Here is a 262,617-nt window from a genome sequence, read left to right as displayed (position 1 = left end):
AAGCCGACCCGTTCAAGCTTCTAAACATCAGCTATTCTCCTGTCAGGGGTCATTCAATCAGATCATGTCACTGCTCACTGCCATTGGCAATCCCGTTATACTTTAAATAAAACCACACTGTGTGTCGTATGTTCAACAGAGAAGAGGTCATCGTAGCATGATGCAAAACAGAAGTTTCCACAGAAGTCCTTTTTCCTCTACGTTCAAAGTGTTGTCAGCTTAACGCTTTACTTGTAATACTCATGAAGAGTAGTTGAAGAAGCCTTTTACAGTATTAAATCACACACGCACACATTTTCAGAACCGCTTGTCCCATACGGGGTCACAGGGAACCGGAGCCTAACCCGGCAACTCAGGGAGTAAGGCTGGAGGGGACACACCCAGGAGGGGACGCCAGTCCGTCGCAAAGCACCCCAAGCGGGACTCAAACCCCAGACCCACTGAAGAGCAGGACTGTGGTCCAACCCACTGCGCCACCGCACCCCCTCTAGTATTAAATCACATATAGCAATATTGTATAGATTCTATGCTCTTTGTTGTCATCATTTTAAGATGCTAAAAGCTTCTAATGCATCAGTAATGCAATAGGAGTAAAGGTTAAAGTAAAATACAATAATACTGAAGTACTGAGTAATGCACAATTCTATGAGCTTTCATATGTGTAATTATACATGATTGTATAATTCTCTGTGAAATAATTGCATGTATTCTGAAAACCTGACTGCTCGTTCTTTATTTTTATTTATTCATTTTGCTGACACTTTTCTGCAAACTTAAAATACTAGATGTTCACACTTTTTTAACCAAATAATTTTTTAATGTATCAATTCATGGTAATTACCTTGATCCATGGTACTACAGCAGGTGGTGGGATTTCAACCTGGGTCCTTTGATGGGCCTCATCTCATACAAGTGTAAGATGTGAACACCCCAGGAATGACACCACATATCTAGACCAGCTGTGCCTGTTTGGACACCACCTTAGGCAGGACATCACTTCCTGTGCTGCTGATTAAGTAACACTCTTATGACGAGATCCACGGCCACCGACGCTCCCATGGTACCGGTCTTCAGCTAGCCTGCATGCCGCTAGTAAAACATCAACTCAAATCAATTCTTTCGCAACAATGAGCGCCCTGGCGCTCTGCTGGATTAGCCTCGACAGATTGCTCTCGCGCAGTGCCTAAAACAAGGGTTAAGTGAGCTTTCGAGCCATCTGGTCTCAGGATTCAGTTCCTTACCTGGTGCTGGTGGAGATCAAGGCTGCCCCAGTTTTGCTGCGAAACGTTCAGGTTTGTCTCCTTGGTGTTTCCAGCCATTCCTTTCATCACAGCCATCAAAATGTGGGAATGGGAGGCAACAGAAGCAGAAAACTTGACTGGAGGACAACCACAGGGAGGTCACTTTTTGATAAGAATGAATAATAGGGATTTATGGAAAGCAGTGAGAAATTAGGCTGCGCCTCATCTGAAGAATTTGCTTTCGTACGGTGTGTGTTTTGACGGAGATGTTCTACTCCGACTCTGAATGTCTCATCCTAATTGTCTCTCAAACGTCTTATGAAATAAAAGCATACTGGCCGTGGATTTACAGTCATTTTTACACAGGACACAGGTAAGCACTTGCCATGAGTCTGTCTTCCAAATGTGGGGATACTCTTAATGCACTAATAAAATCATTGAGTACAGCATAATTGTACAGCATTTCATTTACACATTGCAGTATCTGCATGAGTTTTAAAGCCAAAATATTAATCAATTTATCTTTTCCTCAGTTTTTAATTACCTGTTCAAATGGACTTTAGTGCAGTGATTATTTATGCAGTTTTAATTACTCAGTCATTTTAAAGTGTTGAATTTTACTAGTAAAATTTAATTTTAATATAGGCGTAAAAGGAAAGTTTTTAAAAAAATCTCATTAACCTCTATGAGGTTAAGTGGTTAAAAGATGATGAAAAATATTTCAAATTAGGCAATATTAGTTTGAGTTTGGGGGGGCGCAGCAGGTTTGACCGGGTCCTGCTCTCCAGTGGGTCTGGGGTTTGAGTCCTGCTTGGGGTGCCTTGCAACAGACTGGCATCCCATCCTGGGTGTGTCCGCTCCTCCTCTGGCCTTGTGCCCTGGGTTGCTGGGTTGGGTTCCAGCTCCCCGCAACCCTCCCTGGGACAGGCAGGTTCAGATTGTGTGTGTGTGTGTGTGTGTGTGTGTGTGTGTGTGTGTGTGTGTGTGTGTAGTTTGAGTTTTATTGGTATTTTGGCTTCTGGCAAGTAGAAGTTCAGGAGACAAGACTAGAGAACTGTTGTAAATCTTAGTGAAACGTATCATATTTATATATACGTTCATACAGTTTCCAGCAAATGTACTCAAACTGTTTCCTAATTGTATGTGCGGATACTGCTGATTTTTAGTGTTTACCCATTATTCATATATTTTGATGTTCCCGTTTCCCTCCTCTAACATAACGGCTGAGCCGTACATGTTGTGATGTAACACTTTCGCTCTCACGCACACTCTCTCGTGTCACCTTGCAGGACCTGATGTGTTTTCTACACATAGACCTAAGTCCTGCCTTGTGAGGACAGCAGCGGGGGACTTAGGATTCAGGCACTGGGTGGGGTGGGTGAGCATGGAGCCACGCGAGGAGCTCCAGGCCCCCAGTGACATTACCCTCCCACCACCGCCCTGCAAGCTGGGCACCACCTCCACCACCTCTCCAGGTTCCAGGCGCAAGAAGTTGCGGTGGCAGAGCGCCGTGCAGCACATCATTGACCAGCGGGAGCTGAACCAGCAGGTGGGCCTGGAACCCGCCCGCAAAATCTATGTCACGGACGCCTACATCGAGGACATCAACCAGCAGATTCGCAACAAGGCGTCGCGCGGTGGCGGCCCGGCTAAGCGACGCTCCTCGGCCGCCCGTGTCCATCCAGCCCGAGAGCGCCTCTCCTCAGCCACTGCTCATGGGGGGATCGACGGCTGTCTCAGCGATGCCGACTTCTTCGTTCGCTGGGGCTCAGCCGTCCGCGGCGTTTTCCTGCCCACGCTCCAGCATGCCTTCAAGTCCAGCGACCTGGAACGCCTCTACCAGCAGTACTCCTCCCGCCAGCGACGGACCTCCCTGGTGGTCACGAACGCTATTGATGTGGTCACCAAGCTCCACATCGTCGTGCTCTACCTGGCAATGGCCCCAGAGGCGGTGGACCCTGTGCGTGGACTTCTGGCTGGGCTTTTCATGACACTGGGGGGGATTCTCTGTTTTCTTGTGCTCAGCTGCAAGGAGGCCACGTCACCACAGTATCTGCGCTATGCAGGACTGGTCAGCTGGCTTTCCCAGACTGTGCAGGTGTTGAGCGGCCTGGTGTACGGCCTGGAGAGGGACCAGTCCTGGTACGTGCTCTTCATCCTCTTTGCCACATACACCCTACTCCCACTGCCCCTTCTCTGGTCCATCTGCACCGGAACGCTCACCTCTGCCCTGCACCTGCTGGTGGAGACCGCACGCAACTACGATGACGCTGCACTTCTCAGAAAGGTGAAGCCCTCATCTTCTCCATGATTATACAAACTGACTCTTCACAGGTGATGGTGACACCTGGTGAACTCAGGACTGCTGCGCTGTTCAGGCCTCATAGAATTTAACAGTAGTTGTATTTTCAGATGGGCTTGTCCTGTCATCTTAAATCAAGAATCTGCAAAACTATGATGCTGAAAACTCAAGTAGCCATTGAACATACAAAGGTTTCTGCTATACGGTCTTAAAATTAATTGCTAGGAAAATAAATGCAGAACTAAACATAAAATTAACAGAAATGGCAATTTACTGTAAAGAATTGTTGCTGTACTCATTGAGTGAAGAGAACAGCTGACGGTGAGTTGTGACGGGTGGAGGAGGGAGGAGGCTTGACTGTCATTCTTGCACTGCCACTGCGCAAAAGTGTCGAAACACAGCAAACAGGAACGTTGAGTTTTTTTAGGACAGACTTTGGATAAATTTCGTTATGCCAATTTTTTCATCCTGGAAATCAAAACTGAGATATCAAAAGCCAAGAGCCATTACATCGAAATTTCTGATAAAGAGAGTTCTAAAATTGAGGGATGCCTGTACTGACTTCATTTTAAAGCCATATAAAGTACGTGTATCTATGCTCAGTTAATGATATAACGAACGGCTACGTTCCTGTCTTCAGATGTTGGCCAAGGGGCTCCTGTACATGGGCATGAACACCGCAGGCCTATTCATTCACTACCTGTCGGACCGGGCCCAGAGACAGGCCTTCCTGGAGACACGACGGTGCATCGAAGGGCGGGTCAGACTCGAGCGGGAGAACCAGAGGCAGGTAGGGAAGCAAGTCTGTCCCTACTATATTCATTTGTTATAAAATTGCTAATCTTGTAATCTACTAACTGCCTAAAAACAATTTAGTGACTGCATTTTCCTGAAAAAATAACCTTCATTGGATTTTTAAATTTGGGTTTCATCGATAACTGGCCCACCATGTACGCTGGGTTCGGGTACTCACCAGGGTTGGATTACACAGAGTGTTTTACTAAAAAATAAAATATATAGACAAAAGTAAAGTCCCACTTGGGGTGCCTTGTGATGGACTGGTGTCCCATCCTGGGTGTGTCCCCTCCCCCTCCAGCCTTACGCCCTGTGTTGCCAGGTTAGGCTCCAGCTCGCCGCGACCCCGCTTGGAACAAGCAGTTTCAGACAGTGTGTGTGTGTCATTTCCTGGGGGGGGGAGTATCCTCCCCTTCTTGTCTGGTAATATTTTAATTCAATTACAGTTCCGCCGTACACTGGTAGGTTTTATAATCACTGGATTTTTCGTTAGAAAATTTAAAAAATTATGTCCGAGATTTTTATGAATATTCTAAAGTTACAGATGTTGAAATATAGTATTGTCACGAGAGATGATACCATGTTTACAAATTTTTGTACATTTTAATATGACACTATGATTACAAATTGTCGTTATTACAAATAATTGTCTGTTTGCCGGTCCTACACAGGAGCGTTTGGTGCTCTCCATCCTGCCTCGATTCGTTGCCTTGGAGATGATAGCAGACATGAGTGCCATGGAGGATGACCTCCTGCCCCAGCAGTTCCACAAGATCTACATTCACCAGTACAAAGACGTTAGGTTAGTCCACCAGGGGTGGTTTTGGTTCGCAACTCTGTTACTTTGTAGTCACATGTCACACCAGCCTACATAATTCAGTCCCTCCTTTTGCTCCCACTAGTATCCTGTTTGCTGACATCAAGGGCTTCACCACGCTCTCCATGAGCCTGTCAGCCCAGGAACTGGTCCGTACCTTGAACGAGCTGTTTGGGCGCTTTGACCACCTGGCCGAGGTAAGGGTGCAGGACCGCAACGCCAGGATCGAGAGTGGAGCTAGAGCTAAGGGCACGCATTTGGGAGCTGCAATTTTCTTTTACTTGCTGCACGTCTCCGTTGGACGTCGTCACTATGAAGATAGCGGTGACAGGCTTCATTTAAGCTTGCAATAATATTGATCCCATCACCCACAGATCAGCTCCTTAAACTACAAGAAGTGATGACATTTATGAAATGCCGAGCTGCTGTCTCATTGTTCAGCTGCCGTGAATACATGCAACTTGGTGTAGGGGCAGCATATGGCGTAGTGGTTAGAGTGTTCATCTTTGGATTTGAAAAACCCAGGATCCAATCCCAACTCCTGCTGTAGTACCTTTGAGCAAGGTACTTTCTCTATATTGTTCCAGTACCAGTTGCCCAGCCCTATAAATAGGTAAATAATTGTAAGTAGCTCAACGTTGGCAGCTGATGTGGATAAAAGTGTCACCTAAAGGAATACTTGCCAATGTAGTGTGAATGGATAATGTTCCTGCAGTGTGACTTGCCTGTCCATTCCTCATCATGTCCCCCCAAACAGGAGCACCACTGCATGAGGATCAAGATCCTGGGGGACTGCTACTACTGCGTGTCGGGTGTGCCGGAGCCCGAGAGCGCCCACGCCAGTCACTGTGTGGAGATGGGCCTGGCCATGATCAACACGATACGGTCAGAAAGCCCCCTCCCCCCGAGCACGTCACTCATCTCTTGTTTCTCTTATGGACAGAATAGTGAAACCAAAGACACCCACAAGTGTCCTACATCTCTGGGAGGACACATTTCCTCGCCAATTCTTTATTTCCCCTCCAAACTTGTTAACTGAACACATCATGGGAAAAACAAGTCTCCAGCAAGTGTATCAAAATTTTGACTGAGACTGCTGATACTGTTATTGTGCTTGAAGGTTTCGTAATATGTTAAGGAAAAAAAAAAAAACGTTAACAATAACATTGAAGTGAACATAAAAATTACGTTTCTATGAAATATTTTTGTAGTTATTCTAAGAAAAGTAATCAGAATTCGGCAAACAAGGTGGACAGTGGGTTATGTTCATCATAAAACCTCTTTTCGAGGAAAGAATCCCCACCTCCAGCCAATACAAGAAAACTTCAGGCCGAAAACACCTTTTGTCACAGCAGTGTACAGCTGAGCCCTGTTCTATCAACTGATACAGTGATCATTTCAGTGGGCAAAATGTCTTATTAGGTGGTGCGGTGGGTTTGGCCTGTGCAGCTCTTTGGGTGGTCTAGGGTTCAAGTCCTGCTTGGGGTGCCTTGTGATGGACTGGTGTCCTGTCCTGGGTGTGTCCCCTTCCCCTCCAGCCTTGCACCCTGTGTTGCTGGGTTAGGCTCAGGTATTCGATGACCCTGCTTGGGACAAGTGGTTTCAGAGTGTGTGTGTGTGTGTGTGTGTGTGTGTGTGTGTGTGTGTGTGTGTGTGTGTGTGTGTGTGTGTGTGTGTGTGTGTGTGTGTGTGTGTGAGACAATGTCTTATTGCCCTGTGATGGACTGGCAGCCCGTCCAGGGTGTACTCTGCCTCATGTCCTGTTCTTAGGGGACAGGGCTCTGGACCACAACAACCCTGCACTGTACAAGCAGTTAATGATGATTGATGGATGGCTGCTGTTTAATTTCAGTGCTTTCATAAGAGGATTTAACACAGACGTATCTATTGGAAAAAGAATGAATATTGAATGTGGCCCTTCAGCTCTTTCTCTCTCTCTCAGGTATGTGGGCAAGGAGCTGGACCATGATGTGGACATGCGCATTGGGATCCATTCTGGCTCTCTCCTCTGTGGGGTGTTGGGCCTCCAGAAATGGCAGTTTGACGTGTGGTCCTGGGACGTGGATGTGGCCAACATGCTGGAGGCGGGGGGCATCCCTGGGTGAGCCTGTCAACCCAAAACACATTTGGGAAGATATCAGGAAAACAAACCGGGCTACAACACAGCCCAAATGTTTGGGACATGGAGATGATTGCGTGATAGTACGGCCAGTTCTATAATCAGGCAAACCTAGGAAATTGCTAAGGGGGTCAAATTTTGCCAATAAGAACAAAAATAAATACACACATACACATTGTCTGAACTGCTTGTCCCGTACGGGGTTGCGGGGAACCGGAGCCTACCCGGCAACACAGGGCGTAAGGCCGGAGGGGGAGGGGACACACCCAGGACGGGACGCCAGTCCGTCGCAAGGCACCCCAAGCGGGACTCGAACCCCAGACCCACCGAAGAGCAGGACCCTGTCCAACCCACTGTGCCACCCTCAAAAATAAATTGCAATCTTGAAAAAAATTATTTAAAAATTTAATAACAAACTTTCTCATTATGTAATTAAAGATCTGCCACCTTACATATTGTGCAGACATTGTATGGAGCATCACTGCCTGTGTCTGAAATATTGCAACTTCGTAGGTTATATTTTCTGTTAAACTAATTGTTGACCTACATGGTAAAAATTATCTGTTTGTTCCTTTAATGAACATCAGTCTTGAAAATAAGTTCATTTTAAGTTTGTCTTCAGTCGTTAAACTATATATTTGTGTTCTGTGCATGTGTGATGTTCACATATGTGTTATCATAAACAATTACATGACTTATTTTATTTTGAAATTCAAATTTCAGTTCCCCAGCATGATTTGTAGCTATAGGTACAATAAAAATTAATTGTCGTGTGTGTGTGTGTGTGTGTGTGTGTGTGTGGGGAGGTGCGGGTTTGGCGGGGTCCTGCTCTCTGGTGGGTCTGGGGTTTGAGTCCTGCTTGGGGTGCCTTGTGCTAGACTGGTGTCCCGTCCTCAGTGTGTCCTCTCCCCCTCCAGTCTTACGCCCTGTGTTGCCGGGTTAGGCTCTGGCTCCCTGTGACCCTGTATGGGACAAGTGGTTCAGACAATGTGTGTGTGTGTGTGTGTGTGTGTGTGTGTGTGTGTGTGTGTGTGTGTGTGTGTGTGTGTGTATATAATATCTTTATTAGAGTCTATGGCTGGTGGATTGATTGTTGCCGATATGTGCCAAAAACCCAAGCACTGGCCACGCATGAGAGGATAAAGTTTTAAACAATGCTCTGGGTCATACGATGTATATATTTTAACTGTGGAAATACTACAGTGATTTCATTAAATTATTTATAAATAGTAAAAACAGGAAAATAGCCATACTGTATCACATAAGGGTTAACACTGTGATAATTACAGGTTAAAACCAAGCAATGTGGGCTGAACCAGAACAGAACTTCACTGTCCTATAGTGCCCCAGAACTGGGATACCGTTATTGCAGCATTTTTAGATCACAGACAGGCTCAGAAAGTACTTTAACAGTACAGACTGATGGGAGGTGGGTGGCTTTGCATATTGTTCAAGGCTAACGATAGAGTCCCGGCTCTTCCTGGAACCTTCTGTACAGCTCTTCAGCCTCTCGGCCACCAGCAGGAGTGTGATTGCGTGTCTGAAGCCAGAATTTTGTCCCGCAGGCGGATCCACATCTCACGGGCCACCCTGGACTGCTTGAATGGGCGCTACCAGACAGAGGAGGGACATGGGCGCGAACGCAACGAGTTCCTCCGCAGGCACAACATCGACACCTTCCTGATCTGCCAGGCAGCTCCCGCCAAACCGGATGCAGAGCCGAGCCGAGTCCGCCAACCCAGCCGGGAGGAGCAGTCCTGGAGCGCCGAGCTGCCCTTTGGCAACATCATCGGAATGAACTGCGTGAGCGCCCCCTGTAGACAGGCCTCCATTGGCCCACTCGTATATAAACCCGCTGAGCATGTGCAGTGAGCACAATTCAGTAATGCTGTAATATTTAATATGACGTTAAAATAGAGACAAGGATAGTGCAGATGTTTATAGTTTCACTGTCCTCCTATCCACCCCTTACTTGCTTGTTTGTCCCACTTACTGGATTCGGTGCATTTTAATGTCCCCGTTTGCTCGGAGTTGCTGTAAAACACTGATGGCCTTGTACACGCGGACCCCTACAGATCCTGGCCACCCTCACCAACGGCTCCTTGGCTCAGCTCCCCAACCAGCTGGCAGCGCAGCGCTCGGGGACGAGGGAGATCCACCGGCGCATTGAGCACGCCATCGAGGTGCGCAGCGGCGAGCGCATGCGTAAGGAGCACATCGAGCCCATCACGCTGGTCTTCAAGGACATGCACATTGAGGACAAGGTGTGTGTGTGTGTGTGTGTGTGTGTGTGTGTGTGTGTGTGTGTGTGTGTGTGTGTGTGTGTAGCGCATGGGAGTTACTGTCAACTTTCCGAACATTTCTGGATTAATAATTGCATATTGCAAAGCCAATGAAGACCCCTTAAACATTTAAATGAAAAATATTCAAAATAATTAACAATTAATATTTTGGATGTGGTCCTTACCATCGGTATGGAAGTATGACCACTTAACATTTATTGATTTGACACTATCACTGTGTCAAGTGTAAAGATTGGAAAGTGTTAAAATACTGTACCTCTAATAATCTACAAAGCTTTGTTGCACAGTGGTTAGAACTGTTGCTTTAGGACCCAAAGGTTGCAGGTTTGAATCCTGATTCTGGTAGTAGTACCCTTAAGCAAGGTATTTTACCCTACATTTTTCCAGTAAAATTACCCAGCTGTACAAATGGGTAAATAATTGTAGATAGATTCACATTGTAAGTCACTTTGGAAAAAAGATTCAGATAAATGTAATGTAAACTTTTGCACAGCTGGGCAACTTTTACACTGTCAATTCAGGGTAAGTACTTTGCTCAAGGGTATTGCTGCAAGAGGTGGAATTCACCGCGCCACCTGCTGCCCCATTATTACTACCTACTTATCATTTAATTGTGCCTTATAGTTCTCTCAGATGAGAGATGAGATGTTCAAATCCAACATGGTGTGCGCCTTCCTCGTGCTCCTCTTCATCATGGCCGTCCAAGCCCTCGTCCCATCTCCACAGTAAGTGACGTCATCCTCCACCTCTGCTTCATTTTATTTTCTTTCATCCTCATATCTTTCCATCTGCTTCTCACTGTGCCGTTACCGCTCTGCCGTCGTCCATCTCTTCGTCCATTGGCATGTTGTTCCCTGCTAAGGGTGCTTCCGATGGTGGTGCTCTTCGCCGTCTTCCTGTCCGCCTACCTGCTGCTGCTACTGGTCACTTTGGCAGAGGAGTTCCGGCACTCTCCGTTGGCCCTGCAGTACCTGTGCTGTTGGATCCACGAGTCGAAGGGCGCCCGCAACCTGCTTACACTTGCTGCCATCGCCATCAACTTCGGTGTCGCTTCTTCAGACCTTGTGAGCCCCTTCTCTCATGACAGTTTATGAAAAGCTAGCTGCATTTAGCTTGTTAAGTTTAATTCAATTAATCAAGTTATGTGTAAAAACATGTATTCTGTTAGGTTATTATTATTATTGCTCTACGTAATATAATAAAATATAACACTATTCTAACAATAATAATAATATCAAGAAAATTTTATCTTATGCCTTTGTTCCAAATGACTTGCTATAGTTTACCAGTTTAAACCGGTGTGAAGTTTTATCTTTTGCTGGAGCAGTTCAGTGTAAGTACCTTGATCAAGGTGCTATAGCAGGAGCATGGATTCAGTCCAAAGCCTTCTAAATGAAAAGTGATGTCTCACACCACTACACCCCCTGCTGACGTGTGTGCAGGTGGCAGCTGTGGGCCCTTAAATTTGCTGCAATCTGGGTCTGAGACAGATAATAATCGTCAGTAAAATTCTGGATTTGTCTCAGTGATTTATGTTCTCATTTTCATGCTGCCTAGCTGTGGTGCAGTACCACACAATCGGACACAGAAGACTTTGCTAAGAAGAGCGCTCAGCAAGCACCCAGTCAGTGGTCATTCAACATATGCACCCAGTCCGAGGTAAAAGTTCCAAGAGGTCATACAGAACAATAAAATAACGCTACGAATATCAACAATAACTGAAAAAGTTTATGAGACAAAGATAAACTGAAATTATCAATATTCTAAGCACAATTTCTGAAACAAATCAGATTTGAAAATATTTTTTCACACTGAGGAGATGCAGTGGTGCAGCAGGTTTGGCTGGGTCCTGCTCTTCTGGTGGGTCTGGGGTTCGAGTCCTGCTTGGGGTGCCTTGTGACGGGCTGGGGTCCCGTCCTGGGTGTGTTCCCTCATCCTCCAGCCTTACGCCCTGTGTGCCGGGTTAGGCTCCGGCTCGCCGCGACCCCGCTTGAGACAAGCGGTGACAGGCTGTGTGTGCTTTTGTTTGTTTTTCACATTGCAGGTGATAAACCAGCTATTAAAATGGTATTAAACTGGTTTTACTAAGCCCCTCGTTTGGATGCAAAGACAACCAATACCTATGTGTAGCTGTGCGTACCCAGTACCTGTGTTGCTCTTTCGGTAGTTTTTTATCCTCAGCGGCATGGTGGCCATGGTAACGTGTGCCGTCTTCCTGAGGATGAGCTGTTTCCTGAAGCTGGCCATACTGTTGCTGGTCATCGCTGTCTATACCTACCTCATTGAGGTGGCCTTCCAGGTGCTCTTCATCCGGCAGCCCCAGCAAAGCCAGTTCCATGGGTACTGCCTACAGTCACCTTCTCCACTCCCAACACTTGGCCAGAGTACATAATTCTGCTAACACTAGGTCACAGTATATAATGCTACCAACACTGGGCCACAGAACACAATGCTGCCAATGCTGGCATGAAGTATATATAATGTTCCTACACTACATTCTGTCTCCCAGTTTCCGTTTTTTCACAAATCCGGTCAGAATTCATTAATACCCCTTATCATTAATTTGTGAGGAATTTCACGTGTCTGTTCTATGCCATGAGGTCTGGGTCCATGACATTCGGTGTTGCACAGTAAACTGAAACAAAGGTGAACCGCACTGTGCTTTAATTTCATATCCGAAAAATTTCGATATGACACATAGCCTTCAAAGGTGATATGAGTCTTGCTTTGGTTGCAATATTAGGTACTCCGTTTAGCTTTTAATATGGTGTTTTAGTCATGGTTTTTAAATTACTATACAGCATTAAGGTATAAAATGCAGGACATTTTTGGCTGAGTTTTAGGCCTTCGAACTGCACTAATGTATGAATGTTGTGGTCAGCCTTCACTACCTCAGGAGAAGAGGCATCTCTGTTCTGCTCATGGCGATGTTTGTCGCAGCCGTGTTCTACAATAGTCGACAGGTAAGCGCTTGGCGTTCCCTCGAATATTCACATTTATTCATTTAGCAGACGCTTTTCTCCAAAGCAACGTACATCTCATGGAAAATACAATTTGTGCATTAGGAGAAAGAGACATAGCTGCAGATGTGTGATTCTTAAGTACAGTTAGTTTCCTTCCTTCACCACATGCACCGACGTATGGATTATTTATTTAATTTAGCTGGAAGCTACAACAAGGTTGGACTTCCTGTGGCGACTACAGGCCAGACAGGAAGTGGAGGACATGAAGGAGCTGCGGGAACACAACGAGTGCCTGCTGCACAACATTCTGCCCGCACATGTGGCGCAGCACTTCCTGGAGAGGGACAAAAACAATGAGGTGTCTTTGCCGCCTCCTAAAATGTGAAATATCCTGTATTTGAGTCTCAGAGGAGCTGATTCTAATAGGGTGACGGTCCACACAGACTAGAGCTCCTAAAAGAATTTTTTGTCTCTTCTCCTTCTGGAAGGACCTGTACTCTCAGTCCTACGAAAAGGTCGGAGTCATGTTCGCCTCCATACCTGGATTCACGGACTACTACGAGCAGAAAGAGATTAACCACCAGGACGTAGAGTGCCTGCGACTCCTCAATGAGATCATTGCAGACTTTGATGAGGTGAGCTAACAGTTTTCGCCTCTCGAATTAACATCCAATCATGTCTTGCATTCCAACAGGGCTATGATGACATAACCGTGATGGACATTTCCATCTTCCAGTTAGAATGACGCTTCCCAAAACTGCACTGCTAAAGCAGTTTTTTTTTTTCTTTTCAAGGACTGTCAAGCCACAGATTGTTAACATTCTGTGCAAGGAAAAAATACCTTCTCTGTGTATCTCGCATAATGTACCTGTTGTGGAAAGATGGCATTATACTGGAGTATGTGCACCTAGGCTATTTAACTCCTGTGTTACATGCAAAACTTGAGGTCTTTCATGAAGTGTGGGAACCTTTCCTGGTATTTACTAGATATGAGATAGGATAGGGTAGGGTAGGATAGGATAGGGGAATACTTTATTACTCCCTGCAGGCAAATGCACAATATATTCACCATAACAATCATAATATATCTACCACACTGCTGCAAGGATCCATCTAATGCAAGAAGCAGTTATACATTTGAGAAGTACATGTGCTTGGCTTTTTTCTCAAATTATTGCTTCTGATCTGAATTTTTTTCATTCTTCTTTTTTCCTGAAAAACTTGTTATACTTTGCAGTCCTTTGTTTACATGTTCTGTCTGCGTTGAGGGCTGGTTTTCCTACTTGTCAGGACATGCAATTGAGGAAGATATGAAGGAATAAGCACTCAAGCAACTTACATGACTCCAACTGGATGAGTCATTACATTAAAAACTTTATCTATATTCAGTAAGACCAAAAGGTATTTTTGAAACGGCTTTGGTAACCCTTAAACTGTGTTGTGCCAGCTATTGGAGGAATCCTACTTCGAAGACATTGAAAAGATCAAAACCATTGGCAGCTGTTACATGGCAGCTTCTGGCCTGTCTCCTGATAAGAAGGCAAGTTATGCATTTACTTAAAAATTCATAACTTCAAAAGAAGCTTGAAGTATGCCTGGCAGGATGAGAGTGTTTTCATTTATGATTGCATCATGTGACTCATAAAGTATATTCAAACAAAGAAATCTGCATTTCCTTGTTTGAATATGTTTTATGAGTCACATCATGCAATTATAAATTTAAAAAGTCTCATCCTGCCAAACATGCCGTTCAATCCCTTACCTGTCATGCAGGCATGTGAGGATGAATGGCATCACCTCGTTGGGTTGGTCCTCTTTGCTCTGGCTATGCAAGAGGTTCTGAAAGAAATCAACAGGCGTTACTCAAACAATTTCCAGCTACGTGTAGGTAAGCACTTTTACTGAATAATACTATATATGTTAAAGAACAAATCATTGCATTGAATCAAATGCTCTTCATAATCAAGCTTCCTGAATTAAGACCCTTCAAGGCAAGCCAAATGTTGTTATAAGTGTTAGGTAGAAGTGTGGTAATAAACAAGGTGGCCTACATAATGGCTCATAATCCTGAGAATATCCATGCTGTAACCATGCAGCAGTCTTCTTCTAAGGGCTCTGGATGATGGAAAAATCCTTCTTAGACCCATCCATTCCTTTCTATCCACTCTAGAGGACCTGAGTTTTTAAGTGTAGCTCCCAAACTGTATATGCGACAATGCTAAGTCAAAATTTCCAAAGTACATTCCATGCTTTTAAATTATGCTACATGTTTGATGGCGGGAGTTGAAAAACTTAGAAATCCTAGAAATACATCAAAAAAGCTCTTTTTTTGCTGGATCCCTGGAGGATACATAAAAATGGAAATACAGTTTTTGCATTAAAATCTACTCCAATTACTTTGACATCAACCTTCCTGCTTCCACCTGAACAGGAATTTCCCACGGTCCTGTGGTGGCCGGGGTGATTGGTGCTACGAAGCCACAGTATGACATCTGGGGCATGACAGTGAATCTGGCCAGCCGCATGGACAGCACCGGGGTAAGCGGCCGCATCCAGGTACCAGAGGGAACCAGTCAGATTCTGGCCGATCGTGGCTTTGCCGTGGAGCTGCGTGGGGACATCTTCATCAAGGGGGTGAGCGAGCAACGTGGAGGGGTCCGTACCTATTTTGTCAGCAGTCGAGAGCAGAAGTCAAGCTATGTGGAGCGAACCACCCGCCGCAGAAACCCTGGGGGGCGGAACACCCTGGCAGCGGTGGTGTTTGGCCTTGTCCAGGCTCGCAAACGAGAAAAACTGCGAGAAGCCAATGGGGGCTTCCACTTCTCTTCACAAACCTGAAGCATAAAGCCATGGATAAACTCCTAAAAGAGATCACCAAATCTCTTCTAGAATAACTTTTTAAAGAATGTTTAAAATGTACCTCTGCAACAACTGGAAGAGATTTCCACATCTTCTCTGGGACAACTTTTTACTAAACTTTTAAAATATATCTTCATATATCACCTGGAAGACATCTCCACAATTCCTTGGGGATTGAAGATAACTTTTTAGTGTATAACTAAAATATATGTACCTCTATATCACTTCCAGCAGATCTCCAATATAACTTTGGGGATAACTTTGTGATGGGCCTGAAAAATATATTTCCAGGTCATCGGAAAGATATCTCTGAAGATCTTCCAGAATATTATATTTTCACACACGCACATAATGTCTACAACCACTTGCCCCAGATGGGGTCACGGTGAACCCGAGCCTAACCCGCCAACACAGAGCACAAGGCCGGAGGGGGAGTGGACACACCCAGGACGGGACGCCAGTCCACCGCAAGGCACTCCAAGCAGGACTTGAACCCCAGACCCACCCTCTGGCAGGCCCTGCCCAAACCTGCTGCGCCATCGCACTCTCTTCAGAGTTACATATATGTTTTTGGATGAATAATGATGTGTATTTATAGCATTCTCCTTGGGAGACTCTGAAGACCTCTTTTCAAAGATTTAAGGTACTGTGTGAGACTTCCTATCATGTGAGGCTTCCACATTTTAGGAAAACATATGAAGGCAAATGCCTGAGTGAGTCAAATTAATAGCAAAAGAAAGTGGTGAATCGGTTAAGATATGATCATCACTCTCTGGTTTCTTCCTAGTCACTGGACAAGTGTACATTTGTTTGGTGGACTTGTGTACTGTAATCCAATTCATGTCTGTCATGTTTTAAAGTGTACTGCTAAATGGTGTACAAGGCCAGTGCAACAACAAACGAACATTATTAAATGTACTATCCAGCCAAAAAGACATCTGTGAGTGTGTCACTAGAAGTAAAGCTCTGTTCTTAACCTCTAACAATATACAAATAAAAATTGTCACAGATGTTCTATGTTACTTTGACATTCATTTTGGTGCACAAGAATTCTCATTTTACGGTATCATATATCATTTCTACAAATATAAACTGTTTTTATAACAAAAGTGTTGCTTGTTTCTTTGTACTGTGGTACCCAGCACTTCAGGTTTGGATGGGGTGAAAAAGGAGCTAGAGGCCTCAAGGACCTGCACTTCTAGGAGGCTTTCCCAGCCTACTTGGTAATCAGTGCTCAGCAGTGCTTAGGTCCATCCTGTGTGTGTTTTCTAAGTAAAAAAATAATGTCGATCACGTATATTTCTGGAAAATTCTGCAACTGGAATGTTCACAAATACGGTTCCCGTGAAGCTCAGCAACTGTTTTACAACGAGAATTTGGGTAAATAATTTCAACATATAGACTTTATGAACAAACATAATACATTAAGAATGAATAATATCATTAGAGTGCGGATAAACAAAAACTTAAATCGTGGATCTTTGATTTACGATAAAATGTGTTGGAAATTTAACAGTGTTTGTTTATTTATTTACCTACTTCCTTCCTTATTTAAGGAAGGAAGCGACTTTCCTTAAGTACCATGAGCTCCATCCATCTTCCTCCGCTATCCGGGGCCGGGTCGCGGGGGCAGCAGTCCGAGCAGAGTCCTCCAGACTTCCCTCTCCCCGCACACCTCCTCCAGTTCCCCTGGGGAAACCCTAAGGCGTTCCCAGGCCAGCCGGGAGACATAGTCTCTCCAACGTGTCCTGGGTCTGCCCCGAGGCCTCCTCCCAGTGGGACATGCCCGGAACACCTCACCAGGGAGGCGTCCAGGAGGCATCCGGAACAGATGCCCGAGCCACCTCAACTGGCGCTCCTCTCGATGCGGAGGAGCAGCGGCTCTACTCCGAGCTCCTCCCGGGTGACTGAGCTCTTCACCCTATCCCTAAGGGTGCGCCCAGCCACTCTGCGGAGGAAACTCATTTCTGCCGCTTGTATCTGCGATCTCATTCTTTCGGTCATGATCCAGAGCTCATGACCATAGGTGAGGGTAGGAACGTAGATTGACCGGTAAATTGAGAGCTTCGCCTTACGACTCAGCTCCCTCTTCACCACAACAGACCGGTGCAATGACCGCATTACTGCGGACGCCGCACCGATCCGTCTGTCAACCTGCCGCTCCATTTTTCCCTCACTCGTGAACAAGACCCCGAGATACTTAAACTCCTCCACTTGAGGGAGCGGCTCCCCCCTAACCCGGAGGGGGCAATCCACCTTTTTCCGACTGAGAACCATGGCCTCGGATTTGGAGGTGCTGATTCTCATCCCCGCCGCTTCACATTCGGCTGCAAACCTCCCCAGTGCACGTTGCAAGTCTTGATTTGATGAAGCCAACAGGACCACATCGTCTGCAAAAAGCAGAGACGAGATGCTGCGGCAACCAAAACAGACACCCTCCGTTCCCTGGCTGCGCCTAGAAATTCTGTCCATGAAGATAATGAACAGAATCGGTGACAAAGGGCAGCCCTGGCGGAGTCCAACATGCACCGGGAACAGGTCTGACTTACTGCCGGCAATGCGAACCAAGCTCCTGCTCCGGTCATACAGGGAACGAACAGCTCGTAGCAGCGAGCCCCGAACCCCATAATCCCGAAGTACCTCCCACAGGATGCCACGAGGGACACGGTCGAATGTCTTCTCCAGGTCCACAAAACACATATGGACTGGTTGGGCAAACTCCCACGAACCCTCCAACACCCTAGTGAGGGTATAGAGCTGGTCCACTGTTCCACGGCCAGGGCGAAAACCGCATTGCTCCTCCTGAATCCAAGGTTCGACTATCGGTCGGATTCTCCTTTTCAGTACCCTGGCATAGACTTTCCCAGGGAGGCTAAGGAATGTGATCCCCCTGTAGTTGGAACACAATCTCCGGTCCCCCTTCTTAAAAAGAGGGACCACCACCCCGGTCTGCCAGTCCAGAGGCAACGTTCCCGAGCTCCACGCAATGCTGCAGAGGCATGTCAGCCAAGACAGCCCCACAACATCCAGAGACTTGAGAAACTCGGGGCGGATCTCATCCACCCCCGGAGCCTTACCACCAAGGAGTTTTTTGACTACCTCAGTAACTTCAGCCAGGGTAATGGACGAGTCCCCCTCCAAGTCCCCAGCCTCAGCTTCCTCTACGGAAGGCGTGTCGGAGGGATTAAGGAGATCCTCAAAGTACTCCTTCCACCGCCCGAGGACATCCTCAGCTGAGGTCAGCAACGCACCACTTCCACTGTAAACAGTGTTCGTGGAACATCGCTTCCCCCCTTTGAGTCGCCGGACGGTTTGCCAGAATCTCGAGGCCGACCGAAAGTCGGCCTCAATAATATTATTGCGCGCCACAATAATATTAATAACAATCATACAGTCTGTAAAGGACCCCAGTTGATGTTTAAAACTTGTCTTCCTTTGTGAATACCTTTGCTAAATTTTTCCTTTTGTATTTGTAGTTTTATTTTGCCATATAATTGCAATAGCATACGGTCATTATAAGGGGGCTTTTATTTTGACACGGTCTTGTATTCCCAAGAGCCCTGCGCTTAGACATGACGAATTAGTTTAATGCGACTGGCGCGCAGATATAACTTTACTTTGATAATTATAATATTGCCGAAGGAAGAACTGAACGGAAGCTAAATGCTAAATATTTGTGCTTTCTTTTTTTTTTTTTTTACACCAGCTCTTACGTTGGTGGAGGTTGTCAAGTTAGTTTCAATAAATCAACTAAACCATGGCATCAGTCAAGTCTTGGCCATCACTCGGGTGGCTCTGCTACACAGTCCACCTGGACCCTGCGGGAAAACAGGATCCTTACCGCGAAGAATGTTATATTTACATGTACATTTATTCATTTAGCAGCTTTTTTTCCAAAGCGAGGTACGTCATCTCAGAAAATACATGATCATGTGCATTGGGAGAAAGGCAGGCAGACGCGTGATTTTAAAGTGCAGTTAGTTTTACACAGCCAATGTTCATCACACGAGTAGCTGCGTGAAACTTTACTCGAATGTACGGAGAGTACCGAGATCCAGAATCCATTGAGTACACACTGACTGTTCACCTGTGAGACGCCTGAGCTCGAGCTCGTCATCGCTGAGAACTTGAGCGCGAGTCCAGGGTGCGTCCCCTCCTCGTGCGCACAGCGGAGCGCGGCGCGCCAAGTGGCGGAGCGCGCGCAGGATTCCAAAGAAGCGCAGAGAGGAGCGCAAACACACCGTCGCCGTCATGTCCCAGTCTGTCGATTCCGCAGGAGACGATCTGCTCTTCTATGTTAATGGAAAAAAGGTCAGGATCGTTGTTTTCTAATTATTACATTAAATCTCATTTGTGTTTTTTTTTGCAGCTTCGTGCAAACTCACCACACACTAACTTTGAAAGACTTTGGATGTTAAGATCATACATTTGCGTCCTAAATTCAGAAAGGTTTATTATAGCCTTGACTGCGGAGAAGTCTATCAGCCTGTGCATGTCTGAAATGTGAAAAGTGTAACTTGATCATTTATTCCTTTGGAGAAGATGGAGTTCTCTCTTTATTCTAGTCATCTTAAGGTGTCTAATGGCTTTGCAGGAACAAACACCTTGACTTGTATTGTTCTGCATATGCAGCTGTCAGTTGCAGGAACAGCAGCAGGTGTACAGTTTGTGACACTGTAGGACTTTTCACTTCATGGAGACCCCATGCCGTTCTTTTTCAGGTGGTGGAGAAGAATGCGGAGCCAGAGATGGCACTTCTGACATATCTTAGGACCAAATGTATCCTTACTCACCCAATCAATACAGGGAATAAAATTATGAACCTACATAAAATGTTACCTAAGCTTCATAAACTGATGTGTTAATGGAATGTTGTTGGTTGTGTTAAGTCTGGCAGTGATTTCATTGCCAGCTGATTTAATGCAGGAAAATAAAAGTATAACTTTTATACCATTTAAACAACATAACAATATTAATTGTAAAAGTTATACTGAAGTACTTTTTATAACACTGAACAAGTTACTGGAGGGTTTTAAACTTTCCTCCAGGACATACAGTTCCTGTACTTTGTACTGTTTACTTTTTAAATGGCACTAACTTCAAATATAAAGGTTTTAAGAACAGGGGCTGACTTCAGTTAATTCAGTAAACGATCATTTTGGTTATTTTTAAAACTGATGTTCTTAACGAACCTAAAAAAGTAAAAACAATTTTTTGAAGCCATCTCATATCCAGTGAATTGGAGTGAAAGCTGAGATTGATGACTCAGCACAAATTTATGCAAGCTTCTTTCTGTACATGCAAACAATGTAAGTTATTTTACTGCTTCCTGTTTGGATATGTTCAAAACAATAAAAAATGGCAAGCTCAAAATGCAAATTGATGAATATATGATATAAAATTCCAAGGCTACTGTAATGCTTTTAGGTTTTTCACGCTTCCATACAAGTGGCAAGTAGTAGAAATCCTAACATGAAATTGTTCATATATCCTCAAATTACCTAACCCTGAGATTTTTGTCTGTCACCTAACTCTGTTAATTGCCTCCTCCTTTTTCACCTCTTTGTTCACCGAGTAGTAAAATCTTTTGCTTTACCTTTTCCAGATTAGTTTTTCAGGAATTACTAAGCATAAAAACCTTCTTCCCTGTTATACTCTTTTATTTTCTAATAGCATTTCCTCTTATTTTACAAAAAAACATGCACAAAAAATAAATAAAACACAAAAAACAGAAACACTAATCTTAAACTCTGAAGCCACAGTGGGATTAAACATCAGTGGGGGTATATCTCATATCACCCAATCCTGCTTCAGCACAATTTACTCCAGGTAATCATTAATAGTGTAAACGATGGCATGCTGTGGACAGTAAGTTGTTCATATTCAGATGATACTTGCCAATGCGTGATTTAAAATTGAAGTCTTTGCAGGCTGGGAATTGTTCCTTAACATTGCGTTTCACAGTAGGCCTTACTGGAACTAAACTGGGCTGTGCCGAGGGTGGCTGTGGGGCCTGCACCGTCATGGTCTCCAGGTTCAGCTCGCACCAGGACAGGATCATGTATCTTTTTCCAAACCTTGGAGCAGTGGATCCGATAAACATTGACTGCTTCATTCCCACTCAAACCTTACTTCTGCTTTTTTCCATGTATCAGTACATCGTAACTGGTGGAATCTGGCTAAGATGTATATGTCAAATATTTAGTTAGCCAAGACTGAGGCCTATACCCATGTGTCCTAAAATTGTATCAGGTCTAACAGTGGAATACCTTACTGTAGTAATTTGTATCACACTCAATGGTTTTACAGTATGACTACTTCTGGGACTTGGGCTAGCAACCTCCAAGTGAACTAGGCCATGTCCTTAACCACTATAATTGTTGCCACGACAAATATTGTATGGCATTATGTAAAACATCACACACATTTTGATGTCCCAAAGCAGATGTTCCAGCACATTCTCAATTTTTGTTTTATGCCTTATATAACTTGTCATGAGTATGTAAGCTTTAAAAATGCTTTATGTATGCTTTGGGAAGTCGCGTTAATGTACAAGATCACCTTCAAAACTGTAATATCTTGATCAGATTGTAGATGTCACAGCTGTCATGTTCAGTATAAGAAATAGTGCATTTCGAGAGTATAGGTGCCTTCACCTGTCATGGAGAACAGGGGACTTGGAGGAGGCTGGACCCAAGTGCAGGATCATTTATTCAGAACCAAGGGACCAGACTTGATCTCGTGGCTAGGGACAGGCGAATGTTCAGTCAATTGGCGAGCTCGACAGAGGCGAGGATCAGAAATCATGGTCGGGGGACAAGGCAGGTGATCATTACTGAAGAGCCATGGAGCAGGACTGGAGAACAATGAGGAATGGGACACAGGAAACACACTGCAAGCTGGGCTGGCAAGCACAGCCAGTGTATCTGTCTCAAGTGTGATTCCACAAATGGGAAGAGGCTGAGAAGTGTTTTTATAGCTGAGTGCTCCAGTTGAAGCCAGGTGCTTATTCGGAGCCAGGTGCTGCTGGTGCAGGTGTGGGACATCACCAGTTTAGACATCACTGATTAACTAGTCAACAGATGTAGGATCAGATACTTTAGTGATTTCCCTCTTAACTGTATGTTACAGGTTTTCCGAAAAGACATAATCAAACAGGATATAGCTGCATGCAGATACGTATAGTGTGGGAGAAAAATAAGAAAATGCAGTAGAAATGACGGTATGCATTAAATGTACAAGTGATGTGTTCTGTAACTGCTGTAGAAAGCCCACTGTGTGAGAAGCGGGATGTACCGAAACTGCACCCCCGGCTCTAAGGGGTAACCGAGACTGGCTGGCACTGAAAAACAAGGGAATAAATAATGTTGGCAGGTTGAGAGACAAGCTGAAGGGGTGCAGGGTTCTTGCTATATGATGTTCATAACTTACTTCAGCCTATAGGAGATGTAGTAGGTAAGTAAGTAACAGATTAGAAGCAAACACGAGCTGCTCACGCGTTGATCACGCAAAAAGGAAGCCAATGAGAAATGTTATCATGTATGTAGCATGTGCTTTTGGAACTATATAATATGTGTGTCCTGGATGCTCGGGGAGACTCCCTAGATGCTGACACAGGTGACGGGGGACTCTCCCTCCATCTGAGGTGAAATAAAGTAAGACGCTCTCTCCTGTCTTGGGTCCTTTGTTTGAATTATGTTGAATTTCTTCCACGATACAAATGGTTTTAGAGCAGCAAGGGGACTTTCATAGAAAGGCATCATTCACCCCTGGATTAAAGAACAGTCTTCAATGTTCTTCCCATAGTAAGTGAGTTAGTGTTTTGGTGCGAATACGGTCAGTACGAATCAAGGTCCAGTCCTTCACCACCTCCTCCCAGACACTTTGCAGTAAATGCTTGCCTGGCTCCGCTCTGCTCCTTGCACCACAGTGCTGTCACGACAGTGGAAGGCATCGGGAGTGTGGCCAGCAAACTGCACCCTGTGCAGGTGAGAGCACTTGCCAGTTAGAGGATATTTCATTGTATTTCATAACTCGTAATACATAACTCGTAAACAAATCCCCTTACCCTTAATAGTCCATCTTCAGCTGTGAAAAACCCAGGCATAAAAATTTTGTCAAATGCCTCTGTGAGATGTTCAGCAGCTGTATTATGTACACAGACATATTGGATCTCTATTGACTTAAGTGATTGTTATTTTGCTTGTTTATTTACAGCCTAGCCAAGTTTATTTGTATAACTTAAATTAACTTTTTTGTACTAGACGAACAACAAAAATGTAATTCTCTTCTGTTCAGGAGCGAATTGCCAGGGCTCACGGGTCACAGTGTGGATTCTGCACCCCAGGAATCGTCATGTCCATGTACGCTCTGCTGAGGAATAACCCACAGCCTTCCTTGCTGGACATAGAGGAGGCCTTCCAGGGTGAGGTGCTCAGATCCTACCAGTGCTGTTGCTTCAGGTGTGCCTGAAACACAGCTAAAACCTTTGTTTGCAGTCCATGTTGGTGGCAAAAAGAAACCTACATGGAATCTGGTTGGCCTTGTACTTGTAGTGAAGCATGTACCAAGCGAGAATATGTTGAATGCATGAAAATGTACCAAAAATGTTCATTTCAACAATGTACCCAAGAAAATGTATGACATTTGAAATCTAGCAGACAAGAGCATTTTCTACCCAGCTTTGTGATATGTGCATTGAAGGACTGTGTTGTTTTGCTTTGGTCTTATCCAGTAAAAATCAGCCCAAAATGTATATTTGGCATTTTTCCCAGGGTGAAAAAGAATCACTCTTTGTGTTTAACCAGTTCTGTTTCATACATGCCTTATATACACATGGTTATATTTGATTATATTTCCACATGCTGTCTACAGGCAATCTGTGTCGCTGCACAGGCTATAGACCAATATTGGAGGGCTACAAGACATTTGCCAAGGTAAGTGAACACTAAAGTAGCAAATATTTTTAGTGTTACACACTCATTACACAATGTAACAAAAATTTTATGTTGATTTTTTTTTTTGCATTTTCCATTCAGTTTTGTTAGATTAAGCATACTTTTGGCACTAGTTTGTACTATATATCAGTTTTTAGAAAAATATTCCACATTCTTGAAATTGGCAAATTTTGTCACCGGGTTCCAAGCATCGAATGTTCCAGTACCTTTTAGGATTTGATTCTTTCTTTGAATGTTTTGGTACTTTCTACAATATTCTTGTGCCTTCTACAATCTTCCAATGGCTGCAATGTTTAAGTGCTTTTCTGGAATGTTCCAGTGTAGAATATGTATGTAATTTTTTTAAATAAATGGTATTTAAAATCTCTCCATTTAGTGTTCCTTAAACTTGTCAACAAAAATTCTCATAAATTTTTCTAAGGACCGAAAATTCTTCTCAGGACCAAAGCAATATTCTGTGGCTAAAACTAGCATTCTAGAAGAACAAGTGGTGTTTTGTAATTGGTAAACTTAAACTAATCATAATCAGCTCAAAAGTCAATATAACTGAGAACTTTGAAAAAAAATTGTTCCATTGTGTTATTTCTTCACTGTGGATTTTCGTCTGAATCCTAGTGCTATGAAATGTCCAACCTGGCAATTCACACAGAACAAAAAACATAACAGAGGCCATAATCTCATGATGACCCTTTTTACCCCGTGCAGGACGGTGGTTGCTGTGGAGGGAAAAGAAAGGAGAATGGCTGCTGCATGGGCGCTGAAGGACAAGCAAATCACAGTGAAGTGAGTGCCTTCACGTCTCAATGAACACATCTCCTCTTTTCTTCTCCTACTTCCGTAGCATTCAACATTAAATCAGGGCAGACATCTGTACTTATATGTGAAAACCGATTTGCTTCAGCTCTATAGCCAGCAGCAGAGACACTATAAGCATTTTCAGCAACAGGTCATGTGACTCAACAGTAATTTGTGCATTTGAAGGGTCTGAAGTATGTTACTGACCAAAGCATTAGAGCTTCTATGTAAACTCATAAATTATATAACATGATAACAAAGATACAGCAATTTACTTATTTAGTTGATGCTTTGATCCAAAGCCACTCACAATGTTATGCCCCTTCCAGTTATTTACCCATTTAAATCATTTAAATAACTTACCTAAAGCTGGGTAATTTTTACTGTGTCAGTCCAGGGTAATTCCTTGATCAAATGTACTACAGCTGGAGGTGGGATTTAAACCTGTCTTCTTAGGATGGCAGCAGTTCAGACCATTGCACTACCTGCTGCCCCACACAATGTAAATTTTTGTGTGCCGTGTGCTATTTCTTTCTAACCATATTTTTTTATCTGTTTTTATGGCTGAGATGACATTTTAAAATCCAGAGCTCATAAACTTTCTCTCGACTACTAATTTTATTCTCAGTAATAACAGGTAATATAATAAAGTGTACTTCCAGGGTATTCATGTGGAGTTAAAATGTCATATCTTTATCATTCGCTCATATTCCTACAACTACCAAATATGGGTTTCTTTCCATTTGCTAACTTGTTATTTATTTGTAATGGCAGGGAGACTTTCTGCTGTACAACCCATCAGAGTTCATGCCCTTGGACCCTACACAAGAAATAATATTTCCTATAGAACTGTTGGTATGTATATAAATATGAGAAGTGTTTTTCTGTATTTTATTTTGAACATGTACAATGTACATTGTATTTTTTATGAGATGTATGTCGCTTTGGAGGAAAGTGTCAGCTAAATGAATAAATATAAATGTGTTTTTAATCAGGGGGGTGTGGTGGCGCAGTGGGTTGGACCACAGTCCTGCTCTCCGGTGGGTCTGGGGTTCGAGTCCCGCTTGGGGTGCCTTGCGACGGACTGGCGTCCCGTCCTGGGTGTGTCCCCTCCCCCTCCGGCCTTACGCCCTGTGTTGCTGGGTAGGCTCCGGTTCCCCGTGACCCCGTATGGGACAAGCGGTTCTGAAAATGTGTGTGTGTGTGTGTGTGTGGTTCATTGTGTGGCCTTTCAGTCAAAAGGTTACTAGGTGATGTTGAAGGACTGTTTTTCTATCTTGGATTTAGGATTTTTGAATTTCTACAGTAAATATTAAACTGTATAAATTATTAAAAAGTGTGAAGGTGTAAACCATTGCTCAGTATTACAGTGTTGGTAAAACAATCAGTCAGGGGCTGATGTAAAACACAGACAAAATTCCCAGAGTATCTTGTCCTCTTCTCTGTAGGGTTTGAGTAAGAAGCCTCTCAAGCAGCTGTGCTTTCAAGGAGAGCGAGTTCTCTGGATCCAGCCCAGTTCCCTGACAGAACTCCTGGATTTCAAGACCCAGTATCCCGAGGCCCGGCTCGTGGTGGGCAATACAGAAGTTGGTGGGTCACCCTCTTAAGGAAGAAGAATTCTCCATAAGTATCTCAGTGAGACTTCATCCCATATACAGTAACACTGCAGTGATCCCATTATTGTACATGACCTTCTCCTTTTTAAGGTATTGAGATGAAATTCAAGAACCTCTTGTATCCTGTGATCTTGGCTCCAGCTTTCATCCCAGAACTTAACACTGTCCAACGTACAGCAGATGGTGAATATGGCTTTGCCCCATCATAATGACTGTAGCACCACAAAGAGGACATACAAAGAATGCTCACTGTGACTGGCAAAACTGAATTTAATGTTCTTTTAGATAGATACTGTAATTACATCCTTTGTTTCTGCAGCCTGCACCTATAAACTGGAATTGTATTGAAGGGATACAAAGAAAAAAAAATTGACAAATTCTCTGAATAAATTAAGCAGACATAGTAGAGTGGGATATATATTTCCTGTACTTTGTTTTATTTTTTGGGGGTGCAGTGGCGCAGTGGGTTGGACTGCAGTCCTGCTCTCCAGTGGGTCTGGGGTTCAAGTCCTGCTTGGGGTGCCTTGCGACGGACTGGCGTCCCGTCCTGGGTGTGTCCCCTCCCCCTCCGGCCTTACGCCCGTGTTGCCGGGTAGGCTCCGGTTCCCCGTGACCCCGTATGGGACAAGCAGTTCTGAAAATATGTGTGTGTGTTTTACTTTTTTATACTTAAAGAACCAGAACCACTTCCAGTACAGGTGGTCCCTGATTTACAATGGGGTTACGTTCTCCGAAACCCGTCATAAGTCAAAAATGCATTTAATACACCTAATACACACCTCTGTGTGACAGATTGGGAGATGCGGATTGCTGCCGCTGGCCAGCATTGCGAGAGAGTATCTCTTGCCCTGGAAAAAAATCTAAATTCTAAATTCGAAGTACAGTTTCTACTGAATGTCTATCACCAGCTCACCATCGTAAACTTGAAAAAATCTCAGGTCGAACCATCGTAAATCGGGGACCACCTGTATTTTGAGAGGGACTGATACTTTTGCGTTGTTTTCAATGGCACTTTAAGATTTTTTTATTGCCATTTCAATAGAAGAGCGTCCCCTGTCTGTTTGTAGGGATTCTCTTCGGAGCTGCCTGCACCCTCACCCGCTTGGGGATGGTACTTCGTGATGCTGTGCAGGAGTTACCGACCTACCAAACTGAGGTGTTCCGGGCTGTGCTGGAGCAGCTCCGCTGGTTTGCTGGACAGCAGGTCCGAAACGTTGCGGTGAGTGAGCCTGCTACCACTGTGGGCATCCTCTTCAGGTGAATTTGGCCTCATCTTCTTCCTGGCTTCTGTTTCATATCTTTTGGACGTGTTGTTGAGAGCAGGTAACGTTAGTCTGGTTAATTATTTATGGCTGATCCCTTGTCTTCTGAAAGGTAGGCTATTGGAGGCAACATCGTGACAGCAAGTCCCATTTCAGACCTCAACCCTGTGTTCCTGGCAGCTGGCTGCAAGCTTACCCTGGCATCCAAAGGTAGGTAGCACCTAGGCACGAACTCATGGGAAATTATCACATTGTACTTTGCCAGTTGGACAGATTCGTTGCCATAAAGCTAGACAAGAGACAATATGTAGCAACATGAACTCAAATAAATATAATATTGGTGTAAAGTTCATTGTTCTAAAAGTACAAAACCAAAAGAAACAGCTTGTGTTTAACATGCTGAATACATAATGGTTGTGACTCTGGAATAGCTGAAGAATGGTTTTATGGCTTTCATCAAAATAAACAAGGTAAAGATGGTGACAATAATGCCAGGTTATTCTTCACCTAGAGCAAAGCCACGTAAAATAATCTGTTCCAGGTGGGAAGAGAGTCATAGAGATGGATGACAGCTTCTTCCCAGGCTACCGAAAAACAGTCTTAAAGCCTGACGAGATTCTGCTTTTTATTGAAATCCCTTTCACAAAGAAGGTGGGTAGCTTGTTCAACATATTCTTTAATTATGCAGTAATTTGGGCATCCTTTAAGAAATGTTTCTATAAGCTTTTGTTTGGGTCTGTGGTTAGACCATGGTATACCTTGCCCACAATGACAACATACATATGTTTGAAATTTTGTTTCAAAGCTCATCGTTTTTGGTATAGGATCGCTCAGTGTCAAGTCTCTTGTTGTCTTACAGGGTCAGTACTTTTCCGCCTTTAAGCAATCACAGCGCCGCGAGGATGATATAGCCACCGTGACCTGCGCAATGAATGTCGCATTTGAAGAGAACACCAACAGTGTTCGCAACCTCCGGCTCAGCTACGGTGGAATGGCGCCCACCACTGTCCTGGCCAAGGAGACCTGCAAGCGGCTGACTGGCAGGTTAGACAACCACAAATAAGTTCAGAGAGGTTATATGTAAGTATGTAAAATGGCCACTGCCTTAGCTAAGCACACAAACAGTTGACATTTATTCATTTAGCTGCGCCTTTTCTCCAAAGCAACTTATGATGTTAAAGTTACAGTATTACCCATTTATAAATCTGGGTAATTTTTACTGGAGCAATTTAGGGTAAGTATCTTGTTCAAGGGTACTGCAGCCAAGTGGGGATCAAACCTGCAACCTTTTGGATCTAAAGGCAGTAGTGCTAACCACTACGCTACCAGCTGTCCCATAGTTCACACTTACCTGTGATTTCACCAGTTGAAGTTCCTCTGTGATATTGGTTTTAATGCTCTTTTTTGCAGGAAGTGGAGTGATGAACTCCTCCAGGATGCCTGTTCCTTATTGGCTAAGGAGATGACCCTTGACCCCTCAGCCCCTGGCGGCATGGTTACCTATAGACGAACACTAACCATTAGCTTATTTTTCAAGTTCTACCTTATTGTCCAGCACAAGCTGGCTCAAGATCTTAATGTAGAAGTAAGATGTGGGCCCTTTGCAAATGCACCAACCATACTCTTATAGTCTCTAAATGCAGTACAGTTTAGTACCGACCGTTGTGTGCCAATAATTTGGTTCAAGCCCTGTTTTTCTTGCTACGGGTTAAAATGCTTTTTCATTAATCTGTTTTAGTTTAATCTGTCAGTGAAACTACTACAATGAGGAGAACTATTTGACCATAACTTCACCATGATAATTTTAATGATTTTGTATTGGCCACAGTTCTGGCAAATGCTGTATATTTTTGTGTTAAACAATTTCACAAACTGTTAGATTCACGTAGTAATTTTGCTTTGAAATTACTATGACACATCCATTTGCAAACATTTCAGTGCATCCAAACAGGCCGCTTATAGCGCTCAAGGAGTTATTGATTGTATCCTTCATTTCACTTGTAGCTTTAACCTCCCACTTGTGCCGTGTTCCTCTTAATGTAGGGGTTTGTTCTGGAAGATGTCCGACCTGACTATGCCAGCGCCGCAGAGCTTTTCCACAGTGTGTTTCCCTGTAGCACCCAGCTTTTTCAGGTGCAGTTCTCATTGTATCTACCTTCTCTATGGCAAACCCTGAAGCTGTCTGCCATTGAACTGAACTGAAGCTGTCCTGCCACATAACAGTGCTTGAAGTCCATGCACCTATTAGATTTCATCACAGCTGAACGGAAATTATAGACACAGTTTGATTTGGCTGAAATTATGAAAAAATGTTCTAAATTGTGTTGTAAAGGACGAGAAAGCAAAAGAGGGCCAAAATCTGCTGTTAAGTGATAAGTAGCGGGTTGTAATACTTACATGACATGGTTCCAGGAGGTGCCTCCAGGGCAGAACAAGGATGACGTGGTGGGCCGACCCATCATGCACCTGTCTGCCTTGAAACAGGCCACCGGGGAGGCGGTGTACTGCGATGACATCCCATGCTATGACAACGAGCTTCATTTGGCTCTGGTCACCAGCACCAAGGCTCATGCCTTTATCGAGTGAGTCCAAGAAACAGCTTATCTATGATTCTTCTGGCTGTTGGTGGAGGAGAGAGTCGTATGTGCTTTGGTCTTCAGTCATGTCTGTGATGTGGCATTTTTATTTCCAGGAACATCGATACGAAAGAGGCCATGTGTGTACCCGGGGTGGTGGCCTTCCTCACTGCGAAGGACATCCCTGGCAGCAACAGGACAGGACCTGCCGTGTATGATGAGACTGTACTGGCTGAAGACATGGTGAGTTTTGACAACATGAACAAAATAATTTCACACCACACAGTATTACACCAGAATATAGAGATAAGTTGTGTTGCCTTAAAAAACAAATCAATAACAGAATTCAAATATTTTGTTTCAGGCCCCAGTTGAATACTGCAAATATGATTCTTAAGAACACTTTGAGGTACGAAGATAGAGTAAAAATAGCTCAAACTGTTCATAACGGAGCTGACAGGTCAATTACTTGTTTTCTTTATATTTCACCGGCAATTCCAGGGTTGTTTTTTCAGAAAAAATCATATCAACAGTCATTGAACTCTGTGTGTGGGTGTTTTTACTGAATACAGTCACACATTAAATGCATTTAAAAGTTTAGCGAAACAGAAGGATTGTTAATTAATTGTTAATTTAAGTAGTTAATTGAAATAAGCAATAGTTTTTCCAAGTATGCATGTATGTTTAAAAAAAGGATTGCAGTGTTGAAAAATGGCCTCATGCAACAAGACTAAAGCCTATCAAGGTAATCATAAAATGCCATTTTATTGTAACCATAAAATGTTATTTTTATGACATAATATGTTTATAAATGAAAAGGGCGTGATGGTGCAGTGGGTTGGACTGGTGGATGTGCTCGTTGCCCAGCCAGAACTGTGTGTGCAGGTCCCCGAAGCCCTCCTTGTACTCCTTCCAGCTACGGTTGAAGTTGACAGAGCCGTCCTGGCACCTCTGGATCACAGTCCAACCTCCACCTGATGAGAGGAGACAGACTCAGTCCACTAATGCAGGGAACAGGCGGGGTAGACGCGGGGGGGGCAGCTGAGCAGCTGTGCTCTACATTAGGCAGCAGGTAGCAAAGTGATTAAGGAACTGGAAGTGTTTACAGAAGATTGGCGGCTTCATTCTTGTGAGGGACCCTTGAAGGGGAAACATTTCTGGACTCTGAATATCTGGGCAATGTAATATACTGCATCTATGCATCTTTGGACAGAAGTATGTGCTGATCGGGGGGGTGCAGTGGCACAGTGGGTTGGACCGGGTCCTGCTCTCCAGTGGGTCTGGGGTTCGAGTCCCACTTGGGGTGCCGTCCTGGGTGTGTCCCCTCCCCCTCCAGCCTTACGCCCTGTGTTGCCGGGTTAGGCTCCGGTTCCCCGTGACCCCGTGTGGGACAAGCGATAAATGTTAATATGAAATAGCTGAATGATCTGGCTTCTTGTGTGTGTGTATGTTTGTTAAAAAAAAATACGGATTATAGAAATGCTGAAGTGAGCTCATGTGCAACAACACTAAGGCCTAGCATGGTTACCAAAAACTCTCACACACACACACACACACACAGTTTGAAACCACTTGTCCTGAGCGAGGTCGCTGCAAGCCGGAGCCTAACCCGGCAACATAGGACGCAAGGGTGAAGAGGGAGAGGACACACCCAGGACGGGACACCAGTCTGGCACAAGGCACCCCAAGCGGGACTCAAACCCCAGACCCACCAGAAAGCAGGACCTGGCCAAACCTGCCGTGCCACGACACCCCCACTAACCAAAAACTGTCAAGCTGAATAAATTCACTCAGCAGTTGTAGACATGTAATGTGCTCCCTGCAGTAGAACTACTTTGTGACTAAGAATTAAATGTGTAAATGATGGCATGAGCTCATGACCGGCAGTGTGAGTTGACCTTATGCCATAGACCGTATTTGCGACTGATGTGACCGGAGACAGCTGGTCTAGCGGGGACAGTGCTCGCATGTGGTTCAGGTCATTTTAGGTTATGCATGTCAAGTCATTCTCTGTTTAATCTCTCTCCCTCTACAGCACAAGCATTTCTACCAGACTCCATCCTAATTGTTATTGACTTATTATTTTTACAGTACATCAGCTGAAAGGTGAAACATGTTTGTGCATTTAAATGATATGATTAGGAGACGACGATCATTTAAGAGAACCTCTTAAACTGAGTGGATTCAAACCTCCTACAGCAAAGAAAGAGATTAATATTTTAGTTCTGGATTGTTATAAGCAGTTCTGACAAAATTCTGTTTGCTCAGACCAGTAGTTTTCTTTAGTTTGGGCGAGAAATACATGAAAAGGGGCAACTTGATTGTACTGAGGTACATTTTAAATTAATCAGGATCAGAATGAGTTTTATTGGCCAAGTGTGCTGAGGCACACAAGGAATTTGCTGTGGTTCTAGGTGCCTCCAGTATTTACAGACAAAGGAACAGCTGACACAGAATTACCGAATAAATAAATAAATAACATATTTACAGAGTATACACACACGCACACGCACACACTGTCTGAAACCGCTTCTCTCAAGTGGGGTCACGGCAAACCGGAGCCTATCCTGGTAAAACAGGGTGGAAGGCTGGAAGGGGAGGGGACACACCCAGGATGGGATGCCAGTCCATCACAAGGGACCCCATCAGTCAATGTGTGTGTGTATAAACAAAAAGCGGCTGGATAAAGGTGCACTGACAGGAGACCTATAGGGGAGTATTAACTGTTCATGACAGTGATGGCCTGAGGGAAAAAACTGATTAAATTAAATACTTTGTATTGTATTAAATTAAATTGTATTAAATTGTCCAGGGTGTAGCCAATGGATGGATGTATTAAATTGTTTTAAATTAAATACAATGGATCAATGGTAATTCAAGTGAGGTGTACTTTAATATCACTTAGTTGCTCAATAGTGTGGAGAGGCTCACATCCCTGCTGTCGCAGCTCAGAGAAGCAACCGATATACTATTAAATCATCATTGCAGATAGAATGTGAACGATTCCTCTCGGTCCCCCCAAACCACAGAATCGGCCTACAGGGACCCATTCATGCTGCCTTTCCTTTCACACCTGCCACCACAAGCTGTGTATTGAACTCCGTACTTTTTCTCCGTAGGTCACATGCGTGGGCCACATTATTGCAGCCATTGTTGCTGACACCCAAGCTCATGCCCAGAGGGCAGCAAAGGCAGTAAAGATCACCTACAAAGAGCTGAAACCTGTTGTGACCATTCAGGTTGGTATCAGCTGTACGCCCCTGCCAAATCTCAGGCTGCTATACTGTCGTTTCAGGTCACACTCTAATCTTGTATGCCTTTAAAGTAGTCCATTCTGAGTCTGCGTAGGAGGGAACGCATGGTGGGTCACTTCAGCCCGTTTTAGTGATTCATACGGAAGATCCTGCATGATGAGTTGTGTTCTCAGCCAATGACATTAAAGGGAAAATAATAAAAATATAACATTTACCTTACAGACCCTGGCTTCAGTTCAGGCGTAGGTACAAATCTGGCTAAAATCTGGTGCAAATCTGGAGTTTGCATGTTCTCCCTGTGTTCATGTGGGTTTTCTCCCCGTGCTGTGATTTCCTCTCACAGTATGTTTCTCATGTGAATTGTTCAGTCTGTGTTGCCCAGATTATGTGAATGTGTGAGTGAATGAGTGTGTGAGACATATGAGTGGCACGTACTCTATGCTTCCAGGATAGTCTCCTGACCATCCTGACCCTAGAATGGAGAAGTGGTTACTGAAAATTGATGGGTGGATGGATAGTGATCAACCATATAATCAGAACGGGTTGAAACCAAACAAGCTGGGCTAAAGCAACACAGTATTCATCTAACATCAACCCAGCACCAGGTCTATTTCACCACAGCTTTTTTTTTTTTTTTTTTTTTGAGAGCATTCTGAAAAAAAGCCTGAATTTGCCATAGAAATTATTCCGATGTCACCATAAAATCCAAGCGGGATGTCACAGGCTGATTTGTAAGGATCAGTGTGACATAGCCTTGAACAAGTTCAGTTTCCTGCTGTGTGTCAGTAAACATCCCACAGAATATCTGGGTAAAGTGCAAAAACTATAAGATATGTATTGTAAATTGCTTCGGATGAAGGTGTTTGCTGATTAGGTTGGTTGATCTTTAACATGAACTAAGAAAGTAGAATCTTTTTCTCATTTGTGATTTTTTTTTTCTCCACATAGGAAGCAATTTCCTGTAAATCATTTTACCAGCCCACAAGAAAAATTGAGCAAGGAAACATTGAGGAAGGGTTTAAAAAGGCAGATCACATATTGGAAGGTGACAAACTTACAGAAAACCAACCCGTTTTTTAAATCTTATGAGGAAATCAGCACAATACATTTAAAAGGCATTGAACAGCACTAATCTCATAAAGTTAGTACTCGTTACAGATTTGCATCTTCACATGTGCCTTTGAATTGCATGTTTTCAATGACAAATTAGTAAGTAATTATGCTAACAGAGCATGGTAAAATGAGAGATTGTTATATGCTATGACTTAATAAAGAAAAAGAATCCTGCATACTATTTTGGGTGCGTAATAACGTGTTTGACTAAAATGATATTTTATGTCTAACTGTTGCACCATTAAGTCGCACAAGAGGCTTTCCAGTGACGATTCTTTATTAGCGAGTATTGCGTATGGTATTGGTGTTCAAAATTCACGGACCGTCAAATGCCAGTTGTTATTTCTGCGACAGGCGAGATGCACATTGGGGGCCAGGAGCACTTCTACCTGGAAACAAACTGCACCTTGGCGGTTCCCAGAGGAGAGGATGGGGAAATGGAGATGTTTGTGTCCACTCAGTCCACTTCCAAAACGCAGGTATGTCCTCAGGCACTGTGGTGAGGGCTTGCGTTTGACTTCTGGTAGGTTTTAGCTATGAATTTTGGGGATTTTGGCTCTCATCCTAGCCCGTAATCCCTAGAGCAGGGGATGCTTTGGTAAGAATGGTAAATGTCGAGTCAAAGCCGACCACTTGCGTGGTTTTCAAGGCAAGTCAAGGGAGGAAACAGGGGTGGGTTGCCAGGTCCTTCTTCCGCATGGCGGGGGAGGCAAACAGAGGGAGAAAGACAGGGCCACCACACCCCAAGTAGGATTCAAACCCCAGACCTGCCACACAGCAAGGCACCAGCCAAACCCACCGTGCCACCGCGCCCCCTAGTAGGGGATGCTTTAGGGTCATACAAATCAGCAGTGGAAAGTTTCTCACATCTGTACTTTTCTGGCTATCTTTTAATCTCAGAGCTCAAAGGTGAGATTTCATCCAGAGCTCAGACGTAAATTATCTCGTCTGGTGTCTCAAATGAAAATTTGTCACCATTTGAAAGGAATCGTTATACACTGCAGAACTTCCTGTCTTAAAGACTGAACTTAGGTCTAGTGGCTCCTGGCCTAGTGGTTAGATCTGTTGCTCTGCATTCAAAGCACCAAGATTCAGATCCCACCTCCTGCTGTAGTGACCTTGATTAAGGTACTTACCCTGAGCTGCTTTAATAAAAATTACCATGCTGGAGAAAGGCATCTGTAAAATAAGTGTGAATAAATATATGCAACTATATGCTTATCCCCATTAACCACTCCTAATTAGTTCCTGAAAAACTACTGAATTTTGACTAACCACATAATGAAATTACATTAAATATAATTTTAGATTATATTTTAATGATGAAAAATTCCAGTTGGTTCCAACACGATCATACCCCAAATTCACCCTAAGCGATGCCTAATATCATAACACATTACTTAAGATTTTACCTAAGTTTGATTTTTTCACAGTTTGTTTCCCAGAAAAATAATTGTTGTTGACTGAGTTGTATGTGTGTTGAATTCATTGCACTTCTTTTGATGATTGTTCTTTTGTAGTGGCAGCCTCTATAAAAGAGTCTGAACCAATTAACAATAAGTTGTATTAATAATCTCAGACCGGATAAGTGAAAAAGTGGATACCAGGAGACCGAATAATGTGGGAGAAGTTTATTGATACAGAGTAAAGCAGACAATAATAGGGTGTTTCATATTCATTACCTGCGTCTACAGAGTACTCATGCTCCTCTATTTTAATGGTAGTCGTGCTGTTTCTCGCCTTCCTCGTGGTAATGTTAGATGCTGGTTGCCAAAGCCCTAGGAGTTCCAGCCAATCGGATCGTCTGCAGAGTGAAGCGGATGGGGGGTGGCTTTGGGGGCAAGGAATGCAGGAGTACCATACTGTCAACTGTGGTTGCCGTAGCAGCGCAGAAGTAGGTGCCCCCAGCATGTGTGTTCAAATGTATGAGTGTATTTGTACTGTGTATGATTGCACCAATGTCTTTACCATTTTTTAAAGATATTATTCTTGTTTTTGTTATTTCTGAACCCCAGATTTGTTTTCTCTGAGCTCATTTTTTTTGTTTTAAACTCCCTGGTAAATATGATTACTTCCAACAGGTTGAAGAAACCAGTTCGCTGCATGCTGGACCGAGATGAAGACATGCTTGTCACGGGAGGTCGCCACCCATTTCTTGGCCGCTATAAGGTACGGTAGTAGAGGAAGGTTAATATCTATGTTGCACTACATATTCTGGAAATGCCAACATCATAAATTGTCTTTCAGTCATTCATTGCTTCTTAAGCTTTCTGGTCTTTTCTGCTTTTCAGGTGGTGTTTTTGACACTGACACTGTCCAGTATGATGTTTTCTATTCTTTTCTTCATTCAGAGCATAATAGCGGCACATAAAATTATCCATGTGCTCAATTTCTGTTCAGGTAGGCTTCATGAAGACTGGAAGGATAGTTTCTCTCGAGGTGACCTATTACAGCAATGCAGGAAACTCAGCGGATCTCTCACTGTCAGTAAGTTTTTCTTTATATGCACACACTGCAGCCTTCTAACCTTTGCATTTACACTTATTCATTCATCAGATGCTTTTCTCCAAAACAACATAAATCTCAGAGAAAAATGCAAAAAGTGAATTACATCAACAGGAGTGTTATTTGTACTTTACTCTATTATAGTATTATATAGTATTACATACAGTATAGTATTATATTGAATAAATGTCAGTATCGGGTTTCTCAGCTGTCTGAAGATGGATATAATAACAGTTGTGGTTTTTTTAGATTTTGGAGAGGGCTCTGTTCCATATGGAAAACTGCTACAACATCCCACACATCCGGGGAATGGGATATATGTGCAAGACGAATCTCCCCTCCAACACAGCGTTCAGGGGGTTCGGAGGCCCCCAGGGTATGATGGTGGCCGAGAGCTGGATGGGCGACGTGGCGCTGCACTGTGGCCTGCCCGTTGAACAGGTGAGCGCCGGAAGTTCGGCTTTTAGAATAGGTGGAGTAAATCTACTAATCCAGACATGCAGTGTGGCTCACGCCACTGAAGCCACAGCAGCTGTGTTTAATATATAAAGTTCCTTCCAGTCTATAGTTATTGTCTGAACCACAAATTCGTCTCCCTCTGCAGGTGCGCAGACTGAACATGTACAAGCAGGGAGACCGGACGCCCTTCACCCAGCGCCTGGAGCAGTTCACCATCGATCGTTGCTGGGAAGAGTGTTTATCCATCTCCCAGTATAACCAGCGCAGGAAGGCAATAGAGCAGTTCAACAGGTGATGAGGCCCTGGAAAGGTTCATGATGATGCAGGTCGTGCAGGTTTGGCAGACTTTTTTTTTAAAATCTTCTATGAGACTGCTGCAGGTATACTATTACATGAAAAGTGTACAAAGATTATTGTATTTTATCTTTCTGTCTGCTATTACTTTTGAGCAAGACAATCGAGCAGTTGCAAATTTGTTGTGGGACACTCTGCAGGCAACACCGCTGGAAAAAAAGAGGGATTGCTGTCATACCAACCAAGTTCGGTATTAGCTTCACCGCCCTCTTTCTCAATCAGGTAAAGCCAGTATTCTAGGATTGTGTATACTATGTTGTTCAGGAACGTGCAGTAAAGAGTTTGACATCTTCTTCCGGAGGCCACACTCTTCACCTACACTGATTTGCACTTTCAATGGGGTTGTGTGTTCTGATGGAGCTCTGACCTCTAACCTTTACTCGATCCAGGCAGGGGCACTGGTCCATGTGTACATTGATGGCTCAGTCCTGCTCACTCACGGCGGAACTGAGATGGGCCAGGGGTTGCACACTAAAATGGTCCAGGTAGGAAGTTTATTCAAATTAGTTATTTTTACTAATTATTTCATACAAAGTCACCAGAAGTATAACATGAGCACTACACTGTGAATTAGAAGAAAAAAGGTGGAAAAAGCACCCTACTTTCTGTATCTGTGTTATTATTATTATTATTATTATTATTATTATTATTATTATTATTATTATTATGAGGGGGCGCGGTGGCGCAGTGGGTTGGACCACAGTTCTGCTCTCCGGTGGGTTTGGGGTTCGAGTCCCGCTTGGGGTGCCTTGTGGCGGACTGGCGTCCCGTCCTGGGTGTGTCCCCCTCCCCTTTCGGCCTTACGCCCTGTGTTACCGGGTAGGCTCCGGTTCCCCGTGACCCTGTATGGGACAAGCGGTTCTGAAAATGTGTGTGTGTGTTTATTATTATTATTTAATTTACATTTAGTCATTTAACTGGGATTTTTCTCCAAAGCAACCTACAAGGTTAAGATACTTACAATTATTTACCTATTTATCCAACTGAGTAATTTTTACTGGAGAACTTTTAGAGTAAGGACCTTGCTCAAGGGGACTACAACTGGAGGAGGGAAACGAACCTACAACCTTTGGGTCCAAAGGCAGCAGCTCTAACCACTATTATTATTATTATTATTATCATTATTATTATTATTATTATTATTATAAAGCTTTATCCAAGTTAACTTACAATGTCAAGATTGACACAGTTCATTAATACTTTGATAGTACAAGTAGCAATAACATGATATTAATATTAATGTGCAAAAGCAGCTCCTGATTATTTGCTCAGCGTGTGGCATTGTAACATTGTGTTGTCTACATTCATACCTGTTTTAGGTGGCTAGTAAAGTCCTGGGCATCCCCTGCTCTAAGATCCACATCTCGGAAACAAGCACCAGCACAGTGCCCAACACCAGTCCAACCGCAGCCTCTGCTTCCTCCGATCTCAACGGCATGGCCATCTATGTATGACATCAACACCATCGCTAATAAATGATAGGATAACAGTGACTCCACAAGTGTATGTTCCCATATTCAAAGCGTGAAAAAGCAGAAAACAAAACAGCATTTAATTTGATGCATAAAAAAGCATATGCATTACTCATTGTGAAAAAACTTGCATGGCAAAGTTATATGATATCACTATTATATGAAAGGGTTGTTAGGTATATACAGTATTTATGATTGGCTAATGTTTCGGCAATATTAAATCTTTTTCATTTTTTTACATCAGTAATGTTTGGTTTTGCGGGGGAGGCACGATGGCGCAGTGGGTCGGACCGGGTCCTGCTCTCCAGTGGGTCTGGGGTTCGGGTCCCGCTTGGGGTGCCTTGCGATGGACTGGCGTCCCGTCCTGGGTGTGTCCCCTCCCCCTCCGGCCTTACGCCCTGAGTTGCCGGGTAGGCTCCGGTTCCCCGCGACCCTGTATGGGACAAGCGGTTCAGAAAGTTTGTGTGTGTGTGTGTGTGTGTTTGGTTTTGATTTTAATTTGTACTGAAAATTTACTTGTTCCTCCCAGGATGCCTGCCAGACCTTGAACCAGCGTCTACAACCCTATAAAACCAAGAACCCCAAGGGTACCTGGGAGGACTGGGTAAGAACTTCTCCTGTCAATGACACACCAGAAATGCAATTTTTTTGCAATTCATTTTTCATACATTTATTTCAAAACCTGTTAATACCATAATTGTACATGTTATTTTTTTTTTTCTGTTTGACACTTTCATTTAATTTCAGGTGAAAGCAGCCTATTTTGACAGAGTAAATTTATCAGCAAATGGATTTTACAAGTAAGTCCGAACAAAACAAAGAACATCAAGGTTTAGATATGCAAGTAAGTGAGTAGAATTGCCTGGACAAAAAAAAATCGCATGACCCTAACTTTCGGTTTAAGGTGAATGTTTTGATCACAGTGTGGCATTAGTGCACGCACCTATATATAAACAGTAATAACATACTCTACAGAGCACAGCAATAAAGGCACTCCTTATAAACATTTTCTATATTTCATTTTATCCTCCTGTGCCACATATTGAAGTGTTTCGATCCCAAGGTTGTCTAGGAGCGTAACAAAGTTTTTGTACCAAGTTATGAGTTATGAACTGACAAGACAACAAACAGGGAGTGCGTGTTTAATGTTTTTGTGAACGGGTAAATAATTAAAGAGTACGAAATAAAGAGGCAACAAGCAAACCGTACAAAAATGCAAAGGAGACTCAAAAAGCAAAGAAAAGGCCTAACTAACGTAACCCAAAACAAAGTCTTCTGCCACCTTCCCAACTACCCTACTTTCACACTGTCTAAAGAAAGAAAACAAAGAGGCGTACAAGCAGTATAGAAGTGATACGAATGAGGCAAGGAGGAAAAATATCAAAATACCAGCAATAAGAAGGTAACTAGAAAGGCACGAATTCTCACTAGAACAGATTTGTTAGTTCAGCAGAAGGCTTTCCAGTGGCCTCCAGGAAGTTAATTTTCAACCTGTAGGAAGTCCCTCCTTTGTGGTCCATCGAATCCCGCCCATCACTCTTTCATTGACATTGATGGACAGCTGTGACTTCAAATCCAAGTTCGGCGGGGGGGGGGGGGACTGGAAAAAGACGAAATGAAAGGGACACCAGCTGTGGGTGTAATGTGGAGTTTGAGGAAAAAGTAAAACAGAAGTACAGTTCAAGATATTTAGCAGATATTTTTTTTGGATTTTGCGCAGAACACCCGACATGGGCTATGACTTTGAGACCAACGAAGGAAAGCCGTTTAACTATTTCAGCTATGGTGTGGCTTGTTCGGAAGTGGAGGTTGACTGTCTGACTGGAGACCACAAGGTAGCGTTTTTGTATCATGACTCTGATCCTTTGTTCAATGCTTTCCATCACTGTGTGAGAAGAGCACTCCGTAAAAATATCTTGAATTGAATAGTACTGAGGGGGGTGTGGTGGGGCAGCGGTTTGGCTGGGTCCTGCTTTCTGGTGGGTCTTGGGTTCGAGTCCCGCTTGGGGTGCCCTCTGATGGACTGGCGTCCCGTCCTGGGTGTGTCCCCTCCCCCTCCAGCCCTGCGCCCTGCATTGCCGGGTTCGGCTCTGGTTCGCTGCGACCCCCTCAGGACAAGCAGCTTCAGCCAGTGTGTGTGTGCGTGTGTGTGTGTGTGCGTGTGTGTGTGTGTGTGTGTGTGTGTGTGTGTGTGTGTGTGTGTGAATAGCACCGCAGAGGATCCAACCATACATCCATTTTCATTAATCACTTATGCTGGTCAGGGTCATGGTGGTCTGCAGCCTATCCCGGAATCACTGGGCGTAAGACTACTGCAGTTTTCTCAGATCATACCTTTCCATCCATAGTCTAATAGCATTCCACGTCAAGAACATGTGATTTATTTCAAAATACATGAATATTGGAAGAACTGATGTGTTTTTTCTCCTTCAGAACCTTCATACCTCAATTGTTATGGATGTTGGCAATAGCCTGAACCCAGCCATTGACATTGGACAGGTACGGCTAATGTTATTAATGATTAATAAATATTAATCACCCTAAGCTATATATGATGACTGTGTGCGCACACAGTACAAACTATTGTTTAACTTCTCGCTGAGAGAAATACAAATATGGAACAAATGCACAGCAAAATCAAATGCGTATTTAAGTTGAATTTCCAGAACTTGTGTACTTGTGTATTGTGATGGTTGCTGGAAGTGTGGTTGGAAGAAGGTTGCTTCAGATGGTTTCTACAGGTGGAGGGAGCATTCATGCAGGGCGTGGGCCTCTTCACCCTGGAAGAGCTGCTCTACTCCCCTGAAGGGGTCCTGCTCACCCGCGGCCCCGGAATGTATAAAATCCCAGCGTTCGGCGACATCCCCACCGAGCTGAACGTGTCCTTGCTGAGGGATGCGCCCAATGAGAAGGCGATCTTCTCTTCCAAGGTGGGGATTTGGAGGTGTTACTTTGAAAGAGATCTGTGACTTATATAAAAATCAGTGTGTAAAAGCTGGTGTACTGGTTACACATAGATGGTAGATCATCTGTGGCTCAAATCAACTTGTTAGGATATTGTCTTAACTAGACCATTGAACAAGTCAACGTAACCACGGAGCATTTGGTCACAATTAGATTGAATTTAAATCATATGCCTCTTTGTCTGCTTGGATAGTTTGTTTTTATGTTTAATAACAGCAGCACCTGCAGTCTGTGGTTTATGTACCAAATGATTATAGTAACTGAGTATGACATAAATGTGCTTTCTCTGTGTCAGTTTTGAGCAGTTATTTATGAGTACCTGTTTCTCATTTTTAATTTCTGCTTTAGGCTGTTGGGGAACCACCCTTATTTCTAGCTGCTTCTGTGTTCTACGCCATTAAAGATGCCATAACCGCTGCCAGGGCGGAATCGGGACTCAGAGGCCCGTTCAGGTTGGATAGCCCAGCCACTCCAGAGAGGATACGCAATGCCTGTGAGGACAGCTTTACCAAACTGGTACGTATGACACCTCTCTTTATCGTGGCCTTATGTTTCTTTATTTTCAGTCACAAATCTAGTTTTACTCTTTGGCTGGATTTCCACTGGATCCGTATATGTTGTGTACTGGGCTCAAGGACACAATAGCAAAGCACATTCCAGTACTTAAACAGACTGCATTTTATTTATACATGTTTTTCTTCATTCTTATGTTACATGTGTTATGTTTGGCATTTGTTTCAGTTTACTACCTGTAACAGTGCATCTTCCATATATTGATATTTTTTGGGGGTTTTTTTTGAAAAAATTTCCAACTTAGCAATGTTATAGAAATAGTAAGTATTCATTCTGTTTGTTTTTAAGTGCCCCCCAGCTGAGGCAGGAACCTACAAGCCTTGGGCAGTACAGGTTTAAAAGAGACTGGAGAAGATGGTCTTCACCCCAGCTTTAGAAAACCTGCACCACTAAACCCAGCAAAGCCTTGGTTTATCAAAGCCAAATGTATTATGGGAAAGGCAGGAAACTTACTAGGGATGCTAGGGTATCACTTCCGCTGGAAAACGCACATTCATAATTGTTTCAGATATTCTTTTACATACATATACAAAATAATAAATGAAACAAATATAGGTATTCAAAATAAACGTCTGATTTCAATAAACATATAGTTTAATCAAATCAATGTGTCACAGCTTTGTTCACATACCTGCATCTGAAGGGCAAGTCATTAAAAAATATTTTATATTTCAATACAATAACAGTTAAGATGGGACTTTTATTGGCATGTGTTTATATAATGCATCTACTTAACAGGCAAGCAATAAAACTAATATCCTGTACTTTGGCCTGTAGTCCAGAAAATAATAGCCCAAGTTCTACAGCATGAAAATTGAACACTGAAAGTGCAGAAGTATTTACAAGTATATTACTTACATGCATGCTATTTTTCATATTCCAAGTATTTTTTTGTGAAAACAAATTCTGAAAATCTGTGCCTTCATTTTCCAGTTATTTGCGTACACAGGCCACCTTCTCTATTATCCTGTTTGATGGCATCTCCTTCAAAAGACTCCTTTGCTGTCATATTACATGGTTTTAAAAATTTATTTGAATGCATCAAAACCACATTGTTTTCATTTGATTTTTGAGTTCTTTATAAATATACCTTGATAAAAGTACTTACACTATTTAAATCGATATAGTAAAGAAAACTGCTACACAAATGGGTACAACATTACAAATCACCTCATACAGGTATATGAATGATGATGTAAAAGAGAGGAACAGGATAAGAGTGAATGTATGTACAAACATTTCATTTGACTGGAATGTCTGTTGTAACCAGGTCCAGCACATGTGGACAGAAATTTTCCTACTCCTGGCTCTGCTTCTGAGATTATGGAAAGCATTATGCAGATACTATATTGCTGAGCCTTCTGAAGGTTGCACTCCAGCAGGTTACTTCCTATAGCAAAGACAAATGGTTAAAAATAATAATTTACCAGCCTCTGCTGAGAAATGTAATAATAGAGACAATGAACTGTTGCTATGGTTACTTGTTAATTACATCCAACTACTACTTTTGTATTTTCTATTAACATCCAGTGTCATATGTTTCATCTTGACTTTACACTCAAAATGAGATCCTGTACCAGTAAAAACCACTGCCAGAAGTTATGAGAATATATACAAATATATAGCTTTTTCATTACAACAGATTTATTATTTAGTGCAAAGGCTTTTTGCCTGGTTTTTAGGTAATTTATCTTCCACAGCAGGTATTTTATTCAGTATACTATGTCTTACTATGCCTGCGCATCACACAGGTGTTCTGGTTATTAAATAACAAAAACAGTCATTGCATGTACTGTTGTTTAAGGTAAATCTTGTATCACAACTGAAATAGCAAATTCAACACTAAGAACAGCATCAACAACAACAATAATAATAATAATGATGATAATAATATTAATTGCTTTTCTCCAAAGTAACTCAACTCTTTTTATTATGTGAGTGTATATGTTTACAATATAAAATATGCATAACCAAATGATCAAAATGTCTCATCCAGGGTGTACCCTGTCTCTGTGTTTTCTGGACAGGCTATTGATGGAATGAATGAAAGATCAAAAATATTTCAGTAAAATACAAGCTAGAAATAAAGTTTGAAACAAATATTCTAAAACATTTTGGTGTTATCATTATCATGCATAAAATGCATTTTATTTATTCATTTTAGGTGACATAATTTTGTTCCAGGAACAAAGTGTTTCCTTTCCCTTACGAGGTAACATTAATTCAATAAGCTCTCAATGGGAATTCGCTTAACCAGATGATGAAGGGCAGCACAGTGGCACAGCGAGTAGTGTTGCTGTCTCACAGGGCCTGGGTGATGTGAGGGGATGTGGGTTCGATCCCTCCTCAGTCTGTGTGGAGTTTGCATGTTCTCCCCATGTCTGGGTGCTCTGGTTTCCTCCCACTGTCCAAACACATGATGTTCATCCATAGTGTGTGAGTGACAGACAGAGAGAGTGTGTGTGTTCCACTGATGTATGGATGAGTAAGTAGTGTATCTAATAGTGTAAGTTACTTTGGTCAATAAGGTGTGTGGGCTGATAACACTGCATAGAGTTCATTAATGCCAGGGTTACATTTATTACAGACTTATAATTATTTACCCACTTACTGAAGAAATTGAGGGTAAATATCATGATGTTTAGGGCCGGAAGTGGGGTTCGTACCTGCGACCTTTGCTTTGGTTCCAAGGCAGTAAGTTAGTGACGCGAAGCGCTGCGCCACCAGCTGTTCTCATGATTGCGATTGTGGAAGTAATAAAATCAATGCTGTATCGAAATCCAGTGGTGTATATTTGGTACCTATGGTATGGGCTCAACTGACGTGTTTTCTTGTTGTCTCAGTTTTTTCATATTAGAACCAGACCAGACGCGGAACTGCCCAGTTAGACAGGGCGCTGTTCCTGCAGTACGCAGGCACAATGAATGTGATGACACTGTGCCTAAGCCAAAATTTGTGTATCACTATATAAACATTAAGAAATTCCTTTATCTCCTACTTTGCTTATTTTTTCACCCCGCGGCTCATCCGCTGAAAGCTCGTACCGCATAACCCCACTCCAGATCGTATTCCGGTTTCGAACCTCCCTCTCTGGAGGTGCCCGTCCCACAATGCACAGCGACCGGCAGCCTTTGAAAAAGCGGCGCGGTGGATTCAAGATGGCGGAGCTGGGGTCCCTTCTGGACGAGAGTGAGTAGCCAGAAAAGTCGGCGGGTTTTAAAAAAAAGCGCGGAAAAGGCCCGAGCGCGAGCGCTTGTATAGCGCGGTTTCCGTCTGCCGCACGAGATGGGGGCAGTGGAATGGCGGTGTTCCTGAGGCAAAAAAAAAAGCCCGTGTTTTACCCAGCTGTTTTAACACAGAACGAGAAGGTTGTTGTGCCCAGGCTCAGCCGGGAATACTCGACAGCTGGAAGTGTGGAACACTCGATATTTTATTTTTTGTTTAAAAGAAATGTTTAATTGCCTGTGTGGTATTTTTTAATCAGGTCGTTGATGGCAGTAGTAGACGTTCGTAGATAATTATTCGGTGCAGTATATTCATTTCAATCTATAACCTCATGAGCAGTACTGAATATTTGGAAATACTAGCTTTTGTGTTTGTCAACATAGATGGGCCCGGTAGGCAGTGTGTAAATCATAATTTCAAAATGGCATGCAAGCCTCCTTAGTGATGCGTTCTGGTTTATTTTACTGTAACTTAGGTGTAAAGTGGATAAGCGGCTGCAATTTATTACGTCAAATAAATGTCTGTGGACCGGCGTAGTAACCGACTGTGAATTAGAAGCAAAGCAGCTGTCAGTGTTAATGACTCTTGCCATCCATTGTATTACCAGATTTGTGAAGGGTTGCTGTCAGCTGTGCTATTATATCCAGTGTGTCTGACAGTGTGGTTAATTATTAAATCGCATGCATTGCAGTGTGCCAATAGACAGATTTAAACTATATATTTATTGTATGAGTGGGCGGCTGCCATATGGCGAAGGTGGGCCACATGTCTACCTTCACTGCTGTTTTCAGTCATCCCTTGATGAGGATTACATACATGTTTGATGGACATATTGCATGAATTCCCCCCCGTGTCCACAACACTCTCTGAATGGTTGCTGTTTGGTCTTTATTGAGTCTCTATTTTTGGGTCTTGTGTTGGATTCACTGGGTAATCTTTCACTTGTCACTCCAAACAGACCAGTAACAGTATTCTTAAAGAGTAGTGTTTGTTGTGGTTTCTTTTAACATTTATTCATTTAGCTGATGCTTTTCTCCAAAAGTGACTTACAGTGTTAAGGATGCAATTATTTACCCATTTGCCCCCCCCTCCAAAAAAAAATAAAGAACTTAATTTTGGAGACTTTTGGTTCTTGTAAGACAACTACATTTTGCCTACTGTTGTAGTACCATTGAGCAAAATACTTACCTGAATTGCTCCAGTTAAAAAAAAAAAAAAAAAAAAAGAGAAAAAACCTAGCTGTACAGATGGGTAAATTATGTTAGTTTGTTTACTCATTGTAAGTCACCTTGGAGAAAATCATTAGCTAAATGAATAGATGTAAAGGATGTGCTGCATCTGTTATGTTTAACTGGGGCTACAGATGGAGTGCTGGTTAGGGCTGATGTCTATTTTCTTTTAGTCTGAAGGTTTATTCTTGAAATCCCACTCCTGATGTAATACCCTTGATCAAGGTACTTACCCTTAACTGAAACCATAACAATACTCTGGTGGATAAATGAGGAGATCATTGCAAAAATATGTCTTGGACAAACATAGTATCAACTAAATAATGGTTGTTAATTTATGAATTTAGCTGTCCATTTTCTGCAAAGGAACTTATAGTGTTAGGTTTTTGTGCTAAGCTGTTTGCCATGAGTTACCCATTTATACAGCAAGTTAATTTTTACTTTATCAATTCAAGCTAAGTACTTTGCTGAGGGGTACTACAACATGATTCAAAACCAGATCCTTTGAGGGTATTGCAACAGCTCTGATCACTATGCCACCTACTGCCACTAATAATGTCACAAGAATCATCCCCACTGTTCGTGGATAACTCGTTCCACTGTAGATCACGCCTGCCGTTCTTTTTACCCATTTCTTTTGTAGTCAACTTTAGAAATGTTATTTGACAAAGTGTGGTGTTTTTTCATACTTTGTCATTATGTGAATATTACATGGATTCTTTTTTTTTTTTTTTTTTTTTAGGCTCTTCTGCAAAAGCTCTTGTTAGTCTGAAAGGTAATGTATTATTGATGTGATTCATATGAATGAATCTTTCTTAATGTATAATTTACATTTTAAATATATGTAAAGGAAAACTAACATGTTAAAAGTTCAAAATGGACTCTACTGACATTTTAAATGTTTTTGTAGTATAATTTTCAGCAGGATTGGGGATATTTTCAAAGATAGCTGTATATCTTTATTGATTTAGTAAGCAAGCATACTATGTTATGCTCATCAAGAATAATTGGGGTTCTTTCAACTAATTTGGTATGTGCTTCTTATAGGTTGGAGAAATATTTGACTTGTGCAAGTCAGTGATTCAGATTCATGCATATTAAATATTGTTGCCAATGCTTGCATGTAGGAGACAATATAATCATACTTGATTTTGACAAAAATATTTAATATAAAAATGTTGTTATATATTGGGTTGGACCGGGTCCTGCTCTCCGGTGGGTCTGGGGTTCGAGTCCCGCTTGGGGTGCCTTGCGACGGACTGGTGTCCCGTCCTGGGTGTGTCCCCTCCCCCTCCAGCCTTACGCCCTGTGTTGCCGGGTAGGCTCCGGTTCCCCGCAACCCCGTATGGGACAAGCGGTTTCGAAAATGTGTGTTGTTGTTGTTGTATATTTTTATATAGGCTTTTGTGTGTTCCTTGTTGAATTTGTTACACCTCATTTATACATGCTATAATTGATGCTGGCTTTATGACAGAGGGAAGTTTATCAAGCACTTGGAATGAGAAGCACAATTTGCCAAAGTCCCAAAACACCAGGGGAAGAATTACAGTGTCATCAATGGAAACAGTAATTATCCATATTCCTTAATTTTGCTGAATTACTTCATAAAAGCATAACATAGTTTCAAAGCCCAGAAATACATATATGGATGCCTTGGTATCAAAAATGACTGTTCTTCTAATGGGTTGCAGCCAACAAGAAGCTCAAAAAGAAGCCGCTTGTTTTTTGAGGAAGATGATGGGCAGTTCACTTCCAGGTCTCCTAGGAGAAGTCAGAGAGTTACAGCTGTGCCTCAGGTTTGTCTTTCATATGTCAATGATGTTTCCCCCCTTCTCTGAAGAGCACAGTTATAGAGGTGTCTTCATGGACATTTTTTGTGAACTTAGCTGGATCGATTTTAATAAAATTCATAGAAGAAAGTACTGTTGCATGGCTTAACACTGTCAAAAGATGAGCAATTTTAGAGACTGTCATTCTTGATCCTTATTCAGGTGTAAAAATTGAGTGCTGTTTTTTTCTGGTGTGCTGGCTTCTTGTCATACTGTGTAATTCCTCATCATTATAAGGAATGTGCTTTCATATAAAGTTTGTTCTGTCAAGAACTTTCCCTTAATTAAGAAATGCTGTTACATAAAATTCACCAAGATTTTTGGTAATGTTTCCAGTTTTATTGTGTGTACGGGTAATATGTGTTTGTATTTTCACAGAAATTTTTGAGTTTTCCAACTCCAGATAAGAAAGTGTCTCAAAAGATAGGGTTGACATTACGAAATTTGCTGAAGCTACCCAAAGCTCACAAGTGGTGCATTTATGAGTGGTTTTATTCAAATATTGACAGGTAAAGTAATCCTGCATTAATTCCTAAACCTTGTTTCTTAATTCAGTGTACTTGTATAATTATTTATTGTTGGTTTTGTTAAAGGAACACATTGAAGTACTGGATTTGTTTTTGTTTCTTTTGCAGACCCTTATTTGAAGGAGATAATGATTTCTGCCTTTGCCTAAAAGAATCTTTTCCTAATTTAAAAACACGGAAGTTGACCAGAGTAGAATGGGCAATTATCAGAAGACTAATGGGAAAGCCCAGAAGGTATAGTGAATTATTCTTTTTGATAAGTTTGACAGTGTAGTTCTAATGGAATTTGAATACTGGAGTTCCAAAGACAGATAAAATATTTTAACTTTTGGTTCCTCCCAAAGATGCTCATCAGCTTTCCTTGCTGAAGAGCGAGCAGCTTTAATGCAGAAAAGACAGAAGATACGATTACTGCAGCAACGGAAGCTTACAGACGTGTCTCAGTGCAAAGACCTTCCAGAAGAAATCCCACTGCCTTTAGTTATAGGCACCAAAGTCACAGGTAGTATTACACTGATGTGGGAATGTAATCTTAATTCTCTTGTATCAGAGTGCTGTACATTAAGTAATCAATTTGTCTAAATATCCCATAACATGATGTGATGCTGGCAGTCATTGAATCCATTTTGCATTTCTTGTTTCACAGCACGCCTGAGAGGATCTCATGATGGCTTGTTTACTGGGCAGATTGATGCAGTTGACACAAGTGCAGCCACCTACAGAGTGACCTTTGATCGCAGTGGCTTAGGGACTCATACTGTTCCTGACTATGAAGTTCTTGTAAGTATAAATATTGACCTCTGGAGAAATACTCATTCTGTCTGAATTCTTGGTTTAGTAGTAGCGGTTAGCTTGGTGATTAAGATTTGTCACCTGAAAGCCATCTGTACATGTCCCAAACCCTGCTGTTGTACCTTTCAACAGTAGAGAGCAAGAATTGTTCAGTCAGATTTCAAGCAGTGTAAATACACTGGCTCCTCACTTTACGAACACACTTAGTGCCCGAAAACTGTTCAGAACCTGATTTATTGAGCTGAAAGCTATATTAAAATTAAAACCATTTAAAATAGGTTTTCTCCATAAAGTTATGTTCAGTCTGAATGGTGGACCAGTTCATCCCATAAATGTGGAAGGTTTGTCATCAGTGTTCATGAGCACTCGATAACACCAGACAGAAGCTGTAAACATTGAGGAAGTTGGTTAAATTGAAGAGGTTCATACTCCTGAGTTTTACTGCCAACTAACACCAGAGTGTAGAAACACGGGTCACATTTGTTCCACAACGAACTGTAGAAAATGGATAACAAGAAAATTATATTAAACATTTACTAGTTTTATCTTGAAAATTGATAAATTTCGTAACATGAGGAGCCTGTGCAGTTAGGGTGTGGTAAAAGTTGTGTTGATTTTTCTTTCTCTCCTCGCTCCTTCTTTCACAGAGCAATGAACCACATGAAACTATGCCAATATCGGCTTTTGCTCAAAAACAGCGGCCATCTCGTTTCCTGCCCTTCATGACGCCACCTCGTGCGACTTACCCTCCCTCTTCCCAACCTTTTCTAATGGTACCGAGCATCTTTATTCTGAGCGTGGACTCAGATTCCCAGGATACTTCATTAAACGAGTAGTTTGTGATGTATCATTGTGGTAATTAACATTAATTTTAGTTTCTCCTGTTTTTCTATGGATCGCTTACTATGACCACATTTCATTATGTACTCCAAATTTGCTAAGATAAAGCCTACTTGTTTTTCAGTTACTGCTACATTTAAGGCTCATGAAGTGTGATAACATTACCATTTTCATTCTTCTTGAAGGACAATGATCCTCTGCTTGGTCAGTCGCCGTCTAAGAATAAGCTGTTGGGTACAGAAGGGGACACACTCGGTGGCTTCCCTGTACAGTTCCTTATACAAGTTGTAAGTCTTTTTCTTTGACACTGTTCAGTAATGATTCACTTTGTTCTCTTAGGAAAAAAAAAATACTTATTTTGAAATCCTCTCCATTTCAGACGAGACTGTCAAAAATCCTCATGATTAAGAAGGAACACATTAAGCAACTAAAGGAAATGAACACAGAAGCTGAAAAACTGGTACTCATACAATTTATTTTAGATAGCGATAACATATTGTCTTGGCTACAACGGTATAAGGTTGACTTTTTATTATTTTTCTTTCTCAGAAATCCTATTCATTGCCAATAGGGTTTGAGTTTCAGAAGCGATATGCTACCATTGTGTTGGACCTTGAGCAGCTGAATAAAGATCTGAACAAAATCTTACATGAAGTACAGCAGCATTGCTATAAGGTAAACAAATTTGGCTCACCTTCTGCGGTCTCCCTATACTGGCTGCCCATGTCATCTAAGTTCATGTTACAAATTTTGGAGGATACATACATGGTCCAGTTAATTTAGTTTTAATTTCACTTTGCTCACGGTTGTATTTATAAAATTCATCTGTTGTGGAGCAGAAGTGGCCTACATTTCCGCACCTAACTATTAGTTGGCAACAAAATGCACCCACACAGAAGAAAACTGTGGAACCATCTTAATTCATCTGGTTTCCACAGTGTTTACTGCTCATGTCTGTGAATATTGTAGAACATTGCACATATTTATGGGATGATTGAGTTAGCAGTCAGTATTGAATAGAAGTTTGTGGAGACTAAATTTTTCTAGTTACTTTAAATTTTACCTTTACATTAAGCTTAAAGGTAATGTTTTACATTAATGGTATAATTAACTTCACAATTTACTTTGATAAGATAAGATTTACAGACAAAATGAATTTGGGCAGACTTCTGGTTCCAATTCTGCTCACAAGGTGAGGAGCCAGGGTATTGTAAAGAGGAATGGAAACTGGAGTGTTTTACAGGTTTAGTCAGTCTGTCAAAAAAAAAATATATATATAATCCACATAAGTAGTAAAAATGTGTAATAGGTGAACAGAAAGAAGCACCCTTTTATGCTTTCCTTTGTAGCAAGTGAGTGTTGTATATCTAGTGCTTGGGTATACAAGTTTGTTGTAACCAATATAGACTCAACCCTTTGCTGGCCATGTTGCATAGGTATGTAGTACCTACTCAATTTACGTATAATTTAAGTATTACGTTCCCTTTTTTCTGTGTTTTGTGTTGTGATGCCTGTTGCTGCCCTCTTCCCTAGCTGGCCCCAGAGCAGGGGATGCAGCCAGCTGACCAACCCACAGAGCTGCGGCAACGGTGTGAGGAGGAGGCCCGGGAGATGGTCAGGCAGGCCAACGTGCTCCCCAATGGCCAGCCGTATGTTCGCAGTGGGAGCCTAACAAGCCTGATTGCCAGTCTCACCTCACTGTTGCTGCAGATAAAGGCAAGTATTCCAAAAAAACCCTTCAACACTGTCTCTGCGCAGCATCTGCAGATATGCATGCACGTGCAGGCAGTGCACGCAGGTATCATTTAGGACAGTCAAATTGTGCATAGGCTGCTCGCCATGGTGCATAATGGCCCAAGAGTAACTTTGTGGAGCATCTGCCTTTTGGTAAACAATGGTGTCTGGTAAGGTGACCAGTGACAAACTTTGTCTAGTATTTTCCTTTGGATTCAGTAGTTTCTGTTACCAGCCTTGACATGTTTCGGAAAAACAAAGTAATTAGTTGTAAAAAGCATTACTGATGAATGTAAAGTAAGAATTCTACTGGTCTTCCATTACTCTTTATAATGGGATTCTTTGGTGAAAAATTTGAAATTGGTTAGAATTTAATTCTGAACTAGTAAAACAAAGCAAAAAAGTAACTAACTTGTTCTTTATTTTTAGTGTTTGGCTGAGGCAAATGACTTGAATTCATTTGAGTTTAAGTCTTTGACAGACTCTCTTAATGATATTAAACACTCATTAGACAGTTCCAACACAAGGTAAGAATATTGTGCTCATTTACTCTTCAATTTTAATGTTTATATGTCATGTAACTTTTATATCCAAGTCATATTAAAGGATTTGTTATCCACTGCCAATGTTTAACAAGTGCCAACTGGCTAATGAAATGAATTCCTTGTTACTGAAATGGATATTAAATATGACTGATGGTGCTTCTGAATTCCAGCTGCTTTCAGAACAATGTGGAGATCCACATTGCGCATATTCAGAGTGGCTTGAGTCAGATGGGAAATCTTCATGCCTTTGCAGCCAACAACACCAACAGAATCTGAGGTTTATTCTATCAATAAATATTTAAACATGGCCGTCATGCATCTTTTGTGTCAATTGGGAATACTTTCAAGAACTTCAAAGGAGTTGTGATTTGATTTCATTTGCTCGGTGTGACTTCTGCACATTCAGAACTGAAGTAGATTTTTGTTTTGCCTTGTGCATTTCTGAGGATTTTTCTTGTGCACCTTTCATACACATGTGGAATAACTTGGAAATATGCTACATTTCAATCTATCAGTAATCTGAATAATTTAAGTCATTCCTAATATTTAGCTGGTCATTTGTTCACATCCATTAACTTTGCAACGTCATGAAAATTAGTTGCACCTATATTTCACCACATGAAAGATGTTTTGAGATTATGCACTTTTTGCATTGTTAAATTTAGTCCAGCAAAATTTTTCTCAAATGAAATCCAAGTTGTCACCATTTATTTTTTTGCCGTTATATGGGCCATCTTAAAAATCTGATACTATGCACTTCTGAAACATTGGTTATATTTCTTTCTCCAAAAACTGCATGGCTATTTCATTAATACATGTTGACACAAAGACTATGTGGTGTTTTTGTAACTTTCATTATTGCACATTTTTATTTTTGGGAGGGGATTGAAGCTAAAAAGGGATATTCTACTTAAACTTGAAAAGATTTTTAATAATTGAGCATAGTGTCACCAGTTATCTACATCTTGCTGTCCTGTTACTTTAATTTGTGTATAGTTATAGTTTGTTATTAAAGGAAAATCTTCCCAATATTAAGCTGTTTTGACAGGGGCTTTGTAAAGAAATTTATGTAGATTATTGTAAAGTAAGGTTTATATGTTCATATTTCTGGAACCTTCTGGTTTTTTGGAGTGGAATAGATTTTATTTAAATATATTATACTATTTTTATCCTCAAATTTTGTACATGGTTCTGAATCTCAGTATTTTATATGATGGGATTTGTTGTATTCTTTTTGAATACTACAGCTATATTTGCTGATTAATTCCTAAATTGCATAGGCAATAATTTTCAAGAAATATCAAGAAATATTATTTTCCAAGTAATTTTATTTACCTACAACCTATATGGAGGCAGATCCTATTTATAAATGGTAATTCCAGTTAGTCGCTATAGAAATTTGACCGTCCAGTTATGTTGAATGGTGTGGTTTTTTTTTTTTTTTTTTTTTTCCTGCTTTAAAGTATTAAATACTGATTCCTTAAAATGCTGTCTTTCCTGGATTCCTTTTCGTACTCCCCAAATTGATGCTCTTTATTACTTAACTAGTTTTAACAGATTGTCAGGCTTGCATAGTTCACAGCTGTTTGTTTTCTGCTCTTTTTTTTTCCCTTGAGTTGAACCTGCTCATACACACCAATGTTATTAATCATAATGGTTCTTTAAATGGTTTTAACATTTTACATCTGATCTGTCTCATAATGTAGCTATTCCAGCAGATGGTTATGATGGTTACCTGAAGGTCCACATTTCCTGTTAAAGTTATATATATTCATTCATTTAGTTCACACTTTTCTCCAAAGTGACTTGCAATTATTTACCTATTTATAGAGCAGGGTAGTTTTACTAGAGTAATTTAGGGTAAGTACTTTGCTCAAGGATAATACAGCTAGTGGATTTACCCTGCAACCTTTGGGTTCATAGGCTGCAGTGCTAAACCACTATACTACCAGCTGTCCCAAATATACCCAGCATATTAACATATGTAGCACAAGTATGTTGGAGATTATTATTCTTTATGTGGCAAAAGGTGTTGTCCAATGCATCTTAACATTGTTAGTTCAGTATATTTGTGTATTTAAGTCTACAAATGTACGTTGGTGCAGCAGACAGTGCTAGTGCATCACAGCTTCTAGAGTGTGGATTCAAATGTGGCACAGTCTGGAGTGTGCATGTTCTCTCTGTCTCTGGATTTTCTCTGGGGGCTCTGGTTCCTCCCACAGTCCAAAGACATGTCTCAAATGAACTGGTAGAACTAAGTTGCCTGTAGTGTGAGCGAATACCCTGCAGTCGGGTGTGCACTCTAGCGCTCTATAGTTCCTGGATAGATTTTCTCATCGCTACTAACCTGTGTTAAGATAAAGTTATCATTAGTTGATGTGAACTGTACAAAGGATGCAGATCTATAAACTGCAATTTGCAGCAATGTCAACCTAAGAAGGAAAAACCATTCAAAATCAAACTAATTTTGAGCAGGGTGTGGTTAAAAATAAGGGTGTCCTGTGGCACAACAGGTACCATTGCTGCCTCACACCACTTGAGTTGTGCATCTGGGTGCAGGTTCAAATCCACCTTGGCATCTGCGGTCCAAGAGCATGCACAGAAGGTAATGGTAAACCACTTCAATACCCTACCTTATGATGAAAACCACCTGATGGTCACCATCAGTCAAATTTGACTTGCCAATGCTTGCCTCATATCTAGAGGGTGTCCTGGTTAGGATTGTGGCTCTCCAATTAAAAGGATGCTGGTTCAGATCCCATTCTCACTGTAGTCCCCTTTACTAAGGTATTCACACCGAAGTAATCCTGTAATAGTACCCTGTTCTATGAAAGAATCTGTGAATCATTGTAAAGTGGAATACCATAGTAAATCACTGTAGCCATGTGTCATAAAGTTTGACTAATATCTGAAAATGTATACTTTTGTATTGATGTCAACAGTTTGTATAGAAAAAGAAACGGCCCTTTATTACTTTAAATGAACTTTTATATAATGTACTTGAAACGTGCCCACTATATAGTAGTCGAACTGCACACAGTATATGCATACAGTCCACCGTGGTTCTAGGTGTTGTACGTCTACGCGCTTCCGGCGGTCTCGCGTCTCCCGGAAGTTCCGGTGAGCGGAGGAGGGCCATGGTACGTGGCCAGCTTGTGCGGACTGCGATGGAGGTGCGGGACGGGCACCGCCACGGTCGCCTCAAAGACCCTGTGGAGGCGGAGTGCGAGCGGAGTTGCGGTGGGGACGGAGAGGAGGGCGAGCATGCGCGAGCCGTGCTGCTGGAGGAGTGGGGCTTCTCCTTGGAGGAGCTCTACAGCCTGGCGCTGCGCTTCTTCAGAGGTACGCACGGGGTGGTGGGGTGCCCACTGACTAGGGTTTTTATAAACACTCGCAGTGCTCCGCCGGCGCTGCCCCCCTCGCCTCGTCAGTAAACACTTAGTCGTGGCGCCCGGCGGTTCGCCTCAGCGTGTGGAACCGCGCGCCGGGCGAGCGAGCGGCATCTCGCAGCGAACCGTGACCCCCAGAGAGTGTGTCGCTCGAACAGTCGCGCGGGCTCCTGGCGCACGTGTGCAGACGTTCGTTTTCACACACGCCGCACTCGTGGTGATGCGGAAAAAACACCACTTCTGTGTGTCTCTCACTCTTCCTGGGTGGTCTGCTCAGTGGATACATACAGTAGAGCGGTGGATCAGAGGGTATAACTAATAATTATATTAGTCTGCCTTGGGATGTAATCTGAAACTGAAGACCGAGGCGAGGCGGCGGGGGGCTTCCTATGAATAAGTGGAAAAGTGATCACATAGGAGTGGCACTGCGGCGCAGAGGAGGTGGGTTCGACCCCTGGCTGAGTGTGTGTGGAGTTTGCATCTTCTTCACCCGTGTCTGCTGGTTTGCCTCCAGGTGCTCTGGTTTCCTCCCACAGTCCAAAGACATGGTGTTCGGGTGGATCGCTGACTCCAAGTCACCCATAGTGTGGGAATGACTGCGAGTGTGTTTCACTGGGGGGGTACGGTGGCGCAGTGGGTTGGACCGGGTCCTGCTCTCCGGTGGGTCTGGGGTTCGAGTCCTGCTTGGGGTGCCTTGCAGCGGACTGGCATCCTATCCTGGGTGTGTCCCCTCCCCCTCCGGCCCTAAGCCCCGTGTTGCCGGGTTAGGCTCCGGCTCCCCACGACCCCGTATGGGACTAGCAGTTCAGACAATGTGTGTGTGTGTTTCACTGGTGTTTGGATGAGTGACTCAGTGTAAGTTGTAAGTAGTGTATCCAGCAGTGTAAGTCACCTTGGTGAATAAGGTGTAGGCTGATAGCTTCCAATGAACTCTATGTAGTGTTTCTTTGAACAAAAGGGTCTGCTAAATGAATAAAATAACCACCTCATTACTGCAGCCTTTATTATTATTAGCTTTTCATTTGCAGACACCTTCAAGTGCCTTATAATGTTAGGTAATTAACTTTACATTGATTTACCCATTTCTACAGCAGGACATTCTTACTGTATCAATTCAGGGTTAGTACATTTGCCAAGGGTACTATAGTAAGAGTGGGGTTCGAACCTGGAACCTTCATGTTACACAGGACACTACTTGCTGTCTTAGACAACATGTATCCTGAGAAGTAAATTCCAGTAGTCTATAAACTGTAGATGCCCATGTCAGCTCTGGTTTGGGTATTACAAGAAAATTCTCCTGTTTAATTACTTAATATTAAAAATAAGATCAGTTGTGAAATATGTGGCATTTTTTGTGTGTGCGCCGTTCTTGCTCTGAGGCTGAAGGAGGCACAAGTCGTTTGCGGAGAGGTGTGCGCTTCCCTTTCAACTTGGTAATGTGAGTGATGTGCAAAATGACATTACATTCATTATATACTTTTATGTGACTGTATTTTTGCCAGTGCATTGCTGCTGTGTTGGTGTAATTCGCTGTAAAGAACGGCACAGCAGTTCACAATGGTTTTGGTATCTGTGCAAGCAGCACCTGGAGAACCAGATTTTCTGGAATGTCAGTGGTCCTACTGCTGTCTTTTCCTTGTGTGTGTGTGTGTGTGTGTGTGTGTGTGTGTGTGGAATTTGCTTATTAATTGAAGTGTACCAGTGCTGCCGACGAACTGTAGAACCTGTTACCGTGATAGATTTTGCCGTGTTTTCCTTGTCAGTGGTGTTGACACCTGGATACACACCAGGAACACTGCATTTCTGATGGGTTCTCTTTAGGTTTTAATAAATCTGTGTGATGAAGTGTTGTTATTATTGGTCCTCAGTGCCCTGGTGTCCTGTCCAGGATATAGCCTGCCTTGCACCCGATGCTTCTGGGATAGCCTCCAGACCACCAGGACCCCTGCATCTGTACAAGCTATTATTGACAATGAATGAATGAATGAATTTTAACTATTGTTTCAATAGTTTTTAATGTGAGTTGTGATTGGTGTAAAGGTACACGTTTCACAGGTACATTAGTCTGTTTTCTGAGTAAATATTTGGACAGAAGACATGGGGCAGTGAAGTGTTTTCTGTTTCTTAAGTCCATGAATCATTGATATACTTGAACGTACTGCATGTCACCATTCTGTATGCAAAAAGTTTAGTGAGAGAGACTGGTGACTGCGTGTGCTTGTGTGCAATGAATGAATAGGTGAATTTATGTACACAAGTAAGCAGTAGAAAATTCACCAGCAGGAAGTAGCAGGTGAAGAAAATACATGAGTAAGTGTTGCTAACTATACAGGTGGTCCCCGATTTACGATGGGGTTACATTCCCTTATTTTCATAAGTCAAAAATATTGTAAGTCGAAAAAATCGTTAAGTCGAACCATCGTAAATCGGGGACCACCTCTACAGCTGTCCCAGCCCTTAGGAAGGCCACAGGTACCTCGGCAGTGGCCAAGCCACCGCTGCCTTTTCCAGTGAGGGGTGAAAAACCACGTTCTACTGGTGCATTCCTCCCTACAGGGTTTCACAGCAGGTTAGACACAGTGTTACATGTACAGTGATTTATTATTTTTTACCGTAATCATGCTGTCATAATGATGTAACCTGATGCTTTTCTACAAAGCAGCTTAGAGTCATTTACCCATTTATACAGCTGTCTATTTTGACTGGAGTAACTTAAAGTACCTTGCTCAAGGGTACTACAGCTGGAGGTGTGATTTGAGCCTGCAACCTTTGGGTCAAACAGCAGCAGCTCATACCACTATCCTACGAGCTACTTCTACATTTATCATATTATGTCAAGTTGAGGATATGAGCCCATCACCATCTGGCCTTCAACCCCTCTACTGTGCTGCTACTAAGCTTGTCTGAACACAAGTGCCACACATCTGCTCACTGTGAATACCCTGGTCTGCTGTGCTTTGCAGATTAGAAGATCACATCTGGTATCTCATCATTTATTTATATTAAATATGGAAATTTAAACTGCAGTATAAAAGCACTGGAGGTGTGGAAGGTGGGGCTCACAGTACAAGGGGTGTTCACGCTCAAGTTTTTGTATTGCTTCTTTTCGTTGCTGTTTTTCCCCAAGACTAATAAAACACTAATTAAAAAGGTGTGCAAACACAACAGATTTGGTTTGCAAACACCAAGAAGGTAATTTATTTAATGAGTTATTGTAGAATTAAGGAAATAATGCTCACAAATCAGAGAAGAAACGGTCAACATAAAAGGTCGACAAAAAGGGCTTTGCTGTTTTGTGCACCTTATTAATAATTATGATTATTGGCCACTTTTCCTCACTGTGCCTTTTAAAGTTAAGTTTGTATCAGGCTATGTACAACAATTTTACCTATTTATAGAGCTTAGTTGCCTAGTTTGTTTGCTTATTGAAGTCTTTCTGAGCAATTCTACAGTAATTTGCACAGCAAACTTAGAAGTCTGTGGCATCATGCTGTCTGTTGTAAGCTTTTCATAGTTCTGACACTGAGAGTGTGCTGTGGGTGGAAGGCCCAACCTGCCACCTTCCCATACCGGTGTGACAGGAATGATGCAGCAAGACAGGTAGGGTTACTGCGCTTGACCCAGCCGGGCTAGGTAGGGTCGGGATCAAAGGTGTACTTTTTTTTCAGCAAGTCGTATTGAGACCTCATACGGGTTACAGTTCAGATGGGTGGAAGTGGTGTATCGTAGCATGATCACTGTGAGGTATTTAACATGAAATGTGAATGTTCAGTACCATTCAAAAATTTTGAGTCCACTTGCTGGAAACTAGTTTTGCTCATGTTGTGTTCGGTTAACGAGTTTGGTGAAAAAATGAGCCCGCATGTCCTATAAGTTCTCCTGCAGTGGTTCCCAGAGATGTTGGACATTTGTACTTGGCTTTTGCTCTTTTGTCCAGTCCCTCCCAGAGAAGTATTACCCTGATGTACTCAAACTTTTGACCAGTACTCTGTGGATTTTTTTGTTTCCGCAGAGAAAGAGGGCAAAGCCTTCCATCCGTTGTATGAGGAGAAACTGCGGCTGGTCGCCCTACACAAGCAGGTCTTGTTGGGACCGTACCACCCGGACTCCTGTCCTGAAGTAGGATTCTTCGACGTCCTGGGAAACGACAGAAGGTAACACTTCAGTGCCGCTTGACTTCAGTTTTAGTGAAAGCTCTCGTTCCCGAGAGCCTCTCTTTCAGTCATCCAAGATGTTTAACAGTGTGAAACGGCTCCTTTGGTGATTGCCTTGCACAGGAATCGAGTGTTTCGGTGTTTCAACCTGTCAAGCTACCCTGTTGCGTTGTGTCAAGGGAAATATGTTTAGTAGCCAAGAAGGAATGTCTTTGTAGGGATGTCCAAAGTGAATCTATGCTTGCAAAAAAGTACATTGTACATTGATTTTATTCAAGGGTTGTGATCCTTTAGGATGTACAGCAAACAAATGTTATTAAACGACTATACAGAGTTTCTTAATTTAATGTTTCATTTTACTCAGTTTAAAGAAATTGTTTCATGACTGATTTATGGCAAGGGGTTAGTTATATATCAAGCAAGGTACTGTTTTTTTGTGTGCTGCCTTCTGCATTCGGTACATTTTACCCTATTTGTCTGCCTTCCTCCAGGAAGGAATGGGTGTCCTTGGGAAACATGTCAAAGGAAGATGCCATGACAGAGTTTGTGAAGCTGCTCAACAAGTGCTGTAGCCTATTTGCACCTTTCGTCACATCACACAAAATTGAGAAGGAGGAGCAGGAAAGGAAGAGGTATGAGGGCCCAGGCGCGCAAGAGTGCCGAAACTCCTGTCTGGGTTCTGGGTTCAAGTTGAATCCATTCATTTCACGGTACATTACGGAACCCAGGACTGGGACACGTGTTGCAGGGATTGGACACCTATCCCATGTTTCCTCGTATTGCTGCTCCCGGTGGACAGGTGTGAAGAGGAGCAGCGGAGACGGCTAGAGGAAGAGGAGCAGGAACGGCGGCAGCAGGAGGAAGAGCGGCAGCGCAGGGAAGAGGAGCAGCGGTTGCAGAGGGAGGAGGAGGAGAGGAGGCAGGCTGAGGAAGAGAGGGAACGCCTGGAACAGCAGAAGTAAGTGGGAAGGACTTTTTCGTCTTCCTGTCCAAGGTGACGTGTAAAGCCAGAGAGGTCCTCTCTGGTGTGTGTTTTGGAAAGACGTGCACAGCTGTGGGCTGGGGAAAAAAACACTTCTCTGGAAGTTTCTTTGTTTGCACATGCCAAACAATGAAATAATAGTAAGGGTAATAAGAGTTGTAACAATACCACATGTACATTCATCAGGGTTTCCTGTCTCTAAGTCCTTTTGTTGACTGAAGTGTACAGCGGCACTGCTAGAAATCAGTTATGCATGAGGTAACTGTGCTAACAGTGTAGTGAAGTGTAGATCCAGCACGGTGCAGTCAAACCTGGGTTAAAAGACAGCTCTCGGTGCAGTGCCCTTGAGCAAAGTACTTACCCTGAATTACTGTGGTAAAAATTACCCAGCTATATAATTACTATGCTACCTGGGACAGCTGGTAGCATAGTGCTTAGAGCTGCTGCCTTTGGACCCAAAGGTTGCAGGTTTGAATTTCACCTCTAGCTGTAGTACCCTTGAACAAGTTACTTATCCTAAATTGCTAAAGAAAAAAATTACCCAGCTGTATAAATGGGTAAATAATTGTAAAGTAGCTTAACGCTGTAAGTCGCTTTGGAGAAAAAGCATCAGCTAAATGAGTAAATGTGTATATATAAATGTAAAAGTAGCTCAGTATACAAACCAAACATTACAAGTTGTTCTGGAGAAAAGGGTTCGTTAAATGGATTATTGATAATAAAATAATAATTATTTAATTAATAATAAATCATTTATTATGAATAGTTGTAAGAAGTGTAGCCCCTCCACTGTAATTACCAAGATTTAAAACCAGTGGTACCTTACTTCTTTTGGTACAAGTCCAGCAACACCCCGTATTTCTGTTTGGCCCTGTGTTTTGGTCCTCATGGTGCACAGGCAGCAGATCATGGTGGCACTCAACGCCCAGACGGCGGTGCAGTTCCAGCAGTATGCTGCCCAGCAGTACCCGGGGAACCCAGAGCAGCAGCAGGTGCTCATTCGCCAGCTGCAGGAGCAGCACTACCAGCAATACATGCAGCAGCTCTACCAGGTGCAGCTGGCCCAGCAGCAGGTGCGCCTCATGCCGGAGGGGGGCTTTTTGGGACAGCGATGGCAGCCTCTTGTAATGAAATCAAAGGGGCTTTAAAGCTCTGCAACATTAACTTTGTCACAAAAGCGGTCCTGCATCTTAACAGCATGAAGGAGCACGAAAGGATTTTAAGAACATGAATGTCTCCTGTGGGTTTGTATTCTGTGGTTCAACTCTCGTTTGTGGGACAGGGTTGTTAAAAGAAGCCAACCACGAAGATGAGATTAAACTGAGGTCAGCTCGGTACATTTTCAGTTATCTGCATGGATAGCGGCTCGAGAGTATAAACATCTGCTAAGGGAGAGATAATAATCCACCGACTGTGGCCTTAACAGGCAGCCTTAAACAAACAGCAGGAGGTCACTGCAGTTGCAGTGTCTGCGGAGGCCAGACGGAGTGCGGTGCCCCCGGGTGCCGGCAATGGCCTCACAGCCAATGGCGCACCCGCCGAGAGCCTGGACAAGGAAGTGGAGCTGGACTCTGTCGGTGAGCTGATGGAAAACAGCCCAAGAGGACCAGGTAGGTTCCATCAGAGCTGCCACCTTCTCGTCCCTTGTCTTTTACATGTGCTCGTACTGTGCTGGATGACTTCACGTAAGGTCTCCGGACAGGTGACCAAAGGTTGGTTCAATTAAATTAATACATCTCGCAACACATGTGGTTCAGAGACCTGAAGCCTACTTTTCCGACACTGCAACATGATGTACCATTTGGTGTGCCTCCTTTTGCTGAACTTAAGCAGTTAAAAAGAAGGATGTGTTTATCTTGGGTTTATAGTGATCCAAAGTGAATCCTCTGTAGTGTAAAACATAAAATAGTGTTTCTAGGTTTTACCCTATGTGGTAGTCCATTTTTTTTCCCCCCACTGTAAAGGAAATTGTGTCTATTGAGGTTTACTTTGCTTGCCTGGTCACATGTTTGTTGAGCACAATGACATCAGAGGGGTGTAAACTTACACACCCTCTACACTGATTACATTATCCGTGTCTTGGCATCAGTTGTGCTTGGCTGTATCAAGGTATGTAACCGAAAACCAGTTGCATTACATTTAATAATATTAATTTAGGTGATGCTTTTCTCTAATGCAACTAGTTATTCTCCTATTTATACAGCTGGGTAATTTTTTTTTTTTTTATTTTAAAAACCAGTTGCTTTGTGCTGTAGATAGTCTTCACAGTGAATTTGCACTCTGCCCCTGCAGCCACTACCCCATTGATCACAGCTCCCTCCATGTGGACGCGGCCACAGATCAAGGACTTCAAGGAGAAGATCCGACAGGACCCAGACTCTGTGATCACGGTGGGCCGGGGCGAGGTGGTGACGGTTCGTGTGCCCACCCACCAGGAAGGCTCCTACCTCTTCTGGGAGTTCGCCACAGACCACTACGACGTTGGCTTCGGTGTCTATTTCGAGTGGTCGGACTCACCTAGCACAGCTGTGAGCATCCATGTCAGCGATTCCAGCGATGAAGATGAGGAATGTGAGTCTCTTTGCTTCAATTACCCTCTCTGCTGGTGCTCTCATGCTGTAGGTCTGTGTGTATCTCGGTCAATGATGTTTTTACTGTGAGAAGGGGTCTTTTCCCCCTTTTCAGTTTAGTACTGTGGAAATGTTCCCGTAGAACTTGGTCCACATGGTTATTACATGATGGCTGAATTGCATACAGACTTAAGACTCAAAGACTGGATGCATGGTTCTTTCAGCAGGCGAAGGCCAGAGCGAGGAAGAGAAGGCCCAGAAGCTGGCCAGCAAGCCCCAGGTAGACGAGGTTGTCCCAGTGTACCGGCGGGACTGCCACGAGGAGGTGTATGCCGGCAGCCACCAGTACCCTGGCCGGGGTATCTACCTGCTCAAGTTCGACAACTCCTACTCCCTGTGGAGGTCCAAAAGCATCTACTATAGAGTCTACTACACTAGATAAGAGGAGGAGGAGAGTGTAGACAAGAGGTGGGACTGCAAGGAGGGAGGACTCCATCCACTTTCTCCTTCCTTCCTTCCTTCCACAAGGAAATTCTCCTAAGGACGCAGGTGGTGCCAGTTCCCCGTTTATTTGGAGGAGTGGGGGCTGCAGAGCAGTTACTCGTATACGTAGTGGTAAGGTCACTTGTTCAGTTTGTTTTGGAGGGGAAAAAATACAAATTCCATATCCGCAGCCTTTTTAATTTAAATACTGGGTGTCCTTTTTATTTAACTGATGTGTCCGTCCAAGTGTGTACAGCAAAACACTGCCTTACCTTTTTGCTATGAAGTCACGCCATAATCACTTTTCGCTAAGCTTTAGTTTTTACTGTGGACTCAGATGGAGTGCCCTTTGTCAGCGAGGGTCACGCTCGGGGCAAGTACTGTTGTATCATGGTCTCGACACATGTTCCTCAGTGGTTGTCATGCAGTCAGATGGGTTTACCTGCCTTTCAAAGAAAGGAGTGATAGGGAGTGTAGAGCATGAAGAAGGGTGTGGGATTTCACATTATAGTGATGAATGTTCCCATAACTGGCTCATACATGCAGGAACGCCGAGCAGCCAGTTAGAGGGTAGCAAGGCAGGGGCAGCAGTGCAAGCTGGGAAATCTGTACATATGAGGAGGTGCTACCAGAAGCTGGAAGGGAGGCCACGTTCCTGATCCGAACAGAACACCTTTCATTTTTTCCCGTGGAAAATTCAAAGAGCAGAACTAAAGTTCACTTTGTCGAAATCTACCTAATGATGTTTTTTCATTTGTTTTCTTGGTCTGCCTTGAGTTGTAAAAATCCTGTAACCTAGTAGCAGCAACATGGAAGGTGTAATAAGAAATGGAAGAATTTCTTTTATTCATTGTCATTTGAAAAATCAAGATGTGACTTATTGTTTTAATAATACACTCGATACGGAATGATGAAATGGGTGGTTGGTTTTCAACACTAAATACTTTAGCGCATTTATTGTACAAAATGAGATGTGAGCACAGAAGACAGGTTGATGACCACAGAACTACACAATTCAAGTACAGTGGAACCTCTGAATTCGAACCATTCGGAACTCGAACAAGTTGTTCAAGAAAAAAAAGTCTCAGAACGCGAATGAAATTTCGGAACTCGAATCGATGAACCTTTCAGGCTAAAACCTGTCGGACACGTGACGCGTCTTTTTTCCTGTAAAACAAAGGGTGCTTATGACTTAGTATGAGTCGGTCTTGCCTGAAAACTCGCGGAGTGAACATCTTGTTGAATTTGTGAATTTCCATGTGTTTTCGTGTTTTTTTTTTATTATTATTTTTTTTTTAATATCTTATATTAAATAAGCCATATTGGGTCCTAAGAAGGTTACTAGTGAAAGCAATCAGCCAAAAATGAAAATAGTGAGAGCCACGATAGAGGTTAAAAAGGAAATAATTGAAAAACACAATAGAGGTGTTCATGTGGTTGATCTGGCTGCAAAGTATGGAATGCCTAAATCTACGATTTGCACTATGCTGAAAAACAAAGAGACCATCAAAGCAGCTGATGTTGCTAAAGGAGTAAAATCTATTACAAAGCAAAGACCACAGGTAACTGATAAGGTTGAAAAACTCCTGTTAATTTGGATAAACGAAAAAGTTAGCCGGTGATAGTATATCAGAGGCAATAATTGTATTTCAGTTTATTTCATGTATTTATGGGTTTTACACTTTTTATGGTTTTAGCATCAGGTATGTATATAGGTTTAAATAGGCAATCATTTGGGGGTCTGGAACAGATTAATCCAATTTACATTATTTCTTATGGAAAACTTGATTCAGAACTCAAACTCTGGAACAAATTAAGTTTGAGTTCTGAGGTTCCACTGTAACCTGAATACAGCATATTTCACTTTTCTGCATTTCTAATTTATCGCCGAGCGATGATTGTGCCCATTTTGAATGAGCGTCATGTTGGATGGACCTCAGTGTAATCGAACAGCACCGCAGTTGGTTTGTTTTGTTCCCGTGTGGGGCTACTTTTGTAGCGGATTTTCAGAAGGAAATTTTTTTTTCCCTCATTGCTCTTTCATAAAAACCTGTGTCACTTTTCAGTTGTCAGATCCACTTATAAGTGTAAAATGTTGCAATTTGACATTCATCATTTTGCATTGGACTCATCAGACATTGGCAGCCTACTGTTGAAGTGGCTTTTCTAGAAATTAACAACTTGTCTTACAAAGTAATGCTGTGGAGATTGCAGATGCAAATCTGGCATTTTATCAAAGGGGATAACTAGAGTTTGTTAGTTCTGATTGTTCCAAATCTTATGAAGTCTGTGAAATCACATTATTGTACCTACTCTTTTTTTTTTTTTATAAACCACAGCTTCCCCAGCTTAAATAATTCTAAACCCCAGTAAGTATTGATTTACTTACATGCCCTAAAGTTATATATGGAAAAAAAAGTTCCAGAATGACCCAAGTTGTGGTTCTGACTTGCACTTTAGAGTAGTTTGTCTCAATACCTGTCTTGTAAATATGGGACATTGTCCACATGTCTTGTGGCCTTCATTGAGTCCTTAAGTGGATTTTTCTTCTGTACATGGTGTGTGATATAATAGAAGCAATAAAAAAAGGCCTTCAGTAGAATACAAAGTGATGCTTTAGAAATACTCTAAGTGTGGGTTGTTGACAACTGAAATAAATGATTAAAGGAAATACTTTGGGAACCAATATGTGAAGCCAAGAGAATCCACTTTTAGCTCTTCTACACCATCACTGTGACTCTCAGCCTTTGAGCCATTGCTCTGTGTGTGTTTGTATGTGTTTCTTTATATTAGACATACCATGAAGACATGTTGTCCTGCCTGTCCAACACAGTAGTGGAGAAAGTACAGCTGAATCCAGAACTCTTTAAAAGGAGTTTGTTCCTGTTTACGTCCTTATTTTAAAGAAAGCGTGTATGACTTTGTGCTAAACTATGGGGCCAATGGTAGGGGGCACTACCTGTGTTTACATGCACCTTGTTTTATTTAAACTTTGAGAGGAGAGTTGCTCTGCGGCTTTCTTGCGTTACATTCTGTTGATTGTGGAACGTGCGATGTAATGTTGGTTTTGCTGCTACTCAGAATCATCCTTTTCTCCGCTTATTATGTATATCTCTTTTGCATTATATGATTTTGGTGAACGAGAAGGTGCTATAGGGGAACTTTAAGTGTAGAGTACACATTTCAGACTTGAATCTCTCATGAAAAACGCTATTCCTTTACTGAGCACTACAGTAGAAGTGCCCAATTCCTGGATCTGTATTTAATCTAAATTAAATCTTCCATTTATCCGAAAACCTTGTGTTTAGTCAGTCTTCTTGATTGGGTTTTGTCCCAAAGTTTTGGAATTTGGGTAATAATGTCAGAACTCCCTAAACCTCTCATGCTTTTTGTGACTGTTTACCACTATTGCTTCCCTTGAGGAAGTAAGGAAGGCCTGCTCTGTCAAAGGAACACATGACCTCTCCCATCTGTGAGGTCAAGCACTGATAGTGGATGCAATACTGAGTACTCTGGGCTTTCAGTTGGGGGGTGGGGGGGGGGGGGGGGGGGGGTTCAGTCTTGCTAATGTGGTAAATGTTAAATGTCGCCATTGTGTCGTTAGAAATACTGCTCCACTGTTTCAGGTGTGAACGGTATGCCAGGTAAAAACGCCTTCTAGCCAACACTGGTAGATGGAGAATATAGAAATCATGCCATTCCAAACAAATGGTGACATCAATGAGTGGTAGAGCAGATGTGCTGCAGTCCTTCGGAGGGCGTACGTATGTTGACCTGCTGCCTCTGAGGATTTGTGTTAAGACATAAATGCAGTGGAATCGCAGCCCTTATGAAAGAGCAGACGGGATGAACACAGCTACCTGGAGCCAAACAGACGGCCGATGAAGGACACCGCCCTGCAAACAACAGAACTGCTGTTCAAGTCCCTCAAAACTGCTGCTGTACCCTTGGGAAAGTACTTTGCCTCAGCTGCTCTGGGATGAGTGTGTCTGGCAAACAAGAAAACAGTAAAAACCTTGACACGGTCGGTGTTTACCCTGCCCATGTGATCTGGTTAACTAGATGGCTTTTGGGTTGTAGCTCGATGGTTCCTGTTACCTAAAATGCCACTAACTCTCCCTGACAGTGGCACTGATGGCCCTGTGCAAGGCAGACAGCCATGTGACCTTGTCCCCCTCTTCATCCGTGGCACAGGTCCACCTCTGCCTTGGGCCCTCCAACACAAAAGCATTCTTCACATCTGGGGTGTAAATAAAGGGAGTGTTACTGTACCGTACTGCAGCAGAAGAAAACACATCTTGATGATCTTAAAAATCCCAAGTGTCCTGCGCCCCCCTCCCCCATGTTGAGTAGAGTCACTGGAAAGAACTGCCTTCAATCTTCCATCAGCTCTAGTGCCCCCTGGTTCAAAGTGTACAATGATGTACATTTATACAGCTGAGTAATTACCTCTCTCAAGGATACTACAGCTGGAGGTGGGATTCAAACCTGTGGCCTTTGGGTCTAAAGGTAGCAGTTCTAGCCACTACACCACCAGCTGCCCTCTAAGTGTTTGGTGTAGGATTTATACATTTTGTAATGTTTGCACATTAAACTGCTTACAATGAATTACGTTACACATCTGGGCAATTTTTAATGGAGTAATTCAAGGTAAGTACCCTGCAAGTATCTCGATTAAGGGTACTGCAGCAAAAGTCAGGGCTCAAATCCAGGTTCTTTGGTTGCTAGGTAACTGCTCAAACCACTACTCTACATTCTGCCTACAGGATTATCAGTGCAGTTTACAGCATAGGGACCACAACATAGCATGGTAACTGTGGTAAACTTCTGCTGTCACTTGAAGTGTGCTATTTGGTGTTGCTGTATTAACCCAGCTGTGCGATCGAGGCCCCCGTGGGGGTCACACCTACACTTGGTGTCAGTGATGTCATGCACGGCGAGGCCACGCAGGAACACAGAGGCCAGGAAGGTGTGTGACGTCCGCTGGGCGTAGCTGAAGGGCAGGTGAGAGACGCTCCTCTGTGTGAGAACCAGCACGTCGTTGAACAGGAAGAGGCCCATGTCCCCCATGTGCTCGTAGACCCTGGGGGATTCGGAATGTCATTTCGTCATAGATTACGGCAGATCAATTGAATTACATGAACTGCAAATATACTTGGAGGCAGCAGGTGGCGTAGTGGTAAAAGCTGCTGCTTTTGGACTCGCAGGTCACAGGTTTGAATCCCTTTTCCTGCTTTAATACCGTTGAGTGGGGTACTTCCTCGGGATTGTGCCACTAAAAATTATCCAGCTGTATAAACGTAAATTACTGTAAGTTGCTTGATGGAAGAAAAAAGCTACTGTTAAAGAAATAAACGTGAAGCTCTTATCTCCCAGGTCAGTGACATTTTGCCGATTCGGCATACTTTCATTAGCTTCCTCCAGACAGTACGATTATGTACCGAAATCCCTGATTTCAGCACGGTACCCAGTTTACTGTTCCTTCATGAACAGAACATAAGACGATGCTTTATGTGCAAAATCGACTCTTGGCTTCTTTTGAAAAGGAGACCAGTTAATTCCCTAAAGTGCGTCGTGCTCAGAAATGTCGGCCGGCTCTCGGCTCTCATGTGGTCGGTCCCGTGGGTGTTTTCACCTGAGAGAAACGGCGATCTGGACGTCCGGGCAGCTCAGTAGTGCCACCTCCTGGACCGCAATCAGGTGCCTGTTTCCCTCCCGAAGGCTCTGGGATGCAAGAGGTCAGTCAACAAACAAACAGCTGCTGCTCAAACCCAGGACAACATGAGTGACGGAAGGACCAGGCGGGTGGGTCACTCACAGGGCAGCCCTGGATCAGCCTCTGAGTTTCCAATATCTTCGCTTCACCGTCCGCACCCTGCTTTACCTGGACGGGGACCGAGAGGGAAGAGATGAGGTGGTTACTGGGTTATGTTCCACCAAGCAGCTGGCTCTTACGGCTGAGCGATTAACGCCAACGTGAACTTCAGAGTTGCCTTTGACAGCTACGCCAACACCGCGACAAACCAGTGTCAGTGATGGATAACACCTGGTGAAATTCTGTAGAACAACACATACAACAAGCAATTTAGAGTCACCAATTCACCTGAAACACACTTTCGGACTGTGAGACGGAACCCACGTGCAGAACACGCAAACTCCACAAAGCAATTCGAACCCACAGCTCAGCAGCTGTGAGGCACCAGCGCTACCCTCTATGCCACCCAGCCTGCTGGGGTATACTGGGATAACTTGGCCAACACACCCAGAGGGTGGGTCTTCGAAGGGGACAAAGTGGACTTTGGCTGGTGGGAGGGAGCTCATGTTGGGGTTCACCTTACGGACAAAGTCCCTGTAGTGGCTCAGGGTATCCAGCGCTGTGCTCAGCTGGGGGCGGTCGGGGTGCTCCGGGGCAGTGTGCCGGAGGAGGGCCTGCAGCAGGGGGACGTACTCCTCGATGCGGGACGACGGCAGCAGTAGGAGCTCCGGCAGGCTGCGTGCAGACAGTGGACACGTGGACATGTGACTCTGGTAAATTATTCTAATTACTATTAAATGGGGGTGTTTTTTCATCATACAGTTAATTGTGTTGTTTCATCCATCAGTCCAATGTCAGTAACCACTCATCCAGTCGCGGCAGTCCAGAGCCTATCCCAGAAGCGTAGAGCGTGAAGTTGGGTGCACCCTGGACAGGACACCAGTCCATGTCAAAATTATGTCTGTTCCTAAGCATATTCTGTTACCCATTGACAAACATTTATGGTTTAACAGTGCAGTTTAAAGACTTCAACAGCCAACCTTGCATTTCTGAGTGCAGGTATTTCACTACCGCAGCATCTAGTGCTGTGCCTGGTGAAGGGTACAACAGGAGACCCCCTGCCTCCCAGGACGTGGACCAGACGTCTCTCGTGGTATTCAACGTGCCGCTCGGCTCAGGCCTCAACCTCACAGGGAGCCTCACTATATAATAGTATCATTTACAAAGTAGTCAGACTAAAAGTAAGTAAAATTAAACTTATGCATTCTATGGATTTTTTTTTTTTTTTTTAAAAAAAAAAATAAAAAAAGCCATTCTGTATAGTGAAATATTTTTTTCCCCATTTCTCAAACAATGAGGGGTGTCACAATGGAAGGGCCCAGGGTCTCGTCCAAGTTCTCGGAAGAGCTCCTCCGAAATATGACGTAACGGAGCGGCCGTACCTCAGCATGCCGGTGGCCAGCGTTCTGTCGTGTCTCTTCAGAAAGGCCCGGAATGCTGGGATCTTCTCCCGGCACTGCAGAGGGAAGCATTTTGGAAATACATGCACACGCAGGCAAGGAGGTGTGAACAGACACGGGTGTCTTGAGCACGTGAACACCATGGTCTTAAGAATCTTAAGAGCTACCGATAGAACGGCCAAATTTCCCTCAAGAAAGGCATCCATCATACATCTCATATCTACATCACCATTTTTTCCCCACAATGCACCTGTGGCATCTTGTGTTGGAACAAAAGTGTGTTTTATGTTTCGGAATGGTGGTACTTAAGTTTTTATTCTTGTTATGATTTATTTTTAATATTTCGAGAAGTCCTGGTTAAGTGACGATTGAGTTTTATGATTTTTTCGTTCGGTTTCTTCCTCGTGGTTCTTGAGGGAAGAACAAGCCGCCGTGCCGCACCCTGTCGATGGTCCGCAGGATGGTGGGGTAGTTCTTGAGGAAGTTGGTGTAGGCCCTTAGTCTGGAGCAGAGCTTGAGGCAGACGTCGCCCACGCTTTGGAGCGGATCCCATTCCGCCATCTTCTCGGTCAGCTCCTCCAAGAAGACCCTACGGGACAGGATGGGACGGCCAGGCTGAGAAACGGAGCTCATACGTGGTGTTCGGAATTGGAACGTACGGGACCAGTCAGCGCATACAGCCCAAACCCCAAGAAATGTCACCCCGCTGGTATTTACATTTTGTGGCCCATCCCAATAGTTGGGTCAACGTGAAGAGCCACACGCCGTTGCCGTGGCGATGCACCTACTTGTTGACCTCCAGGATTTCCAAAAGAGATGAGAAGACCATGAGGACATTGGCGGAACTGAGGATGGCACGGTTGGAGTCAAGAGCAGCCCTGAGGGGGACGTGGTACACCCGGGCAACCGCTCGCAGCTGCCGCACGTAAACCCCCTCGCTGCGGACGAGCTCCCTGAACGCGGCGGTCCGTCCATCGGGGCTGCCGTGCGAGTCCTGCAAGCAGGACCGTAAAATGGACCATCACGTAGGGGCAGGATGAGCAAACACACTGAAATCTGACCTTCCTCTGTGAGAGCCTGCAGTCGCACGCACACTGACAGGAGTGGTTCTGCCGCTTTGCGTGAGGAACCCCTTGTCGGTCTTCTCCGCACTGCCCTCCTCGCACCTCCTCTGCAGGAACGCTGCCAGGAACTGAAGCGGTTCCTCCTGGAAATGCACCCAAAGGAACGAAAGGCCCTGAGGACACAGCTTTTTCAGACACTTTGTGGTTCTCTGGAGCATCACTAATAAGGCACAATAAAGCTTAAAACCACTTTGTTGCAGATCTGCAAAATCTCGCCAGGTGTCCTCTGTCACACATGTACACGCCTGAACGCTTCTTCACTGCCCGTTCACGCACTCGCTTATCTACTAGCGCCGGAAACAAAGACGATCCAAGGTCTCCGGCATCCAGTCCCAGTGGAATTTTCCAGTAATGGAACATCTTGCTTTCTAGAACTTTCTACAACAGGCAATATTACATGCACCCAAAAAAAAAAAAACAGAAAAGGCATAGAAGTAATGTAAATGTAGTGGGGTAAAACAATAAAAGACCTAAACGAATACCACAAAAACAGGTAAATAAGAATGAATTAATAATCATAATAATAACCCTAATGATACAATACAGAGTCAAGGATGATAAAGTGAAATTACAAAGAATAAGTACACTTGGTCAATATTTAAAAGAGAATGGATGTGGAGGAACATGTAGTACTGCACCATGCTCTTACGCATCTCTCTCCGGACAGGGTCTCCAGGCCCTCGGCTACAGCTTCTGTCACCTCGGAAGTGACGTGGAACTCAGATGGGACAACTGCGTCCCCCAGAAACTGGCCTGTGGAAACAAGGCCTTGAGATCACAGAGAACAAATAGGTTTGTAGGCGAAACAGGAGAGGACGAGGTGACATGTCCCCGCCAATGCTGAGAAAATCCCAAAACGTCCACCGCAATAATGTGTGTCACCCCAGTGAACACGACTGCTTGTATGTTCCGGTTCCTTCGCTACCCAACAGGTTGTGCCACTGGCTGCATTAAAGGAAATGGTTCAGTCTGGACTTTGCTCCAAAATGGATTTTGTGTCCTTAGGTTGGACACATAGTGGGACACTTTACGCACTTGTGGATGTGTCTTAAATGATTTGCTGGCGGACCCTGCCGCAGACCCCCGGGGGACTCACCCAGTGCACGTCCCCGCATCTCCTGGCTCAGCTGCTTGAGCTGGGACCCCAGGTTCTCCCTGAGGGCCCCCAGGGCCTCCTCCAGCCACCGCGCCTGCTTCGCCCAGCTCAACAGCGGAGCCTCGCTGAAGTACAGCCATGGCGGGAACGCGGACCCTCCCTCCCATTCGCCAAGGACTGGGGGAACCCAGGACAACATAGGTCAGTAGACTCAACAAAGTGTCCGTCCAAACAATCTCATGATCTAGATCAAATTTGCTCCGTGGAAAGAAAACGTGAAGATAGGATTCACCTGCATGTGAAGCCGAATGCTCAAATAATAGAATATACTGTATACCAGTAGCCATCAACACATAATATACCGTTCCTTATGACTTATGTTTCCAAGATAGACTCTGGACCACCGCGACCCTGGATTGGAGAAGCAGCTTTGATCGTGGATGTGTGGTTCCCATAAGGTCTGTTGTGTTTTGTTTAAGATTGCATTGCAGACATGATCGGGCAGCAGGTGGCGTAGTGGATAGAGCTGGCACCCAGCACCCGAAGGACCCAGGTTCAAATCCCTCCTTCTGCTGTAGAACCCTTGAGCAAGGTCCTGACCCTGAATTGTTTCAATATAAATGACCAAGCTGCATAAACGGGTAAATCGTTGTAAGTCACTTCGGAGGAAAGCATCAGGTCAGTGAATAAATAAATGAAAATGAATAGATGGATTTCCCCGCTGGGTCAGTAACCGTGTTGTTGCTAGTCATTACACTTGGCAATTAGCCTTAACGAGATGTAAAACAAAAACGTGCCGGAAAGAGCTCTATTGATGTGTAACCCGAGCCAGGATTTCCCGTGAGCGTTTGAGATGAACGGCAGCTCAGAAAACAGTGACTTCTTGTTGGCTTATGAAACTTCTGCGATACCGCAGGACTCGGACACGACCGCCCATGTGCTCACTGCTCTGGTATGATCCGGTTGCAAGCCCGACGGGTGCGCTGATGTTCAAGCCCGTCAGGGATGAGAGCTTTGCCATGAGCTCCGTCCCGGTCCCTGAGGGGAGCAGGAAGAGGCGGTCAGGATGTGACAGCGGTCATGATTCATGGAGGCAGAACAGATGGCTCAACAACTGCAGCGATAATTTGCAAGACGTGTTTCTTCCACCATTGGACGGCAAGTGGGGTCTGTTTCTCAAATGGAAAATGATGCATGATGATGGAATCATCTCATGTGCTCCAGTGAGAGCAAGGGCTGAATGAAACCACAAAGGAAATGAATTTAATTAAAATTTTTTTGCAATTTTTTAAAAATTTATTTAAAGGATATTTCACAAAGGAAATATTAAAGAAATCAAACCTTCTCTGTTATGACAAACCTAATTTGTTTTAGACATTTAGAAGAAATGTATTAAATTCTAGAGAAAAAGTTGACCTTCACACACATTTATTCATTCAGCTGATACTTTTCTCCAAACTTTACTATTATTTACTCTTCTATACAGCTGGGTAATTTTACTGGAGCAATTTAGGGTAAGTACTTTGCTCAAGGGTACTGCGGTCAGAGATGGGGATCAAACCTACGACCTTTGGGTGTAAAGGCAGCAGCGTTAACCACTACACTACCAGCGGTCCCCCGCACAAGGAAGACGATGAGAAGGATTACTGTACAGGCATGTCAATGCAATTAATTTTTAATTTTTTTTTTAAGAAATGGGGAATAACCTCTCGATTGGTCCAGGAAGTGAAACAGGCAAAACAGCATTGAAAGAGACGCACTGGGTGCAGTGAAACGTGCAAACTGGTGGGTTTCGGCTGATTTTAACTGACCTGAAGCTGCTAGAGGAGCAAAGATGAAGAGACTCCCTCCTTCGGCTGGTGGCACCACCAACCCCCCCAGTTTCTCCCAGAATTCCCTGACGTCTGGCTTGAGGACGGTGTCCCGTGTCACCGGGCAGCCTGTGGGAGGGAAAAGCCTTTGCACAGTCATCTATCCCAGGCAAACCATGATCGCTGCTCTCCTTTTGGGTGATTGGAAATTAAATGAGAAGAATTGATTAAAGGAAAATAAATAAATGACTAAATAACAATGAAAATAACTGCAGTAGAGGACACTGTGGCCACCTTGCAGCAGGTTAATTTGCCCCTCGTCCCCTTCGGCCAGGACGGCCACGCTTTGAGCACCCCTGCCCCGCAGGGACCTCTCCACCCGGGACAGCAAAGCCTCCAGTGTGGTCCCGCTGTGGTCATAGAGCAACGGCACCACCACCCCCCGCGCAGCGGACAGCACCATCTGTGGACACAGAGCAGAACCTGGGGAGGCATCTCGTCTGGAGCCCCGTCAATTATAAAGCATCTCTTTTTGAAACACCACCATCACGTTTCAATTTGCCTCTGTGTGTGTGTGTGTGTGTGTGTGTGTGTGTGTGTGTTCCTCAGTCTGGCACCATCAGAGTGGACACACCTGCCACCGTCAGCTCACCTCATATGCAGGTATCCTAGAGGAGATCAGGAGGAGACGGGGGGGAGGAGCGCTCGGGGACAGGCTGGGCGTCTGGGGGTGTGACCTGAGGCTGGGTGACTTGCAGGATCTTTCCCACACACCCTTCCTGGCATAAGCAGTACATCATCAGATCGTGTCCTTTTTCACAGACTTAATAAACTAACCCTATTGGACAATGAGTGCAGGTTTCGAATAAATTAAGTAGCTTCAAAGTATTCCACTCCCATAGGTGTAGGTCGAACCCGCTCACCCCTCAGGTAGCGACCGCAGGGAGTCGACCATACGGGTTTTCATCAGGACGGATTCCTGGGTCGAGAAGAGCCGGCTTTCACGGTCCAGCAGCTGCGAGAGGGAGGATGGCGAGCGACTCCTTTCCTGAACGACGTACACACACAGACACGGTCCCAAAAACACACATAAGCCTCACCTTCGCCACCTTCGTGACCAGCAGCACCACCCATATAGACACAACTAGCACAGGTGTTAGTGTGATCACGAGCGATTCGCCTCCTGTAGCTGCAACCTTGTATGACATCACAGTGTGGACGGTACACTCCTTCCACATACTGTAATTTACATCGTATACCATAGGGACGCTCCGCCCGGTACTTACCCCTAAGAGCACCAGAGCAGCCGTCAGACCCTGCTGGCCCTCGCTGGTCTGCAGCTTTTCCCACTGCTCCTTGCTGCTGAGCACTTCTGCGGTCCGGCTGTTACTCCGCCATGCCCGTCTGGACATTAGAATGGCTCCTGTGGAATAATAATAATAATAATAATAATAATAATAATAATAACTTTATATAGGTATTTTTGCAAGATTTGCAGTAGTTCTATATTAAAAAGACTTGTTTTATTTATTATCTAACCACTCAACCAATGGAGGGTCACTGTCCTGTCCAGAGTATAACCCAGAAACACAGTGTGAGGTTTGGGATGCCGGCCCAATAGAGAGCAATCACACACACACACACACACACACACACACACACACACACAGAAGATACTTTAAAGTCACCAACTGACCTGACACACTGTCTTTGGAGTGTGGGAGGAAACCAGAGCACTCTAAGGAACCCTATTTGAACACAAGGCAAACACGCAAACTCCATGCAGACTGGGATTCGAAAACCCAACTCTGAACCTACGGCCCAGGCGCTGTGACCTGTTTTAGTTCTAGTGAAATGGTCCCTTTGCATCAAGCTGCTCACTCTTATGCTCGGCCACCTTCTCCCGGATGAGCTGCCTGATGTGCCTCTCCCTCCTCCGCTCCTCCAGCTCCTCTGCGTCTCCCAGGAGCTCGTTGAGCGTGCCGTACACCTCGGCCGCCTCCCGCGGAGTCAGGTAGTCCAGGCTGCGTGCACACGCCACATAGTGGCACTTCCAGGAACCGTACTCGCGCTCGCCAGGGGTATAGGGGAGAAACCACCCCCGTCTCACACACTTGGGCAGCCAGAGACAGTCCTGCATTGACAGAGCGGACCACGATCATGTGACCATCTTACTTCTTGCGGGCGCCATGTACTCCTGCCGTGACCCCGGCGCAGCATAACGGTTGTCGTGCACATCGAGGTACGGCAGTTAGGAGAATGGTACCACACACACAGTACCGAGACAAGCATACAGTTGTTTAGAAACAACTGATCACAAACATACTGGTTACAGCTGCTACCTTCCGCTCAGAGGACCCAGGTTCGGATCCCAACTCATTGTCATTGTCCCACTGAGAAAAGTACTTACCCTGAGTTACTCCTGCGAAAATTTGCCAAATAAATGGCTAAAAAACTCTAAGCAGGTTTATTGTTAGTATTGTTGTTGTTGTTGTTGTTGGGGTTCGATTCCCTCTTGGGGTGCCTTGCGACGGACTGGCGTCCCGTTCGGGGTGTGTCCCCTCCCCCTTTGACTTTACGCTCTGTGTTTCCAGGTTAGGCTCCGGCTCACCATAAACCCGCTTGGGACAAGCGGTTTCAGACAGTATGTGTGATTTATTATTATCATCATCATCATAATATGAAAAGAACTCAGGCCAAATAAGAAAATGCACGAAAAGTACAAACGACAAACTTTGTGTGCAATTAGCGATTCTAATTAATAAATCAACTGTTTAAGGACAGCTAAGGTCCTTTCCTGGGTCGTTTGATTTGGATCCCCAGTCAACAAGCCTGTGAAAAAAGTGTGTTCCCTCACGGGTTTGACCCCCGATTCAGCGGAGGCAGCGGCGGAGGAGGAAGTTAGGATCCGTTATGGACATCGGCTCACATCCCCTCCATGAAGTGATCGCCAGTGATCTGCTAGGTGAATAAATATAAATGTATGTGCTTTGTGACGTCACGCTTGTTGCGCTTTGTCCAGTGCACCAGTAACCTGTAATTGTCTGCTCTGTTTGGGTATAAGTGCGGTACCACGATTTTTGTGCCTCTTCTTGTTTATGTGTTGTGTTAAGCTGCAGTGCAGGTGAATTTACCTGTATCGAGTAATAAAGTACCTGTCCTGTCCTGCCCTGTCTCGTCTGACTGCATGCACTGAAGTGGATTATAATTAGCCATTAAAAAGTGCAGCGATTTCCAGACCACGCACGCACATTTGCGGGCCGGATTTGCCGTTGGTTTCTGGCCCGGAGTCTGCTGACCACTGACCTGCTCCGCCAGGAACTTCCAGTGCCAGCAGACCTGGGCGGCGCTGCAGAGGTCCAGCGGGTTTAGGAAGGACAGGACGTAGAGGGACAGGAAGCGTGGCAGCACAGTAGTGAAGTCCGCGTGGGTGGCGGGAACGGCCGACAAGAACCGGTCTCTGGTGAACCTGGTACCATCAGAAGACCGAGTACGAGGTGTGCGTGAGCAGGTGGGTGTGGGGTTATAGACAGCTTGGGTTGTCAGCAATAGTCATTAATTGTTAACTGACAAAATTTTGTAATACACAGTAATAATTAAAATATAGTCTACATAATAATAACAACAATTATTATTATTATTATTATTATTATTATTATTATTAATAACCTACTTCAGCTGAGATCTGGAACATCTGGTCAGGATGCTATGAATAAACTGTTTTCTTTGACGGTCAGTCCACAAATCAAACCAGTGTAAAACGAGCGTTGTTCTCTCCTGGAAAAGCTAGAAAAATTGCAGTAGGAAAATATCAGCTTCATGGCAGTCAAGTTAAACTTGAGCATTCTGCTGTTATTTTAACTGTTGGTTGTAGTAAATCTGTCATTTACGCATAAAATTTCATTGCACTGTTTATTATTACAACTTGGATGAACATCAGGCCAAATTTTACGAGTAATCAGTGCAGGTAATTATGTAGTTTTCAGTTTTTTTTTTGCACACACACACATATAAATTGGGAGGAAAAAGTCAGTACAGATAAAAATATATTTTTATAATCATACATATACATATTTATATATTTTTCCATCCATCCATCCATCCATCAATAACAACCACTTGGCAAGCAGGGGTCACAGTGGTCCGGAACCTGTCCTAGAATGTACAAAACTAACATTAGAAATAGCGAGACACATGTAACCTGGTGGTTTGATGGCCTGTGGGACACTGGAGTCCAGGCGCTGAAGCGGGTCTCTGATGTGACCAGAGCAGGTTGGACATCTCTGCTGTTCATCCGCCACCTCTTCACACTGTGGACGCTGTGTGGACCGTGGGGTCTGAGTCCAGTGTGTCCGAGCATATCCGTCTCCATCACTGCTGCTGTCGTCCTCCTCCTCCTCCTCCTCACCAGTGGGACACCTGGACAGTGTAATAAAATAAAACTGAATATAAATAAAATATAATAAAGCTGCACAAAATAAGCAGGCTACTGTAATTGATGGGATCCTTTAATGGTGCTCAGCGTGCAACTTTCCCTTGTGCTGTCCAGAGAAGCGCTCATGACAAGTTTAATAAATGATTGGATTTAAACTGTAAACAAATATTTAATCAGAACTAAAGACCAGAAATGGTCTGATGGCTTAAAAAATCGTGGTCGAATCGATGAACACAAAGATCCCACAAAGAACCTCGTAGCTTGTCCTGTGAGCAATAAACGTAAAGGAAATATGATCATCATACCGCGCAAGATTCCTTCACGATGAACTCGATGGGCCCTCTGGGATCGTGAGCTCCTAAAGGACCCGACTGGGGGGGAAGCCTCGTTTCTATGGAAACCGCACAACAAATGCACGCCCTACATCTGCGCTCAGGGAGGCGCTACAGAGACACGTGAAGGTGGGTTTAAATGTGGACGAATACCTCAGCAATGCGCAACGTCTGTTTTATCCAGTCGCTTTGCTCCAAAGAACTTTGTAAGCATGATTTCCTGCGGAACCTTGATATTAACCTTTATGTAACTTACTCTATAGAGGTGGATTACAGTGTCAGCTAATCAGCAAAGTACCAATTAATGGAGCTGGGTCATTTTTTACTGTTTACTGTTCAGGGTAAATGCAATACCTTGGTAAAGATGCCATAGCGGGAATGGGATCTGAACCCCGGATCTTGGAACCTTCAGATTACAAAGACACAGTCCGCTCTGCTACTCCATCCGTTTCCTGGGCCATTGCACCTCTTAAGAGCGTTCACTTTTAGTGCTTCAATAAAGCTAAACAGCAATACGTCACAGATTGATCTAAAGGTCATTATTGATGGTTCACCTATTTTCACTTAGCCGGACCAACAAGTGCTCTCAATCCTCCCCTGGTCACTCCCTGCTACATTCCATTCAACTTTAAGACCACTTGATTCAATTCAATATCAAACCATTTACAGTTGAACTAGGTGTGCTGATGATGGAAGAGGATGAATAAATCAAACATGGAGAGTGAAGAGTGAGGAGAAATCACTGACCCAGAATATGCCATCCATGCTAAGAAAGCACAACTACAGCAAATAGTTATTTTCATTAAATAATTCACATTTATTAACAAGATACAGTAAATAGGTATGTAATGCACAGGATTATTTAAATAAAAGAAATAAAGCAGCTTCCAAGTGTTGTATAGTATTTTTGCAGCACAGAATTGCACTAATAATTCTGAAAGTAAGGCTGATGGTCTATAAATACATTTATTCTACACTTTCACACAGCAATAGTAGTCAATCCTTGTTGTCTGGAAGCCCTATATTTACCACATACATCAAAAAAGCCATTTCATATTTATTTAATGGTTTAACAGCTGGCTGCTCTGTGAAAGTGCAATAAGCAATTTAAAAACAATCCAGTTTATTCACATCTTTAGGTGCTGAATGCAGAACCCTGTTTGGGGATACCCAAGGGCAGGAATGGCTATAGATATGGAATTATTAGATGGTCCCCCAAAAAAAAAAAAAAAAAAAAAAAAAAAAAATCAATTAAATGTGTAAAAATCTCCTAATCCTGAATGCAAATGCACACAAGAATAGTGTGACATTTTACACATGAGCACTTTTAAAATATAAATACAGAGTTATTGATAACTGTTCCACCAGAAACCACGCCTGCCCTTCAAATTTTGTTGTCCCTGTTTGTTTGCTGGACATTGGAATTTGCTCCTGAGGCCTGTCGAGGTTCCTCCTCGGCAGCCCAGCTGGTTGTCTTGGACCCATAGAGGGAAGCTGGTGCCCACTGGAGCGCCACATCTCTTGCTGCTGACTGCTAGAAAGTGGCAACTCACAGGCCCGCCATAGGTGTGATGGAAGGATTTATGCAGCAACCAAATGAGAGCGTTACCCTCCCCACTCCCAGCTCACAACAGAATGATGGTAATTATGTCCGTCTGCTGTGGAACTCCAAAGTCAGTCGGCAGTTTTAATTACTGGACTCAAACTGACAGCCTACGCTGGCTGAGCTCCCAAACAAGGATTTGTGAACAGATCTGCATTTACGTCAATTCAGCCCTGTTCAATATGGCCGCCTGGCACTTGCATACATTTAACAGTGGCTTTAAATCAGTAAAACCATTCTAGTCTTTGCACTGTGGAACTTAAAACACCATGGTGTCTAATATGCACAGTAGATATGCAAAACTTATTGTCCCAGAGGACCCTTTTCTCCATCCATAAAGATCGTGGAGGTTCTAGGTACATCCTGGCTGTCGGCAAGATTCAGCTTTTGACTGAGAAAAAATGCAAGTTAAGGGATCAACGGGAAATGGTAGCAACTTCGTAGATGGACACAATACAACAATTTGACCTATTTCAGGTTAAAAAGAAAGGTCTTGAACAACTAAAATAAAAAAAGATGAAAATTACTTTATTATGTTACTGATTTGTACCCAAAGATGCATAATTTCTGCCCTGAAATATTTTCCTGTCTATGAATAAAACAAAATTTAATTTCATAAAATATCTTTTTCAGCATTTGACTCTGAAAAGCAGAAAGTGAATGTTGGGAAAAGACCTCTCTTTGATTATGGGTTACCATAGGGAAAAGGAATGTATTTTATGACCTCAGAATAATGAAAGGATACATTGATGAACTCAGTTCTTCCAGCTGGGAAAGAAAAAAAAAAGTCATGTTAACCAACTCTCACTTTGATTTAGATTACTGGTGTGAACAGTATAACAGCTTCTCATATGTGATCAGGAAAAAAAAACACGTTACACTTGAGAAGATAAGTTAATAGTAGTATGAAAAAGACCCAAGATTCATACTGAAGAAGTGGTACATTAAAGACCCTTACGTTCATCAAAAGTTTGTCCATGTTCTTATCGCTGGCAAGCTTCTTTTTGTCCTCTGGCATCTCATCCACCTCTCCATAGAGGTCGAAGTGCAGTCGAGCCAGCTTTTCCTGCATTTCCCGCACATGTTCCATCTGGTCAATTGAACACTCATTACCTGCATTCAGAAACAAAGGATTCCAAGTAGAAAATCACCAGGTATGCTTTTGTGAGTCAAAAATAAAGATTTAGATTTCTCCTTCTAAAGTGAAGATTTTTTTTGAAGGATAAAGGCACATGAACTTCTGACACTTTTTTTAAAAAAAAAAAAGAATTTTCCAGGCAAGAAACACTTTGTGCATGTGTCTTGGGGGGCCAGTGGATCACAAGGTTGCAGACATGTCGTTACTGCACGGCTCACCAAAGGCCTGCAGCTTGCCCGAGTGAAAGTCATTGAGGAGGCTCAGGAGACCCTTCTCCATCTCCTGCACATCAGAAACATCAGTGAGGAACGAATGTTGGATGGGGGTGGGCTGGGTGCTTTTTGTTGTCGGGCCTTGTGGTTTGGGCTTGTCCCGCATGCCTCTGAGGATGAAGAACAAAGTAAACAGTACAAACATAAACCCTACTTCTATCCAATGTTACATGACCTCAAACAAACCTAAAACGTTCTAGTTCCATACTTCCATCATCGATAAGCACTTACCTAAAGTAGGGTCACGGTAGCTTTCCAAGGCAAAATAAGCCTTGATACGTAAAAGAAAATTTAAAAAAAAAAAAAAAAAAAAAAAAAAAACCTCAGAAATAAACCATAGGGACCATGGTTTCCCAATCTGTTGTGAAGACCTGACCACTGAAAATTTATGTGAATTTAACACGTCTGACAGTTTCGAAAAGAAAGGCTCAAAAACTCATGTGCGTACGGTTAGAGCTGTTCTCTGACATTTACGTTTATTCATTTAGCTCACGGTTTCCCCCAAAGCGACATACAGCGTTAAGTTACTTACAATTATTTACCCATTTATAAAGCAGGACAATTTTACTGGAGCAATTCAGGGTAAGTACCTTGTTCAAGGGTACTACAGCTGCAGTTGGGAATTGAACCTGCAAACAGACCTCTTACAATCTTAAAGTCCATCCATCCTTAAGGTTCTGGGTTCAAATCCCTCTCCTGCTGTAGTGACCTTGACCACAGCACTTACCTAAGTACTACAGAACACACTGCTGGCAAAATAGGTAATCAGTATAAAGTTTACTAGTCAACAACACACTATCCCCTTGAACAAAGGAAGGTGTGACAACAGATAAGATGATAATATAACAATCATGTGTGGGTTTGGATTGGGCAAAGAAGGATGCAAAGGAAGCCTTTATCACAAATGGTTTATTTGAACGCTAGCACCAGGGAAATAACGCTCCTGGTCAGAGAACCCTGTTTCCTTCAGGACCTGCGCCTACAGTCAATCTTCCCACCCTGCTTGGCACCCCGAGGCTCTCTCTCCAACTGGTAGGCACAGTCACCCCATTATTTTCCCCTTAAGTGCCCCCAGCGGTTGCACACCCACATTTCACATTATTCCCCATAATGCAACTATTTACATTTAGGAGTTTCCCTCCTAAAACAGAGTAAGGCGGGGTCGTTACAAGTTACAGTATTAATAATGAGAGAAGCTAATGTAATGGGAGGTGTGGAAAAAGAATCTTACGGGTGTGAGCTAAGCCTTAGGCCCAGCCAGCCTAAGGAAACCTTCCAGAGGGCTGAGAAACCCACCTTCGAGCCTTCACCTTCTGGCTGTTCTGGCTCCCCATGCCGTTGAAGGCGAGAGTCCGGCCGGTCGCCGCGTTTTTGCGGGCGGCTACCGGGGCAGTGGCCTGGGTGGTGGACGGCCTGGGGCTCTTTCGCTTCAGCTTCCTCTCCTCCATCTCTGCGAAGGTGCGCGCCCACTAACAATGCAGGGAACACGAGGAAACGGATCCACAACACGGGACGAGGACATCCGCCATCTGATGATCTCTCACACAACTTGGCTTGCCTGACTCAGTCTGCCAACTGTCTCGGTCTGCTAAGTACTAAGTTCGAGCAGAGCGAGCGCAAGACAGCTCATTAAACTATGACATGGTGTATTTTACCTCACATAAACTGACTCAGCCCTGAGAGAAACTTGGTTCTTATTAAATATTTTAACAAACATACCTCTAAGTTTGTCACATTCCACTTCCTTCTTTTCAACAAAAATAGTGACGTAAAGGACCAGAGTGTGTTATGGGAAATGTATGCCCTTCTCGGTCGTTCCAGTACGTACCATATGTGAAAGAGCATGATGGGAAACGGAGTTCAACGCAAAGCTCTGCGTACTTTAGTATTTGCTCAACTTCACATAACCTACGTTATCTTACGGTCTGCGTTCATGCTAATATGTAACTACCTAAAAGTTCTTCAGTATCGATGTGATTTGTATATTAAGTATGTATTCTGGTACATTACATGGCATCATCATGTTCTATCGAAGAAGATGTTTGTTTTGTGCAAAGAAACCTACACGACCCAAACACAAATCTGAATGATCATCGAAGATCTCAGTCTAGAGTGTAAACGAGACACGAGAAATGTGCTACGTGAGAAAACCTCTTAAAAATTGGCAAGGTTAAGACAGAAAAAGCTCCGAAACACCAAAACAGTAATACAGAAACAATAAGCAAAAACAATAAGCATTTTTACTGAAACAGTTGCAATATTTATTTCAAACCACGTGGTGGCGCAGCCAACAACTCCTCACATAAATGGTTGGAGGTACTACAGATACAGTAACTTATTCCACGCTCAAACGGACTCTCATTTTAACTTTTTCCCCTCTGTGAAAGTTACGGTTGTAACGATCACTTTGCACTCCAGAAACAAAATCCGCCGAACAAAAGTCGATGTTGATAAATGAACCGACGGATTTGGTTGTTAAACAAAGCGCACACGGAAAACGCGTAGTGCAGAACTGTGCTGTTATTATAGTCTATCACTTCTATATTTTGGTCCTTCCAGTCGGCTTTATTTTTTTTTCTCTTTTTGGCAACTAATCAAAACGTTCAGTCTATACAAATGAAGCAGCATGCAGGAAACTGAACGTTTTGCGCCGATATTCTCCGGCGCACTTCTTTGCTCGCGCCCGTGTTTTGCGCTTCCTCCCGTGGAGCACATTCCACTCCGCATTTTGTGAGCGCGCAGCCCAGGTGTGGCTGCCCTTCGCACCCTATCCTATCCGCTCCGCTCCGCGCTCCACAGGTGGCTCTCCTCCGACGCTCCTCTACATACGTTTTTATCCCGGGTCAGTTCGTTTTCAGAAGGTCTGGGAGAGCACGACGACACCGGAGCGCTTTCTTTTCCAGATCGCGCACGGATTACTACACACAACTCTGGAATCAACAACAGCTTTTGGATTTTTTTTTTCTTTTTTTTGGTAGGAGGAGGGAGGACGGGTAGTTTGCCTTATATTCAATTTTTTATATATATATGTCTCATCATTTTATCATCGCGTGCAAATAAATGCCTTTCTACAAGAGGACGGTGGTCCCCGTGTACCTGTGCCGGCTGGGTGCGCGCGACCCCCCCACAGCCACAGGTGTGTTCGGCTCCACGGAGGAGCTGTGCTGCCACGCGCTCGCCTCCCTGCTGCGGCAGCTCGCCGATCTCTCCCGGCACGCGAGCGACGTCTGCTCGGAGATCGAGGACGAGGCGCGCGCCTTGGGCAACAGATGCGCCGCGCTGCGGGTTCGTGTGGAGCGCGCGCGCGATCGCGCGCGCACGCTGGACCACAGGAGGATAAAACACCGTGAGTCGGGCTCCCCGCCGTGTCCACAAGCACGTGTCGCACTCAGACTCAGCGCAGCCTCCGCACTTTACCTACACCGGGGTTTGGACCAGAATAATAGCAGCGAGTGTTTCTGACTGGTTGGGTTCGAACCGCGATGTTGGTTTGTCCTCTTTCTCTGGGTTCTGATGGCGTGAAATGGAGCCATGCCCATGGCATTCGTTGTATTTTTTTCGTGCTTCTCCGAGTACCTGTTGCAGCTGATGAACCGCAAAGAAAGTGCCGATTGGTTGGGTGGTCAAGTGATGCTCTTGCAGGTGTAGTGGAAGGCTGAGATCGGATCCTCTCGGTTTCCATACAAATGACATCATTTATGTGTAGGGCAGCAGCAAGAACATATTTCAAAAGTTTTCCTAAGACAACGGGTTTTCTCGCATTAGTCCCCACTGACTACCTGTGCCCACCTACAGAAACCTGCATTGGGTGGGTGTGAGGTTCCTGTCACTCCAGTTCCTTGATGAGTGAGTGGAATTCAGAAGAAGAGCAGAGATCTTTAGAGCCTCAGTGCTGTGGAGATGCTTGGTGCAACAGGCTTTTAGATGGCAACTCAAGTAGAGCAAGGGCATCCTCTCCATTCCACAGTAAAATATAAGCAGAAGTGCAAACAAGCATAAAACATTAAATATAAAACAGAGTTTTGAATCTACATTTTGCATGGTCAACTAAATCAAGCATTAAAAATGAAATAAATTACAGCGAGCAGAACAAAAAAAAACACAAAAGGTAAAATCTGTTATGAAATGTGAAGAGCTGCATATTTGCTTTTCATATTGCTTTCATGTTTATTCCCTTTTTCATCTGTGAAAATATGCTGTGAGGTGCGTGTAGTCAGCGGTTGTGATTCAAATGTTAACAAGCCTCACTGGCAGTTTAACATTTACATTAGACATTTTAATATAATACAGACAGAAGAGCACTCATTCAAAGGAGTATTCTGTATTTTAGTGCGATGAATAGAAATGTTTGGATGTATTCAGTAGCATATTGTTTGTTCTCTATCTAAAATGCCGTAACGCCTTCTCAAGGCTGATGTTTCTTTTGCTCTGTGACGGGATGGTAGACTGTACATGCCGATGCAGCTTTCCAAAAGCTTTGAAATGAGCAGTTGCACAAAAAGGTAACGTTTGGACGCAGTGATACAAAACGAGGGCAAACAATACAAAATTATGGTGTGGCAGCTTTATGCAGTGATGTTTTTCTGCCAAGATCACAATGGTGTAAACAGAGTGGTGTCCAAAATGAAATGGAACCTGTCAGTCTGAGTGAGGAGATCTTGGTGTGGAGATCTTCAGTTCTTTGCTGAGATGCTGGTGCCATTGAGATACTTCCCCGGTGTCCTGTATTTAAGGATATTAATTTGTGATAATAACCTCATTATAAGGCAGGGTAGTGGCAATCTGGAGCCTATCCTAGACTCATAGGGTGCTAGGACCAGTAGGGTACACCCTGGACAGGACATCCTGCCTCTACCCATTACTCCCTTCCCCCCAGCATATTGTTCCTCTATGTGGTTCCCCCCCCCCCCAAAGATTTATTTTCATTGGATATACACTGCTATAGTTAAGTGAATTGTGGGCGTTTATTTGAATGAAACCCATTTTGTCATTTGAAGGCTGTACGGGGGTGGGCTCACAATAAGAGCCAAAGCAACCAGATGAGTAATAAAAATTTCTTAAAAAAAAAAAATCATTTAATTGTAGGCTCCTTGTGCTGCTGTGGTTCTTGGATCATGACATATAAAGATATGGAAAGTGCAAACAGTAATTTTAGAGCACCGTTACACTTTATTAAAGGAAAGATGTAGCAATTTGGAGTTCAGCCTGATGTCTCTTATCAGCTTGTTATTGGCCTCCTGTGATTCTTTTTACACTTATTCATTTAGCATTTAGTTATGCAATGTACAATTCATGGTAAACAAAAGTGCATTTCACAAAGAGCTTTAGATAAAATTATTGAAATGTGGCTTATTTGACTAATACCATGGTTTATGCTGGCAGCTACTATTGGTTTGGTAGTCAATGAATAAATACAAAGACACTTTTGACAGATGGAGTGATGCAAATCAATGCTGGAGATCAGTAGATAAGTGGCTCCAAAAATGTGTGTTCTGTGACCCCTCTTGAATGTTGGAAGGGATTCAGCAGTTCTGAAGGACAGAGGAAACTCATTCCACCCCATCAGGGTCAGATCCTATGGGCTTTCAGTTCTGGGCCCTTTTGTGAGTGAGACAAAAGCTCACACCACGCTACATGCATCTGAAATAGAAAAAACATGTTTGCCCCTCCCATTTCCACATGACAGAAAATCAATTTACAAATTCAAGTTTTACGTTGGTGCGGAAGGACTGAAGCCATGGAGAAAAGCATAACTTTGTCCTGAGGCTACAATTTATGTCTTAAGCTTCCTAAAATGTATAGATTATGAACTAGAACACAAGGCTTCAGTGGTTCTTGGTCACAACAGACATCTTACATCTTGTACTAGTTTTTGTACCTACTACCAGAGGTAACACAACGCTGTACTTGCCAAGAGTACCGTTATGTCGCTGACCTAGTGAAAGATTAATGCCTTGGGCACACGGATGTCCCAAGTTGAAGACGGATAAAATTAGTCCTGTGTGTGTCCCACAGAAGCAGCACCTGCCAGCCTGAGGAGGTGCGAGCGAGAGGTTTGACATCTGTGGTGACAGCTCTTTGCTGACACCAAACACCACCATCACCATTATCAGCTCTGACCCTACCTGTCCTGCCCCGCTGCATTACACTCCCGCCACCACAGTTCTAGATTTTTAGGTTTTTGCACATTTACAAAGTCCCCCTGTGTTTTCCCGTGGTTGATGACTTTGCCTTATTTACGTAATGGATTTAAATCTAATATATATTATTCAAGCATATGTTTAAATACATTTTGCTTTTTTTGACTGCTGGAAAGCTCGTTACAAATGTTGATGAGTAAGTGGGAGCACTATACAAACATTACTGTTTGTTTCACTTCATTATTGGGACCGCTAGAGAAATGAGGGTGTTGAGAAAAGGTTTTATTGAAAGGTAATGTTTGTAGAGTGAATGATGTGCAGGTACATTCGCTCTTTGAAAGTTACATTTTAAATGTGAGCAAACAGAGCTCTGTTGACTTTCACCCTTCGCTCTCATGGGAAAGTAGCTGAGCCCATTGGTATTAAGAGGCGGGGGGGCAACACTAATTGCCCTAATCGGGTTTACAAAGTGATATCAGCTGATGTTGACGTGGGAGCGAAGGACGAGGTGTCGGATCTAATCAATTCTGGGTCTGGCTTTGGCGTGTATGCTGTTTTTACTGGAATTCCCAGGCCGTGTGTTTCCAGCTCTGTGAGCCGCTCGCCGTTTCTGGTCCAGGTCTTGGTCTCGGTCTCCACTCCTTACTTCTCCCCTGGTTGTGTTACACGTCAGTTTCACACTAACTTAGAGTAGATGTTTATGCTGTAGAATAGGTTTAAGTAAGAGAGAAAAAGGGCTTTCTCAGTGTTTCAGTCCAGGTAAAATTTAAATGAGTTATAAATGTCTGACTTCTTCAGTGTACTGATTAACTTTTAAGAGGAAAATCCCAGCGCGTTATAGCATGGTGGCACAGCAGGTAGTGAAACCTACATCCAAAGCCAGTGCCTCTTGAGCTGTGGCTTTGGATGTGGGTTTCGCTCCAACTCGGACCGAGTGGGATTCTGTGAGAACTCGGCTGCATTAGCAGTTATTGATGATGGATGGTTGGATAGATGGGTGAAGTACCAACGTGACCTTTTACATAGGATGTGTTTTTTGTGAGTACTAAGCAGTCACATTTATCCGTCAGCATACCTGTCAGTTGTGGGTTACCCCGAGGAGCAATTCTGGACCAGACAAAGTGGTCCAGGTGCTGCAGATGGTGAATTACGAGTGCGGATCAGACTCCAGCTACCTGGGTCGTGGTGGGCCAAGTCGGATGAAGAACCAGCTACGGCAAGACTGGGGAACTGAGAAGATCATATGGGGGAAAAGTAAATATCCTCTTGGACCAGTCGGTCAGGCATTCCTCGTTTAAAACCGGGCTTCAACGGCGCCCAGGAGGAACTGGGAGGAATGAGTAACCGTCTCGTACAGGAAGCCCCGCTGCGCTCACTGTTGAATCCAGCTGCCACTGCCGTTCGTTCGGAGCACGACTGTCAGACGGGGTCCCGGGAGACTGTTGGGGGCCAGTAGCAGTCGTGGGAGGGATAGTTTATATCCGTGAGGTCTGGTTTGCGTGGGGGAGGGAGAGCCTGTTTCTGAGCAAATGACACAAGGGGCTGCGCAGCCAGGCTATGCCGAGAGCATTATGGGAAAGGTTGGAGGTCAGATCACGCACAATCCCTGCGAGGCAGCGTTCCGCGGACATCCACAGGCAGGTGGGGATGGAAATTATTGTCATGTCAGGACATTTTGTGGGGAAGTAGTCTGTTAATGTGTTTCCACTTGTGTGTTTCGCAGCGATGGGTCGTGCCTTTTTTTTTTTCCCCCCGTATCATTTTTACAGTCATGAGAACCTCTTCAAAACTTTGCCATTCCTAATGATTTATTGTATCATCGCGGAAGTTATTTAATGCTTCGCCGAGTTTGGAATTGTTTCTTTCGGAACGCTGGTTTCATAGACACCCTTTAACAAGATATTGCAAGGTTAGTGCTGTCACTGAACCTTTGCTTCATAGGAGGTCCTTTCGGGTTTTCTTGGAATGGCAGGAGAGCAGGAGGTAAAGTGGTTAAGGACATGGATTTGTAACCTGAAGGTTACTGATTGAATCCCACTCACTGCTCATGCTGGAGTACCTTTGATGAAGGTACTTCTTATCTCAAATACTGGGGGGGGGAGTGGGCTGTGGAAATGATCAAATAGTGTAACTCACTTTGTATTGTTTAGTAACACGATGAATTAGTGTGTTTGGAAATCTTACATGAACCCACCACACATGTTCACCAGCCTATATTACCTTTTGCACACCTCAGTGAGTCGCGTCTTGGTCCATCATATCAAATTAACCACCGTTTAAAAATATACGTGCTCATCGCGTGCAGATATGTCCATATAGGGATGAAATTCGGTCTAAATTCTTTACTTTTGTTGATTTACAGAAGCATCTGGCTTCAGAGCCCCATGTCTAGACCCAAGGAGTCATTGTTTGTTTGTGTCTTGGTTGTGCAAGTTATTACATTTCAAAGTTTGTACTCCCAAAGTCAATACTATTGCATATATTCTATAACAATTTTGTATTTCCCTTAAATTACAAAAGGGCCCCATTTCCTCACCATTTTTTCCTCAAGAAAGCAGATCTCTAGTAAAAACATGCAGATGTTTTTTTTCTTAAAGGCCTTTAGTCTAAGGATTCTTGTATTTCGCACAATCGGAGCAAAATGCATCACTTGTCTTTTCAGTCAACACAACGTTAATAAAGTAGTTAAAGCTGTGTTTTGCACTGTCAGCACTGACCTCGCAGCGGTTTCCTGCTTGGCACCAGAACGCTCGGACATGCCGTATCGGAGCATTCTGAGGCCACTCGTGTTTGGGCTCTTGGGGATCTTTTTTTTTTAAGGACGGAAATTTTTTTACTGCTCGGTTCAAAATGCAAAATAGAGGTCTGAAGAGTTATGGAATCAGTGCAGCTGTTGTCTGTTTTTGGTCATGGCGGTCAGTTTTGCTTTTAGTTGTAAAAAGCTGCGACAACTTTTCCACACTTCTTGGCCAGGACATCCTGCAGCAAAGTGAAAGCAAAGAAAACATGTCCAGCTTTTCTCTCAAAGCTTGGAGGACCATTTAGTGCAGTGGACGTCTGGAGTAGAAGTCAACTGTAGGATGCACTGGAGAGAAGGGCTGAATAATTTTTCCCCTTTTTTTTTTTTATTTTTTTTTAATTTTTGTAATGAAATCCTACTAAAACCTCCTCTTTCCAGGGAGCAGGTGGTGTTGTGATTAATGGGTCACCTTGCAGTTAAAATACCTGGTGTGATACCCTGGCCACAATGTAGTACCCTTGATCAAGGTACTTTCACTCAATTGGTGCAGTAAGAAATGAATTCATACTGAAGAAGGCTTTCCCACCAGAAAGTTCTGATCCCGAAAAATAGTGTTTAGCTTGTGTGCTCTCTCATCATTGCTCAAAACCCTCCATACAACAGGGGGTTTTGAGCACCCAAGCCCTTCATTTATTCATTATTTTGCTATGCTTACTTTTTGTGGTATCCCACAGTAAGAATTGCCCAGGTGTGTGAAGTGGTAAATCATTGTAAGTTGCTTATTGTAAGAGAACCGTGTCAGCCAAATTAATAATAATAATAATAATGTTTTTCAGTATGATCTCTGTATGCCCTATTTCTACTGAAGTTGTATGATATCTGTTGATTGATGCAGTGTAAATTGGGAAAACCTGATTGCTTCTATGTAAGGAAAGGGTTAGGATTATAGTAATATTTATGCTGATTTCATTCTTCATACTTCTAAAAATGTGCATTTTGTGCCATCGATTTATATGTTGTAATTACTTATTTAAAAGTTTTCAGCTCTCAAAGAATCACTGTTCCAAAGTCACTTGCATCAAATCATGCACTTTTCAAGATTTTTAATGATTTCATCCAGTCCTCCACAGATGTTGGATGAAAAATGTATGGAAATTTGCACTTGTGTTCCCTGATGGAAAATCCTGAAGTAAAGGCACGGATGGAGGTGTGTGGGTGGTTGGGGAACTGTGTGTTTGTGGTCCACAGGACATCAGAAACTTCCATACAACAGCAGGGAAAGAGTGTGTCCCTTATCTGTCCTTATGGCTGTGACTTTTTCCGGAACTTAATAAAGATAAAGTACTTTGTAATATTAATTCCAGTTTTTTGCATACTTTTCTCAATAAACTTACTCGTGCATATTTTTTGTAATAATTTTTTAACATTGCAGGTTAATACGTTAACTCATCCTGATCTAAGTGTATGGTTGAATTTCTATTTTAAATCTTTCATAAATGTTATAACTGAAAACAAAATATAGTGGCTTTTTCCAGTCCAGTTTGACTGGAGTTGAAACTTTACAGTCAGTCTTATATCTTTTCAATACATAAAAGATTAAATATATGAAAAAAAGACATATGATAAATATGTTTACATTAGGCCATATACAACTGCGTGTAGTTGTGCTCTTATTTATGCAATGAACTGAGCACAAACTTCCCTAGACCAACAGCTCCTAACATTTACATTTATTCATTTAGCAATGCTTTTGTCCAAAGCACATCTCAGCAAAAGTACAATTTATGCATTACATTAAGAGAAGTAGACGAAGGTGCAGACATGAAAGTCTCAAGCAAACCTAATTTGTTCCCTATCACTTACTGCACCAAGGTTCATCGTTCGAGTAGGTGCATAAAACACAGGATAGACAAAAATTGATACCCTCCCACCTTTTTTTTTTTTGTTGTTTTTAAAATATGATAAGATACACAAGCAAGCAAATACAATGCTGGAGTAGTGGCTGAATAAAGGTTGTATCTGGGGATGCTTATGGTATTACGATGTGTGAGCAGTTACACCGTAAATGAGCTGGAGAGATCTTGGGTGAAGTGGATCTGGAAAAAGTGAGTTTTCAGACCCTACTTGAATATAGACAGAGTTTCAGCAGTTCTGAGTGACAGGGGAAGGTCATTCCACCACAACAGACCCAGAACCAAGAACCTCAGAGCTTTACCTTTTGTGCGCAGGACCACCAAGCGAGCAGAAGTAGACGAGCGAAGGGGTCTGGCTGGGGTGTAGCAGTTGATTAAGTCTTGTAAATAGCTGGGAGAAGTTCTATTGATGCATTTGTATACAGTAACCAGGGTTTTTAATTTGATCCAGGCAGCTATAGGAAGCCAGTGTAGAGAAATGAGGAGAGGAGATACACGGGAGCGCTTTGGCAAATCAAACACAACTCGGGTAGCAGCATTCTGTGGAAACTGCAGAGGTTTGATGGCAGTAGCAGGAAGGCCACACAGAAGTGAGCTGCAGTAGTCCAGATGGGAAGTCACAATGGCCTGGACAAGTAGTTGGGCGGAGTCAATAGTGAGGTAGGGATGGATCCTACGAATATTATGCAGGATGTATCTCCGGACCGGGTTGTGACTTCGATATGTTGAGAAAATGACAGACTCGTGTCAGTTGTTACTCCCAGACTCTTAGCGAAGGAGCTAGGCGAAATGACTGAGTTGTCCAGTTTGATCGACAGGTCATGATAGCAGGACAGGCCAGCTGGGAGGTGAAGAATCTCTGTTTTGGAGAGGTTAAGTTGGGGGTGGTGATCATACATCCATGAAGAGACACATTTGTTCTCACCTGGGGTAGCAGGTTCGAATCACCCTTCTTGCTGTAGTAGCCTTGAGCGAGGGAATTAGCCTAAATTAACACAGTACGGATACTGTGTTGTACATATGGGTGAATCATTTTAAGTAGTATACAGACATGTTGTCAGTTGCCTGAGCTAAATGATGGTTAATAATAAAAATAGCTATACAGAAGGATTAATGTCCAGTCATTCCAATGTGGGAATAAAACTTAGTTTAATATGTACTTCTCCCAGCACACTTTATGTATTTCCCATCCCCCTTTGGGATCTTGGGTCACTCAGTTTTCCTTCATTTGGCTCTGTTGGAGGAGAGTGTCAGTTATTTATAGATCATTCCAAGACTGACCTTCTGTTTTTCATAGTTTGTGTTTGTCTTTTTTCTTGCACAGCCTTTTTAAAAGTATCCGTTTCTCATGATATACAGCTGTCTTTCTCTAGTTTACCAGTGACAATAAACAGCCTTAAGAGTAGCAAACCATTTATTGAGTTCACAATGCAAGATTAAACTGAATATTAATTTGAATGATAAATTTTATTCTTCCTTTTTGTCTTCATTTTCCGTTTGAAACCTTGAACGCGAATGAATGGCTTGAATCTTTCTTACTATCATCTCATTTTATTGTTTCCTCCTCTGAATTAAAGCATCATTGTGTTCTGCAATGGCACGTAATTGGTTAAATAATGTTGTCAGATATAAAGCATGATTTTTAATTCAGTGTGCTGTCATCACAAATACACACTGTTTATAACCTGGATACATTTGTTTGTTTAAAATGGAGCTGGAAGTCCTGACATGTTTACTTGGCAACAGAGTTTGTCTTCATGCTGTTCCAGTGGGCCTCTGTAGCGCTCGGTTACTTACCATAGCGTGACAGTGGTGATATGACAAAACTGGGAGACTGTGTCACGCTTTAATTTTAATTATGAGAAGCGTGTATTGCCTCGGAAGAGTGTGCGAATGTGCGTGGATTGACGCCGGAGCTGTGTTGTACCCGGCCCTCAGCGCTTTGAGAACTGTGGCGCTCATTGCTCAAGAAGGCATGTCAGGACCAGATGTGGCCTGCGCTTCTCCGAAGGCAGACGCTGCTCTTATTACAGGCAGATGCAGACTGGCAATACCTCACTCTCTTCCTCTCTCTCCCACCCTCTCGCTGGAGAAACATTTGAGAAAATCTCAATTTTCTTTTGGTTCGTTTTCCCGCCTAAAAGGCCTTGGTTGATTAGTCTTTGCTGCAGGCAAACACTTCTTGGTGCCTAAGTCATTTTAATGGCGACGTCTGTCTTGTCAGTTCTTAATCCGTAACACTTTGGCTCGGCTCATGCCGGGGCTCGTTCCGGGGCTCGTTCCGGGGCTCGTTCCGGGGCTCGTGCCGGGGCTCTGCTGAGCTAGTCGCGTCCAAAGCCTTATCAGACAGAAAAAGGACAAGACAGAAAATTCCGGAAATGTAGCTCGGGATTGTCAGGGATGAGGTCACGCTTACTGTTCTTGTCCGTCATCACACTTGGCCACAGAGTTTTGCACGGTGAGAAGTGCATGCAGTGCAACAAGTGGAACCGAAGCCAGTTGCGATACCAGGGCTTTCATTCCTAACAAGCGTGGACATTTACGGGCCTCCAGGATCGGAGTGTCTGTGGGGCTTTCCTTTAACCGCAACTGGTAAAGGTTTAATTGAAATCAGCGCAGCAGTTTTCCATTTCCAGGTACTCGGGGCATAAATTTGGCTGTGACTGAAAAGTTGCTCTTAAACTAGATCAGCAAAACAAACAGAACACATACGTACAGTATACGTGATAGTTCCGTAAACAGGTTCTTGCTATGCTAGCATGTTATGCTAAATGCTAGCTCTCTGTGTAGCGCTGTATGTACAGACTGAGGTATATACAGTAAGTCAGTGTTCTACAAAGGGAGGTTATCTCTCTGCAATGGTAGGAATCCAAGGTGATATTTCAGATGCATTTTACATTGGTTCCAACTGAAGTGTTTTTCAGGTTTGAACTGGACAGGACTGTAGGCGTTTGCTTGTTGCCAGGGTTCTTAACCTGGGGCCTCAAGATGGCTTCATGCGTGCTCTGAAAATAGCTAAATTCAAATGAAAATAAAATGTGTTCTTCTTTGTTTAGGTAATCAAGTTTCAGCTGAATAAATTCAGTGTAATATTTTCCCAAAACAAAATTTTTCGGATGTGATACTTGGATTCTTTCAGGGCTTCGTGGTCTAGAGAAGGTTATGAACCTCTGGGTTAGTGTCATTGTGTGGTTGCTGACTCTTGGCCATGCTGTGTGTGGTTTTGAAGGTAGGGGAAGGCATGGAACTGGTTTTCCATTCCTTCTTCCACTGTGGAAGGAAATCCATGGAGACATGGGCTTTTGCATTTACATTTGTTCATTTAGCTGAGGCTTTTCTTCAAATCGACTTACAACGTTACGCTTCCTACACCTATTTACCCATTTATACAGCGGGGTGATTTTACTGGACCAGTTTTAGCGCAAGTACCGTACTCAAAGGTGCTGAAGGTAGAATTCAAAGCTGCGACCTCTGGGTTTAAAAGCAGCTGCTCTAACCGTGACTTTACCAGCAGCCCCATACATGCAACTCCATCCACAACTGGATTCAAACCCATGTCCAAAACTACATCTCATTGCAGTTGGGCAAAACTACCCACTGCACCACCCTGCTGCTCTAAAAACTGTACAGGGTTACAACATATATGTATAGTTGCCATTCATGCTCTGGAACAATCTTTCAGTCTTTACATCCATGTGCTAAGCTTTTACCCCACTGTATATTTTACTGTATTCTCCAAAGCAGAAGTAGTGTGTCATGGTACTGAAAATAAATCAGTCACTCTGTGTGTTTGCAATTCCCTTTAGTGCTTTTGTGAGATTGCGGGGTTTAGTTAGGCTGGAAATGATGGTTGATGGAAGAATTGCCATCAGTTCCACATGTACCATCTGTTTTTGACTGAGAACAAATGCAAACTAATTTATAACCTATGTGAACAAAAAAGGGCGATTGTTATAATTATTATCCTTGCTACACTCTAGAGCCAGTGCCATAATAGTGCATTCAGGTGCATTGCATGCTTGCTTGGTGAATAAAGCACTTGACTAATGCCTGTTGAAAACACAGATGAAACTGGGAAATGTGATACCGCCAGTATATAATGCTGGACCTGATCCAAAGAGGACATCAACCAGATCTTTTCTGTGGAGGGAGACCTTATGTTATTGAATTTTTCCATAAAAAAATAAAGCACACAAACTGATCAGAAAAAGATGTGCTGGAAACAGGAGGCCAAGACCTTGCACCCCATGGGTCCACAAAACCTTGCGTTTTAATGGAGATCTCCATGAAGCGGAGGGCCGCACCCTGCTGCTAGACTGTGCGGTTATCCGCCGGTGTCCCAGGACTCGGCATGGGCTGAGCTACAGCAGACGCACCGGGGAAGAACAAAGGGGGCGGGGGGTGTGGGGGTGGGGGATAAATTCCCCATTCTGGGAAGACTGTAGATCTGCTCACAGATGTTTGGTCCACACCCTTTCTGACTTTGGCCCTTTGTCAACCTGGAATCTCTGTGCTCAATTTTTGCAGAGTTTGCAGATTTGGTTTTAATCTGTGTGCGCACACGCTTGGTATGCATGTGTCTCAATGTTTGCGTCTGTGTGTAACAGTCTATGAATTTATGGTGCTGTAGCTTAAATCTTTGCACAGGGATTCAGTGTCTCCAGAGGGTATAATTTAGCTATTTGTGTCGCATCATTAGCTCTTATCGCCTTAGAGCATATCTTTTTTTTTTCCAGTGTTCAACTTGCTCTTGTTTGGTGACTGTTAAGTATTAAGCACGGTATCCAACATGTATCATATGACCACAGATACCTTTTATGATGGGGATCAAAGTTATATACTGATGCTTCTCATTAGAAGGTGTTTCATAAGAGGGAAAGTGATACAGTAATAAATAAAATTAAATTGAAATATTTTTTGGAAGCGCAGCGGGTTTGGCCGGGGACTGCTCTCCAGTGGGTCTGGGGTTCAAGTCCTGCTTGGGATGCCTTGCGGTGGACTGGCGTCCCGTCCTGGATGTGTCCCCTCCCCCTCCAGCCTTGCGTCCTGTGTTGCCGGGTTAGGCTCCGGTTTGCCGCGACCCCAGCGGTTTCAGACTGTGTGTGTGTGTGTGTGTGTGTGTGTGTGTGTGTGTGTGTGTGTGTGTGTGTGTGTGTGTGTGTGTGCGTGCATTTTTTGGAATTTTTTTTTTTTGCTGTTATCGGGAAACAATGGTTAAATGATTCTGTAGGGAGAGCATATAGGGGCAGTTGCTGGTTAGAGCTACTGGCTTTGGACCCAACGTTTCCAGGTTTGATTCCCACCTTTGGCTATAGTACCCTTGAACAAGGTATTTACAGTATCTTAAATTGCTCTAGTAAAATTACCCAGCTCTATAAATGGGTAAATAATTGTAAGCCTGTTAACATTGTAAGTCACTTTGGAAAAAAGCATCAGCTAAATGAATAAATGTAATTCTCTAGTGTTTCCTTGTGTTTTTTTCTTATTTGTTTTTAAGCTCACGAAGGTTGTCGCAAAGTCTATCAGATCTGAATTATGTTTTCCACTGTCACATGTGAAGATGATGATAAACTACATACGCATTTAATTGACATTACAAGTTTTAATTACAGAGCTCCAAAGTGTGCGGATAACTTTTCGCTGTTAATTTGCTGCTTTGTTACAAAGCGACTTACAGCATTTTACCCTTTTTAAAGAACTAATTCAGGATAAGTACAGCAATACTGCAGTTGGAGCTCCAGATGTGTTCTTAAGAAATGAGGAACTAAATGAAACAGCGCTGTTAAGAGATCATTAATATTTATATTTATTTTTATTTATTTTTAAACACTGTAAATTATGATAAATTACTCAGTGGGCTGAAATAAAATGGCACTACAGGTGGTAATGCAAATGGAGGTACAGTAGTTACTGTGCCTTGCTGCTATTGCTGCACATTCCTTGAGCAAGCTAGACTTGAGCAATCAACCTTTAGGTTACAGGTCCATGTCCTTAACTGCTCTGCACCAGCTGTTCCTATGAGTTGCTTAACTGTTCCATGAAGTTCCACTGGTTGTTTCAAAGCGCCCTTAGTCAAAAAGAACATTCCAGAATCCATTTGGACAAAGTAAAAGAGGAAATATTGATGTTTCACCTTGGAAGTGCCATGGCCTTCTAAATCTCTCACTGCAAATCAGCTCTTTTCATCAGTGCAGCAATATAACTGGACTTTCTCCTCAGTCTTATAGATGTCCTGCCCATCCAAGAAGACAACTGAAAGATGGCGGCGCGGTAGTACGCAGCGGCCACTTCGGGTCCTTAATATGGTGCAAGTTGCATGTAGTCTACACCAATTGGTTTTTTACAGTTCACAGCCCGTGTCCACGTCCTGTGTATTTATTTACTGTCTTGTACTCCTGTTCTGTGTTGCACCATGATCTCTGGAGAAATGACGTTTTGTTCCACTGTATACAAGCTATATAAAGGGGAATGACAATAAAAACAACTTGAACTTGAAGACACCAAAACAAAATTTCTGGGACCTCAATTTTGAGAATGTTGTCCTCTCAGACTCTCACTTCCATAAAAACTCAGCCTGTCTAGATGTTTTGTAGAAGTGGATATAATGGAAATGGTAATGTCCTCCTCTAACTACACACTTCCAAGGTATGGCATTGGGTTCAGTGCCATCACCTTTTTTTATGGCTCTAAAAAGTGTTTTCTCTGAGCTATTTGTTGGTCAGACTGACCAGCCAAAATACCTTCGTATGAAGAATGGAATTTCTGCCTCTTGCATTACACATGCAATTACAAAGCGGTAAACACTCAAGAGTTTGAATAAAGCCCTCTGTTTTCACACACCAGTTTCTCCATTGTTGATGGTATGGAACCTGAAACTAGAGGCTCTGAGTGGACCCTTGAACATTCCAGTCCACTGTGACGTATCATAGCATGGCCCTTTGCAGGCCACCTCATTCCTATGCTATATCTTACCTCCTTGTCAGTCTGGGCCAACAATGAGGGCCTTGTGTGCGAAGCTCAACCCTAGAGGAACTGCCTTGCTTAGCCAGACACTGCAGGCCGGCAGCACAGTAGAGCCTCTCGTAATTGTGCTTATGTTGACTGCCAGGTGAAATCGGAGGAGCTCTGGTTCACACTCCCCCGAACAAGGTCATTCGTTCAGGCCAGGCTAAATATTTTCATTGAGGATATATTTTACATCAATCTGAGCACCAGCAGATTGCATCTGGTAGATGTCTGGTATTCCCTTTTTTTGTAAGGCAGTTACCATGCAGGAGTTGTGTTAGCAAATAACTGACAAGTTGAGGCAGCCATGGTCTGTTTCTTTACTTAAGTGTAAAACAAGTGCACAATTGCGGAATAAGTTGTGTAAGATATTAGGGTATATCAGTGAAATTATAGGTACAGGACAGGCTTTAAGAAATTAAGTCATATGTCTCTATCATAACCTTAGTCATACAAATGGGTGCTGACTTAGAAACATTTATTTTATGTAGTATATGCAACGTAATGTGAATATATTACAATTACCCAAAGTTCACTTTTTTGTATTTTACTTATTCATGTGGTGCATCTTTGTTTAAAACTAATGTTATCTACTGGTGTCGTTTTTCTAAGGAAATATTTCTTCACACTTTGGGTGTTTTCAAGTAGATGTGTATGGAGGTTCTCTGTCTCAGAAAGTTTGTCATGCTCAACATGCCTTGTAATTTGCCACAGCTCTTGCTTCCATAAACCTTTTATATGAAAGAGCCTCCAGACTATTCAATCACTTTTTTTTTTTAAATAAAAGATCTCGCACAGTTGTAGTTACCCATACAAAAAATTCCAACAGTTTTTTTTTTTTTTTTTTTTTTTTTTTTTTTTTTTTTTTTTTCTCCCCCCCCCCCCAAGAGAAGTAGTTACTTTAAGAAGTTTTTCCCATGGACAGCCTGACCGTATGTTCAAGCCATAGTGATGGTCACATTGTTTGAAATTTCCACCCAGTGCAATATGTAGAAGCGTTTCTGGTAGTAAAAAAAATTTTCCGTGTTGTTGAATGCAAATAAAAGCTTCATAAGGACTGATTGGAAATGTGACTATGAATGTTTCTAAAACCATCAGTGAACTTGTGGGGTTTACATTGTAGATCCTGAATAATATAATCTTTATAGAACTGTTATGACACATCGATATATATTTTTTTTAAATGTCTTGGTTTTTCATTGAATTCTAGTGACAAGGTCACCATTTTGTGAGGCTGTGTATTTCACCAAAAGCCTAAATGCATTTATTCTTTAGCTGACACCGCAACGGGACTTACAGTTTAGAGCTACTTACAGCGATTTACCCATTTCTACAGCTGGGTAATTGTTACTGTATCAGTTTAGGGTAAGTACCTTGCTTAGAAGCATAACAGCGAGAGGTGGGATTGAACCTGTGACCTTGGGATCCAGCAGCAATGGTTATAATCATTACGCTGCTTGTGGCCCCACGATCCCCAGGAAGAAGCGTGTAATATCACTACGGTATGTTCTGCCACATCTCACAGGTCGCTTGCTGGTCCGATTTCAACAGTTCCCCTCCACTGACCCATCCAGATGGTAATATTTGCTTGACATACGGAAACATTTAAACCGGTGACCAACTCGGCCGTCCCGTGGTTTCTTCAAGTTGTGTTTACAACGTAACTCGCTGAGAAGGGAGTGAGAAATTGACCTTTGTGGTGTGAGTACCAGGGGGACGCTACAGTATGTGGAAATGGGCAAACTGTTGCAAGCGTCCTCCCGTTGAGACCTTCCACTTCTACCCGGCAGCTGCTTCGTGAGGTGCTGCGCGAGTCAGTTATTTTTCTCAGGAAGGTTAAAAGTGCATTCTTCCGCGAAGTGGTGGGCTGTGATTTACGGGCAGCATTGGAAATGGAGCCGTCATACATGAACTGTTATTGAGATTAGCATTTTACCCGCAGTGCCCTGCGAGCGGGGAGTAATGACTTCAGGTGAAGTTTCAGGAGATGGATTCGAAATTGCCGTCTGAAGGACCTCAACACTGGTAGTGTTAGCTGCTCATCCCTTATACCTCCCGGGCCTGGGCAGGATCATTAAAACACAGTAAATTGTATGTAGATCTTATCTAGGTTGAGTAATTTGAGCTTAGCAATGGAATCCTGTGATAGGTCAGGTTCAAAGGATAGCTTTACTGCCTGTATGATCTAGGTAAGGATAAAGGTTGTGCCACTCTTGACTTCTTTCATGGGTGGGAAGGAGGAGGCTAATGTCTTCATTTGAGATAATTTAGGAACTAATTTCCTGCCTGTTGCACCCTCTAATCTCCGCACCCGCTGAAGTTCTCATATCATCTTCAGAACATCTGAGAACTTTCTCTCCACCTTTACTTTAGCTATTGGGCCTGGTTACTTTTATCGTGAGCTAATGATTCAGCTACACGTAGAACAGATCCATTCCGGTTCAGGCTACATTTTGACCTAGGTTTATTCTTGTTTGAGGGGAAATGAAGAGCATTGAGTGGTTTCAGGCTGATCATTTTAGGGAAATGGGCATTATGGTACAGTATGTCTCATTGTTGGCAGTTGGTGAAATGACATTTCAGTCTGGTCAGTTGTCCAAAAGATGACTGGACGTCCTCCATGTTGTGCTGCTGCGTATAAAACTCATGGTAACGTCAGTGTACGTAGCATAACCAGAGGTGGGTGCCTCTTCCTAATTGCGGGGGCTTTATTTCATAGTCACGATTTATTTGTCAGCCTCGATTTAATAGGCTTCATACCGATATTTTTATTGTGTCATCATTGCCACTGTAGTGTCCCCTTGGTTGACGGTGTCTGGGTGAGACAGAATGTGAGAGTCAGCAATGGGATGAGGTAACACTCACAAAGGTCGCTGCCCTTTCGCAAGTTTGCGATTATTTTCTCACATCAATGAGGTCTGACCTACCAGATCAGTGTTTATGAGCTCCGTTGAGCCAGCGGACCGAAAAAGCACTTTTGGGGTGCGACATCTGCTATGTTTTTCCAGTGCGATGCTGTTGTGTTGATATTTTAGAAGCTGTTTAAATGTCATCGCGCACATTTAAATGCAAATACAGTTTTTGGAGATCGTCCGCATCTCAGAATATTACATTTCAGCGTTCGGGTCTGTTTGAAATCAGTATTGTGTTGTTCCCGGGGCTACTTTCGCAGGAATGCATTTATGAGAATCCGCCTCGGCTCGGAAGTTACTGTAACACCTGTGAATCGGCGCCGATGCGGGCTGTGGGGGTACGGGAGATGGCCGAGAGCCAGCGCGAGGGTCTCGTCTGTGAAGGAATTCCACGTATGCCGTCTCGCTGCAACTGCCGATAAGGCGTGGAGAGGAAATGTTGACATTGGTGTGTTTTATTTTTAACTGCCGCAGACAAGCTCAACGGAGGGAAGGCAGCTGCTCGACTGAGACGTGATGTTTCTGTCGGTGTGGCCAGACCGTGGAAATTCCTTAGTGTCTCTCACATCGGGAGTTTTACGAAGTGTAGCTACGCCAGCGATGGTGGGCCGTAGCTGTAGGTGTGGCGTAGCGGGGTCAGTCCGAGTGTGCTGCGTGCAGGCCTCAGAGAAGCGGCGCTGGATTTATGAGTGAGCGAGGCGTGTGGTCCTACGGGGTGTTGAGATCCCCGTAGGTTGAGGCGGGGGAGCGGGGAGCCGGCCGGTGCACAGCTGTGGCGGGCCGCCAGCCAGGCTCGTCTCCACTCCCCTTTGCTCCCTTAGTGGATGGCCGACTGCAGACAGCGGGGTGGATCAAACATTTTGCATGCGTCTCCTAAACGTCCCATAGAATCTCAAATTGCCACCCCCAATGCATTTTTATGTTTTATCATTTAATTGTTGAATAATACTTGATTAATATGCCCTTCGTGCTGTGATCTTACGGGGTGGTTTTGGACTGTCATACTGGCCTCAAGGCCCAGGGATGGGCCAAGACGGTGGTGGTGTCCAATCCATAAACAAAGCCACCACTATCCTTTACCTCCAGATGTTCCAGATGCGCCTTCGAGGGCTATTAATATCGATGCCTTCAACAAAAAAAAACAGCTTCTTTGTTTTCATTTGGACTCCCATGTTCATACTCGACAATAATGTTATTTAGAAAAGTCCAGACAGCTGTGTTTATGATTTGACACATTCCGTATGATAGTTAATGTTTTTGCTAAGGTTAGGGTTGGTATGATGAGGGTTAGTATTATAATTCTGACATCTGAACCTAGCTTTAGTGCACTTACAGGCATTCTTGTGAATTTTTTGTTAAAAGAGTGAAATACACCCTGAAATGAGTATCTTTGCTGTATGCTATTGATAATAAGATAATATAGTTTCCTAAACTGCCATGTGGTCCTTTGTGGTTTTACAAGGTGTTTTATAAAGTGTACACAAAACCTGGATGTATAAACAGAGAGACCAACGTGGCACCTGTAAATTCTTCTTTGCTGGTTCTCGGCCAATAAAGCAAATATTATAGCCTACATCTTAGCGATGGGAGACTCTATCCTGTAATGCGAAACATATTGGTTGACTCCCTCAACAATGCATTATATGGACAGTCTGGAGTTGTGTTTTATTTGGCAGAGAAGACAAAATCATTCGAGAAAAGGGGGATTGCAATTAGCGAGACCCCCAGATGAAAATGCATATTCTCGATGCACATGGTAAACTGATTTGAGGGAGCGTTTAGTCTTGTAGGTCATGTCAAGTGTAACCCAGGGGGCTATTCAGTGTAATCACCAGGCAGTCTGTCACTGTTTGGGACACCCTTTTGTTCATTTATGTGACTGCTGAACTCAGCAGTCACCGTATAGCATTTACGGGAATATAAGCATGACTAGTTGATCTGAGGTCTGATTTCACAATGTGTTTCAGCAAAATTTTTTACTTTTTATTTATCACACACACACATTGACTCAAACCGCTTGTTTTGAGGAGGGTTGCGGCGAGCCAGAGCCTAACCCGGCAACACAGGGTACAAGGCTGGAGGGGGAGGGGACACACCCAGGATGGGATGCCAGTCTGTCGCAAGGCACCCCAAGCAGGACTTGAACCCCAGACCCACCGGAGAGCAGGACCCGGTTCAACCCACTGTACCACCCCCCCCATTTAATTTAATTTAATTATTTTATTTATTTATTTATTCATTCATTCATTCATTTATTTATTTATTTTACATTTCCTGTAAAATGGGAATGTACAATAAATAAATACATTATGTCAGAGTGCAACATCATACCGTTTGTACTCTGGAGTGTGTTTACTGCAAAGGGGTGGTGAATTCTGTTCAACTAGTCTTTCCAAACTTGATGTGCCTCTTTTACTGGTAGTATTACCTGGCATTGCACTACTTCCATGCTGACTCCTGCTGTAATTTTTTTTTTTTTTACATTTGCATTTACAATTATTCAATTAGCAGGTGCCTTCCGTCAAAACAATATACAGTTACTATTAACTACAATTAAATCTAAAAACTGTGGTATTGTTACCTTTTCTTCTTTCAGGGTCCATACAACCAGAACTTACTGACTGAAAAGGATCAGATAAAATATAATTTGGAAAAATCTGCAAAAAAATAGATAAAATGCGAAAGGGGCAAATACTTTTTGACGGGACTGCATGTCTGTAACAGCTGAAGGTGTACTTGCTATAAGTCAGTTTTTCACTTGAGGCAAAATTAATAGCCTGTTGTTTTAAACCCCAGGGGTCCAAACAGCAGTGCTAGTTCTGAATGTTATTGCATGAATGAATGAATGAATGAATGAATGAATGAATGAATGAAACTTTGTTCATCCCAGGGGGAATTTCAATTCAGTTGCAGTAGCACTCAATGTGCAACATACATACACACACAACATATGTACACACACACATACATACATAGAGTAAACAAACAGATAAGGAGAAACAATGTGAGGAAGAGAAATATGAAAGCTCATATTAAGATACTATAAGAGATGATATAAAGAATAACAGATAACGAAGCTAATGACCCTCCAGGGATCTCCAGAGTCCAGGAACCCCCCCCCCCCAAGAGAAAGAAATGGTCTATCGGGATCCTTAACTGCTCCCTCTGAGCCATGAAGAAGTAGGAATTTGTCTTAATTGCTCCTTTTTTTTCTTCCAGCCCCACTTGACCATGAGTCATGCTGAGATGATGTTGTTCTAGAGGGGCTGTTAAACTGAACATAAAAGATTTCTTGTATGTGTGTGTGTGTGTGTGTGTGTGTGTTTTTTTTTTTTTTTCTCCCCATTATTCTCTATTGTTTGGCCAGTGAAGTCCTAAAAAGAAACATATGTTCTTGTACTCTTTTGTTTGCAGAAGGAGTCCACTATTAACAACCCCTAAAATGGTGCTAAATACTTCAGGGATTTGATACAAAGAATATGACACATTGGTGGTAGGTCTGCACCAGAGCTGACCGGGGTCGGAGTGAAACTCCTTCCAAGAGAGTGGGGAAATCCTCCTGTCCCAACCATCCGAGGTGTTTGGGGAGGACATGGTGGCAGTGACTCACTTCTCCTATATATGGATTTAGAGAGACATTCTAGTGGATGACAAGTCATTGACCCCTATGCAAGACCTGTGATGGTATTCTTCTGTTCAGTGTATGTGGTTTGGGGCAGCTGGTAGCGCTGCTGTCTTTGGATCTAAAGGTTGCCGGTTTGAATCCCAACTCTAGTACCCATGAGAGAGGTGCTTACTCTAAATTGCTATCGTAAATTACCCCCCTGTATAAATGGTTAATTAATTATAAGTACCTTACCATTGTAAGTCACGTTTGAAAATAGCATCAGCAGAATGAATAAATGTGTATGTTCGTCGAAGTGAGAAGAGTTTAAATGGGTTTCCTCCAGGTGCTCCGGTTTCCTCCCACAGTCCAAAGACATGCTGTTCAGGTTCATCCATAGTGTGTGAGTGAGAGAGCGAGTGTGTTCCACTGATGTATGGATGAGTGACCCAGTGTAAGTAGTGTATCTAGCAGTGTAAGTCACTGTGGTGAATAAGGTGTGTGGGCTAGTAACACTACATAGTATCCTTTGTAAGTTGCTTTGGAGAAAAACGTCTGCTAAGTGAATAAATGTAAATGGAAGTAGCTCTAATTTTAACACGGCAGTACATGCTGAGGTATTTCGCAATAATGTTTATTATAAATGTGATGCCAATCGTGCATGTGCATGTCATGAGCAACGCAGTGAGCCAACCTGCGAAGCGACTCCCCCATTGCAGCGTTAATTTGTGGCATCATGCAAAGCCATTGTTTCTTAAATTCCTGTGTACTAGAAATAATCTGCCGTGAAACCTGTTCAGTCATCCTGTACAGGTAAAAGATCCCTAATTACTTTGTGTCCAGATCTTCACTGTGTAAAAGGGCACTTAAACAACGCATATTGCTGTCGGGCAGCGGGAGGGATCCCGCCGGCCAAAGAGTAAAAATGTGCAATCAGCACAATTTGGGTAAACCGAACCATTATGTTACAAATCCAAGAGTTAAGTTCACCTTGATGATTTCAATCTAGGAAGAGCTGAATGACTTGCAGTGTCTTGACATGGTGAGAGAAGATGAATGTCAGATCTCACTGACATTATATTTATTTAGCAGAAGTTGCCCTTTTTTCCCCAAGTTCAGGCCTTGTGTATGTATTTGATTTTGAACATCGTAAGAGTTTTAAAATTTACTTTGCTTTATTTTTAACCATTGCAGTGATTGACTGCCCACCCCATTGTACAGCATGTATCTGGTTTCTTGCTGCAGAATATTTCCATTTAAATGTTTCCTTGACCTTGTGTGGTGTGCTTAGTTTAAGCCCCCTGGTCACACTGTATCTACAGTCAGTTCTGCCATAGCGCAATAGTTCTTGTGAAACATTGCATAATGCTAATTTGCATAATAAAAATAACTGTTACAGTGGGAAAAGATGAGGTTGACACAGAGCACATTACAGTACTCATAAACTCAGAGCATTCAAACTAGAAGATTGTGCAAAACTTACTGAAACGATTGCAAATGAATGATGAAGCACATGAAGATACAAACAGAATATGCACTCTGTGACACTTTGTTCCGTTCTTGCTTTCAAAGTGCTTCCATGCCTCCAGTTTTTCTGTTTGTCATTATGGAATTTCTTGCACGATCCCCACCAGACCTTTGATTCCCAGAACGCTTCTTTATGCTCTAGTCACTTTGATCAATTATCTTTTACTGTAATAGTCTCATTCACTATCCATAAAGGGTTACCATACAGCAACTCAACATTAAATACTAAACACAAAAAGATGTAGGGTGTAAGTATGAATTTTTGCCAAAGGATTGCGTTACTCCCAAATTGCCCTAGCTAAAATTTGATTTATGTAAATTATGTTCCTCTATTTATTCATCCTGTCATATGCAAATCACATAGTTAATTTAAAAGCACATTAAATTAATTAATTAAAATGCATTATATCAGAATTGGTTATACTGTGAATTGATAAAGTGTTCTTTAATCTCATATATAATCTCATGTAATGTCACTGGATGGACCTGTAGCTTTTGCTCAAAGTGGCACTTTTTACTCCACAGATGATTGGCGCATGTGGTTTTAGCACCATTATACAGCAGTGATGCCAGTGGTGAACCTGAGGTTCTTCATGGCAAAGGCAGAGCAGATTCGTTTGATACAGCAGGTCTATTTTGGCCACTGAACATCTGAAGACGGTGCCAGAAATGTGTCTACTTGGCTGTTACTGACCCCCTGTTACTTTTAATTCAATCTGTAGTCTAATTGAATGCAGCTGCCTTGCACGTGGTTATGGATTTAGGGGTTTCCTGTAAGGGAAATTACCTTCTCGAGGAGCAGTGAGACTGTTGAAATAACATACCTTTATAATAATTTATTCTGCGGCATGGGTCAAAATCTGTAAAGGTTTTTGTTTCCTTTTCAGGAAGTCTCGTGATCCCCTAGACCGATGCAGATGGGGTAAAGTGGCTGGTCAAACAATGTTCATTTGTGTGTGTGTGTGTGTGTGTGTGTGTGTGTGTGTGTGTGTGTGTGTCACTGTGTGAATGCCTTTTGAAGAAAAGCATCTGCTAAATGAATAAATGTAAATGCCTTTAGTATGGTAAGTATAGGTTTATCTGGGTGGTTGACACACATCTAGGCACTTTGTCACTTTAACTGAGTCAGAAGGGATTCATCATGGTAAATGTACACTGCATTTCCATAAACAATAGTTTAGTGTGTGAAAGAAATAGATTAAGAAAGGAGTAGGTGTTCTTGCCTAAGAATATGAGGACTCATAGGAGAAAGGTGAAGGGCCATGACCTATGTCATGCTTTAGTTAGTCTTCTTTTGAGGATGTATTGAATTTTGAGGTTTTTTTTTTTTTTTTTAAACTTAAATCTTATAGCAAACTGCATTTCATTTTAACTCATGAGATGTTTACCACTTTTTTTTTCCTCAAGAATAACTTGCATAAATGATTTCATAAATGATTGGGTGACTCATCTGGCTGTTCAGTAGATGTCATCGTTGAAGTGAAGGAAGGAAGCTCCTCCGCAGAAGCTGGTCGTCCAAGGTTTACTTGTTGCTGACGGACAAACAGCCAGCAAATCGGAGTGAAATCTGTACGGGAATCAAATCGCATCTCATAAACAGGAAGCTTGCTTCACTTGTTCGGTGTTGATCAACCATCTTTTTGTTTGTTTATGTTTTTGGGCACAACGCCATGATTATCTGTACAATTTCTTTGAATTTCCTTGTAAGCCTTTCCTGCTTAGCCGGTCAGTTTATATTAACATTAAAAAAATAATTTTACACTGGTATCATGTTGGTTATGCTCCCTGAGCTACAGTGAGCATGAATGACTGAGTTAGTAGCAGGAATAACAAAGATGATATTGTTTGCAGAAAATACAAATATCCCTTGAGTTCTTTGGTGTTTTTCTTTTTTGTTCTGCAGCGCCACCATGTGATCAGAATACCTGAACAACCTGTTAAAAATATGAAGCAAATAGAGAAAAGACGTTCCATCTCGACAGCCTTTTTAGACTAACTGTACAATACATACTTTTGGATATGTCCAGATTTTGCAATCAATCATCTGGAATTTATTGAAAAATTATAGTTTGGGGAGGTCGGCCTCTCACTCACCAACAGGTGGCGCACTTCTATGGGTGTTCTGACGTCAAGGAGGATCTGCTGTGACTTGCAAAGGGTATTAGAAGAAACATCTTCCAGATGACCTCTCTGTGTTCGGTGGGGTTCAGGAGTATTATCATTGAGAGTAGGACAGGACACGCAGGTACATAACTAACATATGATGTTAGTTATGATATGATGGTTTAGTTGATAGGGAACTGCTGTTGCTGTTTTAGGTGGGAATGAAGACTTTGAGTTCTACTTCAGTTGACCTGCTACCTCCTCTTGTTTCCATTACTTGTTTATTCAGTTTTCCAAATTGACTTGCACTGTTAAGCTACTTACAACTTTTTACCCATTTATGTGGCTAATTTTTACTGGAGCAACTCAAGGTAAATGCCTTGGTCTGGGGTACTACAGCAGGAAGTGGTATTCGAACCCATGATCTCTGACTTCAAAAGGCGCCAGCACTAACCACTACGTCACCTGCACTCATTTTGTTATGGGTTACTTAGGAATTTGTGGTAGATGATGGGAGGTGACATCTTGATAGGAACATGGATTGAATATGGGGACAGCTGGTAACGTAATGGTTAGATCTGCTGCCTTAGGAGCCAGAGGTTACAGGTTCAATCCCTACCTGCACCTGTAGTACCCTTGAGGAAGGTACTTACCCAAAAAATTGCTCCAGTAAAATTACCTAGCTGTACAAATGGGTAAATAATTGTAACCAACCTTAACATTGCAAGTTGCTTTGGAGAAAAGCGTCAACTAAATGAGTAAACATGTTTTTGAAAGTACATACAGTGTTTTTTTTCTTTTTTTTATAAGGAGTGGAAAGTCTGGTGAGGCATATGATAGTGCCACGATGGCAGCTGGATGATGTCTGGTAAGGCATTTTGCACTATCTGATGAGGCTATTAGTCTTAATTTATTTATTTAAAATGTTGTTTTCGAGTTCATAGAAAGAAACAACTTTTCCCCTCTTGAATATATTTGTTTCGTACGCAGCTGCTGCCATTCTGTCATGCGGTCTCAATATGTTGAAAAGTTTAGTCGAGATTCCATTTTAACCGCCGCTTTACTGAACCCAAACGATCAGTTCTTCCCCCAAAACAATGAAGTAAATTGCGGCTTTAGCTGAAGTAAAATCGCCTTAAAGAAGATGGCAAAAACTGTCCACGCATACATTTTATTCAAGTCTCGAGAGCTAGTCTTTACACATTTAACTTAATCGCTGCTTTGCGCTGCCCACAATAAGCAGTTATGGGACCGTGAGGTCTCGGCCCCTTGACCTCAGAACCGCCGCAGATGTTGAGACCCAAAGCGCTCCATGATCTCGGTAGGCAGCAGCACTTCTCCTTCGGGGTTAGATGTAGCGTCAGTCCATTGACCTCCGATCGCTGCAAGATGCTGGTACGAACACACACTGAGTCATTAGGAAGGGGTGGATAACATGCCAGGAACCCTGCAGCTGAGCCTTAGCATTAGCGTTAGCATTAGTTAGCAAGGGGAACGGCCCAGCCGGCATTCATGTCTCATCTCTGTTTTGCAGCAGCTGGTTGTCAGGATCAAATATACTTAAGTGCTGTACAAATGCAACCGTTGTCAGCCCCGTGAGGACAGTCACACCTCTCCCAGTTATTGCAGCTGCCGGCTCTACACGTGTTCTGAATGAGCTTGTTGTTTCCTTGTGTACGTGTGGACAGTACTGCAGCGTTCCAGTTACAACATGCGTAACTTACATGGATCTGGACTTACGATGGCCGTCCTGGCAGCCTTATCATTATTTTTGAGTCCTGATGTTTGGTCATAACATGTAATGATAACCGCTCCATCTGCTGTACAATAACATCAGTTCACCACACTGCCGCAAGGCACCGAGTCTGTTATTGTTTGGGTCTCGGTCAGTGTTTGCGTGCCTAGCAGCGCTGCCTTTCGTTTACAAAGCTTCTCGTTCGTAATCCCCTTCAAGTTACTTTTTCTTTGAAATAGCAAGCGAGCAAAAAAGTGAGAGAGAGTTTTAGTGGTGCCCGAAAGAAGAAGCGGAAGAAAATAGATTTAGAAATGTGAAAGTATACAATATACGGTATTTATTATTCTGTGTTAGTGTTATTTTAACATGATTGATGTGTGAAATTTGTGAAAAATACCGCAAAGCCCATTTTAAAACATAGAATTCATACATGCTAATTGATTGGACATCCTTATGGTTCACATAAAGGGATTTTCGACTTATAATGGGGTTGACGGGAGGGAACCCTGTCGCAACCTGAGGACCACCTGTACAATGCTGATGCTTTTCTGAGCTGCGTGTTCATTAATGTATTTGCTTGGTAGCAGAGTCTTTTTGCATAGCATTTCAGTTTTACACTTTTACGCATTGTTTATGCAACTTGGCCTTGGTAGCGATGCCGCCGATGCTGGAGAAGATCAGTGACAACAAACACTGTTGCCTGTGGGGTTGTGTCTGTGTGCCTGTGTGTCCCTGTCCACCTTCTCATCCTTCAGGTTGGCAGGGAGAAGATGACGTCCACACCGCAGTCAGCCTCTCGTGATGGATGTGTGGGAGCAAACAAAGTGAGAATCGTACCTTCTTTTGAAGCTCGTAAACACCGTGTTGGTTTCGCCCTATCTTTGCCTCCTGAGATTTGGAGCCCCTGGATAGACTTTTGTCTGTCCTACAATATAAACAAGTGTCATGCGCAGTGTGTTAGACAGCAGAATGAGGTTAGGAGTGGCACCCCTCCACCCTTCTGTCACAGGGACTCGTAGTGGGGCGAGCCAGAGAAATACTTACTGTCTCCACCCAGGCAACTTGAAAAGCGCTCGGTTTGGCAAACATGATCTCCGAGCATACATCATCTGTACCACACCGTGGACTGCTGGAGGTCTGAAGGGCCCAAAATGATCATAGTCACAATCGAAACACATGAGGAGTCTGTCTCACCCCCTCTACCTGGTCTAGAGCAGATAACTTAATGGTTAGAGCCATTGCCTTTTGACTTGGAGGGTGCAGGCTTGAATCCCACATGCAGCTCGAATCCCACCTTTGAGCAATGCACTTACCTGAACTGCTCCAGTTCGAAGTACCAGGTTCTGCAAATGGGTAAATCATTGTAATATTCTTTGAACGAAAGCATTGGCTAAATTAATAAATGTGCATGTTGCCCTGTGAGCTCCCCCTCCCTCTCTGCACCGGTCAACGTGCCACAGAGACAAACCAGATGGCTCGCCACCTGACCTCAGATAATCGTGTTATTAATGCACCGCTCTGAGCTGGGAGTCTTTGCATGCCTGATCCATCATCTCGGCGTGAGGGTTTTTACAGGGTGAGCCTTCAAGCATAGTTTGATCTTCTCAAAACGGAAAATAACCTCTAACAAAATTTTCAGGAGTGTGTAAAAATGATTTTAAGATTGCTGTTCACTTTGGGTTTCATCTTCCAGTACTTGACATTGTTATGCTCTCATGTCACTTACAGGTTAAGCAATTCGAGCCTATAACTTTCAACTAGTCAAACTTTACCAGCTCCTGTGCTAGGTGGAACATTTATCTTTAAGACTTAATGTAGTGTTTATTCGTATGAAATGATTTCACATACGTAGATGGTTGCAAAAAACCTATAGGCCGTTTTTCAGACAACTGGTCTGTATTTTGTAGCGCTGCACTTTGCCGCACCAACCTCCCCCCCATCCTTTGGCTGTCATACAAGAACTCTCGCCAATGAAGCGTCTGTGCTGTAATTGTATAGGGCTCCTCCAGCTCTGTAATGATGGGGAGGAGAAGGTGGAACTTGAGGAAGAGGCTTCCAACCCCAAAGGCCATGCCAACCCCCCCATCACATCAAATTTACTACGACCTCTAATTGAAAACCAAACCATTGTGACTTGTTGCATGACCTTTGAACCCTTTCAGATGCAACTGAAAAAAAAAAATTACTCAAAAACATCAGGGTTAGGATTTGCCTTTAAACAAGAGTCACATCACTGTTGATTTGTGTTTGAGCTAAGTTTGGTACTGTAAACAGCAGCTCCAAAAATAAGTGAACATCTTTCTAAACACCGTTGGAACAAACCCTACCTAGTGTATACAGAGTCCTTACCGCACATGGTTTCAGTGAATATCAAACTGCGAGACTCAAATCTTAAATCTACTTGTTCACGTACTCATCTCACTACAAAGCAGAGGTTCTTTACCTCTTCTAGGCCATGTATCCCTTTAAAGATGGGATACAAATTAAGGGCTACCTTCTTCAAAAATGTCCATAAATACATTTGTAGAAAGTATTTCACTCAGTCTCTTGCAATGAAACTTGTTTACTTGCACAGAGTTGTGTCACAGATAGTAAGAGAATATTAATATTTTGCATAATCTTTTAAAATCTTTTATTTACTATTTAATATTATTTTAAAAGCAAGCCAACACTTTTCACAACCTCTGAAACCGATCCAGGTTAAGAACCCCAGCTATTGAAGTGCAATGGGAGCTCATTCGAACCCTTATCGTGAAGCACTCGGTGTCTGTTTTGCTTTTCTTTGCAGTGTCTGCATATGCTTTGCTCTGCTTTTCTTTTGCACATGAGTATTCCAACAATACCAGGTCTAATCGTGCACACTGGGAGACATTTTCAGGCTGCAAACGCTCCTTGGAGTGAAGTCCCAGTGTCGTACCCTCCCGTCGGACCCCAGCTGCTCCCCTCCTGTTTATCTGTGGAATGCGCTGAGAGGCAGTGTGAGCTTCTTCCGCAGCAGCAACCCGGTTAACGTGTCCCAACAGACCCATAGTACAGCTCAACACTGGGTTAAAGTGAGAAAGTGAGAGAGTAGAAAACGTAGAAAGAACAGCTCTAAAACTGAGTATGTGGCACCTGGGTGGAGTGAGGGGACGTGGGTCAGGTCTCCATTCAGTCTGTGTGGAGTTTGCATGTTCTCCCTGTGTCTGTGTGGGTTTCTTTCGGTGCTCTGGTTTCCTCCCACACTCCGAAGACATGCTGTTCAGGTTCCCACATAGTGTGTGAGTGACAGAGAAAGTGTGTTCCACTGATGTATGGATGAGTGACCCGGTGTAAATAGTGTATCTAGCAGTGTAAGTTACCTTGGTGAATAAGGTGTGTGGGCTGATGACACTACATACAGTTCACTAGAAGTCGCTTTGGAGAAGAAGTGTCTGCTAAATAAATAAATGAAAATGTAAAGCTGAGTTTGTGCATTCCTGCTCGGAATTCAGTTTCATTTTGAAATCTGTTGTCTTAGTAAATGATGCACTTCCTGGTGGTTCTGTATCCTATTTCACTGCATCTGCGGTTGAGATGTCTGTGACATTTAAACAGCTTTAAAGTGAATGTAAAATAATTGAACAGAGATTCTCACAGTTTCATTAATGCTTGCTATAGATACAGTTGTATATATAAAAATGTTTAGAGGGAGAAGACTTCAATTCTACGCATAGAAGGAGAATCTTTTTCAATTTGGATTAGAATTAAACTGAAATTTGACTTGTTCACATGTTGTGGCCTCCAAAAGACTTTCCAGGAGGTGGTAAATTGAGATTGCTAACAGCAAGGACATCCTTGGGTGAAACAGTGCAGAGTATTATTGAGACAAGTCTCTTTCTGTAGTGAGATAAATGAAATGACACTCAGCTCACTTACAATGAAAAATCACTACCACGGCATATGGAAATAAACACCCTTTTTCATACATGGACTTGTTATCTGGAACGACTTCTTTTTGTCCATTAAATTGTCATTGTAGTCCAAAAGCCAGAAAAAGTGTTGATATTAGAGCCCCAGTGGCTGAGTTGCTTTTGTTTTATTTCAGCCAGTGCAGGTTTTTAAAGGGTAAAGTTCAGTCCCAGTGCAACACAGTTGCCGTGTGGTTCTCAGGCTACTTGGTACACTAGTACAACACAGTTATTCAAGAGGAAAAATAGTAAGAAAGTGTGGACAGTACTAAAGAGTAATACCAAGGGTAGCTGGTAGCACAGTGGTTAGAGCTAGTGTCTTTTGGCCCAAAGGTTGCAGGTTTGATTCCCACCTCTAACTGTAGTGCCCTTAAGGAAGGTACTTATCCTAAACTGCTCCAGTAAAATTATCAACAGGTAGATAATTGTAAGCACCTTGATGTTGTGTGTGTTGGGGGGAAAGCAGCAACTAAATGAATAGATGTAACTAATAAAGGAAAGCCAGTTGTTCCTGTAGTGTTATTTTAACCAGGATTCTTGGAGCTCTGTCTGTCTGCAAACTGGTACATGGAAAGCTAGATGGACAAAGAGAGGTTTTAAACATTGAAAGTGTGGCTCTCTAAAAGGCTTGAGCCTTTTTTTTTTTTCTTTTTTTTGGTGATTTCGCAGTATGAATCAACCCTGTTATGTGAGGAACGGCTGCATTTAGAAGGTGCCCTGAAGTCCTGGACCAGATCTCCAGTCTTATTGCCCCAGATATGCATCTTTTATTTGGTGTCTACAGTCGCTGTGCTGTCCTCAAAGGTCTCCGTTTATCAGTTGAGCTTTTATTAATTTGTTTTTTACATGTCTTTTATTAATTTCAGGAACGTGATACTACGACCCGGTTTAACTAAGAGGTAAAATAGTCACATCAACCCATAAGAATTCCATTTTTAGCTGTCCAGTGCCCGTGCATTTGGCCGGATGACTAGTATGTATTGGTTAGGGTTAGGGATATGGCTTTATTGTCATTCACTAGGATGATCCTCAGTGGATTTTGTCAGTGATTAGAGGAACAAGAGTGCTGCATGGTAACAGTAGACCAAAGATTTCCACTGTTGCGACCTACTGGACCTGTCAGTGAAGTCCTTCATATATTTTCTTATTTTTTAAAGTCCCTTATTGTAAAAGTAACAGTGAAATATCTGTTTAACCAACTAACGTTTAAGGTGAATCAACACAGCAAAGTGCCTGTGTAATTTTGCAGAATAGGGGCTCAACATCATCCGTTCCTTCAAGCGCTGGACACGGGTCCACTGCACCAGAGACCACCAGCTGCTTTGTGGTCCCGCCGCTGCGGGAGCGAGCAGCCTTATCGTTCCGGGGTCCGAGTGTCTCCTAGCAAACCCTTAAAGCATCTGTAATTCAGTCTGAAGATATTAATCTGCTTAATCTGTCTTTGGCTCTTATGCACTTTGTAGGTGGTGCACTTTTTGGAGATTAGCCTCTTCAGTGAGAGAGGGCATCTGATAAGTTTCTAAAGGTGGAGGAATATTTATGGTACAGAGATGAATAAGAAGAAAGCCTCTCCCCCCACTCCTTCTGCTCTCTGTCATCGTGGAATATTGTTTTAGGCTTTTGATAGGGATCAGTGGATGATTTTTTTTTTTTTTTTGGGAGCTGACCGTCACTTGGCTAATGCACTTCCAAGGTTGTTGATATTGCGGTCGGGCACCTGGCGGGAGCAGAGCGGAAAGGAGCAGCGCAGCCGGAGGAGGATATCGCAGCTGTGGCTGCCAGGCCTGTGGACAGGGGAGGGACAGGGAGGAGAGGCAGGAGTCACATTTCAACACAGGACCTACCCTGCTCTCAGTCCCCAGCCCACAGTCTGTCAAGGCTGTCAGATGACAGCCAGAAAGTGTGTCCCTTGCTCCTGAGCAAACAAAGTGGTAGTTAGTCAGGAGACGCTTGACATGTGCAGATTTCCAGCGGTTTGACACAGCGGACTGAAAAACTATCTGGGATGGATTCTCTTGCGCGTAAGATGGGATACGTGAGCTGTCAAAACGGGAATATTTAAAACAAGACTCTGCTTTCCAAACGCACGCAGCGTACGATTGCTGGCCAATGCCTTTGAGGGTAAGAATGGATGGAAAATTCAGATGGGCACAGTAGAGTTACCCAGGGTAAGGGTGAAAACAGGAGAAAGCTGGGGACAAAGGGGACTTGCTGTCTGGCTATGGAGAACATGGGAATAGTACAGCCAGAGTCATGATGGTCAGTTTGAGCAAGATTCTGAGATCTTTTGAGATTTGAACAGAGGAGAGTCCTGGTTATTTTCAGGAAGAGTTTAGGCTACATATCAGTGCACCTTAACAGAAAATGGGCGTCACCTGTGGATGAAGCTCTCCTGTTGGAGTAAGGAGTAAGTTGGACACGGTGGAGGAAGTCAAAAGGCAGCGCCGGCCCTATTCTTGGCCTTCATAAATTACAACTCGATCGGTGTGCATTCCCTTGAGGATCATGAAGAAGGAGAGGAGTTCGAGATCTTTCCGGAGGGACAAGGCGGAGAGGGTAGCCCCCCTCTCTCCCACGGACAGCTGGTTTGGTGTAGTCACGCTGCCGAGGCGCGCACGTCGGCTTTCTCGAAGCCACGGTGGAAAGCAGGCCTTCCCACGAGTCGAGAGGGACGAGGAGTGGGTGTACACACCGCAGCATCACCAAGGTAAGGGTCATCCCAGGATGCCCCCTACAGGAATGCAAATCGTGGTTCCAGACATGGTGATCCGACAACGTGTTGCGCCTGTGGTGTTCAGTCTCACCGCATAGCTCCACATGTCACTGGCCAGAAGCAGACTGCTTTGGGAGACCACCTGCGAGCAAAGTTCGGGCGCCAGCTAGCAGAGTCCTCTTGCAATTTAAGGACCAGGTTTAAATCCAGGGAAAAAAGGCAGAAAAAATAACCCAGCTGTACAAATAGGTGAATTATTATAAGGAGCTTGGTGTTCAAATCTTGCATTATAAGTCACTGTGGAGAAAAGCATCTGCTACATGTATTGATGATGATGATGATGATAATAATAATAGCAGTAAGGTCGCAGGTCGTAAGGCAGACTTGTCTGACTCAATACACTAAAACCTCACTCTCCTCTGTTTTCTCGTGTCATTCATTGTTGTCTAAGGGGTAAACAGTGCACTCTGAATAGCTGAGATAACCAGTGTTTTCATATTTTCCGCCGTAACATTTTGGCAGCTATGTAGGCCTTGTTACTGCAAGTGGAGCAAACATGTATCTCACTGTTCCTGTATTGCTGGCCTTGAGCTTCGCGTGAGAGTGACGTGAACTCGCATTAACGTTCTGGGTCAGGCCTGGTCATTTTGCTTGGCAGATTCTCCTAAAAACATGTTGTGTTGGAAAAAATGCACGGCTGCCTAATCCAAGTTTTCCTGTTTGTAGAACCGAAAAAGCACAGAACTGAGCCGGGCAGCTGGATGTGTTATAGTATTTATAACTTGGCAAACGCTGGCAAGGGGCAGTTTATGTACATGGCTCAAATGTTACACACTGTTATGGATTTTTCGAAAGGAATGTGAGTAATGACATAATAAGGTAAAAATGAGCGTCAGCAGCTCTGGGCGGCCACATCCCTGGGACTAAGACCTTCGGGCAGTTCACCAGGATCCTCCCGCCCCGGCTTTAATCCGTTTCTTCTCTGCCTTGGGAAGACGAACACAAAGCCTGGACACGCCTCGATTTGACCATCAATAATAAAATAAAAGAGCGTGAACTAAATAAATTGGCGCACAAGGCATGCTTTATGCTTTTATGGTTCTTAAATATACAGCGAGTGATATGTTGCAGTGGAAAGTCCGGTCTGAGCAGCTGGCTGACAGGATGTGTTTTCTGGGTTGCCTTGGAGTGCTTTGGGCCTAATGGGAAAGCAGCCTGCCACGGTGAGCAGTTTTTCAGTATCTTTGCAGCTGTCAGAGATGGCTGTAGGTAAAATGCGTATCCCACGGCATAATTTCTCCAACTCTTACTGCTTGTTCTACTTTAGCTCTCATCATTCATGCTTGGCCATCATTGATTTTAGAGTAGCACAGCGGTGCAGCGGATAACGCTGGTGCCTCAAGTCTCCTGGGCTGCTGGTCGGGATGTGTATTTGAATCCGATTCAGTACGATTCTGCGGAATCAGCCGGACCACCGTGACCTTGCCCCGTATAGGTGGTTTTTGGCAACGGATGGGTCATTTCATTAAACTGACTTTGAAATAAGTGCTTCCTGCCTCAACACAGTAGGTGTGTGTTTTAACAGACCGTTTGAAGCAGCAGGAGCAGGTGATTATTAGTGACTAGTTGTCACTGTTATTTGCTAATCTTAAAATCAACAGTGATCTTAAGTGTTGCACCACTTATTCGTGAGCTAATTGACCTGTAGGGACACGAAAAACAAAAGAGAAGTTTATTCCCTGCCTTATCCAGCATCTTTTTAAATTAAGAATCATGCACTGAATTGACTTCTCTGGGAACAATATTTGCTCGGGTTTATGGCTGAAATGATTTACCCCAAAGTTATTAAGGCTGATTCATAGATCTAATACAAAACGACGATCCCACAAGTCTACGTGAATCATCCGTGTCTCTCCGGTCCTGCATTTTCTTTCCCTTCCGAAAGAGACGGGGGGATTTAACCACTTTTTGGAAATCCAAGAACGGCGGGAGTAGGAAAATGACTAACGCTGGACGTTAATTACCGAGGCGTGGTGGGAGAGCTCTTCCAATTCATCGATGCTGGCCAGAAACAACAGTCCATCTAGGAGAGGAGCAGAGGCGGTTTCCGTAAAACACCATGATTCGGAGCTGATTTTGTGCGTTTTCATTAGTTACTGTTATTATTCACCCCGTTCCCCTAATTGACAAGGGTAAGAAGTGCCCCTAGACAGCAGTGACAGGATGGTAGTTGGGGGTGAGGGTTTAGTAAGCCGGTTAAGGATTTTCACCCCCGTCGCCCTCCTTTATTTTTTTGATGTGGGGGGCCGCCTGTCGGCAGTGTAGTGGAGCGAAAGGCAGACCAGGCAGAGGTTTCCCGTAACACATGAGCTGGCAGGTTGCCACGGTGTGACCGAGAGAAGAGGCAGAGCGCTAGGCGTGGGGTGGGAGGTTGTGTGCAGGACAGAGAGAGAGAGAGAGGGAGAGAGAGAGAGAGAGCGAGCGAGGACTCCAGTGGGACCGTGTCGTGTCTGCTGCTGCTCCCCACACTGGGACCGGAGGGACGCTATGTTCTGCCTGAAAGGTAGGAGGCTGACACTCCTCCCGGAGCCCCGGCTGCCGCCCCGCGATCAAGCAGGGAACTTTGTCAGGGAGTCCAGGAAAGGCGTGTTCTCTCTCTGCAGACAAAGGGAATAGGGTCCGTTCCCCCCCGTGTGGACGAAGTGTCTCTTCCCCGCTGTCAGACTCCCTTCTCCTTTGTTTCTCTGCTACGAGAGCTCTGCTTGCCGGCTGGCGGAGAGCAGGCGTCTTTGTCAGGAAAAAGTCACGGCGACTGAGGGAGCGTTTAGTCAGGTCTCCAGCTGAGTGAGCAAAGTTTCCCGGAGACCGAAGGAGCTCGTTTCTTAATAAGGCTCTTTCAGGTCTTACTGCGTCCGTCGGGAAAAAGTGAGCAGCAGTTATCTTCATCCCGTTCTCAAGGGGAAAAAGGGATTTTTTTTTTTTTTAAAAAAATCAACAAGTATGTCTTGCAAGTCGGACATACTGGTTTCAACACTTATTCAACAGGTAATAACAGGCAGCTGTTGTCTTGGGGTTCCTTGGGGATTTGGCTGCAGTTGTGCTGTGCTCATTAATCTAATACAGTTGGAGTCACTGAGATAATTTGTGTGGCTGCAAGGAAATGTTCAAACTTCAGCAGTTCCTTGTCTATTTAGAAACTCATTCTCAATGGCTTGCCAGTGCCGTGACCCTAGTTGGCCTTTCGCTCGCCTGTAGCCCAGCTGTGCCCAGTTTCCTCCAATGCCTTTTCGCTTGATTCTCCTCGGTGGTGATCTCCTTTCCGCAGGTCATCTGGCGCTCTCCACGTGGTATGTTAGTGTCTTATTTGTGAATAAGGTGGAGCAGTGCATCATGTTCCCGGTTCCCGGGAGACACTGACGTGGTGCTCACCTAGTCTGAGGAGAGCATTGCCTTCTGTTGTCATGGCAATGGGGATTAACGTAAACAGTTGTGGAAAATGCACTTAAGTTCAGTAATGTTTGCAGCTTTTACCATTCACACGATATCTAGTGGAAAAAGTTTGTTTCGCAGAAGAGTCAAACAACAAGTCCCTTTTCCTTAGATCTCACACAACTTGAATGCTAAAGTCAAGCAGTTTCTCCCACCAGGTATGTGTGGATGTGACCAAGTGACCTCTGGATGACATCTGTGGAGCACATGAATCATGCATGGCTTGTGGCTCGTTCGGCGTGACACGAGGTGCTGCAATGTTTAGCTTTCTCAAGAGACCAACAGACCGTGTTAGAAAGTATCTACAACACTTAATGGGTGAAAACTGATCTTCTCCATCTTTATTGCAATCCCTGTCGAGATTGACCTGCTCCTTAGTTTGTTTCACATGTCACCTTAAAGCAAACTGTTGAGGGACAATTAATATAATTTGGTTTAAGTTTTGGTCCAACCCTGAACAAACAAGAACGCCTACAGTGTGTCATGTATGTATTCCTTTAGCTCAGCAGTACTGGCTTATTTTGACTTTTGAGCTGAAGGCATGATCTATATTCTAGTAATAACAATTCAAATGATTTAGATGATTTGCAGTTATCCTACCGTATTTCCTTGCTCCTCCATGTTAAAGTAACAAAGATCCTGTAAATGTTGTAGTTTATTTTTACTGGAGTCCAGAAGTATGTAGGATGCTTGAATGCGATCAATGAAAATAACATTAAGCCACATTTCCCACTGAAACCCTTAACCCTGACCATGTCATGCTGTGCTGTGGCACGACTCACCTCTGCATAAGTCCTGCTTTTGTTTGCTTTGCATATTGTCCGAGATCTGATAATGTTCTCGGTTTATTTCTGTACTTAATTCGCAGAGGGTCTTGTGCTCTGGGTCACCTGCAGAGATTAAATGGATTCGACTCCCTACAGACATTAGCAGTGAGGCCATTTTACCCAAATCGAGCACCTTGTACTGCTAGTGATGGGAGGAAGGTGTGATTCAAACCTCTGCTTCAGACCTTTGTTTGTACTTAAGGATCATGAAGAACTGTAGCTCTTGAGACTGCCCAATTTTAAGAGTTATTTCAAGTGCGGGAGGTAATAGTGAAGTGTTTTTGGGGGTTTCAGGTTTGAGAGCATCTTTGGCTCCACCCACATTGATGATTTTGCGTTGACTCTCCTTCCATTAGCAAGATGAATAATGGAACTTGACTTTTTGACCGCCGTCTTTCGATGAACGGTTCCATTAGTGAAACCTCTGCATTTTTTTTAAACCAACACCCGTGAACAACTGAAGCTTTGAAACTGATAAATAAAATAAGTTGGGATCAGCTCAAATAAAGTATGACTCCTGCAGATGTAGGAAAAGCGCTTATAAAATCGGATCCTCGCTGGGAGATAATGTGTCCAAAACAGAACTCCCTGCAGGAATGCCGAACATCTTGAGTCGAGGGCTTGCGGTTATCTTTGAGTGTGTGTGTGTGTCTCTGAAAAAAGGAGCAAGGTTAGGAGAAATGATATCTCTGTGCAGGTGATTCATTCTTCCCAGGGGTTACGCTTGACTTGCAGTTTTTTCCCTGATTGAATATATAAAGTGCATTCCTTGAAAAAAAGTGTGAATCTGTGCTCCGGCACTGAGTTGTTATCGTGGAATGTAATTGCATCATTGCTGCACTTTCCATCGTGTTACTTCTCAGTCAGCCTCCTCCGATTTTTACTGCATTAATCAGATAAGTGGATTTACCTCATCAAACCTCAAATACTGTATCTGGGCCGGTGGCTGTTTCCACATGTTTTCTTAATTTATACTGTGAGAAATTTTGACCTCCATGCATTTCCACCAATCATTATTTGGGGGGGGGGGGGGTTCCCGTTCACCACAGGCGGTTCTAGGACACAATAAATGAGGATGCATTAGAGACACAAGCTCATCGGACCATTGTAGAGCACTCACTCCCATCAGATCAATAGTCACCAGTATACATTTTTTCATTTACTGACGCTTTTCTCCAAAATAACTTAGAAGGTTAAGCTACGAGCAGTTATTTACCCTTTTATACAGCTGGCTGATTTCTGCAGCAATCTAGGGTTGCTACCTTGCTCCAGGGTACTACAGTTGAGATTCAAACCTGCAAGTTTTGGCTCTGAAGGCAGCAGCTCGAACCACTACGCTTCCAGCTGTCCCCACCTGCAAGGTGTACATTTTGGCCGGGAAGAGTAGAGTGACCACAGTGGGAAGGTTCAAAGTGCACGCTGTGAGAAGTGGGGTGAGATTTAACCTCATAACCCTGAAAGTGTAAGGTTGCCCTTGTTTGCTAGGTCAACATCATAATTTTCAGCAAGTTGACATTGTTTGGACGGTCCAAACAGGGCCTGTGATCACAGAGTGTGTGATTCGTTTGCATCATTCTCACTGATTTCTTCAGTCTTTTCAGTTGTTGTTTTTTTTTTTTTTTTTTTTTTTTTTTGCATTGAAGGTTGAATTAACGTATACAGTAACTTGAGTGTTGTAATAAAGGGCAATTGTCTTGTGTTATGACAACCAATGCTAACTACTGAAGTAAAGGTTTCAATTTTAATGGGATGTGTTGGGTGGTATTTTAGTGTAAATGGGTGTCAGTTTTGATCCTTAACTAATGGTAATTGCATCATCAGCTTGAGCATTCCTCTCACGAAGGGTTTTTCAGGAACAGGCATCTTTGTAAGGTGGAGTAAGACACTTTTCCATTAACAATCAGCTGGGGGAATGAATCTCAAACCTCAACAGGGCTAATCACACCCAATCCCTCTTGCTCTTCTCTTCTTTTGTTGTCATTTGTTAAAAACTTCATCTTCCATTTGCTTTCTTTCATCTGGGTGCTTGTTTGCTATGACAAGCGGTGCAAAGAGCTTCCCGAGAGTAGCATGCAAAACACACTCTGGCCAGGCCCATTGATGTGGGGCAGCTGTAACTTGTGGCCAGGATGCGTGAGATGCTTGGTGTCTGCCAGCAGTTGCACCACACAGCCCCTTGGATGCGTAGTGTGTGAGAGAATTCCAGGAATACAGGGGCAGACTCAAGTTGCACACACACTCCCAGCACTATGGCAGCTGGTGTTCTGGGCTCACTGCTCAGAGGAACATTATCCATGACATAACTGACCGGCCTCCCTAGTTCACCTCCCACAACAATTTATTTACTCCTCTGTACATTTAGCTGACGCTTTTCTCCAAAGCGACTTACAACATTAAGCTACTTGACAATTACTTTATTAATTTATTAATAAAGTACCTTACTCAAGGGTACTACAGCCAGAGCTGGGAGTCAAGCTGGTGACCTTTGGCTGTAAAGGTTGTAGCACTAACCACTGCACTACCAGCTGTCCAGGGTCCCTGGTATAACCAGCTTTACAGGAACAGAACGGCCCTATGCCATGATTCTGAGCTTGCAAACATGACCCAAGTACTTTGTCGACTTGGGTTCAAAATACCCTCGTGGCTTAAAGAGTGCTATCATCCCAAATTTAAGAAAAGGATGGTGTCAGGTTTGCCGTGCAGGCAAAAATGAGGGAATAAATGCAGTAAAACTGGGTGATCAGGATCAGTGAAATGATCACTGGGAACCCATACTAAGTAAACGCAGGACTCTGGGAGCTGTGCACTAAGTAAACTCAAAAGTGACGCTGTGCGTGTGCTGCGTTCCCTCAGCAACAGCCATCCGTCCCTCCGGGGTATCACTGGATCAGCTGGGCGATGTCGCTCACCTGCTAAACGGCCTCGGCTCACGACTCCTTAATAGGAGACAACTGTTTGAAAGGTTTCTACAATGGTGCCGGTGCGCTGGGGGGCTCCACATCACTGATCCTCCACCATGGGTGCAGTTGGGACAAATGAGTACTGAGCGTATCCAGTTTGAGTCCACGTAGAAGTGCTCTCCAGCCAGGTGTCCGCCCACATTTCGGTGCGTGGTTTAAGACAGGACTCAAAACGGCAACCAGTTGTGTGAGCTGCTGCTATTTTGATTTTGCAGGGAGTGTTGTGTGTTTACATGTTCATCAGCATCCGTGACTGTGTGTATAACACCGCTGTGCCCCCCCAGGGTTTTGCATGTCCTCGAAGGACAGTGGTAACCCCTCTCTCTTCTCCACCATGTCCCAGTAGACCCCCGGTGACACTGCAGCGCTTACCCCCCTCATCCCAGAACTGCAAACAGCTCTTTGAAACAAACCCAGTTGTTTGGATAAGTGGATCCAGATGTGCGCAGATGGCAAACTAGGATCCATAACAACAAAACAACAAAAACAACAACACAAATATAATGTCCTCAAATGAAAATTAATTTGGAGGAGTTACATCAACAAAAGCAATAAAATCTGCTTTGGGGTGATGGTAGTGGTGGATGGGTGTGGGGGGGTGGTTTGAGTAGCCCCACAATTTTCATGAATTAATTTTCCCAGTTTGACTCAGTGTCACTGAAGATGTGGTTAATGTGGAAAAGGGCACATAATGAGATTTTAACAGTAAACAGCATTATTAAGAGTTACAGAGACCTGCCAAATGTGGGTTTTACCCTGGGGCAACAGTGTATTCATAAAAGCCCAGCCTCATAATAAACTGGATTCCCATATGAAGTCCTTCCGTGTGTATGTGCTGGAATTTGGGGGAACCAAGAACGACGAATCGCTCTTGATTGGCAGCGAGGCCCAATTTAAGCCAGGCCTGTTAACCTGGGTTCGATGGCTCCTGTTAATGGTTTGGTGCCCTTTGGCTTGAGTTTGCCCTCACCATCCCCGCCTTCCGTATGCAAACCTTTTCACACTTTCACACTTCCCGTGTCTCCTCACGAGACACAAAAAAAAAATCACGTAGGCCTCAGACTTCTGTTTCTCAGCCATTTATGGATGAATCACTTGATCCGATGACATAAGAACATCGCCTCTGACAGCATGTCTGTCCCAAAACCCCGATGGCACAGACTGTTGAAACTTATCTTGGTAGCTAGATGGTTGGATCGCACATAACTGCTGGATGCCGATCAATGCTCCCTGAACTACATAATGTGACATAATCACAGGTCCACCGCTGGCTCCAGGGTCCTTCAGTCTCAACGTTTTTCTGTCCTCCTCCTGCTGTAACGAATGAACACTCCTTGGGTAATGCATGTGTGCGTATGCTCGCTCAGCTGTTCGCTGCTGAAACGTCACATGGTCCGTCAATTCTTTAGAATGCATGAAGGTTGGGCAGAATGCCCCTTAACTACCTTAAACCGTATTTCTTTGTGTTACAAGTTTAATTCCAATATGGTTAAAGGTGTCACGGTGTCACAACGGAAGGAAGCCGTCAGACCCAAGTGCGGAGTGTCGGGGTTCGGAAGGGGAATCCAAAAGCTGTGGTCACGAGACAATCCGAGGGTAGCCGATGCACAAACGTTACCAGAGGGGAAATCCGAAAGCTGTAATCCGTGAGATAAGCAGGAGATCGAGGAAACCGAGGGATCCAAAGAGAGAAGGGAAGGGAGACGGGAGAACAGAGTTGAGGACGGATGGAACAGGAAAGGTAAGGAGTCAAGGAGCATACGAGAATGATGATCAAACGCTGAACAAGGTTTGCGCTTGAGTGTGCTCCGGAGCGCCCTTTTATGCGCTCGTTCCCTGATCCGCCGCAGGTGTTTCTCGTTGCGCCGAGGACGGCGTGACAAAAGAGTCTCGTGGAAATCAGAAGATGCGTGGTGTTGAAACTCTCTTTGGATAGTCTCATATGAACACTTTTAGGACACAAAGTCTTTCGCTCTCTGTCCACTTGTCAAGGACGTTTACGCTTGTAACTGAAATACTCAGGAATGCTTGGAGTTTACCATGTGTAGGATTCCTCACCCTGGTGCTCTTTGGCATGTAGTGTCAGTTCCTCTGCAACTCCGTTTTCTTCCTACCTCTACTTCCAGCAGTAAAAATGAAGCCAAACTGAAATAACCACTGTTAATATGGATCCACGTACTGTATTTTCTACATGGTAATCAGCCAGATGTTGTTCTGAAAAGGAGCTCGCCTAAAACAGGCAATGGGATTCACTTGTGCGGATTTGATGAATTTTGCAATGAAATCGCCCCGCTGTTGCTTGCCCTCATTTTACATGTACTGTTTATAAAATGCATTTTTACAGTTGTCTCTGGCATCAGCAAACATTGCGTGATACCCGTTACCCATCCTGTGGTGTCCATCTGTGTCGTGGAATCCTGTTGGGCTTGTGGCCTCGATGGCCCATCGGTAATCCCGCTTGAGGGATTAGAAGAGAAGGGTTTTGAGCCTCGGGAATCAAGTGTCCACAGAGCTGTCGTGGCTGGGGAGGCACAAGCAAACGCAGTTCTCACTAAGACTCATGTCTGGACAAGACTTTCTTTAGCTCTCTGCTTTATTCTTCAGTGTCGTTCAGGTTACTTTCCGTGGGTCATGGTTAGGTTTGTACTTTCCCGTTCTGTTCTGAGGAATACCCAAGAATCAGAAACTTCTGAGCAGGGACACCTGTCTCGCTATGAATAGGATTTCAAGATCTGTTTCATTCTGATCTCGCCTTGACCGAGTTCTTGGAGGAGGGGGTGCGTGACCTCGGATGGGTGTGGGATCCTCTGGGACACCAGTGATCAGTACTCCTTTTACTCAAACCGGCAGAGGAAGAGGAGCTGTGTGAGTGGGGAGGCTGAGACAGAGAGGTTGCCAGAGAGCGAGAAGCTTCTGCAGCAGAATGATCATGTACGTGCCCTGTCTGTCCTTGAGACTGGGAGGACGAGCCCAGGGCAAGGTGGGGCGAGATCCTCTGGAACCCCCGGAGGTAGATGGTCCCCAAGCCTTCTGCCATCAGGCACTGTCCGTCAACAAAAAGGATGCTCTGTGGATTCCGAAGATGCTGGCAAACCTGCGGCCCAAGAGCACCCCGCCTGCACGCCGCAGCCATACCTGTGCTTCTGTTCACCCCGTACAGGGAGGGGAAGGTACAGTGCTTCATGCTTGTAGTTTTAGCCAACGATCTTCCCATATCTGGGCATTTATTGTGCATGGCTTGTGAAATGGGGTCTTTAGAGATACTACTTTGTGAAGATCATTTTGTCTCTTCTTAAAATTTAATTATTTTTGTTACTTTTTTGCTGCAGACCCACCTTCATGAGCTGTGGAGTAACTGGGATGCACAAGATTCAAAGAATTTTAGCCAGGGTTTCATGGCATCCTTATGCCCCTGTTCTGCTGAATGCACCATCCCTTTATTCCCTGTATTTTTCTTATTTATATCACAGAGTTTGTGTTCTGTTCTGTCCCCAAGGCACTATTTGAGGTTTGCAGCAGCTCATGTTCTTTGATGTTCCTTGGTGGTCCAGAATGCCCTCTACATTGGTCAGTGTGGGCTTCTGGCCAAGATCGCCAGGCATGCCGTGCAGCGGAGCGCGCAGTGTGGTCGCTGTAGGAGCATTGCTAAGATACCCTCAGAGCAACAGGCAGGCTGGGTGGAGGAGCTCCCTGTGGACATTCCCAAGGCTGGCTGATGAAAGCGAGTGCAATAGTGTAAATATACCACCATGTGTTCATTATTAATTTATACAGGACCGGTCAAAAATGTCAGTCAGCTTGCTGGGAGCCAGTTTTTTATTCACAAGGTATTCATTTAATAAGTTTGATGAGGAAATGTACATTTATTCATTTAGCAGACTGTTTTATTTCAGCAAACACTATGTAGTGTTATGAGCCCACACACCTTATTCACCAAGGCGACTTACACTGCTAGATACACTACTTACACTGGGTCACTCATCCATACATCAGTGGAACACACTCTCTCTGTCATTCACATATACACAAAATGAGTGATTTTAAAGTGAGAAAACCACCTGAGCAGTATGTCTTTGGGAGGAAACCTATGCCGACAGACAGAGAACATACAAACTCCACACAGAGCGAGCGGGGGTCGAACCCCTGTCCTCTCACATCATCCAGGTACTGTGAAACAGCAGTGCTACTCACTATGCCCTGGTGCCACCCCATCGACAATGTTAAAATACTGGGGTTGCTGTGCTTCCACTCTTCCACTCCAGTCCAGTTTGTCCTATACGAAGATCGTCCTGGTTATTCAGGTGTACTTGCACTTTTCACTGGTACTGTGTTTTATAAATAATGTCAGTTTCCACTGTCAACAGGGTAGTACTCTCCTTTCCTATTTATATGCGTCCCTGTATTCCGAGTGCGTTATTTTTCTTCTCAAACAATCTCCTTTATGAGGATCTGCTGGTTGTCAATGCCGCCCAAGCAAACAATCCGTATTGCATTCATGATCCAGTGCTTGGAAGTATCTAAAAGCATGTGTTGTGTTGTCTTCTTGCAGGATCCTCTGTGATCCTCTGTTCCTCCCTTCCTCTTTCCCCACGCTGTTGTCTTCGTGTCGTATCGTGGCTCTCCCAGTCACACGCAACCGACCGGTCCATTGATACGAGTTGCTGGTCTCCTCCGTGCCTCTCACCGAGATGCTTTAACACTTTCGCTACCACTGTGTTCACCATTATTCCTTTCCTTATGACATTCTGGGTATTACTGTAATGTGTATCCTTACTTGTGGAGCACGTACACTTTATCATGTCAAAGTCAGTGGCTGTATATTGTTATGATGCTGACATTCCTTTTTAATGCCATCATTTGTATTTCTAATGCAAAACATTATGTATCACATGAAACATCCCAGTGGTTTACTGTAGTTTTGTGTTTACAGTAATTTTTGGGCTCTGCTGGTGACTCATTGGTCAACTATTCCCCCCTCGCTGTCTCATGGCTCTGGACAGAACAATCAACTCCAGACTAATATTGACCCCTCGTGTTTTGCACATATTCCTGTCCAAGATGACTGCACCATTAAGTGGTGTTAGACCCTCATTAACATCTTTCTGCATCATAAAAAATACTGTATTTGTCAACAAATCAGAATGTTCACCCAATCAGCCTCTCTAGTCTCCCTTTCTTATGGGCAGCTGGTAGTGTAGTGGTTAGCGCTGCTGTTTTTTAGATCCAAGGGTTGCAGGTTCGAATCTCACCTCTGGCTGTTGTACCCTTATGCAACATACTTTCAGTGAATTGCTCCCGTAAAATTACACAGCTGTTTAAATTGGTGAATAATTGTAAGTTGCTGTGGAGTAAAGTATCAGCTAAATAAATAAAAAATATAGATGCATCACTCTTTCTCATGGAATGCATAATTTCAGAGGCTGCTGGTTGTATAAGAGTTAGTTGTCACATAGATTAAAATTCCTCTCTACCCCCTCTTTAACACCTCTGATCAAGGTACTTACCTTGAATTGCTCAGAAAAATTATCCAACTGTATAAATAGGTAAGTAACTGTAAGAGGCTCAGCATATAAATATAACATTCAAGGTTGCTTTGGACAAAGGTATCTGCAAAAAAAAGTGATAGTAATAATAATAATGGTAAGAGTAGTAACAATAACAATAATAATAATAATACAAACTGCTGTCGAACTATATAATGCTATTATATAGCATATAGTGTTATATGCTTTTATAATGTCATGCTATTAAATTACAAAATAATTTATCATTACTGTGGTCATAATGTTTTTGTTAAATTCTTGATGTGATTCAGTAACAACAGTTGTTCAACATAAATATATTCATAGATAAGTCATATGACACTAGATATTTAGTAATCTCCTCTGCTGGAGCAACATCTGTAGGTCTGCTGTTGTTCTGTGGGGGTCAGCAGGTGAGATCAGAGGAGACCTGGTGCAGTCGTCTCAAGTGGCAACAAATCAACTTTAAATAAAGACCCTCAAGCACACACCTACAGATGTTTCTTCTGTAAGAGGGAACTAGAGTAAGGCAGTGATTTCTGATTTTCTTCCCCTTCAGTGGGGAAAGGAGCAGCGAACAAGTTTGCTCATGCAGCTGAACCCAGCGTTGCCGTCCTCTCGGCGCTGTCCCTCAGCAGGTGTCACCGCTGCAGCTGTTCCCCAGGCCCGGCGTGTGTTTCCCATACCGTCTCCACATCTGTGCCCAAAGGGAACATTCCGGAGTGCAGAGAGCACATGGACTTTCTCCAGTTACATTACAGCAGTTGTTGCGGCAGATCAGTTGAGTCGCAGCTCATGTTGAGATGCAAGGAGAACATTGAGGGGAAGTTAAGCGGCTGTCACGCTCATGTCGTCTCGCTCTCTCTTGTTATGGGTCTCAAACTCCAGGAGGAGCTGGAAGTTGTGAAAGGCTGGGCCTCCATCAGGACTGAATTTGTCTCCATTACTTTGGCTCCTTGTGTCACGAACGGTTATGAACAGTTATGAGTTATGAATTTTTAATCGTACAAACATCTCCCTGTTTATTCATTGTGGAAGCAATGTGTTTTAAATTTGAATTGAATTGATTAAATTCAGTCATTTCACACTCTTCATTTAATTTTTTTTTTTAGTTTTTAATGTTCATGTAGCTTGAAGTTCATATATACGTTAAAAGACTTACAAAGTATGTTTTTTATTATAGCTGTATTGTAGACTTATATGAAAAGTACCAAAGCAAGATTTATATATATCTGTGCCATTAAACTTTTCATCGATTGTGACTTTGGATTTATGAAGGAAATAATTTACAAACAGACATAAACAGTTCATGAAACAACGAGCCACTGTACACTTTTTGAAAAAAATTTTTTATTATTGCCTGTATGTTTCCATAGCAACTTATCCGGTAGTATGATGCTCAGTTTTGCTCTGATTACTGTGAATTATTGAATAGTACATCATGCCAGATACATTTTCAGTGAACATGAACATTATTTTTTATTATGGCTTGTTTATTTATTTCATATTGGCTCAGATTCAGTGTGTGTGTTAGCCGTTGTCTGTCCTTCCACTGACCAGCCATGGTTTATGAGTTTATGGGCTCAGTATGTAATGTTTTATACTTATTGCTCTCGGAGCAGGCTGTGTGGCTCTTAATGCACACGTGATCTCTCCTGGATGTCACTGCTTTGGGCTTCGTGAGGTCAAAAGAGGGATTGCGTTGTGATCAGCGTCCCAGGAGGTGTGTTTCTTATGTCCATATGTAGCTGTATTCCAGACCACTTTTGTTTACGTAATCTTTCCAAATCGGGCCGCTCTTCACTGTGGCTCGCTGCCCAGCAACCCTAACCCTTTTTTCCAACACATCTCAAGTCGTTTCTTAAACTTTCTGTGGTGGAAGCTCCCTTACTGCATCATCACTGTTACGACAGTTTTGCTTAATTGGAAATTCAGAGTGATAAATGTAGGGGTACAGCGGATTTGGAAAAATGGCTTATTTATCCATTCCAGAGATGAAAGGTATTAAGTTAGGAATGGAGATATCAAATATCGTTCCCGGTTTCGTGTCAATCAGCCCAAGAGTGATTCTGCTCATTCGCTCCTGCTATTGCACTGTTGCCCCAAGGTGGCGCTACTTTCATTAAGAACAGAGAAGGACTTGGACACACAGAGCTGCCAGATAAAATACTGAATTAAATGCTGCTGAAAATTTCTCAGATGCAGGAATTTTAACACTGTCAACTATTTGAAGGGAAAAAAAAAAAAATATATGACCCCACATGGCACTTTGATGTGCTGCGATATTCTAGGACTGTGAGTAACTTCAAACAGAAGTTTAACGCTAAAGTAAGAGTATTGTAAGAGTAACGCACCTAAAGAGTATTTATTCTTTGGAGGGAAGAATTCCTGTTTTTAATGACCTTTAGCATGGCCCCTACGAATGGATGCTGTGACAACTGACAGTTCCTTGGACAAGGGCGTCAGGTAAAAGAACAACTGTGAATAGTGGCGAATAAATATTGTAAATTTTAAATAAAACGGTATTTTATTTGTACTGTAACTAATGGGCTTTTTCAGGTTGATGTCCTCCCAAACTGTCGTGCCCTGTGTTTTCTTTTATCCTTTGCATGTCAAAGAAACAAAAGGTTCCTTTCTATTACAGAACACACAGATCATGTCATGAGCGTGTTTGTTATTTCTCTGTTTTCCTGGACAAAAACCTTCTCCTGCTCTTCATCCCCGTGCTCATGCGATCGGCACCCCTGATCTCATGGGGTTTTAATCTGCAGTGCTGGTTTGCGGTCCGCCGGCTGCCTCTGTGGTAGAGATGTGCTTTGTGGAGGTGTGGCCTCTGTTTGCTGGGGGTGTGGTCTCTGCCTGTTGGGGGTGTGGTCTTGGCTCCGGGGGTGTGGCCTGCTTCCCACAGTCTGTGGTGCAGCTGATTTTCCTGCTGCAGTGCAGCAGAGGGAGGATTTCCGTCACATGGCTCCCACACCTGCACCTCGAGTAACACAATTCATTATGTTTCTAATCTTAAATAAGGTGTGTAAGGTCTAAGTAAGGTGTGACCCTTCACAAAGCATCTCGCTCCTACACCTGCACTTCGAACTACACCAAGCAATGGTCACCAGTCTTAATTTTAGCTCGGCTTTATGTATCTCCGGATGAGGCAGCAGGTGGGGTATTTGGGGTATTTAGCTCGGATTATTTTATAAATGTTTACTGTGTCTAATGAAGCCGTGCTGACAGTTTGTGGCTTCATCACGAGGTGTTAGTATTTCAGCTGTCGATCTGGGTGAAGGTGCCGTAATCTGCCGTCTTCAGGGGTGTGCACACCTTGGAATCGTGCTTCTAATGTGGCGTATTCATTAGTCTGCCTTCTTCCTCGTCTGTCAGCTTTGCTCCCAACGGAAGGGCGCTGACACGCTCTCTCATCGAGGTGAACCCACGTGGGTTCTGTGCATCTCGCAGGGGCTTTTGCGGGAACTGTTGCCTAAGATGGTCCAAGACGGTGCAAACCAGCCCTGACACTATACAGATCCCTCGTGTGGCCTTTCGCTGCTGGGATCTGGGGATGCGCACCGATCATCATGTTTGCTCGTCGAACCTGAGGCCGGGGACCATATTTCACATTTGCCTGAATGCAAGCCGAAACCATAAGACGTCATCTCTCCAAACACAGCTTGGTGTAGACGTGGGATTGATCTGAATGTTTTTCTTCTTCCCTACTTTATTACGGAACGTGATGCTAAGTGCATTGTCCTGAGATACTTGTAAATGGCTCATTTATACAGCGCACACACACACACACACACACACACACACACACACATTCACAAACTAAGGGCAATTTAGTCATCACTTCACCTGAAGCATGTCTTTGAAAGGTAGTAGGAAACCAGAGCGCCTGGAGGAAACCCGCATGGACACAGACCGAGTGGGATTCAAACTCGGATCTGAGCCCGCAGCCCAGGAAGGGGACAGGAAGGTGACCTCTGGCCTCAAAATTGGTAACCATCAGTCAACACGCAGTCCTCCACATCAACAAGTCGAACTTGGTGTTTGAATATCAGCGCTACTCTGCTTTTGAGGACACCGCAGTCATTATATTTCAGGCCTTTTTTGGGCAGAGCGCACCTTAGAGCAGCTAGAACGTGGGCGCATATGAGGGGTTCGGCTCCTCACAGGAGCGCAGCGTCGAGGGGCTGTATGTTCCTTCTAGTCCTGTCAACACAGTGTTTGTCTCAGGCACCCTTGTCAATTTCTTGCTGTCTTCATGATGTGTGTCCTCCAGACACATTCCTCCCTTAGGCTTTGTGCTCCCCGTCATATTGCACTTCATAAGCAATAAATCATGGTGGTCCTGTCAGGTATGACTGAAGGCAGATGTTGTTTTTCTCTCATCGAAAAACAAGAGGCTATTTGTTGCTGAAGGAATTTGGCTGTTTCACTGCCCCTTTTTATATGTTGATATTCTAGATGCTTCAAAAGCATCTTTTTGAAACCCGCTTATTTGGTGTTATTCGGTGGGATGTATAGTTGCCTGTGTTTTAATGCAAAGTAAGGCGGAATAATGTCTAAACAGAACAGCAAAATTTGAATTGTACTATTTAAATAGTATTTCAGCTATACATCTCATATAATAACACCAAATAAGTTTAATACTATTTAAACAGTGTTTGTACTAAAGGAGTAGTGGGTGGATCATCATCCCGGGGCAAGGATTTACAGCCTGGTGGTTGTTGGTTCAGGCCTCTTTCCTTGCTACTGCTGTGGTGCCCTGGAGCTGGGTACTTACCCAGAATTTCTCCAGTAAGAATAACCAGCCAGGTAAATTTTTCAATCACTGTTAAGTGCTAAGGCTAGATATATCAGCGGAGCAAGAATGTATTATTATTATTATTATTATTATTAGTATCATCATCATCATGATCACCAGGTCTGCATGGGTTTCCTGTAGGTGCTTTGGTTTCTCCCCATAATCCAAAGATATGCATTTCAGGTGAACTGGTGACACTAAAATTGCCCTCAGTGTTTGAATGGATGTTTGTGTGTGAGAGTATCTACCCTGTGATGGACTGGCACCCCATCTGGGGTTATACCCCCCAGCGTTGCATCCAGTGGTCTCCGAGATAGGCTCGTGGTTCACTGCGACCCTGCTCAGGATAAAAGGTTATTGAAACTGGATGCATTATTATTGTTGTTATTATATAACAACTTCTGTTCCTTGCTTTCCTTGATACCTACGTGAGAGGTCGCTATGAGTTCGGTTCGACTTGACGGCACATCCCGCGACAAGCAGTTAGCGAATATGGATCGATGGAATTATTATTATAGCCCAACTCATGAATATCCAACAGTTTGGGAAAAGCAACTAAACAGTTGCCTAAAAAGTGACAGTGGTTAACAAGCAGAGGAGTCACTACGTTGACCTTGGTTGTCACGGAGGCCGGTAGCGAGCAGGAGAAGTGACTGGCTACACGGCCTGGAGACCTGCCAGCGAATTAATTGGCTCTCTGCAGCTGTCGCCCGCGTGCCGTCTGCTTCGCGTTTGGCACCATCCCCCCCCCCCTCGGTTTTTTTTTTTTTTTTTTTTTTTATATTTCTTCTCCAGTTTGTGAAGTTTGGCTGCGATGTGGCACTGTGACAGCGAAGCGAGGCACGCCGAGAACACGCCCATTATTCGCCCCATTCACACAAAAAAGGAGAGCACAAGTCATCGGCCGCTAAATGTTTGCTAAATAGGAGGAAAATAGAGATTAACTGTTTTTTTTCCCCCCATTTTTAAAATGCTTTTTGGAACTTTAAATCCATAAAAACATCAGTCAAATGTATACTAGCCATATTTTGTTTACATTTTGAAAAGATGCTGGAGAAGTTTTTGAAATCAAAATATTCATATACATAGACACTTTTTTTTTTTTTTTTAACCCATACGTATTTTTGCCATCAAGGTAATTATTTGTACTCAGCCAAATGATGAGGCCCACTCTGAATAATTTTATTGTTGACTTTTGTTCTTGCATTAACATTTGTGTTAAGAGTGCAAGGAGGAACCTGAAGGGTCTTGGTTCAATATTGATCAGCTGCTCAGCTTGTTAATGTGTGTATTTGCACACCGGTTGGAGGTCAGGGTGATTGTCGCACTGTTTTTGTTACAGCATCGTTTTTGCTTGCATTGATTAATCATGGTTAGCAAAGGCTTTTTATTTCTCAGAGACTCTCAGATACTGCAGTCTGTCATCTTTTGTGCTGTGATTCAGATCTGCTGTGCTGCACAGGAGTAAAGCAGCTTCCTTCCCTGGTCCCGAACCTGCGCGCTTGTACCTTCGTAAGACGGGTTCCTCAACCGTTACCCCACCTGCTGCCTCGATCTTCCTAGATCTACGCCGAAGCAAAGCGACACAATAGATAATTAAGAAAGTCCCTGGGCGTGATAAGAGGAGGGTTGCAGAAGGGTCTGCAGGACAGGAACAATGAGCGCCTGTGTATCCAGGCTTTATCAGCCGGTGCAGCCTCTGCAGCGATGCTCGCGCCGCAGGACCGCTCCGGTCCACGCGACTGGCAGAAGGCAGAGCAGTTCTCCCCCGCGATGATCCCACCGAGCCTCAAGAAGGAAGCCTGGTTCTCATTTCTAGGAAAGTGGGCAGGGCGATGCAGGAGGAAAGTAGCGTGCAGTGAGAAAGCCATGGAAACGGTGGAAGGGGGCTGGTCCCACGCTCTGATTGTGGAGCCTTCTGGGGGTTTTGGTTGGGAGGGGGTGGGGGTGGTGTGGGGGGGGCTGCTGTAGTCGACAGAAGGTGGGGAACTCTGCGAGGCAGGGAGGAGACGGAGCCAGGCACAGAGCGGACCAGTCGCTCGCCGCCTCGGTTGCTGCCGCCTGCGCCCCTCGCCTCCTCGTCTCAGGGTGCGGAGCTCCGCTCGCCCACCGCAACGATGGTGTTCATCAGCACCACGCTCAGATCTGTCATTAAGTACTTCAAGAGGAAAGGTAAGCATCTCCTCCCCCCCCGGTTCTCTCTGAGCACCTATCAGTGCTCGTTGCCGTGGTTACTCAAGGTCAGATGCGTAATTTGTCATGTAAGGGAGATGACATTAAATTGTTCATAATTGATGGTCTGCTTTGCATGTTGGATTCTGAAGTCTTCTGGGGTTCAACCTGCTCGTCGATTGATTAGTGGGGAACCGGCTCTCTGGCTGGTGACCTTCTGCATCTGCATTTCAGAGCCTCACAGATCATCCTTTCTGGTATATAACGTACAGTAGGTGTAATCGGTGCTCAGGTGTCTCTCAAAGTCGACGCAAAATTTTTATGCTCCTAACCTCCATGTAGAAGTGACGCTGACAATACCATCTACTGCAAAGCTGTAAGCTCTCAGTGCCGGCACTACACTTTAAGGATGCATTTACCTAGGGTATTTTTTATTTTTACTTTTGGTATTTCTGTTAAGTTCACAAAGTGCCATATTGCATGATGGTGTTTTCCTCACGGTGACTTTTCCACGTCTCAACTTTTTGTTTTGTTATGCATAACATGGCACAGATTTTTTTTAATTTTTTTTTTTTTTTTAACACCGTCTGTTGTACGCATGCTGCTGCTGTTGTCAGTGTTTATGATTCATTTAGCTGGTGCCTTTCTCTAGAGCTACATACAGTGATTAAACCAATTTTACAGCAGGGTAATTTTGACTGGAGCTACTCAGGTTAAGTAAACTGATCAAGGGCACTATAGTGGGAAGTGGGATTCGAGCTCGCAACTTCCGAGTCCAAAGGAGGGCGCGTGACCCCCCTGCAGTCCACCAAGTTGCCTCTGTCACCAAAAGAGTGCAGTCCTGGGCATGATTCAGAAGGAGTGCGCACATTGTCCCTGCAGAAAACACAGCTGGGTAAAGAACACAGTGGCAGGACGGCTGAGGACAGTTGTGGAGATTCTGCGCCAGGCAGTTTCCAGGAACTTTGCATTTATATCTTCTTTATTGTTTCTCAAAATTCATCGCAGGAGAAACTGATTTCAAAGTACAACTCGTAGTGTCTTGTTCAAAAGCCTTGGTGTTTATCAAACTTGGAGTCTGACTGCTCAGCGGAAAACTCAAGGTCAATGCAGGACTGATGAGCTCCATTCAGAATTGCTCCTTTGTATGGGATGAGTTGGTGAGTAACGGGTGCAGCTCCTTCTGGGTTTTGTGTCCCAGTGCCCTTGAGAGATGATGGGGACCCTGACTGCAGTCGGTGCCATCTTGCCACCTGCCAGCACTCTGCTGTTACTTCTGACCTTGATCATGGAAATGATGATGAGGATGATGAATGTTGCACATCCCTGCACACACTTGGTCTGCATTAGTGTTTAGAGATCTGAGCTTCGGAGCGGAAAGCAGCGGGTCCCGTTCTGCACAATACGCCGCAGTTGTATCCTTCGTTTCACATCCGCTGACAAACTTCTGAAATCATCCCAATAAAGCTGTATGATTGATATTGCTTTAAAATGAAACAACACATTTCAATGAGGCTTTACTCCTCATGAGTGCTGTTCAGTAGCGCTGGAAACGGTAGTAGGAATCTTTCCGTGTATGTCGATGTTATTGAGTTATAGCGATTGATTTGTCCTGGATATGAGCCCCAGAGCTGTATTTTCCTGCAGTCACATGGTTTCACTTCTAGAGGGGGCAAGTGTGACCTGAGCTTTTATTCATGATTATAGATTAATGCTGAAACAGCTTTTTCATTGCTGTCCTGGCTGGACCTGGCCAACTCTGCACTCTGTCCTTGCGCTAACTATGCGCCAACTGTCTGTGTGTGTGTGTGTGTGTGTGTGTGTGTGTGTGTGTGTGTGTGCGCGTGCGCGCGCTCACCCACATGCATGCATGTGTGACTCCACTTGAGTGCGTCGTCTTCTCCTTGAGTCTTGCCTTTGACGTCATTATGGGTGCAGATTTTCGGTTTAAATCCCCTGTGTATTTATTCTCTGTGCAGAGTTGTTCCAGGGATGTGTGGAAACTAGATTACAAAGTTGTGTTAATTAATTTGATATCTAGAGCAAATGTGCTGACTTGTCCCACCGATGCAGAGAAGATGAATCGATGTTAAAGCGGTTTCCCGGATAGATGATTTAATCTCAGAAATGGACCATCATACTCCCACCAGATGTCCATGAAAACCACATGGTGTCCTTGGTAGGGTTTCGTTCTGTTTGTTCTATCAGCTCCTTGCATGTCGACTTCCAGGGCCGTGAAGTCAAAAGGCAGTTGTTGCTGTAGTAGGAGTGTGGAATTTCAGGAATGAGTTTCTAGAGGCGTCAGCATGACAAGAGTGAGGAACACGTCCACTGTTGTCAAAGGCCAACCGTAAAATAATTCTTTCAGCGATGGTGCTGGAGGCTGTCCAGGTTCTGCAAGAACACTGAAAATGTTGGGTCTTTCTTCAGATCCTCTGGTGGAGCAGTGCTTTGTTATTTGGAAACTGCTCAGCCCATGAGGAACTCATCCACACACCTCAACTGAGCTTCACGTAGACTGTGCTCATGAAAGGAAATGTCTTCTCTTCAGATGGTGACGAATGCCAGAGATTTGCAAGTTCTTCCCTTGGTTTGTCCCTCCTGAAGAGGACAGGGTTGCTTTTCTGTTGGGCACATTGGATAAGACTGCTCTTCCTGTCCTCCGCACAGCGGTCTCCAGCCTGGATGAGGAGAGCAAATGGACGGTGCACTACACGGCCCCCTGGCATCAGCAGGAGAACGTCTTCCTGCCCGGCAGCCGGCCTGCCTGCGTGGAGGACCTGCACCGCCAGGCCAAGGTCAACCTCAAGACGGTGCTCAGAGGTGGGTCAAGTGAGCTGAGGACCACGGTCCTCATTTCAGACTGTGTGGGGTGGCAGTGCTTTTGTCATGTTTACATATAGAGGTTGTGATTGACGGTGGAGCGTAAGAGTTCGCAACTTGTACTTTAGTGGTCATATGCAGAATGTGCAGTTGTTACATATACAGTAACAGTGAAAAGTTTGCTGGAAACCAGTTTTTATTCATGTCACATTTGATGAACATGTTTGGTCAAGAAATGAGTTCACATGTCCTCCCAGCTCTTCTCCGTCTATTCCCAGAGATGCAGGACACTTGTAGGTTGCCTTGCCGTCACTCTTCTGTCCGCTTCCTCCCATAGAAGTATTGCCCAGGTGTGCTCAAACTTTTGACTGGCATTGTACACGTTTTAACAATCCGCAATGGTGCCGTTTTGGCTTTAGTGCAGTAAAAATGAAGGGGTATCGCTTAAAATATTGAAACAATATTTGATTTTGTTGTTGATGTTATACTTTTTATTACTTTTTTTATTGATTAAATTCGTATTTATATGTTTCATCCGGTACATCTGGAATTGTAGTGGTTAGAGTTTCTGTCTATGGACCCAGATGTCACAGGTTTGAATCCTACTGCAAGCTGTAGATCCCTTGAGCAAGGTACTTACCCTAAATTGCTCCAGTGACATTACCCAGCTGTATAAATGGGTAAATAACTGTAAACAGAGTAACACTGTAAGTCGCTTTGGAGGAAAGAGTCAGCTGAATACATACATGATACAGCATGTGTGCAATTTGTCTCACAGGCAGGTGTAATTTTCACTTTTAGACGAATCATCAGCGAACAATGAAATACGCTTTTAATGCCTAATAGGTAAATAACTGCCTAATAAGCAGTCTAATACACACACTTCCGTTGTGAGTCACTTGGAAAAAGGAGGCAGCTGAATAAAGGTTAACAAGAGAAGTAATCTGTAGCAAAGTTTACTTAACAAGAGGGTGACAGTGAAGTTCCCCGAGATATTCCGGGATTCTGGACCCACGTTAAGCATCCAGAACTTTAGGAGAGGAGGTGGTGCTGTAGCCGTGTCCCCGCACCCCCACATCTGGGGGAAGACAATGGAACAATGGAGGGGATCGTCTTGTCACTGGGCTCACCTTCCAATGTGGGGAAAACGCAGGGGCGGGGAAGGGGCTCAAATGCAATGCTTTGCTCTATCGACCCACCTTTCCAGAGGAAGTCCAGTAACCTTTGTTCTGTTCGCTCGATGGCTGAAAGCCCCTGTCCCGCTCCTCTCCCCGTAACTGATACTCCCGCCTCGCTGCCTGTCGCTCCCGCTATGAATATTTATGCTGCTCGTATTTGGCAAGCCCTCCACGCGGAGTCCCCGGCGACCTGGACGGAACCAATAGATGGATCTACCGGCAGGTGCCGTTCCTGTCAGATGAGGGAATCGACCCTGAAGCTTCTCGCCTTCTTGCTTTACACTGTTTTTCCTTGTAGGATCTGCAGGGAGGATCACGTGTTCAACGTCTACATTTTTTCTCTCGTCTTTGGATTGTTGGCCACGCTAATACTGACTTCACGTATTATAATATGTATGCAGTTTTTAATTTTGATTGGATTTATTCATTTATATTTTTATTTAACATCGCAACGTCGCTGGGTCACAGTAACATGGGGGCAGAGCTAGTTAAACGGAAAATGCAGGGACGCGCAGTCCTCACGTAGCGGGGTTAATTCGTTCCGTGAAATCCATGTCCCTGTGGCGAATTGTCGGTGTGAGAGAGTCAAATAAGTATATTTTCCGGAAAAAATTAATTTATAATTAATTAAAATATCAAAACACAGGGTATATTTGCAGACAGTGATGTTAACAGTTAATTTTATAGTGTTTGTTATTATGTGGGGGATTTGGTGGTGCAGCGGGTTTGGCCGGGTTCTGCTCTCCGGTGGGTCTGGGGTTCGAGTCCCGCATGGGGTGCCTTGCGATGGACTGGCGTCTCGTCCTGGGTGTGTCCCCTCCTCCTCCGGCCTTACGCCCTGTGTTGCCGGGTTAGGCTCCGGCTCGCTGCCACCCCACTCAAGATAAGTGGTTTCAGCCAGTGTGTGTGTGTTGCTATTTTTTTTGCTTGCCTTTTCAAAAAGGTGCACAAATCCACTGGAAAATCACTGTATTTATGATGCAGTTTAAACGATAACTTCTCTAGTCGACAGCTTCTGGTGTGGACTGTAGCAGCAAAATGCATTGTCTTCAGTGTAATGTCTGTAAGGAAATTTAACGTAAATAAACGTTTTCTTGCCAAATGTATAATAATAATCAACCACCGTTCAGTATCCTCATCAAAAACAAAATTTTGAAGATGTATCCATCTGTTTTCATTCCCTGCTTCTTCTGATCAGGGTCAACCTTGGTGCAAGGTTTGGGGGGATACATCCTGGATGGGATGCCAGTCAATCACAGGATAAACACACACACAGCCTGAAAATTTTGAATAGTTGCTATTATTAACAAATAGCTATAAACTATCAAGGGGGCACAGTGGCGCAGCGGCTTGGCCGGGTGTCTGGCGGGTCTGGGGTTCGAGTCCCGCTTGGGGTGCCTTGCGATGGACTGGCGTCCCGTCCTGGGTGTGGCTCCTCCCCCTCCAGCCTTGCGCCCTGTGTTGCCGGGTTAGGCTCCGGTTCGCCACGACCCTGCTCGGGGCAAGTGGCTTCAGCCAGTATGTGTGTGTGTATATAAACTATCAGCTTTATATTATTAATACAGTTGTAATGTTGAGCCTCCCTGCCCCTATCCTGTGCTGCTGCCCCAAACAAGTACCCAGTATTACAAAGTTAACTGGTTACCTGTATGTATGTTTCATAGCCTACAAACCGCTCTGACAGGTTCGAATGTTTTATTTATTTGTATGTCTGTCTGTCTGCCCATTTATTTATTTATTCTCTTGTTTTAAAAGCTGCTTGGGGATGAGAGCAGCACGTCGCTGCATGGAGGGAGACGATCGGTACGTTATGTGTAGGACCAGATGCTCTCGAAGAGCCGTGACGCAGCGGTGCGGTAAATAGCTTTTTTCCGCTGCCTTCGGTTGCGCGCCGGACGCGCTCCCGGTCCTTCGGGTGTGTAAGATTATCCGACAGGGACCCCTGCTAGGTGGTTAATTGGCCCTGCGCAGAAGAGCCGAGGCGCTGGGTGTCACACGTGGACTAATTCCCATCTGCTGTCAGGGTCCGCGTGCACGTTCGCGGCGATCGCTGTCAGCGGCCTGGTAGCATCAGCGCAGACCGCTGTCGACGTGCGGATTTAATGGCTGTCAGAACCAGCTGCGGCACAGGTAGCCTCCATCTGCGTGCGCTTTCCCGGATGCGAAGGAGCCGGAGCGCGCTGAGCGTTACGGCTCAGATTAGGCGCCCGCTGTCAGGGACCACATCTCGCCGGTCGTGCCATCGGGAGGAGCCGTGCTGTCGAAGAGCGCATTTTTTTGCGCTTGCGTTACCCAGTAGCGTTTAGCGACCGCGCTTGCCGAACGTCTCCAACGCTCGCACCGAGAGGGCGCCCTGCGCAAGCAGCCGACGGTCGATGTTTTATCGACGCCGCTCAAAGGGATCGATGTCGCGGTCGGACCGGAGGTGGCATCCTAGTGCGCGCGCACTCATGCGGTCAGTGTGTGTAGCCTGCAGGCCCCGGGGGAAGAGCTCGCCGTCAGTGACCGGGTCGGGGAGACCCCCAAACTCGGTCACGCAACAAAATCGCAGCCAGTCCAACATGGCCTGATTTTTTTTTTTTTTTGGAGGATTATGTCCTCCTGTGTCACGCTTCGTTGGCCCCCCTCTCATTGACAGGTTGGCGAAGCGATCGGGGCAATCGATCCAGTCAGAAAGGAGGTCACGCTGATCAACGACGATCGCTTACCCAACGTCCATGGCGCGAGTCTTAACTCCGCACAGCAACAATGGAATTTTACCGCTCAGCAGCACAGATATTATTAGACGTGTTCTTCGGCGCTGTACTTTTTCCATAATTCTCAAGAGAATTTCCTGGTGGACGAGATTTTGAGAATTTAGGCCGGTGCCCCCCCAAAGGCCGCAAGAGGCAGAGATGTGGCCTATTTTGCCCAAGCTGTGAGAAAAAGCCCAGTCGGGAATTTTACTCCTTGCTGGAAGCTCTCGGTGCCGGCGCTACACTTTAAGGAGTTCAATCCATCACCGAGAAATACGCAGCTCGCCGAAACGACGATGATTTTTTTTTTTTTTTTTTTTTTTTTCTCCACGCCATTAAAATGTTATCTTAAGGTCCTTTTGTATCTGCAATCGGCCCTATGATTAATGGCTCTTTTCGGTTTCAGTGCAGTGATGGACTACTCCAGCGCCTTCTGCTATGTCCTTCATACCTCCTTTGAAAAGAGTTGAGCACCGCGAGAGACAAGGTTTCAGAGTCTGCATATCACGCAGCATATTGTTCGTATCTTTTCGGTGTTTCTCTCACTTGTTCAGGGGTGAATGAGATGCTCGCCTCTGTAAATACTTCCATTTACTATGCTTTTGGGAGCCGTCGTCTTGAAGGGTATCGTGTGCGACCACTTACTTTGTGTTGCGTGCCATGGTTAAGATCCCAAGGTACCTTGTTATGTGGTTAACGATCGTGAGGGTGCGACGTGGTTCATAATAGACTCGTGTCATAAAAAAATAGGAGAATGATGATGCTTCATGTGCAATATCATAATTCAGGGTGGTGAGGGTGTCAGCGGCAAGGCAGGGGCTTGTCGAGTCAAAGGAAGTGATTGGTTTCCATGGCAACCATCTAGTCTCTCCTCCCCTCCAACGATCTGTTATGTCCACATCCTTTTTGACACATTCAGGCCAACTTTTAAGATCAGGAGCTCACACAGGTCGTAGGCAGACTTGGGTTATTTTTTATTTATTTTTTTTCCACAAGCTCAGCGCCCCCCTCCCCGAAGGACACACCCTTGGACTGTGTGACAGACCCTCGGTAGGACACCGGATCTGGGTCCATATGGCAACGCTACTCGATGACATCACCGCCCAGGTCCCATCAGTGTCATTTACACTCATTATTTATTTACACTCAAATGCTCTTCATTTTAAAGTCCCCTCTGAGTCATCTGCTATCTGCGTGACTTTTAGTCATATATTCACTCATATATTTATATACCACCTCGTAGAGAGAGCAGGGTTTGTACTGCTGACAGTATTTGACTGCTTTAAACATAAATGACGTTTGCAATGTGTGAAGTAATAAAAGTTGAGAAGAAACATAACCCTAATATTAGACTGTTAGAATGATTGTTGAAGGTAAAGTTTTAATTGGAAATGTGTTTGTTGAAGTGTACTGCACCAGACCTGTTAAACATGTGGACCGTGCGGTGTTCAGCTGCACTGTGACCCCAAGTTTAGCTTTTCTTCCCCCCTCCTTCTGGTTTGGCTGCTTGGAGTTAAGCCGATTCCAGGCGCGCGCTCTGCTCTTGGTGCTCTGATCCGATGCGGTGCACTTAGCCTCCTGCACTTTATTGAATAGCAGTGATGCGGTGAAGCGGAAGCGCTGCCCTCCTGCGATAGGTGACATGCTCCCGTTCCAGACCCCCTGACCCAAGTGAGAAGCGTTGCTCAGCGGATGGTTTCCTCCAAAGCGACGGACGACTGTGCGTAAAAAAAAAAAAAAAAAAACGTTAATTTCCCAACAGAAAAGAGCTTTGGACAACGGCATAAGATTATCGAAGCACCTCCGGTTTGTACAGTAGTGTCGCCTCTGTCGTCGCGCACCACGCAAGTAGCTGCATACGGAATAGGAAATGCGGACGGCCACGATATATGGTGTGATGCAAGTTCATGTAGCTGTTAGGAGGTGAGGGAGAAGTGGTCTGAAAGAGATGCATTTTAGACCTTTGATTGCTGGAAAGGATTCAGCAGTTCTGAGGGAGAGAGGGAGCTCAAATCCCTGTACTGGAGCCAGAAGTGAGAATCTGTGGAGTCTCAGTTTTGGACGCCTTATGAGTGGAACCACCAAACAGTCAGAGGTGGTGGAACTTATCACTCTTGCCCGGACGCAGGGATGGATCAGACCCTGCGGGTACGGAGATGATGGCCATAACCAGAGTGTTACTCAATGTGCTGCACTCACTCACCTGAGGACAAACACTTGACATGTATGATGATGCCATCCCTGTGCAATTCATTTCAGACGTTTTGGGGACGGTGTAGTAGTGTGTAGCGTGGTGTGTAGTGTGTGGTGCAGCTGATCTGGAGAAACACTCAGTCAGCACTGGGGTTCTGGCTTTTGCATTGGCCCGTGTGTGTCCACTGCTTCGCTCGAGTTTCCTCGAGAAAACACAAACGTCGCTCAGAACGTGTCCCTCTTCCCTGGATGACTTTGTCTGAAAATGATCCATCTCCATTTTTTACCGCGTTTAATGTATTTTTTGCATATATTTGTTGGACGCGACTCCAATCTGTTGGAAACAGCAGGCCATCGTGTGAAATCGCGCTGTTTTTTAAGAGTCGTTTGGAAAGTCGGAGGCATTGCGGCTCATTCCGGAGACTCTCAGTAGCAGTACCACTGTTTTACCGTGTTGTCCGTGCTGCTGCCTCGCAGAGTGCGACAAGCTGAGGAAAGATGGCATCCGCAGCTCGCAGTACTACTCCCAGGGCCCTGCCTTCTCCGCCGCCAGCCTGTACGACGGCAGCCTGTCGGACCACGGGGACACGGACAAGAAGGTGGGCTGCGAACATCTCGCCCGCGTGCTTCACGCTCAGGTCCTCCAAAGTCTACAAGTACCCTGAAATACTCTGCTTACCGCTGCCACCTTACTGTGATGTGTACCTTACCCTAATGTACCGCAGCAGCATCTTTTTCGAAATCAGTTAAAAAGAAGGCACGAGTCCTTTCCCTAACGAGGCGGTTCCTGTAAATATTTCATTTTCTAACGCACAGCCTCTCGCTTGTCTTCAGCAAACAGAGATTTTTCTGTCCTGTTAACAGTAGACGTTAATGTAAAGATGTGGTGTGTGAGTGTGTGTGTGTGTGTCCCCCCCCCCCCCCCCCCCCCCGACCTGTCCCGGTTAAAGAAGTCCCGTTAAAAATTGGCCCCATCATCACTGTTTATAAATATGGAGTGTATGAATGTGAAACATTCCTGAGAGCATTTAATAAAGCAAGTAAAGAGTAGTTTTCACACAAATAGGCTGATGCCTTCGTATCAGAATTCAGTTTGTGTTAGGCTGCCCTCTAGTGATGGAAAGTATGAATAACTCAATAGCTACTTTACGCTATTTGGTTTAGAGTGGCACAAAATCTTATTGAAAGGCCAAGGTACCCCAATTTTGATGTTTAATATATATGTGTTTAAAAAAAAAAATAATAATAATAATTTAATCTGTATTCACTTTGTTAATGCCTTTGTGTGTTGCTTGTCTCTGTTCTCCGTGTTCTCTCTCCACCAAGCGCTCTGTGTTCCTAGACTGTCTCTCTGGGTCTTGCCTTACTGTGTGGTGTGGCTTGAAATCGTGCCGAAAGAAGGTAGCTTCTCCTACTTTGGATGGGATCCGTGTGTCGGACACAGCGCCGCTTTGTAGCCCCACGCTTTCCGCACTTCATGCCAAGCGCACGCGTTGCTGTGGCAGATAGTATTGCTGTGTGTGTGTGTGTGTGTGTGTATAGAGTGCTGCCACTTCCACCGTTAATTTTTTATTAGGAATACTTATGCAAATATCTATGTTTCACAAATTTAGTAAATAATTAGTAAAACAGGTAGTGTAGTGGTTAGAGCTGCTCCCTTTGGACCCAAAGGTTGCAGGTTTGAGCCTCACCTCTGGCTGTAACACCCTTGAGCAATGTACTTACCCTAAACTGCTCCAGTAAAATTACCCAGCTGTATAAATGGGTAAATAATTGTGACCTTAACAATGTAAGTTGCTCTGGAGAAAAGTGTCAGCTAAATGAATAAATGTAATTATTGGTTGCCACCTTGTACTCTTGAAAGCACTGGTGTGTTGTACAGTTCTGGTATTGCAAGCTGCACTACACTAAGTGATTATCTAATGATAACGAACTATTTTATGCAAGCGGGGGAGGGCGTGGCGGACTTGGCCGGGTCCTGCTCTCTGGCGGGTCTGGAGTTCGAGTCCCGCTCGGGGTGCCTTGCGATGGACTGGGTGTGTCCCCTCCCCCGCCAGCCTTGCGCCCTGTGTTACCGGGTCAGGCTCCGGTTTGCCCCGACCCTGCTTGGGAGAAGTGGTCTCAGACTCTGTGTGTGTGTGTGTGTGTGTGTGTATTTAATACATTTCTTCACCGGTTGATTGGCTGCTATGATCAGCGCTGTGTGGAATTGCCATCTCTGGATATAGTGGTCCTCAGCACACACACAGACGTTTACAGATGCACCCATGTGACCTGTTCTTGCCGGTAGAACTGAGGGATGTGGGCTTCATTCATAACACAGCTCTCCGCACCCCCAGCCCCACACGATGGGGCCCCCATATGTCCCTGTGATGTTAACACAACTTGACAGCACACAGCAGCACCATTGAAAGTAGGTTAGTGGTGCCCAGTGGTGCACTGTTCACCGTGGGATTTTCCTGTCACTTCTGCCCTGCTGTGTGAGAAGCCAAATCATTCTGTCTTTTCCAAAAAAAAAAAAAAATAAAAATAACTAGTTCGGGGAGAGCTTGGGAATGCCACATACTTGCAGAGGCAAAACTGAGGCTGCTCTAGAATGTGTAAATGTTGATGACTGCTTCCATATCTTACCTCTATACGTACTTACCTGAGCTTTACAGAGTATGTATTAATAATAATGCTCTATGTCCGTTAGAAAGTTGCTGCTAACACGCAACCTCTCTTCCTGAATGCTGCAAAATTGGCGAACTGAAGTTGAAGAACTCATTGCATTTTCGCATCGTTTTCAGACAGCGGATTAAATAATTCAGAGGTGAACTTCAGTGGTCTTGACACAGGAATGCACCGTTACCTCTAGAAATGCCTTCTTTTTGTTGCTACAATGTTGGAACTTACAGAATCGTTCTGTCCGATACCTGCGAAAGAAATACGTTTTTCAAAATGCAACAGAAATCAGAAGTGAGAAAATGTGTCTCAGGACTGTGCTCAAGTTCAAAGGGGTCTTATGTGTATATTCATATTCAAGATTAAATCTTAATCAAAATTGACACTTTGCGGGTATCAGCTCCGAACGGTGCTCATATCAGTCGTTTTTACGTTAACAAATAGAACTGTAATGCTGATGTTATAGGATGTAAATGAGCAGTCTGCTGCTGTGCGCAGTCCGCAGTGTCCTCCGTGGATGAGGAAAGGCTGGTGTACTCCACCCCCCTGCACCGGGTCCCCCAACCGGAGAACGGACAGGTCCGCCGGAGCCAGACCAATGGGAAGACCAACTGGAGCAAAACACTGCCGCTGCCCACCCCCGAGGAGAAGATGAGGCAACAAGCCCAGTGTGTGCACGCTGACATCATCCCCATCGATGTCACAGGTAGGCCTATGCCAAACGCCAGGTCGCTGCCCGTTTTTTTCCACGGCAGTATTTATGGTCAGTAGGTGGTTCGTTGCTTAGGGTCGCTGTCTTGCAGTCCGTGAAAAAAGGAAGGCAGAGCTACTGAGTTTTACTTAATTTCCCTGTTGTGTGTTAATGTGCAGTGCACAGATCCAGTGAGAGTAGAACTGGAAAGTGAAACCAGGAAAATTTGCTGGAAACTAGTTTTTTTGGTCTTCGGCACCATTTCCCAGATGTGTAGGACTCTTGCGGGTCGGCACGGTGGCGCAGCGGGTAGTGCTGCTGTCTCGCAGCACCTGGGTGGTGCAAGAGAACGTGGGTTCGATCCCTGCTCAGTCTGTGTGGAGTTTGCATGTTCTCCCCATGTCTGCGTGGGTTTTCTTCAGGTGCTCTGGTTTCCTCCCATAGTCCAAAGCCATGCTGTTCTCCCTGTGTATCCACTGTAAGTTGTTTTGGAGAAAAGCGTCTGCTAAGTGAATAAATGTAAATGCTTGACTTGTACTGTCCCTCCCAGTTCGCCTTATACAAATATTACCCAAGTGTACTCAAACTTTTCACTGGTACTGCATATCACGGTAAAAACTCAAAGCACCTGATCATAATTTATTTTCCGTCACTACCAGATTACTCTTCCGAAGAGTTATTTCTGCATTGAAATAAACATTCAGCACAATCTTGAGAAATTGCTGTTTATTAAGTCTTACTCATCCAGAACGAACCCTGTCGTATTGCACAGTCATCCCAGAGGCTGCATCGGGATTTTGTATTTGAGTGCAATTCATAATGTCTGGAGTGGTTTATGGCTCCCAGTGTCCATCCATCTCATGTCTTTTTCTGCCCACCCAACCAGGAGAGAATTTTGACCGCCAGGCAAGCATCCGCCGCTCCCTTGTGAACACAGACACTATGGGCAGGCGGGCTAAAAAGGTCAGGAGGAGGAAGACCATAACCGGGGTCCCTGACAACATCCAGAAGGAGCTAGGTATGGATTGCTGGTGCTGCTTGATGCTCTCTCATCAGCGCTCGCTCCTGTTCTTCTCTACAACTTCCCACACACCCATTAGCTAGTAAAGAGTAAAGAATTTACTAGAAAAGTTATTAAGAATTGGCCATCTTTGTTCTTTCCTTTTGACATCATTCACAGGAAATGGAGAATTCCAGTCTCATTCCATGTACATTCCTGGTCAGTGTTCCACGCTGGGTCGCGTTGGCAGTGTCAGTTCAACCTCGCATTGCTCAGGCACTCGAGAATCCGGCTGCCAGACGGAGGAGGTTAAGATCATGCCGCCATCCATGCGAAGGATCAGGGCTCAGAAGGGTCATGGTATTGCTGCCCAGATGGCGAATTTCTCAAACTCCTCCTCGGGCAGCATCCCCACCGTCAGCAACAGTGTCGGTGTCATCTTTGCCCCTCAGTTCAGTGGAGGTGACCAGCGCTTCCACAGCCTGCCCCGCCAGGGTGTTCATGGGTCCCGACACACAGATCCTAGCTATACCAGCACCCCACTGAGGTCGGAGAACTGCACTGTAGGTATAGTCTCTTGTCAGGTCAACAATCACTCCATTCATCAAGAAAACGGGAAATTTCAGAGCAATCAGACTACATACTGTGCTTCACTCATTGGCAAAAATCTTTCAAACTCCTCTTCTGAGGCAGTTACTGCCATCGCAGAGCCCAACTCACATGCCCAACATGTGCAATCTGTGTCTTCCTACCCAATGGGCAAGCCTCTCAGCTCTGCTGGGCATAAGGAGGAGCAGCATCTCCCATCCATGACATTGACATCTACCCCATCACGATATGATTCGGCAGTATCCCTCAGCACTGGCACCCTCACTGAGACAGATTCCCAGTCCAGTAACCTTGATGACAGGAAGGATAGCCGTTGCAAAAATGCCCAAAGTGAGTCAAACTACTCATACGGAAGCCTCCAAAGTTGCAACAGTATTACCCAAGACCAGTGGCTCTATGACAGTCCACCTAAAAATTCCCGGATGTCCAACTGCTCCACACCCATTACTCATGTATGCAGTGGTCTAGAGTGTCCTTCCAGCAAGACTGAGTCTTCTTTACACTACTCTTTGGAAAATGATGGTGACCCTACATCCATGCACCTGGATTTAGGCCTCAGGTCACGCAGTTACAGCAATATCAATGGCACAAACCATGTCCAACACAGCTTCTACAAATGCAAGGAGCACCACAGCCAAGACGACAGAATTAGTCTTTACAGCAACAAGTCCTTATCCCGAAGCATTTCCCTCCGCAAGGCCAAAAAACCCCCACTGCCCCCAACTCGGACCGACTCTCTGCGACGAAAACCAGGGAAGAATCAACTACCCACCGATAAAAATCCACAATCCAATGGTTCGGTTCTGAGCAAGACATTGATTGCCAGTCTGCAAGAGTCTTTGAACTTGAACCTAAAAAGCAATGAGGTTTCATCTCCAACCCAGAGTCATTCCAGTGACTATGAGGACCTCTGGGTGCAACGCTCAAGGAGCCAGAGCAGCATCAGTGGTGGGAGTGGCGGGATGTCACCCTCTGATGCTAACATAAACTCCATCTACCCTATCACACCTTCACAGAGTGACAGTAGTGGTCTGCGTACTGACTCCGCCGAGCCCATGGCCTACCAGGTGGACCGGACCAGGCCACAGACTGAGCAGCATAATTATCCTGACATTCAGATCTCCAGCACTGATGAGACTCCAAAGGATTTCTCCACTGAGGGCTTCCAGTTTGGCTCTCAAATGCTCCTGCCACCAACCCCAAAGAACAGTTTGGAAGTCACAGCAAAGTCTGCCTCCTCACCAGACAAAATGCATCAACTAGCATCTTCAAATTGTGGCTATTCCAGCCAGCCCAACAGCTCCACCATTGGAAACAACTTGGTGTGCCTGAAGAAGACTCTGTCTCCAGCTGGGCTGAGGCCCAAGCCCAAAGTGCCTGAGAGAAAATCCTCCCTTTCATCTTCTGTATCTGTGCCTCCTTTCCCATCACTGTCCTCCAGCATCTCTGATCCTGGCAAGAACTCCCTTCATTTTACTGGCCTTCCCTCTCTCCTGAATTTGTCTACAACTTCTGTTCAGCAGGCTATGTCATCCCCATCCAGTCCAACCTCTCTCACTCCTCTTACTCCTCCAAGCCCTGTCATTGCATCTAGACAGAACTTCACCCCTTTAGCACTACCAATTACCCTTGAGAAGATTTCTAAAATTATTATTCCAGGCTTCACTTTTTCTCCATCAGAAGCTAATCCTCCCCCACTTCCTCCACCTCTGCCTTTACATGCTTCCATAACTCCTCCATCATTACATGAATCTCTGATTAGACAACCAGTAGGGACAACACTTGTGAAAGATGCTCTTAAATCTGTAGAAGCAGGTGGCACAGATAACTCACTAGATGAGAAGAAAAATATGCCTGATCACTCTATAGAACCTGATAGATTTCTGAAGCCCGTGATCACTGCCCAAGCATTGCAGATGGTGCAGCTCCGACCTGTTCAAAAGCTGGAAAGATTGAGCAACGCTGATGTAGGATCATCAGATCTTCAGAAGGCAAAGTACAAGCAACAGTTTCCAAAGCCTTTAACACCAGAAAAACCTAAAAACCCAGAGACCCATATTGCGTTGCCACTTTCTGCCAACTATAACTTTTCAATAAATGGGATACAGAAAGTATCAACACCCGTAACCGAATTCCTGCAAGATCTCTCCAAGGAATCCAAATTACCTGAGGTCAAACAAGGTGGAGCTATTAATAGCAGTCAACTTGAAGACCTGCCACCACTTGAGCCTCCACATAGTCCCATAGAAGCTCCAGGCCAGGCTTGCCTTCAGGCCCTGCACGATGATCTATTACCATCTCCAAGTCCTCTGGAAACGCTGCATAGCATCCCGTCCAAGCACAAACTTCCCTGTTCACCCCAGAAACCCAAACTCACCTTAATCGTGCCTCCAATTTTCTGCCAGCCTGCTGCAGAACAAGGCCATCCCCTGAGCCTTGATGTCAATGGAACTGTGGCACTTAGCTCTGTGAATGAGGAATCAAATTTGGGAACCATGGATGAACAGGCATTCCCACAGCCAAGAACTGAGGAAGATGACAAGGGTGGGGATTTGAAGAGCTCCCCATCATTAGCCGGGCAAGAACAGTCTCTGAGCAGCGGGCTCTCAACAACGGTGTCCCACCGACTTCTTGACCTCATTATTGAGGACCAAGAACTCATCCTTTGTGATGAAAGAAGCACCTCTGAAGGAGATGGGGATGCTACAAGCAGCACCACTGGTTCCATCAGCTCCAAAGAGGAAGATTATGGTAAGTCAGCTGGACTTCAGGGATGTGTTGCAGTTTCACATTACAAGTCACTATAATCATTTATAATGCTTGAAGAAACTGTAATTACACCACCGCGGGCATGTAGATTTACATTTACATTTATTCATTTAGCAAGCGCTTTTCTCCAAAGCAACGTACATCTCATAGAAAATACAATGTGTGCATCACATTAGGAGAAAGAGAGATGTAGTTGCGGACGTGCGATTCTTAAGTACAATCAGTTTGCTTTTTTCCACCATATGCAGCGATGTTCATCGCACGAGTAACTGCATAAAAGCAGCGAGTCATTTTTAAAAATTTTTTTGAAGATACATATAAACATTTGCATTACGTTACAGGAGTAGCTGCGTACAGGCTTCTCTGGGGATGATCTTAAAGTTATAGCGCATGAACATTTACACCTTACATGAACTTAAGAGATCATGGGCAAACTGAGTGTGGAAGAGGTGAGTTTTAAGACCCTTTTTAAATGTGGAGATTCAGCATTTCTGAGTGAGAGGGGGAGGTGGTTCCACCACAAACGAAGCCAGAACCGAGAACCTCCGCGCTTTACCTTTCGTGCGTGGGACCACAAAGTGGACTGATGTGGAAGAGCGTAGCAGTCTAGTTGGGGTGTAGCAGATGATCAAGTGTTGTCGATTGCTGGGAAAAGTTCTGTTGATGCATTTGTAGGCCATAACCAAGGTCTTAGATTAAACAATAAAATAATTGCTTCGGTTAAAGTAATTAGCAAGGCAATTTGGGGGGGAAAATCGGATTTGGGAGACATCCAGGTTGACGAAGAAGTGGTTAAAGTCACACTGTTTGTTTTCTCACATTTTAGATTTTATGTTGATTTATTCCAGTTCTCCACTTGGCTTTCTCCTGAAGTTCACGAGAAGTTCGGTAGAGGTGATGGGAGAGAAGCACTTGAATTGGCGTCATTGACGTGGAGAGGTGTTGAGGGCTTTTGTACATCTGCACGTTTACCTACAAGTGTGACTCCAAGCACATTACTTTTGAGAGTCTGGACTAAACCATTTGACAGTAACCAGGGGTTACGTGAAGTCCTATCAGATAGGTCTCCCAGGCTATGGAGATGCTTTCCGCACTTATCATTGCACATTGTTCTTCTCCTAAGGGGTTTCACTGCTGTTTCACAGGGTGAATCAGTAAGGATGAGGTCTGCAATGATTTTTAGATAAAGGGATTTTGTAGTGTAGTTTATGGTCTCACCCCTCCTGCCGACAGCCTTCTCTGCGCCTTAACCTGGATGAGGAGGTGGCAAAAGAGCCCAGTTCTCTACTTCTGTCCTTCTAAGGGCTCTCAGGGTTGTCACTCCTCCCCCCCTCCCGACCCCACGGGAGGAAGAGGGCAGAGGCCACATCGCCTTCTCATCACAGACAGCGGCTTAGGATCGGATCCTCCTGCAGCAGCAGCCTTCGGGACACTTTCACTCTCTCTGCCTCCCTCTCTCACACCATCTGAGATAGGAAGGTTTATGGTTCCCAGGAGGTAGCGGGTTAGCGGATGGGAAGGGGGAGGGGAGGCGGAACGTGAGATTTCCTGCAGCCGCTCAGGCAACCCAAGCGCAGTGTTGAGAAAGCGGCCGCGTGAAGACAGCGGGATCGAATATGGAGAAGTGAGTAAGACCAGTGGCTTCATCCTCTCTTTTGTCTGTCCTTTGCAGATTGGAATCTCCGAGAGGCTTTGTCGGATTGTGAGTGGTTGGGATCAGAGATCTTAGGGCTCGCTGTTTCACGTGCATCCCCGTGTCTTTCAAGGTGAGGTGTTTGACTCCGGCACGGCCGCTTCCTTGCTCGGGGCCATGGTCGATGGAAAAGCGCTGGACGACACGGTAACGCCCACTCGGACCCGGACCACCGAGGACCTCTTCGCTGCCATTCACAGGTAGCCCCCAAATTCATCCCTGTCCCGCTCCTCCGCATCCTCCTCATCTAGTTTGGTCCTATCGTCTTCATCAAGCCGCGTATCAGAATTGTTTGCTCCCTGACGTGAAGCGAGACTCCGAGCAATAAATAAGTAAAAGAGGCACACATTTCCTCTACTGCACGTGCAGCTTGTAATAACTGCCTCATACATTATACATAACCACATGTTGCACTTATATAACACCCTTTAGGTGTATATTTCTAAACAAGAGGGATGGAACACTTATCTGGTTATATTACCAGTATGTAAGTAAGTACTGCATGCAAATACATAGGAGAAGCAGGTGACATAGTGGTTAGTGCAGTAGCCTTGCAATCAGAGACCCAGGATCAAATCTCTCCTCGTGCTCTAATACCCTTAAGCAAAGTACTTACACCGAACTGATATAGTAAAAAAAAATAAGCAGCTTGGGATCAAAACCTAGCCTTGTAAGTTGCTTTGGAGAAACGCATAAGCTAAATGAATAAATAATGAAATGCGCGTCTGGTATGTCTCACATGAAAGTGTATTCTCTCTTAGATGAATCGCCAGTCTGCGAATTACTAGGATTTAAAACTTTTTTTAATAACTTACCGTAGGTGAAGGATTGACATAATGTAAGTTGTGCAAAGATACTGTACTACACTGAGAATCGTGAATACTGGAATTTTTCCGTTTCAGTGGTGTAGTACCTGAAGACGTTGCGCTTCCAAAATAGCATCACACGCGAAACCTGCTGTCACGTTATGATCGCACTTAGAAGCAGATTGTGAATGAACACACAGTGTCTGAAACCGCTTGTCCCAAGTGGCGTGGCAGCGAATCGGAGCCTAACCCGGCAACACAGGGCGCAAGGCTGGAGGGGGAGGGGACACACCCAGGACTGGACGCCAGTCCATCGCAAGGCACCCCAAGCGGGACTCGAACCCCAGACCCACCAGGGAGCGGGACCCGGCCAATCCCGCCGCGCCACTGCGCCTTCCGCAGAATGTGAATGCTATGGAGCAATTCCTGTCTACCCCTGGTGTCCAGTCATCCCTCATGCACAAAATTCCCACGTCTGCTGCAGTATCACACTGAAACAGCAAACTGTCAGTTACTGCAGGGACTTGCACTGCATGTCAGCCCTTGTCATTTTTTTTTTTTTTTTTAATTCACTCACACGTATTGCTGATAATTTTCTCCAAAACAACTTACAGTGAGTTACCCATTTATAAAACTGGGTGATCATCCAATATCACTCAGGAAAAAAAAAAAACTCTGCTAAGTCAGTGTTTTCTAGGTCTTCAGCTCTGTTTTTAAGGCAAGCAGAGTTGGCCGCCCTTGTGGAAGAAAAAAAAAACTTTTTCACAAGCATGGGGATATTCAAACACAGGGGGTGTACAAAACAGAGGAAATAATACGCAAACTTTTGTCCTTTTGACTTGTCCATTGTGCACCTGTCCATTTGACTTGTGTGGCTGCTTTTGAGTTTGGTGGCGCAGTAGCGCAGCGCTTTTGCCTCACAGCTTATGGGCTATGGGTTCAAATCCGGCTCAGTCTGCATGCAGTTTGCATGTTCTTCCCAGTCCAAAGACAGGTAAACTGTGAATCTAAATTGCCTGTAATGTGTGTGTGTGTGTGTGTGTGTTACACTGCCCTGCTGTACAGATGGATGACTGAATGGTAGCGCAGTATTTCCAGTACTATTGGATAAAGGTGTCAGTTAAGTACTAGTTAGTGATCACAGTAGGTTGCTATGGAGATGTCTGGTAGAAGAATAAATGTATTTATAGCTGATCTGCTTGCTTAAAATGTTGAGTCCTTTTCTCTTGATGTTCCCTCTGTATATTCATATCAAAGCTGCGGACGTGTGTCGCACGCAGGTCAAAACGAAAGGTGCTTGGTTGGAGGGACTCTGAGGAGGAGCGTCGGGGAAGTCACTCCCCTTCCCCACCCATCACCCCCACTGGCACGTCCCCAGGCCTGGGGTCCCTGGGGTCCCTGCCCCGGCAGACGGGCTCCATCCAGCGCAACCTTCGTAAGACAGCCACCAGCAGCGACAACTTCAAGGCCCTGCTGCTGAAAAAGGGCAGCCGCACCGAGAGCAATTTCCGAATGTCCGCTGCGGAGATCCTCAGGAGCACCGACCCCCGCCATCAGCGGTCACACTCCGACTCTGCCCTGGACCCCAGTATTGAAGCTCCCATCAGCCCTTGCGCATCCCCGAGCCAAGGCAGGAGAGCCCGCGAGCAATGGGCCCGCACCGAGGGCGTGCTGCCCCGCTTCTCCCCGGTCTTCTCCGCATCCCTCGCGGGCACCAGGCACGGGCGCTCCCGCACGCCACCCTCCGCCGCCAGCAGCCGCTACGGTGCCCGCAGCCGCATCCTCAGCAGCCCCATGACCGTCATCTGCGAGCGGGAGGGCGAGCTGTCCGAAGCGGCCGATGCGCGCGAGCCCCCCGAGAGCGGGACCGTCGGGCCTCCGGCCGCGGTGCTCGACTCCAAGCAGCTCCTCGTGTGAGGACAGACGGTACGGAAGAGAACTGCCCCACCTCCGAAGGGGGCAGCAACGTGCCGGACTACGACTCAGCCTCTGGCAGGGCGCTCCAGGGCCGCACTCTGTGGTGCTAAGTGTAAAGCGAACCACGGGTTTCGCAACTTTGATCCCGGGCCCTTGTCGTCCAGCAATGTCTACACTCCCTCAGCGAACTGCACACATCCAAAGCCAGGGTGGCTTCGCGTTTGACCCGTGGCTCACTCCCCCCCCCCCCCCCCCCGTACTCAGAGGGTGAGAGTTTTAATCACCTATAAGTTGCTTTGGATCTTATGTTGTTTTGCTAAACCAGGTAAGGAAACGGAGTTGTATGTGAGAGAAGGGAAGTGCGAAGTCGGTCTATGTTGCAGTAGTGTGACTGGTTGCGTCGACGATGCTCAAAATCATCAGTAATATGTTCCGCTAGTGCAATTGGGTTTATGCCGGTGGTCTTTTCCACGAGAGATGATTCAAACTCAAGGCTGGAGTTTGTGCAGAATATCCGAACGTAACCGAAAAGAGCAAGTGTTGTGAAAAGCCGGGATTATGGAGGGGGAAAAAGAAAAAGCACGTGTTTAAGTTGGCGTTGCTGGGGCTTATTTCCAGAAAGAAAGGGTTGTGGCTTTATTTTAGTTTGTAGCTTTGCACTGTTTTTTTTTTCTTTTTTGTATTTTACATTTTGGGAATACTAATATTTCTGCATTCTTATTATACAATGACTTACGTGCAGTTGAGACACAAATCAATTTTTTTTATTTGAAAATTTGTTTACCAAAGAACGAAAGGAGTGTAACGGGGCAGCCCTGTGTTACGGCATGGTCGGGCCAGAGTTTTATTGGATGACAAAGCTACATGTCGCGGGGGCTGTATCTTTTGAAGCTTAGAGTCGAAGGACTGAAAATAGCAATATCACACCCAGGTGCTATACTGTCTTTTTCTTTTAAAATATTATATAGCAGTTGAAAAACAGTCTCCTACCTACTTATCAGAATTTTTACAATTTTATAACCTTTGTTCTTGAAAGGAGAAATTTGTTTCGTAGACTATTTATTTCAGTACAGTGAGAACATGGATGTTCTAAGTCAGCTGCAGCCATGTGGGAAGAGGTGAGACCAGGGGTGGACTCACCTCAAGCGTTCTTGTCTCAGCAATAAAATACGAGTTCTCATAGTGCCGTGTCCTGCTGTCTTCACTCAGCGTGACGTCCGGACTCAGCTTTCTCAGCACCATCCATCTCCTCCCCCAGACCACCCAGGGGCCATCAGTTAGCCTGGCAGACACTGAACATCACTCTAAGCAGCACGACGGCTTTGTATCATCCAGACAGGACCAAGATCGCTGCTGTCGTTGCGTAAAAATAATGCACAGACATTGCTTTCTTGAAGAAAAACAAAATACTACACAATATTGTGTGTATTACATGTGTGTGCAGACAACATTCAGAAGTGGTTAACTGTTGACAATACTGGTCCTCGCTCCTTCCAGGTTCTTTATACATCTAGCTGATTGATTGGTACATTTCAGCTACTTAAAATGCATCATTTTCAAAACACATATGGACAGTAGCATTTTCATGGACCTTGTGTTCTGTAACACCAATCACCAGCAGAACTGCTAAGTTAATCAGTTAGCTGATGTTTCTCTCAGTCACGCACCCATTTAAACAGCAGGGTAATTTTCACTGCATCAGTCGAGGGGGAATAACCTGAACCAGGCTACTACAGTGCGAGCAGAGATTTAAACCTGAGTTCTTTGAGCGCAAGTCAACGGTACCTCAAGGGTTGGGGTGTAAACCCTAACTTTGACAAAGCTCTGTGAAATTTGTGGAAAAACACTCAAGGTGGAATATTCCAGCTTCAATAAGTCTGTCGTCAATTTTTACTCTAACAAAAAAAAAAAAAGACATGGAAAGGGTTAAGGAACAAATGTTTATTATATCATTTAGGGTTTCAAATTTGTAGATTGAACCTTAAATAATATTTTGCCTCTCCAGCTTAAACATCAGCGTTTAAAAGTAAAACGAGAGAAAAAGTACCAGGTCCGAGAGACACAAAGCACAGTAGCTGTGTGTCTTGCACTTCAAGACAATCTGACCATTTTAGTCCAGCTGCGTCACTTTTCTTACCACTTCAGCTACTGTAAGACATGCAAGGTCACATCCGGCCCCAAACAGGCAGTATGGTGAAGCACTTGGAGACGGTTGTGGAGAAACGGCACATACTAGCTGTTACCTAAATACCGGGGAGATGATGAATGTTTAACACAATATACACGCTTTATGTACTTCTGAACAGAGCCAGGTTCAAAGTGCAATATACACCAAGAGTCATCCTGACCGTTACTACACCCCCAACACTGAATATGTACTAGAGAATAAGAATAGAAGTGTTTCATATGAATTGTTGTTCCAAATGGAGGGAGGAGGATGTATAAAGAAATTTAAAAAATATAAGTTGGGTATAATTCTGCCCTGTAGATATAAGTGGCGCATGGGGGCGGACAGTGCCTTTGCGTCCAACGTTGCTGCTCAGGGTTGATAGTGCTGATGAATAAAGGTCAGCACATCCTCCTTGGACAGCTTCTCGGGGTCCACCCTGGTCTGGGAGTCATGCACTCGGACCCCGTCTTCCCACGCCCAGAACATGCGCTCGAAGTGGCACACACTGTGGAGAGGACAGACAATGTCCACCGTTCAGTCGGTACACAGTTCGGGCGACGCGTGCAGCGTCCAGCTCACAGGTACTCACTGGAAGGGGGCTACAGAACCACTCGGAAGGTCGTATGTTGATTCTCTTGTCAGTTTGTTGTAGAAGAACTTCCGCTTGGACTTCTTGCTGTACGCCATCGTCCAGGGGTCTGGGAGCAATGAGCGCAAAGGTGGGAAGAAAATGAGTAGAAATAATAAGCAGCTCTCTTCTTGGTCACATTGCCAAATCTCAGTCCACACATTATCGATAACTGCTTGATCGAGTCACGGTTGTGGTGGCTGGAGAATATCCCAGAAGCATGTGGGGGGTTGGTACACCCTAGACACCAGGCCATTCCAGATCAATCAAAGACACTCGCTCACACACGCTAAGGGCAATTCAGAGGCACCAGTCCACCAATCCAATGCACGTCTTTGGATTGTGGGAGGAAACTGTAGCACCCGGAAGAAACCCACAGAAACACAAGATCCACGTTATAAATCAGATGAATGCCATGGAGTTGAGTAGACGCCATTTATCCACCCAAGACCCTGGACACTTACCGTTGACTGTTTTTATAATGTAGAGACCACTGGGAAGGAAATGTCGGTCATCCCTGCCAGTGTACGACAGACGTGGGACACCCCCTGAGCTCTTTGTCACCTTCATCTCCAACCTGGTTGGGGGATGTGGAATTGCAAGCATAATGCAGATGAATTTCAGAGCACTGAAAAGTGAATGACAGATCAAATCTCCCCAAGATACATACAGCACCAGTTTTCCCATTTGTTTGAAAATTCAGTTAATGAGCCTGATGGAGCAATATTCATACTTCTGACTGGTAGTGTACATACAGATAATAAATATATGGCCTATGTATGACTACCACTAACTCTTGAGGTTCTAGGATCTTTGGAACCAGCAACTAATTTCTCTTCCTGGTTTATTAGATGAAATAACTTCAACTTACCTAACAAAGATTTTCTCCATCTCCTCCAGTCTATACACTTCTTTTATTCTGTCAAAAAAGTAGAAAAAGGAAAATGACTCTTTATGGAACTTTCAGAGCTCCAACCACCCTATCACGATTGAACAAACATTGGGTAAAGACAGAAAAAATGCCCAGAAAGCGCGGTTAAGTGTTTGCTTCCTCACCGGATCGGATTCATGTCAGGCCGGCTGGGTTTGGAGACGGCTCTGACAAATTTCTCTGCCATCTGGATCCTGGATCAAGTTGAACAAATATGCTTAATGCTTTGCGAACACGTACTCCCTCTGGCTTTAACTGTGTTTTTGGGTGTGTGCACATTTGTGCGTCAGTGTGAGTGTGCAGGGTTAACGGCATCTGATGCCAACGAACACACTAACCGCTGGTTGAAGTGCTGGTCCCGCACATCTGTCCCATTTAGCACCAGAGCATCCAAGACGTGGACCGCATTGATCCTGCGCTGAGCCTTGCCCTGCGGAAGGGTGGAAGAGGGGGGTGCAAAATGAGTGTGTGGTTGGTCTGTCATCAATGAACCCTCGAGTGTGAGATGGGCTTTGGCTGCAGGCCTGACAAGATGCAGGCATAGTAGCTCATTTGTAGGCAAACTGCGTAGGCAGAACATGGTCACAGCTAACTACCAGAAGTAACCAGCTTGACCACAGCCAGTCCAATCCAACAACCCTTTCTGATCCATTCCACCTTGTGAGCAATTCCTTCAGGACCACCTATCTGAGATACCTCTCCTTTGAGCTCCTGCACAATCTCCACGCTCAGCAGCGTATCTCTGGGCAGCTCCATCTTAAAGTTCTCCAGCTTCTTCCACCGCAACGGTGTTTTGCCATCCCATGTATAGATCTGTGACTTCTGCAGAGGAAAGTACAGTGTGGGGTTATTTCGCCGTTATGGCTTCCACAGCTGGAAATAATGTTTTTAGACACAAAAAACACTCCTGCAGGGACAAAGAGTTTAGGATTTTACCAATTTTCATTGATCTATTCAGAATATATATGTAAGAGTGGGACAAAAGGGGACATGTCCCTTTAATGTTTAAAGAAGCCTGTTGTCCTCCTCAGAGTTTGTATGCAACTCCACTGAGTACTACTGCTTATATTTTTGGTTCCCCAGTTCTCGACAATGTACACCTCTGATTCAAAGTTACTTTCAACAGGATGACCAAGAAACAGACCCACAAAATACAGTTTTTTTTTTTTTTTTTCTTTTCATAGTATGGGGTCACAGGTAGGATAGTTCTCAAAGCCATTTCCTTAAATATAAGGATCTGAGTTCAAATCTCACTCCTGCTCTTGTACCCTTGATCAAGGTACTTGTCCTGAATTGCTCCAGTGAGAATGCTGTGCCGTATAAATTGGTAAATTATTTGTAAAGTTACCTAACACTGTAATATGCCTTGCACAAAAGACTTCAGGTAAATCAACTGAAATAAAAGTATCTATCCATCATCTGTAAAATTGTGGAATCTGAGTTGTTAATTTAATGAAAGGCTATTGGTCAGGGCAGCCATACTCACCCCCAAACTGAGGAGAAACAGATGCTCTCCACCTCCCACAATGCAGCGGTAGTCCAGAACGTGCTGCATCTTTTCCAGCGTGCTGTGACTCAGCGGGGTGGGCTTATAGTTGAAGGCTTCAATGTCAGAGCCCTAAGACAACATGGGGCAGGAGCCAGTGTGAGCATGCAAATCCATTCTTCCTCCAACAAAAAAAAAAAAAAACGATCGATCACCACTCACCTTCATCAGCTCATAGAACTTGCTCTTAGGGTCTGCGGAGGCTGGTGCCACACGCACCTTGTCTGGGATCTGCCGAGGAGCAGACAAAGAGGATGAGGAGGAACCCAATACCCCCCTGTCCACCACCCTCCACCCTGCTGCGTCCACTCACCCCCCAAAGCTTCAAGCACTGCTTGCGGATCTCGGCCTGTTGCGGTTCTGACAGCGTCCTGGAAAGCGCAAAAAAAAGGTTTGGGTTTTGGGAAAACTCTATGAAGAATGAAAACTGGGCAACCCTCGTGTTCTACATCTCTGGGAACTGATTGAGAAGAGCTGGGAAAACATCGTGCCTCATTTCCTGATCAAACTTGTCAACCAAATTCCTCAAAAAAAAAAAAAAAAACCACACTGATGTCCAGCAATTCTGCTCAAACTTTTGAGTGGTATAAATATATTCCCTAAATGTGAGTTTAAAATGAGATCTACCAATAAGCTGAACAGGGAACATACATTAAGCTCTATCCATAGCACACATGTCGGATCACACTCATACAAACCAAGCCTTCTAATCCAGTGAGAGAAAGCAGGAAAAAAATAAAAAAACGGAAAAACCAGACTCACGTGTCCAGAACGTAGGCATGGATTTTAGCCAGGGCTTTGATCTGGATGGCACAATGCCTAAAAGCGAAGACGCAACATGAATTTCATCAAGTCTGTCAGCTCAGTCCCTTTTCCCCATATATACAGCTTCATTCAGTAACCTCTCTCTTTATAAAGTACCATAAAAAGCTTCCATCAAGACCCTAAACAACATCCTCTAAACTGCTGCTCCATGCTACCCGCATACCTAAAGGCAACAGGGAACGCTTTCTGACAGCGAGCTACCTTCAGAGAACCTGGTCTCGTTTTAAAAAGTATGCGTGTGTATTGTACTGTAAGCCTTTCTATGAACATTACAACCACTCGTTCTGTTTCCGAGGACAAACTATGGGCTCACCGCTCGTTGGAGTTGATCATGTAGTTGTAGAAGTCTGTGTCCGCCTTGATGATGTCCAGCGGCACGACCTCGGTGACGTCCGACTCCGCGTGCTTCAGCTGGTTCAGCTTCAGGTTCACGGTGAACAGGTAATCCCTCACAGGGTCCGACCCAGGCTTGAGACCGCGACACACCACGTACCTGAAACGGAGAGGTGGAAAGGAAATGTCAGCGCCGCTGGGAGCCTTCATCCCCACCAGTACACTGAATTCACTACTTAAGAGTTTGTGGGACCTCTCAGAGTTGGCGGGTCTGCTGGTCACAGGTTTGAAGAGGGACACTCTGTCGAAGCAGAGGTACAGAAGGTAAATAAGACCCACGCTGAAGGGAGTGAAGAGGTCAAAGGTCTTGCACACAAAGTGGCCACCTGCAGGACACACAAAGGAATAGCGAACAAGTCAGTACGCACATGCATATAGATGAAAACTCAGTGAAAATAGTGAATGCAAGACACAAACAGAGAGCATGTATGAATATGAGCTGCCAAACTCGGCAATTTCTTCAGCAGCATCGCTCATCTGTTCAACTACACCAGCTCCTTCTGTTATTCGTGATTTTTTTTAAAAGATAAACATTTACCTGTTTATTTGCAATTCCATTTTCTTCAATTACTTAATTTTCTAAAGATTGCGATCGTATGTGGAGCGAACGTGACCTGCTTTTACCTGCCCTGCAGTAAGAGTTCAGTAAAATCCACCCAAACGGAAGAGGAGTACGAGACTCACTTAATGCAACTCACTCCAAGCGTTTTCAACTAATGCCTGGTGTTCGACCAAGTCAGCGATCAATAACAAGATGACAAAAGTTGCATGTGTTTATGGAATGAGTCAGTCAACAATTAACTGGGAATGTTTTTATTTTCTGTCATATTAAATTAGTTTTAATGTAGCTCGTTATTATTCATTATTAATAACCACTTGTTCTGATGCAGGGTCCCTGTGGTCCAGAGCCTGTTCTGAGGTATGGGACATGGGACAGGGAACACTCAGTCCACCGCAAGGCAGCTAATAAATATTCATCTAACAGACATTATTATAGCTGCATCCAAGACTTTTACGTCTATCTAGGGACAGCTGGGAGCACAGCGAGCGATTAGAGCTGCTGCCTTTATACCCAAAGGTCACAGGTTCAAATCTCACCTCTGGCTATAGTACCCTTGAGCATGGTACTTACCCTAAATTGTTCCAGTAAAAATTACCCAGCTGTATTAATGAGTAAATAATTGTAGACAGATTAACACTGCAAGTCATTTTGGACCAAACATCAGCTAAATGAACAAATATTAAATAAGTATTACTGATTCTGACAAAGTGGTAAAAGTGACTTTCGAATTGCAAACAAAAGTTAAAAACAGACTTTCAGTCACAACTATGTTGGTAAATGATGGAGCCAGTGTAGGAAATAAAATTAACTTCAAGTAGAAAACAAGTTTTACGCTAAGGGAAGATGATCAAGGATCAGAACCTTTTACCTTATGATCACAGTTCTACTTGTTAACCCTCTACAGTGAAAAACACAGCGTAGTCTCGTGATGGAGACTTTCAGGTCATTCCGTTTAGAAGCTTTAAAAGAAAGATGTAAAACATTCTCGGAGGCGTTGTAGCAAAGCATTTAGAAACCGATTGGACCCGTACCAGTCCTCAGTGTAGACAATGCCGTGAGGAACTGGCAGAGAAGTAGCTGTTTACTAAGGATCTCCTGGAGGTTCTCCTGTCCTTCCACTGAAAAGCCCTGTGCAGAACACAAAGAGGAGTGAAGCCAATAACTCACCATGAGACTCCCTTCGCCAGACTTACACAGCTATCATGGCGATTCCATCCACATGCACAGACATGACATTGAGGAATGAAACCTCAACTGCACCTCACCCCATCTGCCATGAGGAAGTGCAGCCCTCGCCTTTCAGTGCTCTCCAGTACAAAGTTCCGGAAGGCGCTGATGTTCTCCGGGCGGGTGATGTCCCCGTCACCATCGACTCCTCCCTCCCCTGGAGTAGAGAGACAAGGAGACCAAAGGTTTGCAGGACAGCTGCATGATAACGAGTGCAGTAAAGTCATGATCCTCATGCATCTCTGTGTCCAAAAGAAGAGCAGCTCCCCTACTGAGCGTGTAAAGCACCGCACCATAGAAGGGTTCGAAGAGCTCGCTGGGGGCGGCGAAAAAGTCTTCCAGCTTGAAGTCGTTGGGGCCGCGGAGGGTCATCCCGAAACCCTTAGCATGCCACCGCCGGCGCCACAGCACGTATTCTGAGAAGCCCCCGGGGCCGGCGCACACGTCCCCGAAATAGAGCAGCTCACCCTCGCGGTCCCGGGTGTAGGGCTTCTGCATGTCACACAGACCGTACGGTGACGGCAAAGCAACCGAAACCCTGCCAAACACTGGACTTCTCCAGGCATTATTCTTGATCATTAAATCGGGCATCAGAAGAATTTTCAGATTAATTTTATATTTTCATTAACTAACAGCAATCGGATTTACGGACACTTCAGCATCAGAATAACTTAAATTGGACCTTCTGGTGTTACATACTAAAAGAGCGATTACTAGATGGGATGACTCTGTGACATCTATATACAAACAGGCTGGAGCAGACTCACCCCCTGGGCATCCTTTGGGTTGGTGAACATGTAGTCGAACACGTGGTCCATGTTGGCCATTTTCATCGCCGCTCTGGGAAAACATTCAAAACAAAATTTAACCACGGTATGGTAGGGATCTTGAAGACTGTACAATGTCCATATTTTAGCAATGAAGCACTCAGCAAATTAATGTCTCTTTTGATTAGAATAGTCTTACATCACACTGATGTAGCACTTCTACTGTACATTCAATCTGCATGTCAAACTAAAAAATTATTCACCTCTACACAGGTAAACAGTCAAATAATTATCATATATTATGGTCATCACATTTCACAGCAGCTTTATGGATTCTGAGCTACAGAGTATTTTTCTACACTTTGCATCAAATGTAAAACAATTCTCAATCAAAAAATATGCCTAAAAATAGCTATAGTTTATTCATACACCAAAATTCAACAGCTGGAGAACAACATTCCTGTATTTATATAGAGAAACATATTCCTATGCATACGTGTGCGTGTGTGTGAGAGAGAGAGAGAGAGAGAGAGAGAGAGAGAGATCGATCATGTACCGGTTCAGAAAGAAAACCCCTCGAATGGTCTCATATGGGTTGGACCGTGTCCGTGCCCGGCGCATCTCTTCACCCTCCAGGTCATCAAATACACTCTGAAAAACAAAGGACACAGCGATCACAATAAAGTCTGAGATGCTGTGGGTTCAAGATAGCAGCAAGCAGGCATCTAGCGCTTCACCTCACCTTGCAGCGCAGCAGGTTGTGCAGCAGGTCCTCGCTGCAGAACTCCGTCTCATCCTCAATCTCCATCTTCCTCTGGAGAGTGCAGAAGAAGAAGGGTTCCCTTTAGAAGGAGCTCCCAAACATCGATACAAGCTGAGAGCGCCATTCGGAAACAACCGGGCCGATGAAGTGACACTGGCCTCTCGAGAGACAGCGGTGCCTCAGCGTGGGATGTAAACACAGGCGTTAGGGGATGCGAACCTTTCCCACAGTCATCCAGTCTCTCAGCTCGTCTGCGTCGGGTATCTCCGTAGAGCTCTCAGGAAACCAGTGCACCTCCTCCACTGCGCTGGCCTGGGAGAGGAGAAGGGAGCACCTTGCTCACATGGCAGTGCTGGAAGGATACCCCAGTGTAACAGTAACAGGTGCAGATAGAGGTCTTGATCCCATGTGCAGCTGGTGCAAGCATGTATGACATGGCCCTGGGTACCTCTGGCTCATCTCGCCAGTCCACGTTCAGCTCCCCCTGGAAGCCCTTCAAAGTGAGGCCGAGACCCCTCCGGCCACGCTGGGTCGAAGCCTCCACGATCTCTCGCCGTCCCTGCCCAAACTTTCCAAGACCCTCACCCTCTCGGAAACCCATCTTGGCCTGGTGGACAGAGCAGAGGGCGAAAGAAAGTAATCGGAAATTGGACAGAGGCACAAAAAAGGAGACGTTCAGTCAAGAGACAGGCGTCCATTGGTCCCTCACCATGAGTTTCTGTGAGACACTGTTGTACATGGAGAACCTGGAGGAGTTCTGCTGCTGGCTATCCGCTTGTTCGGACAGGGAGGGCATCGAGTAGCTGGGTTTGGCATCTTCGTCATCGCTGTGGGAATCACTCTGACTGGAGTCTGAACACACACACACACACACACACACACACACACACGTTGTACATTAAAACACAATGATTAGGAACTTATATACACACATTTCAGAACCGCTAGTCCCTTACGGGGTCACGGAACTTATATAGATTCAGATTTTTTTTTTAACTGCAGCAATTTAGGATAAGTACGTTGCTAAAGGGAACTACAACAAGAGGTGGGGGTTTGAACCTGATTTGCTGAACCACTATGACACCTGCTGCTGCCCTGAAACACAACTTACAGTCTAGAGACTAGACCACCCTGGAAGTCTCACACCAAACAATGTGTGTAAAATGTTGGATTTTAGCACACGATGATGATGTTTATCACTGTGAAGACAGCAATGAAAGGACCATGCTGGTCCTCCTGAGTGAAGCAAGGGAAGCGCACACACACAAGAAGGTCTCCGTACCCTGGGAGGACCTCTCCTCCTCGTCACAGTCATCAAAGCTGCTCTCATCCGAGCGCTTCTTCTTCTTCTTCAAAGTCTCCGCCGGCTCGGACCTCCTTTTCATCTTGTCTGGGGGGCACAGAAGAAACCATGGGGAAACGGAGTAAAACCACGCAAACTCTGTTGTAAACTGCGCGCGACAGAGTGTAAACCAGCCAGTGTACCGTTACCCAAACAGCGGCGCGGCACGCTACGTAGATAGAGGTTACAAAGAAAGAGCGTAATAAAAGCGGGAAATCCTACAACTCAACTGCCCGACGATCGACGTTGTCTCTCGTCGGGACGCGGTGACGTGTGTGCGGCGTGCGCGTGCGAGGCAGAACTCGGTCAAAATAGGAAATATGACTCTGACCGCAGTAAGGCGCGCATGAGGCACAGCATCGCATCACAACACACCAGAGTTGTGTCAGTGTCCAAGTGTTGTTTGGTGCACCACCAGCCGATCCGTCTCATCACCCCGGGTCCGAGTCCGAGTTCGAGTCCCGGTCCCGGTCCCGGTCCGCCCTACGAGCCGGGCGATGCACCTACAGCATTAGCCTGCAAGGACAGCCGAAGAGCAGTATTACACCCTGAAATCGCACATTCAAACACCACTTTCTGGTTTCGTTTCCAGCGCCTTGGGTCACCGCGATGCGCGTCATCAGGCTTTCCGGCGCGCGGGCGCACTACAGTGACGCGCAGCGAGACCGACGTTTGGCGGGCGTCAGAGTCGCGCTACAACTGCGTCGCCAAGAGAATTACAGTAGGACACTATTGGACGTGCGCCGTAACTGCACTGTAGTGTAGTGTAGTACAGTACTATGCTCTGCGCTAACACTGTGCAGCGATTCCGTGATAACTGCACGGGAGTCTGATAAACCGCGCTGAAACTGCGTGGTAACTGCGCAGAACCGCAGACCCTTCCTGTCGTTAATATTATGTCTGAGAAACACAACAACGAAGCTCAATTTTACCTTTTATGCACCACCATGATGTTATAACCTTATCATGTTTATGTTTTTGCTGTCTGCGGGGGTGATTGCAAATCTCCGAATTTTAAGAATGCTGTAAGAGTACAACGCGGTGAAATTCGCAGTGCAAATCATGCAGAGAGAGAGTGCACAGATCCGACAACTTCTACTACACAACAAACATTTTGCTTTGTTAAATAAATTAAAATAAACAATATCCTTTGACTAAGTATAAACTAAATTAACTGGATCTACTGTACTGCCAATATCAATGTCCAAAGCAACTGTAATTTGTTATTTAGTTCAGTCACACACGTCTCTTAGACTCCATGTGTAATAATAATAATAGTGTGCATATTTTATTGACTAATTAAGAGACACTGTACATTTAATACACCCTTAATATTGCTAGGAACTAGGAAAAAAAATGTTACTTCAGTTCCTAGAGTGTTAAGGAGGTTGGTCGTGAGGTGATCTTTGTGGGTCAAGCAGGACGTACACTACGGGTTTGTAGGCCTCAGCCTGCTGAAGTCTAAGGAAAGTTTGAAGAAGGGACAACAAATATACATTTTTATGCATCCAGTTACTAGTTAGTTCCAGTTCAGTCTCCGATCTTGACTGTAAGCAGCCCTTGGCAGGTCTGCTTCCGTGGCAATGAAATGAGAGCGAAATCCAACCTGTCGCTCCAGTAAATGTCCTTTACAGCACAATCAACACAATCAAAGTCAAGGCAGAAACCAGTTTTATTTAATTTTCATCCCAGTAACTCTGTTTTAAGATATAATTATATACAGTAGGCCTTTGTTTTGTATTTTTCCACATGTTTACATTAATCAGATGGTTTAACAAAATTAATATTAAATATATAACAAAAATAATAAGTCAGTTTGCACAAAATGATTATTTAATTTTGTCCTTTTTTTTTTTAGAAAATAAGAGGTAGTCTGTTTGAAAGACATCTAGTGATTAGGCTTTAATTCTTCAAGTTACTCGTGAACTTCTGAGATTACCAAGAAGATTATCATCTGTTGAGGTTTCCTGTCTGTGGATTAAGGCATTAAGACAAGGACAACCATGACTGGATCTTCACATGCCAGGTCTCATGTCTGGGGTTTTGAAGGATCTACTGTCTTTGAACTTTGTTGGACAGTGGCTGATTTTTCATTATATGCTGATTCACTGTTGAAGAATTTTGGATTTAAAAATATTTTCTTAATGTTCAGTGCAACATTTCAAAACTGCTTTACAATAAACTCATCCGCAGTCTTTGTTTTTGCTTTCTTATTTCTCTTCGTCATTGTATCCTTACTGGTCTGCATTTTTAGATGTAAAAAAATCTGTTTGGTGGCTAATCTGTAGGTTCTCTTATTTGCTATTTCACCAAATAATCTTTCAAAGCCCAGCATGGAATGTGTATATTAATATTGTTTATAGTAAGAGTATAATCTGATTTATCACATAATATACACACACACACACATTTTCAGAACCGCTTATCCCATACGGGGTCACGGGGAACCGGAGCCTACCTGGTAACACAGGGCGTAAGGCCGGAGGGGGAGGGGACACACCCAGGACGGGACGCCAGTCCGTCACAAGGCACCCCAAGCGGGACTCAAACCCCAGACCCACCGGAAAGCAGGACCGTGGTCCAACCCACTGCGCCACCGCAGCCCCCCCACATAATATATATAATGCAAAATTTAATATAATTATGCAATGAATTCAAAGAACAGATTCTGTAGTCCACAACCTACGAGACCCTCGCAATATTCTATAAAACTAAATAAATGATACTATTAGTTTCTGAAACTTCTATCTTCGGCTGACGTTAAATTTGAATATTAAAAAGAACGTGTACTGTGGTTGCTTGCTGAAGTTCACATGTGAAATGAAAATGACATTTCCCCAGAAATTAATAAAATGTGAAAGGACCCTTGTCTTTCAGTGATGACAAGCCATGGGGCACATTCTTTACATTTGTTGGCCTGGCCACCGTTGCCAAGCATTTAGTTAGTAACGTTTTTAGACCATCCTTGCGTAGGTGCTGTTCCGAAGTCTGATCCTCAGGCTATATGCCAGTGGTTTCGGTAATCCCAACAGATATACAGCATGTGATGCATTACGCAAGTAAGTCTCCCTTTATATACCGTCTCAGGCCATCTTACTCATAGGAGATCATTGTGAGAATTGAACCTCTGGTGTACTGGTAAATGGAGAGGCTTTACTGGTAGTAGAATTTGTAACAGGAGGTAAGTTGCAGGAAACCATATCATCCTGGTTCTTACAGTGAGCAAAGTCTGTGGAATACAGAGATTTTTTTCTCCTCTTTTGTTTTTTGATTGCAGGGCATATCAGATATCAACAGGTGAGTTGGCATTTTATGTGTACAGTATAAGAATATAAATTGTCTATCTATCTGCAAGTAGAGTTTATTTATTGTTTTAAAGTTTGAGTCTGAAATTGGGCGGGGGGGGGGGGGGGGGGGCGCAGTGGTGTAGTGGGTTGGACTGGGTCCTGCTCTCCGGTGGGTCTGGGGTTTGAGTCCCGCCTGGAGTGCCCTGCGACGGACTAGCGTCCCGTCCTGGGTGTGTCCCCTACGCCCTGTGTTGCCGGGTTAGGCTCTGGCTCCCCGTGACCCTGTGTGGGACAAGCGGTTTTGGATGATTGTGTGTGTTTGTGTCTGAAATTGGAACATTGAAAGGGCACCTTAAAGGACTACTACAGGAAAGATAAATTATGGCTTTGCCCTTCTTCATCCGCATTGATAATTATGTTGCTTCTGTAGCCTCTCCAATTCAATTTGTCAGCTGAACTGTCACTGATGAACAAAGTAGCACAGTTCAGACTGATAATAAAAGCAATTTAAAAGTAATTTCAGCTTAGATTTGAAACCTGATTAACGTAATGTGTTCATGATCGTTATGTTATTATAAGCAATAATGAGCAACAGAAAAAAAAATCTGATTTCCTTGTGAAAGGTATGAGGAAAATCTCATTTTATTCTGTAGAAATCTTAACACTTGCATGTGATTGGAAAACAATGAAGAGAACTCTTTGGGTCATTCATGCTCCAAACCCAACAAATTCATGAATCAACACATGTCCAGCTTTAAAGGTAGATGTCCGTACGGTGCAGGTCGGCTTAAGACGTCTTAATGAGATCTTAGATCAGTTGCCATGGAATCCCCTTGTCTGAGTTGTTCCTATCATATTTTTGGGCTCTTTTACCGAATTAACAAGGCTTAGACAAGTGGATAACCTGCATCAGTATTAAAGTGACAACTGGATAAAGTGCTGCTGTGCTGAAGCACTAATCTTGTACTGTCCCTTAATCTTTCCAGTGATTAAAGTTTGACTGTCCTTTGCTTTAATATGTCTTTTAGATAAAAAAATAATGTGATGTCTTCAGGACTTTTTCATTTTATTTTATTTTGTTTTGCTTTGCTATGCCACTGTCTTGTCTCTGCTGCACTCTTGTGTCACTGCCATTGTTTCCCAGTTTGATCTGAAATGTACCTATTTTTTCCTGATACAGATCGCCATCTCTTTGACCACAAAATTTCGATGGAATATCTGATGAGGCTTTTCCCCTATGCCAAAACACTCGCTGGGTTTAAAAGCACCATTACCCATGTACTGCGCCGCAGGGACCCGACTTCAGAGGCGAGTCGAAGGGCCACAACACGTGTCCCGACATCCGACAAGGTCGTACGCACCACAGCTGGGTGGAATGTTCCAGAGATTAGACCGGGCCCCTTGGTGCGCTATGCGACCCTGATGCTCGGTTCAGTGGGGCTCAGAGTGCCAAGCTGTGGTTCCCGGAGCCTTGCTGCGCTGTGTAAACCGGCCTCTCGTGTCACCCGGTAACAAAGGACAGACATCGTGGGTCTGCTGCTCTGAAACAATTGTTTGCACCAAAATGCAAAGAATGTGAAACTGTTCCGGTTATATAAAATTGCACTTTATTATGTAATTAAAACCTTTTACTTCATATTGGTAATGAAAATAATTTAGGCTCTACGGTTAAAAGATAGAGCCCTGAATCTTTAATATTGCATGTAACTAAACAACAGTGGCACCAGGTTGTGCCTGAAAAAGACCAAAAATCTGTAAACTATGTAAAATACACTTTTTAAAGAATTCTTGTAACAAATAACAATATTTACAAACTTTCTTAGAAACATTATTATTCTGTATTGCTTCAGGTTTTTTTGTTTAATCCAAAACCCATTTGCAACTTAGCTGCTACTTTATTTTACCAGTGTAACTGAGTAAATAGTCAGAATATTTATGATAAATGGAATTGTTGTCAGCAATTTGTGACTTCCAATGTACCCTGGTAATAAAGTAATAAAAGTTGTGTAATTTAACACTTTTTTCCTTCTATTGAAGAAGCTTAATTTTCCATTGGTATATTTCATTCAGATCTACCAACAGATGTCACAATTGAATAGCGATTGTGCAGTATACTCACAAAAAGAATTAAGTTAAAATAGAATGACCACAAACAGACCCAAACCTCCAGGATATTTCATTTATGCTTGCCTGGCCAGTTCAGAAAATCTAGATCAAAATAAACATATTGAACCATGAATACAATGCTTTGAAATAATATGCACGGTTTATGTGGTGGTGCATTTAAATATAAAATATATAAGTAAGAAATTGGAAAAGAATGTTTCGATATATAGTGACTCCATCTCCTCTGTAAAGACTATACAAATAACATAAATTTACTCCAAAAATTTTGTCAGCCACTGACAACTTGAACTTTCATGTTACAACAATGTGAGAATGATTCCTTTTTTTTTGTTTCAGGATCTATCGAAAGAGTAAAAGCAGTTGCATTGGTGTTATCCAAAGCAACTCTTTTTGCCTTTCATTTAAAGGCAAATTTTCCAAACTATCGAATTAAATGTGTTCTTAAACTTCTAGTGAACTCGGCAAAACCAAATACATGAAATGGTAGCAAAGGGATGATCTGTAATTTATTTACTTCCAAAAAACAAATTACAAATATGGGAAGCTGATGACGATACTGTGTCTTCCGAAAGTTGATCTGAAGATGCCTGGGGGAAGTTTGCTAAAAAGCGCCTTTGGAAAATACCATAGAGTTTTATAATAAGATTATTAGGCACATCCCACACACTAGAGAAAGAGGGCCTCTCAGTGTTATTCTTGAAAACTACCAGTGGAAAAGTTGAACAAAGAGAATAAATCTGATCTTCTAACTTTACAAATTGTACATCGTACTGTGACGCGCAGAGAACTATCTTTAGTTATAGCATGAGGGGAAAAAAACAATTATTCAACAGTTCACTAGAAACATTGCAGAAGACATTTTTTCTATAATATCTCCCATTTTATACCTGAGCACAGATGCATCTTTAGGGAAGCAGAGGAGTGATGTGGCGCTTTTTTAAAAAAAAAAGAAAAAATTGGAAGAAGGGGTTTTAAAAATGCACTTTTTAGAATATTTATTTAACAGAATCATATATTTACTGTAGTACTACAGGTGTAATATACTCCCCCATTAAAATGCAGCAACATTGAGTGAAAACTCATTTAACAGCAGGAATTATAATTTGACGGCGCCTATGAATGTCGAAGGAAAGGCTTTAGCAAGCGGCCTTTCCGGCTCACGGATTAATCTCCTAGTATTAGACTCCTGGAGTTTTGAAGTGATGGTGGGAGCTTTTCTTTGAGCACAGTGGGTTCCCAGGTTTCAGGACAACACATCAGCATGATGTTGCCCTAAAGCTCAGCACCGTAAAGAATGGATCAGCTCAATGGAAGGAGAAGTGTTCACTCATGGAAACGCTACTCAGCTATATACAAAAGAAAAGCATTAAACTTGTATTTTTTTAGAAATTCCCTGCCTTATGTAATTTAGGAGTAATAATCCCATGACGTTTTTTTCCTTGTTTCTGTTTGAAATCATGACTTCGGCACAAACCATTCTGTGATAATTTCACTTTTAGGACACTTGGAGCATTTATCAAGCTTCTGCTGATGAATGAGACCCCACAAACGGTGTGCTCTTATAAACATATTTTAAGTGGCTTTTTAAGTGGTCAAACTGACAAAGGTCTAAACCTTTCATGCATTAAGCCGAGGACCCCACCTCAACAGCCTATCAGTTATTTCAACAAGTCATTAACTATATGCTTAGCAAGGGGGAAACCCACCACCCAATGGATGTACCAGTGGCTGACAACCCCTTATGACAAATCAAAACATATATATATATACACACACACTGACTGAGACCACTTGTCCCAAGCGGGGTGGGGGGCAAACCGGAGCCTAACCTGGCAACACAGGGCCAAGGCCGGAGGGGTAGGGGACACACCCAGGACGGGATGCCAGTCTGTCACAAGGTCCCCCAAGCGGGACTCGAACCCCAGATTCGCCAGAGAGCAGGACCCGGCCAAACCTGCTGCACCACCATGGCCTCTTTCAAATCAAAGTATATCTGTTTAAATTTTCAAAGTGTACACTAATGGGGGGGCATGGTGGAGCAGCAGGTTCAGTCGGTGCCCGCTGGGTCTGGGGTTCAAGCCCTGCCTGGGGTGCCCTGCAACAAACTGGCGTCCCATCCTGGGTGTGTCCAGTCCCCCCTGCGGCCTTGTGCCCTGCGTTGCCAGGTAAAGCTTTGGGACAAGGGGTTGTGGATGATGGATGGAAGTGTACACATATAAATAGAAAAAAAAAAAACCAAAGTCATGTTTTGAACCCGTTCATTTGAGGTATTAATCACACAGATCTGTCGTTAAGGAGGGAGAAGCTGACATGTGTCCAGAGCCGGCTGAGGAAAGATTAATAGAAGTGGAGCAGTGGAGAGCTCTGGGTCGCTGGGTTCCCAAACCTTAGAGCGCGCTGCTGCTGCTGGATCTGCAGAGCTTCAAGGGCAAGACAACCTCTTTAAATGTCCTTAAAAGGCCACCTCCTACAAGCCTGTGACATATGCTTTGTGACCAGTCTCAAACACTAAAATGAAAACAAGAGGCAGGTAACCCTCTTGTCTCCTGCTTTGCACGGCACAGCACCCTCTCACAATTAATAATTTATTTCAATAAATGTTATTTATTTAGCTGCTTACTTTTGCTCTGTTTTCTGCTTTCCACAGATCGCTGCTGTGCACATCTACTGAAAAAACACTCGTTCTTTAGGAAAACGCCATCACGGAGTGTTTATAGTCACCTTACTCAGAAAGCGTGTTTAAGTGAGAAGAAGGGAAGTGGCCTGATGAGGTATTAAACAATTTTACTGCTATTGCAGACTTGACCGTTTATTTATTATTGGCAGAGGTTAGGGTTTGAGTTGAGCACCAAAGTTGTTAAAAATGGCATACTGGCAAAAAGGAAGGAATCCACAGTTGCCCCAGTTGTAATGAACAGCAGTGCTTAAGGTTCCCAGTGCTTTGATGATTGCTTTGGAAATTTAAAAGAATGAATGAATGAAGTCAATAATGCTCATGCATTCACACTTGTACCAAATTAACTATTTGTGGAGCCAGGGAGGACTTAAGAGTGCGTGAAGTAACCAAAAAAACTACAGATTTATTAAATTACATTATGCCTGCAGGCGGCAGCAGGTGGCGTAGTAGTTAGAACCACCACCTTGCACTCAGAATATTGTTGGTCTGAATCTCATTCCAGTTGTAATACCCATGATCAAGGTACTTACCCTGAATTACTCCAGAATGTCCTGCTTCATAAATGTTCAAGCAAATGTTAAGATGAGCTCAAGTTGCATTAAACAAAGATGTCAGTTGAATAAAAGGAGATAATAGTAATAATAATAGTAACAATATCTATGAATGAGGACAGTGTGATTAATGAGGCTGTAGTTTTGGCACAAGCACGATGCGTTTTGTCTGGTTTCTTACGGATCGCACACCTGAGTCCACTGCCAAGGGGGGGTTCACGACTCGGAAACATGAACATGTGAATATAAATGAAAATGTCGTGGAATTATTATAGTAAGATACAAATGAAATTTCGTGGAAAAGATGAAAGAGGCGAAAGCAATCGTCTGTTGTTAAAAAAAGAGGGGGGGGGGGGTTAATAGAGCGTGATCCACAAGTGCGCCGTTGCCATGACAACCATTACGAACTCCGCTGAAGTGTGTTTAGGACCCTGTTAAAACCGACATCGGCCAGGACAGACACACACACACACACCCGCGATCATGTGAGAAGAGTGAGGTGAAAAGTTTATTTTCCCTCCACCCCGGGCCGTGTCCGCAAGTGGGTCTCAAACCCACAACCGTCCGAGCCGAGCGGGCCGCGGACGCGCGCAGAGGGAGAGACAGCGAGAGTGACGGAGAGAGCAGCGCTGCCGCGGCAGCTCCGTACGAACAGAAGTGGAACCGAAGCGCTTCTCGCTCAAACTCAACTCTGAGCTCCGCGAACATGTTCAGGAAGAGCAGGAAGAACAGGAGCAGGGCGCTTATAGCGGACGGGTCGGAGGAGGAGGACGAGGAGGAGGAGGACGGAGGAGGTTCTCATCGCAGCCCGAAGGTACCGTTACCGCACGGTAAACACGGTAAACACTCACTCAGCAGCACCATTCATTCCTCGTGTAACGTTTACACTGCCGTAGTAACGGTAACTATAAGCAAAACCACGTTTTACTGCGTCAACCTTTAAGTCTCATTTGTAACTGTAAAATTATACGGTACATGTAAATTTCGAAATATTTGTAAAGAAACAAGAATGTAGAAATCAGTCGAAAAGCAAACGTCACATATGTATTATATTATTAGCTTGTAGTATTTAGTAACTTGTAGATAGTTAAGTTATATATAACATACAGTATAATACAGTATAACTTAATACTGTATAGTATAATTTATATCATATTTATATTTAAGTCATATTGCATGTATATAACCGATTATTCCTGTTCACTCCGGGGGGTCATGCATTATTTAAATAACTTAAATATATGCATTAATATATATTCATTACTGTACTTTAATGTTAAAACATCTTTGTTTTTTCTTATATGTCCATCTTTCTTATTTATTTTGATGTGCTTGTACTGCTGGTTACTTTTGTGCTGTTTTGTCAGACCTGCTGCTGAAAGTGATTTTTTTTTCATCGTTCATTATTACTATAGTACACTAATTGTCCGAAAGGCACATGCCTTGAGTTTTTCAGCTGACAGAGATAGTGGGGACAGTGTAGCGCTGGATTTATGAACGTGAAAGAGGGCAGGTGGAATTCATTTCCATGTTGTTGAGCGGAACTAAACCTGACCTCCGAGGACTGCTGAGAACTGCTCTGCATTTTGTAAGAGCCGCCACATCATCAGTGGCAATCGTGAAGGTGACCCAGGCCTCTGTGCCGCTCGCTGCTCAGCAGAGAGGAAACGGTTAATGAGCACATGTAGGGAAGCTGGCATTCGGTTCTCGCCGTGGGTTTAAGTCCACCTACGATACCGTGCGGAAAGCAGGTTAAGCTCTCGACTTCCAGCCTTCCAGGCCAAGATGCTACGCAGCTTCCTGTCCAGACACAATACCGAGACAGCTTGATTCGGCTTCGCTCCGGGGCTCATGCGTTTTGACCGAGACTTTTCGTACACTGTCCTCACACCAGGAAACCTGGGACACGCACAAGGTCCCGAGCACAGTAGCACAGTCAGTCCCAATCACATGTGTCGACTCATACAGAATATTCCTAATACGATTTATAATAACACTAATGTATTTAGCTGACACTTTTCCCCCCAGAATGGCTTACTATGTTAGGCCACTTATGCAGATTTGTCCATTTATACACTTGGGTAATTTTTACTGGAACGGTTCAGGGTAAGTACTTTGATCGAGGGTACCGCAGCAGGACGCGGGATTCGGACTCGGGTCCTTTGAGTGCGAGGTGGCGGTGCAAGCCACTACGGGCCCCGCTGCCCCACTGCACCTTGCTCTCAGTAGTTTCTGCAAAATATTTTCTTTTCAGTACATTGTAGCTCCCAGTTAAATAATTAAACATACATAAGCTCAGCAGGCAAATCACCTGTAGCAGTACAAGCTGTACAGATTTTAGGAGAACTAATTAAAATACGTAAAGTTCCTCAGATGACCCCCGTAGATTAAACACATTTCTTGAAACATAAAAAAAATTTACATTTTTGGGAGAGTGCATGAAAAAACTAAGTATATTTATTATGAGTATATATATATATGTATTATATACCTGGCATCAGGTGGAATGCCAGTTAGAGACACTGCCTTACAATGAGAAGGTCCTGGGTTAGTATCCCCACCCCTTCTGTAGTACCCTCGATCAACAGCTGAGCTGTTACAGTAAATATATATTAAAAAAAAACTGTACAAAACCTTACAAGTGTCCAAATCTATCATTATTGCTCATTTTTTCTGAAAAGTGTCAACCGAATAAATAAGAAACGAATTATATGAGCTCTGTTCTTAGTCTTCGGTGTTGTGGTATAACAGGAGCAGAACAGTATATTCTTCTGTAAACAATAGAAAAAATATTCTCACAAAATATTTTTTAATCCAGGTCAGATGTGCTTTTCTGGAGAATTCTGAAATATTTACATACAGTTTTTTTGGTGGCATGGTGGCACAGCGAGTAGCGCTACTGTTTCACAGCAGCTGGGTGGTACGAGAGGAGATGGGTTCGATCCCTGCTCTGTCTGTGTGGAGTTTGCATGTTCTTGCTGTGCCTGCATAGGCTTCCTCTTGGTGCTCTGGTTTCCTCCCACAGTCCAGAGACATGCTGTTCAGGTTCACCCATAGTGTGTGAGTGACAGAGAGAGTGTGTTCCACTGATGTATGGATGAGTGACCCAGTGTAAGTAGTGTGTCTAGCAGTGTAAGTCACCACGGTGAATAAGGTGTGAGGGCTTATAACACGACGTAGAGTTCATTGGAAGTCACTTTGGAGAAAAGTGTCTGCTAAATAAATAAATGTGTATCTTCCATGCATTTTGCGTTAGGATTGCAGCATGCCATGCTGATCTTGAGTGTACGCAAGCCCCGTACGCTGATAAAGTGCAATCGAAACATAGCCGAGGAGGAGGTCAGTAGTATGTCCTGCAGAGTCGGTCACATCTCCTGTCCCTACAAGTGAAGGAATTTATTGGATTCGTATTGAGCTCATCCTTGGAAATAACTTATCTAGTAAAACCGATAACGCGTTTTAGTGGTGGTTCAGCAAGAACAACAATTTTCAATGGCATATGTAAGCAAGTGGTTTATCAATTTCTCCATAACACATTAATTCTGGTAATCATTAGTAAGCTGACATTTTTCACCAAAGCTGCTTAACAACGTGAGTTTTGTAAACTAAACTACTTACGATTAGTTATCCATTGATACAACTGGGTAATTTTTACTGTACAGTATCAGTTCAGGGTAAGGACTTTGATCAAGGCCACTACAGCAGGAGCTGGGATCCAAACCTGGGTTTTTTTTGCATGCAGTACACTTTGTGGCTGTACTCCTCAGGGTGTAGCCTCAAACGTGGTTTAAGAGTATAGCTGCCTTCTGCTGTCTGGCGCCCTGCGCACTTTTAAAGCTCTGCGGTAAAACCGTGTCCAGAAATAGTCCTCAAAGCACGCAGGAGGATGTCTGTGTTTATGCTGTTTGTCTGTTTGTGCACAAGCTGCTGTTACAAAGCAGTTATTGAATCAATGGCCTTTGTTTGCAGAATAAAGATCCAGACGGCGTGGAGGAAATTGCAAGTCCCAGGTCAAAGGTAAACAATCCTTCACTTCTGAGTTGCTCCAAGCTTGTTCACATACTTGCATTTTAGCCAAAAATATATTAATTTGTTACCCAAGTTGTCACCAGCGTTTTCCTACCTAACTTCAATTTTTTTGCCCCGCATGGCTTTTTTCCAGCTTTCCAATTACTTGTTTTCCCAGATATAACAGTACTTGGGACCTTTTTTTCTACATATAAACTGTGTTTCTAAGGATAATTTTTATCATGATCCTATCCACCAAAAAACGAAGAATCATATGTCATTCCGTCAACCTTTAATAAAAGATTTTTAAATTCTAGGTAGTTTTATTTCTGTTGCTGTTTAAACCATTCAGTTTGCCGACTGCTCGCAGCACGCAGTTGATTTTAGAAGAGAAAAGACACGCTTCCTGAAATTAAAAACATTTAGCGAAATTTAAAATCTAGATTACTGTTGCAGAAATAGAGATGTGTTTTCAAGGAGATGTTTTCGTTCTACAAAGTGTAGCCAAGATTGAAGAGCATTTTTGATTCATACTTCCTTATTCAGTCGAAGGAAAACGAGGTGAAATGCAGTAATTGTTTAGAAGAATTTCCCCGATTTGTGTCTTATGTAATCATGTTGTCGTTAGAAAACAAACAAGCAGTACACAAAAGGCACACTTCATAGCTTTAGAATGGCGACTGGATAATATTTATAGCTCTCTGCTGTTTTTTCTGCGGTAGGATTTCACTTTGAATAAACCGTGTGGCCGAACAAACAAACGGGCAAAAAATCTGTGCAGAGGCAACCTTTTCAGGAATTACGAAATAGCGGAATCACGTACTTCACTAAATCTTCGGGGCTGCTTTGGCTCTTCATATCTTTGTGCTGCTTTCAATTTATTTATTATTTGACATTTACAGTGGCTGGAAGCATATTATGTTATTATATATTGTTTTTTTTTTTTCATTGCAGGAGATCAAGGTTAAAAAATTGAAGTCTAACAGAGAGAGGAGAGACAAGAAGCTGCTGCTGGCAGATGACGATGAACATTTTCTCCTTACTGGTGCCCCCACAGAAAAGGGAGAAGGGTAACGCTGAACACGTCTCCGAATCAAGTCCAACACGGCAGATGAACATGCTGACCTGTCTGTGCTCAGTCCTGCTGTTCAACCTCACAGATACAATAATGATGACAACATGACTTTTGAGGCAACCAGCAAGCAGCTGACGTAATTTAGTATGTTGCCTGTGTTTGGCAGTGTTGTAATGCTGCTCATATGAGATATTGAGAATATTGGAATAATAATGGGTGTGTCCCCTTCCCCCTCCGGCCTTACGCCCTGTGTTACCGGGTAGGCTCCGGTTTCCCGTGACCCCGTAAGGGACAAGCGGTTCTGAAAATGTGTGTGTGTGTGTGTGTAATATGAGTAGTACCATATAGGACAACTGATAGCTTAGTAGTTTGTGCTACTACTTTTGGACCTGAAGGTCATAGGTTCAATGCCTGCCTCTGGTTAAGGTACCTATCCTAAAATTACCCAGCTCTGTAGATGGGTAAATAATTGTAAGTAGTTTAAGAATGTAAGTTGCTTTGGCAAAAAACACCAGCTCAATGAATAAATGTAATACTTACAAAACATATAGTGCATACTTGAAACTTAGAATATTAATATATAGATGTTAATAATTAGAACAGCTTTTATAGATCCTTGGGAATTCACGGGAACGTGGTGCATCTCAGAGAAGACACATTTATTAAATATGACAAATGTTAAAGCAAACTTTACAGGATTTTTAATGAAAGGTGGAGTCATGTATTCCTAAATCTACTATAATATAGAAATTATTACACAGGTTGCTTATGTTGTTTGCATTTTTATCATGTTAAATGCCACATAGATGATTCTCCTGATCCAAGGTGACTTACAGTGTTAGACAATGAACTTTACAACGTTTTACCCATTTATACATCAGCATATTTTATTTGAGTAATTCAGAGGAAATGCCTCGATTAAGGGTCCTGCTGCAGGAGTGGGACTTGAACCTGTGACCTTCCGCTAATGGGCAGATGGCTGTGTCCGCTATGCTTCTTGCTGCCACTATTTAATATTAATGCTGATATCAACTGCTACAAAGTTAACACACACACACACACACACACACACACACACACACACACACACACACACACACACACACACACACACACACACATTTTCAGAACCGCTTGTCCCTTACGGGGTCACGGGGAACCGGAGCCTACCCGGTAACACAGGGCGTAAGGCCGGAGGGGGAAGGGGACACACCCAGGACGGGACGCCAGTCCGCCGCAAGGCACCCCAAGCGGGACTCGAACCCCAGACCCACCGGAGAGCAGGACTGTGGTCCAACCCACTGCGCCACCGCACCCCCACAAAGTTAACAGTTTAATACCATTAATATGTGAATGTTTTTTTTTTTAATGTGAAATGACATGTTGAAAGAGGAATCAGTGCTACTCTTTTCCTGTTGTTGAAAAGGTCCAAAGAGGAGAAGAGGAGCGGGACGTATACAGAGCGGGGGCAGTACCTCTGGGACAGCATCTCCATGTCAGTGAAGCAGATCACACCCTCCAAGAAGGCGGTTAAGGTGGAGGGCTGGGAGCCGCCACATATCAGAGAGGTGACGGGCATGGTGGATGATGTGACCATTGATGCCGTGGTACGGCGCGGTACGCGTTCCTCCTGGACAGGCCTGGAAGAAGACTCGTCAAACTGCGCAAATCTGATTGAAACGCAGAACCCCGGGATCCGGTGGACCTCGAGGGCCAAAGGCAGGTTGGCTGGAATGAGGAGGCGGAGCCGTGGGAGTGTCTCCGAGAGGTGGGAGGGGCTAAAATAAAGTGCTCGACCCAAACATGTACGAGTCCTGGATTGATCCGTACCTCTTCTTCTTCCTCACGTTGCCCTGGGTGCCTTTGCAACACGTCGGGAAGTTTATTTAAAATGTAAAGCTGCAAGATGGCAAAAACAAAATCACAACAGCTGGGTGAAAAAATGTGTTTTCACGGTCGTCTTCAGTGATTACTGAAACAACTTCTGCAAAAAGTGGGAATTTTTTTTTTTTTAATTCAAGTATTAAATTCAGTATTTCATTTTATGTATATTTTCCATGGCTTTTATTTTCTTCTTCTCTGTACTGTACATGCGAGTTCTGGGGCATAAATGCGGAATCCAGCATTTCTTAAAATGTGTCGCCTATTGTAGACTTGGGAACGTGAATCGGGACCATATGATACTCCTTAGCTCTTAATCTCTACAGTTTAAGGACTTGCTACGCTTAGTGAAATTGTCATGACTCAGGCCAGTTCTTCTCAGCTTAGGAAATACAGGTCACACACTTCGATGCATCCTAACTAACACAATCCATATCTTTAATATAGTGCATAGAAAACATAAACTGATAATTGACAGTCAGTGATGCTTATGAAATGTGGTGTTGTATCCAAAAAATTTAAATGGAAAATTCTTAATACGGACATGTTCACTGAAATATTCACATTTTGAAGCTGGTGACCTAATATCAGATCTGAGGAGGAAAAAAAATCGTCATGGCGGCTTAGGTTTTTGGATCGTACTTTGCTCATTTGTGTTTAATCCTAAGAAGCACTTAGTGACACAGTCTCTACGAAAAGATGTGTCATAGGGGGCATATAAAAATAAGCTTTTACACACGAAATGGTTAGGTGTACACGCGCAGGTATAGACAGGAAACATCAATCATACTATAAATGAAGTGTCATTGCCAGCTATTTTGTCTGATTTTTAGAACTTAAATTTTGAATATTTAAATTCAACAATGCTTCAATTACATTTTAAAAATAAAAAATAAATGTTTAAAAATTATGCTCTGTCAACTTTTTCCTTGGTATGGTCCACTCAGTCTGTATTTTCATGTTGAAATAAATAAATAAATAAATGAACTTGAAATGGTTTTTATGATGTCAGTTCCAGATGTATATTTTTACACACATATAATAGTACACAGTATATTAAAAATGATTTGAGGTTAATCTGTGAAATATAGTGAAACACTTTTTTTTGGGGTTTTCTGGCTGTAATGGCTGGTGCTCCTTTGTGCCTTCAGTGCTTTTGTTCCGAATAACATTTGAATTTGCCTCTGGGAACCCACTTATGAGCATTATTTTTGAGCTTAAATAATTTACTGAGAACATTTTTATTTGTTTATCTAAAGAATTAAGTGATGGAAGCTTTGGCAGCAGGTACCATAGAGGTTAAAAGGTGGTTAAAAAGAGCACCTTGCATTTTACTTGGGTTGAAATCACACCTCCTGTTGTAGTACCCTTGCGCAAAGTATTTAACTGTAATATACTAAAATTATTCTACATCTGCAAATTTAAACTTTGAAGGATTAAAATAATACAACTGGAGTGCATTGTAAACACAAACGTTTTAATACAGGGAGTCTGAGACATTTTTTACTAAAAACAGATGTAAAGTAAAACATAACAGCTGATGCGTCTATTACCTTTTATTATTCCCACAGTCTGTACTGTACTGCATTCACACTTCTGAAGGGCAGCAGCGCCCCACGGTGGTTTTTTATAGCAACTGCAATCACTTTTTCCTCCAAAGCAACTCAACCGTTTGCTTAAACATGTATATAACTGCATAACTGTACTGGAGGAATTTATTAGTAATTTCCCTGTTTAAGGGAACATCAGCTTGAGGTGGGATTCAAACATGCACCCTTTAGTTACAAAGACAAACAACAAACCACTAAGCTAGCTAGCTTCTCCCTATGTCTGTGTGGGTTTTCACCAGGTGCTCTGGTTTCCTCCCACAATCCAAAGACATGCTGTTCAGGTTCACCCATAGTGTGTGAGTGACAGAGAGAGAGAGAGTGTGTTCCACTGATGTATGGATGAGTGACCCAGTGTAAGTAGTGTGTCTAGCAGTATAAGCCACCTTGGTGAATAAGGCGTGTGGGCTCATAACACTACGTAGAGTTCATTGGAAGTTGCTTTGGAGAAAAGTGTCTACTGAATGAATAAATGTAAATAATAACCTTCACAGTGAATGATCATTTATACAGCAAAGTATTCTTACTGTATCTCAGGGCAAGTACCTTGATCAAGGGTGTTAGAGCAGCGAGTGGGATTTGAAGGAGAAACCTTCTGATTGCTTGACCTTCTCTCCAGAGGCACAGTGCGCTTTGCGTGTTACACTCACTGCACTGGTGAATGCGGGCCAAGGGTTTGGCCGAATGCTCTTCAGGTGATCTATTTCAAGTGCTTTCAGTAAACACGGTTAAGGGCGCCTCTCACCTGCACAACTTGCGCACGTTAACAATCACCATCTGTTAATGAATCACTCTTTTCAGGGTGAATTTAGCTGTTTGCAGAGACCAAAGACACTGTGCAGCAGCTGGGGTTGTACGAACTGCAGAATCAAAGTAGTTAATCTAACCTAGGGTCATCATCATCTTACCGCAATGACTGGTACTGTGTAGTGCTTAGCTGCTGCCTTTTGGACCCAAAGGTTGTGGGTTTGATCCCGAACTCCAGCTGTAGTACCCTTGAGGGTACAAGGTACTTACTCTAAACTGCTCCAGAAAAATTACCAGCTATAAAAAGGGGTAAAAAAATGTAAGTAGCTTACAAATTTAAGTGGCTTTGGGGGAAAAGCATCAGCTGAATGAATTACTGTGAATCACGGTAAGTGACTTGGGACTCAATAAGGGTGATGGACGAGGGGACGGACATTATTTGTCGGGAGACACTTGCTTTCCATCAGTCACACAGACTGGAGCGCAGCAGCTCGTTTTAATTCACGGAAGAAAGAGAAGCCGGTCAATTATTAGCGGTGTCTTCGGCCCCACTTCGCCCTGCTTAGTTACACCGGAACGGCCGGAGTCCGTCCGTCCAATCATGGGCGGTAAACACGTGGGTCACTCCGGTTTCCACTCACCGTCTCCCAGTTGAGTTGTTCACCGCCAGTGAACCTCAGCGGTACACACTGTACTACTAGTAGAGTCCAACACGTGTTGCGCACTTTCTGTGTCTGTGAGACCCGGAGAAGGACAGCGATCGGCTGCTCAACCGCTCTGTGTGTGTGTGTGTGTGTGTGTGTGTGTGTAACTTGAGCGGGGTCACGGGGTGGGGCATCGCGACGGCTCTGGAGGGGGGGGTTGTACAATTTCATAAACATGGATAGGGGGAGGGGGGCGAGGGTGACAGCAACCCGTGTTCAAACAGTACCGAAAAGTACCGAAATCGCAGGGGGTCCCCTGCGATTTCGGTACTTTTCGGTACTGTTTGAACACGGGTTGCTGTCACCCTGGGGGGGCGGGGGGCACGTCTCTCATTACTTTCAAGACACTGGGGGAGGGGCTATGCCCCCCACCCCTCCCACCGCAGCACTGCACATGATCATATGGACACATCGCAGATGGCGAGCAGCCGCGTGTCCCTGCTTTAGCCGCATGGCTCCCCTGCAGAGGAGCGTCTGCTGGAGACTGAGTCTGAGCTTCGTCTTCACCGCCTTCATGTTCTTCGTGGACGTGTTCACCGCGAACCTGGCGCGCTGCGGGGCTCTCGAGGGGCTCCGCGAGCCCAACGTCACCGTGAGTGCGCGCTCCCGCCGCTCTTCTTTTGTAACGCGGCGCGATTCAGCAGTGATTCGTGTATGATCACGACATCATTAGTGTTATTATTAATAATTCAGTTAGACTGAATGGCTGTGATTTACCCCTTTACACCAGGGTATTCTAAGTTACTGTATTTATTCAGGGTGAGGATTTTCAGGGAAGCACAACAGGAGGAGTGGGAATATTTAATTATTTACATAAGTTTTTAATTTATTGAATACACTATATATTTTTTAAAGCATCTTCTCTCTATATATATATATATATATATGTACATATTTTTTTTTTCTTTCTACTTAACCAAACAGCACAGGTAAACAACCACAAAGTGCAACAGGTGAAGACTTTTTAAAAAAAAAAAAAAAACTCAAAATAATAAATCCTGCACAAATCCAAGCACACACATATCTCAGGTGTAGAGTTTGTTTCTGTGTTAGATTAACACAGTTTAGTTGCTGTATCGGACTGCGGACAGTGGTCAGAAGCTGCTCCTTTTGGACCCAAAGGCTGCTGGTTCGAATATCGTCTCTGGCTGCAGTACCCTTGAGCAAGGTACTTACCCTGAAATTGCTCCAGTAAAATTACCCAGCTGTATAAATGGGTCAATAATTGAAAAGTAGAACCAATATGTACTTGGAAGGTCTCCATCTGAGAAACAGATTTTAAAAATTCTAAGGAGACCGAAGCTGAGGGTCACTTTAGTACAGCACAAATCTCCTTATCTTTGAGGTTGTTTTTGCACTTTGGATTCAGCAGGTGTTCCATCGGTGATACACACCGCAGGTGAAATGGTTTGTGACTCACAGGACTCAACATGTATGGAGGCAGGGGAGCCCTTCACCTACGGTCAGACCATGTTCATGATCGGACTGCTCATCGGGTCGCTGTTCGGAGGAGCCCTGGCCGACAAGTGAGTCGGATTTCACGTCTCGAAACCTCTGGACCTCTGACATACCGATGAGATCCTTAGACGGCAGCACTGAACCTGGAACCCCACGAAACGGAAACAATAACATTTAAATATTTGTCCTTAAAACACTGGTTCCTCATTTCTGTTCTGCAGCTGAGAAGAGAAATCTGTTTGTAACTTGTTTGCATCATAAGTACAAAGTCACTTTTACCACTGAGTCACAATCAAACCTCAGTACAAATGTCCTTCAGTTCATTCACATTTGGTTCTTCCAGCCACAATGGAAAAAATTTTTAAAAATCAGTTAAAATAAAAATATGTTGTGTCCACAAAATGCTGCTCAATCCCGAGTGTTGAGCAGAGACCAAACGCCTGCTAGTAGCTGTAAACACAGCGGCAACGAGTTGAATTGAGGTGGTCTGGCAGTCCGGTTCTGTTTGTTGGCAGTTTGGCAGCTGAACGTTTAACAGCTGAGAGGGCAAATACAGGCCCTGTTGGCTCCACTGCAAACGATGTTTTAGGAAACGGGTAAGTGCATAAAATGCAATTAGAAATAAATTCACCAGAAAATGTTTGTATCTCCGAAAATGCATAACGTGATCGTTTAACATGAGAAGCAGGTGAAACTCTTAAATAAACATACTTTCCTAAATTTAATGAGGTTCAAATTGTTCACATTTTAAGGGTCTTTGGGTGTAATTGCATTTTCTGATTATCTTTTAATTAGTGATGGTTACTTTTGCATGAGTATTTTGAATGATAATCCGTTGAATGTTCATCCTAAATTGGTCCCCCTTGAAACACAGAATAATTGGAAAAATGCTTTGGATAAACAGTGTTATTTTGGCTAAGATACTGGCCTGTGGCTTTTTTGACCTATAATGTTTTCCTCTTATTGTCATCATGTATCTTTTTTTTTTAAAAAAAATTTTACTAATAACTTCTTGCCCATCTTTTTTTTTTATACACAATCTTGTAGAGGAAAGGTGCCAGTGGTATGGTATAAATTAAATCACTGCCTTGTTTCCTTTAATAAAGATATGGAAAGCGAGTCGTCCACTTGGGCAGCAACATCCTGCAGGCGGTCACGGCCCTGATGACCGCGTTCCTTCCGTCCGCCGCCTTCTACCTCGCCGCTCGCTGGATTGCTGGACTGACCTGCTGCGGCATCAACATCACCTCCTTCAGCCTGGGTACGGTTCCTCATTGCTGCGTGTGGGTGTGTTTGACACGCATGTCCTCATTCCGATCTGCTTACATCTCGGTCAATCCTTGCACTGTGGTTACGACAACCCTCCATTTTTAATGCTCCCATCCAAAATTGGGCAGCCTCTTATAATTGTTTAAAAAGCAGTTATGAAACAGGTCGTCAATGTCATATTGCAGATTTCATCCAGCTTCATTCATTGTCTTTTCTGGCAATTCTATGCTTCTTTTTAGAATTTGTAGTCTATAGATCTCATTTACTGGAAATGACATCACTCCTGACTCCAGCATTTGATTGCGCTTTGCTCTTTATTATAGTCGAACCGCTTTATTTCTTGAGGTTAAAACTGGTGATTGTTAATTTTATGTGTTCAGGTGCCTAATGTGGAGGATAGCCTTACGGCAGTCAGATTAAATAAACTGCATTTACTGTGGAAACAAGTGGTAAGCGGGTCACATTTGAGCAGAACACAAAGCAACTAAGCAAGTTCAACATTTTCTCACTTCCTTCAGACAACATGGAATTATCTATTTGGGATAGACACCTTATACGTAGATTAAGGACCATATTTCTTTGGTTGTAACACGTTTTTCCAAATTTTAACGTTCCTGAAAATCAGGATGCGCATTCCGTGGCATCACCCATCTGGTTGTGCAGGAGATCCTGTCCTCTTCCACCAGGGGTGGAATGGAGTCTCCCCAAGTACCGCACCTGGCCCCCCGCCCTGCTCTCGTTCTCCTTCAGCGTAGGGATGATGTTCCTGGCAGCCGTGGCCTTCCTCACCTCCGGCTGGATGCAGTTCCACCTGGCGATGGCTGTACCGCAGCTCCTTTGCCTCCCCTTCTACTAGTAAGGAACCACCATGTTTGATTATCACTATTATATTAGTGCTTAGTTATTTATCCATTTATACAGAATCATTTATCTCAATCTAGGCTGATTTATACATCATGCTGCATATATTGTGGAAGAGTACTGGAAAAGACCTTATTGATTACTGGAAAGGACATTTAAGAGGATTAAGGGTTACTGATATCTGAACATCACACTTTTAAGACTTGTCTGCTTGAAGCAGTTTGGTTAAAATATTACTTAAGGTTGAAACTGCCATTGTGCTCTTGGTTACAAGTTCACTTTGTCAACCATTTAGCAGTGCCACCTCCCCGTTTTATACATTCAATGACAATTCCTCATCCAATACATCCAGACAGAAACTGCTTGACCAGTGCAGGGTTTTGTGGGTCTAGAGCCTATCCCAGATGCACAGGGTATGAGGCAGAGCACACCCAGGGTGGGACACTAGTTCACATACCTTCACACATACAGTACTGTGCAAAAGTTTTAGGCACTTGGTTGGGGGGGGGGGGAGCTGTAAAGAAAGAATGAATCCAAAAATAATGCTCTTACTAAACTTCCTACAAAGCTCAGTAACGATCCATCATCAACAAGCGCTTGTCCCGAGGATGACCACCTTGCGTCTTGTTGCTCTACTCACTCTTGCCATGGTGTAAGATCTGAAAGTTAAAGTGCCACATGTTACAAAACCTCACATTTTCACCATGATTGTCCCTCGCCCAGTTTTATTGCCTCTATACAGCGCTTTCTGCTTTGGTTAATCTGTTCGCCCTACAAACACCTCAAGTTCTCTGTTTGGAAAGTGGTTTCTTACTATTTTACTTTAATGACATACAAAACCCTTATGGGAATATTGATAGTTTTTGCAAAAGGAATGCTTGGAAATGTAAAATATGCGCTTTCCCATTGACACTAATGCAGAGGACATTAAATAACCGTCTAAAACAAATATTTTTGTGAAACATCTGAGTGCCTAAGACTTCTGCACAGCACTGTACACAAAGATTAGGCACCAAGTTGCCTGAAACGCCAACGAAGACTGAATTTCATGAAGCTCGACGATGTTTATTCAGTCTTTTCTGAATGTTATGTTTCGAACCCAGTTCCATTCCAGAGTCCCCTCAGTGGCTCCTTCTCAACAGGAGACTGGAGGTGCTGGAGGAGTACCGCAACCGGTGTCCGGAGGATAAGGAAAGTCTGGATTTGGTAAAGAAAACAAATGGGTCCGCTTAATTTTGGTGGCTTAGGAGCCCTAACCCTATGGAGAAACACCCTTTGCTGTTCGGATAGTTTGAGCAATAGTGGAGGTGACATGAGAATGATCTGTTGCTTTAAAAAAAAAATATGTGCAGTCCAAATCTTAATTCCATTGTTAATATTAAATGTGCATCTATAATTAGTAAATATAAATTTAAGCAGAAAAATTACATATTAAGAAATGTTACATTTATTAATTAGGACAGATGTCGTCTTTTTTTTTTTTTTTTGCTTGACAGATTTTAAACTCCATGGGAAAGGAGGCCCAGGGTTCCAGCAGAGCAGAGGGGAAGAGTGAGAAGCATTCCTTCCTGCTGCTCTTCAGGTCGCCCACCATTCTGCTCCGTCTCAGTGTCATGAGTTACATTGGGTAGGTAGGTGTCGACTGGCTCAAGGCATATGCTTTCACATTGTTTTTACCCCACCTTCCCCTCATGCCGTTGTGTGGTTTTATAACTTGGCTCATCTGCGAACAAACAACTGGCAGTGATATAACTCGGTGCACTGGAGGTGAATCAGTAGCCAGCAGAAAATCTCCAGGGCACGAAAAAAAGCACGTTTCCACTCGCATCGACTGGCAACGGCTGAAACACGGGTCAATCCAGTAGGTCAGGAGGATTCAGGTGTTTAAAAGACCGTGCTGATGACCACAATGCAATAAATCAAACAGAAGGCAGTTTCACACTCCGGATGTTTTTGTTTTGATGCTTTTCTACAACGCAACTTACAATGTTATATTGGTACACTGAGCTAACTCACAATCGGTAACACGCCGGAGTGCGTCGGGTTCATGGACTGACCCCACGGGGAATGGTGGCACAGCAAGTAGTGCTGTTCTCACAGCACCTGGGTGGTGCGACAGGACATGGGTTCGATCCCTGCTCAGTCTATGTGGAGTTTGCATGTTCTCCCCGTGTCTGTGTGGGTTTCCTCCCGCACTCCAAAGACATGCTGTTCAGGTTCACCCATGTATGGATGAGTGACCCCGTATAAGTAGTGTATCTAGCAGTGTAAGTCACTGTGGTGAATAAGGTGTGTGGGCTGATAACACTACATAGTATCCATTGTAAGTCACTTTGGAGAAAAACATCTAATAAATGTAAGTGGTGGGTGAATTTACACCATGATTTCTCCCCCATCTTCCCAATAACTTTTAAATTACAGCAACCAAACAATAACTGAAATGACACTTCTGTGATAACTAAGACAAAATAAAACCCCAAAAAAACACAAATCTTTAACGAAAAGCTCTTCAGTTCTCTAATTCACTTTGATTCCCTCCCTTAAACACAGTCCCCCAAAGTTCAAACATCAGCCAACAGTGGCCAGCGGAGGGGGTGGTGAAGCTAAACTTCACATCAGTCTCCAGTCTGTCTTTTTAGAAGTGTTTGGACCTTTGGCCACACCTGGTACTCATTTCTTGCCAACAAGCCCAGCCCTGGCATGTGCATGCAGTTTATACAGTTTGTACACAACTCTTCATCAGTTTATACAGCAAGGTAATTTTCCTGCTGCATCCATTCATGGCAGTTACTTTGCTTCAGGGTACAGCAGGGGCAGTGGCTCTAACCCCTATGCCACCTGCTGTCCCCATGTCTTTAAATATTGAGGTTCACATATATCCATCCTGCAAAGTTTTTTTTTTTTTTTTTTTTCTTTTCTTTTTAAGAAAAATTTTAAGTCAATGTTTTTGTGTTCAGGTTGGCCTCTGCGCTGACATACTATGGTATCTGCTACAACGTGGGGAGCTTTGGGGTGAACATCTACCTGGCACAGTTCTTCTCTGGGCTGTCGGAGGTGCCTACGCTGCTGGTGCCCCTCCTGCTGAAACGGTGCGGGCGAAGACCCTTCAGCATGGTCTCGCTGTTGCTGAGTGGCACAGCCTGCTTGCTGTCCCTGCTGGCCTCCAAGTACTATGGTAACTGCATTATCTGCAGTACTGGGGCAGAGGGGTTATTGTCTGTTACAAAATTATTGCCCGGAGGGTTTACTTTAATTTGGGACAAAGTTAATTCATGCTACTAACATAGCAGTTAAAGCTGTAACATTCCAGTCAGAAGGTCCTGGGTTTGAATCCCATTGTAGTGCACTTGATGGTGGTCCTTACTCTGAATTTCCCCAGTAAAAATAACCCACCTATAAATAAGTAGATATTTGAAATTAGCTTAGTGTACAGAACTATCAGGGTAAATGTCCTTGAACGAAGGCATCAGCTAAGTGAACAAACCTTACAGACTCCTGAAAGAAACTGAAAAACAATCCACCTGAACCTTATAAACTACAGTATAAATTTCATTCATTGATTTTTTTTTTCTCTGCTATAGTGAACTAAAAACATTAATACAGTATAACAATTCTGATTAGATGACTCCACCCCCTTTCCCACAGTGGTACAACATGCTGATGGCAGCTGTGTTTACCTCCCTCTGTAGACATCCCTGCGCTTGTCATGACATTGGCCCTGATGGGGAAACTGTGTATGCAGACCACTGTGTTTGTATCCTTACTTTATGGCATAGAACTCTTCCCTACGGTCATAAGGTAAACGTTGTCAGCGCATCGGACCGTTCGATTAAAGTGTGTGTGTGTGTGTACGATGCAGCATTTATTACTGTTACTATGAGTGGCGTGCTGGGGCCCCACAGATCCTTGGTTGTGGGTTCGGATGTGGGTTTGAATTCGGCTCAGTCTGTGCAGAATTTACATGTCATCACCCTGATCAAATGGGTTTCCTCGTGGTGCTCTGGTTTCCTCCCACCCTTCAAAGACATTTTAGGTGGATTGATGCCTCTAAAATGGGCCTTTGCATGTGTGAGTGCTGTATTATACTGTCTTGTGAAGCTGTCTTTAGTGAAGTTATATTTTGGTGTTCAATTTTGGACTTTAAGTGGAGGGAAGTTACAAACAAGCAGTACGTGCTCCAGTTGTACGATTTTTTTTTTGCTACTGATGGTGCTTTAGTCTCTTACGGTCTGCTTGTGGTTTGACGTAGGCAGAAGTGTGTGGCATTCGTCAACTTGTGGTACCGCATCGGCTGCATCCTCAACGCCGTTTTGGTCCCCAGCGGGAGGATCCCCCTGGGAGCCATGATCTGCTACAGCAGTGGACCCATCCTGGGGGCGGGACTGTGCCGGCTGCTTCCAGAAACCAGCGGAACGCCCCTTCCCGATACCATCCTGGACTGCGAGATGCAGCCAGGGCCCAGGCTCAAGTGCACCACCTGCAACTGGAAGTAAGGATGCTTCTACTTGCCACAAGACGGGGTAGCTGTTAGTTTTCTGCGCCCGGACCTTGTGCGTTTACCTTCTATTATAAATGTGGATATTTTTCGTTGACATTTATTCTTTAGCAGCTGCTTTTCTCTAAAATGGCTTAAAATTCAGAAGCGTTTGGCACACATCTCTGAGCAGCCCACTGGATTAAAAAGAAAAGACCTATCGAAAACCAAAATGCATGTCTTCGTACATTTAGGCAAAGCCCCTCTAAGGGAAATCACACACCACCCTCCCCTAACATTTAGCTATGGACTTCCAAAGGAGATTTTTTCTTTATTTTTAAATCTTAAAACTATCTGCTGGTCCCCGATTTATGATGGTTATGTTCTGTGAAACCCATCGTAAGTTAAAAATGCATTTAATACACCTAACCTACTGAACATCATATCCTAGCATACGTGTGATGGCCGTTAGACTTGCCACCTTCATGCTGGGCAATTATCTTGAATTTCTCCTGAAGAGCAAGTGCCTTCCTCTTCTTATTCTCACCAGTAGCAGGAGACAGGCTTTTTGAGAGATTACAGATGCAGAAAACAAAGTAGAGACAGGGGGATGTAATTGGTATAGCAACCGCATGGCAGACTGGGAGATGCAGATCACTGCTGCTGCCCAGCATCACAAGAAAATAGCCCTGGGGGGGTATCAAAATTCAAAGTACAGTTTCTACTGAATGTCATCTGTATATTGTGTTCATAATTACATGATTGATGGAAAATTTCACTGGCACTTTGTTCATCCATCCATTACCAGTAACTGCAGGATCACTGGGGTACAGAGCCTTAGAAACATAAGGCATGAGTCAGATGACACACTGGACAGGACAGCATTCCATTGCAGGGCAATCACACACCTTTACATCTGATGGGAAATCTGGAGTCACCAGTTCACGTGAAACGCATGTCTTTGGACTGTTGGAGGAAATGCACGCAGAAAATGTGCAATAGTGCATACGCTAAGATGGACTGGAATCCATGTCTCAACCTACAGCTACATTTTGCACCATTGAACTGATATTCCATTTCAGATCCTGTTTTTTTTTTTGTGGATTTGACATAATCTTTGTAATAATCCATGTATTAAATTTTACCAACACCAAAAATTTTCCTTTCCTTCTCAGACAGTCCCAGGAGTCTACGCAGGATAAAGGCATTTCTTCTGGCAGAGGGCATTCTGTCATTCAAGAAGAGTGTGCTGCTTTTTCATTGGAAATACCTTGATTCTATACAGCTGCTTGTGGTTCAAAAGCATTCAAAGGTGAAATCATTGCATGAAAGCCAACGTGGTTTTTCCTTAGGGAAATGACTATCCCTTTTAGGTCACAAGGGTAAGCATGCAATACCCTGATTTTTACTGTACTTTTTGCACACTGCAAATATTAATTTCATTGCTATTCTAATACAGTAGCTTTTTAGATTGTTGCTTAGGGTCACAGTTATTCAATTCATTTTCGGTTTAGTTCTTTGTTTCACTATTATATTTACCTTGCTTTAAAAAATACAAGATAACTGGAGAAATCCAGGGATGGACAAAAAAAAATGAAAACAGGTAACAATATACTGTAATAGACAACCTTTGCCTTGAGAGCAGCTTCAGTCCTTCACTGAATGCCATCAAACAAGTCCTGACCATTTTCCAATGGGATAATGCACCATTCTTCAAGAGAATAGCCTCCACCTCTTTTAGGGATCAAAACGGTGGAAATGTGCTTCGTACTCCGTGCTCCACACCTTCCCACAAAGGTTTAACGGACATTGTGGGTTGAAGGTCTCTTGGCTTTCTCAAAATGCGAAGTTGTCGAGGTGTAGGAACTATGGTGAAAGAGGACTCAAACCATATTACATTTATTCATGTAGCTGATGCTTTTCTCAAGTGACTTAAGCTACTTTACTCATTCATAACGCTGGGTAATTTAACTGGAGCAATTTATGGGTAATTACCTTACTGAAGGACAGTAGAGCTGGAGGTGGGATTCAAACCGGCAACTTTTGGGTCTAAATGCAGCAGCTCTAACACCTATGGTACCAGCGGTCACTACCTTTTTCCATTGTTCAAGGGTCCAGGTTTTGTGCTCCTCATTCCAAGTTGTGAGTCTGGTGGCTTTGGATACAAGTGGTTTCCAAATTGCAGTCCTGCTATGAATTCTACCTTTGTGACACTCAGGACAGTTTTTGATGAGTCTGGGTCAGAGATGGGGATTCAATTTCTCAGTAATTTGAGGCTGTACTTTTGGGGCATTTAGTAAATATCCTGTGAATGTCTATCCCTGTCACTACAGCTTAATTTTCAACTACTGTTCCTCTTCATCAGTGCAGCTTTTCCCATGTTTGGTGTATATTGTTCAGGCTGTTTCCATTGACACATTAAGCATTTCTGTAGTTGGAAACCATGCAGCTCTGATGCAGGCACTCTTTGGCCACTTTGGAATGTTGCTTTGAAAACTTGCATATCAAAGTGGTAAATGTATTTTTTTTTTTTTTATATATAGCTGACAGACTGACAGTCAACCAAATGACTCACCTTTGCCATTATCTGCAATTCTGATTTAGTTGCTTAAAAGTTTTTCAACTGATGCTTCGATTATTTGGACCCTACATAAGTTAGCCACTGACATTCTCACAGCAGGTGCTTCCTGCACTTTAAAGGTTGTCTTGTATTATTTCCAAATATCAGAATTTTTCCTCACTCAAAGGCCAGTTTCATAACCTGACTGTCATACTTCCTTTGATGCCAGTGTCAGAGCCAGAAATGAGGAAATTCCAGGAGCAAAACATATTTCACGGTTCTTGAGGGATTCCTACAAAATTTGTGTTCTTTAAAATCCAATCTCTTTATAGTCTGGTTCAAATGGTACTTAGGTGGATAACTGACTGCATTTGTTGAAGGCACTTTGAATCTGCAGGTTTTTGGTCCCACATGTGCAAATCCACTCCCTTTCCCTAGGAATGAATAATGCAGAGGTGTACATCAAGAAACAGCTCAAGTGTACTGAAGACTGATCTGCCAGGGATTGTACAAATTGGACCCATACTTTGATGCAAGTACAAAGGAAAAATACAATATTTCAAGGGAGCTTAGGCTGTGGGTTAGAGAAGTGCTCTGCAAGTCAACCTAAAACCTTAAAATGATAGAATCAAATATTTGCTTTACATCATATAACCTGGATCAAGGGTATAAAATGACTGATCCACCTGGCCATTGGATCAAAAATTTGTCAATTCTGGTTCCTTAAGTATGACTTGCTGTTAATGTTTTAAACTGGTAATGGTTAACTTAAATTCTGAACACTTTGCTGCTAACTAGACTGAGCTGATACGTATAAATATTAATGTCCCTTTTGACAGGGGTTCTACCATTTTAAGTTTCCAAAAAACTTAAAGCCTTAATACTTTGACTACAGGTCCAGAACAGATGTTTAATATCCACAACAGAAAATTCAAGAAATTAGTAAATATTTATTGGAATTTTAAAATACCAGTAACACACAGAAAAGTTACATATGCTTAATATATTATTCAAAGAGGAAACTTTACACTAGCCAAAATGGTGCATTAAGGCATAAACCCAACAATACTTTCAAAGCTATTTTAACCTTGTATTGAAAAGTTAGTATGTAGAGAGCTGCACTTCCTTCCCGTGAAGTACTTAATTAGCCAAATGGTTGATCTGATTCATTTATGGCAGGAAAAACTATAGTCACTGGTGGTAAACTCAGTTTAGTTGGGGGGGGGGGGGGGGGGAAACCACACCAATGTTCAAGGTGGTCACATTTGGATTACCAATCCCTTATGCCAGTTAACATTTTACACATTCATAAGCTGTTTTTGATGTTATAGATAGGTTGTCTTCAGTGTATAACTAAACACAGGCAAAAGGCAATGAGGAGCATGGCTATGAAAAGCCTGACTGTGGACAACTCAGAGCCCAAGGAAAGAAGGCTTGAAGTTAAGGCACATGCATCAACATTATTTAGGAGAGAGAAGAAAATCCAACTCCTGATTTGGTTCACTTAAAAGCATCAGTCTCAACTAGCTCTTGTTTCACATTTCTCAGTTACTGCATTCACATTACCTCAAGTCAGCAGTATTTTACCACCCATTTAACCTGTTCTCAGATTGGTTGGTCCAGTGATTGCATGCTAGTACACTGGTGATCACAATCCAGGTGAAAAGTGCAGTGTGAAAAACCATAACCCATATTACATTACCATTTTGGCCAAGTCCCATATTTCTGAAAATAACTAAATATTGGAACATATCTGTAATGAAAGTTATTAAATGTAGTCCCTGGTAAAATGAATAGTCTCTCAAAAGCCAAGATAGAAAGAGGTTTGGTAAAAGATTCTTATAATGAATCCCAAATTTAAAACTAGCACCCAAGTGCATTAACTGCCAAAATCCTTTAACTAGATAGACTAACTTAACCCTTGCAGATGACTAAAGTGTAAGAGAGGGGGAAATGATATAAAATTGGGGGGGGTGGTATAAAACATGTGAGCTTCAGGGAGTCAGAAGACATTTCTTCCAGTGTTATGCCATTGAAACACACCTGTTGGGCCAAGCAATACCTTTGCCTTAGATCCAAGAGAAGCATGGGTCTCCTTCAGCTGTAGGACACAAAGTTGGCTGGGAAGATGCCAACCTGTCCCCTCAGTTGGCCCTCCCACCAGTCGTACTGCGAGTCAGTCTTGGTAATGACTGTTATCTTGTCACCAGGGTTGAAGCTTAAGTCCCCTGGCTGTTGACCCACAAATGGATGTAGCGCTGTGACGATGAGTGGGCTGTCTGATGCTCTGCCTGGAATTCAGTCATTAACAAGATAGCATCAATTTAACGTGACCTGTTTTCACATCATGCAGAACTCTAATGGCAACCAAGAGTTAAACAAGCATATTAATCACTGACTTCTTAAAATCAGATCTACATTTTGATCAATGGAGAGAAAAAAAAAAAAAAAAAAAAAAAAAAGAGCAGGACTTGCAGATGGATGAATGAGCAAAGGACATTCTGTTCTTAATCCATTAAGAAGGATTACTACAGCAGACTGTTTATTCATCACTCTACGCTAGTCGACCAGGACACAGGTCATAAGACGAGCGTGAATTATGAATTGTTACAGTAATGTATTCAGTAATGTACTGCTATAAAAATTTGATAGTAACGTACCCCCAATCTTAACCTTAAAGTAGCAACAAGTATACTTTCACTTTCCTTAAAGTATTAAAGATGGAAAGTTTGTACCAATTTGTACACTAGGGGTCAGCACACACACAGCTTTTTTTTTTTTTTTTTAAATAACGAAACTGGGGGCTTGCATTGAATAACTGGTGAGCATAAAGTGCATGAATTAAAAGTAATAAAAGTTAAATACATAGTAGTTGACTCATTTTAGCTAATCTCTTTAGACCAGTAGTTCCAGAATCCGTAGGCCTATTTAATATACAGCAGAAAAACAAACTACCTCTTGGGGAAAAGTTTATTAATTTATTCTTTTGACACTTCTGAAATGTCAAAATGCATGAACAGCTCCCCAGTTATGCCAATAAATATCTTATTTCAATCAATTTCTAATTCACAATTAATAAGCTAACCTGAAAACATGTCATGGTTCCCTAGAAAATATAAATGTGCTTAAGTGTAGCAGAGCCTAACTTTTCATCATGGAAACAGACATTAGCAGTACCAAAAGCCCCTAGATGACACAAAAAGGTTTTAAATCTTAAATAGTGTCTTGTTAACATTAAAATTCATATGGTCTTTGAATGGTACTGCATTACAAAATATAATTGGTATGAAGGTTTTTGTTTTTAATAAAAGAACTTGTTATTGCAGAAGACTAGACGTATTGCACATTCCTGACCGTCAGAGGTGTATCTGCTAACGGCTGTGATGGCAATTGGGAAAGTAGTTGTAATCACATAACAGAAGACTTCACTGTACTGTGGCCAAAAGCCAACCGTGAATATTCTTCATATTCCAAAAAATGTATTGAGTGAAACTGCTTCTACTTCCCAGCCCCAAACAGAGTATAGATTTACCTTCACTCATCTTTCATTACAGAGCCATTAAGCCACTGGCATTGCTATTGGGATCACTTCCATTACTTTTTCTTCTGCAAAATACACTTTAATAGTCAGAGAATTACAGTTAAGAGTCCAGGTATACTTAAGTGCACTGGTGTTATTTTCATAGACCTTTCATAAATTTGCTACATTTAAAAAAAAAAGCCACAGAAGGATTTGCACAGAGAAACATCCCTTGTGCTTAATTAAAACTGCTAAAAGCGACAGGTTGCCATTAATGACATACAGCAGAGAGTCATATTTCAGCAATTCTGTAAAGCTCCCGTTTGTAGGCTGGTGGGAAAATTACTACTGAGACAACAGGCAACACAGACGAGACACATCATGAAACAATATTGCTCTCTTTTGCCAAGGTTCTGCAAAAGCGCATTCATTTCATGTTACCTGAATTCTTTACTGTCTCCAGTGCAAGTAGTAATTAGCTAGAGGTTAGAGAGGACATAATGCCAAAGAGCTGGCAGGAGCAGGGGGATGGCCAATCTGGTTAGTTTATATTGGCACTGCGATGACACTCCAGCTATGTGGTTTCCTGCTTGTACATGCACCCCTGCAGAGCACGCGACACCAACTTCACGAGGAAAATGGGATGGATTTCCCCAGGTTTGTAGTCGCAGCCTATCAATGTGTAAAAGGCTGAACTCTGAATGTATAATTTGATTGTGGGAAATTAAAAATGGGACAAATCAGATGTGCACCTTTTGTGAACCTTGCATTATACAGTTTATGAAGACCGTGGCTCAAATCCCCACTCCTGCGGCAATGCCCTTGATCAAGGTACTTACGCTGAATCAACACTTAAACAGCTATGTAAACTGACAAGTAGCTTATTGTATAAACTTAGTATAAGTTACATGGACAAAGGTGACAAACAGTTCATTAACAGAAGTGAATAATTCTTGGCAGTTTAGGGAACCATTACATTTCAGATCTGCATGTTGGGTACACTAGAGTACCTTGGGCCAGCACATAGCAATCAGAACCATCACCTTCTGCTCAGACTCAGATTGAAATCCTGTTCCAATACATTTTAGCAAGATTGCTGAACTGCTCTAGTGGGAAAAAAAGTTACCAGCTGTATTCATGGGTAAAATCACAGAAAGTAGCTTAGTATACAAACCTAAAACTAATATGCATTGGAGATCAGCTAAATAGTTTTCTAAAGTTCATTTAAAGAAATAAAGTTAAAGAAAAAAATCCTGCAGCCCTGTACACTGCATGTTATGTAAAGTGCATTCTGAAATGTTAAAGCAAGATTAAATGTCCCAAGGAAAACTGCACTTAGAAATTAATAAAGCAATAATGTGTCTGTGCAAATCTATTAATGAAGATCTTGTAGGACCAGAACAAATGCCAACAACAAGGAGCTGCTGAGTGAGAAGTTTCAGGAGACAAACATTCATGGGACAACCCCAGGGGATTACACTGTTGTATTTCTAACACCTGCCATGAGAGAAACTTGGGCAAATACAAAGACAGGAAAATGCAGGCTACAAAAACTGTGCAACAGGCAATACTGAATTCACCATGGATAACAATTATTTACTAATTTCCCAGAATATACTGAAATTACTGATCTGGTCAAACAACCTTTCCAAAACATCTACCACCACTAATGTTTTTAGGTGAAGACAATTATATTTGTTAGGTATTGTAATCCCTAATACAAACCTTTCATCCAGTCCTCTATATAAAACATAACTAAAAAGTTACTTTACACTTTCAGGACAAAACAAACCGATGTTGCTACCATTATTCTTGATAGCTTCCACAAAACTGAGAAAGCGAAGACTAACAGCATCCGATTACTTGCCTATTTTAAATAAAGAGCAATGCGCAGCCGAATTTTCAAACTCTGCATTTGACATTTCTGCTGAGCAGTATTCACAGTGAAACCTCACACTGAAACAATCTTCCTTATTTCAAGATAAAATTTTGTGGCAAGAAACTTTTTCCTGAACAGCTCTTGTGCCAAGGCACTGAATGACACATTCAGAGCAAACATTTTTCGTAAAAACATTACAAATATGAAGTTTAAACTGGAGGTCAGTTTTGTGAAGCAGACAAAAAGGTGATATTCATCATTTTAGTCCATAATGATGGAGACTTGCTTTTCCCCTTTTAATCAGCCATAATCTCTAAAATCTGAAAACTCATATGTTTGAATGTACACAAAAGAGGAGGGGGTAATAACTTGCCTTCTTGTTTTTGAATTTGAGAGTAAATATTAAGATTAGTAGTGGCTCCTAAGATGCAGAAATGTAAGGACTTAAGTGACCTCAGAAGTAGTGTAAATTGTAGGGTAACTTACTGGAAAAATAGGTATTAGCTGTAAGATGAATAAACTCAAATAAAATAGTTTTCAAGCAGAGTGCGTGCAAGGGAACGGATTACTCACACGTGGGTATAAATTTAACTGCAATCTAATTGTCAAAGCTTTCAAAAGGCTGTGCTGCTGGTTTGGTGTGCTGGGCCAAGTGCAAATTGATCCAAGACCTCCAGTGTCAAAAAGAGGAAGACACTATTCTGTACTTGAGTGACTGGGACAGTCTGAAAGTTTTGGCTTCACAAAAATGTACCTAACCCACTACCTACTAGAAAAGTTCCACATCACCATGGGAAATGGGTGCTTAATATTCCCACCACTTAACTAGTGACTGACTAGCCTGCTCTGAAGATTAATAGACTAAATGTTTGAGTACTAATGTAAGGAACCATTATTTCACCATTCAGTGAAAAGGCTGAGCAAGTATATCATTGAAATATGGGTTGATAAACTATAACCATTTCATGGTTTGGTAAAGCAGCAGTGAATTTGATCACATTGCCCTATACTTGCACAGGAGGACAAGTGATCACATGTGACTAGGATCACCAACAACGAACCGGAGGCATCCCCTTATCTGGATCGAGGTCAGAGTGCGTTGTGATGAGACTCTTTCAAATGACTTTCTTACAGGCTCCTTCCCTGCCCCGAGGGCTCCTGGGAAAAGCCCCAATGCTTTGTCAGGAATATGGGCAGTGAAATCAGCCTTTGTGGAAAACATGCAAACTCCAGACAGACTGAGTGGGGCTCAAACCCATGTCTTCTTGTACCACCCAGGCACTGAGAGACAGCAGCATTACTTGCTGTGCTACCATGCCACATTTGGATTAACCAATGTACATGCAGCTTGTGGTCAGAAACAAGACTACAAAAACAATCCATTAATTTTCCTGGAAGTCCTGGTCTGAAATAGACAATATAGCACAATAAAAGTTTTACTGAGGACAAATATTTGCCCTAATGGGCCCAATAAACAGCCACTGGAAAACATTTAGATGAATATCAAACAGATACAGGTGGTCCCCATTTTACGATGGGGTTACGTTCTGCAAAACCCATCATAAGTCAAAAATCCATTCAATACACTTAACCTACCAAACATTATATCCTAGCATACATGCCATTGCCACCTTCATGGTGGGCAATTATCTTGAGTTTTTCCTCAAAAGCAATTGCCTTCCTCTGACCCATAGCAGGACACACACGGACGTTTCTATGACAACATGGATGCATAAAACACGACCGTGTGAGGGACTAGGAGATGCGAATCGCTGCCATTGCCCAGCATGACGAAATAGTATCGCACTACATATTACTTGCCCCTGGGGGGAGAAATCAAAATTCGAAGTACAGCCTCTACTGAATGTCTACCACCAACTCAGCATCGTAAAGTTGAAAAAAAGTCGTAAGTCGAACCATTGCAAATCAGGGACCAACTGTATTTTTAAAACTTTCCTTTTGGAACAATAAAAAGGCTGCATCCAGAACTTTTTGGCAGGGAAGCTGACTTTACTGCCCATAACAATAAGACAAACTGCCTCAGCAACAATTATATAATTACATTTTTTTTTTTTTTTTTTTTTTTTTTATAAAAGTATGGCTTTCATTATGTTTGGATTGCATATCCAAGTAACATTACTAAAAAAATTTTATATATGAAAGAGCAAGCGATAGCCTGCTTTTCCATATCACTTTGCAGATATGACAGGAACACACTAAGTCCAAGGTGTGGCGTCACAGGGTAAACACAAGCCAAACGCTCAGCCTGTGACACACCAGATCAGGTCAGTGGGCATACTGTACATTTAAATTTGCATCATTACTTGAATATATCTTTTTCACTGGACCCTTTCTGAATAGACAGTTTAGTTTGAAATATTTGCATGTGATAAATACAGCGATGCATGGATCCAAATGTTTGCATGAGACTTACTATAAAAAAAAGACTAAAGAAGTTTACAGAAGACTGCCTTTACAGAAACAAATTTAAGAACAGAAAATATCAAGCAAGTAAAGAAGGCACAGCATATAATTTAGAAAGCCAGTAATTGCTGACATAACGACTGACATCTGCAGTGTCTCAAACACTTCATTGACACCATTGATGAAATAAGTACTCACTTGAAGTGCTCGTTCTAAAGGCAGAGACATCAGGGTAGAGGGATGGTTTTGTATCTAGACCAAATAAAAGGAATTTCAATCAATGCTAAACCAAATGGCAGCGATTCTACAAAACACTTATTACATTCAATATGGGATTTATACACAATTCAGCTCAACTGAGCAGATGGTAGGTTGCAAAGTACAAATATTGAAATGAGAAATAGACACCCCTCAACTTATGTAAATTGAACCTTTACACAAGTCAAAAGTTACGCATGTCAGATTCCGGCATACTTCACAATTGTATTCAGTCGATACGGCTAAACCTGGTTCCCGTACTACAGATAAGCATGAAGGTGGACAAAGATTATTTTCAATTTCATCTCCAAATTGACTGCTGTACGCTTGTAAGACAGTTCTCATTTTCCTTCAAGTGCACGTTTACCACTAGAATTGTGAATGGAGTTTTTTTTTTTTTTTTTTAATATAATGTTCTAATATCAGGCACCTCATGTGGTATACCCAATTCAGATTTTGTGCATTATGAAGTTAATAAATGTTGGTGGTGTACCTACTTTTTCTAGTAGAAGTACAGCAGTGATTAAATGAAAATATCTTCATGTTCAAATTTGTTGAAAAAGGCTACATTTTCCAAGGGGTGTACTTATTTTCACATGACTAGTTGCCCAACTTGGCTCATTACATCATCAATAAAGTAGTGCAAATCTGCAACAACTCTACACTTCTGGGTGCTTAGTCAAGGACAAGCAAAACCTGTTGCTGTTGGGCTACTTGACTAGTCAATGGTTCTGCTTAGCTGTAGAATGTTACAGTACTTGGACTTCTCAGCTTTGAAAATGGCAGCAGACCCGTTCTTTTACTCCCAGTCACAAATTTCAAATGAGCAATCCAGACTTAGACTGTGACCTAAAATATGGATTACAACTCTGAAATCAGTTCTATGGTCCTACCTTCAGCCCTACGCATCACAGATGGTTTCTGTGTTGGAGGTCTTGGTCTTGCTGGAGGCTCGCTCGCCTGAAAGACCAAACAAGGGGAGGGGGGGGGGGGAAAAAAAAAAATCTATGAAAAGGTAGTTACTAAAAGTTAATCACTTAGATTTTTGCACTGCAGTAGATGTGTATACAAATATAGACATGGAATAGAGGCTTCCCCTGCATAATAAGCAAAATTTGTTCTCCAAAACATAATCGGGTAGTAAGGTGAATCCCAATAACTAAGCCCCAGACTTGAGGTAGGGGTATGCATTCCTTAGCCACAAAAGCTTCTCCACTCAAAAGTTACTGCAAAAATCTCATTCAGACCCACATTAGTTTGTAGTTCTTTTTCCGTCTATTCCTTCTCATTTATTTTACCATGTTTTCTTTTGTTGCTTTATTCTGTTGTTTTTGGGTAGCATGTATGACTGCAAAGTGGATAGCACTAGTGTCTCAGCTCCTGGGCTTGGGTTTGCACAAATCAGTCTGTGCAGAGTTTGTACGTTCTCTGTGCTGGTTTCCTCATGATGCTCTAGTTTCCTCCACAGTTCAAAGATGTGTTTCAGATAATTTGTTACCTTTAGTGTGTGATTTTATAAGTCAACAAAGACTGCCCTGCAAGCAACTGGTGCTGGCCTCTCACCAAGTGATTTGTAAAGTATTTGAGATTCAAATTGTAAATGAAACACAAAATTAGGCAGCCTGCATAACCAGGCATCTCTCTTTAATTACATGATATGTGGAACTTGTGACTCCACACTTCAGGGAAATATTAAATGAACAGTATCACTGGCTAAAGAACCCAGAGCAACTGAAAAGTTGACTTCAATCCTCGCCTAAGAGACTAATCTCAGTGCATCGCTGGCAAAGCTGTACCATAACAGTTCATCAGTAACCTGTGCCAAATTAAACTATTAGCTGCATACAGACAATTGGAGCAGCAATGCAATCAGCGTGAGGACAGTGGTGATCCCAAAGCAACAGCCCAGCAACTACTGATAACCTTAACAGTGTGGCGGAGGTTCTTGGCCTGCCATTCTGTGGTGTACTTCTCAGTGTAGTCCTCTAGGATGGCATACAGGTCGTAGGCGGCCTCTGGGGGCTCCACGTCTCCGTTCAGGATGGCAGAGGCCCGGATATCCTGGGAATAAAATCTGCCAGAGGCTAAAAATCAGAAATGCTATTGCTCTGGGCTAAGGTGTGAAATACAGATTAAAAAAGAAATTTGATCAGAGAAAAGCTACGGCTTACCGTGAGAGCCTTAGGACCCAGGAAATTCTGAAATAATGACATTCAGATTTTTTGAGAAGGCACAACTTACTTCCTGTTTGTGTCTTTCCGTTCAATGAGGTAGGAACCCTCTAAGGACACGCCAGCAAATAGGCCACGTGACTTGCAGTATGTGAAAACTGCAGCGGTACTCCTTAGTGCCACATCAGCCTCCACATTCCTGTCATGGGAAAACAGTTACGAAAAACAGGCTGTAAGCAAGAGGACAAATGGGAACTACAACTGCTGTAAAGAAGGGGGGGGGGGGGAGCAAGGAATATCAACTTCAATGAGCTTTCTGTTTTCTTAACGGAGTCCAAATTGAGTTCCCACAGAGGGAAAGGGAGGAAAAAGAAAAATAATTGAACAAACTGGCACACTATTCTGGAAAAACATGTAGTGCATGCCACTCCCATCCACCCCCTACAACATTTGGGATGCACCATAGGCATCATTCCAGTTTCACAGAAACAATAATTATCTTGCTTGAACATGAGCACTCTCATTTATAAATGTCTTAACGGAAAGGTGGGGGGGGTAGTCCTTGAAAAAGGATTCACATTAAAAATGTCTTTAGGATCCAGAAGTCAATTAAATTCAACATTCTTGGCCATGGGAACCAAAAAAGTTATTTTCCTTTAATAGCTACTCCCAATATAGCTCATTGTTGCTGCTTGTTTACATAGAAGCAACAATGCCTCGATTGTCACAGGTGACATTTGTGCTGCAAGCTGTGACTCTAGAAATTACTGCTGGGACATGAAAGAATACAAAAGTGCAAAATGGAAAATTTTAAACTTATATTCTTTTCATTCACAACTATGGAACTGGCAACAGTTATTCCACAACAAAGACTTTGTAAATCCTTAAGGTGTGAATAGACTGTTCAGTCACTCAGTTCGTTATCGCTGTACACCTGAACTAGTATTTAAGTTGTTTACGCCTCACCAGCAGAGCCAGGCCAGTACTATGCATTAATGCTTTTCAGATACAACTTTGGAGTGGGTCTTTGAAAAATTCTGGTATGAAAGTGAAAAGGAATTCACTGTTCTTAAAGCATGCAAAAAATTAACAGGCAAAGCCTGACCAAGCTCATTTTTTTGTGCTGAACACCAGACTAGTTTTAAAGTATCTGGAACATGTCATTCACACATTCGAGACTGCTAAATTACTCTACTTTAAAAGCCTTAAACATATGTTCTGCAACAATTCAATAACCATTTACTGGACTCTTTTACAGCTACCGATAATGATGCAGTTTAGAAATCACTCCATAAAAATTCAAGTAACAGGAGATATAAACATCACAGACATACCCTTACCTTCCTACTGGTCCAATTGCTACAGTACAATTCCCTCCAAGTGTGAGGTTTCCACCCTTTGTAAAAGCATCAATGGCCCTTCTGTGATTCAAGATGATGACCAGATCAGACACCTGTGGGGCAGAAGGTCAGGTTGTATGGTGAGCTCTGTGACTAGAGAATACCAAAAACAAGTTCTCTCTCACACACATGCACACACTTTAGCAGTGTCATAGCAGCAAGAATGCCCTTTTCCACAACATTGAGTAAGTTCATACAATGCATACCACAACAAGGCACTTGAAATTAGTAGTTATATCTTTCAGTTACCTATCACCCAGTTTGCACCTCCTGTTTAGATTACAAAAACAGAACTTGCTAAAGACAGGCCTCCAATGCAAGAAGCAACTCACTGTGCTACTCTTAATACTCTTTTGTACAAGGCTACACATAAGCTGATTTCTATACAACAAACAAAAATGCAAAAAACAATGTTCCTTGGTGTCTCACAGCAATGTTGTGTTTTGAAGCTTGTTGAAAAACAAATTTTAATGACGCATTCACAAGTTTTCATGGCAGTGAGAAAGTTGTGTGCGTCTTTTGCTTATATTCCACTGCAGGAGTAAGGATGGTTTCAATTAATTTTAGTTTATCAGTACCAGAAAAATGTAAACCAAAACAAGATCTGCTGATGCACCAGCGCACGTACGGATTATTTTCAGGGCATTAAGTGCCTTCAGAAGAAAGCAGCTTCTTGTATACTCCTACAGCACACAATATTTTCCAAGTATGTAAACAATGCAAAAGGAACAGCACAAAAGCTGCATTTAAGGACGCATGTTTAAGAAATTGGTGACTTGCCCAGTCTGACACAGACATACTTCATTAACTGGTTCTGACAATACCTTAGTGAGGATTTCAGGTACTGGGTCAAAAAGCAAAGCCAGAACCTGGGAATTGGGGGGAGGGGAGCACAAAAGTGGCACTGGGACTTCACATAACATACCTTTAAGGAGAAAAGATTTATCCTCTATCAAATGGTAAAGATATACTTACATAGGAACTGTAAGGAGATTAAGTGCAATTACTGCAGTTTCTCACCTGCACCAATTCTTAGACCGTTTCATACCACCCTCAGCTTCCAGAAACCAGTTTCACTAACCTGTATCAACTGGTTCCATTCTGGAAATTAATATACATATCTTCACTAAGATGGCACATGCTGTTTTATTTCCTTTTTCCAGGAGAAATTTCCTCCAGAGGCATGACACTACAGGTGTACCTGAAATGCTAACGTTCTTAACAGATCATGACGACAGATATAAACTGGGGATGATGTAGATTCAGTAGAAGTCAGTGCTTACCGTGATGCGGTATGGACACACAGGCAGAGGTTTTCAGTTTTATAATTTACACAGTACTGTACAATGGCAAAACAGACTGAAGGTTTCTAACAAAAACTGGAACAATGCTTGATGTTTCACACAAAATCAAACTCCCTAATATGAGCAATATCTAATATGTAGGCAAAACAATGATGGGCACAGACAGTTTTATTTGTTAATAACATCAAGCAACGGAATTGCATGACTTATGGGGACAAAAGAGGCAGATGTCTGGATTCAATTTACAATTTCAATACAACTTGACAGATAGCAATGCAACATTGACACTTAGAGAGCACTGGCATTTTCCAATTTGCCCCAAAAAGCAACCACAAGAAAAACACCAAATTAAAGTAGCTTGTCTGTGCTTGACACACATGGCAGTGTACCAACTTGTCACAAGTAGTTATGACTATATGCACACAGTACTTTCAGAGTAATTTGCTGTTGGCATTAATACGGTAATTATTGAATATGGTCCTGGTATACACAAAACAGTTCAACAGGTATGAGGCCTCATATTATAAATGCATTTTATTCTTGTGCAAAATTTCAATTACAGGACTAAACATTTATGTACACATGAAGGAATGGCCATGATGTGAGTCAGCCGTCTAATTTTAAAGGAACACCACACACCTTCAGCTCAGTGAAGAGTTGCATTACGGGATGCTTAGGGTAGGAACTGCATACAGCTGGAGGGTCAACTGCTACAGTCATTCACAAAATATTCACAAAAATTCCATCCATCCATCCATCCATCTTCCTCCGCTTTATCCGGGGCCGGGTCGCGGGGGCAGCAGTCCGAGCAGAGTACTCCAGACTTCCCTCTCCCCGCACACCTCCTCCAGTTCCTCTGGGGGAACCCCAAGGCGTTCCCAGGCCAGCCGGGAGACATAGTCTCTCCAACGTGTCCTGGGTCTGCCCCGAGGCCTCCTCCCAGTGGGACATGCCCGGAACACCTCTCCAGGGAGGCGTCCAGGAGGCATCCGGAACAGATGCCCGAGCCACCTCAACTGGCTCCTCTCGATGCGGAGGAGCAGCGGCTCTACTCCGAGCTCCTCCCGGGTGACTGAGCTCCTCACCCTATCCCTAAGGGTGCGCCCAGCCACTCTGCGGAGGAAACTCATTTCTGCCGCTTGTATCCGCGATCTCATTCTTTCGGTCATGATCCAGAGTTCATGACCATAGGTGAGGGTAGGAACGTAGATCGACCGGTAAATTGAGAGCTTCGCCTTACGACTCAGCTCCCTCTTCACCACAACAGACCGGTACAATGACCGCATTACTGCGGACGCCGCACCGATCCGCCTGTCAACCTGCCGCTCCATTTTTCCCTCACTCGTGAACAAGACCCCGAGATACTTAAACTCCTCCACTTGAGGGAGCAACTCCCCCCTAACCCGGAGGGGGCAATCCACCTTTTTCCGACTGAGAACCATGGCCTCGGATTTGGAGGTGCTGATTCTCATCCCCGCCGCTTCGCACTCGGCTGCAAACCTCCCCAGTGCACGCTGCAAGTCTTGACTTGATGAAGCCAACAGGACCACATCGTCCGCAAAAAGCAGAGACGAGATCTCGCGGCCACCAAAGCAGACACCCTCCGTTCCCTGACTGCGCCTAGAAATTCTGTCCATAAAGATAATGAACAGAATCGGTGACAAAGGGCAGCCCTGGCGGAGTCCAACATGCACCGGGAAAAGGTCTGACTTACTGCCGGCAATGCGAACCAAGCTCCTGCTCCGGTCATACAGGGAACGAACAGCCCGTAGCAACGAGCCCCGAACCCCATAATCCCGAAGTACCCCCCACAGGATGCCACGAGGGACACGGTCGAATGCCTTCTCCAGGTCCACAAAACACATATGGACTGGTTGGGCAAACTCCCACGAACCCTCCAGCACCCTAGTGAGGGTATAGAGCTGGTCCAGTGTTCCACGGCCAGGGCGAAAACCGCATTGCTCCTCCTGAATCCGAGGTTCGACTATCGGTCGGATTCTCCTTTCCAGTACCCTGGCATAGACTTTCCCAGGGAGGCTACGGAGTGTGATCCCCCTGTAGTTGGAACACAATCTCCGGTCCCCCTTCTTAAAAAGAGGGACCACCACCCCGGTCTGCCAGTCCAGAGGCACCGTTCCCGAACTCCACGCGATGCTGCAGAGGCGTGTCAGCCAAGACAGCCCCACAACATCCAGAGACTTGAGAAACTCGGGGCGGATCTCATCCACCCCCGGAGCCTTGCCACCGAGGAGTTTTTTGACTACCTCAGCAACTTCAGCCAGGGTAATGGACGAGTCCCCCTCCGAGTCCCCAGCCTCAGCTTCCTCTACGGAAGGCGTGTCGGAGGGATTGAGGAGATCCTCAAAGTACTCCTTCCACCGCCCGAGAACATCCTCAGCTGAGGTCAGCAGCGCACCACTTCCACTGTAAACAGTGTTCGTGGAACACCGCTTCCCCCCTCTGAGTCGCCGGACGGTTTGCCAGAATCTCTTTGAGGCCGACCGAAAGTCTTCCTCCATGGCCTCACCGAACTCCTCCCAAGCCCGAGTTTTTGCCGCGGCGACTGCCAGAGCCGCGCTCCGTTTGGCCCGTCGGTACCTGTCAGCTGCTTCAGGAGTCCCATGAGCCAGCCAGGCCCGAAAATTAACATTACTCATTTCAGACAATGAATTAGCATATTAAATGCTGGTTAAATAATATACTAAAAATATTAAATTACCTTTGGAAGTTTTCTAGAACTTTCTCTCTCTCTCTCACACACACACACACACACACACACACAGAAACCACTTGTCCCAGCAAACAAATTTTAAATCTCAACTCTGGAGTAGAAGTTCCATTATTCATTCAGAAGCTATTTTTCTCCAAACCAATGTACCATAAGTGCTGTATAACATTTAGCAGACACCTCTGTTCAAATAAACTTGAAATGTTAAATACACTAAACTCCCTTTAATCAGTCACCCATTTACACAGTAGAGCAATGTAACAAACACACGGTAATTTCACCACCACTTCACCCGAGACATGCGTCTCTGGACAAAAACAAAAGATGCAAAACTTCACAGACCAAGTAGTGGTCAAATCCATGTCTAATTCCTCAGATCTGATGCTGACAGTCACTTGCACCATACACTTTGCATCAATACGTCAACAAATACCATATGTTAAAACACGAAGTCATTTAAATAAGTTTCTTCAGCAGTTTTCAGATACTTGCTATTCACATTAGTAAAACATGAGCTGCCATGTTACCATAAACTACATGCTTAAAATCATGTGTTTGGTGACTTTTTGCTCCCTCCTTTAGGAAATGTACTTGAGTGCAAAACAGCGCCTATATGCTTGAGTAACAAAGTTTCCGCTGATAAAAACATTGGGAATTAGTATTTATGTTTTGAGGAAAAAAGCTGGTGCCAGTCAAATCATGCTGACCTCCTGGGCCGACACATGGCAATTGCAAACTGTAAGCAGTGCCTTAAGGTTTGAGCAGTGAAATCTATGCTTTTTTTGGCATACTCCACCTCCTATAGGTGCCTTATGAAATTTGAAGAAGGATGGAACTCTGTCTCAAGTTTGTAAATCATGTTGTAACTGTCCATTTAAAAAGTATCAATGTGAAAAATGTTGATGTAACATTAAGGCACATCTGCATCTTTGTGTCTTTCTGCTAATGTAATGCACACGTACTTATTAGATGTACATCACTTTGGAGAAAGTCTGCTAAATGAATAAATGCAAATTACTACTAAGCTCTGGGACTTTATATATATCTCCAAATCAGAATTGCTGAAAAAAAAATAGCTTGTTATTTATATAGTAGTTTAGAATTGATTTTTTATTTAATCAAGTCAGCAAGTTTATTTTTACCACATACCACAGTAAGTGTACAGAACTCATTTCATTTATATATATTAAAAAAAAAAAAAAAAAACCTGCACCCAAATGCAAAAAAAAAATACTTACCTCAACACCAATCTCAAACCCTCCTCCAAGTCCAGCAATTCCAATAGCAGAAGGAGCAGACCACCCTGAAGTGACAGTCATTTAATATTATGAATCAAGTGTGAAATTGTGATTATGTACATTTAGTCTGCTAAGTGCAGTAAATGATAAAAAGTATGTGTTCTTAGAGTTTAAAAAAGTGACATGTCCAAAAGGTTTCTTTCTCATGGTTTACTATCCACGTGAAGATTTGCTTTTCTTACTGGTGTTCCCAAAACTTTAACACATGTATGAAGGCACAATATTTTTATTACATGAATGCTTCACTTCTTCCAGTAATAAAGCTTTCATCATTAACAAAGACATTCTTTATATGTTAAATATTTCATTGATGCCTGAAACAAGTCCTGGAGTTGATCAAATTTGGCAGATACGCAGTGAATTACAACGCACACACACGCAATGTCATTCCAGTGCAGCACATTTAGACCTAGAAGAGCACTTAATTCCCTGTAAAATATTTGGTTTTGATTCCGTTCCAGCTGTAATGAGTTTGTCTGCCCCACAACTTTCAACACAGCAAGAGGTTTGCACCAAATTCTAAAAACCCTACCATTGTGAAATACTGGTGTGGAGCCTTTAAAGCCAACAGAAATGACTGCCATCTGACATTACACGGAAGAGACACAACCCATCCGATGTGCCCCATGTAGTCACACTTGTCCAAATTTAAGTCAGAAAAGCAGGCCAATTTGTACAGAACTTTATACAGCAGTCATTTTGGGTAACTTTGTTTATAAACATTTTTTTGTGCCATCATATTTAACAGGAAAACATGGAAAAAAGTGGTGTCCTTTTGTAAGATAAACAGTGGGCAACAGGTCTTTCTAAACCTGATAAAACTGGTTATGCACTTAAATTCAAACTTTTATAAACTAAAAAAGCCATACCCCCCCCCACTCAGTTTGTCAGTGCAAGGGCAGCAGGCATTAAACCAACAGGTGCTGACTTGAACCGATTACATTTTAGATGCTATTTTCTCAGCAAGATGTTTACTGAAGCAGTTCAGGTTCAGTGTTGCTCAGATGCATCACACCAGTGTCACACCTAGTATACAAATCTGCTGTCCAATGTCATGTTCCTTCTAAGCATTCTTTCCTAACAATTATACAATTTAAAAATTATAGTATTGTAAACATGCACATCAGGAATTAAAAATCAAAGACTATTTTAAAGCAGGATATGCTAATGTAATTATGGGAAGTTTAAAGATTTTTTTTATACAGCATATCAAAGGACATAAGACATACATGCAAAACAGGCAACAGCAGCAATTTAAAAAATAGGAAGAAAGAAAAATAACTGACTTACGGCCATCATGCAGTCGGGCCACAACAACTCCACTTCCTCCTCGTGCAGTGATCATAAACCCAGCCTTGATGACAGATATAATGGCCAGACCCTGGGCTTTAGCAATTACATGTGCTTTAAACAAAATGGTGAAAGAAAATCAAATCAATTTGGAAGCTCTTTGAATGAAAGTTCACAATAAGGGTAGATGAATCATTTGTTATTTTAACAGCTACATGAAATTAAAATTTTGAACCTCTAACATTGCTTTTTAATATCTTGTCTTCTATTGACAACCAATCAACTTCTCAATATAAGTTAATTGATTTAAAAGCACAGTCTTCTGCTTAAAACATTTTGAGGGAAAAAGGTACATCTGTACAAAGCAAAAACACAGTAACAGACTGGTGGACAAAGAGCACAGACTAGAAAAGACCCAAGTGATGCTATATGAGTTTTGTGCCAGATGTATGACACTTATTATTTACAGAAAATATGAGTTGCTCTCAGGCCCCTAGGGCCAAAAAACAACCTGCAGGAACAGAGCCATGGAATGAGAAGGCTGGCCCCATCCAAATATGAATGTGACATCAGATGACAGAAACGCTTGCTCATGAAGGTTCTGTGCCAGGTTTGGGCAGAAATCCCGATGACTTGACAGATAACCCCATTAGCATGCACAGGTTGACATCACAGGGCAATGGGCATTATAACCCACTCAGATCAGACTGAAGAGAAACTACTGCGCAAGTGGAAAATAAAACCAGATGAAAACGGCTTGTGGGTACAGGACTCACTACAATGAGTTTTTATGAACCCCCAAACAACTACTTAGGCTACTTATCTGCAGGGAAATGATCATAGATGTGGCAAAACATACCATTACATATAAAATTAAATAGTTATTCAGGTGGCAGAGAGATCTAATCAACCTTTTTTTTTTTTAATAGACTAAAAGTGTAACAGAATTTACATACGTGGAATAAGCTTGTCCGGTCCAGTCCTACTTGAGATTTCTGTGAACTCCCGCAGAATTTTGGCAGCCTTTTTGGCCTCAGATTTTAAGCTGGATGGTATGGGGTTACTCACTGTTGGAGGAGAAGGAAAAATGTTTGCCAAGGAACAATAAAATATTGCACATTACCCATTTATGCAGCAGGGTATTCTTACTGGAGCAATTCAGGGTAAGCACCTTATAAGTACTCTAACACAGGAGAAGGACTGTGCCCTTTCACCACGAGCAAGAACAAAAGCCGTGGTTGACTAAACATAAAATGAATTCTGACCTACAAAATATTGGCTCAACACAGGGGAGTGAAAGATGACAATTACAAATTTTTCAAGGTAAGGGAATCTGTTAAATCGGAAAGGGGTCAACCAAATGATAAGTGATTTTTGACAGAGGTTTAATTGGGAGGGGAAAAAAAAAAAAAAAAAAACCCAGTAAAGACTTTTCAGGTAAAGGAGGTTTCATATTCAAGTCAGTCCCTCGAATCTATCTAGTAAAGACCCTTGCAACGCAAAGACTTAAGATGAAACCATTCAACATTTATGTTCTAGTTTTTTTTTTTTTTAAAATCCAAACTGAACTGCAATTTTATATTAAGAAAAAATCTGATGTAAAAATTAAATTCCATTGAAATTAATGAATATCTTGTAATTCAGTATCATATTAGTACATTACTACATTAAAAAAATGGTCCTACCTTTGAACACGATAAGGCCTAGTTGCAAGTCATTTCAAAACATACAAAGTGAGCCATACCTTATCCTTGTTTAATCTTCTCATGTGTCTTTCTGTAACGTGTACCCCGATGTTTAACTTTTAATATGGTTTTGGAATGCTATATGTACTCTTGTTTGTGTTACGTTATTGTTTGAAAATAAAAAACTACATGTTTTGGCAGAAGTTCCTGCCTGCAGTGAACTCAGGGAGAGGTTCTTAAATTCACTTTCAACACAGCCTCTCTAGCTCACAGATTCAAGAAAAACCTGTAATGTCAACAGGACAATGCTCAATCAATGTGCAGACAGATGCTTAAAGAAATCATAATAATGGGGTTGCACCAATTATCTGGTATTTTGCATGAGGTGCCAACTTATGTCATAAACTGGATGGTTTTATAATGACACTAAGTCAGTAGGGAAAGCTGAACAAAAACATGTTGAATTTAACTCAGACAAAGGACACTATAACAGCAGCAATTTTTGTAATTATGCACACACAATTAGGTGGCAGCATGTTTAAAAAAAACCACACTGAACGTTTGAGGGGAAATTCTATCAGATGTTTGCTCCTTAACTGATAATCTATAGCTAAAAATAGCTTATTAATTTTAATGAAGTAATGGAATGCACCATCTCTGGATTGGGTGATGACAGGTGTTACTGGGTGCACCTATATTTAAAAGGAAACATTTCCACATAACACTGACTGTTCAAGAATTCAGAGGGAATTAAAAATTTTAAACCACAAGAAAAGTGGGACACCTGCAATGCAACACATGCATTGTGAGTATATATATAATATTGTAACATTAGCAAGTAAATGTACTGCTGTTTTAGTCACCCAACACTGCAACAAAAAGTACTAAAAAAAAACACTAATAGGGTACTTGATCTTTCCTTCTATTCCGACAAGACTCCATGTCCTAGATGAACAAGTAGTAAGAATCTTATTTATATAAAGAACCCGTACGATGCAGAAATTTACATTTTTACTGATGAGATCATAATTATCAGGGTATGCATCAATACCTTAAGTCATTTTAGATAAGTTGTTCGTCAACCCCCATTCTTTTTTTTCAGCAGAAAGCATTTGATTTGCAACAAAGTTAAATCTACAGTGGGGGCTGACTATACATGTATTCATCTCCAGGACATAAAATGTGACTAGGTATAAGAATTTAAAACTGATTTAACTTTTTTTTTTTTAAGGTCTTTGCACACAGTACTCCCAGCTTGAAAATGTTTGGATTACTCAACTATTTTCAGGTCTTAGCATTAGGATAATGACAGTTACATAGCTGTCACAGCAAGATTACATAGCCACAAATAACCCATCACCCAAGTAATTTGCAGAAAACTAATGGATCCAAGCCCAGGGGCACACTGAGCTTCTAAATCAAATGTTCACACTCATGCAGATGCTTATACTCTAACTTTGACATCAATTGCTGAACGGAACATAAACCTTCACATAGTTACTGATGTCAATGCAAACAAAAAAAAAAAAAAAATGTGATTAGGAATTGTCAATATTTGAATTAAGCAGCTACTTGTGTGATGCACATCGCTTCATACGGTGTAATCAACTCTACTCTAGAATCATGCATCTGTATCTAAGTCTTGCTGCTAATGTAATACACACATGAAATTTTCTTTGCGCTGTATGTCACTTTGGAGAAAAGCATCTGCTAAATTAATAAACGTACATGTAAACTGGCTCTTATACCCATTCAGATGATGAAATTTATTCAGTGATAAACAGCAGCTGACCTGCAGGGCAAACATTCAGGAACAGCACACACTACCAGTCTTTATGTAATATACGCTAAGTTAGAAATTGCCAAGTACACAGCACCCATATGATGAGAGAGAGAGAAAGAAGAGGGGAAAGAAAAAAAAAAAAAAAAAAAACCTACACCTTTTTGACAATTTCATACATATTTTCATATGTAAATGGTGCTCCAAGTATATCTGAAAATTTACTTGCGACATTAACAAATCAAGTGATTATAACCCAACTATGTAGAAACAAGGCTGTTCATTTCCAGTCTTTTACCAATACCCTGAAGGTATATTTAAACTTTAATATTCATAAGTGTAATACTTAGTCAAATGCAATCACATTGGGCCCTCAAATTCAAGTGGAACTCGACTTGAATTGCTTGCAGGTCTAACCACTATGTCACATTCCATAAAAACTAACACCCATTGATTTAGTCACAAGCTAGATTCAAATATAAAAAGAAAAAAGGGACAGATGCATTGAATGTATTTTTGAATTTGTTGCAAGAAATTTATTCCATTTTTATCAACTGCTCATCCAGTGTAGGGGTCCAATGTTCTGAGGTATATGCTGGAAATACAAGCTGGTGTACGTCAAGACATGCCATGGATGGGACACTAATCCACTGCAGGACTTGGTAATTTTCAGTAGAATTAAAAGGACAAAATTACATAATCTCCATAACCATGCATTCAGTGCATTGTATTCTGCTCAACATATGCAAGATAGTGCTGCTGCTTCTTCTGTGCATCAGGTGACATAGGAGAATGAAGTGGGATAATGAAAGGACAAGTTGAAGTGCAATGGAGGATAGTGTGTGTGTACATAGTAAAAAGTGTTTCATCTTAAATATTGACATGTCTGATTTATGACTGAAGACACAAAACTGATAGATAGTGAGACCAATTCACCCCTTAAGTATGCACAGCATATGACAGCACCTGGGCACCGTTTGCTTTTTTTAATCCAGAGAAGGAAAAATACTGAACTAGACACATACTGCTATCGATATGCTGGGTAGTCTCACAGTTTTGTATTTAGCTGTAACAGAAAGCTTTAACACAATATTTTATTAAGTTCGAGCTACAGTGAAAGTCCTTCAAAATGTCTCTTCTCCACAAACTTGACTGAAACATGTACAACTTCCTAATCTATTTGATCATCTCTACAACAAAAACAGAAGCTTGAAAAACAAAGAACATGCAATTAAAAGTGAACTTAAAGTGCATCTCAGAACTCAACTAATGTTTCATACGCAAGGTGTTTCTGCAAATAAACCTTTTGAATTTGGGTACTGGTGAAATTGGCTGTCCTACATTTTTGTAGACCTTGCATTTGTCTTCAAAGGGATTTTTTTCTTGCTCAAGAAAAGAACAGCCTGCCAAAGTGTTCAGATACCTGATAAAATGTCAACTATTAACCAAGTGAGGCAAACAGAAAAAGGCATTCTAGACATATCTGAAACAGAGAGCATGCAAAACATGGAGCAATGATTCAAACGTAGCAACCAGTTTATTGAAACTCAGTCAACGAGCTCAAACTAAGTAGTATCACAATACATTTTCAGCACATTTATATGAAAGTTGAAAATGGGTTTATGGACTGCAGCACACTTCTGGAACCTGCAAAGTCAGAAGATGTAAAACGCGCGCGCGCACACACACACACACACACACACAGGAAACCGCCTGTTTCATACGGGATTGCAGGGAGCCGGAGCCTAACCCGGCAACACAGGGCGAAAGGCTGGAGGGGGAGGGGACACACCTAGGACGGGATGCCAGTCTGTCACAAGGCACCCCAAGTGGGACTTGAACCAATTTTGAAAAATGCTTCATCTTGACAAATAGAAAAGATGAACAAGGAGCGACTAGAGGTCAAGCAGAGGATCCATCAGTGATGTGATATGGCTGGGTTGACTGCAAGAAGGCAGTCCATTACACTCAAACACCCAGTAAGTCCAATATTACAAAAACAAATGGAGAGTTTTGGCAGGGAGACAAAGTATTAGCAATGTGCCATTTTCTGAGATGACATGATGCCCATTTAAAAAGTTCATTCTACTGTACTTGTCATTATCAAAGCGATCTAGCTAAATGGCATAACAAATGTCAGGTGAACATGAATATTGATTTACAGGTTGGATGAACTCTATGAAAAGCACTCAAACCTTGAGTCAAGGGGATTTTCAAAAATTCTCCAAAATGGCTGCAAGCTATGTTCTACATTTTCACAAACACTTGTCAGACCAACCCAGGGTTGTTTTGTAGTGACATGGCCATTTTCTAGACAGCTAAGAATAAATAATGCAGACATCTATTGATTTACAATAACCATTCGTACAGTAATGACAAATTCAGTCACACCCATCATGAAAATGAATTAGTTCATTATTAGGCAATAAACCAATAACAAAGACAACTAATGAAAATAATGTTAGATGCAAATCTTTGTGACTCTACAATTATGTCTTAATTTTAATTTGGTGGTGGTAATGATAAATTAAGGATGCAAAGTCTATCTTGAGGACAAACATCTGCTGCCATCATTTGAGATTTAAACTTATGAAAAAAATAGCCCAAACAACTTTTTTGAACAGGTAACACATTGAATCCTGGAAGAAAATTCACAATCATTTCCATCAATGAGTTCAATGAAACAAGGCCAAGAAACTGTTGGGTGAAACTGCTATAAATAAAAACTGCAGCTAAAATGACACATGTGGGTTTGCAAGCCATGTCCCAAAGAAATGCTTCACATAAAAAAGTCACAGCAAAGCCCACATGACAAGGTAAGCTAATGTAAAGATAACAAAGGAACTGACTAATACAGAATGCATTTCTTCTTAAACTTAATTTGGAGGGAAAAGGCAGACCTCCATGGACTTGGGGGGGGGGGGAAATTCAGCTGATTTTATTCAGCTAAGTGATCTTTAAAGATTCAATTTAACACATCTAGCTTAGCCAGGAATTGTGGGACACTTCAGATCAACACAAAAACAAAACCAGACACTTCTTCAAACCTAAAATCAGCAATTAAACATATACAATTTTGAGAAAAGGGTGGCATAAAAGCAGGCCTGGTTAATTCATTCTGACGTGGCTGCTTAGAATAATTTGTCCCTTTTCCACAGAAACACAAACCTCTTGAAGAGGTGTTGTACAAGTGACACTAGTATTGTTATCTAGAAGAAAGGGTCACATTTTAAAAGTTACATTCCTTTGCATTTCCTGCTCAGCAGGTGAGCTGGTTGAGTCAAACCACAAAGAGAAAGCATTCTCTTTGTTTGTAATATGTCAGAGAAAAGACAGTCCTCTTCCACCCCCCCATCATTCATGGCATGAAGAAAACACAAATTAATTGGTTTTCTAGGTCAATCAATGTCACAAAAACAATAGGGTCTAAGCCTTTATCATAAGGGCTGCTGCCTTGCAATCGAAGGTTAGAACCCCAATAATTAGAACAAAGATTTTTTTGGGGAAAAAAAAAAAAAAAACCCCCACTACAAATCATAAGTCATATTTTCAAATACAGAATGTCATTATGTTTATGTTATGACTCCCCTGCGGAGACTTAGTTATAGAAATTAAACCATACAGTTTCACAGCAAGTTAAACCTAGAAAATGATAAATAACCCCTTTTTTTGCCATTTTGGTACGTTGAAACACAAGACAGCAAGCAAGCAAATCGAAACGGTTATAACTGTCGAGTTAATTACAATTAATAAAATCTAAAGTTAGAGAAGAAACTCGTTTGGTTTGTGTGGAATTCGGTGGGACCAAGTCACAAGTGAGTCTGACAAAGCAATTTTTAAAAGGGATTTAAGGACGTTTTTAAACGCATTTTTAAAAACGCACACAAACGACTCGACGACTTGTGAATTTGTTTGAAAGTTGAATCGGCAAACAAACTATTTTAAAACTAGAGCCTCAGTCTAAGTTCTTCTTTTGCGTGTTTTGGTCACTGTGTTAGCGGAGTAAAAATGTTCCCCTCATCTGCTTCCACACTAAAAACCAAACTTGGGGGGGAAAAAAAAAATTAAATGAATACTTGCACTTACTTGTAAAACTGACTGTTCAAAGGAGTTATAACCGCTTCTGTTGGTTTTCGCTGGGGAAATAAAACCCGCACCTGTTACAGGTGAGAGGCTACACGGCTTATACACCTGACGAGCCTGGGGCTGCCGTGGTTGGCCGAAGAGGACCTAACTATCTTAACTGAGAAAAAAAGTGCATTTAAAAAGAATTGATTAGTTTTTTATTTTAAAAAGGATTTATGAATTAATATTTCCAATTCGGTTGAAAGAGGATTTATATTAAGTAGTAAATTGTAGCGTTTCAGAGAATTTTAACCAGGCAATATATTTGGGCGACTGCAGTTTCTGCAAAACCCCAAAGGACCCTTTCAACTTACGTTGTACGGCGGCGTAAGTTTGTCTTAACTAGTTCATATGCCTGGGTTTCAGAATGACCCAACACATTTACCAGAATTTTCAAAAAAGTCCACAAAGCAGAACACCAATTATTTTTTTTTTTAAAAAGGGAAAAGATTTATTTCTGTATGTGATGTGATTTATTTTATGTGCCTAAAACTTTTAATTATTACAAGAAGTGATAAGGAACCTGAACCGTCTTCCCCCAAATATATAATATATTCGTTCTTTTTTCTCCATAATGTTTAAGAAGCGAAATGAAACCCAAACCAGACTTAAGTGGAGTATCTGAAGTGATTTTCAAACATTAAACTCTGAATGCATAATGCCATCCCATCAGAATGAAAAATCAATCAAGCACACAACTCTACAAAAATTTTAATTGCCAGTCTTTGCTATACTTCTTCTCAAGTAAGTGCAAAAGAAAAAAATGCCACCCCCACTAGCCTAGGATAAATGTACATTTTCCAGTCGTTTATGTTAAGTTTTAATTAACAATAATTCTGATACTGTCCTGTACTGTGTAATTAAACATAACCAAGTTATTACGCATACAGGCTTCAACAAGTGGCTGAGATTTAGGAAAATATTTAGAGCAAAAGTTAAATAAAATACCCAGTAGTGCTGTCCAGTGTGTTAAAACCATTTATACCAGGATGTTATGAGTGAGGAGAAAAAAAAATGGTCCTAAGGATTTCCTGTTCTATACGTTATTCGTGCCTACCTCCTCGGCTAAGAGTCTGGGAGTGACGATTGACTCAGATCTGTCTTTTTTTCTCAGCACATCGAAGCCACAACCCGGTCCTGCAGATACATCCTGCATAACATCCACAGGATCCGTCCTTACCTCACAACTGACTCTGTCCAACTACTTGTCCAGGCCATGGTAACTTCCCATCTGGACTACTGCAACTCTCTCGTCTGGCCTTCCTGCTACTGCCATCGGACCTCTACAGCTGATACAGAATGCTGCTGCACGAGTTGTGTTTGATTTGCCAAAGCGGTCCTACGTATCTCCTCTACTCATTTCTCTGCACTGGCTTCCTATAGCTGCCCGGATCAAATTCAAGACCCTGGTTATAGCCTACAAATGTATCAATAGAACTGCTCCCAGCTATTTACAGGACTTGATCAACTGCTACACCCAAGCCAGACCGCTTCCCTCATATACTTCTGCTCGCTTGGTGGTCCCACGCACGAAAGGTAGAGCATGGAGGTTCTCGTTTCTGGCTCCGTTGTGGTGGAATGACCTTCCCCTCTCACTCAGAACTGCGGAACTTCTGTCTACATTCAAGAAGGGTCTGAAAACTCACTTTGCCCATGATCTCTCAAGCTCATGTATGGTATAAATGTTCATGCACCGTAACTTTATGATCATCCCCAGATAAGCCTTTACACAGCCGCTACTCCTGTATTGTACATAAATGTTTGTGTACCTTTTAAAAAAAAATTGTAGGAAGGGGGTGAGGATTCGTCCATCCTGCATTTTATGCACCAACTCGTGCGATGAACATCGGTGCATAAAGTGGAAAGAAACAAACAAGGTTTACTTAAGAATCACATTGTCTCCCTTTCTCCTAATGTAATGCACAAATTGTATTTCGCTGAGATGTACGTCGCTTTGAAGAAAAGTGTCTAAGTGAATAAATGTAAATGTAAAATAAACTGTGATTAGTGATCATAATGGGTCATATGTTAAGAAGTCTTCTCTAGAGCAAGCTGATACTTTCTCAGCATGTTTATCTTTTCCCGTGATTTCACTCATCTTTGCCACAGGAATGATATCTGTTTTTCCAGCATTAAATTGGGTGTTTTTTTGGCCTGTTTTCTGACTGAAGTTTTATGTTTGTTTTTAGTCTTCAAATACAGACAACGTTTTCTGGCTTGTCTGATTCTTCAGTCATATATTACCCTTGAGCAAGGTACTTAAGCTGAATTACTTTAGTGAAATTCCCAGCTGTGTAAAAGGATCTGTACCAACTGTAGTGGTTTTCTGACGGGATTAAATACTGTAAGTGGCTTTGGATAAAAGTATCAGAGAAAAAACTCATTTATAATAACAACTACTACTCTTTACTACAAGAACTGTGCCTCTAAGGCACACTCCACAGCAAAAGCAGGTGCACATACTCATGCATGACTCATGCCTCTCAGATTAATACAATTGCTCAGAATACAATTGAAGTAGACTTCATAAAGTTATGTATTATGAAATTTACTTGATGGATTTTTCCTCACATGTTGGCTCACATGATATGGAGGTTTGCCTGGATATTCTGATACAAACTTTTTAGGTCCTTTGAATTTTTCATCAGGCTGCTGGATAAATAATGCATTTTATTTAAAAAAAAAAAAATGGATAAATGAGTTAATGCAGAATTCAACAAAAAGCTCACTAGCACAACTCTAAGCTGATCATCTGATTTTGAAGCATCTGTGTTCCTTGAATGCATGTCTTCAGCAGCTGGTAGTACTTATTATTCCAACCATTACTAATGCATTAGATGTAGTAATGCTCCAATGAACACAGTTCAATTACAACGGGTTACTTTTTCAAATACCAACCAATTTCAACAACCGCTTGTCCCGAGCTGGGTCACAGCGAGCCAGAGCCTATCCCAGAGACACTGGGCACACCCTGGACAGGACACCAGTCCATCGCTGGGCCACAATGAGGTACCCAGGCAGGCAGCCGGGCAAAGGTACAGGAGCAATCGCAATGCGCGCACCTTGCTCAAGGGCACTGCAGACGGAAGCAAGGATCAAACCAACAACCTCCGGAGCCAAAGGCAGCCGCTCCAACCACGACACCACCGGTCACCCTTTTTTCAAATACCATGTTAATTAATTTCACAAATAAAGTAAGTAGTAGTTGTAAGTCTGTGAAAAACACAGATGTCTTTTGAATATAACTGATTTTTTTCCAGAAGGGGGTGTGGTGGCGCAGTGGGTTGGACCACAGTCCTGCTCTCCGGTGGGTGTGTGGTTCAAGTCCTACTTGGGGTGCCTTGCGACAGACTGGTGTCCTGTCCTGGGTGTGTCCCCTCCCCCTCCGGCCTTATGCCCTGTGTTGCCGGGTAGGCTCCGGTTCCCCTGCAACCCTGTATGGGACAAGCGGTTCTGAAAGTGTGTGTGTGATTTTTTTCCAGCAGATCACTTGTCTCTTTTGTGTCATCTTTTATGCATGGAGATTAGACTGACAATATTCCAGAAGGCCAGAAAAAGGTCACGTTTCAATTTTTTTCAAGCTTTTATCAAACCAGATAAAATTATTTCTGTGACCCCAGAAGCGTACATTGCCCTGCTCCGGAAACAGTTCCCGATTATTGCATTTGTTCATGGTGCACATCCCAAACTTTTTTGTGAAGAAAATCAGACTGAGGTGGTTAGGCCATTGTGAACTTCTCATTAAAAACCTCCGTAGCTATATGCTCACTGTTATAACTGACCTGGAGGGGGAAAACTGGATTGTCATGTGGCCCTGACAATCATATAAAAATCAAGTTTGCCAGGTAAGGCACACAGATGTCATGAATCACTCCACAGAAATTGGTGAACAAAGAGACTGAGGAACCGGGGCCTTCCGTGACAGCCCGCAAACCACAGGCTGAATGCAGAATGCAGCGGCACACACCTTCCTCCTGAGTCAGCCCTGAAAGGCAGCAGAAGGTGCACTCGTTGCTCCTGTCTGGGTTTCAAATAAGAGGGCCTGGCTGTCAATCATTCACACCCAGATATGCCAGAAATGCTGTCAGTGTTTGTCCTGGCTCTCAGCAAAGCAGCCTACTTTGAATTATGCTTTAATGTGAGCAGGGCATACATAAACAATGAACGATCCATTTACTGTTAGTAAGAATAATAGCTTGAGTTTTAGTGCCTTAAAACAGATGTGAGACAGAGTATAGCCTGGATTCAGTCTTTTGCTTTGTGTTAATATCCTTTATCCAGCTGACTGTGAATATGTCTGTGTCCATATTGATACATTCACGCTGTCTTTTGCAATTTTATCCATCTTTGCGAGTTGCAACTGTGAGTATTTTTCCCATGGTAAAATCAGTCGTCTGTGTTTGAAGAATACAGTTAAATCCATGTCTGCTGATATTTTGGAATCACACAGAAAAATACACCTGATCATGTGTGAAAAATCAGCTATCAGTTCAAATCACTGGAAGCTCGTTCGTTTTTCCCTTGAGGGAGGTACTCAGATACATTAGTAAACACTCAGCTGTATAAAAGCTTAAAGTTATTAAAAAGTTTACAAACACTCCGCATAAGAACATTTGCTGAACCGCTGATTAGATGTAAAAGAATCTGCTCCTTTCACTTTATTTCTGCTGAAACAAAACCACTTCCCACCTAAAGCGTAATACTTTTTCTGTCTGGCTCAGAAGTGGGTTTAGGCTTTGGAGTTAGGTGTACCCAGGATCATAATTAGCTGATAATATTCACTATATTTCTTTTAACCACAGACAATGGGCACAGCTTTCCACAAGACATACAATGCATCTGGTCTCATAATTCCAGAGATCAACACTTACCTCTTAGCAATAAGGTTCGCTTGATTTAAGGATGTTCCTTAAACTCATAAAGTGCAGTAAAAGTGCCACAGAGAGGTGTTGTGTGAGTTCCCTTAACCTACTTTGTAGTACTTGTGAGGTCTTACTGTCACTGCTCCTCTGCTGTAGACTGAGTCAATCTCCAGCCAATGGAAACAATTTGTCAAAATGCAGGATATTTGCCAAAAAATACCTAATTGGATATCTTTCTGATATGATTTAGCCTGGGGTTGGAAAAACATTCCCACGAGAGCAGTTGCTTGAAAAAAATGTGTTAGGTCAAAGGCTTAACATTAGGATTCAGTTGTGGTGCTCAATGGTATAATGGGGCATTTGTCAAGTCTCCCAGAATGTTTAAATATCCTAAAATAAGAAAGAGGATTACAGTTCTTCTCAGCATTCACCGTGGCCTCCAGATCTGTTTCATTTTTGTACTAATTAGCAGGACGGATGAATTTCTGTCCCTATAGATCCCATGCATCTTGCAGATTTTCATAACTACACAGAAATGCTAACATATTTGTTGAAACAACGTATTGTGTGGGTTTTCAATTCTGAAAGAAGCATGTCGTGAATTTATAGTTTACAGCTCATCAAATCAATCCAGAAGCTGACTTTATAACCCTTAAGTTATAAGGAACAAATAACTAACAAAATTACAGAAGCTAGTCTTGCTAAATTAGTCGTGTGAAAACATTCTCTTTTCTAAATTAAAATTAAAAAAAAAAAATATCTGGAACACTAAAATTTCAAAACTTCACAGTTAAAGACTGACCTTGAAACTGGTGGTTTTTTAAGTTTTATTTAATCATCAGAGAAAAAAAATGCACAATAAAAGCACCGTCTAAAACAGTTTAGCATTCTAAGAAGTTTAAATGTAATACCTTTTTTTCTATTTAACTTTTTTACGGGTTCTGACGATGTAGTCTTTTGAAAGCTGATAGTACTTAAGGAGCTGTCAGTGTTTGCGGGTCAAGCCTTCGCCGGACGGATGACCCCTCCATCTTGCACAGCTTTGCTGAAGAGATTTATTTTTTCCCTGAAATTTAAGAGGATGGCGCAAATCAGTTTTCTTTGAAGGGAGGTGATGAATCGAATTAGTTGATTAGCTGGATGCCTCATGACATTTTTTGAACTCATTACAAGCAATTTATGTGTCTTAGTATGCACGCACAAAAAGAATTAATGTAAAAAAAAAAGAGTATTATCTTTGATCCATTTTGTAAGCCTGTAAAAGCCAGTAGATGTGGAGTGCTGTACATGGGAGGAGGTTTCATGGTTTAAAAGGAGACAAAATGTGGTTACTCTGAAACATTCACCTGACAAAGTGAAGGCATCTTATTCCAAAAGCTTGAGGCCAAATTTCTGCTATGAATCAAAAACGATTATTTTGTTCTTGGAAGCAAAAGAGCATTTTAAAAGGTGCATGTGTTTTTGGAACAGTTGAATTATGGAAAAAAGTTAAAACAGAATACAGTACAGTCACACATTCCATGTACTTTGGTCCCTTTTGATATTAGAATGGGACAGCTGGTAGTGTAGTGGTTAGAGTGACTGCCTCTGGACTCAAAGGTTGCAGGTTCAAGCCTCACCTCCAGCTGTAGTATTCTTGAGCAAGGTACGTACCTTGAATTGCTCTAGTAAAATCACCCAGCTTTATAAATGGGTAAATAATTGTAACCTTAACATTTTAAGTTGCTTTGGAGAAAAGTGTCAGCTACATGAATGAATGTATGTGGTTAACATGTGTATTTGACAGTTCTATAGATACCCCATCTATTGTGTAACAGACACTCTGGACAAAAATGAAGTGGTTCTAATCAACATGATTTCGTAATCACACATTTCTGCAAGTTGTATGCGATATTTTTACAGTACTGGAAATCCTGCAGATCAGTAATAACAGTTTCCCACATCGTGGAATTAGGTGAAAATAACCTTCCTTTATTATACATAAACTGTTTTCATCATCCATTTTCGGCGTTGTGAAAAAGTGATGTGTGCAAGAATATTGTAGAGTAAAAAGTGTAGAGAAAATGTATGAAAGCTCAATTATTTAAGGTTTGATTTAAGAAATCCCAGTTCCTAGTAAAGGGGGGTGCAGCGGTGCAGTGGGTCTAGGGTTCAAGTCCTGCTTGGGGTGCCTTGTGATGGACTGGCGTGCTGTCTTGGGTGTGTCCCCTCCCCCTCCAGCCTTATGCCCTGTGTTGCTGGGTTAGGCTCTGGCTCCATGCAACCCTGTATGGGAGAGGCAGTTCAGACAGTGTGTGTGTGAGTTTCCAGTAATATACAGTGCAACATTTTAAGGGAAAATTTCTAGTTAACAATGAGGGATCTCAGTGTTAAAACTAGCTGATTCAACACTGTTGCTTAACCCTTGTGAGGGGGTTGTGGTGGAGCAGCAGGTTTTGCCTGTGCCTGCTCTATAGTGGACTTGGGGTTTGAGTCCTGCTTGGTGGGCTTTGCAATGAGCTGGTGTCCTGCCCTGGGTGTGTCCTCTCCCCTTCCAGCCCCATGTCCTGCCTGCTGGGTTAGGCTCCGGCTCGCCGGAACCCTGCTTGGGACAAGCGGCTTCAGTCAAAGTGTTTGTGAGATTAATCCTTGTTCCTTGCTGTTGTTTATGTCACATCTCGCAATGGGAGCCTGAGATATTCAGCATAAACCTAATAATCTTGCTTTAAATACATTAATGAGATATCTAAATGTTATAACATGGATTTATACTAATTCATCAAAAGTGCATTGAAATGCACCAACTTTTGCATTAGTTTGAAACACACCCTCACATGTCTGTTATTTCTGTCATCTCTAGGGCTTCGTGTTACACAGCTTTTGCCCAGTCTTAGTCACAGCAATATTTGTTTTATCTATATGGCAGCAGCAGTCCTTTTTGCCATTTCCTCTAACGTGAGGGGAAAACAGTCCACAGCGTTGCCACTCTGAGAATTTCCAGATCATGTGCTTCTACAGAGCCAGTGCTTAATCAGCTTATTGAGTTCCTTGAATACTTCTTGTCACTTCAAGGAGAATTTATTTCCCAGTCTGGCTTAACCTATGTAAGAAGAAGAAGACACGGAAGAACTGAAAATTATTTCTAGAAAAAAAAATAAAATTCAACAACTGATTTGTTAAAGAAGATTAACTAGACACATTTTTAATGTTAAGAGCTGTGTGGTCCAGCGATTTCAACTCTGAGAAATAGAAGGCAATCTGCGAGATTCTTACCTTGCAATTTCTTAAATCAGGTATCCATCAACTATTCTGGAGACAACCAGCAAAAATGTTAGGGACCTGGCCAGAGATGGTCATTTACATTAAGTCCAAAGGTAATCTTTCTCTTTTTTAATTCTTCAAAAATGCTCAGCTAGAGAATAGCTGTGATTTAATATTATTTTGTTAAATAAGAGTAAAGCACAGGTTTTCTGCTTTTAGACAATAAATAACTTTTCAGTGCATGGCGACTGAGATCTAAGGGAGATACACAATATTTTTTAAAATAAAATATCTTGACTGAAAATGAGTCTGCCTCCTCTGTGACAGATTGTTGTACACTGTTTGTAAAAGTTAATGTAAGACTACGACTTTGAGGATATTAGTGGATGCCAGTTGTGTTGGCCACACACAGTTCTATAGTGCTTGTCCTTATTATGGACCTCCTGAAGAGCTACAGCCATTCCCACCACTACCACAGGTCTTGGCAGTGGGAATCCCCATTATGGGGCTCAGCATGAAGGCTCGCCACACTCAGATGTATAAATGATGAAATTATAGAAACACGACTCGCCATCTTTTTCAAAGGGAATTACCTTTGATATCACCGCTAACCTTAATCTGTCAGAGATGAAAGCGATCAAAACCATGGAAGCCCACTTTCTCCCTCATACCACTTAATATTAATCACACCTTATAATTATCATTTAAAATAACATTAAAAAATCAACAAAAGCCAACAATAACAAGATATCTTGAGTTGAAAAACTAAGGACAGTGCTGTGAGGTCATATGATGCACACACACACACACACATCATCTGAAACCGCTTGTCCCATTTGGGGTCTTGGGGAGCCGGAGCCTAACCCAGCAACACAGGGCGAAAGGCCGGAGGGGGAGGGGACACACCCAGGACGGGACGCCAGTCCATCGCAAGGCACCCCAAGTGGGACTCGAACCCCAGACCCACCAGAGAGCAGGCCCTGGCCAAACCCACTGTGCCACCAAAAATACACTAAATTCCATATTAATCATGCATTTCTTCCAACACAGAGATCTGATGGCAGGACACAAATTTTAAAATTTCATCCCATATTTTATTATTTAGCAGAGTTACAGTATTAGATTTGTACACTGAGCTACCTACATTGATTCACACACGCACACTTATACAACTAGGAAATATGTGGTACTGTGCAGGCATTTGAACATGAAGCCTTTGCTTCAAAGCAATGATTCTAATGACCACACCACCTGCATTTGCTGGTCTGTTCTGAGGAGCTCCACACCTTGTTCGTGATAAAAGACACTTCATCCCATACCTTCATCTGTGCAAGACAATGCTGTGGGAAGAGTATTATTATTTGTTTATTTATCTGATGCTTTTCCTTACAGCAACTTACTCATTTATAAAAAATGAAAATTTTCACTGAAGCATTTTATGGTGTGAGTACCTGCTCAAGAGTACAACAGCAGGAGGTGGGCTTCAAACCTATAATCTGAGACTAGAAGCAGCAGCTCCAAACATTACACTACTTACTGCCCTGCTGTTTTGTGATTCAGTACTTTTAAGCATTAAAACTTGTAAACCTGGGTAGTAAGATTGGTTATCTTAACAAGCCGATGGCCCCAAAAGAACGATATAGATGCTGTGGATTGGTTGACTCTTGTCACTTCAAACCGCAACACCTACTGGTGAAACAGGGAGTTTCTAGAAATTGTCTGTAGACATACACACTTCAGAATGTTCTTATTAAGGCAAATGTTTATAGTCATGGTGGACTTTGTGTTTACCAAGTGTGTATTGTGATTCAATGTGATGAAAGCTGTAGACATCTGAAGAAGAGTGGACTTGGAGTAAGGGTGGCTGGTGGTGTCATGGTTGGAGCCACTGTCTTTGGCTCTGAATGTTGCCGGTTCAATCCCTGCCTCTGGCTGTAGCATCCTTGAGCAAGGTGCTTGTCCACTACCTTCACCTGCTTGTGTGTCTGTATGTAATAGTTGTGGCACTGCAATGGATTGGCATCCTATCCAGGGTGTGCCCCTTGCACCCAGGGTCTCTGGGATAGGCTCTGGCTCACCATGACCCCACTTGAGACAAGTGATTATTGATGTTGGTTGGGTTTGGACTAGAGGCACAACTAGATATAAGCTGTATGAAGGCACACAATGCAAAGCTAGTAACTTGCAGAATACTTTGGGTATAGGTTCCAGTGTGGATCATGGTTGTTCTCTCTGTGTTTGCAATACAAAAACACATAGAAACAGGGAATGATAAACCATTTGTGTACTTTCCCTTACCATGAAACCCAGTTTAACTCAAGGGTACCACCCTAATGGTAGTGCAGTGGGCTTGGCAGGTCTGGGGTTCAAGTCTTGCTTGGGGTGCCTTGTGATGGACTGGCGTCCTGTCTGGGGTGTGTCCCCTCCAGCCTTGTGCCCTGCATTGCCAGATTAGGCTCCAGGTCACCACAACCCCACTTACAACAAGCAGTTTCAGTCAGCGTGTGTGTGTGTGTGTGTGTGTGTGTGTGTGTGTGTGTGTGTGTACTACCTTATCCAGGTAGAACTATGAAATTAAATAAGTTGTTCCAGCTGCGGTAGCACCATTTTCACTTAATTAATTTGTTTTGGCAGAAGGACACACCTACAGTCAGAAAGGTCTCGGACAGTCATTGTAAACATGGTTATTACAATGAAACATTGATTTATGGCCTACATTAGACACTTGCAGAAGTCTTTAATTCCTTTTCATTTATATCCCTTCCATGCTCTAAACAGCAGTTCTTGTGAATAATATGAAGTGCGAAAGATGAACGATACAATTAAGATATTAACTTCTACCTTTAGAGTTTTGCAAAGCCTTATTTTTAAGTCACACATGTTTTTTTCAGTTGTGTTTTCTTCTAGCTCATGCAAATACTTCAGTTGAACAGTCATTATTCAACAACCAACTGATATCATAAACCAAGCACTTTTATTTGTAGTTCATATATTTAATATTTACAGTATTTACATATTGCACGCTAGGTGGAATGTACATACATTTAATGTACAGAGAGACAAATGACAATAGCTTGAATATATAAATATATATTATATGCCACATTCAACTGTGTTTCAGGGAAATGCTGATTTTCCTTCACAGAATGTAATCAGCACAAATACATCTGTCTCTGCTATGGAAATATTGTCTAACAAAGACAAAAAAAGGCAAGAAAATTGTCATGCAATTCATAATTTAGTCATGGGGTCTAGTGTAATCCTCATTTAATAATGAGCGATTGAAACAACCCAAAAGATTGTTCCCCTAGTGTGGTTTGGCAGACACAGCCAGGCTAAAGGGAACTGTTAACACAAAAAAACCATCCAAGGCATGTTGGACATAACATATACATAACTGTAGCATTTCTGTAAAAAATTAACACCTTTGTAGTTTGGCAGCAGGACATTAACATTTTCTTCTCTTTCAATAAACATCTTCATATGTACCATCTTTGTAACTACAAGCTCAACTGCAGTTTTAAGTGTCTGCGGATAACGCTGACAGTGTGTGTAGTTAACTGTGGACATGGTCCATTCCATTGCAAAAATATATCTGTATTCACAATGACTTATGATACGAGTATTTTGAGTTCAGCTGTTTTTTTTTTTTCCCTGTCGTTCTCCAAGGCACTTTTCTTGGTTCTTTGTATTTTTGTAGTTCCACTGAAATCTGAGAGAGACAAAAAAGTAACACTTAGTGCTCTTCGGCTGAATAACAAATTCTTTCCTCGTGAAAACCCTTGAAAAATGATGACAGCTCACACTGCGCTTATATACTATGTGTAACCATCACTAGAGTCAAATGATACATGTCTAAGGTGTCACTGATAACCAAAGACCTTGAATTTTTTCAACATTTAAAGCACAACTTTTTTAAGCACAACTTTTTTTTGACTCCAAGAAATGGACTTTCAAGAACCACCAACAGAAATGAAAGACTAAGACTCTATTTGCATAGTTCACAGAAAGGAAGAAATCATATACTTCATACATATAAACGGAACTATACATATGTACACATGCAGATAGATAACATAAATTGATGGGCTACACATTTTTACTTCTTATAGACACAAAATCATTTGTCATGTTACGTTGTGATCTTAGAAACACACCCAAAAATATTCCAATCACTTAATAGTTTTTGTAATTTTCCTTTTTTACTGCAATCATCGAACAGCAGAAAAGTAACTTTTCAACACTGTACTTTGGAAAAGATCTCTCTGTTCTCTATTCATTAAAAATAAGACTGATTTATATTGTTTTATTTACCTGTTTGTATTTCCTGAAGTATAAAATTTCATACCAACAAATTCCCTTCAACATAAAGTTATTATCCTGCACTGACAGTGTACTTTGGGTTAGTGATGAAGGCACTTTATTAATTTCATACTTGACAATTATTTTATTTTTTTCAGTTATGTCTATCTGCTAAATGTTTCTGTTAAGTTTCCAAAACCGGACCTCACATTTTTTATATTTAATAAGACTCAGGTATTTAGTTCTTTGCAAGCATTTCACCGGCAGTTTTGTTCACAGTGATCGATACAGGTAACATTATGACAACTGATCCCAATGCATACAAAGGATTAAATGTAATATATTTCTTACTTGTCAGATTTAGCCTTCCATGCATCTTTGACTTCCTGCTAACCTTGTGAGGAGTCTGGCACATCTTTTGTAATCTTCCAAGCACGAAGAAAAGAAAAAAAAAAACCAAACACTGACATTTTCAAGCCATTAATATAGTGCACATGTTGCATCTCAGAAGCTAAATACATAGTTTTCAACTATAACATTTACGTACACAATGTCACTGCAGTAAATTTACACACACCATAACACTGTGCTGAAAAGCATCTAAGCAGGCTTGGATTTCAGATGTCAGAACTAATAAATGTTGATCGTGTAACCTCATCTAATCCCCAGTCAGCACATGTGATGAGTTACCACAGCACCATAACTCTAATCGTGTCTGCATTGTCACGTCAGCGTAATACAGGGTGTTAGCACTTACATGCTGGTATTGTGCAGTCTCTGGTATTATGATATAGCCTATAAAAGTGTTTACTGCACTTTGGACTGAAGTAGAGAGGACCTGGGAAAGGCAAGAGAGAGCATTTCATGTCAATTAATAAGAAATAAAAAATGAAAATGCACTAGCCACGCAGACAACTGTCTCACCCGTCAAGTGTTTTAAAAACTTCTCCTTCTGCCTCAGGTCTCTAGGAAATACTTCTGGTGAGAGAGAGAGAGAGCAATAAATAATTTGAAGCATTGACATTTTATGAGATGCCCAGAGGTTTTTATTAGTTTACACTATAATGAACTAACAGCTGGATAAGTATTTCAGCCCACATGCATTTATATGTAATTACCACTACAAACCGCTTTCCCATTCATCCTCATTTTGAACATGGCTTTATAGTAATTTACAATAGTATGGTTAGTGTAATATAGCATGGTTTTACAGTCGTTTAGTATATTAGTTGCAGAGAAGTATATATTTAGAACAGTACTTTGGGATTTACATTAATTGGAAAGACTGATCAAACTGCGAATCCCCAGCTGTGCGACACCGAGTCTCCCTGAGGCTCCCACTGGTGCTGGTCCAGCATTGGCACTGCCGTCCACACTCACCGAGAACTTGACTATCGTGTCGCACTTTGTAATCCTGCACATCCTGCGAGTCGGGCGAGTGTTCTGGCTGCCTGGAAGGGCGCTGGGAATCGCTCTCCTCGGCCTGCCGCTCCTTCGCCTGCATCACTTTGTCCACGATGAGCTGGAAGAGGCTCACGTCCTCATCCTTGGAGCCCATGGGAACCGCGCTGGGCTTGGAGTGTCCGGCGCTGAAGATCAGCAGTAGGAGTGCCATGAAGACAGGCGTGCGCGGTGTGGTCATCGCTGCTGCAGTGTGAAAAGAGGGAAGCCCCCACCAGCCCCCCACGTCCTTCATTACAAACCTTTACTAGAGCCCTGATACCTGATACAGCCATGATTTAAACCCAGGGGGTTCCCTTGGCTTTGGACCAAGTCTTATCCAGTACATCCCAAGCCTTCTTATATAATGCAACATACTTGCCACATACCACATATTGCACATGGAAGGTATAATTGCCACACTGTAAGAATGAATATTAATTTCACTTTTTATTTCAATTGACTGGATTAATCCAACTTGACACTGAAGTCCACGAGACCTACTTTCTCGATTAGTGAAAAAGCTGAAGGCACCAACTTAGCAGACTATTATTATATAGACAATATCTAAATACCAGAACAACTTAAGAAGCAGTCACCTGTGCAGCAAGAGTAACGTAACAGGAAAATGTAAACAGTGGGGGGGAAAAAAAAAAGAAAAAAAAAAAAAAAGAAAAACTGTGATCTGGCAGTGCTGTCTTCTACTCAGATCTCTGGAGCAAGTTGAAGTGTGGAGAGCTGGGGACTGAAGAAGCATGGCGCAATGGAATGGTCAACTTACCCTGTTCCTTCAGCCTTTCAAGAGCAGTGGACCTCCCAGGGCGACGAAGGACCGCAAATTAGCGTAACGCGAGCGAACGGACGGTGTCTCGCGCCCCCCGCCAGCCAGGTGTCCTCAAGGTCTAACCATGGCACCAGATCCACGTTCTTATATATCTCTATGCGATGCACTTGCGGACTTGTAGTCATGGATCGACTCGAGGAGAAGTGGGTGGAAAGGAGAAGAAGAAAAAAAAAAAAAAAAAGATAAAAGTTTCCGCACAAAGTTTTTCCTTTTTTTTTTTTTTTTTTTTTTTCTTTTTTTTTTTTTGGTCTTTCTCGTCCTTTCTTTTCCGTCTTCGTCCGACGCAAGGTGTCGTGGAGGAGAGTGTGTGCGTGTGTGTGTGCGTGCGTGCGTGCGTGTGTGCGCGTCTGCTCCGAGGGCTTTCGCCCACTTTTTTATTGCGCCGGAGACGCGGAGAGCTGTCCCTGTCCGCGTCCCCGTCGGCGTCCGCGCTCCCGTCCCTGTCCCTCGTGGATTATTACCCCGGCGTATCTTTAATTAGAAACGCGTGAAGAGCAGCGCTGCCCGAAAAACTCATTTTATTCCCCCGGATCTCCAGTCCATTCGCTGTGTCGCCTCCTCGATCGGTCCGTCCGTCTTCCCCTGGCTTGTCACTCTGACTCTCTCACAGCAACAGCCGCGTCTTCACCAGTAACTTTTTCTCCTCCTCCTACTTTAAACGGGAATAATATCTCCAGTCTGACATCAAACTCGTGCGTTTTTTTTTTTTTTCGTGTTGTGATATATAAATGTTACACATGTAATTCTTTTAATCTCTCAGTTATTTTCCTGCGGAGGATGATGCTTCGGATTTCGATCGGTTCTTGTTTCACTTACATTTTATTCAAAGCCAAAACGCCTGCAAGCCCGACAAAAAAAAAGAATAAATATGTATACAAGTAATAATGGTAAGTAAGTAAGCAGCACTGATTGATGAGTAAAGCTGCGCCGAGGGCAGAAGAAGGAGAAGCTTCTCTTTCAGTCTTTGCAGTAAAAGTCACTCTGCACAAACCGGACTGAGAAGAACGTCTAGGCCTCTTGTGCCAATATTGGTTTCGCTTAATTTGTATACCACTCCCTTAAGTAGAAAAAAAAAAAAAAAAAAAAATCATGGTGTAATTGACTCCTCTTACACCCTCCTCCTCCTTTCTGCTCTAAAGTGGCAGGACGTTTCTCTGCAGCCTTTATCACAGTTTTATCCGCTAATATTAGTTAAATTAGGACTAAAAAGACCAACATTCTATTATTAAGCTTATGGAGTTTAGAGTATTCTTATAAAAAATTAACATGGGTGACATTTTTGGGTGGTATTCGGCATAATTTAATTCACTTGGTGAATTAAAGAAAGACATTGTGGAATCTCATATAGACATCATCTTTTAATACCTTCGTGGAAAACACACACACACACACACACACACACACATTTTCAGAACCGCTTGTCCCATACGGGGGTCACGGGGAACCGGAGCCTACCCGGTAACACAGGGTGTAAGGCCGGAGGGGGAGGGGACACACCCAGGACAGGACGCCAGTCCATCACAAGGCACCCCAAGCAGGACTCGAACCCCAGACCCACCGGAGAGCAGGACTGCAGTCCAACCCACTGCACCACCTCACCCCTCATGGAAAACCATGGAAACAAATTACTTTAGGGAAATTCGGAAGGCCTCTGCCATGCTTTACATTACTTTATTTTTTTTAAGCTGTTTTACAAATATATATACACTACTAAAACGTACTACTAAGAGTACATACACTGTAAAAGTGATGCAAAAACTATGGTTATTATAGATTGTTATGGGTTTCAGTAGTACTAAAGTATTTAAGTTTTATAGAGAAAGAAGAAAACTAAATATTTTAATAGGTGCTGAAAGGATAGCGCACCTGTGTGTGTGTGTGTGTGTGTGTGTGTGTGTGTGTGTGTGTGTGTGTGTGTGTGTGGTTCGTGAATATACAGTATCTGAGTATCGGGCCACTCTTAGGATGAGAGGCCAGTATTCGTCAAAATTCATGGTCAATATAAATATATTTTTTTATCTGGTATTTGACTGAAAGCTCAATATTTGGAAATGAAATCACAAAGATGAAAAAAGTGATAAACAACCTCATCATTCCTGGCAGTGATGCTGTAACCACAAATTTAGTGCATCATACACTCAGTGGCTTCTTATCGCTTTCTCTCTCTCTCTTTCTTTCTGTCTCATCCAGTAAGTTTGCACTATTTATAAAATTAACACTACACCTTTGGACATTAGCTTGCTTTGACCTAAGTTTACTGTATTTGTTCTACCTCTAGCTCATGATTCTGAGAACATTAAAAAATTTGAAATTATACAATTATGAAATTATTTAGGGGGCGCGGTGGCGCAGTGGATTGGACCGGGTCCTGCTCTTCAGTGGGTCTGGGGTTCGAGTCCCGCTTAGGGTGCCTTGCGATGGACTGGCGTCCCGTCCTGGGTGTGTCCCCTCCCCCTCCGGCCCTACGCCCTGTGTTGCCGGGTAGGCTCCAATTCCCTGCAACCCCGTCTGGGATGAGCGGTTCAGAAAGTGTGTGTGTGTGTGTGTGTGTGTGTGTGAAATTATTTATAAACAGCTGCAGAAGTCTAATTGAAGACATATAATAGTGAAATGAGAAAAAGAAAAAAATATATATATAAAGCAATCATAGGCATGGATAATTTATTATGTTGTATTTGTAGTTGGTGGAGAACATAATCAATCCATTTTACTGTTGTTGAATTGAAATTGTGTTCACTCTGAGCCTTTCTATGTATACAATCATATTGCCCTCTAATGGTATGTTATGGTAAAGTTGGTAATGCCATGCCACCTTCACCTCGATTTTCATCTTGAGTCAAGGTGACCCAATAAGCGGGTGAAACTGTTGTTCTTGAACTAGCCTTCAACCAAAAAAGACTCTTAATTTATTAGAAGTACACCTGCACACAGGCCTAGACCCAGGGCAGCATTCATTTCCATATGGAACAACAAATTTATTTGCTTGGAATGATTATGTACTGTACTAGTTCCTATCTATCCATCTATCTACCTAAATCACTTGATGGTCAGGTCTTCAGGACATACCCTTCAATGAAGATCACACACACACACACACACACACACACACACACACACACACTGGCTGAAGCCGCTTGTCCCGAGGGGGGTCACGGCAAACCGGAGCCTAACCCGGCAACAGAAGGCATAAGGCTAGAGGGGGAGGGGACACACAGGATGGGATGCTAGTCCATCACAAGGCACCCCAAACAGGACTCGAACCCCAGACCCATCCCAGAGCAGGACCCAGCCAAACCCGCTGCACCACCGTGCTCTCCTCTCAGTGAAGACCAGCTGCTTTTAAATTAATACTTAGGACTAGTATAACAGGCAGCTTGTCAGAAACTGCTGAGAGACACTGGAGGGCATTGGATGCGACAAGGACTTTCTGCTGTGATTAAGTTGTGGATTTCACACTAGGACTCATTTCGGTCCTTTTTTTCTATTTAACACTAATGCTTCTGATTATTTTTATTCTTTTGACTCTCTAAAGGGGGCACGTCCCAGTTTTGTTTTATTTTACTTTAATAATGGTTTTTGGACCCCTTCTGTCCTGTGCATCATCCTTCCCTTGTTGCTCCCTCTACCCCACAACTGATAACAGAATGAACGTGGTTTTCAGTCACGTTACACAGCAGTGCTGTTTTGTGTTTTCTGAAGGGGATTTAGGGGAGGAGATGAGAAAATACCTCTGTTACCTTTTGAATCCTCTCCCTCCTGCAACAGCTTTTCCCAGGACATTGTGCTCTCCCACTTACAGTCTCCTCATTCCTTTCAGACAGACTCGTCTCTTTCCGACATTGCTCCCACCCATCGTGTCAGCTGTTGATTCCCTTGGTCTACCTCTCTCCACGCCCTGCTTGGTTAAAACCATTTGGTCAGCCAAAAGAGCAAATAGTGAGACCATTTTTCATTTTCCGACGAATTGCTGCCGAATCCTCTCCTCTTCCTCAGCTGGCCCTGTCAAGCACTTCTGCCGTCACTTTGGCCTCAGGGGTTTGAGTAACGGCCTCCTAAATTACAAATGTTCTCCTCCTGTCTGCCCCCACCCATTTTATCAGACTCCTCCGATGAGGCGAAAGTTCAACATTTTTCCAACATCGATACACACCCTGTTTATTCTCTTCTCATTACAGTCCGCAGGTCTTCAGTTTCACACCTTGCAACACAAAGCTGACTCCCCAACCATCAGAGCTTTAAATCTGTGGAAATAATTATTGTTTGTGGGTTGGAACTGAGCCCATTTTGTCATTAAATTTTTATAGGTGTTTGCTTTTGTCATAATTCTTGCTATTTTAAGGCAGTAGAGTATGTCTTCCTTTTGGTTTCAGACAATTTCCCAGCTCTTCAATTCGTTTAAATTATTAATGCATCTCTGTACACACAGCATTTCAAGGCAGAGCATCTCCTTAATTTAGGATGTGTGACACAGATGAAGTAATATAAATGCGTAATAAATCATGTATATAAATAACAATGGTGTAATTGGAAGATTGCCGCGGTCATCCAGGCACTGTTTGCCACTGCTTTGAAATCCATCTAAGCCCACCACGTGCATACGTGATCCTCTTGCTTCTTACCTTCTTGTCACTCATATTGCCAGGTTGCTGTGTCTGCCACAATTCCTGAAAGCCATCTGTTCCATATGTTCCATCTCTTTTTATAAATTATTCCTGTATTCCTATCCAAAGAACCCGTCATCTTCTCTGGCTCCATGGAGCTGGTTGTTCATGACCCATTGTTTTCATGCTATTTCCGGGATCACCCTTTCAACCTCCTGTTCTGAACAAAGGCTGCTTCGCACCTTCGGCCAAAGCAGCTGATCCCAAAATCCACTCATCTCCTGTCATCTGTTAACTCATTTATCTCAGCTCTCGCTGCTTTGCCCTGACTGGACCTAATCCTGCCTGACCTCCTTACCCGTTTTCGACACCCTTGGCAGCTCCGTTTTGTACTTACTCCTGGGCTGATCTTGGAGGCTCTCACATTGCCTAGTTTCTCTGCCTGATGCTGCTGATACAGTTACCCTGTATCTTTAAGACGTGCCCAGATTTTGCCCACCATCCCATGCTGAGACCTCACATATTCATGTGCTTTTCTCGGACAACGGCGTGTTTGCCCTTTCTCCATCCTGTCGCCTCCAATACCTCTTTGGTCTTCCTTAAGGGCTTGCATAGCTCTTTTTTAACCTGGGACAGGATCACTTAACATCAACAACACAACATCATTTCTCATGTGGTTTGAAGATCTTTGTGCAGTCAGCATGTTCACAGTAGATACATCCTTCTTGCACATTAAAAGGTCATATAAGAACAATAAAGAAAATCTGTCCGATAGCACAAAATGTACAGGAAATGTTTCTTATAAAAAAACACTATTATTTTATGTTGACAGGTAATGCTGTTCAGACTCGTTGAACAATTTTATTGTAGGGTCTTTACATTGCGAGTAAAATGCTAGAAGAAGTGTTGTGGCATAACTGCTGAAAATCAATACATCTAAATCTTTTCAAGAATTCTTCATATGCACACTTTGTAGTTAGTTTTAATTCCAATACCATGGATGCTTTTAAATTTAAGGGTAACCCTAGATGGTAGATTCTTGTGTTGGATGGGCTTTGTCTCAAAACTTTACTTAAACAGTAATCCAGCACTGCATGAAATCTCTTCTTTTTCTCCTTGTCTTTTAAAGACTGGTTATTTCACAAAGCCAATCTTTTCCTTACACATGCAGAGATAATTTGTTCATTTATAACTGTTTCCTTTAGGTATTTATGTATCCATTAGTTAAGATCATTCACTTATTGTGTAAATAAATTGAGAGATTTTACCGAAAGGAAACAATCTATGAAAAAAGGTCGAACTTTATATTTTGATAAATATGCTGTCCTAGATTGTTCTTGCTTGGTAGTTCTGACCATCTTGAATTATCCCCAGGTAATATTATCCTAAAAAAGAGGTTTTTTTCATAAAGTTAATTTACGATGCTATAAAAAAAGGGGATCGTTGTGGTTTTAAAAGGTTAGTCAGAACATATTTGTTTCAGGGCCCTGCATGGATATTTTTTATTGTGTGTTTTGTTCTTGGGAAATACTCAGCTTTCCCCTAAAGACTGCAACTGAATGTGCATTTCATTCTGTTTGCGGTCAAGTTATTGGGTGTATATAAAGTAGATTACCTACAGAAGCTACAGAAATATATACATCCGTTGATAAATTATTTTATGAAATGCTATCCGATGTAGTCTGATGAGCAGACTAGCATATTTTCAAAGGCAGGGATTCTTTATTGTGAAGTAGGAGTTACAATTATCAGTAAATGAGAACAAATTTTTATGCTGAAACAGAGACACTAACTATATTATTACACTACCAATATTTATTTGAAGCCACTGCATTTGGCTGCGAATGGAGTTGCGCACACAGTACAAAACAGCATATAATACATACATTAAAATGTGGAGTATTGTCCAACAAATTTTGTTTAGCCCAGTACTTTTTTGGGAGGGATAATATACATTTTAAGAAGCCAGAACTTTGCACTTATACCCATTATTTAAATATGTGAAAACATCTCATTTCAGAAAGACTCGTATGATTAAAAGGTTACTGAACAACCTAAATTTCAACCATTAATTGCTAAGGTTTAGGGCTGGGAACGCAGGGGCTAAAGGTGAATTTCATCTCAGCCAATAAACCAATAGACTGGTAGGGGCATTTGGACACAAAGATTTTAGGTTTGAATCCCACCTCCAACTGTAGTACCATTGAACAAGGTGGATGTGCTTCTCTGCCTTCCACCCCTCCTGGGGTATAGGAAGCCTTGTTGGCTTTTCTGTAGCTTGCAAGGTTTTCACGGTGTTCAGTAGCTAGCTCTACACCCAACCCTCCTTCTTTCTCAGCCTGGCTTGGGACTGTCCATGGCGGAGTTATTGAACAAGGTACTTTCACTAAAATGACCTCAGTAAATGTACTCAGCTGTATAATTTTAAGTACCTTAAAATTGTAAGTTTCTTTGGAGAAAAGCATCAGCTAAATGAATAAATGTAAATTACATAACTATTTTGGTAACTGTCAGTCCATTAGGTTATTAGTCAAGACCTGGGTCAATACGTAGTGCAGACTCAGATTTTGCAAAATGTTGTTATTCAATGTGTTTACCTCAAAGACAAAATCGAAGGTCACTGTGTGGTGCAGAGACTTTTTCTCCTAACTGTGATATTCTTAAACATGCTGAAAATACCAAGTTGCCGAGAGGCCGCACAGTAGAATACCTTCTCTGAAATAAATCAAATGCAACGTGTTTCTGTAATGTGTCCAACTCCATGGGACAGTAGTGATGCCAGAAGAAGCACACATGTCCAACCTGGACTGCTCTCACCAATTAGCATCTTCTGCAACCTAGAGTGCTGAAGGGTTCCCTGCAAATGTTTAATTAGTGTGCTAATGTTAGACAGCCTTTCAGGGGATGGAAGCTGACAATATAATGGCCTGAGTCATTAGATGAACTATTGCCCAATAAAAAGCTGCATTCTTAAGATATTGATTTTTTTTTAAATTTTAAATATAGCTGCCTCGTTTTTTAAAAAAAAAGATATAAAAAGTGTGTGAATATTGACACTTTTAAATACTTTTCGTAAACTAAAGCCCTGCAACTCTCAGTATCATAATAATAAAAGGCATGAATTTCCTGAAACAGGCAATTGGCCACTTATGCCAGGAAATCCTAACGTTTATAAAGCCACACAGGAAGCTTCTGGACTCCTGAGGCATGCTATTTGACCTTAATATTACACTCTTTATTGGAATTCCTTGTTGCAATAAAGCACTTCAACTCAAGCCCACATTATCACTTTTATGCTTGTCACATACAAGAATATATTTATATATATATTTATTGCAGGAATATGCACACACACACACACACACACACACACAGGCTGAAGCCACTTGTCCCAAGCAGGGTCGCGGGGAGCCGGAGCCTAACCCGGCAACATAGGGTGCAGGGCTGGAAGGGGATGGGACACACCCAGGACGGGACGCCAGTCCACTGCAGGGCATCCCAAGCAAGACTCGAACCCCAGACCCACCAGAAAGCCTGACCCAGCCAAACCCGCTGCACCACCGCACCCCCCTTCTGCAGGAAGATGCACTTAGTATAAAAATGTATGCACATTGATGTTGAAGTTGTATGACAATTAGAATCATGGAAAACAAGGAATGAAACAATATAAAAGTAGATGAACAAAAAAGAAAGGGAACGATGATGCAACATATGCCGGCAATGACTGCCAGCAGAGCACAGTGTCACTGTTCCTTATCACCCCTCCCATCCCAAGTGCCATGACAGGTCATTTTGCTGTCAACAGCTCCTCTCTCTCCTGTTTGGTGTGCCAATGTTTTTTTTAAAACCTCTCAGTATGAATCTCTGGTAACCCTGGAAATTTGCGCAGATAAGCAATGCCATTTATGACTCATTGAGTGTAGTGTGCTCAGTGTGACATTGTCCTTAACTCACAGTACACTCGCATTCTCCTTGGTTTTTTGGCCTACTTATCCAGAAAAGTACAAATTTCCTTCTTGCAGGAGGGAAATGGCCAGGAGAAAATGGCCTATTCAAGAGTAATGAAAAAAGTTTTATATACAGTATATGTGACGTTCAATGCATTCAATTTTACTAGCATTTAAAATTTCTCAAAATATCTCCCCGAAAAGACATGTTTCACAATTTTTCTGCCCATTAAACTTGTACTTCATGATAGTGATTTAAAAAATCCATTTTTTCCCATCAGTATGCAGCAGGCCTGTTTCCTCAGTAACTTCATTCAGAACATTCAGGCATAAATTGTACTTTTCCTGAGATGTATGTCGCTTTGGACAAAAGCGTCTGCTAAATGAATAAATGTAAATGTAAATGTAAACATGACCTTTTCATTCACACACTTGATGTGACCAGATGTGGATGCTGGATGGAACTGGCTATATGGATAGGACAGAGGTACTATGGAATGGATGGAACTATTTCACTTAAAACACAGAAACCAAAAAGTAGAGTTCACTCCTGTCCTTTCCCCAGCATTTTTCACTCAATCCTCAGACCAGCTGACTTAAAACTGTTCCCTACCTGGTGCCCTAACAACAAGCAGATGGTCTTCATTTACTGGAATTGATATGGGATGGATGCCGCCCTATCCTACGGTCCTGTTTACTGCCAGTTCACATTAGTTTTGACTAATAACGATGCACAGATATTGCAAGTATATGCGACCAAAATTACACGTTTCAGCAGTTGCGGAAAACAGCATGATACATGTTTTAAAAAATATCAGTTCAGCCTGCTTGAACTTCGCATGAAGCGATGCACGTCAGACAAAGATGCATTTGCTTCTCATCATTCGTGCAGCCCTGATATCTAATGCTCTTAATCTGTCTGAATGGTTCATCAGATCGTATTATGACTCCATGGATGTTGTGGCGAATCATCTGCTGACCTGCGGCCTCCTGCGATTCTGCCCTCAGCACGCGGAGCCCAGCAATTTGCATGACGAATTGGATGCCCAAAATATAGTAAGCTCTGCTGCTATTTGGTCCTGAATAAGTGAATAAATGCAGCCCTGTGGCCAGAGATCAAATCAATTTCCCTACAAAGATTTCTGTGACTGAACAGAACAAAAAATATGTTCTGTGCTTTCAAGATTATTTTCAGATTAATGGCAAAATTATTTGTTCGTTTCACTTAAACTGGTATCTTTGTATTTTTCAGCTGCTGCAACTGGAAATCGTGGGACATACGGTGACACCTTGTCATGGCCCAAAGTGAGGTAGAAAAACAGTTCCATTCTCACAAGAATAAGAAACAAGAATTAACTACTTGTAGAGCCAACATCTATAACAAAATAACAAACTATTTTTATTATAAGCTTTAATTTAGTTAATGCCTTTGATTAACAACTGTGCACCAATTTATACAGCAGGGTATTCTTACTGGAATAATTAGTTGTAAATGCTTTTATCAAAGCTACTACAATGTTACAAGTATTGGAAGTGCTAAGGACAAAGAACGCAATAGTTTATCATGGATTACTTGCTGTGTTTCACCAGTTATTGTAATCTGGCATATTTATGATGCAGTTTTTAATAGGAAGTTCCTTTCTTGTTGCATATTGACAGAGCGGATAGATATGTAATATGTATATACTTAATAATATATCCACCTATCCATTATAAATAACCACTGATCCAGTGCAAGGCCTGAGCTGTGCGGAACCAACATGAAAATTCTGAAATCCGTTCACCGAGCCATCTCATAATACTATGCATGCTAAATATAATTTTTAGATATTTCCAAGTACATCAAACCAGCTTAATGCTAAATTTTTTAAACTGAAATTCTGAAAATTCTACAGAAAAAAGATAGCGAGCTGTTGAATTTACACAAATTTTTCTTGACTGAAGAGAAGTGGATTCATGAGCCTGAGGTGGAAAAGAAAACAGCTTTTACTTCCTTCTGAGAAATATTTTCTATGCCAACCCTTCCCAATTTCCCCAGATGTTTCGCATGCGAATTAAGATGGATACACTAATACACGTCTGCGGAAAATCAATTTGCCCATTTTCTGCAACAGGAAATATCAGAAAAATTGGAAGATGGAATGTGAATGACTGTGACTGAAAAATGTGCAGAGGTCATTGCTGGGAGTGAGCAATCTGAACACGGCAGTATGTGAGATTAAGTACATTTTATTGGTTGATTGACTCACTTGGCATGGTGTTTAGCATGCCAGAAGAGGGCCCTACAACTTTTCACTTCCATTTAATTACACAAATGACATACATATGAACCCATGCTATGAAAATTTTGGAAAATTCCTTTGAAGAATTTTATTCGTTTTCTAAGTAATAAAGTAATTCAGTTAGCATGTACCTCATTTTAAAAGCCTTGACAAGATTTACTGTACCGGGACATAGACTGACATAGTGATCTGGATCAAAATAACAAAGAGCACCAGAAACAAGTGACTGAAAATAAAACTGTGAAATATCATCAAAAAACAGAGAGAGAAAAGATAACATTAAGACAAAAAGACAAAAAGAATATGAAATTAAATGTAAATGCAAATATACAGCTGAAAAAATTAGATTCAACATGCCCAAGCCAAAATTAATGGTGACAAATGAATGCTGAGGACTGCGAGCTTGAGACGTATGGTGGACATGTGATTAGAAGATGTAAAAATGAGCCAGAAAAAGGTACATAGTTGTTTGTATCATGAAGATGTGAATAAAAGAATTATTTAAGGTGTCATGTTCCCAAATCATGCCATAACTTTTAAACTCATTTTCTAAACTGGCTGTGAACACATTCTCAAAAAGCCTTTCATAATGCTTTTTCCTAGGATTTTCTTTCTATTTTCTCCACCGGAGGATGTTTCCAAGTGAGGTGTTGGCACTTCGGAATGCAGGTTTTGCGTTAAGTCTGAAAATTGCCTCAATAAACATGTTGTTTCTCAGCGTCCACATTTTTTGCAGTAAGTATTATAATTTTCTTTTAATTACCACAGCAGTGTTCTCCTTGTCATTAAATCCACAACATTAAAGTCTAGCTACACAACATCTGTTTTCAACTATTTATACACTTGCGTATTTTGCTGCATCACAGTTAAAAAAAAAAAAAAAAACACAGGAGAGGGGTAAAGAAAGCTCACAGCAGGATTTTACATTTATGTTCAATTTATTTCCCAAACCACAAGAGCACTAATAGAATCTGTAGAATAAACTCGCAGATTGAAATTATATACCCAAAAAACTGCGGAAAACACCAAGTGCAACAGATCGTGCCATTTGACCTACATCGCTGGGGACTAGGGAGGGAGGGATTTCTTTAATCCTGTGCTCTTCCTTCTGAGAACACCAACATGTGTGTCTGTCAACAAGAGAGGAATCACTTGCGAATGCTGACAAATTGAGCGAGCAGTCAGGTGACGATTTGACGACGTCACATTTAAGGACATGTTGACAGAATAGGCTCTTTGTAAACTACACCAGCAATAATCAATCTGCATAGATAAAGGCCACAAAGGCCTGGCCATTTGGCACGCTACTCTGCATTTGTACTGTGATGGGAGGCTCAGCAAATATTTTTCTTTGTATTTTAAGTTGTTCAAGGTAAACAGATTTAGTATTCAGGACAGTTTTTTTTCCTTCTTTTCTCCTTCTTCATTTCTTTCAGCAGCTGGTAGATGTTGAAAGTGCTGAACAAACAAATGAGTTTATAAGAGCAATGACTGTCAAAAACGTTTCTATCTCTGATGACACAAAATAGCGCACATTTAAAAAAATATTGGCAATAAATATATAGTACGCCCACTGCTGTAAAAAATTGGCACCTAGAAAAACAAACTGTTAATGGACTATTTGAATGTTTATTCAATGATTCTCTTGCATATCAACAGAGGCTCCTATTGAGAAAATGACCTTTGATTTTGTGTCTTCTGTTATTTCCCAAAGACATTTACTTTTGTACAGATGAACATTACATCTATCGTCATCAAAAAAAAAAAATTCTCATAAATTTGTCTGTTACCATGCTGGACTGATTCAGAGCCAGCTTCTGTTCTTCTACCGAAGGTGAATTCACAGTTCTTCACAACGTTCAGTAGGATGATCTAAACAGTGCACTAACACACCAATAAAAACTGCTTCTTTCTTCAATTCATTTCATTTCTCTTTATGTAGAGCTACCAGTTTCCTCCCAGTGTCACGACCACGCTCGCACCTCAGCCAGCAGCACCTGGCTTCGATTAAGCACCTGGCTTTAACCGGAGCACTTGGCAATAAAAGACACACCTCAACCTCTTCCCAGTTGCAGAATCTCACCTGAGACAACTGGCCTGTCTGGGTGCTCCAACCCACCTTACTTTCTTCCCCCAGGTCCTATTCCCCACAATTCCCCAGTCCTGTTCCACATCTCTTTGGTAACATCTGCCCGCCTTGTCCTCCGACCACGACTTCAGATCCTCGCCTCTGTTCAGTTTGCCGATCAACCGATCATTCGCCCGGCCACGAGAACAAGCCTAGCCCTTTGGTACAGCATAAACGATTCAGCCTCCTCTGCATCCAAGTTCAGCATGACACCCAGAGCTTTGACTGAACACTGGGCAAGGTGATGCTAGATATTTTCAAATCTGTATTTTGAATTGAAAAATGTGTTATAGTATTTTTTTAAAGTGACCTGAACCATCATAGCTTGGACATTTCATGCGAAGGTTGTCTTGCATTCTCTTAAGAGTATGGTAGTCCCTCAGAATGTTTGAGAAACTAGGACAACTAGCAAACAGGTTGTGATTGAATACATCCATGAAGTTGGACACGCTTCATATCATTCTAGAGGTGCTCTGTGGTCGTCAAGAGTCAATATTGACTCAATGGCATCAAGAGCAAAAGTACTTAATATGCTGGATTTTTAATCAGTTATCCTCTTAGACTTTTTTTTTTTTTTTTAAATCCATGTGTCCTGCTTACAAAGCAGATTTTCATAGCTGTCACCAGCAACATCAATTCATGAGACCCAAAGATATAACCTATGAAACACATGGCTTGAGCAAACAGCCAAAACATAAGTAAGGTATTGTTTGGTTAACTCATATCTAAATTACAACAAGTTATACTGGCTTCAGATGCTTCTTTCACTGGAGAAATTCAGATTAAATACTCTACTAAGGAACACTACAGGAGGACCAATCTGGGGAGCAAACAGCATTCAGATCTTTGTTTCTCACCATTATTCTTCCAGATGTCCCAGACGTAATTGTTCTTTCCATGCTTGCATAGCATGTCTCCCCCCCAAGTTCTGAGCATGCAAACTATAATAGTGGAGCAAGTTTGCAGTTATTAGCTTTTATAATTGGCACACTTATATATGGAGTAAGCCCCTACCAAGGGTTTGTTTTAAAAATGTATACATGCAATAGGGGTCTTCACTCAGTCGCTGGCAAAGTGGTTGGACACAGAAAATGGGCCCATATCTAGTCATCACAGGTTACCAAGTTATGTTGCCTACAAAGAGCCTCAGCAATTTCTACAAAGAAAACATCTGTTTTCATGTTTCTCTCTCACCAAGATGGGCCTTTCTGTTTCTCTTCAAATTATTTAAGAAATTAAAAGTGAAGTTGCAGAAGAAACCACTTTGGAAGAGAAAGATCTACAGCATTTTCTTATCTCTGACTGGTTTGGTAGATTGTTTCAAGGCCAAGGTTTAAGAATCCAACTCCCACCAAGAGGTAGTTTTTGTATCTACTACAAAAACTTATCTTTTTGATGTTAACATGTTATAGGATTTCAACACATCTTCTTCTGGAATGCTTTGCTGGAGTGATGCTTCATGCTGAAATTTTGTGGAGATTTGTGGACATGTTGCTTTGGACAGAGTATAGATCTGGACCGTATTATTTTTAATTGGTCACACATTTCCAATAAATCAAATAATCCGAACAAAGATTTTACAGCTGAAAGCAAAATCCAACGCATGAGTCAGAATTGAGCATTTCCTGCTGAAATGCTGGATCTCAGGGTGCAATGCATGAAACACTTAAAAAAAGAAACATCTAATTAAAAGTCACATTTGCAAACACCGAGAGTCCAACTTGTAATCTTTTTATTCACCATTTCCCCATCCGAAAAAGAAAAACTATACACACAGCTTCTCCAGCACATGTATATTTTTCTTTTTCTTTAGTGGGATCTGCAGAGCATTCTTTATTATTATTATTATTATTCAAATTGACCCAGGACTTTATTGTTTTATACAACTGGATATTTTTTAAGGAGCTTTTCAGGTTAACTATCTTTGCTCAAGGGTGCAAAAAAGGATCTTGCTAATAACTACACTGGGAGTGTTATTCCAAGTATTGTGTTTTTTACCAGCTGTAAGATAATGATTTGTAACTGAGCACACCTGAGTCCCATTAAGGTAATAAGCACAGAACTGGCATGTTCAGGGAGCAAATGTATATGCCACACTGGCAGCATTCAGACTCTTACTTCACTCATTTACGTATGAAAAAAATAGCTTTTAGAGGTGGGGTGAGGTATAGGCGCGAAATAAGGATTTAGATTCTGCTAGGATGTCTTAGACAAGGGGGTGTGGTGGCGCAGTGGCGCAGTGGGTTGGACCAGGTCCTGCTCTCTAATGGGTCTGGGGTTCGAGTCCTGCTTGGGGTGCCTTGCGACAGACTGGCGTCCTGTCCTGGGTGTGTCCCCTCCCCCTCTGGCCCTACGCCCTGTGTTGCCGGGTAGGCTCCGGTTCCCCGCGACCCCGTATGGGACAAGCGGTTCAGAAAGTGTGTGTGTGTCTTAGACAAAAACATGCAACATAACATGAGGCATCCATTGCAGAAATAGTGCTGCGTGCAGTTATTTGCATAGAATACTAATGTCTCCATGTAACAAAGATCTTCTTGACCTATTCAAATGTTTCTTTTGTTGTGATTTTTGCTGTTATTCATTTTTTCCTTTAGACTGCTAAAGGCATGGAATTTTATCCAGCATCTAGCTCGTATAACTTCAGAGCACCTTTTTTGCTAATATAATTTTTATATCTTTGGGAATGCTTTAGTAATATTTTTTGTTGTACACCATAAAGAATCAAGCTGTAATTCATTGTTAGATTAATATGTCTGGAGCCAGATGAGGTAAAGCAATGTTACTTTCCAGCTGTGATTCAAAAATTGTGTTTCGTGTTGCTTTCAGTTTTGCGGTCAACACAACATACTGACAGTAAATTATAATATTCTGAACTCAGACCTCACTGAAAGGAAATAGTCCGAGTGAGAGTTGAGGAAGATGAAATAAACACACATATAATCATGGTCAGAATGAATGCCAGAATCATGATCAAAGTTTCTTTCAATCTGACTGACACTGAAGAAATGCAGTCATGCTAAAAAATTGATGGTGCTCAATTCTAAAACTACATTAAAGTCAAGACTGCAGTACGACTTCTTTTCAGACACCACCCATCCCACAACATAAGTGATTTTGAACACACACACATTTTCTGAACCGCTTGTCCCATGAGGAAAAAAACTGATTACCATAAAGAGCTATTGCCATTAATACTGCATTTCACCACTATAACCACTACAATTCTTAAAGGATCAGGTCTACATATTTTTGGGACAACTGATGCATTTAAGGTAAAGTAGAAGAACAGGGGACAGCTGGTGGTGTAGTGGTTAGAGCTGATGCCTTTGGACCCAAACGTTGCAGGTTTCAATCTCACCTCTGCTTATAGTACCCATTACCAAGATACTTACTCTAAACTGCTCTTGTGAAATTACCCAGCTGTATGAATGGTTAAATAATTATAAGTAGCAGAATATTGTAAGTTGCTTTGGAGAAAAGCATCAACTAAATGATCAAATGCAATTAAAGGTAAATCTCTTACATGCTAGAAAAGAAGAATTAAGCCAAAACTTAATTGTTACAGTTCCTGGTATTTCTCTAAAACCAATCTTTATGAAGATACAATACACATTATTATTATAATTATTATTATTATTATTAGAACACCTTTTTACAAGGTGAACAAAGCCAGTTTTGCACAGAAGAAGAATACAAGAAAAGTACTGAAAAACTTCTTGCACGGAGTACTGGAAGTTCGTAATTGAGAAAATGCCTTTAGTGCAAGTGCACATTCAAGAAGGGACATGAAAAGGAGCACTTTCTTTATAGTACCTCTGTAACATGCCTTGTTCTACTTTAGAAAGTGATTATTTTGTGTATGTTTCTTGTTGTGGTTTGTTGTGTTTTGGATGATTTGCCATGAGGTGAATTCACGTGGCAGGTGGTGGGAACATTAAAGTTCAGACATTCCTGAAAAGTAGAGGTTTTATAAGAAAGCGATGGATTTAATGAACACACAACTCTACTAACTCAGCTCCCCTTGTTTCCTCTTCACATCATGAGCTGCCTGACATACTGAGATGAAGAGGAACAATCTTTTTTAAGACTATTTGGTCCATTGGAGACTTGATGAGAATTAAATATTGCTTTTAGAGTAATTACAGTAATACTTGGACCCCTTTTATCTTCGAAAATACATCCATCCATCCATCCATCCATCTTCCTCCGCTTTTATCCGGGGCCGGGTCGCGGGGGCAGCAGTCCGAGCAGAGTACTCCAGACCTCCCTCTCCCCGCACACCTCCTCCAGTTCCTCTGGGGGAACCCCAAGGCGTTCCCAGGCCAGCCGGGAGACATAGTCTCTCCAACGTGTCCTGGGTCTGCCCCGAGGCCTCCTCCCAGTGGGACAAGCCCGGAGCACCTCCCCAGGGAGGCGTCCAGGAGGCATCCGGAACAGATGCCCGAGCCACCTCAACTGGCTCCTCTCGATGCGGAGGAGCAGCGGCTCTACTCCGAGCTCCTCCCGGGTGACTGAGCTCCTCACCCTATCCCTAAGGGTGCGCCCAGCCACTCTGCGGAGGAAACTCATTTCTGCCGCTTGTATCCGCGATCTCATTCTTTCGGTCATGATCCAGAGTTCATGACCATAGGTGAGGGTAGGAACGTAGATCGACCGGTAAATTGAGAGCTTCGCCTTACGACTCAGCTCCCTCTTCACCACAACAGACCGGTACAATGACCGCATTACTGCAGACGCCGCACCGATCCGTCTGTCGACCTGCCGCTCCATTTTTCCCTCACTCATGAACAAGACCCCAAGATACTTAAACTCCTCCACTTGAGGGAGCAACTCCCCCCTAACCCGGAGGGAGCAATCCACCTTTTTCCGACTGAGAACCATGGCCTTGGATTTGGAGGTGCTGATTCTCATCCCCACCGCTTCGCACTCGGCTGCAAACCTCCCCAGTGCACGCTGCAAGTCTTGACTTGATGAAGCCAACAGGACCACATCGTCCGCAAAAAGCAGAGACGAGATCTCGCGGCCACCAAAGCAGACACCCTCCGTTCCCTGACTGCGCCTAGAAATTCTGTCCATAAAAATAATGAACAGAATCGGTGACAAAGGGCAGCCCTGGCGGAGTCCAACATGCACCGGGAACAGGTCTGACTTACTGCCGGCAATGCGAACCAAGCTCCTGCTCCGGTCATACAGGGAACGAACAGCCCGTAGCAACGAGCCCCGAACCCCATAATCCCGAAGCACCCCCCACAGGATGCCACGAGGGACACGGTCGAATGCCTTCTCCAGGTCCACAAAACACATATGGACTGGTTGGGCAAACTCCCACGAACCCTCCAACACCCTAGTGAGGGTATAGAGCTGGTCCAGTGTTCCACGGCCAGGGCGAAAACCGCATTGCTCCTCCTGAATCCGAGGTTCGACTATCGGTCGGATTCTCCTTTCCAGTACCCTGGCATAGACTTTCCCAGGGAGGCTAAGGAGTGTGATCCCCCTGTAGTTGGAACACAATCTCCGGTCCCCCTTCTTAAAAAGAGGGACCACCACCCCGGTCTGCCAGTCCAGAGGCACCGTTCCCGAACTCCACGCGATGCTGCAGAGGCGTGTCAGCCAAGACAGCCCCACAACATCCAGAGACTTGAGAAACTCGGGGCGGATCTCATCCACCCCCGGAGCCTTGCCACCAAGGAGTTTTTTGACTACCTCAGCAACTTCAGCCAGGGTAATGGACGAGTCCCCCTCCGAGTCCCCAGCCTCAGCTTCCTCTACGGAAGGCGTGTCGGAGGGATTGAGGAGATCCTCAAAGTACTCCTTCCACCGCCCGAGAACATCCTCAGCTGAGGTCAGCAGCGCACCACTTCCACTGTAAACAGTGTTCGTGGAACACCGCTTCCCCCCTCTGAGTCGCCGGACGGTTTGCCAGAATCTCTTTGAGGCCGACCGAAAGTCTTCCTCCATGGCCTCACCGAACTCCTCCCAAGCCCGAGTTTTTGCCGCGGCGACTGCCAGAGCCGCGCTCCGTTTGGCCCGTCGGTACCCGTCAGCTGCTTCAGGAGTCCCATGAGCCAGCCAGGCCCGATAGAACTCCTTCTTCAGCTTGACGGCATCCCTTACTTCCGGTGTCCACCACCGTGTTCGGGGATTGCCGCCGCGACAGGCACCGGAGACCTTATGGCCGCAGCTCCGAACAGCCGCACCGACAATGGAGGAGCGGAACATAGTCCATTCAGACTCAATGTCCCCCACCTCCCTCGGGACCTGGTTGAAGCTCTGTCGGAGGTGGGAGTTGAAGACCTCTCTGACAGGGGCCTCCGCCAAACGTTCCCAACAGACCCTCACTATGCGTTTGGGCCTGCCAGGTCTGTCCAGCTTTTTCCCCCGCCATCGAATCCAACTCACCACCAGGTGGTGATCAGTTGACAGCTCAGCCCCTCTCTTCACCCGAGTGTCCAAAACATATGGCCGAAGGTCAGAAGAAACGACTACAAAGTCGATCATCGACCTCCGACCTAGGGTGTCCTGGTGCCAAGTGCACTGGTGGACACCCTTATGCATGAACATGGTGTTCGTTATGGATAAACCGCGACTAGCACAGAAATCCAATAACAACTCACCGCTCGGGTTCAGATCAGGGAGGCCGTTCCTTCCAATCACGCCCCTCCAGGTATCACTGTCGCTGCCCACGTGGGCGTTAAAGTCCCCCAGTAGAACGACAGAGTCCCCAGTGGGAGCGCTTTCCAGCACGCCCCCCAGGGACTCTAAAAAGGCCGGGTACTCTACACTGCCGCTAGGCGCATAAGCACAAACGACAGTGAGAGACCGTTCCCTGACCCGAAGGCGTAGGGAGATGACCCTCTCATTCACCGGGGTAGACT

General features: G+C 43.1%; 11 protein-coding genes across 17 annotated transcripts; 7 read left to right on the top strand and 4 right to left on the bottom strand.

Annotated features, from left to right (window-relative positions):
* The first annotated feature begins 2,625 nt into the window (after positions 1 to 2,625).
* On the top strand, positions 2,626 to 15,537 carry LOC108918520 (adenylate cyclase type 8). The gene is made up of 18 exons (XM_018725904.2): positions 2,626 to 3,528; positions 4,184 to 4,333; positions 5,010 to 5,140; positions 5,241 to 5,352; positions 5,913 to 6,040; positions 7,098 to 7,256; positions 8,840 to 9,077; positions 9,350 to 9,538; positions 10,202 to 10,302; positions 10,440 to 10,641; positions 11,135 to 11,236; positions 11,745 to 11,917; positions 12,459 to 12,540; positions 12,740 to 12,898; positions 13,029 to 13,175; positions 13,988 to 14,080; positions 14,314 to 14,428; positions 14,972 to 15,537. Exons 1-18 carry the CDS (start codon positions 2,626 to 2,628, stop codon positions 15,376 to 15,378), a joined length of 3,591 nt encoding a protein of 1,196 aa, XP_018581420.1. The 3' UTR covers positions 15,379 to 15,537.
* Positions 15,538 to 19,492: 3,955 nt separating this feature from the next.
* xdh (xanthine dehydrogenase) lies at positions 19,493 to 44,873 on the top strand. Of its 2 annotated transcripts, XM_018733479.2 has the most exons (36): positions 19,493 to 19,710; positions 20,121 to 20,178; positions 21,364 to 21,460; positions 23,279 to 23,387; positions 23,698 to 23,824; positions 24,274 to 24,335; positions 25,062 to 25,139; positions 25,926 to 26,006; positions 26,600 to 26,741; positions 26,858 to 26,950; positions 27,835 to 27,986; positions 28,146 to 28,239; positions 28,571 to 28,680; positions 28,889 to 29,073; positions 29,440 to 29,614; positions 30,073 to 30,162; positions 30,442 to 30,611; positions 30,722 to 30,848; positions 33,725 to 33,844; positions 34,808 to 34,904; positions 35,327 to 35,451; positions 36,733 to 36,866; positions 37,054 to 37,141; positions 37,373 to 37,459; positions 37,727 to 37,918; positions 38,082 to 38,227; positions 38,431 to 38,512; positions 38,680 to 38,775; positions 39,610 to 39,738; positions 40,292 to 40,366; positions 40,510 to 40,562; positions 41,483 to 41,597; positions 42,196 to 42,261; positions 42,504 to 42,692; positions 43,075 to 43,242; positions 43,588 to 44,873. In XM_018733479.2, exons 1-36 carry the CDS (start codon positions 19,651 to 19,653, stop codon positions 43,636 to 43,638), a joined length of 4,023 nt encoding a protein of 1,340 aa, XP_018588995.1. In that variant the 5' UTR covers positions 19,493 to 19,650; the 3' UTR covers positions 43,639 to 44,873. The 2 variants fall into 2 exon arrangements, with proteins under 2 accessions (XP_018588995.1, XP_018589002.1); XM_018733486.2 differs by lacking the exons at positions 40,510 to 40,562; positions 41,483 to 41,597; positions 42,196 to 42,261; ... (1 more) ...; positions 43,075 to 43,242; positions 43,588 to 44,873 and having other exon boundaries at positions 39,610 to 39,793; positions 40,292 to 40,367.
* Positions 44,874 to 46,409: 1,536 nt separating this feature from the next.
* Positions 46,410 to 55,065, top strand: LOC108921127 (protein lin-9 homolog). The gene is made up of 15 exons (XM_018730437.2): positions 46,410 to 46,488; positions 48,496 to 48,528; positions 49,228 to 49,319; positions 49,445 to 49,549; positions 49,961 to 50,091; positions 50,218 to 50,343; positions 50,454 to 50,611; positions 50,756 to 50,889; positions 51,549 to 51,674; positions 51,927 to 52,028; positions 52,121 to 52,201; positions 52,291 to 52,416; positions 53,275 to 53,457; positions 53,905 to 54,002; positions 54,191 to 55,065. Exons 1-15 carry the CDS (start codon positions 46,410 to 46,412, stop codon positions 54,294 to 54,296), a joined length of 1,680 nt encoding a protein of 559 aa, XP_018585953.1. The 3' UTR covers positions 54,297 to 55,065.
* A 2,085-nt stretch (positions 55,066 to 57,150) lies between these two features.
* LOC108935168 (Golgi resident protein GCP60) lies at positions 57,151 to 67,294 on the top strand. The gene is made up of 8 exons (XM_018753588.2): positions 57,151 to 57,362; positions 61,422 to 61,563; positions 62,055 to 62,195; positions 62,363 to 62,521; positions 63,444 to 63,618; positions 63,972 to 64,155; positions 64,838 to 65,116; positions 65,340 to 67,294. Exons 1-8 carry the CDS (start codon positions 57,158 to 57,160, stop codon positions 65,555 to 65,557), a joined length of 1,503 nt encoding a protein of 500 aa, XP_018609104.2. The 5' UTR covers positions 57,151 to 57,157; the 3' UTR covers positions 65,558 to 67,294.
* A 2,383-nt stretch (positions 67,295 to 69,677) lies between these two features.
* ect2l (epithelial cell transforming 2 like) lies at positions 69,678 to 86,393 on the bottom strand. The gene is given in 27 exon segments (XM_029258264.1): positions 69,678 to 69,838; positions 70,509 to 70,681; positions 71,234 to 71,322; positions 71,417 to 71,482; positions 71,932 to 72,088; positions 72,796 to 72,869; positions 73,255 to 73,402; positions 73,602 to 73,807; positions 73,913 to 74,020; positions 74,587 to 74,690; positions 75,034 to 75,210; positions 75,979 to 76,071; positions 76,845 to 76,973; positions 77,139 to 77,307; positions 77,497 to 77,605; positions 77,768 to 77,892; positions 78,131 to 78,267; positions 78,726 to 78,978; positions 80,151 to 80,313; positions 80,518 to 80,630; positions 81,046 to 81,171; positions 81,174 to 81,210; positions 83,939 to 83,982; positions 84,173 to 84,354; positions 84,571 to 84,734; positions 85,921 to 86,093; positions 86,344 to 86,393. Coding segments are annotated over 26 exon segments (3,429 nt in total). The 5' UTR covers positions 86,073 to 86,093; positions 86,344 to 86,393; the 3' UTR covers positions 69,678 to 69,707.
* A 920-nt stretch (positions 86,394 to 87,313) lies between these two features.
* nhsl1a (NHS-like 1a) lies at positions 87,314 to 162,968 on the top strand. Of its 5 annotated transcripts, none has more exons than XM_029258467.1 (8): positions 87,314 to 87,970; positions 143,387 to 143,539; positions 150,123 to 150,244; positions 152,808 to 153,015; positions 153,887 to 154,018; positions 154,181 to 157,360; positions 159,145 to 159,271; positions 161,158 to 162,968. In XM_029258467.1, exons 1-8 carry the CDS (start codon positions 87,685 to 87,687, stop codon positions 161,792 to 161,794), a joined length of 4,845 nt encoding a protein of 1,614 aa, XP_029114300.1. In that variant the 5' UTR covers positions 87,314 to 87,684; the 3' UTR covers positions 161,795 to 162,968. The 5 variants fall into 5 exon arrangements, with proteins under 5 accessions (XP_029114300.1, XP_029114304.1, XP_029114302.1 ...); XM_029258469.1 differs by lacking the exon at positions 87,314 to 87,970 and adding an exon at positions 123,429 to 123,508; XM_029258468.1 differs by lacking the exon at positions 87,314 to 87,970 and adding an exon at positions 140,655 to 140,716.
* Positions 162,969 to 163,700: 732 nt separating this feature from the next.
* On the bottom strand, positions 163,701 to 173,600 carry cmtr1 (cap methyltransferase 1). Its single transcript, XM_018756039.2, has 24 exons — positions 173,324 to 173,600; positions 172,889 to 172,996; positions 172,316 to 172,458; positions 172,055 to 172,213; positions 171,826 to 171,918; positions 171,586 to 171,657; positions 171,400 to 171,494; positions 170,844 to 170,916; positions 170,370 to 170,568; positions 170,115 to 170,233; positions 169,881 to 169,977; positions 168,481 to 168,613; positions 168,208 to 168,387; positions 167,832 to 167,888; positions 167,383 to 167,440; positions 167,232 to 167,300; positions 167,010 to 167,141; positions 166,220 to 166,345; positions 165,862 to 165,953; positions 165,649 to 165,717; positions 165,464 to 165,511; positions 165,057 to 165,169; positions 164,554 to 164,662; positions 163,701 to 164,469 (listed from the first exon to the last, which is right to left on the bottom strand). The coding sequence occupies exons 2-24, from the start codon at positions 172,989 to 172,991 to the stop codon at positions 164,334 to 164,336; spliced, it is 2,475 nt and encodes an 824-aa protein (XP_018611555.1). The 5' UTR covers positions 172,992 to 172,996; positions 173,324 to 173,600; the 3' UTR covers positions 163,701 to 164,333.
* Positions 173,601 to 182,006: 8,406 nt separating this feature from the next.
* LOC108921601 (testis development-related protein-like) lies at positions 182,007 to 189,495 on the top strand. Its single transcript, XM_018731130.2, has 4 exons — positions 182,007 to 182,404; positions 185,560 to 185,607; positions 186,553 to 186,668; positions 188,100 to 189,495. Exons 1-4 carry the CDS (start codon positions 182,297 to 182,299, stop codon positions 188,458 to 188,460), a joined length of 633 nt encoding a protein of 210 aa, XP_018586646.1. The 5' UTR covers positions 182,007 to 182,296; the 3' UTR covers positions 188,461 to 189,495.
* Positions 189,496 to 191,920: 2,425 nt separating this feature from the next.
* On the top strand, positions 191,921 to 201,145 carry LOC108921468 (solute carrier family 22 member 13). Its single transcript, XM_018730944.1, has 10 exons — positions 191,921 to 192,204; positions 193,035 to 193,138; positions 194,177 to 194,331; positions 195,026 to 195,194; positions 196,304 to 196,406; positions 196,697 to 196,827; positions 198,158 to 198,375; positions 198,890 to 198,998; positions 199,450 to 199,689; positions 200,850 to 201,145. The coding sequence occupies exons 1-10, from the start codon at positions 191,974 to 191,976 to the stop codon at positions 200,947 to 200,949; spliced, it is 1,560 nt and encodes a 519-aa protein (XP_018586460.1). The 5' UTR covers positions 191,921 to 191,973; the 3' UTR covers positions 200,950 to 201,145.
* A 2,310-nt stretch (positions 201,146 to 203,455) lies between these two features.
* sh3yl1 (SH3 and SYLF domain containing 1) lies at positions 203,456 to 228,168 on the bottom strand. The gene is made up of 10 exons (XM_018748588.2): positions 228,058 to 228,168; positions 221,463 to 221,573; positions 220,507 to 220,620; positions 219,157 to 219,221; positions 213,827 to 213,939; positions 212,557 to 212,685; positions 212,239 to 212,389; positions 211,209 to 211,275; positions 210,256 to 210,309; positions 203,456 to 204,525 (listed from the first exon to the last, which is right to left on the bottom strand). Coding segments are annotated over exons 1-10 (999 nt in total). The 5' UTR covers positions 228,059 to 228,168; the 3' UTR covers positions 203,456 to 204,331.
* An 11,005-nt stretch (positions 228,169 to 239,173) lies between these two features.
* alkal2b (ALK and LTK ligand 2b) lies at positions 239,174 to 242,979 on the bottom strand. Of its 2 annotated transcripts, none has more exons than XM_018730927.2 (6): positions 242,722 to 242,979; positions 241,881 to 242,147; positions 241,425 to 241,478; positions 241,258 to 241,338; positions 240,852 to 240,925; positions 239,174 to 239,910 (listed from the first exon to the last, which is right to left on the bottom strand). In XM_018730927.2, exons 2-5 carry the CDS (start codon positions 242,140 to 242,142, stop codon positions 240,861 to 240,863), a joined length of 462 nt encoding a protein of 153 aa, XP_018586443.1. In that variant the 5' UTR covers positions 242,143 to 242,147; positions 242,722 to 242,979; the 3' UTR covers positions 239,174 to 239,910; positions 240,852 to 240,860. The 2 variants fall into 2 exon arrangements, with proteins under 2 accessions (XP_018586443.1, XP_018586450.1); XM_018730934.2 differs by having other exon boundaries at positions 241,881 to 242,144.
* Between the last annotated feature and the right edge of the window lie 19,638 nt (positions 242,980 to 262,617).

This window comes from Scleropages formosus, chromosome 15 (assembly GCF_900964775.1).
Source record: "Scleropages formosus chromosome 15, fSclFor1.1, whole genome shotgun sequence".
Lineage (NCBI taxonomy): Eukaryota > Metazoa > Chordata > Actinopteri > Osteoglossiformes > Osteoglossidae > Scleropages > Scleropages formosus.
The sequence above is the reverse complement of the archived record's forward strand: the minus strand, read 5'-3'. Positions and strand labels throughout refer to the sequence as shown.

Bases quoted from the DNA above. Each gene is read 5' to 3' on its own strand.
- LOC108918520 (XM_018725904.2), top strand. From the start codon at position 2,626: ATGGAGCCACGCGAGGAGCTCCAGGCCCCCAGTGACATTACCCTCCCA. The intron at 12,899-13,028 runs GTGTCTTTGCCG...TCCTTCTGGAAG, and splicing joins AGAGGGACAAAAACAATGAG to GACCTGTACTCTCAGTCCTA. The intron at 13,176-13,987 runs GTGAGCTAACAG...GTGTTGTGCCAG, and splicing joins TCATTGCAGACTTTGATGAG to CTATTGGAGGAATCCTACTT.
- xdh (XM_018733479.2), top strand. From the start codon at position 19,651: ATGTCCCAGTCTGTCGATTCCGCAGGAGACGATCTGCTCTTCTATGTT. The intron at 19,711-20,120 runs GTCAGGATCGTT...GTTCTTTTTCAG, and splicing joins TCTATGTTAATGGAAAAAAG to GTGGTGGAGAAGAATGCGGA. The intron at 34,905-35,326 runs GTGACAAACTTA...TTTCTGCGACAG, and splicing joins GGCAGATCACATATTGGAAG to GCGAGATGCACATTGGGGGC.
- LOC108921127 (XM_018730437.2), top strand. From the start codon at position 46,410: ATGCACAGCGACCGGCAGCCTTTGAAAAAGCGGCGCGGTGGATTCAAG. The intron at 50,612-50,755 runs GTAGTATTACAC...CTTGTTTCACAG, and splicing joins TATAGGCACCAAAGTCACAG to CACGCCTGAGAGGATCTCAT. The intron at 51,675-51,926 runs GTACCGAGCATC...TTCTTCTTGAAG, and splicing joins CTTCCCAACCTTTTCTAATG to GACAATGATCCTCTGCTTGG.
- LOC108935168 (XM_018753588.2), top strand. From the start codon at position 57,158: ATGGTACGTGGCCAGCTTGTGCGGACTGCGATGGAGGTGCGGGACGGG. The intron at 57,363-61,421 runs GTACGCACGGGG...TTGTTTCCGCAG, and splicing joins GGCGCTGCGCTTCTTCAGAG to AGAAAGAGGGCAAAGCCTTC. The intron at 63,619-63,971 runs GTGCGCCTCATG...TGGCCTTAACAG, and splicing joins TGCAGCTGGCCCAGCAGCAG to GCAGCCTTAAACAAACAGCA.
- nhsl1a (XM_029258467.1), top strand. From the start codon at position 87,685: ATGCCTTTCTACAAGAGGACGGTGGTCCCCGTGTACCTGTGCCGGCTG. The intron at 143,540-150,122 runs GTGGGTCAAGTG...GCTGCCTCGCAG, and splicing joins CCTCAAGACGGTGCTCAGAG to AGTGCGACAAGCTGAGGAAA. The intron at 157,361-159,144 runs GTAAGTCAGCTG...GTGTCTTTCAAG, and splicing joins CTCCAAAGAGGAAGATTATG to GTGAGGTGTTTGACTCCGGC.
- cmtr1 (XM_018756039.2), bottom strand. From the start codon at position 172,991: ATGAAAAGGAGGTCCGAGCCGGCGGAGACTTTGAAGAAGAAGAAGAAG. The intron at 167,301-167,382 runs GTGAGTGGACGC...GCTCCTCGGCAG, and splicing joins AGTGCTTGAAGCTTTGGGGG to ATCCCAGACAAGGTGCGTGT. The intron at 164,470-164,553 runs GTGAGTACCTGT...TCCTCTCCACAG, and splicing joins GGTTCTGTAGCCCCCTTCCA to TGTGTGCCACTTCGAGCGCA.
- LOC108921601 (XM_018731130.2), top strand. From the start codon at position 182,297: ATGTTCAGGAAGAGCAGGAAGAACAGGAGCAGGGCGCTTATAGCGGAC. The intron at 185,608-186,552 runs GTAAACAATCCT...TTTTCATTGCAG, and splicing joins TTGCAAGTCCCAGGTCAAAG to GAGATCAAGGTTAAAAAATT. The intron at 186,669-188,099 runs GTAACGCTGAAC...GTTGTTGAAAAG, and splicing joins CCCACAGAAAAGGGAGAAGG to GTCCAAAGAGGAGAAGAGGA.
- LOC108921468 (XM_018730944.1), top strand. From the start codon at position 191,974: ATGCCCCCCACCCCTCCCACCGCAGCACTGCACATGATCATATGGACA. The intron at 194,332-195,025 runs GTACGGTTCCTC...CTCTTCCACCAG, and splicing joins CATCACCTCCTTCAGCCTGG to GGGTGGAATGGAGTCTCCCC. The intron at 196,407-196,696 runs GTAAAGAAAACA...TTTGCTTGACAG, and splicing joins ATAAGGAAAGTCTGGATTTG to ATTTTAAACTCCATGGGAAA.
- sh3yl1 (XM_018748588.2), bottom strand. The intron at 219,222-220,506 runs GTAAGTCAGTTA...CTGTCACTTCAG, and splicing joins GGCCCGACTGCATGATGGCC to GGTGGTCTGCTCCTTCTGCT. The intron at 212,390-212,556 runs GTAAGTTGTGCC...AGCCTCTGGCAG, and splicing joins CGGAAAGACACAAACAGGAA to ATTTTATTCCCAGGATATCC.
- alkal2b (XM_018730927.2), bottom strand. From the start codon at position 242,142: ATGACCACACCGCGCACGCCTGTCTTCATGGCACTCCTACTGCTGATC. The intron at 241,479-241,880 runs GTGAGTGTGGAC...CTCTCTCACCAG, and splicing joins ACACGATAGTCAAGTTCTCG to AAGTATTTCCTAGAGACCTG. The intron at 240,926-241,257 runs GTAAGTGCTAAC...CGTGCTTGGAAG, and splicing joins AGACTGCACAATACCAGCAT to ATTACAAAAGATGTGCCAGA.